A 243,793-nucleotide genomic window follows, 5' to 3' on the forward strand; every position below is an offset into this window, starting at 1 on the left:
GCTACCTGATGTTCAGGTAGGGTTTCCCAATAGGTTTATACAGGTCCTCAGATAGATATTACCCGCGGTATTTAAACCATTATGCCCCTTAAGAATATAGTTTTGCCCCTGGTGATCGGGCAGGTCCTCATATTAGGCAAGTTTATCTCACACTGAATTCATACAGGTCTGCTCACACTGTTCCTGTACTTACATCTCCCTGCAGCAGTCTATAACGAGACTTCCTTGCGGGGATGCGCGTGATAGGTGACGTCATCACAGGCGCCGCACGGGACGTCAGCGTCCCGACGTCCTGAGCTGCGTATGCGATGATGTCACGAATAGCGCGCATCCCCGCAATGAAGTCTCGTTATAGACTGCTGCAGGGAGATGTAAGTACAGGAACAGTGTGAGCAGACCTGTGTGAATTCTTCAGGCACATAGGTTTGCCTTTCGGCCAATCAGGAAGCGGGAGGACCCGCTCCCTGATTGGCCAGAAGGAGGATCAGTGTAACAATAGTGAATTTTCATTCGCTATTGTCACACAATGGGCGGGCTCGGGAGCGTGCAATACTTTGCGCCACGGCCGTCACAGTAATATGATTTAAAATTCCTCGGGCGGCCCGGTACCGTTTGATCCACGGACCGGTACCGATCCGCGGCCCTGGGGTTGGTGAACACTGCTATAGAACATATAAGTGTTTACACACAGTTATATCAGGTGACTGACAACAACCCCCATCATTACCACTACAGACCATATAAGAGATTACATACAGTTATATCAGGTTACTAACAACAACCCCCATCATTATCACTAGAGACCATATAAGAGATTACATACAGTTATATCAGGTGACTGACAACAACCCCCAACATTACCACTACAGACCATATAAGAGATTACATACAGTTATATCAGGTTACTAACAACAACCCCCATCATTATCACTAGAGACCATATAAGAGATTACATACAGTTATATCAGATGACTAACAACAACCCCCATCATTACACTACAGACCATATAAGAGATTACATACAGTTATATCAGGTGACTGACAACAACCCCCATCATTACCACTACAGACCATATAAGAGATTACATACAGTTATATCAGGTGACTGACAACAACCCCCATCATTACCACTACAGACCATATAAGAGATTACATACAGTTATATCAGGTGACTGACAACAACCCCCATCATTACCACTACAGACCATATAAGAGATTACATACAGTTATATCAGGGGACTGACAACAACCCCCATCATTACCAATACAGACCATATAAGAGATTACATACAGTTATATCAGGTGACTGACAACAACCCCCATCATTACCACTACAGACCATATAAGAGATTATATACAGTTATATCAGGTGACTGACAACAACCCCCATCATTACCACTACAGACCATATAAGAGATTATATACAGTTATATCAGGTGACTGACAACAACCCCCATCATTACCACTACAGACCATATAAGAGATTACATACAGTTATATCAGGTGACTAACAACAACCCCCATCATGATCACTACAGACCATATAAGAGATTACATACAGTTATATCAGATGACTAGAAACTCAGGAGAAAATAAAGATAATTGGTTTTCTCAATCCATAAAATGATAGAGGTATCCCTTGGTGAAAGTAAATATTATATAGCAAAAGTGAAAAATCACCAATAGGGTTTAGATATCAAATCTTAATTTATTTCACTGATAAAATCGTTATCAAAAAGTGTTAACTAATAATGGGAGGGGGGTGAGGGTACAGGTGATTGCCTACACTCAGAGCCCTACCTATTCTAGGGGGGGGTTTCCTAAACTAAGTGTGGATAGGAATGGGGAACATAGAGACAATATATACAGATAAGTTAGCCTCTTCTACCAGCGTTTCGCCTAATGTGGAAACATAGGCTCATCAGGGGACAAGAGGGCAACAAATATATACAACGATGACAAGCTATTAGTACATTAAAGCATAGATGAGTTAACACTTAGGTACTAAACGATTGACATAGAACAGATACAATCTGATAAGTAAAAGAAGATAGAAATTGGTCACAGTGGTCAGGGACAGTCAAACTTGGGTATATGTTGTCAGTGTCTAATTGTCAAAATATAGATGCATAGAGACATTTAGAAATGGGATATCAAATACAGTACAGTATTAGATCTAAATGATGGATAATGGTGTCCTATACAGGTTGAGATATTAATGAAGAGATAATCTTCAGAGTATTTATATTCACTCCATATAAAATTTCATACTGCAAAAAACAAATTAGAGGACATGAGACATCCAATCTCAAATAATATTAATAGAGATTCCAAATCGTATAGTGACTTATCTTACCACAGGTGTGAATATGTGGTAGGCGCCATAGTCAATAGAAAATGATGATAAATCAAGGAGGTAACGTTAGGTCTAGACAAAAAAGATAAATGCAAAAAATTGTAGTGTCCAACCACAGTACAGAACCAAAGAAATAGAAAACAAAGGACCCATCACATACCCTGATGCGACAACCTGTACATGTACGATATCCCATATAAACCAGATTCAATTGGTTCCAAATCTAAGTTGATAACTGTGAACCCAAAAAAACATCAGTTGAAATTATCCATGTGCTTATAGTATGAATATATACTGATAAAGTAATAAGATACAAAGTAAGCCAGTTGTACTGACCTGTCCACAGCCACTAAATAGAGTCAGCGTGTACATAGACAAGATAAGGCCATTTAGCCCGAGATAAATCCCAGGTAGCTAAAGAGAGAAAGTATGACGCCAAGTCAAAAAGAAGGAAACTGAATGAACAGTCTATAAGCAAGGTGCATAAAATAACTCCTTAAGTACCTTGTTAGATGAAAATATGATGTCTGCTACCGGAGATGGTGAGCGCCAGCACGCCGCTGGATATCGAAGCTCACCCGGCGTTTAAATAGAGCTCCCGGGCGTCTTTGATGATGCTGCTTCCGGTGTATGGAACGCAGCAAAGGCGTCACATCCGGCGAATTGACCCGCACAGAAGGCGGAACTAATCGCGGCTCCACACACATCGTGTGAAGCGCAACCGGAAGTTAGCTGTGGTTCAATGGACCGCAGACCCAGGCAACTACCGGTGCCTGGAACGCAAAGCGACATCTCTTCCGGTCCCCATGAACCGCAAGAAAGGAGCGATAGGGGTTAGAAAATAGCCGCAATTGATCAAGATGCTAACCTAGATTGACACCAAAACATGTCACATTACATCAGGTTACAATCTATTGACCTGGCATAACAGTTCCAAATAATATGGAAAGATAATAAATAAAAATAGATATAAACCAAGTAGAGTAGGGACAAGGGAGCCTACCTGAAAAAACACATGGAACATTATAAGTAGTTTGTCTGTTCGAGTACCACTGGGGCCCAATGATATAGATGGCATACAAATGATATAATAGGGATAGAAGGAGGGGGGGAGGGGGGGAGAGGAGGGAGGAGACCAAACTGAACAATCCCATGACCTCTTGGGGTATCCGCCAGGATTTTAAATGTATGATGCAAATGAAATTGCGTCATTAAGTCCAAAAGGGACATAAGTCCGCAACTGGTAAATCCATTTAGTCTCTATTTGAAGAAGTTTTTTTGTCTAGATCTCCACCCCTACTATCTAGTTGGACCGTAGTAACACTCTGGAAAGTTAGATTACAAGGAGAGTCTGGGTGGAAGAGATGCATGTGATTAGATAGGGTTTTATCCCTTTTATTTCTTATGTCCCCTATATGTTCTAGAATACGTCGTCTAAATTGTCTGCTAGTTTTTCCGACGTATCCCTTGGGACAGGTGCAGGAGGCTAAGTAAATGACACCCATTGTTTTGCAATTCGCATAATTGCGGTTAATGTAGACATGATCATCAGTATAACGTTTAAAGGTTTTTGATACTTTTATGTAGTCACAGGCTTTACATCCCCCACATTTAAATGTGCCCTTGATTTTTGGGTTAAGCCACGTAGATTGTTTCGGAGTGGAGAGCTGACTATGTACTAGGAGGTCCTGTAGATTTTGAGACCTTCTATAAGTCACTATTGCTCTATCTTCAATTAGTTGTCCTACCAGTGGGTCACTTTTTAAGATGGGCCAGTGACAATTGATAATTGATCTGATATCTGACGCTGCCGCATCAAAGGTGGCAATTATGCGTGGAGCAGTCGTCTCATCAGGAATCCTGTCTTTTGATTTGAGAAGACTGTTTCTATCCTTTGTACATGCATTTTGGTATGCTTGTTTTAAAACTCTGTCGGGATATCCTCGTTGTCTGAAACGTGACCTAAGGTCACTTGCCTCTAATTTAAAGGCATTATCTGAAGAGCAATTTCGTCGAATACGATGGTATTGCCCTTTAGGTATTCCCTTTTTTAAGGGGACTGGATGATGACTTTCCCACCTAAGTAGATTGTTGCCTGCAGTAGGTTTTCTGTATACTTTAGTATGAATAGTGCCGTCTTCACTACGTTCCAATGTCACATCTAAAAAATTTAGGGAATTCTTGTTAATCTCATATGTGAACCTTAGGCCAATATTATTCACATTAATATCTTTGATAAAGTCATGGAAAGACTCAGATGTTCCAGACCAGATGATCGCTATATCGTCAATATAGCGTGCCCAGAGTATGATGGAATTATGGTACATTGAGTAGTGGTCATTGAAGATAACCGTTTCCTCCCACCAACCCAGGAGCATGTTGGCATATGTGGGGGCCACTGGGGACCCCATAGCCGTGCCCCTGAGTTGGTGGTATATTTTACGGTTGAACAGAAAGAAGTTATGTGTCAAGATGAATGATAGTAATGTCATGATTAGATTGTTATGGGGTGTCAGAAGTACACTTCTGCTTTTCAGGTAGAACTCGACTGCCTCCAAGCCTGACTTGTGAGGAATGGAACTATAGAGTGCTTCCACGTCGATCGTGCACAGCCAGTGATTTTGTTCCAGGGTGATGCCCTCCAATTTTAGTAATAGATCAGTTGTGTCTCTGGTGTATGACGGTAGACTCAGGACAAATGGTCTAAGTATTTTGTCCAAATAAATGCTTATGTTTTGGGTCAAATTGTCCACACCCGAGACAATTGGGCGACATTTAAGAGGTGATAGCCCTTTATGTACCTTGGGTAATCCATAAAAAGTGGATGTCCGTGGGTGGAGAGGAAGTAAAAAGGAAAACTCATTCTCATCAATTAATTTAGCAGATTTTGCCTCCAGAAGGATGTTTTTGAGTTCCTTATGATATTTTATAGTGGGATTGGAGTCTAGAATTCGATAGGTAGTGTTATCGTTCAATACCTGCAAACACATTTGAACATATTGGTCCTGATTCATAATCACCAAATTCCCTCCTTTATCAGAAGGTTTGATAATTATATCGGTGTTGCTTTTGAGTGACTCGAGCGCGGCCGACTCCGATCTTGATAGATTATAACTAGGTATTTGAAAATTAGAGAGAGTAAGTTCAATATTTCGACAGACTATATCGACAAAACTGTCGATACAGTCATGATCTCCCACCGGTGGGAACCGGGTACTTTTAGGTTTTAGTTTGGTAAAAGGGCCTTCTCCTGGAACCCTATCACTTTCTGATAGCAGTGAGTTAAGTGTGACTATACCCTCTAGGTCCGATGGAGTAATACCAAGGGTAGTACAAGTACGTGTGTCCTGCATTTTGAAGAATTTTTTCCACTTTAATTTTCGTCCAAAGAGGTGGATATCTTTTATCCATTCAAACGTTTTAGGGATAGCTGTCGGTACAAATGATAGACCTTTGTTCAAAACTGCTCGTTCATGTTCTGTGAGAACATGTGCAGAGAGATTGATGATCTGATTGTCCGTAGGTTCTACTAGCTCCTGGGTACCTGTCCTTGTGGCCCTTGCTCCAAAAAAGAGGGAGAAGATGATGTATATGATTGTGATTGTCCAGCCATTGATGGATGAAGAGATGCGGCTGGGATAGAGGAAGTTTGTCCAGGAGGTATAAATGACCCTCTTCCTCTTCCTCTTGGGTTCCTGCCCCTGCCTCGTGGATTGTGATTCCATCTCTGTCCACCGTATCTCGTTTTGTATGGTGAACGATAATTGGGATTTCTAGATTTGTCAGAATCCGATAGTTCTGCTTCCGAAGAGGAAATATCAGTATCGGTAATTCTGTTGGGCTCCTGTCCAATGAAGGTATATGCCCGGTTATCCCTGAATTCTGTGAGGTCTCTTTTGAATTGTTTGTGTTTACGTTCTTTCAGCACAAATTTATATTTCTCTATGTTGTTTTGTAGCTCACCCTCTTTTTTGGTAAAGTCTGGGTCACTTATCAATGTGTTAGCAGTCTTTATCAGGTCTTGTAATTTAGTTGTAACTGTATCTAGATTGATTTTTTCTTCGTCTAGAAGGAGCTGCATAAATCTAATAGACGCAGAAGTCGCTTCCTTTTCCCATTTAGTCATTAATTGTGGAGTCCTGGATCGAACTGCTGGAATTATGGAAATTCTCAAACCCTTTGGGACAATATTGTGAAGGATATAGTTCTCCAGTGACTTAACCTCCCACCAAGATTTTAGTTGGTCTTTATATGTTGTATGTAATTCTTTAAAGATAGTAGTAAGTGTTGGAATGGATTTATTAATTTGAATGAGTTCTTTCTCTGTAGAAGAGGCTAACTTATCTGTATATATTGTCTCTATGTTCCCCATTCCTATCCACACTTAGTTTAGGAAACCCCCCCCTAGAATAGGTAGGGCTCTGAGTGTAGGCACTCACCTGTACCCTCACCCCCCTCCCATTATTAGTTAACACTTTTTGATAACGATTTTATCAGTGAAATAAATTAAGATTTGATATCTAAACCCTATTGGTGATTTTTCATATCAGATGACTAACAACAACCCCCATCATTATCACTACAGACCATATAAGAGATTACATACAGTTATATCAGGTGACTAACAACAACCCCCATCATTACCACTACAGACCATATAAGAGATTACATACAGTTATATCAGGTGACTAACAACAACCCCCATCATGATCACTACAGACCATATAAGAGATTACATACAGTTATATCAGATGACTAACAACAACCCCCATCATTATCACTACAGGCCATATAAGAGATTACATACAGTTATATCAGGTGACTAACAACAACCCCCATCATTGCCAATACAGACCATATAAGAGATTACATACAGTTATATCAGGTGACTGACAACAACCCCCATCATTATCACTACAGACCATATAAGTGTTTACATACAGTTATATCAGGTGACTGACAACAACCCCCATCATTACCACTACAGACCATATAAGAGATTACATACAGTTATATCAGGTGACTGACAACAACCCCCATCATTACTACTACAGACCATATAAGAGATTACATACAATTATATCAGGTGACTGACAACAACCCCCATCATTACCAATACAGACCATATAAGAGATTACATACAGATATATCAGGTGACTGACAACAACCCCCATCATTACCACTACAGACCATATAAGAGATTACATACAGTTATATCAGGTGACTAACAACAACCCCCATCATTACCACTACAGACCATATAAGAGATTACATACAATTATATCAGGTGACTGACAACAACCCCCATCATTACCACTACAGACCATATAAGAGATTACATACAGTTATATCAGGTGACTGACAACAACCCCCATCATTACCAATACAGACCATATAAGAGATTACATACAGTTATATCAGGTGACTGACAACAACCCCCATCATCACCACTACAGACCATATAAGAGATTACATACTGTTATATCAGGTAACTGACAACAACCCCCATCATTACACTACAGACCATATAAGTGTTTACATACAGTTATATCAGGTGACTGACAACAACCCCCATCATTACCACTACTGACCATATAAGAGATTACATACAGTTATATCAGGTGACTGACAACAACCCCCATCATTACCAATACAGACCATATAAGAGATTACATACAGTTATATCAGGTGACTAACAACAACCCCCATCATTACCAATACAGACCATATAAGAGATTATATACAGTTATATCAGGTGACTGACAACAACCCCCATCATTACCAATACAGACCATATAAGAGATTACATAGTTATATCTGGTGACTGACAACAACCCTCATCATTACCACTACAGACCATATAAGAGATTACATACAGTTATATCAGGTGACTGACAACAACCCCCATCATTACCACTACAGACCATATAAGAGATTGTTAAGTCACTTTTCTGTTTTTGCATAATTTTGCCTTAAAGGGGTATTCCAGGCAAAAACTTTTTTATATATATATATCAACTGGCTCCAGAAAGTTAAACAGATTTGTAAATTACTTCTATTAAAAAATCTTAATCCTTCCAATAGTTATTAGCTTCTGAAGTTTTCTGTCTAACTGCTCTATGATGATGTCACGTCCCGGGAGCTGTGCATGATGGGAGAATATCCCCATAGGAACTGCACAGCTCCTGGGACGTGAGTCATCATTGAGCAGTTAGACAGAAAACAACAACTCAACTTCAGAAGCTAATAACTATTGGAAGGATTAAGATTTTTTAATAGAAGTAATTTACAAATCTGTTTAACTTTCTGGAGCCAGTTGATATATATAAAAAAAAGTTTTTGCCTGGAATACCCCTTTAACTACTTAAACAAGTCGCAGCACTGTGATTTAAAAGAAAACTGATGCCATGTAACTTTAGGCCTGAAAAGCACCCCGGCACCCAGCTCCCGGCACATCTGATATCAACTCGGCTGAGCTGAGCAGCGACGAGGAGGGGAGGGGCCATCGCTCCCCTGCTTTGAGGCATACAGGCGACAGGACTGCTTCTTCTGCTGCAAGGAGAGAGGAGCCATGTGATGCTGGGGCAGGAAGTGGACGCAGGCTGTCTGCGGCCGGGAGTGTGGTGGTGCCGCCTGCTCTGGCCGGGGACAGTGTTGCTGCCGCAGGCGAAGAGAGGTCGGGGTCTGCAGCTGCGGTGTCTGCCCGCCGCACGTCTACAGGAGCCAATGGATCGGGATCTTCTGGAGCTTGAGTGGATGGTGAGTCCAGAGCTACAGCCGCTGGTCACCTGGGGCCAGAGAGGCTTGGTGAGTCGACGACTTCGGTTAGGAGTGGGGGGGGAGGATTTGTGATAGGGGTTACGGTCTTTATTGCGGGATGTTAAGTGTCTGTCGCAAGATAGGGCCACGGTTGGTGGGGGTTCCCCGGTGGCGGTATGGGAGGCGGGGCAGATTCCCTCAGGGGCTGTGGGGGGCGCAGGTGGTACTGTGGTCAGCACTAGCGCAGCTGGGTCTGCGGCGGCTGTGGTAGTTGCTAGCATGGCTGCGAGTGCTGTGATAGGGGCACCTGCTGCGACGGCGGCGCCTGCTGCGCCTGCGGCGAAGGTGGGAGAGGAGGGGAGATTGGCTGATTCGGGGCGGGGGGGGGAGGTTTATGTTTGTTTTGAAGGGCTCATTTGGGGGCTCATTTGAAGTCAGAGGTTTGGGAGAAAATTTGGAAGGACGAGTATGTAGAGATATTTTCTCTCCTAGAGAACTTCTAGAGAAGTTTAATTTGGATAGGGCAAAGCCTTATGAGTCCAAGAAAGAGGAAGAGGAGCGACGGCGGTATCGGTCGATACCCCGTGCGTTTTCAAATTGGTTGCAGGCGTTTGCCATACTTTGTGATTGGGGAAAAGGCGCCGGGAATTGTTCAGGCCTTTTTGGTTACCTGGACTCTGTGGTGGAGGCGTACAGGGTTTATGGGGATACCGCATGGTTGCGGTATGATGAGCAATTCCGGCAAAGAAAGGCAGCTAGGCCTTCTTTGCGCTGGGACCACAAAGACATTAGTCTTTGGATGAAATTGATGGCGGCGCCAAAGGTGGGCAATCAGTCCTTTTGGGATGGCGCCGGTTCTTCCGGATCAGGGTCCAGTCGGCCTGCGGGAGCGAGAAAGGGTTGCTGTTGGCAATTTAATGAGGGGCACTGCCGTTTTGGGGAAGGGTGCAAATTTAAACATGAATGCTCCGGTTGTGGAGGTTCCCCTAGTTTGTTCAGGTGCTTTAAAAAGGGTAAGAAGGGAGGATCTGAGGTTGAGCACAAGGGAGGCCATTTCTAGACAGATATCCAAATAGGAGCGATGCTAGGTTGCTGAAGGAGGGTTTTCAGTTTGGGTTTCGTATTCCGTGTGTTAATGTTAAACTGCAGGGGGAGGTCAGGAATTTGGTGTCGGCGTTGCGTCATCCGGAGGTAGTTAGGGAGAATTTGTTGAAGGAGGTGGCATTGGGCCTAATGGCGGGCCCTTTCTCGGCTCTTCCTTTGCAGGAGTTGAGGGTGTCGCTGTTCGGTTTAGTTCCAAAGAAGGAGACGAATAAGTTCCGTCTCATCCATTACCTTTCACACCCGGTTGGGGGGGTCAGTGAATTGATCTGGCTATTTGAGCAGTATCGTATACTTTGTTTGATGCGGCACTGACATGGGTGCGGAGATATGGTAAGGGGACTCTCATGGCAAAAACGGACATTGAGGCGGCGTTTCACCTTTTGCCGGTGCACCCTGAGAGTTTTCGTTTGTTGGGGTGTTGTTGGGAGGGTGAGTTCTTTGTGGATAAGTGTTTACCTATGGGGTGTTCGGTATCTTGCGTGTTGTTCGAGTGTTTTAGCACATTTCTGGAATGGGTGGTGCGGACGGAGTCACAGGTTGACTCTGTTCTGCATTACCTGGATGATTTTTTATTTTTGGATCCTCAGGGTTCAGCTCTGCGTTCCATATTGTTACAGACTATGGAGAGGGTTTGGGGTGCCTTTGGCGCCCGACAAAACGGAGGGGCCTGCCACTCAGTTGAAGTTTTTGGGCATAGTGATCGACACCATGGCTATGGAGTGTCGACTGCCCGAGGACAAGTTGGGGGATCTGAAGGAGGCGGTGGCCTCGGCCGCTAGGGTGTGGAAGATACAGATTAGGGATCTACAGTCTTTGTTGGGCAGGCTAAACTTTGCATGTCGGATTATGCCAATGGAGAGGGTCTTTTGTCAGAGATTAGGCCGTGACATGATATTCGTTTGACAGCCGAATTACGGGCTTACTTGGCGGTGTGTAGGGAGTTTTTGGACGTTTATAATGGGAGGTCCGTGATTATGGGTAGGCAGGTGTCCAATGGGGATCTAGAGCTGTATATTGATGCGTCCGGGAGTCACGGTTTTGGTGCGTATTGGCAAGGGGAATGGTGCGTGGGTTCATGGCCGGCGGAGTGGTGGTCGACTGGGTTGGTCAGAAATCTGGCTCTTCTGGAATTGTTTCCTATCTTAGTGGCGGTGGAAAATTGGGGGGAGAGGCTGCGGGACAGGAAGGTGTGTTTCCGATGTGATAATCTGGGGGTGGTACAGGCGATTAATGCACAAACGGTGAGCTCGCGGCCGGTGGTGCATTTGTTGTGGCAGTTGGTGTTGAGGGGGTTGCGCCTTAATGCTCAGTTTGTTGCCTTGCATGTCCCTGGGGTTCTGAATTAAATCGTTGATTCCCTTTCTCGTTTCCAGTGGGATCGGTTTCGGGAGCTGGCGCCGGAGGCAGACGCGCATGGGATCGCATGTTCAGAGGAGCTGTGGAGAGTGGTCTGATGGCGGCTTTTGGGCTTGTCAGGCGGTCAGTCTGCGCAAGTACCTGGGCCGGCGATTGTAAGAGCTGCAAGGAATGGGAGGAGTTGCTGGACGGTTTGGAAGAGTTGCATTCAGCGGAGGTTTGGGAGACGGCGGTGTTGTTTTTCGTTGGCAGGTTGTTTTGGGACGGGGTGTCTGGGTCGGGGCTTAGCCAGCGGTTGGTGGCTTTAGCCTTTTGGTTCCAAGTGAGGGGTTTGGCGGATGCGACCAAATCGTTTTTGGTTAGGAGGGCGGCCAGGGGATTTCGGAGGGGAATGCAGGTTAGGGATTCTAGGAGGCCGGTTTCCTTTTCATTGTTGGAGGAGTTGGGTGTGGTTTTGGCCACTGTGTGTTTTTCGGAGTTCGAACAGGTTTTGTTTAGATGTGCCTTCTCGTTGGCGTTTTTTGGGGCATTTCCGATTTCGGAGTTGGTGGCGCCTAGCAAGCTGATGTGATCGATGAAGGGGCCATTTTGGAGTGTGTGGTTCGCCATTCAAATACGGATCAAGTGCGGCGGGGGTTTGTGGTACGGTTGGCGCCTTTGGCCGGGTCTGGGATGTGCCCGGTGCGTTGTTTTCCGGAGTATCAGGCACGGCGCCCCGTGCTAGGGGGGCCCTTACTGTTGCATGCTGGCGGGGAATTTTTATCCCACTTTCAATTTATAAGGGTTTTCAGGAAGGCTTTGGAGTTGCTGGGTAGGAGCCCTGGGGAGTTCAGTTCCCATTCCTTTAGGATTGGGGCTGCGACGGAGGCGTCTAGGTGGGGGCTTGGGCCTGATGCTATCCGGCGCATTGGGCGATGGGAATCAGAGAGGTTTTGTTTGTATGTACGTCCTCAATTGTTGTAATTTGTGTGGGAGTGGGGTTATTTGCTGTAAGGGGGTTTTCCGTTTATGTTTTACAGGTGGTGCTCCGTGCCTGATATGGATCCTGGGACATTCTTATGTGGTGAGAGGAGCGGCGAGGGCCGCAGTGCGGCCGGATGGGAGGCAGTTGGGGTTCTGCAGGGAAGTGGCACAGGTGTGGTTGTTGTGAAAAAGGGGTATGCTGTGGTTGGGGGTATTGCCTTTCCTTCAGAGGTATGTTGAGCATGACAGGGCCCCGGATGTACTGGTATTTCACGTTGGGGGAAATGATCTCGGGGGCCGGACTGCTAGGTCATTGATGAGGGACATCAAGCTGGACCTGTTGAGGATCTGGAATTCTTTTCCAGGGATTTTTCTTATCTGGTCGGATATCGTGGCTCGACTTAAATGGAGGAATGCTAGATCGGTGTCCAGCTTGAATAGAGCAAGGGCGAAGGTAAATCGGGTGGTGAGTCGATATGTGGCGAGAAATGAAGGCTTGGTGGTCCGACATAGGGAGCTGGAGGTGGCCTCCCCTGAGTTTCTGGGGCCTGATGGGATTCATTTGAACCCTGTGGGTACTGACCTCTGGGCTTGAGAAATCGGGATGTGGTGGAGAGAGCGGTCAGGTTGTGGGCGAACGGCCGCTTGTAAGGGGTCACAAAGGGCCGTCTGTGGCAGGAGCTAGAGGGGGACTTGGAGAAAATTGGAGAGAGTTGGCACTGAATGGGATGATGAGGCTGGGGGGGCAGTACCCAGCCTCGTGTGGTGAACCCTGGCGGGAGAGGCCCAAAGGGGCGGGGGTCTCTGAAAGCGGTGCCCTGGGGTCAGGTGAAGGGTCGACCAAGGGCAAAGTAGGAGACCCGAGGAAAAGTTGGGAAGCCTCCAAGTCCCCCTCCGGCTAGGTGTATAACCATGTTAAGGAATACGTTTGCACTAATGTTTGCACTAATGTTTATACTGTAAATGGGTGGTCAGGTAATGTTACCTGATTATGTATAAGGTTATTTAATGTTATTTAATGGTATTTTATATTTTGGTATTAAGTTTATGTTAAAAATAAAATGGCCGCTGTGGCCTTTATACCAAACTATGTAGTCAGTGTGTTATGTGGGAAAATGTGGATGATACCCTAGTCGTGTGGATGATACCCTAGTCATGTGTCCTCCTCATGCGGTGAGAGAGCAATCAGGTAGTGGGGTTGGTGTGAGAGGGAGTGGGGATGGTGAAAACGGTGTCTCTGTAGTCACAATTAGCTACAGGGCTGCAGATAGATAGATAGATAGATAGATATAGATGGAAAAAAAAGAGGTTCTGCAGCACTCCAGAGTAGAACATCAAGTGTAGCTACACTTGATGTTCTACTCTGGAGTGCTGCAGAACCTCTTTTTTGCTATTGGCTAAGTAGAGCGGACCCTGACCAGGACTGCGCTTTTCTGCTGGCACCCACTACACTGTATGCATTTGGGGTTGTTTTGCTTCTCCTAGATAGATAGATATTAGATAGATAGATAGATAGATATTAGATAGATATGAGAGAGATATGAGAGAGATAGAAAGATAGATAGATAGATAGATAGATAGATAGATATGAGATATATATGAGATAGATAGATATGAGAGAGAGATAGATAGATATGAGATAGATAGATATGAGATAGATAGATATGAGATAGATAGATAGATATGAGATAGATAGATAGATATGAGATAGATAGATAGATATGAGATAGATAGATAGATATGAGATTGAGATAGATAGATAGATAGATATGAGATAGATATGAGATAGATAGATAGATATGAGATAGATAAATAAATAGATAGATAGATAGATATGAGATAGATAGATATGAGATAGAGAGACAGACAGATAGATCAGTGTTCCTGAACCAGGGTGCCTACAGCTGTTGTAACTTCCGGTATGCCCACAATTTCCTGCTGGGTCCCATGTCAGGGGACCCGGCGGGAACTTTGAAATGACCGTAAACTCTGCGGCACCGGAGCAAAGGGAGCTCGGGCTGACATACCACTGCAGCCGCCCAGGACTCCCGCAGCCGAGCCGGGAGACCCCAGTCTCCTTTTAACATATAACGGAGCCGTGGAGTTTTGGTCCCTACTGTAAGATCAAATTTCCCGCCGGGTCCCGTGATTGGCTGCTCGGTCCCGGCCAATCACGGGATCCAGTGGGGAATGGGAAATTACATTAGGGACTCCAAAAACTCTACGGAGCCGAGGTATGTTAAAGGAGCCTGGACTGGCATCACTCTGCAGCTGCCCGGGCTCCATCTGATTCTATCCCCGCTACCCTCACTAAATGACGGGGGCACTGATTTACATCCCCCCTTGTTTCCTACCCACCCACACCGCACATCTCCCACCCACTACCTGCTACAAGACTACAATTCCCAGCATGCCCTCACTGTAAGGGCATGCTGGGAGTTGTAGTCTTGCAACAGGTAGCAGACAGATGGGAGATGTGCGGCGCAGGCTGGTAGTTTTTTAAACAGTGGATGATTATATAATAGCAGTGAGCAGTGAAAGTACCTTGTGCTAAAATAAAAGTAAGATTAGCACGGGGAAGTGATATACTAAAAAGCTCTATGTAAATTAAGAAGAGGAGTAATTCATAGCTCCCTAAATATAATAACATCCACTGATACTTTTAACTTTGCATTAGGGGTAATATTTTAATAGGATACCAATAAAGAGTTGCTTTTAAGGGGGGTTCTAGTGAAGGGTTATTTCCCTGCGAGGGGGTAACCCCTCAAAGGTTGTGTAGTTTATGATTTACCCTGTAACCTCCAGGGACATTTTTTGTATATACAGATCTGCGACAGTCACAGTTGATAAATCAGGGTGCACTGGAAAGTGAAAAGTGAAAAAACGTCTACGTGAGCAAGATGTCAAGATGAGCGGTGGGATGTAAGCAAAGAAAAAGTCGCAAATAAGCAGAGTTGTGCCAAATATACTGGAAAATAAGCTCTACAAACTTTGATATATCTGGGCAAAGGTGTATGAAGCGCACTCACCAACTGTCAGAGGAATGAGCTACTGTCACCAGTTGATCATTCGCTCAGCCATCAGCCTATATCTATCTAATACATATGACCATATTTGGTGCAGCAAGTGATAGTAACAGAATTTTGGTCCCCTCTCCCACACTGCTGTTTCATGTATGTTACTATAAGAGGCAACTTCAGCCGGTCTCCTCATGATGTTTCTGCCTCAGCTCTTACAAGCAGGAGACAGGCGAGAGGCATAGAAGGCAGTGTGAGTCAGGGGAGTTTTATAAAACTGAAGCTAATCATTGTATGGACTCACCTCGGAGCCTCTGGGACAGATAGCATGTATGTACCGCATTGCCTGATTCTTAAGATCAGAGAAGAGAAGACCTCCAGGGGGCAGAGTGCTGGGTGCACAGAGAGAAACTGCTGTGTGACAGGTGTAGTTTTTTTTTTATGAGGCCCGGTATGGGGTCAGTGTGGGGGCCTGACTACTATATTGGGGACACAGAGGAGTCTAAGATATAGGGAACAGAGAGGCCTATCTACTATATGCAGGCACAGAAGGGCGCATACACTAAAGAGAAGCCTAACTACTTTATGGGGGCACAGACAGGCCTAACTATTATATGGATGCACAGAGGGGGGATCAATCAAGGTTGGTGGGGTGGGATGAGGCCGCAGTGGACTGCCCTGATGACTCATGGTTTAGCAGCATGAAAGATTCCTTTGAAATTATTTTAATCACTAGTTATTCCACTGTATGTGAGTGGACTTTTCTGCATACTACCGTATATACTCGAGTATAAGCCGACCTGAATATAAGCCGAGGCCCCTAATTTTACCCCAAAAACCCAGGAAAAGTTATTGACTCGATTATAAGCCTAGGGAGGGAAATACATCATCCCCCCATGTAATCATCCAGACCCCCGTCATCATCCAGACCCCCGTCATCATCCCCCCCCCTTCATCATCACCGCCTGTAAATCCCTTCATCAGTGGTCTTCAACCTGCGGACCCCCAGATGTTGCAAAACTACAACTCCCAGCATGCCCGGACAGCCATTGGCTGTCCAGGCATGCTGGGAGTTGCAGTTTTGAAACCTCTGGAGGTCCGCAGGTTGAAGACCACTGCGGCCTTCGTCATCATCCAGCCTCCCCCTCCCCTTTTGTTTTGTACTCACCTCCCCTCGGCGGGAAGTTAGGGTGAGCTGTTCCGGGCCATCTATGCTGCAGGGACCGTCCGGTGGGGATGGTTAGTCGTTGCGGGCTGTCCATTTTCACCGGGGGGGCCTCTTCTCCGCGCTTCGGGCCCGGACTAGTGACGCTGCCTTGACGACGACGCACAGGGACGTTGTGCATGAATGGAGAAGAGGCCCCCCTGGTGAAAATGGACAGCCCGCAACGACTAACCATCCCCACCAGACGGTCCCTGCAGCATAGATGGCCCGGACCAGCTCACCCTAACTTCCCGCCGAGGGGGTTGAGTACAAAACAAGGGGGGGGGGGCTGGATGATGACGAAGGCCGCAGTGGTCTTCAACCTGCGGACCTCCAGAGGTTTCAAAACTACAACACCCAGCATGTCCGGACAGCCATCGGCTTGCTGGGAGTTGTAGTTTTGCAACATCTGGAGGTCCGCAGGTTGAAGACCACTGATGAAGGGATTGATAGGCGGAGAGTTCACTCGAGTATAAGCCGAGGGGGCGTTTTCAGCACGAAAAATCGTGCTGAAAAACTCGGCTTATACTCGAGTATATACGGTATTTTTGAAATAAAAAATAAACATACCTTGTTTCTCACTGAAGGAGTGGCATGGTTCAACACAGAGCTGAATCCTGCAACATGACTCATTAATCTGTATTGTGCTACTTATTTGTAAAGACTTGTATAGCGCAGGTCAAGCAGGGTGACCATTCTCTGTGTGCAGCATGGAAAAGAGATTTTTTGTGTGTAAACAACATAGCCATGAAAGCTGCACTGTTTACATAACACCGGGACTTACAGAAAAAGGGTAACTCATGGTGCTACGGCTAGGCTCACATGGCTGTTCTCTCCTGTCCCGCAATTCTTCCATAATTGCCGCTAAACGGATCATACTAACAAACGGATGCAAACTGATGCATTAAGTGGCATCCTGTTGCCTCAGTTTTTAATCCGTTTGTATCCTCAATTGGTTGCTCACACCTCTTCTGAGCATGCTCAGAAGTAATAACGGATCAAAAACGGATTGAAAAAAAAGCGGATGCAAATGGATGACATTACAGGCTCATCCGTCTGCTATAGACTTCAATGTTAAATTTCATATATCCATTTCTAATTCATTATCTTTTGACGGAGAAAAAAATACAGCATGTAATGTAATTTCTCCGCTAAAAATAATGGAAAAGGAACAAAACAAGTGCAAACTGGTGACAAAGACTGTAAAAAATCCCATTGACATCAATGGGATCTATTTACAGCTGTTTGCAAAAGGCTTGAACGGATTTGAGAATGGTTATGAATTAAGAAGAACTGGCGTTAAAGTGAACAAGCCCTAAGCTGTTTATGCAATTTCTATTAACCTGTTGGGGCCCGACTTAAGGACGGAGGGTGTACCTGTACGCTCTCATCCCGGTCCCAGGGTTTGAAACGCTCATGGGCAGAGCGTGCGTCAAACCCGGTGGAACCCAACTACTATCAGCAGCCAGTACCCAGGGTTAATGCCGGACACCACCGATCGGGCCGATGCCCGGCATTAACCCATTAGACACCGCGATCAAAATTGATTGCGGCATCTAAAAACAAAAGTAAAACATCCCTTGTCGTCCGATCTGTGATTTGCAGCTCCAAGCCTGCTCAGCAGGCTGGGGCAGCAGAGCACCGATAACACTGATCTATGCTATGGCATGGCAGTGATCAGCATATGAAATCAAAAGATTCCACAGAGGCTGAAAAAAATAAAAATTAAGTTTATAAAAGATTGTTAACCCCTTCCTAATAAAAGTTTGAATTCCCCCCCCATTTTCCCATTTTAAGTAAAATAATAAAATAAAAAAATAAAAATAATCATATGAAGTACCTCCTCATGCATAAATGTCCGAACTATTAAATTATAAGGGTAGTTAAACCGCGCGGTCAATGGCGTACATGTTAAAAAATACCAAAGTCCAAAATTGTGCATTTTTGGTCACTTCATAAAATGGTACTGATAAAAACTACTTACCACGGCACAAAAAATGAGCCCTCATATAGCCCCGTACGCGAAAAAAAAAAAAAGTTATAGGGGTCAGAAGATGACAATTTTAAACGTACTAATTTTGGTGCTTGTAGTAATAATTTTTTTAAAGTAGTAAAATAAACAAAACCTAGATAAATTGGGTACCCTTGTGACCGTAAAAAAAGGTTTCACTTTTACCAAAAAGTGCACTGCGTAGAAAAGGAAGCCCCCAAAAATTACAAAATGGCATTTTTTTTATTTCACCCCACAAATACGTTTTTTTTTTTGTTTCGCACACAGATTATGTTATAAAATAAGTGATGTCAGTACAAAGTGCAAAAAACAAGCCCTTATATGGGTCTGTAAGTGCAAAATTGAACGCGTTATGATTTTTAGAAGGGGAGAAGGAAAAAATGAAAATGCAAAAACAAAAATTGGCCTGGTCCTTAAAGGGGTATTCCATGATATATTTTTTTTATTTGACTATGCTACAGGGGCTGTAAAGTTAGTGTAGTTCATAATATAGTGTCTGTACTTGTGTGTGATGGTTTTCTCACAATTCTTGTGTGATTTTCACCCCACTATTTATTTTTAACAGAATACAAAATGACTGTTGTCTCTGATTTTTCCCATTTTGCAATGCAGCCGAGACCTGACTCACTAGTCAGCTAATGACAGGGGGCCTGTCTGCTTCAATGGGTGGAGCGATCGCTTGGTGGGAGAGAGATCAATCTGCAACTAATGCAACATCTGTAGGCACCCTGATTGAAAACCACAGGTCTTTTGAATGGATGCAGCTCATTTATGTTCCAATGGGTGGGGTGGCTGATGTGTGGGAGGGAGGAAAATGGAATTGTGGGATTTGTATATAAAAAAAAAAAAGTCAAACAGGAAATACCAGTTCACAAAAAGCTAGCCACAGTATTATGGTGTAGCCATTCATCTCCAAGACAAGCGCAGACCTATCCTAAGCATGTCTGCCAGGTACGTACTAAAATCACCTTATGGTAGATAACCCCTTTAAGGTCAAAATGGTCTTCATCCCCAAGGGGTTAAAGGGGTACTTCAGGTAATACAACTTATCCCCCATTCACAGGATAGTGCATAGGAGTCTGGGGATCTCCTGTACGGGGCCTGGCTCTCATGCTGAACTTACCATTCAGCAGCTTCTCACTGAGCGCACCAGCCCCCACCTTTGGAGACACGCTCGTGTGATGGCCTGCTCAGCCAATTGGCTGATTGTGCCGTCACTCCTGCCGTCTCTGAGGGTGGGGACAGAAGCACTCAGGAGTATGGTAAGTTAGGCGAGAGAGTCGGGCTCTGACCATTAGATCACGGGGGGATAAGTTGTGTTCCCGAGAGTGCCTGTTTAAAGTTAGCAATTATGCAAGTTTCATACAACAGTATGGATGCTTTCAGCTACCTGACTACCTCTACCAGTCACAAGCATGCTGAAGGGGGCTCGTGAGCCCTCAGTCCCAAGATAGGTACAGGTCCCAGAGAAAGGGACCTGCATTTAGGGGACATTTTTGGCATACTACATGGGTGTCCCAGATGGAAATACTGCTTTAATAGTACTTCATATCGTATGACACTTAGGATTACATGTGACACTTATATGAAAAACTTCTTTATGTCAGAAGCATACAGAGGTATAATAGGGGCCGACAAATATTAAAGGAAATATGCAGCCCTAACAACTTATCCCCTATCCGTGCAGGAGGCGTGCCGGCCACACCACGGCCGACACGCCTTCTTCATGTAGTTCTATGGGGGAGGCAGCGTTCGTGCCTCCCTGCCTCTCCCATAGAGCTGTATGGGGAGGGGGCGTACCTGAGGGCATCACTGAGGTAGACGCTATGCGCATTAGCCTCTCGCTCAAAGCGGCAAGGCCAGGGCCCGTTCGGGAGATGGCGGGGGGTCCCAGCGGTCGGACCCCCTGCGATCAAACACTTATCCCCTATGCTGTGGATAGGGGATAAGTTGTTATGGCTTCAGTTGTCCTTTAAGGCACAATTTACACCACAGTATATCTGACTGGAATTCCCCTTAGGGATTTTGATGAGAAATTCTGGTGCAGCAGAATTCTATTGCTGTCAATGGGATTCCGCTGCACAGTGCACACTATGGAATTTCAGCAGCTGATGTTCCGCCACTAAAATTCCAAGGCCAAAAATATTAACTTGTTCATGTTTCTGGCGGAATCTGCCCCGCAGACATTGCCTTCTATGGGAAGTGGCAATGTCTGCACAGTCACTGATTTAGTCAGTGCTGGCCGCACTCAGAATCTCTGGATGAATTTTGTCCAAATGTAAATTCGGGAATGTAAACCCGGCCTAACAGGAGCCATAGCACAGCCTTCTACTACTTAAAGAGTACTCCGATGCATTTTTTTTTTTTAACCCGCTGTGTCCCCCTGCAGCCGGTGATATGCCTGACTCTTCGACTTACAGGAAGCGGAAGAAGTCGGGGACTGGAGAATGGGACATCGATATCAGAGCAACGGGGGAAGTAGGAAGGTGAGTTAAAGTTTGTTTTGTTTTGCTTGGTATCCCGGCACATAGGGTAAAAAAAAAATACGCACCGGAGTACTTCTTTAAGCTGGAATATAACATGAGCTGTAACTTGACTAGCACTGAGTAGCCTACTAAATGTTGTCATTTATTCCCAAGGTTCACACAACATACAGAACACTAATGTTTTAAAATAAATATTTTTTTATTTATTGGTCACATAGAACGTCTGTTATCTTTCCACAACATTGATATGTCATCTCAGAAATAGAATTTCATATATTATCTCCCATTCATATATTATTTCACTTTTTTTTTTGCTGAAACGGCAGACCAGTACATAATATATTTTATCTTTTAACCTATAATAGACATCTGCTTCTCTTTATGTATTAATGTATTAGCAAGTAAAATAGTTCAAGTGGTAGATATGTAGATATGTGCTAGTGCTCATGTATGAACGGATTCTTTATACCAAACATTACCAAATTATTTTACCAGCAAATGCAATGGTATTTCCAGTAACATTTCAAGTATTTAACATATTGCACATAAATGAGAATATAAGACATACCTTTTAATATATTTTTTCATTATTGGACTTGGGTTTTTTGGTCCTGTGAGATTATAGAATTCTGAATATTCGTCCTCTGAGAATCTGTATATGTCTGCTTCTACAGTGAAGTTTATTTTTGCTAATGCTCATGCTATAGCTTTTAAATGTAAACTCTGTCTCTTATACATATCTCTGTGATCCTTTTTGTTGTTTTCACTAATGTTTTAGCCTGCACTTATACTACTTATACTATGTCTGTTGTCTGTCATTTTGCTGGAACATAATGAGAACAAAATGAAATTATAACTAAGTACAGTGAGTGATCCCTCAACTTAAAATGACCTCAGGTTACAATATTTCCACATACCATGGTCTTTTCTAAATCATTATAACTTGAAAGCAGACTTAAAGGGGTACTCTGGCGCTAAGACATCTTACCCCTTTCCAAAGGATAGGGGATAAGATGCCTGATCGCGGGGGTCCCGCAACTGGGGACCCCCGTGATCTTGCACGCAGCACCCCGTTACAATCAATCCCCGGAACATGTTCGCTCCGGGTCTGATTACTGGCGATCACGGGGCCGGAGCATTGTGATGTCACAGCTGCCACGCCCCTTTCCATAGGCTTGCATTGAGGGGGTGGAGCATGATGTTACACGGGGGCGGTGCCGTGATGTCACAATGCTCCGGCCCCGTGATCGCCAGTAATCAGACCCGGAGCGAACATGCTCCGGGGACTGATTGTAACGGGGTGCTGTGTGCAAGTTCACGGGGGTCCCCAGCGGTGCCAGGGTTAGCTGCTCCTTTGGACACCAAATAAGGGCGGCTCCATTTTACTTTTTTAGGACATTGCATGTACTGACATTTTAGGAACTGTCCGGAGCAGCATATGTTCTTCTACTCTGGGCAGTTCTTAAAATGGACAGCGATGTCAGCAGAGAGCACTGTGGTCATGATAACAGCAGAGAGCTCTGTGTTTCAAAAAGAAAATAATTTCCTCTGTAGTATTCAGCAGCTAATAAGTACTGGAAGGATTAAGATTTTTTAATAGAAGTAATTTACAAATATGTTTAACTTTCTGGCACCAGTTGAATTAAAAAATTTTTTTTACACTGGAGTACCCTTTTAAGCAGCCCAGAGTTAAATAGCGATACTGTATAAATCACCGCTAACCCTTACTAGTATATTCACTGGGCAGGGTACTCTGCACTCAGCCCAACAAATGTGTACAGTATTTGCTGACAGTCGTGGGGGTATTTACAAATATTTGATGTAATTTTATCATCATTAAAGGGGAACTGACAGCTGGTTCACCCGCACTAAACCCAATACACATCTCTAAATGCTGTTCTTTGCGCAATGGAGGTGGGAGATGGCATACATAGCTTCCCTGCCTCCTTAACGTTATGCTCCCATATGCCGCTCACCTCATAAATATTCATGGAGAACCCTTCACCCATCTGAGTACACTGTGGGCGAATATATAAGAGCAGAGGAAATGGAGGCAGGGGAGCTCTGTATGCCGGCTCCTGCTTCCATTGCTTATAGGACAGCATATTAGTAATGGACCCTTATACTTCTTTTATCTCATTTTTATCCAGTTCACCCACACCATAACCCAGTGTATTGGGTTTAGTACTGGTGAACCAGCTACCAGTTTCCCTTTAAAACTCCCTGGACATAATATGGGCCCAGTTATGACTACTAAAGTTCCAAGGCCAATCGAAGATTGATACATCTGTAAGCATTCCGTCTATAGTACTGTTTATAGATGAGGCTATGTATTTTTTATGGATTCAAGCAACCAGCCCTCAAAAAGCATCACAGTGTAAAATATGGCAAGAAACTCTTTAGTTACTGTAAGCATCTGCAAAATAAGTTGTATTTAACACTTATCTAGTGTGAATCATCAAATGACGTCCTTGTGTCACTTACCACCTCCTTGATTGTATCACATATTATTTTTCCTGTAGCAATTCAATTCCTATATACTTACAAAGCAGTGCTAGGATATATATATATATATATATATATATATATATATATATATATATATATATATGACTAAGTAACATTCTAGTAAGTTGCATGTAAGGCCTCTTTACTGTGTAAAGCAGCATTGCCATGGAATCTGACGCACGTACATTAGTCTAATGTGTGGCATGACGGGTCTAACTCTGGCATGACGGGTCACAGGTAAATCACATACAGGTGGGACTGGCATTAGCCTGATGTATGTTTTTACAAAAATAGAGAAATGAGTAGACACTGACCACACGGTTAGAGCACATGGATGTTAAGTGACTAGAGTTCGGACTTCATTTGCATTCTTTGGTCCTGTGTGAGGCAGACCCTTCCACAAAATATTTAACTATGTTCACCAAAAGCAAAGCAGCAAGGTCAGATAAGCAGCATATTCACATACACCCTCCAAAGCAAACACAACAGGATTACAAGGGAGGGCAAGCAGGTGCCTTGCACTTTGTCTAGAGGCAAGAGTGAGAAAAAACACACCATAGTCAACAAGAGAAAAATGTAGCAAGGCTAAACATGAGACTCATCCAAATCAATGTCTGTCTCCCCAAGTTCTATATGAGAGAAATTAAAATGTCCTGAGACAAGGGGGTTCTCCATCCCGTTGTCCTCAGTGATGTGGAGGACAGTGTCTGTGTACTGAAGCAAGCTACTAGTTTCTAGACCACCAAAGTCTTCAGGATCAGAGAGATGAGAGGATAGGGAGCTGTGGAGAAGTGGGACTGCTGCTCCCCGACTGGACTCGGAGTCTTCCCTCCCCAGGAAGTGGGCCCTTCTCTGTAAAAGAGAGAAACATTCAAGCAACCAGGCCACAAATGTGTTCTTATAAATACTTTAGCAATATGTAATAAAGATAAATACTATCTTCTATAGTGCCCTATAAGGCTGCTGTATAAAACATGTACAATTGGGAGATATTACATGGGTTCTCCAGGAGTATCACATAAATGAAAGAAATGTTCTAGCATGGCATAGCATATTAAAAGAATAAAAGTATAGTTCTTAAGTCACACTCTAGATAATAAATATTAAAAGCCAGCTTTTGCATTGAGCAATATAAATGTAGGGCAAAATTCTTTATGTGGATAGAAGCTAACCAGAGATTTTGAGATTTTGTTCAGTTTCCTTTTATCTTAACTTTGATGCAATGTTGGTTTGCTTGCACAGAACCATGTGCTGTAGAAGGCTAAGGGTCACAGAGCACCTAGTAAAGCTAATTTAGAAAACATAGTTAACTTAAGGTTCCCATACACTTTAGTTAAAAGATGGCCTACCCTACTGACTTTGGTTGTATATGTGGGGAAAATGGCTCAATTGTAGTCAATAGTTGCCTACATTGGGGCAATGAAAGTTAATAGGGCAGTGGTATATGTCAGAATCCCTTTTTCATAGGATGTCAACATATACCAGGTATGTATGTGGAAATGGTAATGTGAATGCTTCCCTAAGGCTCATTGTTGAATGCATAATGGGGGAGATTTATGAAAACCTGTGCAGAGGAAGAGTGGTGCAGTTGCCCATAGCAACCAATCAGATTGCTTCTTTCATTTTCCACAGGCCTCTTTAGAGGCCTGTGGAAAATGAAAGAAGCAATCTGATTGGTTGCTATGGGCAACTGCACCACTCTTCCTCTGCACAGGTTTTGATAAATCTCCCCCAATGTACACAGAAAGTATCCTAAATATTGTGCTGAGGGAAGTGTTCCATTCAGTAATGATGTATGGTTAAAATAAACCTCTCAACGATCCCATTTTTGGTGGGACTGTCCCTTAAAACAGACCTCAAGTTGGGTGGGGCTCAATCAAATATGCCTGACGGTATTGAGATATTTGTGTCCTGCAAATGAGGAATCAGCATTGGAAGTATAGAAAGGGTGGAAAAGGGAATAGAAGAGTATTTAAACTAGGGACTAGGGGGGCAATTGCACAAGTAGAGAACAAAATAGTGAAGCTAGAAAACTGGGGTGGATCAGAGGGAGGGATTACAATAGTTAATGGGTATGGACTAAGAGGAACTGAACTTATCCCCTATCCACAGGATAAGGGATAAGTGTCTGATCAGTGGGTGGTCCGACTGCTGGGCCCCCCTGTCATCTCCTGCACAGGGCCTGTCCTACTTACTTGTCCTTGGCACACTCTGGCCCCAACCTTTCGTGGGCAAGTGATGGCCAACTCCAATCACCATTAGAGGCGGGACATCACTGCGGCCGGTGAGTGGCTGAGCGGGCCATGACTTGGCCATGTCCATGAAGGTGAGGACCAGAGCGTGCTGAGGATGAGCCTCGTACAGGAGATTGCTGGGGGCCTCAGCGATCAATTCCTTGTGATCAGTCACTTATGCCTGTGGACAGGGGATAAAAGTCAAATAAGTTCCATTCCCCAGAGTTCCCCTTTAATAGAAAAAAAAAAGCTAGAGGTCTGACCAATAAAATTGACAATATGGACTTCATGTCTGAGGAAAATTATGACATAGTTGAAAAAATGGAGACATGGCTGGACAATGGCTGTGACTGGGCGGTCAACTATAAGCTGCCAAATATAATAGAAGCAGCAGGGAATCTACATTGCTAAAAAATAAAATAAAGGGAACACTAAGAAAACACATCCTAGATCTGAATGAATGAACTAATCGTATGAAATACTTGCGTCTTTACATAGCTGAATGTGCTGACAACAAAATCACACAAAAATGATCAATGGAACTCAAATTTATCAACCCATGGAGGTCTGGTTATGGAGTCACACTCAAAATCAAAGTGGAAAACCACACTACAGGCTGATCCAACTTTACTGTAATGTCTTTAAAACAAGTCAAAATGAGGCTCAGCAGTGTGTGTGACCTCCCTACTACGCCTTGGCATGCTCCTGATGAGGTGGCGGATGGTCTCCTGAGGGATGTCCTCCCAGACCTGGACTAAAGCATCCGTCAACTCCTGGACAGTCTGTGGTGCAACGTGGGGTTGGTGGATGGAGCGAGACATGATGTCCCAGATGTGCTCAATCGGATTCAGGTCTAGGGGAATGGGCGCGCCAGTCCATAGCATCAATGCCTTCCTCTTGCAGGAACTGCTGACACACTACAGCCACATGAGGTCTAGCATTGTCTTGCATTAGGAGGAAGCCAAGGCCAACCGCACCAGCATATGGTCTCACAAGGGGTCTGAGGATCTCATCTCGGTACCTAATGGCAGCCAGGCTACTTCTGGCAAGCACATGGAGGGCTGTGCGGCCCCCCAAAGAAATGCCACCCCACCCCATTACTGACCCACCGCCAAATCGGGCATGCTGGAGGATGTTGCGGGCAGCAGAACGTTCTCCACAGCGTCTCCAGACTCTGTCACATCTGTCACATGTGCTCAGTGTGAACCTGCTTTAATCTGTGAAGAGCACAGGGCGCCAGTGGCGAATTTCCCAATCTTGGTGTTCTCTGGCAATTGCCAAACATCCTGCACGGTGTTGGGCTATAAGCACAACCTCCACCTGTGGATGTCGGGCCCTCATACCACCCTCATGGAGTCTGTTTCTGACCATTTGAGTGGACACATGCACATTTGTGGCCTGCTGGAGGTCATTTTGCAGGGATCTGGCAGTCAGGCCGCCATCAAGGGGGTACAGAAGGAACCTTCGTAAAGGGCCCGGACAAGGCCCGACTTTTTTTTATTTTACATCTTGTCAGTCAGTGAGTGACTATCACTCACTGACCGATGGGGGGGGGGGGGGGGGTCTGTAATTTTACATTGGAGAGGGGGCTGTCATTTTACAGCCAGTCAGTCACTCTCTCTGCCCTGCCACACATACCTTGGATGCCGCTGCCACTTAAAAAAAAACTGCAGTGGCCGTCAGGAGGTAGTAGCGCTACGAATGTGCTGCGCGTAGGCATGTCCAGCACACTATGACACGGCACGCCGGCCCTGAAGTCAAAGGAGAGCAGCGCACCAAAGAAGAATCGTAGCGGAGGAAAGCCTGGAAGACGCGTGACTGACTGGTGGGCCAGGAAGGTAACCACAGCAGGCTGCCTTCAATGCTCCGACCTCTGCTTCTCCAGTCTGGGGGCCCACTGCTCTGATCCATAGGCCCTGGACTGGAGGGGCAGTGATCGGAGCACAGACATAATTCCTCCAGCCATATACCGTGTATGGCTGGAGGCAGTATGTCTGTGGGGGCACATGGGGCCTATAACTACTTGTTGTGGCACAAAGGGGGCATATAACTAACTATGAAGCTGAAAGGGGGTCTATAACTAACTGTGGGGGTTCAAAGGAGGCCTATAACTAACTGTGGAGGCTCAAAGGGGGCCTATAACTAACTGTGGGGGCTCAAAGGGGGCCTATAACTAACTGTGGGAGCAAAAAGGTGGCCTATCATTACATGTGGAGTAAAAAGGGGGCCTATCACTACGTATGGGGGCACAAAGGGGGCCTATCATTACACATAGGGGCACAAAGGGGGTCTACAACTATGTATATTGGAGGAACGTGGGACCTACAATTATATATGGAGCACAGGGGGCCTACAACTATATATGGGGGCACATAATGGGCCTATAATTATATATAGGGGGCAAAGATGGGTGTACAACAATATATGGAGGCACAGGGGGGTGTACAACTATATATGGGGCACAGAGTGGGTGTACAACTATATATGGAGGCACAGAGGGGGTCTACAACTACATAGAGGTGGACATTGTGCTGGAGAAAGGATCCTAAAATTTCTGGTTGCTCTGACAGGTTCTGTGGAGACGGGCCTTGAGCAGGAGAAGTCTTCATGATGCCCCGGACGAGATAGTCGAAAGATAAAAAGGAAACATTAACAACTCCAATCAGAGAAGTCCCCTGGAATAATGTAAATGTGACTGTAACCATTTATACTGTCTGCAGAGTGATTCCTGCTATCTACCTCCATATAGTCAGTGGGGGAAATTTATCAAAACCTGCTCAGAGGAAAAGTGGTGCAGTTGCCCATAGCAAGCAAAACAGATCGCCTCTTTCATGTTTCAGAGGCTTTCTTAAAAAATTAAAGAAGCGATCTGATTTGTTGCTATGGGCAACTTCTCCATTTTTCCTCTGCACAGGCTTTTATAAATCTCCATCCCCCCCCCCCCCGTATGTGGAAATACTCAAAATTTTTTGGCCGGTTTCACAGTATTCAGAATAGGGTATATTAGATTTTAGCAGAGTGTGGCACAGAAAAATTACTTTGCAGCACAGCGTATTACTGCACTACAATCCGCTATAAAGGAATTAGAGATATATCATTAGAGAAAAAAATGGGTAAGGGGGTGGCCCTGGGGGCGGACTCGGGGGCAAGACATGGGGGGTTACTGGCCTTAAGCTGCATAAGGGGCCACAAAATTTCTGATGGCAGCCCTGCCGGCAGTGCTCCTCCTGCTCCTCCTTGCACAAAGGTGGAGGTAGCGGTCTTGCTGCTGGGTTGTGGCCCTACTATGGCCTCCTCCATGTCTCCTGATGTACTGGCCTGTCTCCTGGTAGCGCCTCCATGCTCTGGACACTATGTTGACAGACACAGCAAACCTTTTTGCCATAGCTCGCATTGATGTGCCATCCTGGATGAGCTGCACTACCTGAGCCACTTGTGTGGGTTGTAGAGTCAGTCTTATGCTACCACTAGAGTGAAAGCACTGCCAGCATTCAAAAGTGACCAAAACATCAGCAAGGAAGCATAGGAACTGAGAAGTGGTCTGTGGTCACCACCTGCAAAACCACTCCTTTATTGGGGGTGTCTTGCTAATTGCCTATCATTTCCACCTGTTGTCTGTTCCATTTGCACAACAGCATGTGAAATTGATTGTCAATCAGTGTTGCTGGACAGTGTGATTTCACAGAAGTGTCATTGACTTGGAGTTACATTGTGTTGTTTAAAGGGGTATTCCAGGCCAAAACTTTTTTTTTATATATCAACTGGCTCCGGAAAGTTAAACAAATTTAACTTCTTAGCTTCTGAAGTTGAGTTGTTGTTTTCTGTCTAACTGCTCTCTGATGACTCACGTCCCGGGAGCTGTGCAGTTCCTATGGGGGTATTCTCCCATCATACACAGCGCCCGGGACGTGACATCATCATTGAGCAGTTAGACAGAAAACTTCAGAAGCTAATAACTATTGGAAGGATTAAGATTTTTTAATAGAAGTAATTTACAAATCTGTTTAACTTTCCGGAGCCTGTTGATATATATAAAAAAAGGTTTTGCCTGGAATACCCCTTTAAGTGTTCCCTTTAGTTTTTGAGCAGTGTATTATTGAATGAAACAGATAAAGATGAAGGGGGTTATTATGGGGGGCTTTAACTATCCTGATATAAACTGGGAAACTGACACCTGTAGATCCTATAAAGAGAAAAGGTTTTTGTCCAAAGCTAAAGATAATTATCTGTCCTAATTGGTTCATGACCCAACAAGAGGGGGCACCTACTGGACTTAGTATTAACTAACAGACCTGACAGAGTAACTAATGTGTAGCTTGGGGGAGACCTTGGAAATAGTGACCGCAATATAATACAATATCATTTGTCCTTTACTGCACTTCAGAAAGGCGAGGCTTGATCATCTAAGAGAAGCCCTTAACATTACAGATACAGTACAGACACTAAATGGGATATTTTAAAACAAATCTTACATTTTTCATGTGAGAGGTACATACTTGGGAACATAAGATCGGGAAATCGAGAAAGCCAATGAGGATGAAGAACAATGTAAAGGGGCCATGTAAAGGGGCCAATAAATAACAAAAAGAAAGCATTTAAGCTACTAAAACAGGAAGGCAGTGAAAGAGCAATAAATAGCTATAGGGAAAAAAATTAAACATGTAAAAAAAAGCAGCAAAAATGGAGGAATAGAGAGAGAGAAACACCCATCCCATGCCAAAAGAAAGCAAAACTAACCCTAAAATATTCTTTAAAGGGGTACTCCGGCACTAAGACATCTTATCCCCTATCCAAAGGATAGGAGATAAGATGCCTGATCGCGGGGGTCCCGCCGCTGTCACGCCCCCTCCCATAGGCTTGCATTGAGGGGATGGAGCAGGACATTACACGGGGGCGGAGCCGTGATGTCACAATACTCCGGCACTGTGATCAGCAGTCATCATTCCCGGAGCGAACATGTTTCGGGCGCTAATGGTAACGGGGTGCTACGTCAAAGATCCTTTGGATAGAGGATAAGATTTCTTAGCGCCGGAGTTCCCCTTTAATTATACGAATAGTAAAAAGGTTAAAACTCAAAGGATGGTCTTTAAAAAAGTAATGAATGTGGAAATGTAGATGATAACATTTTCTTCACTGTAATTACAGTGGAAAATCAAATGCCAGGTAAATTCAGCGAGATAGGGTAAACTGTCTAAAATGTCACCTGTCTAACCTAGGAAGTGCAGTGCTGTCTAAAAAAAATCAAAATAGAAAAATCACCAGGTCCAGATGTCATTCACCTCTGCGTTCTAAGGGAGTTAAGAAACATAATAGACAGTCCCCTTTCTCTAATTTTTAGGCACTCCATAGTGATAGGGTCTGGTCCTTATGACTGGCACATAACAAATATGGTGCCAATATTCAAAAAGGAGTGAAAAGTGACCCTGGGAACTGTTAATTTAACTTCTACTGCATGATAATTGTTTAAGAGTTTTTAAGAGATGCTATATTGGAGTATCTAAATGAAAATAAATGTATGACTCCATATCAGCATGGGTTTGTGAGGGACTGGTTCTGTTAAACTAACCTGATCAGCTTTTATGAAGAGTTGATCTCAAGACTCAGCCGGGGCAAATCGCTGGATGTTGTATATCTTGATTTGTCCAAACCATTTGATACTGTGCTACATAAAAGTCTGGTGCATGAAATGAGAATGCTTGGGCTGAGGAAGAATGTATGTACATGAGTGCATATCTGGCTCAATGATAGGAAACAGAGTGTGGTTACTAATGGTACATACCCTGATTGGGTGACTGTTACTGGTGGGGTACCTCAGGGGTCAGTTATGGGTCCTATTTATTTTAGATATATTTATTAATGACCTTGTCAATGAATAATGTTGTAAAGTGTCATTCTTTGCAGATGACAATAAGCTCTGTAAATTGGTTAACACAGTATAGGACAGTGCTCTGTTACAAATGGATCGGGATAGGATGAAGGCTTGGGCTAGGAAGTGGCAGATGAGGATTAACTCTGATAAATGTAAAATTATAAAAATAATCCAGGCTGGGATTATGTATTTAATGGGAAAAGAATGGGTACAGCTGACATGGAAAAGAAGGTTTATTTGACAGTAAATTTAACTGCAACCAGTGTCAGGCAGCTACTGCCAAGGAAAATAAAATCTTAGGTTGCATCAAGGAAATAATTCAACCACTGTACAAATCACTAGTCAGACCACACATGGAATACTGTGTACAGTACTGGGCACCAGTGTACAAGAAAGATATAGTGGAGCTGGAGAGGGTTCAAAGACAGGCAACCAGAGTTATACGGAGAATGGGAGGACTACAGTACCCAGAAAGATTATCAGAATTGGGGTTATTTAGTTTAGGAAAATGAAGGCTTAGGGGAGACCTAATAACTACCGTATATACTCGAGTATAAGCCGAGTTTTTCAGCACGATTATTCATGCTGAAAACACCCCCCTCGGCTTATACTCGAGTGAACTCTCCACCCGCAGTGGTCTTCAACCTGCGGACCTCCAGAGGTTTCAAAACTATAACTCCCAGCAAGCCCGGGCAGCCATCGGCTGTCCGGGCTTGCTGGGAGTTGTAGTTTTGAAACCTCCGGAGGTCCGCAGGTTGAAGACCACTGCGGCCTTCGACATCATCCAGCCCCCTCTCACCCCTCTTTAGTTCTGTACAGTACTCACCTCCGCTCGGCGCTGGTCCGGTGCTGCAGGACTGTCCGGAGAGGAGGTGGTCAGTGGGATAGTGGTTCCGGGCTGCTATCTTCACCGGGGAGGCCTCTTCTAAGCGCTTCGGGCCCGGCCTCAGAATAGTCACGTTGCCTTGACAACGACGCAGAGGTACGTTCATTGCCAACGTACTTCTGCGTCATTGTCAAGGCAACGCCTCTATTCCGGGCCCGCAGCGCGGAGAAGAGGCGCCCCCAGTGAAGATAGCAGCCCGGAACCACTATCCCACCGGACCACTTCCTCTCCGGACAGTCCTGCAGCACCGGACCAGCGCCGAGCGGAGGTGAGTACTGTACAGAACTAAAGGGGGGTGAGAGGGGGCTGGATGATGTCGAAGGCCGCAGTGGTCTTCAACCTGCGGACCTCCGGAGGTTTCAAAACTACAACTCCCAGCAAGCCCGGACAGCCGATGGCTGCCCGGGCTTGCTGGGAGTTGTAGTTTTGAAACCTCTGGAGGTCCGCAGGTTGAAGACCACTGAGGGCGGATGATGAGAAGAGGATGATGAAGGGGGGGGGGGGTGTGGGATGATGACAAGAGGATGATGAAGGGGGGGTGTGGGATGATAAAGGGGGGTGGGGATGATGACAAGGGGATGATGAAGGGGGGGGGGTGTGGGATGATTACAAGGAGATGATGAAGGGGGGTGGGGATGATGACAAGAAGATGATGAAGGGGGGTGGGGATGATGACAAGGGGATGATGAAGGGGGGTGGGGTTGATGACAAGGGGATGATGAAGGGGGGTGAGGATGATGACAAGGGGATGATGAAGGGGGGATGTGTGGGATGATGACAAGGGGATGATGACAGGTGATGATGATGAGGTTCTGGATGATGACAGGCGGTGATGATGATGAGGATGTTAATGACGGGTCTGGATGATGACAGGGGGGGATGATGTATTTCCCACCCTAGGCTTATACTCGAGTCAATAACTTTTCCTGGGATTTTGGGTTGAAATTAGGGGTCTCGGCTTATACTCGGGTCGACTATTACTCGAGTATATACGGTATGTATAATAATATCAAGGAGCAGTACAGAGATCTCTACTATGCTTAAAACAAGAATATTGGCTTCTACCTCATGGTTACTTTGCCCTTCTCTGGACCAGCACCCTGGACCTTACAAACAATGTTAATAAAAAACATGTAAATGTCATTACCATATACATGTCAAATGACTCCCTCCTGGTGCCAAAGAGACCCGCCTCAGACTTCAATAAGGAAGTTGATCATATATATGAATATATATATATATATATATATATATATATATATATATATACGCACACATATATCAAAAGATAAGACCGCACCGGGGACCGACCTCTGTACACGTGGTTACCCAGGCCGCCAGTCAGGGATAATAATACAAGTCCAGAAATCACCGCACAAGCAGGTCTTGGATCAATAAAAGCTGGTGTTATTTATTCCCAAAAAAGGTGCAACGTTTCGCAATAGTAGCCTTTATCAAGCTAGTAGAGAGTGCTGTATTTGACACTGTATATATGGCCGTAAATGTTGGCACCCCTGAAATTTTTCAAGAAAATGAAGTATTTCTCACAGAAAAGGATTGGAGTAACACATGTTTTGCTATACACATGTTTATTCCCTTTGTGTGTATTGGAACTAAATCAAAAAAGGGCTGGAAAAAAAGCAAATTGGACATAATGTCACACCAAACTCCAAAAATCAAAAATGGGCTGGACAAAATTATTGTCACCCTTTCAAAATTGTGGAAAAATAAGATGTGATGTGCCTTTAAACTCACCTGGGGCAAGTAACATGTGTGGGCAATATAAAAATCACACCTGAAAGCAGATAAAAAGGAGAGAAGTTCACTTAGTCTTTGTATTGTGTGTCTGTGTGTGCCAGCCTAAGCATGGACAACAGAAAGAGAACTGTCTGAGGACATGAGAACCAAAATTGTGGAAAAATATCAACAATCTCAAGGTCCATCTCCAGAGATCTAGATTTGCTTTTGTCCACAGTGCGCAACATTTTCAAGAAGTTTGCAACCCATGGCACTGTAGCCAATCTCCCTGGGCGTGAACGTAAGAGAAAAATTGATGAAAGGTGTCAACGCAGGATAGTCCGGATGGTGGATTAGCAGCCCCAAAAAGTTTCAAAGATATTCAAGCTGTCCTGTGGGCTCAGGGAGCATCAGTGTCAGCGCAAACTATCCGTCAACATTTAAATGAAATGAAACGCTATGGCAGGAGACCCAGGAGGACCCCACTGCTGACACAGAGACATAAAAAAGCAAGACTACATTTTGCCAAAATGAACGTGAGTAAGCCAAAATCATTCTGGGAAAACGTCTTGTGGACAGATGAGACCAAGATAGAGCTTTTTGGTAAAGCACATCATTCTACTGCTTACTGAAAATGGAATGAAGCCTAAAAATAAGAGAACACAGTACCTACAATGAAATATGGTGGAGGTTCAATTATGTTTTGGGGTTGTTTTGCTGCCTCTGGCACTGGGTGCCTTGAATGTGTGCAAGGCATCATGAAATCTGAGGATTACCAAAAGGTTTTGGGTTGCACTGTACAGCCCAGTGTCAGAAAGCTGGGTTTGCATCCGAGATCTTGGGTCTTCCAGCAGGACAATGACCCCACACATATGTCAAAAAGCCCCCAGAAATGGATGGCAACAAAGTGCTGGAGAGTTCTGAAGTGGCAGCAATGAGTCCAGATCTAAATCCCATTGAACACCTGTGGAGAGATCTTAAAATTGCTGTTGGGAAAAGGTGCCCTTTCAATAAGAGAGACCTGGAGCAGTTTGCAAAGGAAGAGTGGTCCAACATTCCAGCTGAAAGGTGTAAGAAGCTTATTGATGGTTATAGGAAGTGACTGATTTCAATCATTTTTTCGAAAGGGTGTGCAACCAAATATTAAAGGGGTACTACCGAGCTGACAACTTATCCCCTATCTAAAGGATAGAGGATAAGTTGCCTGATCGTGCAGGGTCCCGCCGCTGGGGACCCCCGCGATCTCGCACGCAGCACCCCGCTCTCATTAGGCCCCGGAGAGAACATCCGCTCCGGGTCTGATGACGGGACCGATGATCGTGACATCACAGCTCCGCCCCCGTGTGACGTCACGCTCTGCCCCCTCAATGCAAGTCTATGGCAGGGGCGAGACAGCTGTCTCGCCCCCTGCCATAGACTTACATTGAGTGGGCGGAGTGTGACGTCACATGGGGGCGGAGCGTGACGTCACAATACTCCAGCCCCATGATCGGCAGTCATCAGACCCGGAGCTATGTTTGCTCCGGGGCCTGATGAGAGTGGGGTGCTGCGTGCGAGATCGCGGGGGTCCCCAGCGGTGGGACCCTGCACGATCAGGCAGCTTATCCCCTATCCTTTAGGGGATAAGTTGTCAGCACGGTAGTACCCCTTTAAGTTATCTGTGCCAATAATTTTGTCCAGACCATTTTTGGTTTAGTTCCAATACACACAAAGGGAATAAACATGTGTATAGCAAAACGTGTTACTGCAATCCTTTTCTGCAATTTCAGGGGTACCAACATTTACGGCCATGACTATATATATATATATATATATATATATATATATATATATATATATATATATATATATATATATAAATCTGCATCTACAGCAAAAAAAAAAAAAAAAAAAAAAAACTGTTTTACAGATATATTTTTGTAGAATAGTTGGGATGGGTTGAGATGTATCTATGTAATGTCATGGGGTGCACACTGGAACAGGGCACATTTATTGGTGATTATTGTCAATCTGCTCTCTAATAGCCTTTCTTTTTATCTAGATCCTGGCTGCACAGACATTCCTGCACCAAGGTCAGTTTTGAGAAAAGGCTTTGCTCATAATTAATTATATAAGTTTGTACTTTCATAACTGCTAAACTAAAAGTGGACTATGTCAAACCTATGGAGCTCTTTTTTTATTATAAACACATATTAGGGCCAAACTACGGTATGTAGATTTCTGTGCAAACAAGTTTACTTAATCCAGTCTTCATTCTACAACAAGCAAAGTAAAAAAAATAACTCCATTTGAAAGTGTCTTATTTTTCTAACTGCAGTTAAATTCATTTAGTCTGGCATTTAACAGTAATGTGATTTACTGATAATTAATATAATGTGTATTTTTTTTTGTCCATGAGCCTTTGTCTGAATGTTGAGATACTAACACACAGGCAGTTTTTTTGTGAAATGATACTGATTAGATGTGGTCATGCCCAAATGTAACACATACCTTTAGGGCAATGTTTCAGAACCAGGGTGCCTCCAGCTGTTGCAAAACTAAACTCCCAGCATGCCTGAAAAGACAAAGGCTGTTCGGGCATGCTGAAAGTTGTATTTGCAACAGGTAAACACAACCTGGTTGATAAACACTGCATTAGATAAACATCTTATTTTATTACTACTTAGTAGTAGTTCTCTTCCAAGTTCTTTAAAGTGAATTTGTCATATACGGTAAGATATGTATATGAATACAAAGGCATTGTTACATAGCTTTAAGTAACAGGATAAATGATCACTAACAGGATAAATGATCTGTGAATCCCGTAATCGAGTGTTTTTTCAGAAGAAGAATGCATTTTTATGGCCCCTTGCGCAGGACCTAGAGCAGTGTTTCCCAAGCACAGACCTCTATAACCCCCAACAGGTCATGATTTGAAAATATCTTATACAGAGAAGACCTGTGGTGATTCTTGATGCCTTTATCATAATCATAAGGAAATCCTGAAAAGAACCTGTTGGGAGTACTTGAGGACTGCGCTTGGGAAACACTGGCCTAGGGTCTTCTGTTCCCCAGGGCTGCAGTACTTCTGTCCTGTAGATCTCTGCCCTCTCCCCATTGACAGACAGGCCAGGATTGGCTCACACCGCCGACCCTTGCTGTGGTTTGGTACAGCACAGATGCAATGAGGGCTATTAAAGTCAATTCCTAAGCTGTCATTCTGGCGGTCCAGGCGCAAAGGTTAGCAAGGCTTCTGGCCTGTGTGTCAGTGGGCAGGAGGGCAGAGATTTACAGCACAGATGAGCTGTGGCCATGGGACGCAGAAAACCCTAGGCCACCCCTCTTTGGCCTTAAAAATTTATTGTTCTGGGGAATAAACACACCCACAGGATTCCCAGATATCATTTGTATCCTCTTACTGAAGGGTATGTTACAATGCCTTTAGCCTCGTATGCATATTTCATGTCACATTCACTTTAATGGATTATATATCCTATCTAGCTTTTTGGGCAACTGTTTTTTGACAATGTTATGGCTCTGTTAAATTGTAAAAAGAATCAAGGAAATTGGTCCGGGATCTAATTCCCGATGACAACACTTGGCAGGCCCTACTAGCACACAGGCCATTAGAAGGAGGTGAGATACACATGCTCTAACCTGCTTGTGGTGTTACCTGGCTGTCAGTCTGGCCATGAAGATCAGCCACAGTGATCGATGGGGAGGATCTGAGAACAGGGCTCTCTGAAGACACTTGTTTGACAGATGGTGCAGGGCTACAGCCAGAACGTGGTGGTAAGGGAGGAACCTCAGCATGTGAAGTAGAAGGCTGAGGTTGGTTTTCAGTAAAGGTTACAGATCTTTTTTGATCCACTGCATGGAGAAACGTATAGGAAAGAGCTATGATGAACCATTAAAAATATAACTGTACTTATCAATGCATAAAGGTATGGTATTCTCAGCTATATACTATGTGGTCAAAAGTAGGACATTATTCCACTCCAAAATGGTGATGCCACCTGGGTACTGCCGCTCACACTGGATGACACGCAAATAGGACTTCAAGCTCTTTACATATTAAAACCACTTGCAGTTTCTTACAGTAACAAAGAACTGCCTGGAGAACAATTGGTATATATATATATATATATATATATATATATATATAATTATTATTTGCCAGTAAAGTGGGAGTGAGAGTGTCTGGGTGAAATCTGAAGGCCATTATGGAGCGTAATATTATGTTCCAAGACCATATGATCCTTCTGGATTTTATGGGATGATTTCAGACTGGGCAGCAGCTGCTGATATACGCACCGCTCTAGTTCCCATTATTATAATTATAAGATGAGTGAGCTATCTGTGAAGAGTGTCCGTTTTTATATAGGGTGTGTTAATATGACACAAGGAGCGCCTCTTTATTTGAATGTGTATGGGCAAAAATTATAATATATAATTACAATATATAAATGATATACTCAGTGGGGATCAAAAGTTTGCGCACTCCAGATAAAAATGTATATTAATGTGCATAAAGAAGCCAAGAAATGATGGAAAAATCTCCAAAAGGCATCAAATTACAGATTAGACATTCTTATAATATGTCAACAAAAGTTAGATTTTATTTCCATCATTTACACTTTCAAAATAACAGAAAAAAAAAAAAATGGCATCTGCAAAAGTTTGGGCACCCTGCAGAGTTAATATCTTGTACTGCCCCCTTTGGTAAGTATCACAGCTTATAAACACTTTTTGTAGCCAGCCAAGAGTCTTTCAATTCTTGTTTGAGGTATCTTTGCCCATTCTTCCTTACAAAAGTCTTCCAGTTCTTTGAGATTTCTGGGCTGTCTGTCATGCACTACTCTTTTAAAGTCTATCCATAGATTTTCAATTATGTTGAGGTCAGGAGATTGTGAAGGCCATGGCAAAACCTTCAGTTTACGCCTCTTGATGTAATCCCCTGTGGAGTTTGAGGTGTGTTTAGGACCATCATCCATTTGTAGAAGCCATCCTCTCTTTAACTTCAGCTTTTTCACAGATGGCATCAAGTTAGCATCCAAAATTTGCTGACATTTTATTGAATCAATTTTTCCTTCTACTCGTGAGATGTTCCCTGTGCCACTGGCTGCAATACAACCTCAAAGCGTGATTGATCCACCCCCATACTTAACAGTTGGACAGAGGTTCTTTTCATTGAATTCTGTTCCCCTTCTTCTCTAAACGTACCTTGGCTCATTCCAGCCAACAAGTTAAATTTTAACCTTATCGGTCCACAGAACTTGTTTCCAAAATGCATCAGGCTTGTCTATATGTTCATTTGCAAAGTTCAAATGCTGATTTTTGTGGTGAGGACGTAGAAGAGGTTTTCTTCTGATGACGCTTCCATGAAGACCACATTTGTACAAGTATCTCTTTATAGTGGAATAGTGTACCACAACTCCAGTGTCTGCCAGATCTTTCTGGAGGGATTGTGCAGTCAAACGTGGGTTTTGAATTGTTTTTCTCACAATCCTGCGAGCTGTTCTGTCTGATATTTTTCTTGGTCTTCCAGAACCTACTTTAACTTCCACTGTTCCTGATGACTAAGGATATTGAACAGACGATATTGACATCTGAAAACGTTTTGCTATCTTCTTATAGCCTTCTCCAGCTTTGCGAACGTCAACTATTTTCAGTTTCAGATTTCTAGACAACTGCTTATAAGAACCCATGGTGCTGATTGTTGGGGCAAGGTCAGATGAGTCTGGGTATTTAAAACCTTTGAGATTGACATCATCTGGTCTTCCAAGATGATGATTGAGAACAATCCATGACACTGGCAGGTCTCAGCTTTGCAAAGGGGGCAGTGCATGCTATAAATTCTGCAGGGTGCCCAAACTTATGCAGATGCCATTTTTTTGTTTTCTGTTATTTTGAAAGTGTAAATGATGGAAATAAAATCTATAAAAATGTCTAATCTGTAATTTGATGCTTTTTGGAGATTTTTCCATCTTTCCTTGGCTTCTTTATGCACATTAATACAAATTTTTACCTGGGGTGCCCAATCTTTTGATCCCCACTGTTGTATTGTAGATTCTAATGTTGGTAATAAAGCCTAGCTCACAATTCATCTCATTACATTTTATCCCATGATATCTGATATGTTCACTGTAGACAAGTCAAGTACTTTTGTACGAAGACTGGCAAACCATTGTTTTTAACATTTCCATGTCACGCCCCTTCCCATAGACTTGCATTGAGGGGGCGGGGTGTAACGTCACACGGGGGTGGATTCATGACGTCACGATACTCCAGCCCCGTGGTCATCACACTCGGAGCCTGCAGTGCTGCGGAGAGCATGCAAAGGTGGGTGCTGAATGACAGATTGCGGGGTCCCCAGCGGCAGGACCCCCGCAATCAGACATCTTATCTCCTATCCTTTGGATAGGGGAAAAGATGTATTAGGGCCCGAGTACCCCTTTAAAAACTGCAGAGGCAATTTCCCCCCAAAAAAACACCAGAAACAACTTGTGTGGAAATCTAGTCTAAAGGTTAAATTCAACCAAAAGTGTTTTATGGCATGGCAGTGAGACATGTTAGAAGAGTAGAGAGAAGTACATGGCCGGAATTATGGAATAGTTGCAAAAGAAGGGGCTTGACAAAGGGGGAAGCAACAGAGGAGTTTGCTTAGAATGCTGGAGTTATGGAGGGACATGTAGTCATAGATGATCACTCTTAGGCCTTGGCTTGTCCATCATGGAAATACTGGTGGGCTAAAGACACAAGCAACTTGTGCATTGTGAAAGTGTGTGAGCTGTAGGCTAGAGAGTTGATATGCTGGAGACCAGAGTGAGTAATGAGGGGCCTTTGGAGACAATGGGTGGTGGGTCTCCTATGTTGCTTTTTAGGGGATTGCAAGTGAGAGGTGCCATCCTGATATTGCCTAGCAGGGACTGAAAAACGTATGTGGGGAACTACTGCCACTCTAGAGTAGCAGACTGGAACAGCTTTTTTTTTGGGTTTTGTAAGATTTTAACCCTGGGAGAGGCTCTAGTTGGATCTGGATGGGCTAGTTGAGTTTCAACTCAACTGGGAGGAACTTGTAATGTCCGTTTATTTGTTTTTGTATTTTTCTGTTTAAGTATGTATTCGCACACTAGTTTGTTCAGAGCAGTTTGCTATAATACCTGGATAGGGAATAGTTAATGCTCTGAACGAATGAGAACTCGGGTGGAGTAATTTAGCCAGACTTCTCCTGCATTCAGTGCTGGTTATTGAGTGCAAAACTACTTTGTCTGTTTGTGCTATATTCTGACTATGTCTGCTTGAGCATTTTCCTTGTATTTATCTTGTCAGTTTATCTGGGTTTTTAGCCATGGTCATATAGCATGCTCCTTGTATTTTAGTCTGTGTTACATTAGTCGGTTTTAGGATTATGTTTGTTCGTTGTGCTCTGTCTGCGTTCACACTGTGTCTGGGTCTTGCTTGTACCCTGTGCTCTGTAAGTTGTATTCCTGTTTGGTATCCTGGAGTCTATTCAGACTCATCCAGTTCTAGTCTAGTGTTTCATGTATTATATTTCCATTTCCTACTGGGTCAGCATTTTGTCCAGTGTGTCCGCTGGCCAGTAGCTTATTTGGCTTTGTTATTTATTTATAAAAGCTACTCCTTTTGGTGGAGAGCGGAGTCCAGTTTGTATGTTCTGTGTCCAAGTGTGAACAATGTCCTATATTTATATCCTGTTTGGTTGATCTGATATTCGGTTTATGAACTGCTTGTTAATTCACTATATTCTGCTCTGTTTGTGAGTTTATATTCTGCCCTGTTAGTATTTGTATTCTGTCTGGTATATCTGGTTGCCTAGTAGTTTTATGTTTCTTTTTGGTCTGTGACCGACTATGTATATTATATGTTTTTACGCCACTGCACTTTAGCGCACGAAGGGACCGGCGCCCAGTTGTCGATCCATCATTTAGGATGGATGGGCAAGTAGGCAGGGAAAGATGTTTTAGGGTCAGTTTAGGGCTCACTCTCCCTGTCCCCCCAGTCGGTCATGACAGAACTAGAGATCAGTTAATAGCAGGCGATTGAGTGCTCTGAAGCTTGTGAAGGGGTCTGGATGGTTTGGTCTGGTGGTGGACAGGATGGGATCATGGTAGGATTTGGTTCAGGAATGGCATTTAGGAATGAAGCCAAGCTTGTAGTGCAACCCCATTCTGAAAATCTGGTGAAGTTAGTTACTAGTCTTATCCAGTAATTTGTGTAAACAGATCCTTAACCTGTGGTCTTTGGGAAGTTAACATGGCCATACTGAACGTTTGAGTGTGAGTGAATCACTGTAGAAGCTCAGTCTAGAATCTCCAGGTGTATTGTGTCACCAAATGTGATTTAATCTTTTAGTCAGTTACAGCTTTCATAAAATTTAAAGCTTATAAATAAGGTGATAAAGAAATTTTGGAGATAACATGAGATTTTGGATATAAAATGATATTGGAAATTATAACAGATAAAAGGGAACAGTTTCTTTCTTATATAATGAAAAAAAATTGCATAAACTTATTGTTACCAGTTTTTTGATCTTCCTCACGTATCTGCCTGGCTCTGGGCTGTATACTTCTTCGAGTTGTTGACAGTCTTGCCCCATGCCGACTCCTTGGTTCAGTTTGAGTTTTCTGGCGTGAAAGTAAAGGCCTTCGTAGCTGAACCAGGTGAGAAGGAGAGAAAGCCCCCTGTTACACCATAATACAGGGGAGATATTAACACTCAGGAAGATTCAAGTTCATAAGTGCCATTGGGCACAGGCAGTTCAGAGAACCTTGCCAATAATGATGAGCTCCTTGCATATCTGTGTTTTTTCTAGGTTGGAGATGAACCTCAGATATGCTTAGAAATGTGTTTGGTATTCGTTATCACAATATTATGAATAATGATTTCAGCTTACTGAACTTTTGTCGCCAAATCAGTAACATTGTTTAATTTAGATCACACGTACACGACCCATCAGATGTATAAGGCTTACCATAAGAATAAGACAATTTTGTAGGGAACTCTCATTTAACCAGTCAAGAAACATCAAATATCCAAGGAACTAAGGGAAAATTCACAAGCAAGAGTTTTGTTGCAGAAATTTCTCCAACTGAACATCTATTCCATTCATGTAAATCAGGTTGTTTCCGCAGCAAGCACATGGTTTTCTGCAAGCCCTATTTAGATGAATGGGACAATCACAGAAATCTTTGCAGCAAATCTGCCACATGTGAACCCACCCTAATAGAAAACTACAATGACCACAAAGTTGCCTTATATAAAAAGTATTGCTAATAACATTCACCAAAATATGGGTTAAATGTCTTAACTGAAAGGTGCTTCATGTATCAAAACCCCCTCAGAGCCCATAGCAGCCAATCAGAGTTGAGCTTTCATCTTTTAAAATGAATTAAGAATGATACATGGTTCCTGATTGGTTGTTATCTGTCCACTTATTCTATTTGCTCATCTTGATACATGTTCAGTTTTAACATTTTTTTTTCAATACCATTGTAGAAAGGCATTTAATTGTAGATGACAATTTGTGCTATTTTTGTGCAGTTTAAACATATTGGGGAGATATTTTTTTTTTCAATATCATTGTAGAAAGGCATTTAATTGTAGATGACAATTTTTGCTATTTTTTTTTAAATAGTGTACATGGTATGATAAATTTGTTTAAACTTGTATATTGCAGTAACAGAGGCCAAAAATGTCAGATGAGTGGGGCCTATGAAAAGTTATAACATGTGCCATGCTCTTCTGATTGGCACAAACATAGGATGTAAATGTAAATTTGTATACTGAAGAGAAATGTGGGTTGTTCCATGATTGCAAATTATCCTCTATCCTCAGGATAGGGAATAATGATCACAGCTTTTGGGACCCCCACGATATTGGGAGTGGAATAGAAAGACTTTTACACATTGACGCTCTTTTATTCTCTATGGAGCTGTGGCAGATAGCCTAGTAGTACAGCATTCATCAATCTCTGTGTTTCTATAGGGTGTGAATGTGACTCCGGTCCCCATTCTCAAGATGGGGGGGGGGGGGGGGAGAGACCTGAGAACAGGAGAAAACTTGTAATCATGGGACAACCCCTTTAAAGGGGTATTCCAGGCCAAAACTTTTTTTTATAGATCAACAGGCTCCGGAAAGTTAAACAGATTTGTAAATGACTTCTATTAAAAATCTTAATCCTTCCAATAGTTATTAGCTTCTGAAGTTGAGTTGTTATTTTCTGACCATCTGCTCTCTGATGACTCACGTCCCGGGAGCTGTGCAGTTCCTATAGGGATATTCTCCCATCATGCACAGCTCCCGGGACGTGACATCATCATTGAGCAGTTAGACAGAAAACTTCAGAAGCTAATAACTATTGGAAGGATTAAGATTTTTTAATAGAAGTAATTTACAAATCTGTTTAACTTTCCAGAGCCAGTTGATATATATATATATAAAAAAAAGGTTTTGCCTGGAATACCCCTTTAAGTATACAGCTCTCATCAATATTAAAGTATACATATACATCCTTAGTTTGTACCAAACAGAAGAGAATGGCACATGTTATGGCCCCATTCACACAGAATTTTGGGCCTCTGATGCTGGTATATGTCAGAATACCTTAAAGAGATGTCCTAATGTATACTGCAGCATACATGCTGCATGGCCATAGACTTTCATTGACCATTTGTAGTCTACTAATGACTATGCAAAGTCTGTTTTACGAACGTATATGTTTTGTTTGCAGTACCAGTCAGTCTATAGTTTTGACTGGAACACAGCAAAAACTTCAATAAGGAGCCCTGTGTGAACAAGGCTAATCTCTGTATTGTATTATACAACTGATAAGCCATATCATTACAACCACTGACAGATAAAGTGAGTAGCAAATGTTAAGGGGTGACATATATTAGGCAGTAAGTAAAGAGCCAGGTCTTCAAGTTGATGGTTTGTAAGCAGAAAAAATGGGCAAGCGTAGAGTGACTTTATCAAGGGCCAAATTGTGATGGTTTTTTGGTGTTTTTGGTATGCTGTGAATAGTGCCTACCAAAAGTGGTCTAGGAAAGAAAATAAGTGACAAGGTCATGTGTGCCCAAGTCAAATGGTGTCAGGTCTGTCAATCCAAACCAGCATGGAATGGAGAAGCCTGGTGGAACCGTCCTGGTGACTTAGATACCTATTCCTGGTCAGTTTTTAAACTATGATTTCTCTGAAAAATTGTAGTGCCCATACTGAGCCCTTTCTACCTCAGACAGTACCTACAATGGACACGTGTGCATTCAAACTGGATGATCGAGCAATGGAAGTTGGTCTGGTCTGATGAATAACATTTATTTGACTTGCTGTTAAAATTCTCAACCTTTATATGTTTTTAATGTGATTGAAAAAAACAGCCACTAGGTGGCTCTGTTCTGTTCCCTGCTGCAAGTCAAACAGTTAGTTTGGTCTCCTCCCAGGCAGGAGACCAAACTCGGGAGTGCATGTGGGGCATGGCAAGGCACAGCTCTCGCAGGCTTCAGTGACGTCGCATCTGCTAAGGAGCTCCCACATTCTCCTGCCGGGATCTCACACAATGTGAGTAAGGGGAAAGGTGTGATACAGAACTTTTTTAACGCTCAGAATTTTTTTTAAGGACGTTTGAGGTGTTAGGAATAGTTAGGGATTATAACCTGAATTAGTTTGGAAAACATGGTTTGATGACAGGTACTCTTTAAGAGGAGTCAATGCCTTTGGGTCAGCACTATTTTGGTGACATGAGGGAGACTCAATATTAAGCATGTAGTTTATATGTTAAGGCTAATAAGTGTTTAATGGATTGTCTGATAAGCACAATTAGGCATTATGGTGAGGAACTCTAGCTGACCCAGCTAGAACATGCATTAAATATTACTGTTTAGTCATGCATAAGCCAGTAGTAGATTGCCCATGGAAAAAAAGTTAAAGTGGACCTCCAGTGGCTTTTAACACTTGCTTCAATAAAATCTTCTGCACTGTATTGAACACATGACTTCTGCCGAGTTTTTATTGGTTGGTGGGGAGAATATAGGATAGTCAACATAACACTGTTCGTGGTTTAAGTCCTGTAGAAAATCTAATAAACGTAAGACGGAACTTTTTATCTGGATTCAGTTTTTGAAAGAACATATACAAGATAGAGCTGTGAAATAAAATCATGTTAATTAATACAAAGGATTTATAGTTAAATTACACAAGAGAATTTACTGGAATTGTAACATTTCAACCTATGACTGTGTATAACTGTACATAAGGTCAGAGGATAAAACATGCAAAGAGAAGCTATACCACAAACTGTTATGAAATATTATTAAGTATCATTCATGAGGCCTTATATGACTTTTGCCCAGTACTGAATGAACAACGCCAAGGCCAAAAATGGCAGATAAAAATCAATCTTCCATTATTCAGTGACAAAGCCATATAACTGATATCGTCAATGCCGTCTGGTTACTTTTATGAGATTGAGTATAAGATACAACAAATAACTCTTTTTAACTGTGAATGATACAAATAATTCTTTCATATTTTGTATGAATGTGAAGCTATCTTTAGGAATCTTCATTGTATAGGAAATATTAGTAATCATAGACAACATGTAGGGGGATCATGCTAAATTACCAATAATATCCCTACTGGTACTATTCAGTGCTCTCCCTAGGCATAGCAATAGTTTAGGTATTGTGCGATGTTGCATAGTCCAGGAAGCATTACCAATCTAGAGAGAAAGTCAACACAGCAGGAAAGAAGATATGGGAAAGGCAACATACAGCGAGCTGTTACAGGGTTGGTAGAGAATTGCTAAGGAGAGGGGCAAGCTTGTAGAAGGTTCGTCATCACTCAATGCTGTGAATATGCAAGCAAAGATGACCCTTGAAAAACAGGCGCTCTAAGCCTAATGTAGTGTCAAAATCCATGGATATCGTAACACAAACTTTATTCAATATCACAAGCAAAGGACATGTTTCCAGGGGTACAACTCTCTCCTTATTTTGATATCCGTGGTATCATTTATCTTCCTACTACCAGTTCTGAGATGTACAATGTCCACAAAGCAGATTAATAAGAAGGATAAATGGAGATTCATTATATATCCCATACAACAAACTCCTAAAGATAACTTCACATCTGTAGTCTTAATAAGAGATGAAAATGTTGCGCAAGCATTAAGGGCCCTGTGCTGTCCAACCACATTTATTATCTCAATTCCCCATGTAAGAAACTGGAAAATAAGGTCATGTACATGTAAGATATAGTTATAGCATTAGGTGTAAGTAATACATGGTATAGTATTAAAATAAGAAATTACAATGCTTTGTGCTTTATTACTCTGATGCTTTGATTCTTAAAGGTCCTTGATATGCAAAAGTAGGTGCGCATCAATGTACACCATGACATCCCGATGATGGGAGAGGTCTGCTGAGAGGTATGGGGACGATGAGCTTTCAAAACATACTCAAAACATTACAGAATTGCAGCCTGTGTGTCCTAGTTGTAATAGATTGTTATCCATTTTAGTGTATACTATCATGTATGCATGCTCTAAAGATGTAGAGGACATTATTATGTCTACATACTTATATGCACCTTCTAAACTGAATGCTAAATTACCAGTCTGACTATGGTTGCACATGCTTCTAACCAGTTACAATAGAAAAAGCAGCTCTGGGGCACAAACTGCTTCTCTCAAGTGAGAACATAAATGTTCATGAGCACATTTTAGGGGAGATACTTTTATTTAACTATGTCTCAAAAAATCCAGCTATCATAAGGTTTCCACCAAAAAAGGATATTTATGAAGCTGTGCAAAATAGCCAGAATCTGATTCTGTTCGTAGGAGAACAACCTACATCCTAAACACCACCTTTTACAAGCTCCCATTAAATAGCATAGCACATGCAGTAGGTATATAGCAAAAAGCACAGGAGAAGCGTAGCATAGAAGGTGTTGTATAGCACTGTACTGATAGTCATCAGGGACAAGGGTATAGGAATTGACATTACACACTGCAATTGTTTTAATTATATGTCTAAACACAGAATGATGGACTGAAAGAACAAATGACACAGGAAAGCAGATGATCTACGAATAACATGGATTAGGAAATGCATTTGGACAGTTAAGAAATGGAATGATGCAAGAACACAGAAGGTGAAGAGAAATTCTGAAATTATGTCAGGCTGAACATTTCATTCACACTTTTGTACAGTTTTAGCACGTTGCTCCATTTTTTCCACCAATGATTTGAAACCATCCAGTTAACTCTTCTTGGATGATTCCATCCTCTGTGCCATGTAGCACTTACCTGCCTCAGACCTCTCTTCCTTCCCAATGGTGGTTGAATGAGAAGGTTCTGGTGACCAGGTTCACTCTGCACACTGGCTACCCTGTTGAGTGTTAACAGCATTAACATATGGAATGCACACACATGAGAAGGAAGTATGGTGGATGTTGACAATGAAGACAAAAAGGTATTCGGATTGAGTGAGTAATACAGGTGATACACTATAGACATAACATTTAAATCCAATATCCAAAAAGGAAACTATTCATACCATGTCCACGTACTGTACTCAACTATTACTACCAAAAATAAGAGCAAATAATGTTACAAAAACTGTAAAGATGCTATCATTCCACTGTCACCCCCAGTGAAGGTAATTTGACAACATGATGTTTTCCACCTAATTCTGAACACAAATATACCTTAAGGAACTTCTAATACACCAACTGATTTATTAATGACATTCAAAAACATCCTGGTAAAATTGTCCTGAGGTAACACTTACATAGTAAAGCTGACTGTGGGGAAAATTCTACAAACAGAACTATTATCTAATTGAATAACTTTGTTGTCAATCTCTGCTTAGCCTTAATGCCCCCAATACACATTGGAGAAAAGATATCTGAACCCATCACTTTATGTGGGATTAGCCAGCTGTATAATATGTGTTGTTGGCTCCTATAACCCAACAAATGATGTCAGGGAAGAGAAAGATTGGTCATGTTGAATTTCGAAATGGCAGCGGCTTACCTCCCCTCCATTTCGAGCACATGAACACTTATTCGAGTTAAGTATTCATGTGTATAGGGGGATTGAAAGATGTGCAGAGAGAAATTTGCAACACATTCTATATGTAAATTGCTGTCCTGCTGATACTGGGTATAACTTATACACTACGTGGCCTAAACTATGTGGACACCTGGCCTTACACCTATATGAAAATGTTGGACATCACATTATAAAACCATGGGCATTAATGTTCTAGTAGGCCACTTTTTTGCTGCTATAACAGTGCCCAACATTAAGAAATGTTCTCAAAAACATACTGAAGTGTGTCTGTGGGAATCTGTGCCCATTTGGCCAAATGATTACTTGTGTGGACAAGCATTGACACTAGACCAGAAAGCAAGGCTCACAATCAGTTTGCAGATTTATCCCAAGGGGGCTGGGGTTCATGTTGGGGCTCTGTACAGGTCTTCACATCAAACTCGTCAAAAGGTCTTTATCGACCTTGCTTTGTGCACAGGGGTTTCAGTAAAGTCAGGCTATATGTCATTTTCAAAAGTTAAGAGGGTTATATGAAGATTTTAAAAATGCATATGAGGCTGGAGGTGGAGTAAAAATAAAAAAAAATAAATCCATGATCACTTGCCCTGATCCCCTGCAGCTGGTTTGCAGTCTTCTTAGCTACTTATTGGTTGCTGGTAATGCACTATGCCGGCAGCAACTGCCCCGTTCAACCATTCGCTGATTGAGGCAGGACATCTCCCTGGGCAGTGATTGGCTGAGGGTTGGGGGTGGGGATTCAGATCCTGTGGGGACGGTGCGTAACTGGCAACCAGGAAGTAGGCAAAGTAGACTAAGATAGAGAGCATTTGTGTGGCTGCAGGGAATTGAGGTAGGTGAGAATAGGTTCATTTTTATTTTTATCCCAGCCACATACACAATAAATGTTTTTGTTTATCCCCAGATTTTCAATAATATAAAAAGGATGAGCCTGTCTGCTCTAGGCTCTAGTCTAGTCACAGTCTTTAGACTGGCATAAACAATGAATTCACTGATGGGAACTTTATTTCAGATTTCCCTAGCTGCAAAGCTTTGTATTGCTCCCTCTGCTAATAGAAGTTCTTCAGTTAGTAATATTAAAGATCTGTGTTACATACAGTGCCCTAATATTATGTGAAACATAAGTCCAAACTGCATGATGGCTTGTAGAGGCCAGTAAAATAAAATATTATTCTAAACTACCTATACTCTATATTTATCACACAATGACATTCAAAGATTCCAATCCTTTTCCTGTCATTTTTTTTTAAGATGCTGAATGATAATCTACTGTATAGCTGCATGCAATAAATTGATCATTTCTACATATTAATTTCCATACTTAAATCATTTGTATATATAATATATAAAAATAGTCACTGGAAGAGTAAAAGCAACCTCATAATGAGCCAAAAACAACCAAGTCATAATGACACATCTACTTTGATTTCCCTTCAGCTCTAGGCATATAATCCGTAAGGACTATAGTGCTCCTTTGCTAGAACTCAATCTATTATGTACAGTAGGATTCTCAGGGATACAAAGGAATGTTGGGATAACTATGTTACAATTTTTTTTTATTCCAAGTCATATCTCATATCTGTTTACTGACAATACACACAAATGACCTCATATATTGAAGAGGAGTTCCCATTAACTACTATAATGATACATTTATTATATATACCATCAATTTTCAGGGACAACAGGAGTATTACTTTTTCATTCTATGGATTGTTATATAAACAAAAGGGGTACTTTACTAAGCAATGTTAGGGGTGGAAAAAGTAAACTTGTTTAAAAGCACTTGGACTACAGCCACAGTCCAACCTTTATTTGCTCTGTTTAAACAACTTTATCCAGCACATTCAACATCGATGCCTGGAAAATATCCAGCTAAAAATGGAACAGAAAGCGCTCCATGGTGTGATATAGACAAATGGTGAGGAATTCAATAAGGCTGGGTTCATATATGTCCGACATCCGGCATAGGTGAACTCAGCCTAGATCTAGACGCAACTGATGACACAACTGATGACAAGTTGTCATCAGTTGTATGGCATCCGGCGTCCTTTGTTTTTGGATGGCGGACAGGGAAACGCAGCAACTCTGGCATGTCCAATCATCCGCCGTCAAAATTGAGACACTGGATGATTGTGAACTGTCCCATTCAAATAAATGGAATCAGTTCTAGCATCAGTTTTCCTCCGGTGCACGCCGAAGGGAAACTATGCCGGGCGCCTGATATATATGAACCCAGCCTAAGACAGCCCTCACCAAGGTTGGTTGCACAAGCCAAGTACAACTTTGGAAAGGGCATGTAAGTGCAATGCACAGACCTCCTGCAGCTGCTTCTAGCCTCGCATGAACAGCAAACAATAGACAGACCTCCGGTTGTAGGCAGGGTCAATTCAGGCACTGGGAGTCTATAAGGTAAGAATTACTTTATTGTCTCATCATGCAACACTTTCCGTGTTGCATGATGGGAAAATAAAGTCGTTCTTACCTAATAGACTCCCAGCGCCTAAATTGATCCTGCCTTCTATTGTTTGACGGAAAATATCCAGACCTCTATAGCCCTGACATGGAGCTGTATGCCATACAGTTGCCTAACTTTCCCACTTATTTCAATACAATACAAGTTCAATACACTTTTTACAGTAAAAAAAAAATGTCTGACAACTCATACTGGCCAGTTGTATGCCAAAAAGACATTCTTAAAATATGTGGCCTAAGGAATAATCATAATATAATGAATGTTTTACAATTTTCCTATATACTGGTGGTGGTGGTGGGGAATTAATCAAGTTTTGCAGGTTTTAAATAATCCCCCGCCAGTGCATGGGCACGCTGGATTTGTGTAGAGGCGCATCCTGGCACATCTGAGGCCTGTGTGCCCTTCCTGAAATTTATGCCAGCCCTGAGCTGTCATAGATTTAAGCTACAATTTATGACTATTTGCAGGTGTAAATTGTAATACATATGGTGCATAAAGGATGCTAGGCCCTTTACTTGATGTACCACCCACTTAGCAAGCGCAGCGCTAAGTGTTAAAAAGGCATAGATTTGTTTTTTTTTATCACAAAGTGGGTTTCTCCCTGCTGTCTTTAAACACCTAGCAATTTTAAATATCTTTGAGTGCTGTAAATAAATGGAAAGTCCCTCTCTTTATTACGTTCCATGACTGTCCTGACCTAGTGCAGTTTGCAGACCTAAAGGGGTACGCCGAGAACAATTTTTTTCAGATCAACTGGCTCCAGAAAGTTATACAGATTTGTAAATTAATTCTATAAAAAAAAATCTTACTCCTTCCAGTTAGAGATGAGTGAAGTTACAGTGATTCGATTCGTCACGAACCTCATGGCTCGGCGGTTGCTGACTTTATCCTTCATAAATTAGTTCAGCTTTCAGGTGCTCCAGTAGGCTGAAAAATGTGGAGAGAGTCTCCAGCCCACCGGAGCACCTGAAAGCTGAACTCATTTATGCAGGCTAAAGTCAGCAACCGCCGAGCCGAGAAGTTTGTGAGGAATGAGCTGTAACTTCGCTCATCTCTACTTCCAGTACTTATCAGCTGCTGTAAACTACAGAGGAAATTCCTTTCTTTTTGAATTTCTTTTCTGTCTGACCACAGTGCTCTCTGCTGACACCTCTGTGTCAGGAACTGCCCAGAGTATAAGAAAATCCCCATAGCAAACCTCTCCTGCTATGGACAGTTCCTGACATGGACAGAGGTGTCAGCAGAGAGCACTGTGTTCAGACAGAAAAGAACCACACAACTTCCTCTGGAGCATACAGCAGCTGAGAAGTACTGGAAGGATTAAGATTTTTTTAATAGAAGTCATTTACAAATCTGCATAACTCTCTGGCACCATTTGATTTGAATTTTTCTTTCCCACCGGAGGACCCATTTAAGCAGGTTTTGCTACAGTGTGCTAAACACAACAGCATCAGAAACCTCTTTTTCATCATGGATAAAGGGCCAAGAGCTACAGCTGATATGACTAGGTCAGGAATGGGCTTCTACCTTCCTTACAATGGCTTAAAGCAGATAAGCTTAAGGTAAAGAGTGACACACACATTATATAAGAATATTTAACAATACATTTCATTAACCAAGCATTAATGAAATAAACCTTTAAGACTAGAAAATCCCTTTAGTTAATGCAGAATGCAATTGGCTCAAAGCCCATCTATGAATTGGCAAACTGCTATAGCACAGCACAGGAATGAAGTCAAGCTTTCCCCATATCCTTTATGCAATAGTGGTCGGGGAAATGCTGTCTCAACATCTTGCATAGCAACAATAGATTCTGAGAATTTAGCTTTTCATGCAATAAAGGGACAAAAATTATGGGAGCAATAGTACATCTAAACAACCGATTTGCCATTATGATACCACTGTGTCCTATATTTTGTATTGCTGGACTAGCTGTTAATGTTTTCTTTCAGGAAGTGGGCCCTACAGGAAAATACTGATGAAAATATTTATATATATATATATATATATATATATATATATATATATATATATATATATATATACACATTCTCAGATCATGTCGGATACCTCATGTATCAGAATGTCTCTTGTCTGCTGTTGGCCTTGTTGCCCAATTCAACAACAAAGTTCACCTTTAATTTTTTCAAAAAAGTTTAGAGAATAAAAATTAAACCGTTGGCTAAATGGAAAAATGACATAAGGTCTGTACAAAAAGTCCTATATAATACGTTGTTTCATAAATGATAAAAATGGAATATAGCTGACCAAGTTGTAAATTTATCAGGGCACAGAGACACAAAGAGGTATAATGGAAGTGTTCTCCGCTATTGTTTCACCATATAGAGGGCATTATGGATTCATAGGGTTCCTCATACATTGAATTGTTGTGCACCATACAGCTGCACATGGAGGGCACCATAGGCTCAAAATACTTGAACTGAACAAAAAGTCTCCCTGAGCTATATGTATAGACATGACTGAGTCTCATGGATATCTCTAGATTGTAATTATTTCTAGACTAAATTATTTATAGCTTAATTGTACGCCATAAATTACAATGACTCTTTTAAGTCCTTTTTTTACTCAAAACATTGGTTTAGCCCTCAAAATCCACCTTATATTGGTACGAAATACATTAATACAAGGGGGATCTCATTGTATATGTTCTAAGTCACATTAGTAACACTGACAATGAAGCGATGACAGTGAGATACAGATTATATCCTAATGACTGTGCACCAGAAGATCTATAGACAATGACCACTAACCATTTTACTACAACATTTTCTCTCAGCTTCTCCTTTGCATCAGGGGGGCAACAACTAAAATGCTGCCAGCCAATCATTCTTGTTTTAATCAGAAACCTTTTAGTATTCAAGTTATTTTCAAGCTCTTTGTTAATACTACAATTTGGCTGTTGTCCAACTACAAATTTATTGTAGCCTATGTTCATTGACCCCTGGTAGGGAACAGGTGAGAGAGTAAACACTTCTATACACACAGTCACAGCTGTACTGGCTCACAATTGTGAACCGTGAAATATGCAGTATTTCTCTGTGCTTTCTATTCCCATATCATGTCAAGAGTAATCAGCTGTCTGATTTTCCCAAATTTTCTTACGCCCACATGAGAATATCCTATAAGTACACTCTTCCTGTTTGTATTATCTTAAGCCAGCCATGTTGGATGAATGGGCGGTCTACGGCAATCTCTCCTGATCCCCCATGCACATGCCAATTATGCATGTATTCTGTATAGACAGATGTGAGAAAACCACTGCAAGACTTGTCTCCGTGAGAACAAAAGGATCGGGCAGTTGAAAACCAACATGCCTGACCCATCTCTTTTTTCTGCCCCATTCTTTTATTTTTGAGGAAATAAATAATATGGTTTAGTTGAAATTTTTTTAATGTGTGTGGACAGTTTTTGGTTCTGTTTACACCACACTAGGTGTGCAGGTTCAGTGTATCGGCAGACACTATCGGTGCACGCAATGAACAGGATCACAAACTCATCTGATGCCAAAAAAGTGTCTTTTAAGCATTCCTATTTAGGATTCTAACTGCCTGACCCTATTGTTCATGGAGAGATGAGCCACCCCCAGAGCTGTCTGGTTGACATTTATCCCTCCCCTCTCCATAGAGAACACATGAAAATTCTGCTGTACCGAAAGTTCATGTGTACAGGGGGGTTCAGAGAGATCACATTATTAAGATGGTATGCTTACCTTAACTGCAGGTCACAACAGACCAGCCATACCAGCGGTACATGTGTTGAGGGCTTATGGATGAATACAGTGGCATATGTTGGGGCTTTACGTACAGTGCATACATCATTATCTTAGATTTTGTGGCACAATTTAAGTTTATATTTGGAGGTATCACCACTAGAGGTTCAGTTGTGATGAGAATTCTTAGAATTCTTGTCACCCATAAAACTGTGCTGAAAACAGGCTGTAACTTATCACAAGAGTATAATAAAGGCAGACTATTTTATTAACAACACTACCGTGGTTATATATCATACATAAATCACTTTAAGTGTTTCATGAAATCTCATAGTACTTTTTGAAGAGCCTCATAAACCAATATAGTGAATCCTGCCTATAGCACATTGGTATAGGGACAGGGAACATCTGGAAATAATTATCCTCAGACAGGTATTGATTACTCATTGAGCATGGAACACCTTAAGTATAGGAGACGTACATTAATGATAGCAACAGAGAGAACTGCACTTTCACACCCAGCCAAAATGGGACATGGAGAGAATAATGGAGAAACAGAATGAGAGGAAGGGGATGGCTTCTGGCTTTAAAATCAGCCTCCATCCTCTCTCTCCCTCCTACATCACAAGGACAGACAGGAAGCATTCATACCTAGACAGGCTGATCTCGCCATCACGCCCATGGGAGTCGTCAAGAACATTAGGTTCGCTGCAGGAGGGGGAGGGAGATGAAGCATTGAAGGGAAAGAAAAAGCAAACAGAAAACAAAAACAAAACAGAAAATTTGCATGCAAAAGTATAAAAAGTAACTAAAATAGGTATACAAATGAACTAAACAAAAGTACAAAACAACTGCAAATCATCTACGGTTCTTGGCATTCTGCACTTAAAAAATTACAAGAGTAGGAGCAGAGATAGCTCAATGGGGGAAGGGAAATGCATTGCCAAAAATGAAATTGAGGAGAAACAGGAGATAAGGAGAAGGAGCAAGAGCTAATGGTTCATGATCTGGGGATTAAAGCAGCAGTACTAGGGGAAGGTTCCAAGATTATGCTTATTAAAAATATGATACACAAATAGCTATTGGCTACTTGTACTCTACTTGTTCTCTGTGTCAGTCTGGGCTCTGTGGGGCCACCAGAGAACCCGGGCACCACCTTGTGATCATTGAACACACAGGACAAATCATCAGTAATATCTAATAAGAATGCAGTTATCGTATTTGCATACTGTTTTTCCCAGGGAGCATTGCCTACACTAGCCTGCCAGTCTCCGCAAGGAGAAACACTTCCCTCTTAGACAAAGGTCTAATAGATCATTTGTGAATAAACCTATAAGAAATAAACCATAGAGTCAAGTAACTGGATTCAAAGGCAGCTCCAAATCTGGTTACCTTGACCTGGTCCTCCATTATTATTTTATTACGTAGGCCCTTTAGTATGTATGATCTTCTTTGTAATAAGAATTTTTTTTATATATATAAAGAATTGGGTGGATCATGATGTCACTTATTACATCATTACTTGATTAGAAAATAGCCTTTGTAATGACTAATAAATCTAGTTTCTACATTTCTTCTTTTACATGCTTTCTTCATTTAATTTCATGGCTACAAAACTAGGCATCCATCTGCCATTTATAACTATGATCCATGTGCCACATTATTCATATTCATCATGTTTAATGTCATGAATAATATAATAAAACAATATATTTTTATCAGTTTTATAATGTTATTCTGTTATTAATTTTCCAACGAATCAGCGATATTATGGGTACGTTCACACGTACAGGATCCTGTGCAGATTTCATGCGCAGGATTTGAAACGGCAGATTAGAAGCTGTGCTCAGTCATATAGTTTACATAGAAATCTGCAGCAGGAAATCCTGTGCATCAAATCTGTGTACATGTGAACGTACCCTAAAGGGGCTTTTACCATCACAATATAAAGGACACAACTTTTCCTAATAAACTTCTCTTAAATTGGCCACATAATATTAATAGTGAATATATATGAGCTTTACAACTATCATACTCATTACTTAGAAAGCTTATCAATAGAAATGTAATATCCACATAAACGTACATTGACATCTTTAACATACTTATAACTACGGCTTGTAGCTCAGCTAGCTCCTGCCTAAAAAATCATTCATCTACATCTGGTGTAGGTTGCGTGTATTTCTCCAGGTCTAGAATCACATCTGTATTTCTGAGATGTGTCTTATAGATAGTGGGATCCCTATGACTTATATAGGACCACTATCAAAAAATACTAGTTCTGCTGCTTTAATCACATATTAGTGGAAAGTACTTGAAATCATGACCATGTTTCATGTATATTCAATAGAAAGCACCAAAACAGATCAGAACGGACACAGTCAACCATTTCAGTGCTCCCTGTGTTCATTTATACAAAAACTGTGCTGCTATATAACATCCAAAGTGAGAGTCACTTTGTATAACATATTAATTGGTTGGTGTTGATAAGGTCATTTCACCTCAATATGCCATGTTCCACAATCAGCCAATTTAACAACATCTAACATTCATGGACAGTTAATGGAATACAGAAACAAATCTAATAAATATAACAGTGATATATGTTATTAAGATCAGTACAAGATATTATTGTATGTAGCTTATTCCTGATTACAAGTATACTGATTTTAATATCATGTATCTCTACGATTGACTATTTATTTGTCTGTAAAACCTGTCCAATAAACAGAAGTAGCAAGAAGAGAAAAGAAAACCTAACAATTGATGGCCTTATAGTGTCTCATAATGCCGCCCGTCAACATGTGTCGGTATGTGATAAAAGAAATCGTAATTTGGACTTGATACATTGTGATTTCTATAACTTATAAACAAACAGTTCTTCCATGTATCTAAAACATGATATGGCTAAGCTAACTTTTATGGGCTCTTGAGCACCATGTGATGGATGGACAGCACAGTTTACCTTTGGCTGGGAAGCATGCCACCCTCAGCCTGGGAGACAGACATGCTGGATGTGTGACTTGAGAAACGTCTTCTACCAATGGCACTCAAGAGGTACGCATCCTGTTCACTTACCACACTGGGCATGCTCACAGAGTCATCTACAGCAAAGAAAACTTGGGTTTAGATTTTCAATATTAATAAGACAATGGAAGATAGTGGCTGTATTTACTTGAGTTAAAGGATTAAACAGTCCCTTGAAGAAAAATTTACTTCAGCTCCATCCAAAAATTTGTAAAGTATATATATACGCTCAACTGCAATTCATGATCCAGCGTTAGGTCTTGGCTGCCATTTCACTTCCTAGCAGTCAAAATCTGCACATGGAAAATCAGCAGCGGATTACAGTACCATTCATATGAATATCTTTTTACACCAAATTTACCTGCTGCATGGAAAATCCACAAAAAATCTGCTAGTACCCATTTTGCTGAAAAATTTGCATCATTTTATCCCTGGAACTGCAGCAAAATCCACAAGAAAAGATTTGAATTTAATTTTTTTTTATTTTTTTTATCTTGATTTATTATGGGTTTACAATTGTGAATAAACCTGCAGATTTTCTGCAGTAAATCCTTGCTGACTGCATCTACCCTAAGTTTTTATAGAGAACACATTTCAACTTTCTGGGTTCCAATAGGTATCCCCTGTGGAGAGGGCATAACATGTTAATTGGTTAGGGTCCGACCACTGGATAGAGGGAAATGGTGCCCTCCCAAATGAATAAAGTGTACTGCTTGTACACTCTATGCGCTCTATTCATTTACTATAGTGCTTCTGAACAGAAGTGTACCTCTTACTTTCTGAGTGACGGAAAGTTGAAGTGTGGAACAAGAGGACTGTATATGACCCGAAAAAGAGAGCTAAATATGCACACATTGCCTGGTCATATCATTTTAATAAACATCTCCACACTTAGAATGAATAGGAGAAGTGGATTGTACTTGTCACAATGTCTGTGTACACCAATGTTCTGTGCATTTAAGGGGTACTCCGCCGCTCAGCGTTTGGAACAAACTGTTCCGAATGCTGGAGCCGGCGGTGGGAGATTGTGATGTCATAGCCCTGCCCCCTCATGACGTCACAGCCATGCAGGTCTATGGGAGGGGGCATGACTGCTGTCGGGGCTATGACATCACAAGCTCCCGGTGCCGGCTCCAGCGATTGGAACAGTTTGTTCCAAACGCTGAGCAGCAGAGTACCCCTTTAAAATAAGTAAACCTAAATAAAATGATATAACACAATTTAATAACAAAGTGATAATTATATTATATGAAACATTTATATTGGTCCAGTTTGTATACTACTGTATAAGGCCCTCTAGGCCAACTTTAGTTTGGAAGCAGCAGGGATAACACGTGTAACAGATGTGTGTATGTCAGGCTAACTCTATACTTACTTTCTTCTTCTTCCTCATCCGTACGACTTAATGTGTCCTGAGAGGCTTGCTGTGAGTGCTCACTGTCCTGTTCCCAAACAGTCCCCGTTCCTGTGTTGGAGCGAGACATTGTAGCCAAACTCAAACGATAAGCAGAGGTGGAGGTACCAACTGTGCTGATGGACGTCTTCCCTTGGTATGCTGCAACATACAGATAGGTGTTTTAGTTAATTAAAAATAAATAAGTAAAAAAGCTATTTAGCCTCTGTTTGCCCTACTGCAAAGCTTAAAACAGTCAGGTTTCTGTGAATTTGCAATAATGGTGTAGACTAGCAGAAACCTCAGTCATTACTCTATTGTGAACGAAAGTTCTACTGGAAGTGCAGGACATTTTTGATAAAAAGAAATCAATAAAAGTTATACATTTGAGTGAAAAAATTATCTATGTTTTCATGTATGAATATTGTAAAAATAAAAAAAGGTATAATTTAAAGGCCTGTGACTCTTTATATGATACTGTACTATAAATGTACAATAATAGTATTTTTCTTAGGGTGCCGTCACATATTTCTGGCGATCTGGCTTAGTATTGAGCTGGATCACCGGCCACAATTAATGGCAAATGCATAAGTTGTGTATGGTCAGGCACCCAGTTATTTCTGCAGGCCGGATGGGGGAATGCTGCATTCCCCTGTCTGGCGACCTGGCGTCTTATTTCAGGTGTGGGATGAATCTGAACTGTCCCAAATGAATGGGATCAGTTTGATCATCAGTCTCCCTCCTGTGCTATTCTACAGTGCTTAAAGGGGTACTCCGGTGAAAACCTTTTTTCTTTTAAATCAACTGGTGGCAGAAAGTTAAACATATTTGTAAATTACTTCTATTAAAAAATCTTAATCCTCCCTGTACTTATTAGCTGCTGAATACTACAGAGGAAATTCTTTTCTTTTTGGAATGTTCTCTGATGACATTACGAGCACAGTTCTCTCTGCTGACGTTATTATAATAATGCTTAATTTATTGTTGTCCTTAGTGGGATTTGAACCTGAGTCCCCAGCACTGCAAGGCAGCAGTGCTAACCACTGAGCCATCATGCTGCCCTTAGCATACATCTGCTATGCATGGTTGCTAAAATGGACAGAGATGTCAGCAGAGAGCACTGTGCTCGTGATGTCATCAGTGTTCCAAAAAGAAAGGAATTTTCTCTGTAGCATTCAGCAGCTAATAAGTACTGGAAGTATTAAGATTTTTTAATAGAAGTAATTTACAAATATGTTTAACTTTCTGCCACTAGTTGATTTAAAAGAAAAAAGGTTTTCACCGGAGTACCCCTTTAAGGGAAACTGAGCCGGATCGCTGGACATATGTCCACAATACTGTATTTTTTAAGTACTTGAGTCTGGGTTCATTTCTGATCAGGAAATAATATGCATGGAGATGTATGCTTTCCCTGAGTTTTCATGTATTTATTTTATTTTTTTTAGTTGCCTACCATATTCCAAGAAGTAGGGAAAACTGAGATAGGCAAAGTAGCATGTGATCTGCATCAGGGGGCAGGAACTGATTTGAGTAAAGATGATCTCTGTACAGTGCTACAGAATATGTTTGCGCTATAGAAAATATATAAAGTACCTTTATGGATGTATTAACAGTTTGTATAACTTTGGGCCATCATGGAAAATTGAAAACTTAAAAAACGTTTTTTTTTCTACAGTTCACTATTTGAGCTGTCACTTCCATACCATACCTGATCCACTATGTACAGCCTCCTTCAGGATCTTCAGTTCACTATTAAATTCATTGATGAGAGAGCTTTTGCACAGAGGCCGTGGGATGAAGCGTCGCTCTAGCTGGTCTGCTATGTGTTGACGTGCACTTAGCTCATCCTGGTTTTCTGCTGGCTGTGCCAACAGCTGTAGGATGGGAGGTAAAATTACTATGTCAATTATTTACCATATATAACAGAATTACCTCACCAGGTATATCTTGAAATCTACTAATAGAACAATTTCAGTATTTGGAGACAGAGATGTTTCTTTGTTCAAGTTGCCAAGATGTTTGCAATCATTTTGGGAATATTTTTTGTGTACTTTAACCTATTTGGATTCATAGTTGTATAAATAGAGGTATAAACAGTGGGTGTTTTACACATGGAAAGATGAGGTCTGGAAATGCATATGTAAGTGTTTCACAATAGACGTGCAATATACAGTATACCAACTTTTCATTTTCTAAAGAAAGCAAACATTTTAATGATTATTCCAGGAGGAATGGTAGAAAATAACCATTCTGTTAGGTATAAAAAAAAAATCTACTTACCTTTTGCAACTCCCCCAGAGTGCCTCCATTATCCCACTCATCCCACCAGTCCCTGGTGCACTCCTCTTCCAGCTTCCATGTGGCCAATACACCACGAGGCGGCTCAGCAATCGCTGGCCGCAGAAATGTTCTGCCTCGGCCAGGGATTGGCTGAGTGGCAATCTGACATATTGAGCCCCAGCACCAGAAGGAAGACCAGAGCTAAATGTTAAAATTTTCCTACAAAAAATCCTATCCTTTACTCCTTTAAAACTTTAGACATGTAATGTACAATGTGGCATATCCATAAAATATCGGCATGCTGCTTTAGTGCCTCTTCTGTAAGGCTATCTTGGTTATTTAGTCAGAGTTTCGGAAACACAGATATCTCAGTATTTAATTAGAATGAATGTCTCATTACTTAAAAAATACTCATCATTTTAGAATTCTGAAAGGAGCTAACCTTGCACTGGATAAAGGGCCTCAAGAGGACAAATATTGGGATCCTTGTTCTAACAATGAAATCCAGGAAGTCCCATAGAGCTAAACCACCAACTTTCCTGAGAGCCATCTCCTTCACCTGTAGGCTGAGCTGGTACCATTCACTGCCCAGTTGTCTTTCAAAGCAGACCAGAATAACCTTCAGAGCTGGAAAGTAATGACAGACGTGAAGAGCAAATAATAACATGATAGATACAAAAATAACTAGCAATGCAAATGTCTTTTCATGGGACTACCATTTCTTTTCATAGAGGACCTAGTCGGGGAAAATAGATATGGAAATTTAAAGTATGTCGCCCATCTGACATTTTGGGTTCCCCAGAGGTCATTACATATCTTACGAATCCTGCAGAAACTATTTTTGTGTGTTTATGTTTTACCACAAGCCTTTTTTTTTATTATTATGTGAGAAAAGACACAGATTTAGTTCAATGTTAGCCATTAAAAGTTAGCATGTCTTCAAGACTGCTATTTTTCCTCTTTCTGTGAACAATAAAGAGAATGTAAAAAGCATGCATGGCGAGCACTTGGGATGGGCATCTCCAAAAGATGGATCGTTAGTGTTTGCTAAGTGTATCACAGAAAAATATATTTAACACTATGGTTCTTATAGCAGCGTTTTAAAGAAATACAGTGGTCCCTCAAGTTACAATATTAATCGGTTCCAGGACGACCATTTTATGTTGAAACCATTGTATGTTGAGACCAGAACTCTATGGAAACCTGGTAATTGGTTCTGAAGCCACCAAAATGTCATCCAAAAATAGGAAAAAGTGAGGATTAAAGAAAAATAAGTAGATAACTAATATAGATAAAGCAAATCCTTACATATAAAAGTAAGAGAGATCTGCTGGGAGCTGTAATCACTGTCTATATCAGTGTTTCTCAACCAGGGTGCCTACAGCTATTGCAAAACTACAACTCCCAGCATGCCCGGACAGCCGTTGGCTGTCCGGGCATGCTGGGAGTTGTAGTTTTGAAACAGCTGGAGGCACCCTGGTTGGGAAACAATGGTTTATGTAGAGGACAGGAGCTTCTTCAGGGTCCTATACAGTACACACAGTGTCCCAAATGGAGCCACCCTTACTTGGTGTCCAAAGGAGCAGCTAACCCTGACACAGGTAAGGAGTAGTACAGAACTTGTAGTTCCTCCCTGTACTGTAGGGGGCGCTACCAGACAGCCATTCAGTGCTTGTACTTCAGTAATAGAGGTGATTTACCAGTAAAATGTCCATTCTGATTGGTCAATTCCTCCAGTTGTGACACGTTTCACAGATCTGTAGCATTGTATGTTGAGTCTGGTTTCAAGTTACAATGGTCCAGAAAAGACCACTGTATGTTGAAACTATTGTATGTTGAGGCCATTGTAAGTTGAGGGATCACTGTACAACCCTTGTTATTTATTAGAGATATGGGTATGATTCTACTACCATGTTCTTGTATGGACAGACCTCCCAGAGCCATAAGTGCACATTAGTACCTTGAGCTATAGACAGATGGGGTACCGAAAAACAAAACAACGTAGTCTCAAGGTGATAACAGATGGGGTACCAACTGATGGAAACCACATTCTCCTGAGCCAGTGGTTGGAGAACACAGCTCCATACATTAGAATCTTACCAAGATAAGCAGCTTGACTTGTGGAGTCAGCAAGTCCTTCCCTGCGCAGATCTTTTCCAGCATCTCCTGGGGTAGAGCAATGAGCTGGTGAGCTTTCCAGCATAAAGTTCTTACTGCGTGAAGTACTGATAATACGCGGGGGAAGAAGAATATTTATCACTGTCTGCAACAGCAAGAACACTTCAGGCTGCTCCAACCAAGGACTGTCTATGGGAAACAAGAAAGAAGAAAGAGCAGCGATGGAGTGGTCAAGAATGTGGACTACAGCTTGTACATTGTTATAGAGGCAGAGCTGCTATTCATTTCTTAATCTTTAATGTTAGCATTTATGTTGCTGTGTGCTATCATTTTTTATTGATGAATTCAATATGACTCAAACCTTTGCTGCCTGATCCCACTGTTAGTACAAAGGGAATGAGCAGGTTAAGTAACATCCCTTCTCTCCTCTCCATGTTAGTGAAGGGTGAGATCACATGGCTCAGTGGGAAGTCATCTTTTAATGCCTACAAGGCAAAGGAAAACATGCATTTAAATCAAATTATATGATATTGATTGATATTTGATAATATTGTGAAATGTATTTTACATTAGGTTTAGTTTTAGAATAGAACATACAATGCGTATATCACAATACATAACAAAATACTTGTCCAACCTGGATCTGCAGTGCCACCAGCCTGACAACAGCTGTGCTAAAAGGAAGAGGAGGGGAAAGATATGGGCTGAGATGGAGAAGGGGCAATCCATCTGCAACACTAGACGGCCCCACCACACCCATAACCTGCAATGTAAACAAGTAAACCAGGTAAGTAATAAGTTAACCTTATACAGGAGATGACAATGGACACGACAGCACAAATCTGGTAAATTCCTCATATGTTGCTCCATGTAGCATGCAGGATTTAAGGACAGACATGGGAGTCAAACAGCTACATGGGAACAGACCAGAAGACCCATCTTACTCACCAAATTGACACAAACATTGATTAGAGACCTAAGGTGAGGCAGGAAGGATATGATTGGCTGCCTCTGAAGTGTCAAACAAACCCCTTCTATCAAATTGCTGGCAGGTTCCCACTCAACCTGTCGCCTGCAATACAACAGGAAGCAAGGTTAGACCAAAAAATATACCTTTTAATAAAATTATGGAATTTACATGGAGATCCCATTAATCACTACAGCTTCTATTTTCACAATGTATTAACTAGGCACTACTCATACATAGGCAATGATCATACTTTATTGGGCTTCATTAAAAGTAAACATTCTGTATAAAGTTTAATCTAATAAGTTTTGAGCTTGCTGAATAGTGCCTAGGCTGAATTGATATCACAATTTGTGCCTGTGAGAGATGAATGTCTCTTTCTTTACTTATCAGGCTCCTTTCCTTCTCCTGTCTCCATCCTAAACGCATCATTCACTTAAATCCATCTCCAGAAGGATCAGCTCACTGGAGTATCAGGCTACAGCTTGTCATCAAATTCTAGGGTAAAGGGAGATAATAAGAGTGGCAGGAGAAACACAAAAGGCAGAGACACAGGGAGAGGCTCCAGGAGCTTGTAGTGAGTATTATATTTCAAACCAGTGTTTGTACTGCAGCTTACACTGCTCGACACTCCTTAAAAATTTCCTCCATGCTGATCCTGAGGGTGTGCTATGAACATACAGGGGTGCTGGGCCCTCTCTTCTGTGTGTGCAGTGAAGGGAGACATAATAGCAGCTAGTCTCCACCCACTAGCTGAGAGACAACTGAAAATTACAGATGGAGCCTGCAGAGCTACTTCTCATGTACATTCAGCTTATCCTAAAAAGTAATCCTGAAAAGTTACCTGAAAGTGCAAGTATGCTTTAAAACCTATTATTCAAAGGGATTAAAAATCATAGAAAAATGTTAAAACAGTAGCAGCCTATTCTATGCTTATACATAGATACATAGAATACATAGATTCATTTTTAAAAGAAATACAAAAACAGGAAATATGGTGGTATGTCTGTCAATATTCTACATTAGTTTTTATAAGCCAAAACTAGATATGAGACAAAAACTGAGTGTAATACAATCATGTGCATTTGTACCCACACCTGGTTTGGGCTTTTGAATACTAATCCATCCATACAAAATAGCTTAACTTTTTATGTGAATATTATCTTAAATGCTGTTGACAAGTTCTTACTACAATTTTTCACTAAAACTGTTAATAATGACCACATTACATTCTAAGTAGTAGTTTCCAAATATGCATAGACACACTACTCCACCCATTGACAATCTTGCTAAAAATTATGGTGTACAGAAAAACAGACATACTTCTAAAAAAAAAAGTAATGCCTTGCTAAATAGGAAGTTTTGCTAAATACACAGCATTATTACATTTACTTTTCTGGAGACGGCTGCAAAATTTCCTTAAAGGGGAAGTTCAGTCATAATGATCTTCTGTTGTGTCGTAGATAAAAGAGAGAAGATCAGCTTGGTGGTAACTGTGATCTTGGATCACTACTGATTTACAGTATTAATGGGCCCCATAGAGAGCATTAAGTCTATTACTTGTATGTAGAGGAGCATATTTTGGGCCACCTCAACCACCAGAGCCCTGGATGCTGACTGCTATGACAGTTATAAATGTGGAAAAAATAGTCTAGTAATTAGGTTGTGCACTAGAAGTTGGGTGACAGCACGCCCTTTATGTTATGTAGAGGCAGTCATAAAAGGGAGAAGAAGCAGGAGAGAACCTGACATGTATCTTTGCAATGATCTCTAATGTAGTCTATGCTGATCATACTAAGAGCCAAACATGATGGCTCTCACCTAATACTCCTCCTCTATTTGGCCTTCGTCACCTATTTTTAGTAAAAATTCCAATTCAATATACAATATATCCAATAAAAAAAAACTCAAATAGTAACCTAGTGCATGTAGCTTTTTTTGTACCTACCTTAAATTTTAATATTTCTTAAACTCATTTCCTCTGCTGTTGCCCAAAGAAACCACCACAACTTGGTTGCGGCCAGTAGCAGAGGAAAGAAACTTGTATTTTATGCCCTTACTTCAAGGTTTGCAACATCAGAAACTAAAGCTATGTTTCTGTAGCATCTGCTCACCTTAAAGTTGGCATTTTGTGTATTTTATTAAACATACGATCCAGTCTTTTTAAGATGAGTATAAGGGCCGGCCGCACTGCCTCCGCTGACCAGTCTGTGATGGGAAGCATCTCCATGATGTAACGTTTCAGACCTCTGCTCTCCATAGTCTGTGTATCATAAGGTGCCAACTTCAAGAGTGAATGAGCTATCTCTGCTAACCTATCAAAAAATATGAAATACAAACCATGTTGCAGTTAATTGCGGAGGTGGTGAGCGGTGCCCACGTTTGCACAAACCATGATCATTGCTTTATTTGGTAAGAAATCAAACTATGGACGTGTCATTATTCAGAAACATCATTCAGGAACAATACCTCATGTGTGACTTGACATCTAGGAGTTCCAGTGAGGTGACCCGTGGTTCTCCAGCCAGGTTTTGGAGAATTTTTAATCTAGGACCACAATGTTTGTAAAACTCTGTGCAAATATTAAGCAGAGACTCTCGTGGCCTGCGGAACTCTTCACGTGCAATTCTTTCATCCAGTTCTTCCCTAGGTAGCCCTTGACCTTCTTCTAAAAGATGAAGGTTGTCTCTGTAAAATAGTAAACTTTTATATAATTTATTGTTGTTATAACAGTGACTATGTTGAGATCCCATGAAAAATTTGTTTAAGATGCCAACTTCAGGGTTATCAACTTTTGGCATGCTGGAGAGCAAAGCAACTGATTATACTTTGTAAAACTGCCGCTAGTTGGGCTTTTCCTATGTAGTGGCCTCTGCATGGAAAATGCAGTATTATATGGCACCCTTCCAGATGAGTGGCCGTTCTTGAGCCTACCAGAATAGGAGCCACTTGTACCGAGAAAGTCTTTATTCCAACTCACAGATAAGTGGTTCTTCTGTGGTGCCTAATGCCTTTCTGGAAACAACCACTTTAACTAAGCACTCACCTTAAGTTGACACCAGCAGACATTGTGTGATTGGCTGTTGTTGCGCCTTTGTGGCCCTGGTCACCTCGGCTCATCTGAGGAGCTGTCATGGGCCTAAAAGTAAAGCAATGTGGCATTTCAGTCAACTTTCTGAACAATTAATATTTATAGAATTTATGAAGCCCAAAAAAAAATTAAATGGGAAAGGAAGCTTAGGGGCAATCTTAAGTAGTTCCTTCCACCACATTAAGACTATGGCCCTCATCTACTATTGCAAACCCGACATGTGTTGTCGGGTTGTGCGCCAGATTCTGTCGAATTGCGCCAGAAATTCAGTCTGCCCCAGATTTTGCGCCATAATTTGCGCCAGAATTGAAAAAAACCCGACTAATTCTCCATTTTGCTAAGAAAACCTGAAAAGGGGGCGTGGTTACGGGGAAGGGGGCATGGTCTCAGAAAAGGGGCATGTTCCCGACATTTTCACAAAAAAACTACATATTTACTAAGGTTTCCACAGAAAATGTGGTGGATTTGAGCTGAGGAAAACCAGACAGATCAGAGCATGTGTAAAAAAGCAAAGTGTAGGGAAAGTGGAAAATGTAGGGAAACCTTAGTAAATACCGTGGACATTTTTTTTTAGGGAATTAAAACCCACAAAGAAAACTACACTCCACTCTTAGTAAATAAGAGCCTATGTTTACACAAAAAAAAAAAAAGTATATTTTGAGTTATAAAATTGTTGTAATATGCCTCAAAATATACCTTTTTGTATGCTTTACGCATGCAAGGAAATAGATGGAAAATGCTTATACAACACACCAATAACTGTCTGAAAAGTCCTACAAAAAATACTCCAAAAAAGAAAAGTATAAAAAAACAAACCTTTTTCGAGGCTTATTTTTCTTGTATGCTTGTTTAAATCTAGCCTAAGTTGAATTGGATTTAACTATTCAATTGGACACAACTAAACTTGGATTGTGGGACCACCCAGTTTGGTCAGCCACATTAAATTGTTAATCTCTTTTCTGTGGTTAATTTTTCATTGGGTAAGGGTGCATTCACACCACGTTTTGGACATACGGGTGCCGGATCCGGCGGGGGGAGGGGCAAACCGGGCGCTCCCGTACCCTGGCCGGATCAGCTCGTGACTCCATTTACTTTAATGACCCGACCGGAGTCAAACGGTGACTCCGGTTGGCTCAGCTTTGACCCGTATGCGGTTTCCTGACCGGACCTAAAACCGTAGTTTACTACGGTTTTAGGTCCGATCCAAAACTGCATACGGTCCGATCCAAAACTCCCCCCGCCTGATCCGGCACCCGTATGTCCAAAATGTGGTGTGAATGCACCCTAATCGAGAAATACAGAATGCAGACCATGTAACAAACAAACTACAAAGTTAATATGCTGGTGTTTTCTACACATTTTTCACCTGGTCAGTGCCTCTACACTGTACAGAAGGGCCTGAAGAGATGTGGCCAGAGCAGCCGTGGCAGCGATTTCCTCACGTGCAGCTGAAACAGTCTCCAACTGGGTTGTCTGACGTTTTAGCTTCTGGAGATAACAGGGAACCAGAGCTTCCAACACCATCAACATCTGCAGGCTGAGCAATAAACATGTCAAAAAGAACATTGGCAATTGACAGTATTTTTATTTGTACTGATCTTAGGAAAACATTAAGGATACACAGGTAACATTTGCTGCAAGTAACTGTAAAGGAGAGTACCACTGCTATCAATATAAAACGCTGATGGACCATAGTTGTATAGAAATAAGTAAATACAATCTTTCTCAATTCATAGCATACATAATTAAAAAGAATAACATAAAAGGGAGTCCAGACACCTGATAGTATAAGTGGCATCACATAGACGCATGAGCAGCCTAAATAAATGCAACATTACCAAAGGAGTATATATGCACTGGTCCATGTACCGACAGGCTATCATACAATACTAGTATACGCAGAAATCCTGTGCATTAACAACATACTAATCCAAAACCATAAGTATTCAAGGTACCTGCAGATCTGCATAGTGTGATATGGAGATAAAAAAGTGTTATAATCAAGTACATAAATTAGTACTATTTGCTCTTTTTCTCAGGGATAATGTTAAAGGAGTACTCCAGGGGATATTGTTTTAAAATCAGCTGGTGCCAAAAAGCTATACAGATCTGTAAATGACTTCTATTTAAAAATCTTAACCCTTCCAGTACTTATCAGCTGCTGTATCCTCCAGTTTAAGTTGTGTAGTTCTTTCCAGTCGGACTATAGTGCTCTCTGCTGCCACCTGTCCTGTGCAGAGCAGGAGAGGTTTGCTATGAGGAACTACTCCTGCTCTGGGCAGTTCCTGACATGGACATAGGTGGCAGCAGAGAGCACTGTGGTCAGACAGAAAAGGAGTATACAACTTCCTCTGTGGCATACAGCAACTGACAAATACTGTAAGGATTAAGATTTTTAAATTGAAATAATTTACAAGAACTCCTTTATATTCAATGACTGTTTCTGCTGGTAAGTCTTCTCTAAAAGAAAGTATCAGCAAGCTGTTAGAAAGTATCAGAGGCTATTGTTTCTGGTCATTCAAGTGGATTACTCCTGGGGTATATGTGAAACGTATGCCACATGCTTATAGAAATTGTTACGCCGAGCGCTCCGGGTCCCCGCTCCTCCCCGGAGCGCTCGCAACATCCTCGCTACTGCAGCGCCCTGGTCAGATCTACTGACCGGGTGCGCTGCGATACCGCCCCCAGCCGGGATGCGATTCGCGATGCGGGTGGCGCCCGCTCGCGATGCGCACCCCGGCTCCCGTACCTGACTCGCTCTCCGTCGGTCCTGTCCCGGCGCGCGCGGCCCCGCTCCCTAGGGCGCGCGCGCGCCGGGTCTCTGCGATTTAAAGGGCCACTGCGCCACTGATTGGCGCAGTTGGTCTAATTAGTGTGTTCACCTGTGCACTCCCTATGTATACCTCACTTCCCCTGCACTCCCTCGCCGGATCTTGTTGCCATTGTGCCAGTGAAAGCGTTTCCTTGTATGTTCCTAGCCTGTGTTCCAGACCTCCTGCCGTTGCCCCTGACTACGATCCTTGCTGCCTGCCCCGACCTTCTGCTACGTCCGACCTTGCTTCTGTCTACTCCCTTGTACCGCGCCTATCTTCAGCAGTCAGAGAGGTTGAGCCGTTGCTAGTGGATACGACCTGGTTACTACCGCCGCTGCAAGACCATCCCGCTTTGCGGCGGGCTCTGGTGAATACCAGTAGTAACTTAGAACCGGTCCACTAGCACGGTCCACGCCAATCCCTCTATGGCACAGAGGATCCACCTCCTGCCAGCCGAATCGTGACAGAAATCCATAAGCTAAAAAAAAAACTACGTTGGCAATAAAAGAAAATACTCAAAATAAGGAAAATTACAACTATCATCATAGAAACTAAACTAATTAATAGGGTGTGGAGAAATGTATATTTATTAATGACAAAGTACCGTATTTATCGGCGTATAACACGCACTTTTTAGGCTAAAATTTTTAGCCTAAAGTCTGTGTGCGTGTTATACGCCGATACACCCCCAGGAAAGGCAGGGGGAGAGAGGCCGTCGCTGCCCGCTTCTCTCCCCCTGCCTTTCCTGGGGTCTAGAGTGCTGCTGTCGGCCCTTTTCACCCCCTGGTTATCGGCGCCGCTGCCCGTTCTGTCCCCCTGACTATCGGTGCCGGCGCCGATAGCCAGGGGGAGAGAAGCGGCGCCGACAGCCAGGGGGAGAGAAGGGGCAGCGGCACCCATTGCCGGCGCCGCTGCCCCGTTGCCTCCCCCCATCCCCGGTGGCATAATTACCTGAGTCCGGTCCGCGCTGCTCCAGGCCTCCGTCGTGCGTCCCCGGCGTCATTGCTATGCTCTGAACGGCGCGACGCATGACGTCAGAGCGCCGCGCCGTGCATAGCAACGATGCTGGGGACGCACGATGGAGGCCTGGAGCAGCGTGGACCGGACTCAGGTAATTATGCCACCGGGGATGGGGGGAGGCCACGAGGCAGCGGCGCCGGCAATGGGTGCCGCTGCCCCTTCTCTCCCCCTGGCTGTCGGCGCCGCTTCTCTCCCCCTGGCTATCGGCGCCGGCACCGATAGTCATGGGGACAGAACGGGCAGCGGCGCCGATAACCAGGGGGTGAAAAGGGCCGACAGCAGCGCTCTAGACCCCAGGAAAGGCAGGGGGAGAGAAGCGGGCAGCGACGGCCTCTCTCCCCCTACCTTTCCTGGGGGTATATCGGGGTATACATGCACACACACGCATCCTCATTTTACCATGGATATTTGGGTAAAAAACTTTTTTTACCCAAATATCCTTGGTAAAATGAGGGTGCGTGTTATAGGCCGGTGCGTGGTATACCCCGATAAATACGGTATTTGGTGAACAATTCTTTTGCTATCTAGGCATTTTCTTTTTATTATGGTTTATCAGATTGATGATATTTATTGCTGCCTTTTCAAATAGAGATAAACCAAAGATAAGAACCATTTACCTGCGGAATGACTCTGGTGCATATGCTACTACTGTCACGCATAGCTTAATGCATTCACTAATGGAGAAAGCCATGTCTTCATTACCATAGCAGAAATCTGAATGAGAAAAGATTATAATTATAAACCAAATGAAATCTAACATACAAAATTGTAAGTGTCAGAATTATGGCGCAGTTTACGCCAAAAAATAAAAACAGACACACATATAATAAGACAGATTTTTAGAACAAACTTGACAAGGGGGCAGGACTAAGTGAAAGTACATGTGACTTCAGTAAAAAGATGTGTGGCTTATGATTAAAAGTAGGTTAAAACTAAGATTAGACCGTTTTAGGCCAAGTTCACACACACCATAATAAAAACTGATTGTATTTGATTTACAGAGTCTTTTTAGTCAATTGTGAGGAAAAAGCAGCCATTATTTTCTTTTGAGTACACTTTTTTTTTTAAATCAACTGGTGCCAGAAAGTTAAACAGATTTGTAAATTACTTCTATTAAAAAAAATCTTAATCCTTCCTGTACTTATTAGCTGATTAGTACTACAGTGGAAATTCTTTTCCGTTTGCTGACATCACAAGCACAGTGTTCTCTGCTGACATCTCTGTCCATTTTATGAACTGTTCAGAACAGCATATGTTTGCTATGGGGATTTCCATTTACCCTGGACAGTTCCTAAAAATGGACAGAGATGTCAGCAGAGAGCACTGTGCTCGTGATTCAGCAGACAGATCTGTGTTTCAAACGGAAAAGAATTTTCACTGTAGTATTCAGAAGCTTATAAGTACAGGAAGGATTAAGATTTTTTAATAGAAATAATTTACAAATCTGTTTAACTTTCTGGCACCAGATGATTTAAAAAAAAATAAGTTTTTCACCGGAGTACCCCTTTAACTGGCCGTAAATAAAATATGGCCATTATTTTTATGGATTGTGAACATGGCCTTAAAGATGCACCAGATTTATCAAACAGTTTGAGACACTGATAGAAATCTGGCACATAAGTTAAAACTGTCTAACAACAGTTTTTGTTTAACTCCCTCCATATCCCTGTATCTATCATGATAGTTAAAGTATAAACTCGAGTATAATCCGAGTTTTTTAGTACGGTTATTCGGCTTATACTCGAGTGAACTCTCCGCCTGTCAATCCCTTCTCAGTGGTCTTCAACCTGCGGACCTCTAGGTGTTGCAAAACTACAACTCCCAGCATGCCCGGACAGCCATCAGCTGTCCGGTCATGCTGGGAGTTGTAGTTTTGAAACCTCTGGAGGTCCGCAAGTTGAAGACCACTGCGGCTTTCCTCATCATCCAGACCCCCCCCCCCCTTTAGTTATCCCTCGGTGGGAAGAAAGGGTAAGCTGGTCCGGGCCATCTCCCTGCGCATGAACGTCCCTGTGCGTCGTCGTCAAGGCAACGTCACTAGTCCAGGGCAGGCCCGGAGCGGAGAAGAGGGCCCCCCGGAGAAAAAGGACAGCCCGAAGCGACTAACCCTCCCCACCACACGGTCCCTGCAGCATAGATGGCCCGGACCAGCTCATCCTTTCTTCCCACCGAGAGGAGGTGAGTAGAAAACTAAAGGGGGGGATCTGGATGATGACGAAGGCCGCAGTGGTCTTCAACCTGCAGACCTCTAGATGTTTCAAAACTACTACTCCCAACATGCCTGGACAGCCGATGGCTGTCCGGGCATGCTGGGAGTTGTAGTTTTGCAACATCTGGAGGTCTGCAGGTTGAAGACCACTGATGAAGGGATTGACAGGCGGTGATGATGAAGGGGGAGGGAGAAGATGACGGGGGTCTGGATGATGACGAGGGTCTGGATGATGACGGGGGTCTGGATGATGACATGGGGGGGATGATGTATTTCCCACCCTAGGCTTATAGTCGAGTCAATAACTTTTCCTGGGTTTTCGGGGTGGAATTTGGGTCCTCGGCTTAAATTCGGGTCGGCATATACTCGAGTATATACGGTAATACAGTATACATAGACAGTATCCAGGGAACCACCATCTAAATTCTCCTGTATAACATACACTAAGGAGTCAGGAATTTATCACTTTTTTTTAGATGTGAGTGGAAATTGGAGGAAACTTATTGGTCGCAAATAAATGGCTGTAAATTTTTTATATTACTGTAGTTATCATACAGCTTCAATGTTACCGCAGAAATGTAATCATGGTTCTTCAGCAACTAAATGTGGAGCCCTAACCTTACTGCTAGTGGACTCACTTATGTTCTCCAGAAGAGATGTCACTTTGTCTACATGAGAATGTACTGTATTTATTGTTAGCATTTTAGTGAAAGAGAGAAATCTGATAACTAAAGTGCCAAATGACTGAATTTCTTCACAGGGATATGTTGATGCAGCCCGTTATAAAATCCACAGGATATTTCCCAAGTAAAAATTGTTTTTTTGTTTATTTAAAAGCACAACGCATTTCAAAACCATTGCGGCTTCTTCATCAGGTACTTGACTAAATTTATCTTGCAAAACTGTTTGTCATATGTTATATCTGACATAATATATAACTATTTACCTAATGATTTAAGGGGTCGTTCAGCTTTAACCAATTCCAGTATATCAAGAATGTCGGGTGTTTCTCCTTCCAAAGACTGTAGAAGATCAAACAGGCACTGAGCAGACACTCCTTTACTGGATGAGCTGCTATTTACTCCATCCTGAGGATTACGAAAAAATCAAACAATTACCTGCAAAGTAACAGTTCAAGCCTGGTTCACACAAAATATGGCCGTAAATCGGTATAAAAAAAGGCAGCATTTTAAGTCAAGTAATGTACACTATGAAAGTGTATGGAAAAATGGCTGTCAGTGCACACGGGCTTATCTATGTGATGGGATATAATATTTCCCGCATTCAGAAAGATTGATATCACATTATTGAAGCATGCAAGGAATGACTACGTCTCTGGTATTATTCTTTAAGTAACTGGGTTAAGGAATCTGACCATTGGCATTTGAAAGAGAATAGACTAGGGTAGGGGTAGGCAACCTTTTGGTAGTGCTATTCCCCAAAAAAAAAATGTTTAAGTCAATTAGTGTGGTTTATTGTAGATGGGGTTTGTGGGGTGTGGCTTGTCACAGTGGTTTTTTTTTTATAGAATGGTCCCTATATATTGTTCTAGTTGTAAGGACAGTGAGGACATTACAGAGTGTGGAGATTGCACACAACTGCCATTAATATTTTTGTTCTGCACAGATAACCATTTTAATTCATACTTGCATAATACAGACCTCAGATCAGACCCCAACATAATACAGCCCCCAGTATCACCCCCTGCTTAATACAGAACCCAGATTCAAACTGCACTACATAATACAGACCCCAAACATTATAGTCTCCGAATTGTTTCCAATCCCCTTCTCTCCTCTACATAGTCTCCCTATCTTTAGGCCTCCAAACTGTAATAATGCCCCCATTTCAGGTCCTGCACAGTAAAGGTAGGTAGGTTAATAGGTCCCCCATTAAGTAGTTATATCCCTCACAGTAGGCAGATAGTTCTCCATTGGGTAGGTATGTCCCACAGTTATTAGCCTCCCCCCCATAGGTAAAAACAATCTTAGTTAGGTAGATCAATCAACCCCCTCATCCCCCAGTTGGTAACCTGGTAGCTAGCTATGTAGGTAAGTAGGTATCTAGCTAAGTAGTTAGGCCCCCTATCTAGCTAAGTAGTTAGGCCCCCTCTCTGTGCCAGTCAAAAGCACCCACATTCCATAAGTGGCATGCATGCTAGGGGTTACCAACCACTGGACTAGGGTAAAAATAACCTAATAATGTCTCAGAAAATTGAAAGGCAAAGCAAATTATGTTCATAAATATGTAAAGACATTGCAATGATTTTGTCAAGTTATTTCATGTCCTAAAATGAAGTCTCACAGGAAGGTCAAGCAGAGGAGCAACACTGGCAAACAACTGAAGCACAAAAGGTTTGCGGTGCAGTACGTAAAACTGTCGGCAGGCAAACTCAATAGCTTGGCGAAGCTGTGGGTTACTTTCATAGTCAGCATACACCTGAGAAAAAGAATAAAAAGTGATCAGGTCTATTCAGTCACTGGTAGACTTTTTCTACATACATCACTCTCATTTTGTCCTGTTCTTTGAACCTGTGATGCTGTTAGCTGTGTATTGTGGTATTAGAGGTATATTATTGTTGCAATGGCAAAGATAACTCAGATCTCATCTCTCAAACCTTTTTGATGAAATGGTCAATAACAACCATGGTATATAAGTGTAACAACTATAATTGTAACAACCCTAAAAAAAAATACAAATACTGGCCATGTGCTGTGTGCTCTGTTAATTTTGGGGGGCAATTTGACCTATGTTCTACAGATTGGTGGGGTCCCAGTGGTTGGGCTTCCAGTGATCAGCATGTTGTCCCCTATCCTGTGGATAGGGGATAACATGCTGAGATGGGAATACCCCTTCAAAGTCCTAAATAGTTGTATCCTTGTGGATTTGAGCTGCACTGCCCCCATAAGACAACAAAAGTAAAATTTCTTTTTTTGCAGAAATGATCACATAAGGCAAAAATAAAAGGATATATGCTATCTCAAAAATACTTCTCATCTCAACAGTAAAATATTTATTTTGTTTGGCATTATATTTAAAAATTCATTTTTAAAAGGCAACATGTCTGGATTACTGGAAGTTATTCACAGTGAATTTAAATACATGTAATATTATACCAGGTTTATCACCCTCCTCTGATGCAAAAAATACCAACTGAACTAACTTACTTGCAGCATAGTTGGGAGAATCCACTGGTATCCACTGAGTGAGAAGAGATGGTTGAAATGTACAGCTGTGTTTATGACAGTAGCAGCATATTGTCTGAGGAGGGCGCTGTCCTCTGGGTGAAGAATCAGAGCTCCATTAAAGACATTAAGGAAGAGCATTATCTCATCCCCCCAAGGATATTCGCTGGGCATCCCCAGAAACATCTCTTCGAGAAGTTTTATCCACAGGCTCTTGTGTAGTGTATCCAAACCAAACAGCTCCTTCCCGCCTAGGGGAAAATAGAGATGCTAAAATTCTGACAATCCTAAGAATATATAACTTATGCAATTGCATGTTTCAAGCATATGCAGATACTATAAAGTGCTGTCCTTTTTGTGTAATATAAAAGGTTATACACATACCTTGAGGATCATTAAACAGCGAGAACTCTGCATCAATGGCACTACGTGGAAATGATGGCAAGCGTAAAAGATCTTCTTGTAACATGGAAACATGAGACTGTTTATGTGCACTGGGAATCTTCTGAGTCAATGATATTAGAAATAGAACTCTTCCAACTTCCTCTAGTTTTCGGGTGAACACCTTTAGAAATTTAAAATGTTGCCCGTTTGTGAATTTAAATAGTTATATATGCCGCACAGAGAATCTATACAATTCACGAAAGGCTGAGTTCACATTAGCATTGAGGTGCATTCAGTGGACCTCCAGTAGCTAAAAAAAAATTTGGGGGTCAACTCTTGTAAAACAACGGAAGCCCGATGGACCTCATTTAAAGTCAATGGGACCATTCAGGGTCTGTTTGGCTCAAATAAATAAATAAAATAAGAGCCAAAGGGACCCTGAACATCAGTCTCTGAAATACTACAATGTCATTGTGAACATAGCCTTAGGGAGTTCAACTGTAGTATTTCAGAGACTGACACACATCCTTATGCTTTCCTTTAGGACAGGACAATTGTGCTTAAATTGTTGTGTTTGATTTCTATTTGTATTCCAGATTGTTAAAAATAAAAGAAAGTTAAAATGAATGTTCACACATAACAGGCAAACATCACATTCTTTCCACAATTTCCTTATGAATATTTTTAATCTGTGTTGTTTGGTAAGTGTGGTCTCTAGTGGTGAAGTCAGGCTTTATAGATATGTTTATCATGTTTTTATGTGATTCAGAAGAGGGGAAAAAATAAGAACTGACAGTGGATAATGATTTCAAAGAACTAACTATGACTGACAGGAAGCGATGACTACAAGAGACTCCAAGAGACAGACAGGGGACCATAAATGGGGACAACAATGGACAGGAGCCAGTGACTGCAGTGACTGCAGGACAAACACTGACAGGGGACTATGAATGGCTGGGGACTCAGGCTGAAAGGGAACAATGACTACAGGGGATTATAAATCACTAGGGACTAAGACTGACAGGGGACTATGAATGAATACAACTGTCAGGGGATAGTGACAGCAGGGGACCATGATTGACAGGGATGCTGAGTAATGGAGTAGATGACTGACAGGAGACAATAATTTACAGGTAATGATAATTGACAGTGGACTATGATTGACAGGGAGATGACTATAATTGAAATGGGACAATCACTGATATGTCCCCCAGAAGATCCTCTGCAGAATTCAGTGAATCACGCATGGGGGAGGGGCTTTTCTGCCTCAATTTACATTGTCGTTACATTGTCTGTGACTCTACTTCACTAGGATGTGAAGTCACAGACAATGAATATGTAAATTGAGCCAATGAAGCTCCGCCCCTGCACACGATTTACTGAATTCAACAGAGGATCTTCTGGGGGACATATCTTAGGACCTTCTGGACATACTTTAGCAAGTAATCCCTCATTGGACTCCTGTTCACCCACGCTATAACTCAGTGTATTGTGTTTAGTATGGGTGAACAGGCTGACAGTTTTCCTTTAATGCAGTTAAAATCCTTGTTTTTGGAGCATAGCAGGAAAACAAAAAAGGAAGATACAGCACAGGCACCAACAAGGGGTAGTTTTACATCATGTGATGCTTCATCAAGTCATCTATCTACCATTTGTGATATTAGAAATGTTTTTTCTTAGATTTCTCTGTAATGATTGTAAAGATCTAAGAGATGTAAAGAACAGGGTTACATTTTTCAAATCTTACAATAAAATAGATGAAAACATGTTTTGTGTACCTGTTTCTGAATAAGTTCTTGGCCTTTTTCAGGGGACATATGCACCAGGTTGAGTTGTGGGGACACTGATCTCCGGAATGGGTAGATGTCACGTACATAGGTCTGAAAACAGGCAAAAAGTTACCGCACATAGAACAAAATGTCTACACTAAACCGCACCAGTTTACCGCATCACCATATTATGTAATAATATGAAGAACTTGGAAGAACTTGAAATTTTTTATGTACTTTTATTTGCTTACATAATATGCTTTTTATTTCAACATAGTAATATGGAAAATTCCATCTCTTTGATACTCACTACTAAAGTCTAACTCAAGTCATTCTAGTAAATGTGGCTTAGCTTTCATCTCACCTTATTATAATGAGTCAAATTCCATCTTTTATCCATCAGAAAATAATTTGCTGCCTGTGAATCAGCTATATTGAAGAATTCCAGACATTCCTAATAAAGGGAATACAGAGAACAGCAGAGTATAGTAATTTCTGTTCATATGAATCTATATCATTAGTTTAACCCCTTAAGGACACATGACGGACTGGAACGTCATGTGTCCGCTCCCGATCTATAACGCGGGGCCACGGCGTGGCCCTGCGTCATAGCGTGTCGGGCCCGGCCTCTAACAACAGCCGGGACCCATCGATCGCGGTGCCGCGCGCTATTAACCCTTTAGACGCGGCGTTCAAAGTTGAACGCCGCGTCTAAAGTGAAAGTGAAACCATGCTGGTTAGCTCATTGGGCTGTTCGGTATAGCCGCGGCGAAATCACGGCATTCCGAACAGCTTACAGGACAGTAGGAGGGTCCCTACCTGCCTCCTTACTGTCCGATCGCCAAATGACTGCTCAGTGCCTGAGATCCAGGCATGAGCAGTCAAGCGGCAGAATCATCGATCACTGGTTTCCTATGAGAAACTTTTCCTTTGCACAGGTTTTGATAAATCTCCCCCCAGTTACTGTGTTTAGAGTTCAAGAATAGCTCAATGTACACAAATGTACAAAAATAAAACTGCATACATATACATTTGTATTAAAAAAGTGTAGTTAACTGATTTTCAGTTCAGTGGGTCTGTGGTTTCCTGATGTATTATTGAACAAACAAAGGACATCCTTTTGACATTTTGTTATTTATCTATGTTGGTATATACATTGGAAGATTTTCCTCTATCATCCATTTACTGCTGCATCATCATTCAGAGACAGATTTAATTTGATAAGAAGAATTACATTACAGGAAGCTTTTTTGCATATTCTCATTTATAAATTATAATCCTATTTGCTGCCAAAGCACATGTTGCAGAAGATTTACTAACAATAATGTACTGCTCCATGGTATGCCATTGTGAATTCTATTGTCTTGGTGCGCTGCATGCATAGTAAGATTCAGATTGCAGGTGCTGAAAAATGCTATGTGCTTCTTATCAAAAACGTGGCAGACTCTGCAAATGTTAGCTCCAAAAACATTGATGCAGGTGTTAGAAATGTCAGCAGTATTATTGAGCTTTGTAAATATGATGTAACTGCAAAGACAAATTCTAATTTTTATTAAAAATATACACCATAACTTTTTTTTTTAAGCTTTCTTCAATGACCTTATGGATGCATACTTGTAATGTTCCTGGCATACCAAAAGGCTTAGGGGGGGATTTATCAAGGCTGGCGTCTCACCCTCCAGTCTTAAAACAATCCCCTGCCAGTGCATAGGCATGCTGGATATATATAGAGGCACATGCCACTACATAAATCCCACCTCACCTGAGGCTGTCCATGCACCCTCATTGAAAGCTCCAAACTGGCATAGATCTTGGCAATAATTTAAGCCTTTTTTGCAGACACAAATTGTTATTAATTTGCTGCATGTGTGACACCACACCAACTTTTCACCACACACCGCCAGCTGTGTGTGCTTGCAAAACAATTTTGCGACCTTTTGAAGTTTACATCAGGCACAGGGATGATAAAAGCCTTTCTTAGTCTAGGTTCACGCAATGCTCCGCCCCATTAAGGGTCCATTAGGTTTTGTGGTAACAGACCCTGAACGGGTTGGAGCGCAACGGGCACCAATGGCTCCCATTGACTTTGCATGGGGTCTGTGGGTGTCCATTATTTTGGAGGAGATAGCTGGAGAAAAATACCAGACATGCAGTAATTTTTCTCCCGGTAATCTCCTGTTATTTTATAATGGAACTACCTCTAACAGTGCTCAGCGGTAGTGTGAAAGAGCCCTTAGTGTAGAAAATGACAGTAAGAGTTCCTGTTAGAGCCAAGTATTTGTGTTTAAATCTGCTCACCTTCAGCAGGGCTTCAAACTGAGTGTCTTCATGTACTGGCAACTGGGTAGGAATATCACATTCATTCTGCCCATGAACCACCAGGGTTTTTGTACCTAAAAGAATTAAACCAAAACATTTAGCATATACTGGATATTTAAAAAATAATAAAAAAGAAGAGCATCACACCTTTCCTTAGGTTGTGAGTGGTTTTATTCACTTCAATGTAAATGAGCTGCAATACCACAGGAGTGGCGCTAGTTTTTGAAGAAACAAGCTCTGTTTTTCTAATCCTGGATAACCCCTTTAATACTCTTATTGAGAGCTCTTGGCTGCAGTTATCTGTGAGGACTGCTTACCTGGCATGGACGCTGTCACCAGTAGTTTAACCTCACATTGTTCTTTTTTCATTGTTTGCTTCAGGTCTTTAAAGAACAAACCTTCCACATAGCCAACCACTTCCCACAAGAAGGTCAAGGTTGCTGAAATGGCATCCATTCCCCATTCACATGGTGTGCGCACGAAATACATGATTAGGCCAACCTAGATCAAAAGTAATATAAAACTCAACAAATTAGTGAATATTCCAACAAGCCAAGCTGCAACAATGACAATGTGACCCGTAAGAACTCACCAAATAGTTGAATAAAATGTGGGACGTTTGGGCGGGAAAGTCTCCAATGTTTAACAGCAGCTTTCTCAACATATAGATTAGCTCATCCTGAAATATTTATCAGGGCATATTGCAGGTCAGTTGTATTATGATAGCATAATACTGTATAAAAACACACAGCAAACATTCAGAGAAGGAAAACGGTCCTGTTACCTGTCGATTACTAATAGTTAATTTTTCCAGGAAATGTCTCAGGACAGTGGACGGATCTTCGATTAAACAATTCCAAAGCACTTGCTGAGCTACGGCACTTACTGTGGTAACAAGAAAAATCTGTGCTATTATGGGAAGAAGTCACATGTCAGTTTACATTCTATACTAAAGAGGACCTGTGGTCAGTAAAGAAAATAAAGATTTTATCACAACAGGATGCTCCTAATATAATGCAATCTTTCTCTTTATAAAACTCTCAGCAGCGAAACAGTTAATACAGTGAAAAGAAAACCTTTAGAATGCAGCCAAACATGACTAGATAGGTAGCCAATCACTGAAGACCCTAGTCCATAAAGGGCCCGTCTGTGAGGTAATCTTCCTCTTTCTCTCTGCTCTCAGCAAAAGATACGTATTGCATTGTACTTTGTTCATTGATATATTATTGTTGATATTGCTCTGTATATATATATATATATATATATATATATATATATATATATATACACTCTCATATATACATATATATTAAATTTTTTCTACTTCACAATCTTTTCACCAACACCTGTGACTATTACCTTTATCTCCACTACCACCTTCCATTTTTCTCCCCCTCCCGTTTCCCCTCCCCCTCCATTTTCATTCACTTGCATTCATTCCCCCCCCCCCCCCCAAATAATTACATTCCTTATCACCACTGTGTCCCCTTATTGTTCCGGTCCTTAATACATAACTACCGCTTATCCCAAACTTCGGGGACTCTCACGCTCATCTCCTTCACCAGCTCGCGCTTCCTCCTCTCAGCGCTTGTATTCTCGGCTGTCACGAGACCTCGCACTCAGTCAGTGAACGGAGTCTCCTCACACAGCCGCCAGCGTTCTCCTCAGCTGTTCGCGCTCTGACAGAACTTCCTCACAGTTGTCAGTGCTTGGTCACCGCTTGCCATGTGTACCACCACTGAAGGCTTGCTCACTACTTGTACCACCAACAAATTGGTATTAATAGGAAATTACCCTATTAGCTTTAACCCTATCCTTACCATAGCCCTATTATTAACATAGACTACCACCTAATATAATTTTAATCCACTCTGCTTATCTATATCCTATAATGGATAATACCTCACCTAGCAATATGGATGTTAACCCCTCAGAGCCTGATAACTTTGACCCTAGGACACAAGAGCGTATCCAATCTATGGTGGACATGTCTGTGTCTAAATCAATTAATACTGCAATGTCACCTGTCATCTCAGTACTAAATGACACGGTTGCCAGGTCCATCTCTTTGGTTATGGCGCACAATAAACCAAAAGGATTTCTCAACACCCTCAAATCAATACTGGTCCGCAGAGGAATCTACTGCTCATTTAGCAAGGTGTCATAAACAAGCCGGTAAATGCTTAAAGAAGCAACACTTCTGTACCGACGACCTTAAAACCCGTAAGCATAAATCAGTACCTGAAACCAGGGTAGGTCAGGCTCATTATAGAATGCCATTAATCCCAGTGGCCCTGAAATATGTGCTACTAGTTCACAGCCCAGACCCTCTGTTCGAGAGAAAGTGTCTAATATTCGGACACAGAAAGCCCAAAAAAGGGTGAAACCGGACTCATATTTGACCCACCATTTTTCAGAGTCATACTCTGATATTTCTGATGATGACCTATCTAATGAGATGGAGGATATCAGTTCTGAGGAAGGCGAAATAATTGATCCTCCTACAGATGAGACTTCAACTGAAAAAAACGCTCCCAATTATTTTAGACACTCAGGGTAACCCCTACTTTGAGCCCGACTCAATAACACATCCAAGATCCTCAGAATGGGTACCCCATCCACAGATTGCCAAATATTTAACCTCAAAAGTTAAAAAAGCACTTGACAGATCTGCTCGTAATAAATTACGTGCAGAGTGCCCAAGGCCTATTCTTCCAAGCATGGCAGCAGTTACCCCCGAACTTGATCCAGTTCTAGTAAAATCTAAAATATATATTAAAAACGGGTAAAAACCCTAAAAAAGGACTTGATCGCTCCCTCAAAAGTGTTCAGGACAAATACTTAGACATCTTAGGTCCTCTTTCTAAAATCTTTGATATATCTAAATATTCAATGGCATCAGGTCAACCTTTGGACGCCTCCATTATTCATGGCTGGGTCCAAAGGGCCATATGTTTCTTCGGTAACGGTAACGCTGCAATGACCGCCGTACGGCGAAGAACAATTTTGATGAAATTAGATCACTAGCTAACTAATTTAGCCACTGCAGAATTTGGATCTTCCACCGAAGGTCTCTTATTTGGTGACGGATTCATCAAAGAAATAGGAAAGTTCGTTGGAATATTTACATCTTTAGACAAGGCCCAAAATTCACTAAGAAAAGTCTTCCCGGGTAGAGTTTTTGGCAGGGCTGGAAAAGGAAGGAGCCGCTTTTCCAGCCATTCATCAACATCTAGAGGATACTTCAAAGGCTCCTACAATCAAGAGAGACCACAGAATCCCACCTCTACTTATCAAGCATCGCCTTTCTTCCCATCTCGAGCCAGACCTTGGAGGGCAAGAGGAAACAGAGGATTTCCCAGGACCAGACCTTCCTCAGGTGAGTCTAATTCCCCTATCTTCTTCCCTCCTTCCCCTCGGGGGAAGACTCCAATATTTTTCCCAAGCTTGGGCTTCAATAACCTCAGATTCATGGGTACTGAACACAATATCAGGTTATGTGATAGAATTCATTTCTCCCCCAATTCAATTTTCTCCACCCCATCCCATTCATTTCTTCACCCAAGACAAGGATCTTGTCAATCAAGAATTGATGGAATTATCTTCAAAAAATGCCATCATTCAAGTACCCCTTCAATCCCCAGGCTTTCTCAGCAACATCTTTCTAGTAAAAAAAGAAAGATGGGGGATACAGACCTGTTATCAATTTACGATACCTCAACAACTTCGTAGTATACCACCATTTCAAAATGGAGGGTATTCATCTGCTCAGAGACCTTCTTCTCCTAAACGATTGGCTAGTAAAAGTAGATCTGAAAGATGCCTATCTTACAATCCCCATTCATCCATCTCACCAACCTTACCTTCAATTTCTGTGGCTGAATCAAAAATGGCAATTTACCTGCCTCCCATTCGGCCTTCCATCGGCCCCCTGGTGCTTCACCAAAATCTTGAAGCCAATAATATCACTACTGAGGAGCAGAGGTGTTCGTCTTATCATTTACTTAGACGACATCCTCATCATGGCTCAATCAAAAATCCTGATCCAATGACATCTTCAATGGACATTATCCCTTCTAACCAATTTGGGATTTTCTATCAATCTAAAGAAATCAGTCTTGACCCCTTCAAGGGAGGTAGAATTTCTAGGGTTTTCCATCAATACTCAGACAACCACTCTGAGTCTACCCTCCAAGAAATTACAATTGATCAAGAAAGAAATCCGCTCTACTCTGAACAAAGATCAAATATCTCTTAAAAATATTGCTCGTATTGTGGGTCGTCTATCTGCTTCCATACAAGCAATTTTCCCAGCCCCCTTACATTACAGGGCCCTTCAATGCCTCAAGATTCAACAGGAAGGCCTTGCCTATTCAGATTATGTACCCCTGTCAATAGAGGCCAGGGAAGAACTCCTATGGTAGCCATATTCAGACTTGGAATGGCAAAGCAATCTTCAATTGCAACCCAGATCTGATCATAGAATCAGACGCCAGTCTTTTAGGCTGGGGAGCACGTTGTGGACCCCTATCCACAGGAGGAAAATGGTCGGAACAAGAAAGTTCCCTTCACATCAATGCATTGGAATTATTAGCAGGTTTCTTCACCATCAAGAGCTTTGCAAAATTCAGATCGCATTGCTGCATTTTACTTCGCTTGGACAATATATCAGCAGTCCAATACATAAACAAATTGAGAGGTACCACTTCGAAAATTCTCTCAGATATTACAATCAATATCTGGACTTTCTGTTTCGACAGGAATATTATTCTGAAGGCGGAATACTTACCTGGCCTATCCAACGATGTGGCCGACTGGAACTCCCGCTACCTATCAGACCACAGTGACTGGACATTAGATCCTTCCATTTTCTCATTATTCCCATTGTGGTCCTCTATACATGGACCTATTTGCTTCTCGACTGAACCGCCAATTACCTCTGTTCTTCAGTTGGCATCCGGATCCAGAAGCTTTAGGAGTAGATGCATTCCTACAGATTTGGCCAGACACGACCCTCTACGCTTTTCCACCATTTGCCTTGATTCCAAGAGTGTTATCTCAAGTCATCTACCAGAAATCTATAATAGTCCTGATAGCCCCCCATTGGCCATCCCAATCTTGGTTCCCCCAGATCCTATCTCTCCTCATAGATTTTCCACTTCTCCTTCCCAATCATTCATCCATCCTCCTAGACCCATCAGGGAATCATCACCCTCTTGTTCTTTCTGGAGGCCTCAATCTGATGGCTTGCCTCATATCGAGTCAACAACCCCTAATATCGAAATTTCGCAATCAGCTAAAGATATCTTGTCCGAAGCCTGGGCTCCGGGCACCAGAAAGGCTTACAGATCAGCCTGGTGACTTTGGATTCATTGGTGCTCTCAACGACACCTGGATCCCTATAACTCATCTATCTCAAATATCATAAATTATTTATCTGAATCCTTTGATTCTGGCAAAGCTTATAGGACTATTAATTTATATAGATCTGCCATCTACTCAGAACATTATCTCATTAATTCACTCCCCATTGGTAAACATCCTCTCATATGTAGATTACTCAAAGGCATTCGTTTCAAAAGACCCCCTCTTCCTAAATATCGTTCTACCTGGGACGTTTCCCTTATCCTTAATTTATTCTCTTCTTGGGAAGACAACGGCATGCTTTCATTAAAATTCCTCTCTTATAAACTAACGGTTCTCCTATGCTTAATTTCAATCAAAAGAGTATCCGACGTTAAGGCTCTGGACATTTCTTCCAGATCCTCTCCTCCCCAAGGAGTCACATTCAAGATCTCACGCTGTACGAAAACTAATATTCAATCAGTTTTTTATCCGGCTTTTCTCCAACATCCCAAATTATGCCTAGTCAGATGTCTTAAATCTTATGGATCCAAGACCTTTTCTCTTAGATCCTCTATTAACTCTCAACTTCTCATTTCTTTCCGAACACCACACCTTCCTGTGTCTTCTCCTACCTTGGCTAGATGGGTCAGACACACCATGTCTCTAGCAGGTATTGACATTTCTCAATTCGGTGCTCACTCCTTAAGAAGTGCTATGTCCACAAAAACTATCCAAACAGGTGGCTCACTTTCCGATTTTCTGAAGGCCGCAGACTGGTCTTCAGAATCTACTTTTAAAGCCTTTTATTTTAGACCAGAATCTCACATATCTATGTCAGTTTTATAATTAATTGTATAGCTTTAAACTTGCATTATATTAGGAGCCTCCTGTTGTGATAAAATTGAAGATTTTCCTAGTTATTATGACGGAAAATATAGATTTTATAAACAACAGGAGGCGATTAATATCCCTCCCTGATTCCCTACCCTACTATCACTCTCTTTATTTTTATTTTTCAGCATACTGATGGAATCTACAAAGCATCACATCCACGGACTAAAGTCTAATTTCTTCTACATTCCTTCACTACTGTTCCGAATACCTCTTGAGAAGTCATGGTTTATGGTTTATCTTACATGCATCGAGAAAGAGGAAGATTACCTCACAGACGGGCCCTTTAAGGACTAGGGGCTTCAGTGACTGGCTACCTAGCTAGTCATGTTTGGCTGCATTCTAAAGTTTTTTCTTTTCACTGTATTAACTGTTTCGCTGCTGAGAGTTTTATAAAGAGAAAGATTGCATTATATTACTCGCCTCCTGTTGTTTATAAAATCTATATTTTCCGTCATAATAACTAGGAATGCTAGTTTGCTGTTTTTATATTGGTGCTACGCCTGAGATTTAGGGATTTTTGGTTGACTATTTGCAATTTTCCTGAATAGTCAGATTGGCCAGAACTTTGCTTTAACCTGTTAAGGACCAAGGACGTACCGGTACGTCCTGAGTCCTTTCCTTTTCTATAACGCAGGGCCACGGCATGGCCCCGCGTCATAGCGGGTCGGGCCCGGCCTCTAACAACGGCTGTGACCCGTGGCTAATAGCGCGCTGCATTGAGTGCGGTGCCGCGCGCTATTAACCCTTTAACTTTGAACGCTGTGTCTAAAGTGAAAGTAAAACAATGCCGGTTAGCTCAGGGGGCTGTTCAGGATGTCCGCTGTGAAATCGCGACATCCTGAACAGCTGTGACACAGCAGGAGGGTCCCTTACCTTGCCTCCTGGTGTCCGATCACCGAATGACTGCTCAGTGCTCAGTGCCTGAGATCCAGGCATGAGCAGTCAAGCGACAGAATCATTGATCAATGGTTTCCTATGAGAAACCATTGATCAATGTAAAAGATCAGTGTATGCAGTGTTATAGTCCCTATGGGAGCTATAACACTGCAAAAAAAATGGGGAAAAAAAGTTAATAAAGATCATTTAACCCATTCCCTAATAAAAGTTTGAATCACCCCCCTTTTCCCATAAAAAAAAAGTGTAAATAAAAATAAATATAAGTGGTATAGCTGCGTGCGGAAATGTCCGAATGATAAAAATATATAATGAATTAAACTGCACGGTAAATGGCGTACGCGCTAAAAAAAATCCAAAGTCCAAAATAGTGTATTTTTGGTCACCTTTTATATAATGAAAAAATGAATAAAAAGTCCGATCAATACAAAAATGGTACCACTAAAAACGTCAGATCACGGCGCAAAAAATTAGCCCTCATACTGCCCCATAAGCTGAAAAATAAAAAAGTTATAGGGGTCAGAAAATGAAAATTTTAAACGTATAACTTTTCCTGCATGTAGTCATGATTTTTTCCAGAAGTACGACAAAATCAAACCTACATAAGTAGGGTATCATTTAAATTGTATGGACCTACAGAATAAAGCGAAGGTGTAATTTTTACCAAAAAATTTACTGCGTAGAATCGGAAGCCCCCTAGAGTTACAAGGTTACTAAGGAACTGGAGCTAGAAGCACCTAGTGCTGACTTTAAGTCTGCAGCTTATGTGCACAGAATGGGACAATGCCCAAGGGCATGTGGCACAATACTCGGAGCAAAAACCAAGCATTCCAACCTGTGGAATGCGCTGAACCTGCAGAAACTGCCCTATCAGTCACACGCATAATGTGATGGAAGCAGGCTTAGGAATCGCCCCCCGTCCTCCAAAATCCATCTAATATAAGGTCCCCTTATATGGGACATATCAAATGAGAAACTAAGAACAGATACTACACTTGATCCTACTCAAAAAGCCCAAGAAGAGAGCATAGGAGAGTACTCCAGTAAAAAATCACTGGCAGACTACCCTACAGATAGGGGCACGAAGAAAGCCACAGAATACAGTAAGGCTGCAGTACCAACTTTTGGCCACCAGAGAGGGCCAAGTACAAGAATGGAAACAGAAGAGCTGTGTATGAAACAACCACCAGAGGGCGCAGAGAGCCCGGGAAAATTGAAGTGATTTTCCCCAGATATGTTCCCCAGAAGAACCTCTGCTAAATTCAGTGAGTCGCCAGCAGGGGGCTTTGCCTTCTCAATTTACATATTTTTTGTCCATGACTCCTCTAGGATGTGGAGTCACAGGAAATGAATATGTGAATTGAGCTGGAGAAGCCCTCTGCTCGTGATTCACTGAATTTAGCAGAGGTTCTTCTGGGTGACATATCTCAGGACCTACTGGACATATTTAAGTAAGTGATCCCTCCTTGGACTCCTGTTCACCCGCACTATAAACCAGTGTGTTGGGCTAGAGTGGTAAACAGGCTGACAGTTTTCCTTTAAATCAAGTGATCAAAAAAACACTTTGTATGTATATATATATATATATATATATATATATATATATATGTTTAATTCTGTCATACAATACAATAGATAAATCATCCAGGACATTCTGCTCTCATAAAATCACTACTTTTATTTTCTTCTCTTACATATAGCTGGCACCATCAGTAAATGCATCTTTAATTTAATATCAATTTGAATCAAGATCTATAAAATAATAAACACATTCACCTGTATAATATTGTACTAAAGTAATGCATAAATATAGAGCCATGTGGGTCTGAGATTGTGCCTAATGTTATTAAATCAATAAATGTACATTATGTCATATCTCCAATTGAGACCATTTGGGAAATTAGTATTTAGGAATATAAATCCATCCTGCTTCTCTATTCAGAAGATTCATTTGTCTGGTGTGATTTATAGGTATCTTTCTATTCAGAAGACATTGATTTCATTCACCACCTCTGGCTGATCTGTGCACTTTAATTGATTAAAAGTGGAAACCTTTTATGTTCTGCCATGAACTTTAATGGAGTGATTTTGCAGTCCCTGACACATTTCATTTTCTTTATCTGAAATATGTTCTGTTATACGAGTTGTGATTGCAGCCTACATACAATAGCTTGAAGTGTAACAATGTATGACATGTACTACATGATCAGAGTCACAATTTAGAAATGAAATTATAGTTTCATTGCAATGTATTTATTTACCTTCAAAGCCAATAAGACATTGCATTTACTCCAACTTAAATAAAAAAGACCAAACTCTAGAAGACCTATGGGAGAGTGGTGAGCGCTATTTTCAAGGTAGAACAAACAAAAAGAGAATAGTTCTAATCTGGCACTACTGAGAGGCATGCAGTCTGGATTACCCTTAAACAGCCAGGTGGTGCTCTGAGTATAGCATAACCACAACTGGCAAAAGGTAAGATGAGAAAAGACTCGGCAAATCACAGCTGTTGATCAACATATGGACTTAAATCTGAAAGGAAAGATCATGACACAGTCCGTGGCAGGGGAGGGAGAGGATGGAGGCAGGGAGTACTGTGTGGCTTGAAGAAGTGCCAGGTTGGCATGAAACCACGCTATTCCACCAGTACCACCTGCCTACATCCTCTCCCTCCTCTGCCATGGACTGTGTCATGATCTGTCCTTTGGATTAAAGTCCCTATGTTGATCAGCAGCTGTGAGTTGCTGAGTCTTTTCTTGTCTTACCTTCTGCCTATTTTCAAGGTAACATAGTAACTGTCACGATTCGGCTAGCTGGTTGTGGATCCTCTGTGTCAGCGAGGGATTGGCGTGGACCGTGCCGGTGGACCGGTTCTAAGATGCTACTGGTGTTCACCAGAGCCCGCCGCAAAGCGGGATGGTCTTGCTGCGGCGGTAGCAACCAGGTCGTATCCACTAGCAACGGCTCAACCTCGCTGACTGCTGAGAAGGCGTGGGACAGAAGGACTAGGCAGAGGCAAGGTCAGACGTAGCAGAAGGACGGGGCAGGCGGCAAGGTTCGTAGTCAATATGGATAGCAGGAGATCTGGAAACACAGGCTTTGGACAACACTAAACGCTTTCACTGGCACAAGGCAACAAGATCCGGCAAGGGAGTGCAGGGGAAGTGAGGTATTATAGCCAGGGAGCAGGTGGAAGCTAATTAGGCTAATTGGGCCAGGCACCAATCATTGGTGCACTGGCCCTTTAAGTCTTAGAAAGCTGGCGCGCGCGCGCGCCCTAGAGAGCGGAGCCGCGCGCGCCAGCACATGACAGCCGGGGACCGGGACGGGTAAGTGACTTGGGATGCGATTCGCGAGCGGGCGCGTCCCGCTATGCGAATCGCATCCCCGCCGGCAATGTCAGTGCAGCGCTCCCGGTCAGCGGGTCTGACCGGGGCGCTGCAGAGAGAGAGACGCCGTGAGCGCTCCGGGGAGGAGCGCTCGGTGTAACAGTACCCCCCCCCCTTAGGTCTCCCCCTTTTTTTGTCCGGCAACTGCTTCACATGGGACGAGGACACCGGGAGTGATTGTAGGGTTTCCTCAAAGGCAGGCAGTACAGCAGGAGTGGGAATGGGGAGGGAGGGCAGAGGGTGAAGCTTGACACGGGGCAGGGTGTCACCAGGACGGGGGCCATGAGGAGGCACGGCACAGTCCTGATAGGCCTTGGGGAGACCAGGTGTAGGAGGAGGCACTGAGGCTTGCCTGATGGGACTGGGAGGAGAGGAGAGGCATTTCTTGTGGCAAGCAGAGCCCCAATTCTTGATCTCCCCGGTGGTCCAGTCAAGGGTGGGAGAATGATGCTGGAGCCATGGCAGACCAAGGAGGACTTCAGAGGTGCAGTTGGGAAGGACGAAAAATTCAATCTTTTCGTGATGGGGTCCAATGCACATTAAGAGGGGTTTTGTGCGGTAACGCACGGTGCAATCCAATTTAACTCCGTTGACCGCGGAAATGTAGAGCGGCTTGACGAGACGGGTCACCGGGATGCAGAACTTATTCACCAAAGAATCCAGAATAAAATTTCCAGAGGCACCAGAGTCCAAGCAGGCCACGGCTGAGAAGGAGGAGTTGGCAGAAGGAGAAATCCGCACGGGCACAGTGAGAAGTGGAGAAGCAGATTTCGTACCAAGAGACGCCACACCCACGTGAGCTGGGTGCGTGTGTGCGTTTCCCAGACGTGGAGGGCGAATAGGGCAATCCACCAAGAAGTGTTCGGTACTGGCACAGTACAGACAAAGATTTTCTTCCCTACGGCGAGTCCTCTCTTCCTGGGTCAGGCGAGACCGATCCACTTGCATAGCCTCCTCGGCGGGAGGCACAGGCATAGATTGCAAAGGATACTGTGGGAGAGGTGCCCAGAGATCTAAGTCTTTTTCCTGGCGGAGCTCCTGGTGTCTCTCAGAAAAACGCATGTCAATGCGGGTGGCCAAATGGATAAGTTCTTGCAGGTTGGCAGGAATCTCTCGTGCGGCCAGCACATCCTTGATGTTACTGGATAGGCCTTTTTTAAAGGTTGCGCAGAGAGCCTCGTTATTCCAAGATAATTCGGAAGCGAGAGTACGAAATCGGATGGCGTACTCGCCTACTGAAGAATTACCCTGGACCAGGTTCAGCAGGGCAGTCTACTGATGCACCCCATGATTTTATTTGCCTTGGCAGCAGCTGCCTGACACTGGTCACTACAGCTAAATTTACTATTAAAGGGGTATTCCAGGCAAACACTTTTTTTTATATATCAACTGGCTCCGGAAAGTTAAATAGATTTGTAAATTACTTCTATTAAAAAATCTTAATCCTTCCAATAGTTATTAGCTTCTGAAGTTTTCTGTCTAACTGCTCAATGATGATGTCACGTCCCGGGAACTGTGCATGATGGGAGAATATCCCCATAGGAACTGCATAGCTACGAGGACGTGACATCATCATTGAGCAGTTAGACAGAAAACAACAACTCATCTTCAGAAGCTAATAACTATTGGAAGGATTAAGATTTTTTAATAGAAGTAATTTACAAATCTGTTTAACTTTCCGGAGCCAGTTGATATATAAAAAAAAAGTTTTTGCCTGGAATACCCCTTTAACAAAAGAAACATAAACAATTTACATGCAACCGAGGTTAAACTAACAGGCCTATAATTCCCGGGGTCACCTTTTGACCCCTTTTTAAATATTGGCACTACACTTGCCATACGCCAGTCCTGGGAAACAGTCCCTATCACTATAGAGTCACTGAATATTAAAAATAGGGTTCTGTCTATTACATTACTTAATTCCTTTAGAACACGGGGGTGAATGCCATCTGAAAATGCTGATTTATCTATTTAGATTTTTTGTAGGCAGCACTGTACTTCTTCTTGGGTTAGACAGGTGACCTGTACTTCTTCCTGGGTTAGACAGGTGACCTGCACAGGGGCGTTTATCTTATCTCCCTGTATTTCACCTGGCATTTCATTTTCCTATGTGAATACAGTGGAGAAGAATTTGTTTAATATATTTGCTTTTTACTGATCCCCGTTTATAATTTCTTCTTTATCGTTTTTTAAAGGGCCAACACTTTCAAATGGTCAGGCCCTGCACCATTTGGGACAGATAATTGTCTTTAGCTATAGTCAGAAACCTGTTTCCTTTATGAGATGTACAGGTCTCAGTCTCCCAGTTTATATCAGGATAGTTTAAGTCCCCCATTATTATCACCTCATTCTGATTTGCTGCATTGTTTATTTGCCTCATTAATTGATCTTCTGCCTCTTCCATTATGATTGGTGGCTTATAGAAAACCCCTATCAGAATTTTTTTCTGTTTATCTCCATATATTTCTACCCATATTAACTTCACATTATCGTTTCCCGCCCGTATATGTTCCCGCAGTGTGGCCTTCAGCAAGGATTTAACATAAAGACAAACTTCTCCCCTTTTCCCTTTTGTTCAATCCTTCCTGAATAGTTATTATGCCAATTTTGTGAGGATAAATGTCATAGCATATCTTTGGGTAAGAACTTGCCTTTTACACATATCCAAATCTCTGTTAACCTTTACACAGCGATGGGCATAGATTATGGAATACTGGTTGTTAGTAGGCACCACTAGGTGGAGCTTACTGAAGACATATATTTACTGACTATAATGGGAGCTATTAACATCCCCTAGTAGTCCCTAGTAGTACTCCATCCAGTAAGTCATGCTGTAGCCTCTCTAATTCACAGACTTATGTTTCATTAAAGGGATTGTCCTATCAACAATGCTCAAAGTATCAGTATAATCACTAGGTCTCCACCTGTTAGGGCCCCAGTGAAACCAGAACAGGGTATCTGAGTATTTCATTTAAATGGATTCACACATGTGCACTGCCGCTGCATTCTTTGTCTGTAAAACTATCAGAGACAGCAGCACAATGTACTCAGCTCTCGGTCCCAGTGCCATACACAGTAAATGGTCCCAGTCCCATACACAGTAAATGAATAAGCAGTTCACACACGGGTAACACTATTCAAATGGGAGACCTGGGACCCCCATTCTCGAGATTGCTTTGATTTCTTCCAAGAGAGGCCCGATGAAGCACAATTAGTGTGAAACGGCTGCTGTAGCCTCAGTACTTTTGTACCCCCTGCATGTTTCCCCCCTGCAACTATGTGAATATAGCTGACCAACAATAAAGAAGAAGTGAAGATTGGGTGAGTCGCCGTCTCTTTATTCCTCTTTGCTTTTAAATTAAAAGCTGACCTGCCACTCCATCTTCACGGACTTCTCCATCTTCCATCAGATGAACGATTGGCAGCACAGCAGCACAAATGCATGCTGGGAATACAGGCTGGGGCGGCTGAGACACATGATGGTTTGCAGTATGTTCTGTTGCATGCTCCTCATCTGAAAAAAATATATATATTAATGAGGTTGCCCAACTGCCAACACGACCTGAAAGATGACCAGAAGCATCCAGCCTTTCTTAGCTATGACTCACCTTCAGCACTCACGGCAGAGCGGATTGACCACACGGAACCCCGGCGGAATGAATAATTACGGTGAGAAGTACTTGAAGTGCAGGAGGGGCTCACTGACAGACGTCGGGAATTCAGATTGGTGGCTTCTTCTACTGGCAAATAAGAATAGAGATGTGAAACCTGATCTAAAAACAGTAACCAGTAAGTCTAAGCAATAAAAAAAAAAAACTGTGATCAGTATCAACAAAACCGTGTCATAGCTGGAATATTCACTTCACACCTCACTTTATTATTTGCTTTGATGTTATTTATAAAAGATCCATTTACTTTTTAGATAATTCATGTGACTATTAACTAAATAACTACGACTGGAATTATGTATGCAGCAGGGGCTATGGAAATTCTCAGGGATAGTAATAGCAACGAAAAACTTTACAGATCTATAACTTTCTTGCGCTCATTGAAATGGCTAGTTGACATTCTGTATCATTTATTTACTGCAAATAAGATCTAAATGTTCAAATAATGAAACATTTCCCAAGATTAGGACACATGACCCCATAGCACACCTTCTTCCTCCTGCTCAGAGTTGGGGGAGCAGGTTGGCTCATAGCATGCCTCCTGAGTCACTGGTATAGCTGTGATGAGACTGGCCTCTCTGCCTAAACGTTTCTTCTCTTCTTCTTGCTGGAGATTCTTGAGTATGTGCTCAGCTCGCTGGTGGGATCGTGACACAGCACGAGCAGAGAAAGATTTCTGTAGTTTGTTGTTAAAAAGAGTAAGCACAATAAAAGGCGTTCTCATCTGATAGCAATACTATCGTATATGAAGTTACGTCATGAAGAGGTTCAGGGTCTCTCTGGTCCTATACTTAAAGAGGCACTGTCACCAACATAACATATAACTATGTTGCACATATAGCAATTTAAACATTATCTCCAATATATATGTCATTTAAAAAATATTGTGATTTTTGCCTTATATTTGGCCATTATATTTTAATCATAGACCTAACAATTTTAATTAAAAAAAAAGTAAAAGAAAATGGTTTAGTACATTTATAAAACCAACTACTCACAGATTGATCCTCACTTATTGGGTCTTGAACACTTCCACTGCTCTGAGGAACCCAAGGTGGATCAAACATTGGAACTGACGGCATACCCAAGATGGGAGAGGGTAATGTGAAGTTAATGCTGGGGGGAGGGATCTGTAACATTTAAAAAAGGTTTACGGTTCGGTACAGTTGAGATTTATCAACATTTATTGTATCACCTTTGAACAATCTGTGATATATATCAAACCTTATATATCTGCTGTGCTCCTTCCTCCATTCTTGGCCAAACCTGATATCGGAACCTCCAGAGTGTGTGGAATTTTAGAATCGCATTCAGTCTCTGTCCTGCTTCTGGATGCTGGAACTCAGAAGTTAGCATCTCAGAGACTGCATCCGGTACCTTCACAGCGCAAAGCAGGAACATGGCAGCTGCAAGAGTATTTGTTGATATGTATCATATAAAACCGTAACTAGTTTTGTTTTTATTCACCCAGCTGCACATAACATTACATCTTTCTGTGTTGCATACATAATGTGAAGGAAAATTCATTTGAGAAGAAATTATTATATATATATATATATATATATATATATTTTATATTTTCTCTTTTAGTAAACCTCTCACCTGCAGCTCCTGCCATGTGCTCATCCACACTCAACAGGAGCTCCCATGCAGCTGGCTGAATGTCCCCATACATTTCCTCTGTCAAGATGGGGGCTGCCTTAATCAACAAAGACAGAGGGGCAGGAGACAAGCTCATAACCTAAAATACACAAAAAGGGAATTTATGAATGCTTACACAAAGAACTGGCATAAAAAGGTCACAGAATTTTATAAAAAAAAACTGATATGTAAGCCTTAATGAATTCCCCCATATTCTTTACATAAGTATAAAAAAACAGCAATACACAGGATAAAATAGCCAAATATTAATCTAAAAAAGGTTCTATCATCACACACAATAAAGCATCTAGACAGCTTACATATCTCCCATAGACTATTATAAAAATGACAGTGTATGTGCAGACCCTTTTGTGAAAACAGCTGTCAGTGGCATACTCCTCCTCTCTCATTGACAACACATGAACGCTTGTCCATGCTGAACATGTCTATAGGGAATAAGAAAGATAGCTATTGAAGGTGAAAAGCTGCCATTACTGTGCTGCTCATACTGCTGGCTAAGAATGCAGAACAGGCTACTGCGTTGCTGGTGCTTAAAAAGAACCTTCCTGATTCTCCAGCCCCTATGATAAAAATTAGCTACAGAACTTATACTCCAAAATTTGGGTGACAAATGTTTGCATTAGAGAACCCCTTAATTGTGAAAACAATGAGACAGATTTTCTAATACTCTGTAATACCCAGATAGTGTAAACCTTTTTGTACATTCTTGGACTGAGTAGTCTAAGTAAAACCACTTATTAGTTGATTTACGTTACACCAAAATATGGTGCCAAAAATGTGGTTTATCCCATTTCTTTTTTTCAACTTGTTGGTCTAAGGATGCACATGATGCATTTGGAGGCCATGCTTCTACAAGAGTTAAGTATATCACTGGACTTGTCTTCCCTCCAGAGGTATGTCTCACAGGATATGATCCCACGTGGGTTAAGGATAAAGAAGTTTCCTACCACCATCTATTACGAGCAGTTCAAAGCGGAATGGCAGGACTTGTGCGACTTCTCTATGCACTTTGTGAAGCTCATTATCCGATATGAACAGCAAGTTCTCGAAGAGGTGAGAGATAAAATTACAAGATAATGTTGTCACATTTGCTGAACATGAACTGTTTAATGAGCTCGATGCTAACATTAATGAGAAGCTGACCTAGCTAGAAACATCAATTGCAGAAACCAAACACACAAAATATTTGAGAGACTTGCAGGACTATAAATCTAATATGGTGTTCAACTGGCCGCAGTTTACTTCTAAGTCCAACACTCCACGCTCCATTTTTAAAAAGTCTTATGCTAGGAGACGTTACAACAAAGGTTATAATAAGAAACGTGGAGATGCACGGGTTAATTTTAGCTCAACTGAGTTTGAATCCTCAGACTCAGCCTCTGAACATGGAGAAGCAGCAAATAATTTTAAAACAGCTAATGATATAATACCTGCTAGTACCACTGTACCTCGTTCATAAGCTGCGTCTTCATCAAATACACCTAGTTAAAAAAAACGCCGGGCGGGCTGCAAACATGGAGCCCAAAGACGCAGCCCCCGGTATTGCAAGGAGAGGAAGAAGTGAGCCTACCCATGTTCAATATCTCGGCCAAGATTCTTTCCACACAACAGATCACTGTTCTATCTCGTGGACTTTCTTTTTCATCAACCACTAGATTTGATTTATTCCGTACATTGTTAGATGTCAATCATTTTGTTAGGGGTATTACATTGCGGAGACACTTTGATGTTATCCGCACTGCTGAGGATTTGTCTGCAGATTAATTTAATGATATTAAAATTTTGGATAATGACATCTCAGGTGAATCCAACTCCTCCAACAATAACGCCCAGTCTGAACGTAACCCTATTACTTATTGTACTAATTTTTTTTTTCAGGATTTGTTGATTACATCTCATTAGGGTGAGTTGCAGGATCGCGTTTCATGCACCCCTGATGAGAGTCCTGTGTTTTGAACCCGTAATAATAATTTTCATCCTGGACATTAATTTTGGACTCTTTTCAGGAGGCGGTCGAGCGCAATCTTACTAACTTAGCCAATACACCATCAGGTGGCAAATTTTTATTTTTAACACCTCAGGAGAGGGATGCTCTTGAAAGCTTGTCCACAGCGGATGATATTATAATTCTACAGGCCTACAAAGGCGGCGCTGTCGTTATTCTTGATAAAGGTTTATATAGAGGCATTAATGTGGACATGCTGTCAGACCTCAATACTTACCGTGTTTTACAATCTGATCCCACACATGTCTTTAGACAGCAACTTACGGAGCTTGTGAATCTTGGGAAGGCAGGTGGCTTTTTCTCTTCCAGGGAGGTTGAATTTATTTTAGTTGAACATCCGATTATTCCTATTTTTCATTCCCTTCCCAAGATTCACAAGCTCTTTTTTCCTCCCCTCTGCAGGCCAATTGTGGCCGGTATTGGTTCACTTAATGAGAACTTATGTGCTTGGGTGGATACATTTCTCCATCCTCTTATCCCCCAAATTCCAGCATATATCCAGGACACTAAACATCTTTTATGCCAACTTGAGGGAGTGGAATGGCTTCAGGATTATTTCTGGATTTTTGCTGATGTTACATCACTCTATTCAGTCATTCCCCACAATTTGGCCATAACAGCATTACAATGGTTTTTATCTGTCTATTCCTCTTATTCTCCTGAACTATGCAAATTTTTGGGTATTGCAGTAACATTTCTGTTGGAACATATTTTTTTATTTTTTATTGTATTTTTATAGTTGTTTTTTTCTTCAAATAACAGGAGCTTCGATGGGGGCAACATTTTCCCCCTCATTAGCTAATATTTTCATGTGTTGGTAGGAATCTGTTTATTTGTTTTCCCCAGATAACCTTTTTATCAACAGACTTATCTGGTACGGTCGCTACATCGACAATCTCATATTCATATGGGGTCCCGATGTGGTGACCGTACCAGATTTCTCCCTGTATCTCAATTCCAACACTTGTAATTTACGTTTTCCAGTCACACATCACAACCATACTGTTTCTTTTCTGGATTTAAATCTAAATGGAAATGCTGATACTAAAAAGATTTTGTGTGCCCGCTCATGTCACCCCCCACATGTTATTAAAAATAAAAAACTGCACCACCGACTCAGATTTCTTCAGAGAAGCAGAGTCCATACAGAAACAGTTACTAGCTAGAGGCTACCCACAGTGGTCGTTAGACAGAGCTAGAAAGATTGCTTTTAATTTTTTTTTATCATAATTACTGCATGGTTTTCGAAAAAATACTGAAAAATCTATAACAAACCCCTCCCCTGTCGTTTTTACTACCCCCTACAGTATGGATTTTTCATTAATTTGTAAAATTATCCATACTCACAAGCATATGATTTTATCTGATCCATGCATACAAACAAATGCATAGCAAAGCAAGCTCCCACTATTGGTCAAAATGTCTCCCCAAGTTTATTTTTAAGTTCACGAACTACATGGTAGTCTCATCCAGGTTCTTATAGATGTGGACACAATAGTTGCATGTGTTGCACGGTCATGCATGTCACCAGATCATTTACGTCTTTTGTTAATACTACATTTTTTATTAAACAATATATTAACCCCTTGGGGACGGAGGGTTTTCCCATTTTTGCACTTTCATTTTTTCCTCCTTATCTTTTAAAAATCATAACTCTTTAAATTTTCCACCTAAAAATCCATATTATGGCTTATTTTTTGTGCCACCAATTCTACTTTGTAAGGACATCAGTCATTTTACCCAAAAATCTAGGTTGAAACGGAAAAAAAAATAATTGAAAATTTAAGAAAAAATGCAATTTTGTTACTTTTGGGGGCTTCCGTTTCTACATAGTAAATTTTTTGGTAAAAATGACACCTTATCTTTATTCTGTAGGACCATATGATTAAAATGATACCCTACTTATATAGGTTTGATTTTTTCGTACTTCTGGAAAAAATCATAACTACATGCAGGAAAATTTATATGTTAAAAATTGTCATTTTCTGATCCCTATAATTTTTTTTTTCTGCGTATGGGGTGGTATGAGGCATTTTTTGCGCCGTGATCTGAAGTTTTTAGCGGTGCAATTTATGTATTGATCGGACTTTTTGATCACTTTATTCATTTTTTCATGATATAAAAAGTGACCCAAAATATGCTATTTCGGACTTTGGAATTATTTTGCGCATACGTGATGAGCATGCGGTTTAATTAACCATATATTTTTATAATTCGGACATTTCCACACGTGGCGATACCACATATATGTATTTTTATTAACACAGTTTTCTTATTTTTTTTATGGAAAAAGGGGGGTCATAGGGAAGGGGTTAAATGATCTTTATTCACTTTTTTCACTTTTTTTTTGCAGTGTTATAGCTCCCATAGGAGGCTATAACACTGCACACACTGATCTTTTACATTGATCAATGGTTTCTCATAGGGAATAATTGATCAATGATTCTGCCGCTTGACTGCTCATGCCTGGCTCTCAGGCACTAAGCAGTCATTCGGCGATCGGACAGCAAGGAGGAAGGTAGGAGCCCTCCTGCTGTCCTGTAAGCTGTTCGGGATGATGCAATTTCTTTTCAGCGATCCCGAACAGCCCCCTGAGCTAACCGGCAATGTCTTACTTTCACTTTAGATGCGGCATTCAACTTTGAACGCCGCGTCTAAAGGGTTAATAGCACGCGGCACAGCAATCAGTGCCACACGGGTTATTAGCCACGGGTCCCGGCCATTGTTAGAGGCCAGGCCCGACCACGCCATGGCCCCGCGTTTTAGAAAGGGAGTGGGCAGAGTGCGTATAGGTACGCCCTCCGTCCCCAACAGGTTAATTGTAATACTACGTATGTGGTGTATCTGATCTCATGCATGACCTGCTGCATGCAATATGTCGGTTGTACGACTAGTCAACTAAAGGTGAGGCTTTGTAAGCACCTGTCCGATATTCCTCATTTTTTATCTAGAAATGTATCAGCAGTTTTGAAGCATTGTGCTGAGATACACCAGTGTAGTTTCACTTCTCTACATTTTTCTGCAATTGAGAGAGTTAATCCGTCCAAAAGAGGAGGAGATCATAGGCCGAAACTTCTTAACAGAGAAATATTTTGGATTTTGAAACCTTCAACTCATGCACCTTTGGGCATGAACAAGCGGCAGGATGTTGTACTACATTACTAATTAATTAATTTGGTTTTTGTCTTTTGTTTACAATTTTTTTTCATATATACTTTTTGCTTATTTTTGTGTGTGTCCCCTGTGGACACATTTATCCTGTCATTTGCTTGTCATCCCCATTGATGCGGGTATTTTTCCACTAAGCCTCCACCTATGATTATGTATGGGCTTTGCGTGTCTGAACAACGTTTTGATCAGCACTGACCGATTTTCTCTATTATTATTTTCATCATTTTTTAAATTTCATTCTAATTTTCTGTACATTCGGACACGCACTGCCCATCCATCCACATTCATACTATATGTCATTGTTTGTTTATTTTTATTTCTATTTTTATGGCATCTTAATTGATTCTTTTCCTTTTGTATATTTTCCTCTGTGTACCTTTTGCATATGGATTACTTTTGCAACCATCCCTCCTCTTTACGTGATCATTAGATATGTTCTATTTGACTCTTGAGCTAACCTCGGATTATATGTAAATGTTTTTATCCATTCTTTTTACACCTATGTTGTCTTTTAATTCTGGTTTGATACTAATTCTAAATGCTATGAAGTTTGGAAGGAGTTAATACCACCTGACCACAGCACTTTTGCTCCGGTGTGATTGCTCCACCTACATATATCTATGTCTTCCTTGTATTTGGTGTATGACTAAGAGGGCTCTGCGCTTGAAACACATAACTTCCTGTGTTCCTGTGTGTGTCTTTATCGAATAAAGTGGATTTTATTTGCACCAAGAGCTGGATTCTACTCTTCGTTTCTATCTGCTTCGGTGTTGCCAAGCACCTGGATCCGTGCTCCATCTGCCCGGGCGGGGTGAGCTGGTTGTGCTTTTTCTATCTTTTTTTCACATGTCTCATTTCCTTTAACCAATGGTCAAAATTCTTGTATTTATCTCATTGATAACTTGGGCCTGTAAAGGATAGTATTGGGGTCCAACACTCTTTAAACGGTTCAACGCTGTAAAAAATAGAAAACTAAAAAACATTTGATAAGGCTGTCACCTTCTACAGGGGTCTTGAAAAAATACTCAAAGAATTCTCTTAGGCCTTTAAAGAGAACGTGTCATCAAACAATGTCCTATTGTTTGAAACAATGTTTCTTTATGTTAGACCTATTTTTTTTAATTTAATATAATATCTAATTTACTTTAATATATAGGCCTAATATTAAACTGAGACTTCCAGCTCTGTAAATGTCCAATGGACTTGCCATAATGCATATCTCTAAATTATGTTAAAAACTGCTTAGACAAAATGCGCACCCCCAAAAAGACTTGGTTTACATAGTGTAAAATGAAAATAAAAAAAACAATTTTGGAATTATGGCCAGGTTTTTTTTATTCTTCAAAACAATGTGTGCACTTAAGGGCGCTTTGATGGTCCATAGACTCTAATAGAACACATTACCTATTTTACTGCTGTTTTATTGTTTCATTTAACACTGTGTGAACCCAGGTTTAGGCTGTAATCAGTAAAAATCTAAGTAATACATTAACGCTGCATATACGCAATGTGTGGCCGTACAATGAATCTTGAACTCTTCTGAAGCTGATCTGGTGCTGCTCTGTCATCAAAGTTCTCCCTCTACCTTTCTCCACTGTCGACAACCATCTCTTGGGCCTTTGGCTCCAGAGTATCCAATTAGGCACCTAGCTCTTAAACATGCAGGTGGGCTCACAATGTACTATCTATGTTTTAACTTTATAAAAACTAGTGTTTACTATTTTGAATATTCATTAGATGTTACTAACATCTATATAGGAATATAGGATACACAAGTATAAAGAGTATACTGTACCTGGTGCCTTATATACTTCAGCATCCCACTGTCCTTCTTCCCCTCCAAGTTTGCTTCTGTAACTCTCTTCTTCAGAGATGGTGTTCGAAGGCATGATTTATCCGAGCACTATGTGAGCAAAGTACAAACAGCCTATGATTAAGAGTGCAGCTACTTCTCAAAACATATTAGACTAAACAGCGGTCAAGGAAATGGTACATTTGTGAAAGTTTTTAATTCTGGTACAATAAAGTTGGATTTCTACTTTATGCAGGACAAAAGAAAGTTTGTGTGATATTTTAACTACACCTCTGCAGGTCAGGGCAAAATATTAGTTATATTTTTAATAGTTAGTTTTATAATTATACAAAGTAGCTTTCCAATAAGTAATTTTCACTTCTTACAGCATGGGCAGAACAGTTTTTGCTATGTAAGACATTGGAGTATGTAGAAATATAAAATTCTAATGCTGAGATTTTGAATAACATTTGAAAGCAGGAGTTTTGAGGTTTACTAAAAATAGTCAAGGCTATTTCTGAATATATAACACGAACTAGATCTTTTCTAGTGCAGTCTCAGATAGTGCAGACAGACAAAAGGCAAGATAAAAAAAATATTATTGTGAAGCCTGGTAGGAAAGTTTAGGCTGGGGGAATACCTACTGGTTTGAGAGACCTACTCTTCATAAAAGGTTTATCCTTGCTATTTCTTTTTTAAATCCCATAACAAACACATTAAAATTGGAAAAATAAGAATGTGACTTTGTGTAGGGTAAGGTCACACATAGCGCATCCACAGCATCATCTTTGATGCTGCGGATGCGCTACTGACCATCCCTAAAGTATGCTTCCTGCTGTGCCTGTGCGTCCTGCTTTGTCTGCTCATAGCAGCAATCTACCCTTACCAGCAGACACACAGGGATCTGATCAGGGGTCACACGCACATGCCCAGTGTACTCACAGACATGGCAGCCTCTATCGGCCTAGCTCAGAGAACACGGGGAGCGACTGCGCAGTAGCGCATATGCAGCAACAGATGCACTATGTGTGACCCTACCCTTACTGTATATTTTTTATGTACATCTCAGGTGGCATATAGCTCAGGTGCCTTAAGTGCCCTTTAACCTGTTAGTAACTCATTTCAGTCATAAAGACCCTTTGTGTTCCAGCAGCATTGCCACTTCAGAATTCATTCTCTATGGAAGCCATATAAACAGTCAAGTACTCTATTCCAACAGGAGGCTGGGGTATCCATTTTCAAGATCGTAGGGGGCTCCAACAGTGGAAACCCCCTCAATCAACTAGTTAATCCCTACCCTGTAAAAAGGGGATACCTTTGCTAGATCAAACATGCTATTTTAATATGATGGGTCCTTATGGATTTGACGATATTATGTATGTAATACACTAAGGTTCCCTTAGAGAATATATGTGATCCTATGCCGTTAACAAGCTCATTCATCAAAAAGAAAGAACCATATGTAGATTCAATAGCTAAAAAAAATCTAATTTTAATAGTACACAAATGCACAACAAACACACAAACATCTAAAATCATTTAAGACATATGATTAATACGTAAGCAGAGGTACAACTCAATTACCACAGAGGAAGGAAAAGAGGGGGTCTGGTGTAGGCTCAAAGTGCTTCAGTAGTAGAGAGGTTTACCAAAAGTATATGGAACCCCCAAGAATTTAACCCAAAATAAATATAAAGTTAATTGGGGGGGGGGGGGGTGAATACTAAACCACCCCCATAAACACAATCAAGTAAAGTAAAGGCAAGGTTCCCCAGTAACTAACAGTGCTAGAAACAAAGAGCCAACAAAACAAAAAATGCATAGGAGTATATTACCAAGTGGACCAGGTGGGGATATACACCAGACCTCCGTCACCCAACGTTTCACCACTGAAGGCTTCTTCCGAGGCGTAGTCAGTGTCGGTGCGTGGCTACACTTTGTGTTAGATGTCTACCAATCATAAGCAGAGGGTCAGACCACGTGATCAAGTTAAACTCCGTCCCGTTTCCGGGATAGCAAAAAGTCACCAGTCACGAGATGTTGCAGAGCTATTGTGCTAATGGAATATGCGCTGCAGCAGAGTGGCCGGCGCAGCCGCAGTGCGATCCAAGTTGGGTATCGCGAGATACACGTGATCGCATCGCAGTTAGCGGGAACACCTGGCATCTGATGTCAGACCGTAGCGTCTGCTGTCAGAGCTGTCATGCTAACCGTGGACAACCACTGACTCCCACAGGGAGGGGTCAATGAGTTCTCCACTACGTGCGGAGTATATCACTTCACATTGAGCACAATTACCCGGGGCTCCTAGATAAAGTACATCAGTTGTCAAATGCATGTGGGGCAGCGCAACCATCCTGTTCACTGTCCCACATGCATAGACAGCATAGGGATAAAAGGTAAGTGTCAATAATACCCTGATCATGGGAACCCCCCGGGGGAGAGCAACACTAGGATATATATATATATATATCTATATATAACTAGCTGAGTACCCGGCGTTACCCGTTTTTTCCTTCCTCATCCTTGTTGGGGAGGAAAAACAACAAAGGAGGAAGCTTTTGACTTCATATCCCATCCCCATATATTGTTGTCATATCCCAACCCCATATCCCGTCCCCATATCCCGTCCTCATATCCCGACCTCATATTCTGTCATCATATCCTGACCTCCTATCCCGTCCTCCTATCTTGACCTCATATCCCATCCTCATATCCTGACCTCCTATCCCCTCCTCCTATGTTGACCTCATATCCTGTCCTCATATCCCGACCTCATATCCCATCTTCATATCTCGACCTCCTATCCTGACCTCCTATCCCGACCTCCTCACTTTGTGAGATAGGGTGGGGCTTGCAAGCCGGACTGACACATTCAACAGGAGATCAAGAGCGGAGCTTGTGGAGTAAGGTACTGGAAGTCCCATATACTTGCATGGGACTTGAAACAAAAACCCATCTTTTATATAAGGGTGTAGGTAAGGGTTAATTTAACTATCATATATTTCTACTTGACATATCAGTAATATGTGTACCAGGTATTATTGAAATATCTCCAGCCATATGGACGTTATGTGGGAACGTATATTTCCCATTGATTTGCATGGGACTTTAAACAAAAACCCCGACCCTCACAAATGGGGGTAGTTAAGAGTTAAATTAACTATCCTATATTTAAAGAGGACATATAAGTAACATGTTACCAAGTATTATCGAAATATCTCGAGCCGTTTGGAAGTTATGCAGTAAAATATATTTCCCATAGACTTGCATGGGACTTTAAACAAAAACCCCTGACGCTGACAAATGGGGGTGAGTAAGGGTTAAATAACCTATCCTATGTTTGTTATTGACATATAAGTAACATGTGTGCCAAGTTTCATGTTAATATCTTTAGCCGCTTGGACATGATGCTGGAACATACACACACACACGCACATTGGGGAGAATGTATCATTGGTTTTACCCTGGTTTTGTAGTGTACATTTGTCTCACAGTTTGTCTCAGATGCTGTTTTGAGACTTTTCATTGCGACTTTTGCTTTAGAAGGTTTTCCCTAAAGGAACATACCAAGTCATGATTTCAGTTGATATCATGCAATGGTAAGGAATTCATCATATGCGACTTTTCTGTTTGTCGCATCTTTTGTTGCAACTGTGCTAACTTAGGCACAAATCTACACCAGCCCTGACTTGGCTTACAGAACTGACTGTGGACAGCATTTTTAAAAAGTCACAGATTTTGTCGCACGGAATAAAATGTTGCATAAAAATTCACAGAGGAATCACCATACAAAGTGGAGTACTGAAGTAAGCAAAGTGATCAGCACCAGATTTATCACTTGTTCTGCACCATGTAATAAATCTGACTAAAAATAAAATTTGTAGCACCAATGCACTGATGGTAGTATAAGCAGCTAAGATACAACTGAGTGGATTCCTGTCTTACCATTCCAAAATAAGAATAAACTATAAACATATAAATTGTGTATCAGTATAACACTTACTGTACTTGAATACTGTGAAAAGAAAGGTTCATATGGAGAATGTAAAATTCAGCAATTACTGAAAAGAAGACATATGCCGTAATAAAAGGAGTACTCCGGTGAAAACCTTTTTTCTTTTAAATCAACTGGTGGCAGAAAGTTAAACATATTTGTAAATTACTTCTATTAAAAAATCTTAATCCTTTCTGTACTTATTAGCTGCTGAATACTACATTCTTTTTGGAATGCTCTCTGATGACATCACGACCACAGTTCTCACTACTGACGTTATAATAATAATAATGCTTAATTTATTGTTGTCCTTAGTGTGATTTGATCCCAAGTCCCTAGCACTGCAAGGCAGCAGTGCTAACCACTGAGCCACCATGCTGCCCTTAGCATACATCTGCTATGCATGGTTGCTAAAATGGACAGAGATGTCAGCAGAGAGCACTGTGTTCATGATGTCATCAGTGTTCCAAAAAGAAAGGAATTTCCTCTGTAGCATTCAGCAGCTAATAAGTACTGGAAGGAATAAGATTTTTTAATAGAAGTAATTTACAAATATGTTTAACTTTCTGCCACCAGTTGATTTAAAAGAAAAAAGGTTTTCACCGGAGTACCCCTTTAAGCTGTGGGTTGTTAAAATGCTACTATGTATTAGCAGTCAAATGAACTACCACATGAGCACAAAACAGTTTGTAAAATAAAGACGGTAGTAAATGATGCTAATTCTCTGATGTGACTTATATATCACTTGATCTAAATTGTAGTTTGAACTCCTCCGTTAGATACAGCAGCTTGGTGGGACGTGCTGTGGCAAATAGATGTGTTACTCTCCGCAAAGGATTGCCTTAGCATTACTGCCTACGTGATACCACTACATACAAAAAATCAGAGCTCCCGGTTATTATGTGCGAACTACTCCGGCCGGAAGTGTCTCACCGGCTGGCTGCCTTGGTCTGATGATACTGAGCCGAGACCCGCAATTTGCTTAGTGACGTCACTTACTGCAAAGGCCTAGGGCCAAAAAAGTTCTAGGATCTGACGCGTTTCGGAAAGTCCGCTTTCCTTTCTCAAAGATCGTTGATGCTGCGGGTTCAAGGCTATTTATAGATGTTTCAGTCTCCATCATTCCAGTATACTTATTTTCTTATAAAAACTTATAAAAGTTTTCTTCATTGATAAAAGCTAGAATTTGGGTCATGTTCCTTGGATTAAAACAGCAGCTTCTATGTAAAAAGCGCACTGAAAACGCACCTTAATTGCCGCACAATGTGAATATGGTCCAATTCAAAAAATCCAGAAATTACCTAAAGAGTTTTGGTAAAGTGGTCCAGAAGGGTCTGGTATGATAGTATTATTATTGCAAAAATGCAAACAGTTCAAAGTTCGTGTTAAGGCCATAAGGGACCATAGAATTCAGATTGAAAATCCATTTCCCTTCTGCTCGGCACATAGCTGCTATATAATCCCCCCCTCTCCAGTGTTTTTTTTATATGTTCTATCCCAAAAAACTGTGAACCCGAGAAGGAAGCGTTATGTTTATCTAAATAATGTCTGGACAGGGGGTGTCCCAAAAATTTCCTACCAATATTATAGATATGTTCCCCTATCCTTTTCAATAGCATGCGTTTAGTCCTTCCCACATACATTTTTTCGCAAGGGCATACAATTCCATAAATCACCCCTTTAGTTTTACAGTTTATATGGGTCTTAATGAGTTGGCTGAACAGGCCATCCTTGGTTTTTATTTCCAATACCTGTTTTCCTTTAGTTATTTTACATTGCAACAATGGCAAGGGAAAAAGCCTGATTTATGGAGAAAAGTAGATTGATCCTTCTTTTCATCATTTTTTTTATTTTTTATCATGGGTGCCACTTGATTTCCTATATTTGCTGGTTTTCGGAAAGTGAATAGTGGTTTTTGTGGGACCAATTCTCCTATAATCCGATCCTCTTTTAATATATTCCAATGTTTCTGTACAATTCTTTTGAAAGCAAAACTCTGACTTGTATAGAAGGTAATTATAGGAATTTTTATCTGGTCCTGTGGATCTGGATTGCAATTTTTATCCTCCTTATTCACCAAAAGGTGTTCTCTCTCAGAGTTTTGAATTTGTTCTGCTGTTTTCTCCAAGATCTCCTTCCTTTATACCTTTTCCACAAATTTATTCTGTAACTCCTGGTCCTCTCTCTTGCATTCTTCCAATTCTGTGCAGTTCCTGCGAAGTCGGATGAACTGGCTTTTTGGTATTTTATTGAGCCATATAGGCAAATGGCAGCTATATAACTATTGCTATCCGTAGTTTTCTTAAATGATTTTGTAAAAATTTGGTGGTCCTTAATAAATATTGTGAGGTCTAGAAAATGTATCTCCGTCCGACCGACAGTAGGCGTAAAAGATAGATAAAAAATCTTTTTTTATTTAAATCATTTAAAAACATATTCAACTTGTGTTCAGACGCTTTCCAAATAAAAACTTAAATCATCGATAAAACGATACCAGAAGACCAAGTCTGACGCCAGGACAATCCTTGGGAGGATAACTTGTTCCTCCCAATATCCCATATATAGGTTTGAATACCCTGGCGCAAACTGGTCCCCATAGCGGTACCCCACTTCTGTAAGTAAAAATCTCCTTCATATAAAAAATAATTATGATTTAATATAAAAGCAATACTTTTTCCTATAAACTGAATCTGATCCAAGGGTAACATCACATCTTTTTGCATAAAATATTCGGCTGCTGATTGTCCTTTTTGATGATCAATTATCGTATATAACGCTGTCACATCTAGTGTCCCCATGATGTATTCAGGTTGCCATGTGGTATTTTTCAAAATCTGAAGGACATGCTTTGTGTCCTTCAGATATGCTGGTAACTGGGCAACATGTTTTTGCAATTGTGTATCTACATACTTTGACAAGTTAGATGTTAAACAATTTATCCCGGAAATTATCGGACGCCCCGGTGGGTTTGTAGTAGACTTGTGTATTTTAGGAATATGGTAAAAAGCGGGTATTTGTGGATTTTTTATATTAATAAAATCAGCTTCTTTCCTGTTTAACCCCTTAAGGACCAACACAAGTAACAAAAACACAAAACAATTGAGTTCCTTCTTTTTTCTTTTAAACAAAAAAGCACCTACTCAAGGAGCTCCAGGCAACTCCAATCGGACAATCTGATTATAACACGTGTGTAGGGCTATTCAAATGCTTGCATCACGCCAACATTAAACAGTTATATAGGTCAAACATCTAGAAATATAAAAACTCGAATTAATGAACATAGAGCGGCAGTTAGAAAAGCTCTAAAAAATGAATTTAACGAATTAGATGTCACATCAAATAAGTACGGTGAAACAACAGTAGCACGACATTTTAAAGAGTCTCAACATCAAGTGTCTGATTTAAGGTGGCAGGTGATCGAACAGGTAACAGTTCACACCAATGAAAACCAAAACTGAAAATGCTTGCTTCAGTGGGAAACGTTTTGGATTACGGAATTGGAAACTCTTGTACCGAAAGGTATGAATGAACAATGTAGCTTTAAGGCATTTTTTATAGGTCATGTAATTGTATGTTCGTTGGTTTGTAATACTTAAAATTTATATGTGCACATATACACTTTATGAGGCTATACCAATTAGTAACAGCTGTGTTTGAAGTATTTAGAAGCTCTTGTTCCCAGCAGTCTTTGCGCATGAATAAGGGGGTCCGCCCCTGAAACGTTGTGCCATGACTGATGAAAGTACCAATATTGCTGCTATGAAGTTGCTGGTTTATGTAACTAATTGAGTCCTGGGAGACCGTCTTTGTGCAAAATTATGAAACAAGAAAAATAAAGCCGGAAGAATCTTCCTGATAACAGTGAGTTATTGCATTTTATTGCTCACAAAACAAATACTGTTTAATGTTGGCGTGCTGCAAGTATTTGAATAGCCCTACACACGTGTTATAACCAACACAAGTAAACCTGTAACGCTCCTGAAAGACCAGGCCTGTTTTTTCAAATCGGGGATGTCTGTCTTTATTAGAGAGTAACCCTGGTAACGTTTTGTCAATCACGATAATTCTAACATTGTTTTTTTGTCATAAGTTGTCCTTCATGTACATAGTAAAAGTAAGCCGATATCATTTGTAGTTTTTTTTTTACAATGCAAAAAATCATGAAATGTTAAGGAAAATTAAAATTTTTTGCTATTTTAACACTAATAGGTTGCATATATTTATACTTACTGACCAAATAGTTCATGAAACTTATACTTTCAGATGTCTACTTTATTTTGACAGCATTTTTTTTGGTTTTTAATTCACATTTTAAATTACGTAGAAGCCTAACAATTTAACTTGAAATTTAGAAAATTTAGAAAATTTAAAAAGTACATCTTTTTTATGTGCTATGTAAAGTTTGCAGAAATTTGAAGGTGGTAGAACATAGGAACACCCCCCAAATGACCCCATATTAAAAACTAGACCCTTCAAGGTATTCGCTAGGGGGTACAGTGAGTATTTTAACACCATAGTCTTTTGGCAGGAATTATTACAAAGTCAGTGTTAAAATTAGAAATTTGCAATTTTCACAAATGCATCATTTGTGGGACATATTTTTTGTACATCACTTCTGATATTGCAAGAAATGCACCCTATATTTTATTAAGCTGCTCGGCCAGTGTTTGGAAATATCCCCACTTAGGCCATATTTGGTTCCTTATATATAACAACAACCTTTTTAGGGGTCACCCCCCCAAGGGGTTAGCCCTAAACTAGAAACCCCCCCTTAAAACTGAATTTTATTGAGTCACTTAAAATATATAAGTTCTGGTATAGTGGTTAAAAACACAGCTAATAGTTGCCTGTATAATATGCGTGCATCCAGTAACTCTTTGACAGTGATACTGTGCTTTAGACAGCACTATTGTGCGGATGCCGCTGAACGGATGGATACTGAAAGCTGCTGGTTAAAACATGAATAGCACTCCACTGCCCGACGTTTCGTTGGCTAAGCCAACTTTATCAAGGTACAGAGGCAGAGGCGGATGTGTGCCGTGTGATCCTACACATTATGCATTTTTATTTTTGATTATATTTATTTAATAAATGTATTTTTATTATTTTTTTACACGCTTTTACATTTTTTTACACTTTTTTTTACATTTATTGTCTTTACACTTTCTTTTTTACACTTTTATTTATTTTATATTTTTTTACACTTTTTTTTTATGCTTTGGAATACTTAGTATTCCAAAGCATTGCAGTTATATGCTGCCTGCCAGTTTTACACTAGCAGGCAGCATATCAGGACGTGCATCAGGCAATAACCGGGGCAGACCTGGGGGTCCTAGTAAAGACCCCCGGCTGCCCAGGTAAGCAGCAGCACCCCACAATAGTTGCGGGGTGCTACAGGAGAGAGACAGAGGGAGCCCCCTCCCTCTGTCAAAACTCCTTACAGCTCACGGTCGCTTCCGACCGCGGCTGCAAGGGTTAAACTGCCGGGACCGAAGTTTTCTTCTGTCCCGGCAGTAACACAGGTCCCCGCCCACCGGGGAATACACACAGCACCCCGCGATCGCGCTGCGGGGTGCTGCAGGGAAGACAGAGGGAGCTCCCTCCCTCTGTCATAACACTTACAGCAAGCGGTCCCTTCTGACCGCGGCTGTAAGGGTTAAAATGGGTTAAAATTGCGGCAGGGCCCCGGCTGTGTTTTACAGGCATCCATAATCTGCATAAATAATAATAATAATAATAATAAAAGATGTTAGCCACAAGGATCAAAACCACTTAAAAAGAATAACCACTAAAAATGTATGAAAATTAAAACCAAACACCCGCAGTCTGAGCTCAAACATTCAACAAAGTTCCTCACAGGCGAAGATAACGGAGGAGAAGGGGGGGGGGAGGAGGGAAAAGTACGGGTAGGAAATAGGGGGAGGAGAAGGAGGTGGGGGGAAGGGAGGGTTGTTAGGTTACAAAAATGGAGCATAGCTGTTCACCTTGTTTACTCCATGCAGGACCAATGAATCCAATTTGAAAATCCAGCGAGTTTCACGTTGTGCTACCATTTTCCTCCAGTTTCCACCTCGTACTCCCACAGGAACATGGTGAATGCCTGGTCACTTGATTTCTCTTCTGTTATCTTTGCCTGTGATGAACTTTAGTGAAGGTTTGAGCTCAGACTGTGGGTGTTTGGTTTTAATTTTCATACATTTTTAGTGGTTATTCTTTTTAAGTGTTTTCAATCCTTGTGGCTAACATCTTTTGTTATTATTATTATTATTTATGCAGATTATGGGTGCCTTACCTGATGTCTCCTCCCTTTTGATGGACGTTTGAGTGTTCCTTCTCTTGTTCCAGCTCCTGTGGATGTCGGAATTATTTATGAATTTTCCCCTCCTCTTTATGCACATCTTGACTACAGCATAACTTTATGCATTTATATTTCTGACTTGGGTCACCCCTGGGTCAGAGACTGTGGTATACCTCATCTCTGTCATCTATTCATATTTTTATTTTCCTTCGTCCTCCACATCATTGTTCTGAATTTAATGTAATTATAATACGGTATACGTTGTCATTATGACATTTTATAACGACAGCATCTTTGCACTTTGGTTGTTACGTAAACAGGTGGGACACCCCTTGGTAGTACTATTATTTCTAGGCAATATATACATATACCTTTTTGGCCTAATATACCTGTACACACAGTCTATGTGTATATTTTGTTCATTTCTTTTCAGGAATACAGAAATGTGAGTATATTCTAGTCCACAGATGGGTTTGCATTCACTTACCACTCACTTCACTTGAGCACATCTCACCATTTTTTTGCACTTGTAGTTTTATAGTTTTGCCACTATGTTGTTTGTTTTACTAATTCATGCACCTTAACCATATCACATTTATTGTGTTCCTCTTGGTTACACTGCCTACTGTGCAGTGTGACATGGCGGAACCGTGACTATAAATATGCATAATTTTCCTCAGGATGTCTGATGCCCTGTCTTCCATTCACTTGCTCACTTTATTGTCCCACCTGTGGTATTCCATACTGTTTTTTATTTTTTGGTATTTTATGCTTGTATTTTATATTAATGAATTATTGATGAACCATTGCTGTATGTTATTCTGTGTATGTGTAGCTATTAGGCTGTAGTACTAATGGCTGCAGTTAATTTTTCTATACTTATGCATGCTTTTAATAAGCATTTATGTGACTGTGTATATATACATATTTCATTGCATTGTATCTATTCTGTATTACTAAGGGGAGTCCTGGTGTCACGCCGTTGTGTGTGCACACTATGCAGACACACACAGCCGGTTTAATGATGTGGGTACCTTATGTGAACACATGTAATTCATATTACATATATCCCAGTGTTGCTCTCGCCCGGGGGGTCCCCATGATCAGGGTATTATTGACACTTACCTTTTGTCCCTATGCTGTCTATGCATGCGGGACAGTGAACAGGATGGTTGCGCTGCCCCACATTCATATGACAACTGATGTACTTTATCTGGGAGCCCCGGGTAATTGTGCTCACTGTGAAGTGATATACTCCGCATGTACTGGAGAACTCACTGACCCCTCCCTGTGGGCGTCAGTGGTTGTCCACTGTTAGCTTGACAGCTCTGACAGCAGATGCTACGGTCTAACATCAGATGTCGGGCGTTCCCTCTAACTGCAATGCGATCGCATGCATCTTGCAATACCCGTCTCGGATCGCATTGCGACTGCGCCGGCCACTCTGCTGCAGCGCATATCCCATTAGCACAATAGCTCTGCAACATCTTGCCGATACCCGTGAGCTGATGACATTTTGCATTCCCGAAAAGGGGACGGAGTCTAGCCTGATCACATGGTCTGACTCTGTGCTTGTGATTGGTAGACATCCAACATAAAGTGTAGCCACGCACCCTCACTGATAACGCCCCAGAAGAAGCCTTCAGTGGTGAAATGTTGGGTGATGGAGGTCTGGTGTATATCTCCACCTGGTCCACTTGGTAATATACTCCTATGCAATTTTTTGTTTTGTTGGCTCTTTGTTTCTGGCTCTTTACTGTTAGTTACTGGGGAACCTTCACTTTACTTTACTTGATTGTGTTTTTTGGAGGGTTTTTGTATCCCCCCCCCTAATTCACTTTATATTTATTTTGGGCTAAATTCTTGGGGGTTCCGAATACTTTTGGTTAGCCTCTCTACTATTGAAGCATTTTGGGCCTACACCAGACTACACCAGCCTACACCTACCTGTGGTATGGAGTTGTATCTCTGTTTACATATTTATCATATGTCTTAAATGATTTTAGATGTCTGTTTGTTGGGCATTTGTCTACTAATAAAATGTGATATTTATGAGCTATTGGATCTACATACGCTTCTTTCTTTTTGATGTATGATATTATGTTTGTGTTATTTTGTTTAATTACAGTCTATCTTTGGGCTAAACAAATTGTGTGCTTCAATTTTAGGTCAAAAGCAGGTCAAAAACACTAAAATAAATGTGGCTATTCTTTAGGATTCAATGTGGCTATATAATAATAATGATAGTAATAATAATAATAATAAAGCATCAGAAAATATTTTACCGCACTTTATGTACTACCGTATTTTTGTTACCTGATACACAAATTGAAATGATAAACTTAATAATATACATTCCTATTTTAACCTCAATACTGTAATAATTTGTAAAAACAAACCTCTTTCACTTTTTTGCCTCTAAGACCAGAGCTAATACCCAGGTTGTCCTCCTTAAGCGATTCCACAGTATCTCCATAAAGCAATTTAATGGCTCGCACCAACCGAGCACATGAACGGCTGTGGTGCAGATAGCAGTGTGGGTGGCAATAATCCACATGGGTACAAATGAAGCTTTGTTGGTTGCATAGTAGGATCATAACCTGGTAATATTAAATAATAATTAAATTAATAAAAATATTCTCAAATTAGTTTTTCAAATTCCTCTCTCTTCATTCCTTTTTGTTAGAAAGCAGCTCAGCTTTATCTTTTGGCTATGTTTCATTTACAATAGAAACAGTCAAGATGCTGGAGCCTACAAAGATAACGAAAACTTCCAATAGAGTGTTCATTTGGAATTTTCCAAATTTTATATTTTTTTACACATTCTCTTACCTACGTACCTAATGTAGACTTTTTCCAAACCTCATCGATATTTGTTACAGACTACTTACATGTAACCAAGACATATTACGGTGGTAGCTTTCTTCCGTGCCAATGTTGCTTCCATCAGGATCAATACTGGGCTCACTAGTGCTCCATGGGCTCCCTTCTTCTCAAAAAGAAACATTAAACAAGCCATAAGCCATTACACAACCAATGCATATTACACATCTTCAATTTTTACCTAAAGACCCAGCCATGCACAGATGGTATCACGACAGAGCGACACAACACATCAACCCAGCTCCCACCCGCTCTGTTCACTAGCTGGAGTGGCGAAGACAAGCACATCTATTGGCACATGTCCCCTATATTCAGGGGGGTGGGACAAAAATGGAGAACAAATTCCCTGCATCTCAAAGATGCTGCAAACCATACAGTTGATCTGCAATAATAATAAGAATTGTTCTATATACTTAAAAAGATCTACATGGAGAAAACCACGTCAAATTGTTTATATATTATTGTGTTTGACTTTGTTGTAGAAAACTGTCTCCATTGTGCTGGTTATGAACTGCTATATGGATGCTTATAAAAACCTTAATTTGGAAGCAAACTGAAAATGAAGGACTGTGTGTTGGTCTATGGGTCTAAAATATTTTTTTTAGTTTCTTCAAAAAGGTAAATATTAAGATTATAAATGTGTTCCTTCTCAAAAATATCTAATCCACATTCATTGACAATGGGTGCTAAAATCTGCTTTGTCTTGACAGGATATTTGCAGAGGTATCTGTCCCTTCTGTGAGAGGTCTCCCCTTAAAATTTCTTCGCTGAGTTACCTATGTCAGTAACAGTGTCCCTGCTCTGTGACAGCTGGATGTCATCATTCTCGGACCCTGAGTCCTGCCGTGTTAGTTTGGTGCTCTTTAGGCTGCCGGCCCGGCGAATGCTGGACAGGGAGCCCCCTTTCTTCACCCGGAAACTGCGGGTTCCTTTAATCTGGAGCAAGCGGGAGCCTCCTATCCTGATCTTCCTGCTGGGAACTGCATTGAGAGAACACAAGAGGAATTTTTTCCCTCTTCTCTGATTGTTTTAATACATCTTTTTATTTTTATTTTTTTGTACTTTTTGCAAACATCTATCATCTAAATCTGTCTTCAGCCAGATATTAGGAGAAAATGAATGGCATGGAGCAAAGAAACTCTCGCAAAGTAATAACCACAATGTCTTAAGAAGAAAAAAAAAATATACCAAACAGACTCTAAATTACAAACATGTAGCAAAATAAGGTGAATTGTGTAATTGTGTGATGAAAGGTATGATATTTTTTGCTTCTCACTTAACAGAACTATGGGAGGTGATTCATCAGAACCTGTGTAGAGGAAACATTTTCTAGTTGCCCATAGCAACCAATCAGATCGCTTCTTTCCTTTTTCAGAGGTCTTAAAAAAAATTAAAAAAAAGTAATCTAATAGGTTGCTGTGGGCAACTGGGAAACTTGTCCTCTGCAAAGGTTTTGATAATTCTACCTCTATATCTTTGTGCTACGGAATAGTATTAATCTCTTAGTACTGGTATTGCTGACATATTGAAGAGTTTTTCCCATATAGGATTGATATGTAAGGTACAATTCTATTCAGCTCCATTTAATCTGGAATTATAGTTCCATTATGTCAGGTTACACTTGCTATGCAATATAACCTGGTCTGTGCCTTAGGTTGGTTTTGCATAGCAGTTTTAATCATCAGTATTTGAAATCCATCACATTAACCATGTAAACATGTATGACAAAAGGATAAACACAGCCATAGGAAATATGTTGTTCTTTAAATGTGTTGGCTCATATTTTTTACCTATTGGCATTCAAAAATGTGCAGTTATATATAAAAAAAATTATAATACTATATGTTCTTGCTAAAGAGGCTACCATGGGCACTGTGTAAAGAGTAGTAGTCCAGATAAATGGGTTCTCAAGCCAAAAATAACTGATCTTGTATCTACGGTATAGTGGATAAGTGCCTGATTGCAGGGATCCGAACTCTACAATCCCCAGAATGATGCCGATCTCTCTCAAGTGCATAGAGGATAAGTTATTTTTGGCTTTGTAACTGCTTTGAAGGCTGTGGACACCTTTGTAAATGTTTTACTTAGTTCCACTTCTGCAGCCTCTGCAGTATGGTTTGTTTGCTCTATTTTCTTTCTATATTTGTACACAGATTATGTGATTTTTTTTACAGCTGTCCTACAAGGTTTCTCTACTTCATCCACTCATTTAGCAGGTGTGTAACTCAGTTCCACTCTCTAGTTTTATACTTGACCTATCACTGAATAAAACAAATCTTAAAAAAATCAATGCAAAGGTGTCTATATGCTTTACTTTGCTAAGAGCAGTATACTTTTGGACAAGTCTCTTGCTTCTCACTGGCACAGCCACATTAACAAATATAGGGGGTTAAAATGGCCCCCATGAGAGGTAATCAAACTGATGCCAGACTGTCACATCTCTGTACAGATTGATTTCTAAATATATATTACCATTATATTAAATGTGTACCTCCTCTACTATGTATGCCTTCGAATGTTGGGAATGGTTAAAAAGGTGACAACAGAATTAAAGGGGTATTCCAGGCCAAAACTTTTTTTTATATATCAACTAGCTCTGGAAAGTTAAACAGATTTGTAAATTACAGTATTTATCGGCGTATAACACGCACTTTTTAGGCTAAAAATTTTAGCCTAAAGTCTATGTGCATGTTATACGCCGATACACCCCCAGGAAAGGCAGGGGGAGAGAGGCCGTCACTGCCTTCCCTGGGGTCTAGAGCCCTGCTGCCGGCCCTTCTCTCCCCCTGGCTATCGGCGCCGCTGCCCGTTCTGTCCCACTGACTATCGGTGCCGGCGCCCCGCTGTCCGCGCTGCTGCAGGCCTCCGGCGTGCGTCCCCTGCGTCGTTGCTATGCACGGCGCACTGACGTCATGCGGCGCGCCGTGCAGCGCATAGCAACGACGCAGGGGACGCGCGCCAGAGGCCTGCAGCAGCGCGGACCCGACCCAGGTAATTATGCCACCGGGGATGGGGGGAGGCAACGGGGCAGCGGCGCCGGCAATGGGTGCCGCTGCCCCTTCTCTCCCCCTGGCTGTCGGCGCCGCTTCTCTCCCCCTGGCTATCGGCGCCGGCAATGGGGCACCGGCACCGATAGTCAGGGGGACAGAACGGGCAGCAAGGCCGATAGCTAGGGGTAGAGAAGGGCCGGCAGCAGGGCTCTAGACCCCAGGAAAGGCAGGGGGAGAGAAGCGGGCAGCGACAGCCTCTCTCCCCCTGCCTTTCCTGGGGGTATATCGGGGTATACACGCGCACACACGCACCCTCATTTTACCATGGATATTTGGGTAAAAAACTTTTTTTACCCAAATATCCTTGGTAAAATGAGGGTGCGTGTTATAGGCCGGTGCGTGGTATACCCCGATATATACGGTACTTTGATTAAAAAATCTTAATCCTTCCAATAATTATTAGCTTCTGAAGTTGAGTTGTTGTTTTCTGTCTAACTGCTCTCTGATGACTCACGTCCCGGGAGCTGTGCAGTTCCTATGGGGATATTTTCCCATCATGCACAGCTCCTGGTACGTGACATTATCAATGAGCAGTTAGACAGAAAACTTCAGAAGCTAATAACTATTGGAAGGATTAAGATTTTTTAATAGTAGTAATTTACAAATCTGTTTAACTTTCCGGAGCCAGTTGATATATAAAAAAAAGTTATTGCCTGGAATACCCCTTTAAGCTTATTACTATCCATATAACAGCTATGTCAAACTTTCAGGATCATAGGTAGATGTGAGTGCATTCTGAAACTCCTGCCTTGGGCAATAAGAGATCTTACCACACCCCTGTATGTGTGTTTTATTTAGATAATGGTTTTGGGGTTCTATGCAGGTGAGTGAACATGACAGTTTGAAGCAAACCGAAACATTGATGATATAAATGATGTCATACTGTTTTGCTATATATGTATATTGGCTTTAAAATTTATAACACATAGGTTTATGTATAAACTTGATATCTATATACTATAAACTCATTTGTATATAAGGATTAATGCTTCTATTCATTTTGTAATAATTTCCTGATGTTAACTAGTAATTTAACTTATTCTTTCTAGTAATTTGAGGAAAGCATATTAGCTTAAAAAAAGGTTTATTCTCTATTTCTATAGGTCTGCATTATATATAGCATTTGAATTGGTTCTCCTTCTTTATAAGTTATACACGCACATGTACAGTATATCACATTGCTGTTTATACCACTTATATCCTTCCACCAAACTCAGATGTAACATTAAAAAAGTATTTTTTACTTTGCATGATCATGAGAATTAAAGAGCATTTGTCATCAAAATGCTGTTTTTGTATGTTTATGGCTACTAAGTTTCCAGTGATATAGTTAATATATGTTGCGCTAGGTGAGGGTTATATTCTTTATATAACTGACATTATAATCCTCCTGAATTTCAGCTGTATTTCCAAAATGCCCTTCTCTTATATCTCATGTGTTTGTAAAGCTTTCCAAAGACATGAGATATATGTTGACAGGTCCTGTCAATTTTGGAGGAATCCGCTGACAAATATGATGTCTATGGTGGGTGATATTTAAGTCATCAGTTCCAGGTAATCTAAGACCTAATGGCAACCTAATGAGCCCTTGTACTTGTATGACCCCTTGTACCTCTTGACAAAGCCACAGCAGTGGTGAAACGTTGAGGGGGAGGAGGGGCTTAGTGTCAGTGTATTAAATAATAGGGTGCCTTCTTCTAAACCATGGCAGGGGCATAGATATGTCCAAAACCAATACTGTTTTTAGTTGCCCAACAGCCCGATGGGCTTGGTGGTATCTCCTATCAGTGAGATTATTTTCACAGAAGTCGGCACTCTACATAGGTTTTAAAATTGTGCGTCCATTTTCAATAAAGATAAACTGTGTATAGGATATGTAATAATTGTTTGGGGAAAAAAGGGTTTTTGTGACCACTTTTGTAATGATTTTTCAGGAAATTCCTGATTAATTCCCAGTCACTGTGTAACTCATAACTCAAGCACTAAAAAGTATATCTGATTCTAAACACATTTGATCACTTCTGCTCTAGGTTTTGGGTTTACACATAGTATTTTGGTCAGTATTTGGTCCTCATTTTGGAGCTTATTTTGGTTATTATTTTTTATCCAAAACCAAAAGTCGTACTGACACTGGAATAAACTTTACTTGAATGATTTGCACCCACTCTTAGTTTTGGCAAAAAATCTGACCAAAATACTTATGAAACACAGGCCAAATAATGTGTGAACACAGCCTAAAACATGGTTGTAATATGGTGGCCTTTTTGTTTCCTTAAGTCCCGGCCTCACTGTGGGTCTGATGACCTAAATTGTCAGTTTAGGTCATGAAAAATGTGACCCATCCGGGATTTGTGGTGATGGGGCGTAATATAGTCTCATTTTGCATCCCAAACAGGGTTTAACAATGAGCATGATTTTTCGTTACAAAACAAGAGCTGAATACGCGAGACAACTACAACTATAACATCTTTTGATTCCCAAAAATGTTTTACTGCAGTTGGTGACAATGCTCTTAAAAAAAAAAAAAAAAATCTGGTTATAGTCATATTTTTGTAGAAATTGAAGTACACGTTTCTCATGGGTGTTTATATATGATGAATAGAAAAATTCCTTATATACTAACATATTGGTATTTTTATGTACTGTATATACTTATATTGGGCATATTTAATAAGTTATTATATTGATGCTTTCCATTAATAGCTACTGATTTAAGGAGTTTGGTAAAAAGACAAGTATCTGTGCTGTATAAACTTTACATGTAATTGTCAGCTGCTCAGTAAACTTTTTGTACCTTTTTTTTTACAAAAAGATAAAAAAAATTTACAGAATCAGCCTCTATCACACATACTGCAATAAGATATACAAACATGACAAAGAAAATTCCAAAATGAGAAAATCGGTCTGTTGAAAACAGCACCACGGAATAAAATAAAAAGACACCACTCACCTAAAATGGACAAAAAAGTGGCACAAAACAGGTTTATATGTACTGGACGTACTCTGACCTCCGCTCACATCTCATTTATTAGCAATTGATGATAAACACAGATTGTTTATAATGATTGACGAAACAAAACTTTAGACAATTCACTTAAAATACATTGTATTTGGAGGCCAGAGAGGTTGGCAGTGATGTTAACCAATTTTACAAGCGATGGATTCTGTGAGAAGCAGTTTTTTCATAAGCTTTACACCACTCAAATACACAGTAAAGGTAAATGTACAACTATAGCACAACTGTAACATAGCTAAAACACTAGTATTTAACATAGTAACCTTAAAGGGGTATTCCTAAAATCAATAGTTCTCCCTTACCCAAAGGATTTGATAGGGGATAACAAACTGATCAATGAGCGTCTGACTGCTGGGACCCCCACCAATCACGAGAACATTTTCCCACAAATGAATACAGTGCAGCACCTGAGCAGGGCTTGCGCTCTATTCATTCTCTATGGGGCTTACAAACATTGCCAGGCTCAGCTTATTATCCCCTATCTTGTGGATAGAGATAACCTTTGATGTTGGGAATAACCCTTTAACCATTTTTTATACTAAAGTAGTAAAAAAAAGAATCCTCAATTGGTAAACATGCCTTGAAAAGGCATTCAAGAAGACGTTGACTGAACTAGACAACCTCTGTATAAGTGGTTTCCATTATGTTAAATTAATGACCTATCATTTAGTGAGGGTCTCACCCCTTAGACGTCCATCAGTCAGCAGAATAAAGGGACAATAGCAGACTTTACTAACGTCTTCAGCCCAGCTGCATCATAACAAATATGGCTGTGCCCATGTATGTCATTGTGCCAGGAACTGATCTGCAGATTGTTGGATGTCCTGGGAAGCGAGACTCTCAGTATCTCATCATACATTGTAGCCAATCATAAGAATAGGTCAACAAATAAAATGCTTGGAAAAAATATATACAGAAAACCTATCATGAATTTCGTGCTGCCTGAACAAGTCATTAGGGTGGCCCCCAGTGGCTTCTGCCTGCCTCGCCAGCCTTGATTAATATATTTATTCTTGTAGCCAAACAGGGATTATGGGGCAGGGCAAAGCCACCAGGACCACCCTATGTCTGGTGGTCTGGGCAGCATGAAAGTGATGACAGGTTGCCTGTAAGATCAAATGAAATATGAACTATAATAACGATTTGTTTGGTTTTTATTATCTTAAGACCATCTTGCCCTTTTCATTTCTTATATTTACCACTCATTAAAAATTTTACATAATCTCTAAAATAACTTTAATAACTGTTTAAAAGATAGTTACACTGGTGGATATTACACTTGTATAGATTGGTTATTTATATTTATCGCATTTACATCAAATATCAAATTACACCAAGAACGAGTTGGAGGGAGGCCAATATTTCAATGTACACAATGATATAATAATACAGAAACCACATTAATAATGCATATTTTGGGAGAGAAAAGAAATAGAGGTTGTAAAATATATATTATATATACAGTCATGGCCGTAAATGTTGGCACCCCCAAAATTGAAAGAAAATAAAGTATTTTTCACAGAAAAGGATTGCAGTAACATATGTTTTGCTATACACATGTTTATTCCCTTTGTGTGTATTGGAACTAAACCCAAAAAGGGAGAAAAATAGCAAGTTGGACATGATGTCACACCAAACCCCAAAAATTGGCTGGACAAAATTATTGCCACCCTTTCAAAATTGTGGAGAAATAAGATTGTTTCAAGCATGTGATTCTCCTTTAAACTCACCTGGGGCAAGTAACAGGTGTGGGCAATATAAAAATCACACCTGAAAGCAGATTAAAAAGGAGAGAAGTTCACTTAGTCTTTGCATTGTGTGTCTGTGTGTGGCACACTAAGCATGGACAACAGAAAGAGGAGAAGAGAACTGTCTGAGGACTTGAGAACCAAAATTGTAGAAAAATATCTCAAGGTTACAAGTCCATCTCCATAGATGTAGATTTGCCTTTGTCCACAGCATTATCAAGAAGTTTGCAACCCATGGCACTGTAGCTAATCTCTCTGGGCGTGGATGGAAGAGAAAAATTGATGAAAGGTGTCAATGCAGGATAGTCCAGATCGTGGATAAGCAGCCCCCAACAAGTTCCAAAGATATTTAAGCTATCCTGCAGGCTCAGGGAGCATCAGTGTCAAAGCGAACTATCCGTCGACATTTAAATGAAATGAAACGCTATGACAGGAGACCCAGGAGGACCCCACTGCTAACACAGAGACAAAAAAGCAAGACTACATTTTGAACTTCAGTAAGCCAAAATCCTTCTGGGAAAACATCTTGTGGACAGATGAGACCAATATAGAGCTTTTTGGTAAAGCACATCATTCTATTGTTCACCAAAAAGGGAATGAGGCCTACAAAGAAAAGAACACAGTACCTACAGTGAAATATGGTGGAGGTTCAATAATGTTTTGGGGTTGTTTTGCTGCCTCTGGCACTGGGTTCCTTAAATTTGTGCAAGGCATCATGAAATCTACCAACAGATTTTGGGTCGCCCTGTACAGCCCAGTGTCAGAAAGCTGGGTTTGCAACCAAGATCTTGGGTCTTCCAGCAGGACAATGACCCCAAACATACATCAAAAAGCCCCCAGAAATGGATGGCAACAAAGCGCTGGAGAGTTCTGAAGTGGCCAGCAATGAGTCCAGATCTAAATCCCATTGAACACCTGTGGAGAGATCTTAAAATTGCTGTTTGGAAAAGGCGCCCTTCCAATAAGAGAGACCTGGAGCAGTTTGCAAAAGAAGAGTGGTCCAACATTCCGGCTGAGAGGTGTAAGAAGCTTATTGATGGTTATAGGAAGCAAATGTTTCAGTTATTTTTTCCCAAGGGTGTGCAACCAAATATTAAGTTAAGGGTGCCAAGAATTTTGTGCAGCCTGTTTTTGGAGTTTGGTGTGACATAATGTCCAATTTGCTTTTTTTGCCTCCTTTTTTGGTTTAGTTCCAATACACACAAAGGGAATAAACATGTGTAAGGCAAAATATGTGTTACTGCAATCCTTTTCTGTGAGAAATACTTCCTTTTCATGAAAAATTTCAGGGGTGCCAACATTTACGGCCATGACTGTATTATATAGTTATAACAAGTGTTATAAGTTTAATAAACAATGAACCATTATATCACAATCCCTAAGGTTATATTATATCGGTATTTTGATCAGTTGTTTTTTTTAAATAAATAAAAGCCTTCTGTGTTCACACCTCCTGCAACACTGCACACTGTATCACTTGATCTAATATGTTCTTACCTTTCTTTTCCTCACATCCTGTGTCTGATTTCAAGGTATGGCTGCTGCTATGTAGGGAATCCTTGGAGTCTTCATTCTCATCCAAGATACCAGCAAAGCTGATCTTCCTTTCGTATCGGTGTCGATCCATCTCCGGATCCAAGCGTAGCCGGCAGGTCTCCAGATCCTTCATGCAGCAGACAGAGGATCGTAAGCTAACACTTCAAATATTTTCAGTGGTTCTCTGTACTCCTCCCATAAGGGTTGTAGAAGCCTTTTATACAGTATATCCATGTGTTTTATCACCAGTTGTGGTGTCTTATATATACGAAAAAGCCAAAGTACATGCAACATAACATAATGGTAGATTCTGAGAAACATTATTTCTAAAATATTAAACATTATTTCTAAATATTTCACGTACCACAAGAGGTTCAGCTCTAGGCCTTGGCAGACATGGAAAGGTTTCCCTTAAGAACGTGGTGATTTCCAGGAGTAGTTGACATGCAGACATCTTCAGTGCAAATGGACAGCCACATTTTGTTGGATTTACAGCACCTACAAATTAATATTTTCAGTAAGATGAGCAGAGGATGCTCAGAAGTCGGGTGTTATGTACCAGCTGGTGACTGATCTTACCAGACAGCCAACACCAGAGACCAGCCATCATGGGTCAAAGAAGGGTCTGAGTTATAGAAATAGATATTCTGTTCAAAAATGATTCTTCATCCAGAAAATTATAAAGATATATGCATAATATATATCTGTTTACAAGCTTCATATACAGTGAAACATCTCCAAGATGACAGACCAAACTGAATCAATAAAAAGGGTCTAATTGTGGGATTTCCAAGGTCTTTCTGATTGATAATCTATCGAGATGTAAGAAGATCAATCAGTGACCGGCAGTGCTACCGATGAGGTGTTTGGTGCACCGTACTATACAGTGAATGGCTCCAGAAACAGTTACCCAAATGTATAGTGGTGGTGTTGGGTAACTGCAACTGCTAGCCAAGCTTTAGCTACCTGGCACCGCCAATGTACAATGAACAGTGCAGGGCTTACGGCCCCATTCACTGTATAGTGGGAGGTGCTAATTAGATAATCCGTGGGGTGCCAGGTGCATACCGGTCAAAGATTGATGGTCTATCCCAGTGTTTCCCAACTAGTGTCCCGCCAGCTGTTGCAAAACTACAACTCCCAGCATTCCTTGACAGCCATTGGCTGTCCAGGTACGTGTGAGTTGTAGTTTTCCAACAGCCGGTGGCACCCTGGTTGGAAAACACTGGTCTATCCTTTAAAATAGGCCATTAATCAGTCCTGGAAAGCCTCTAAGGAACAATATAAAAATGGAGAAGTTTCACAATAATGTCATGTAAACACTCACTGGGTAGCCTCTGCAGTCAAATATAACTGTAACAATAATGCACCTACTTCCTAAAAAGTTTATAGTCATGAAGGAAATAAAGTACCTGGTTACTAAATGCAAAGGCTCCGAATGGCCAATTTTACTTAAAGTCATCTACCTTGTATAGGTCTATAAACCCAATGATAATTGATCGCTGGTGCCTTTAAGCCATCTGCACCATCAGTAGTTCTTGTCCATCTTATGAGAAAAAAATTCATAAAAAAAAAAGGATTTGATTTAATGCCTCCATACTATTATTTGTGGTCTCCATTTACTTGGAGGATTAAATCAGCATCTGCTTTCGTTGTTTGGGATTCACAGGGGTCTCAAACTGAAGCAACACTATGCTTTAGCTACAAATCAGACTCATGTCTGATTGTACATTTTAGGAAGTTAAATATGTAGAGGATGCAGACATGAGAAAGGAAATAGAGAAACAAAAGCCAACCTAAAAGAAAGCGGGGAATATTGGAGTGAAATTAACATTTAAAACAAAATCATGGGCCAGTTGGAGCAAAAATAAATGGATTTGCAAACATTGAACAGTTACCTATTTATTTGCTGTACGTTACTTAAAGGGGTTATCCAGCATTAGAAAAACAGAGCTGATTTCTTTAAAAAAAAACTGCACCACATACGTGGAGCTGTTTTTGAAAGGAATTAGCTCTGTTTTTCTATTGCGGGATAACCCCTTTAATAGGCTTCAGGACATTTCCTGTACAATTATGGTGATTCTTTTCATATGGTGTTACTTGTATTCCTTCCATGTCAATATTGTTGCCATAATTGAACAGCCTTTTAAATATGTCCTAAAACTTAGCACAACACATGTTGAGAAGCTGCTTAGTTTATTGTATTTTAAAGGTTTTTAAGAGACTCATGGGGTGATTTATGGGCCCAAGCAAATAAATGGTAAAATGGTTGAATGGGAATCATGTCTACTCTGCAGTTCATATCTCTTGAAGGCGACCAAGTTTTTGAGGCTTGCAGACACGACATGCAATGTAGACCAGTCATTCTCAACCTTATTTCCATAGGAACCACTGAACATCTTTGACACTACTGCAGATGTAGGAGAACAATGTAAAATTCTTACACAGCTCCATATTTTTGCAAAGATATATTTGCTGATCTGCCAAGCATCTTTAGGCAGGATTAAATTAAAAGTGACAAATTACCTTTATGCTCAATTTTGGAGAATCCTTGGCGAGGTGTGCAAGGTACCCTATGGTGCTGGAGAACCTTGTAGACTAGAAATAAATTACCTTTGCCTTGAAATCTTACATCCTAGGGAACAGGAGAGCACTGGTCTTCATTGTGTATGTGACCCATATGTGGGATACAGGAGATCTCAACAACAGAGCTGGAGTAAAGGTCCTCTGATATAGGCATACCTTTACCTACATCTAGTAAATTGGTGTTCTTTTCATGAGCCTTTTACATAGCTCAATGAGCAGCTAAATGTTTGCTGGATTTTTCTTGCAGCCCATCATTGGCATCATTTTAGGCCGCATGACCCCTTTAAACACAAAGGAAGACATGTAACTGACCAATTATTATTTTTACGGCCGCAGATGTTACTCGTTCATCGACTTATTGCTGGGTCTTTTATGTGGGGCAATAATTTGCCTTTTTGTCCAATAATCTGTAAAAGGGTCTGAAGGTATAATAACCAATTTAACATGTTTCTATTTAATGGCCAACCACTTTCATGGAAATATGTGTATGTTATGGCATGAAACAGTAGTCTACATGCATGAATACTGTAATGCAAAGATCCGGTTACAAATCAAAAATTTTATTCTGCTATAGACAACAAGCACACTTGGCATTATACATGAGGTTACAATAAGAAGATATTTCAATTTTGTATATCACTTTATATAGTTTAGACTATGTATTAGGCCATTTCTATTGTATTGCTTTGGAAAAGTCTTTTTACTTTGCATACCTGCACAGTAATATTTTTCTCTTTTGTTTGCTTGATTGGGCAAATAAGCAGGTAAATGAATTCTGACCAATGAGTAAGGTCTAAATGTTGAGATGCCCATTGTTGAAGCTCCAGGGTCCCAATGCATAATTTGTAACAGGCCCCACCATCTACCATGTACCATTTATAATACTGGTGTCTTCTTATGCGACACCATGGCCAGGATTTATATGCATATTCTGCACCCCCTTTAGTTATGCCTTGTCTATAACCATAAATGCACCCCATTGTGTTATTATGAATTAAAAATAGTGGAGATAAAATAGATTTATCAGAAAAGCTCTGAAAATATCTTTGGTTGAAAAAAGAGGTTCTCATGAGAAATATAAGAAGTACAGTGAATAAAGTGAATTACTGGACTCAATACTTTTGAGGTCCTGCACAAGTCAAGTAGGTAGAGCAGTGTGAATGATCAGCATCTTTCTGCAAATAATCAGCACCGTGAGCCAAACAAGGGCGGCCAATTCACAGAGAAGTATTCTTACTTTTACCTACGTGACCAAATGACCGGAACAGGATCTGGAAAGAATTGATTCTGGTGACATATGAATGGTAGATTATTAAAGTTTTAGGCCACTGAAAGGTAAGAATGCTTTCAAAAATAGAAATTAATATATATATATATATATATATATATATATATATATATATATATCAGAAAAACGGTGGAAGACGGCACTCCAAAGTAGTTTTCAAAACAAGTGGTAGTTTATTCACCCATGCAAAACAGGTAATGCAAGTTTTCAAACATCACAGTGGTCTTTCTCAAGCATAGTGACAATCAAATAACCCTACATATATATATATATATATATATATATATGCCGTATATATATATATATATATATATATATATATATATATGGGGGTCAATCAATGACATCATAATTAGGGGGTGGAAACCAAAAATAAGGGGTGGATACATAGTGACATCATTTGTGTACATCTTAAAATATAAAATAAACATTCACATAATTCTCTGTGTATTATTCATATATGGTATCCATCAAATTGTGTAAAATGATGTGAAGAATGTGCATATAAAGTCTGATCTCTCTGTCTTCACTCATATCTGGTAAATCCCCAAAAATGTCAGTCCATGCTACTCACAGGAGGTTGAAACATCGCATTACCTGTATTGCATGGGTGAATAAACTACCACTTGTTTTGAAAACTACTTTGGAGTGCCGTCTTCCACCGTTTTTCCTGTTATGATTTGGGCCTTGGTTTAGCTTTGAGGACAGAGCACTCGCCGACTTAGAAAGTCATCAATGTGCATCATCCATTTCTTCTAATTTTTCTATATATCAATCCATCTATATATATATATATATATATATATATATATATATATGTTTAGATGTGTGAAATGTGGAATGCAAATATAAGTATACTGTAACTGTAGGTGCACAGTTTTACAATGCACCTTTATAATAGTTGAACGTTATTGCTGAGAACCACGTATAATAATATTCAATTCTCTTGGTAAGGGCTTTTTAATATGTTAAAGCCACAATGTAGAGGTATTAGTATTGCTAAGTGTTATTTCCACTCTATAAATGAGTGTTGGATAATCCAGCTTCTCAACATGTTGCAAAAAAGAGCATGCACATATGAAATAATAACATGTAAACTGCATGCATTATTATACAGAATGTCTTCAGAAGAAGAAAAGCAATGTTAATAATTCAGAAAAATGCAACCAGAATATGTACATAGTTTTTTTTTTTGTTTTAAAAATACCAAAATGAAATTAGTCTTAGCATATATTGCTAAATATATGACAACAAAGCATCAAACATTTCTGATGCTTCAGCCTAGACAAAAAAGACATAATGTATATTATATGACTGGTCTGGTTGCATATCTGACATTAAAGGGGTACTCTGGTGGAAAATTATTTATTTATTTATTTTCAAATCAACTGGTGCCAGAAAGTTAAACAGATTTGTAAATTACTTCTATTAAAAAATCTTAATCCTTCCACTACTTATTAGCTGCTGAATACTACAGAGGAAATTCTTTTCTTTTTGGAACACAGAGCTCTCTGCTGACATCACAAGCACAGTGCTCTCTGCTGACATCCCTGTCCCTTTTAGGAACTGCCCAGAGCAGCATATGTTTGTTATGGGAATTTTCTCCTACTCTGGACAGTCCTTAAAATGGACAGAGATGTCAGCAGAGAGCACTGTGCTCGTGATGTAAGCAGAGAACTCTGTGTTCCAAAAAGAAAAGAATCTCCTCTGTAGTATTCAGCAGCTAATAAGCATTGGAAGGATTAATATTTTTTTGTAGAAGTAATTTACAAATCTGTTTAACTTTCTGGCACCAGTTGATTAAAAAAAAAAGTTTTCCACCGGAGTACCCCTTTAATTCTCACATAAATGTAATAAAAACATAAAAAGCCATTACATGGACAACATAATGAGCATATATTGGTCACTTTAACTACAACAAAATATAGAGGTTTCTCATGCTATATATATTATTGTTTAATTTTGGGGTATTTATGCATGACCCAGATGTTTTCATTTACATATTATTTGTACTGTTCTAGTCTTCCATTATTTTGTTATAAATTAGTTTGAAGGGTATTCCCAGAATATAGGGTTGACTTGAGGATCCTCAAGCCACACTTAGAGAGGTCTGTCAGTTACTTATAGTTAGATTCACAAATAACCTATTCAACCTAGATTCTAAGCTCCAGAATCACCACTGTCATAAGGAGAGATGAGCATCTTGCCTCAGGCTGCAGACTGCAGAGTCTCCGAAGGGCAGCTGTGCACAGCCCTGCGTATATGTGTGTATGTGGGGACAGAACAATATACTGACACCACTACATACACATATGCATGCAGGAGCCTCCAGTCAACAGTCTGTTTGTTACAGTGGCTGAAGAACCTTTGGAGAGCATGTCGTGAGCACATCATGTGATCAAAAGTTCCTCAAATCACACCTACAGCAATACTCTGGACAGGAAGAGAAGAAGGTAGAAGGTAAATGAAGTGTTTGTATGTGTGGATTTGTATTTAAGAGTGTGTTTTCTGTGATGTATAATATGCTGAGTGTAATTCTTAGTATCTGCCATTGCCCTGTAAATAGACACTGTGAAGTATTACTTTTGTCTGCCTAACACTGCAAAGTATCACTTCTCTTGACCTGTATGCAGACACTGTACAGTACTGCTTCTCCTGTCCTCTATGCTGGGTGTAATTCTCAGTTTTATTCTATATATATATATATATATATATATATATATATATATACACACACACACACACTGCACAGTACTAAATTTGGTCAAGCTGTGTTCAGAAATGTCCAAACTATTAAAATTTAATGTTTATAATCCTGCACAATGAACAGAGCAAACGTAAAAAAAAAAAATACCAAAAGCAAAAGTATCTGGACTTTTACCACATTATATGTCAAATTTTTTTTTTTTTATAAAAATCGATTCAAAAGTTCCTTCAAAAATTAGCCCTCATATAGCCCATATACAAAAAAAAGTTTTAGGGGTCGGATTAAAATAATGTTTAACATATTTATTTTGACAAAAAAGTTTGACTGTTTTTGAAAGTAGTACAATAACACACAAGCATGTAAACATGGGTATTCTTTTGAACATATTGACTAACAGAATAAAGATTACATGTCATTTTGTACCGAACAGAACTATGTAAAAAAAACATAAAAAACAAAACAAAAGTTGTAAAACTGAATTTTTTGGTTTCACTTTTAAGGTAAAGTATAAAGTGTCTTTAAAGGGGTATTCCAGGAAAAAACTTTTTATATATATATCAACTGGCTCCAGAAAGTTATACAGATTTGTAAATTACTTCTATTAAAAAATCTTAATCCTTTCAGTACTTATGAGCTTCTGAAGTTAAGGTTGTTCTTTTCTGTCTAAATCCTCTCTGATGACACCTGTCTCGGGAAACGCCCAGTTTAGAAGAGGTTTGCTATGGGGATTTGCTTCTAAACTGAGCGTTTCCTGAGACAGGTGTCATCAGAGAGGATTTAGACAGAAAAGATCAACCTTAACTTCAGAAGCTACCGTATTTATCGGCTTATAACACGCACTTTTTAGGCTAAAATTTTTAGCCTAAAGTCTATGTGCGTGTTATACACCGATACACCCCTAGGAAAGGCAGGGGGAGAGAGGCCATCGCTGCCCGCTTCTCTCCCCCTGCCTTTCCTCGGGTCTAGAGCCCTGCTGCCGGCCCTTCTCTCCCCCTGGCTATCGGCGCCGCTGCCCGTTCTGTCCCCCTGACTATCGGTGCCGGCGCCCCATTGCCGGCGCCGATAGCTAGGGGGAGAGAAGCGGCGCCGACAGCCAGGGGGAGAGAAGGGGCAGCGGCACCCATTGCCGGCGCCACTGCCATGTTGCCTCCCCCCATCCCCGGTGGCATAATTACCTGTTGCCGGGGTCGGGTCCGCGCTGCTTCAGGCCTCTGGCGTGTGTCCCCTGCGTCGTTGCTATGCGCTGCACGGCCATGCAACGACGCAGGGGATGCACGCTGGAGGCCTGAAGCAGCGTGGACCCGACCCCGGCAACAGGTAATTATGCCACCGGGGATGGGGGTAGGCAACAGGGCAGCGGCGCCGGCAATGGGTGCCGCTGCCCCTTCTCTCCCCCTGGCTATCGGCGCCGGCAATGGGGCGCCGGCACCGATAGTCAGGGGGACAGAACGGGCAGCGGCGCCGATAGCCAGCGGGAGAGAAGGGCCGTCAGCAGGGCTCTAGACCCCAGGAAAGACAGGGGGAGAGAAGCGGGCAGCGAAGGCCTCTCTCCCCCTGCCTTTCCTGGGGGTGTATCGGGGTATACATGCGCACACACGCACCCTCATTTTACCATGGATATTTGGGTAAAAAACTTTTTTACCCAAATATCCTTAGTAAAATGAGGGTGCGTGTTATGGGCAGGTGCATGGTATACCCCGATAAATACGGTAATAAGTACTGAAAGGATTAAGATTTTTTAATATAAGTAAATTACAAATCTGTTTATCTTTCTGGAGCCAGTTGATATATATAAAAAAGTTTTTTCCTGGAATACCCCTTTAAGAAGTAGAATTGGTTCCGTAAAAGGCAAGCACTCACATGGCACCCTCGAAGGAAAAATAAAAGTATATGTGACTTAAAAGGTGAGGAGGAAAACACAAAAAAGCAAAAAAGAAAATTAGCTGTTTCCTCAAGGCCAAAAGAAGCTGTGTCCTTAAAGGGATAATATATTTTGGGATGATGGTTTGTACCCTGTTAGGGCGTGTGAGGGGTTTGTATTTTTATCCTTTTAAGGGTCTGTTCTGTGGTCAAAAAAACATAATTTTTTCAGTCAGTTTAATGCATCTGCTGGAAGCTTTCCCAGCATATACGTTACACTAATAGAAATATACAGAAAGCAGGTTTCCCGGCTCAATCCCTGGTCTGAATGCTGGGCGCGGAGTGGGTGTGGACCTCACCCGGAATAATCACAAAGAAAGAAAAGAACTCTAGCTCAGCTCAGGAAGATACGGCTTTATTCACATCAACAAGGCAACAGGTACAGGGAGGAAGTGACGCATTTCGGCCTTGTACGACTAAGGCCAGCACCTGGCCGAAACGCGTCACTTCCTCCCTGTACCTGTTGCCTCGTTGATGTGAATAAAGCCGTATCTTCCTGAGCTGAGCTGGAGTTCTTTTCTTTCTTTGTGACTAATAGAAATACCATGATGTAAAAGCCTTCTGTGAGAGCGTCAAGTGCAGGTGTGAAATTGGCCTAATGCTGACAATGGAAACATTAATAATACTTCAACCTGCTCACCTGTCCAAATAATCATTTAGACCCGCCCACAACAATGCGTCATTTTTTGATTTTATTCCAGGGCCACTTTAAGTTCCCAACCCACCCCTGGCTGTGTGTGCCTTATATTATTCAATGGGGGCAGTGGGATGCCATTTAAATTTTCACTTCAGGCAGCAGAAAAGCTAGAAATGCCCAGTTCTTCTTGCTGCCATAACCACTGAGAACAATAGCAAGCCATGCATTAACCCCTTAAGGACCAGGCCCATTTTGGCCTTAAGGACCAGGCCCATTTTGGCCTTAAGGACCAGACCAATTTTATTTTTGCATTTCCGTTTTTCCTCCTCGCCTTCTAAAAATCCTAACTCTTTTATATTTCCATCCACAGACCCATATGAGGGCTTGTTTTTTGCGTCACCAGTTGTACTTTGTAATTACATCACTTTTTTTAACCATAAAATGTATGGCGCAACCAAACAAATATTATTTATGTGGGAAAATTGAATAGAAAACCGCAATTTAGCAAATTTTGGAAGGCTTTGTTTTCACGCTGTACACTTTCTGGTAAAAATGACATGTTTCCTTTATTCTGTGGGTCAATACGATTAAAATGATACCCATGTTATATGCTTTTCTATAATTGTACCGCTTAAAAAAAATCTCAAACCATTTTAACAAAATTAGTATGTTTGAAATTGCCCTATTTTGACCACCTATAACTTTCTAATTTTTCCGTATATGGTGCAATATGAGGGCTCATATTTTGCGCCATGATCTGTAGTTTTTATCAGTATCCCTTTTGCTTAGGTTTTAATTTTTATACATTTTTTATAAACATTTTTGGGAATAAAATGTGACAAAAAAGCAGCAATTTTGGACTTTTAAAATTTTTTTTACATTTACGCCGTTCTACGTATGGGACAATTAACAACGCGCACGCGGCGATACCAAATATGTGTATTACATTTTTTTACACTTTTTGGGGGGGGGGGGTAAAATGGGAAAAAACGGACGTTTTACTTTTTTATTGGGGGAGGGAATTTTTCAAATTTTTTTACTTTTTTATCTTAAATTTTTTTACTTACACTTTTTATGCCCCCATAGGGGACTATTCATTGCAATCAGTTGATTGCTAATACTGTTCAGTGCTATGTATAGGACACAGCACTGCTCAGTATTATCAGTCATCTTCTGCTCTGGTCTGCTCTATCTCAGACCAGAGCAGAAGACCCCGGGAGACGGCCGGAGCCAGGTGAGGGGACTTCCGGCCGCCATGCTGGACGATCGGATTGCCGCGGCAGCGCTGCGGGTCATCCGATCATCCATTCAAAGTACCGCACTGCTGCAGATGCCCTGATCTGTACTGATCACGGCATCAGAGGGGTTAATGGTCGACATCCATGCGATTGCGGATGTCCGCCATTACCGACGGGTCCCTGGCTGCTGATAGCAACCGGGACCTGTCGCGCATGACGCGAGCACCGTTCCTGTGCTCGTGGTCATGGCTGAGCATAAATGTACATCATGGTGCATTAAGTACCACGCACCATGACGTACATTTACGTCCATTGTCATTCAGGGGTTAAATTATTTAAAAAATAATATAACAATATGAATGGTAAAGAATGGCTAAAACACCTGGTTCATACATGTTCATTTTAAGATAGTATTTTTTGTTTTGTTTTTTAAAGCCAATGAACAATGATTTTGCGAGTTAAAGTAAGCATAAACCTTGTGTTGTAACATTGCATAAGCTTTTTATTACTTAAATCTAGAAATCAATACTAACTAGAAAATGCTGACATTCAAGACATTTTCTAGTCAGATACGTTGAACTGTTAGCATACATATGGCCAAGGCATTATGTACATTAAACATGTTATCTTTGTTGTTTTTTATGCTCAGATTTTATATTATTTAGTTTTAACATGGTAAACGTTTTGGGCCAGAAGATAAAAACCTTAAAACATAATGCCTTGGAAATATATGAAGACAGACTGCACAGAAAAGAGCCTTAAAGATGTGTAACATAGTATTTTCCACAGAGCAATAAGGCACACAGTATAGACCCATCTGGACACAAACAGATGCTGCACTTCAGGTTAGGGGAATGCAAAAGCTATGGATAATTTACACTGCAATCTTTATTCCATTTCATGTGAGAAATAAAGATCACGTAAACATTGTAGAGCAATGTTGTACAGCTCTCCAATATAATTTGTGGGCATAGGCTTCTTCTTTTAAATCAGTCGCTGCTTTTTGCCTAGAGATTGTTGGGTAGAAAAAAATTATGTGAGATTCTTGCTTTGTATATTTTAAGAAGTTATGGTTTGATTTTTTGGTGTCTTACAGTAGGAATTCCATGATCTGCCATTTTGTTTTTCAGAAAACCCAACAATTTCTAGTTATTTTTCCTAGATATACATGAAAATCAGCATAGATAGATAAAAGAGTTTAGAAAACTTTACCTCTGTATGATATCCAAGGATACACTTTGGGGCCGCCTCTATTACTCTGTCTACCAAAGGCACGTGCAAAGAGTTCTGTGCATACAGCCTGTATGTAGGATTGCCACCTGCATCTTGGTCACTCATTACAATCTAGCCATACCGGGGCCTTTATACCAGGTCAAGAGTTCTTGGCCTTTAATAGCCTTTTCTTTAATACTTCTTGACTCAGCATAAAAACATGGTTGGCTGACCTGATGTGAGATACAAGGAACAGGTGGTCAACCTGTCTAAAATATCCAAGCAAGAATTATCAAGAGAAATAAAGAAAGTAGAGTGCTCCTAAAGCAGAGTTCCTTACAAGCAGGGTTTCTTGTAGTAAAGGGATTCTCCTTACTGTCATCTAAAAAGTCTTCTTCCTCATCCTCTTTCCTCAGTCTTCTCTTGGTTTCTTCATCATAGATAAGTCCAAGCAGATTGGCAGGACTTTCGCTCTCACTGTGACATATCTCATTAAGACGGGCACCTATCACCTGAAAGACCATAGGTGACATATGTCCAATAACTATAAAACCTGAATCTCTAATTGTACATTAGGCAACCAAAGTGAAATGATATGCTATCTCATACAATATGGCGGCACATACTCTACCTGCTTCAAGGTATTACTTTAACTTTCAATTGCATAAATGCTATGAAAACTACTGCTACTGCTATTTCACAAAGTGCCACTGGCCCTGTTGAACTATATACAGAGCATGTTGAAACTTACCAGAACTGGATATAAAATCAGCAACTAAAAACACCAACTTACATCTCCCCACTGGTAGAAAAGCTTGGCTGCATTCCATTGCAGCTTCTGGTTTCGTTTATTGCCCACAATAGGGGAACGACCTCTTGAAAGACCTTTTTTGGCAATGTTCACATGATGTCCTTTCATCCATTCTGGCCAATTTCCCCGATTACATCGGTGAACAAAACGGGCACATTCCAGGAAGAGGGCTGCCCTGGCCACCACTGGAGCTTCCTATGATAGGCAGAAAAACACATGGGAGATTATTAAAATGTTAAAAACAAGCACACATTGTAAGATGTAAAGATATATGTACAGATATATGTATGTACTTTTTGTACAGTTTTTGGCCAGCACCCTGCCGCACCCAATCAGCATAGCCCTATTTAATTATTAGTAGCCTGCAAAAGAGTCTGTTCCTAGCAGTCCAGTCCTCAGATTGGGAGCACATGTTGAGTAAACTTTATTATCACTTTGTTTCAATGTGGTGCTATGCAGCGGCCATTGTTGCTGTGATGTTGTGTCTGTGGGGTGGCACAGTCCAGAGCCAGGGGTGAGGTCAAGCAGTATTGGGGCTGCTCAGCCATTCGGCTGTTCTCTCTATGGGCAGTGGTGATTGTGGGCGCTCAGCGTTACACCATTTTCATTTAGGGAAGTTAGGGACCCGCTCTAGCCAGGTGGCCATGAGATGGCGAGCTGGCTTGCACGTTTTGATCAAAAAGTACACTGACAACCTGTTAGTTTTATAAATATTCTGAGAAGCACAGGGTTGATGTACAGTACATGGAGGTGCAACCTTGTCTGTTTTTCTACATTTATGTAACAGTTTTTATATTGTTTAATCATTTCTTCACCATGTCAACTTTCAAGTTAATCTGTCATTAATTTCATGCTGTCTGAACCCTGAGTTATTAGGGCAATCCCCAGTGGATTCTACCAGTCTCTCTGGCCTTGATTTATAGATTTCTCCCTATACTCAAAGAAAGATCTATCAATCAAGGCCAGGGAGAAACCACCCGGACCAGCCTAACGACTTGTGGTTCAGTCAGCATTAAAATAATAACAAGTTTCCTTTCAGTTCCTGTTCAGTGATCCATCATGGAAGCAGGATCTTCTAATTACAATTTTATTTGATAGTAAAGTTTTAAGGTATACCCTGAATGTCCCCTGTAGCTTCAGAGATAAATTCTCACCAAATGTAAAGCTGTTGCACTCAGTTTTAAAAAACCAAGTTAATATACTTGTATAGGAACCTTTTCACAAAATAAAGAACACATAAATATGAATATATTTACAAAGCTCTTAGCCAAGAATTATACAATAAATCATATCATAAACAATATATATTTTATTGAGAAATTAATCAAGACACAACCTAAATTACCTCAAGAGTGCCATAAAAAACATATGCACAATGAGACATATAAAATAATGAATGAAACAAGGAGGAGGGACATGAGAATGATGGAAATAATCATCTCTGTTACTGCACATAAGTAAGTAAATAAACCAAAATACAAATAGATGATATTAATAGGGCTGTCAATTAAGCACTATATAGCAACTGTTTATACCCCTAAAGTAAATAGATGACCAATTACCTGGAGTTTGCATGGCACCTACTACTCGGCAGTCCACACTCAACTAATGAAAGGGCACTCCGGTGGCAACGCGTCACCACCTGTCTGACAAGGGCTTACTAGTGCAGCAGCATCAGCAGAGCAACAAGGCACGATGCAGATGCTTTTTAAAGGGGTTATCCACCATAAGGTGATTTTAGTATTTACCTGCCAGACAGTAATGGACATGCTAAGAAGGATCTGCACTTGTTTTGGGGCTAAATGGCTATTTTGTGAGATTACCATAACAATGTGGCTAACCTTTTTGGTGAACTGGTATTTCCTGTTTGAGTTACCTTCTTTGCCTACAAATCCCATAATTCCAATTTCCTCCCTCCCACACATCAGCTACCCCACCCATTGAAAGATACATGAGCTGCATCCATTCAAAAGACCTGTGTTTTTTCAATCAGAGTGCCTTCAGCTGTTTCAAAAATACAATTAGTTGGAGAATAATCTCTCTCCCACCAAGCGATTGCTCCACCCATTGAAGCAGACAGGCTCCCTGTCATCAGCTGACTAGTGATATCAGGTCTTGGCCGCATTGCAACCTGGGAAAAATCTGAGACAACAGTAATTTTGTATGCTGGTAAAAATAAAGATTGGGGTGAAAATCACATAAGAATTGTGAGAAAACCGTCACCCACAGGTACAGACACTATATTATGAACTACACTAATTTTACAGCCCCTGTAGCATAGTCAAATAAAAAAAAAATCCTGAATAATTTCTTTATAAAATATTTATTGTTTATGATTTAAATGTTTGTACAATTCTAGGGCATGAGCTTTGTAGGTTTTAAACTATTTTTTAGCTACTAGAGAGTGCAATACATGTAAATCTCCACAGACTGAAGGCTCTCTGTATGTACACTTAGATGGGTAAAAATTTATGCAGATCGCTTTTATACAGGTTAAAAAAAAAAAAAAAAAAAAACATGTCTTGCCTCCTTGTAATGGTCCCTTAATGTTCTATCTTACCTGATGTTTGAAGAAGAGGCAAGGAAAGGTGAAGATATGAGATAATGGACAGAGATGAAATCACAGGACACAGAAACAAATCACAAATGGAGAAGAATGAACCAGACGGCAGAAAGCTGAAAATAACCACAAATGGCCACAGTCAATGATGACGACAGACTGTGAAATATCTATTGCAAAAATGCAGGGGGGATAAGACCTAATATCCAATGAAAGTTAAGAAGACAGAAACAGAGAGACATTTTACATATATTCTATTCTATGGTCCCAACTACTTGCACGTTATGCCATAGGATAGTAAGGAAGGCAACCATATATTCTCCCCACCCCGTAGTTTCACTTTGTGGCTTTGCAATTTTGGTTTATTTAGAATGATGTATGGTGTCCATTTTACTAGATTTCTTAGCTTAAATAGAATCTGACACCCTAAACCCATACTGGGTTAAAGTGTGGGTGAACCGCTTTTCTAAAAGGGGTCACTAACTTAAATCCGTTGAGTATTTTCTGAGTTATGGCACTGGAATCTTCCTGTAGCATTGTGCTTCAGCACACAATGGATGCAGAGAGCTCTGCTCTCTGTGCCTTCACCTGTGACATTTATTGGCATATTAATGATGAGGGCAGGCAGACAGAGAATATGGAGGAGGCAGTGGAGCTGTGGGAGCCTGCTCCCTGCCTCCATTGTGCGATGGAGCGCAATGCAGCAGGAAGATTACAGTGTCATAACTCAGAAAATGCATTATATCGTACAGATTTGAGGAATTAGAAGAATTACATACATTGAAAAGCAAAAGGTAAATCTTGTGCAAGGTTCATTTAGAAAAGAATGACTGCTAGGTTGATACATGTCATTCAATCCCTAATCTGTAAGGAAAGGTTTGGAAGCTTGGCTTCTCACTTACCAAATCTAAAGCTGCAGCTAAAATGGAGGCATCGGGTATCGTTCCAGGTTCACAGCAGTTCAGCAGGAACTGAAAGCGCTTCATCCCTTGCCTTATTGCTCCCAAGTTGACTACATTTTTGCTTTTCCCAGATTCATTATTGGCAGCACCATGGTCATCAAAGCTTTGACATCCTGAAGAAGGCAAAGGTAGGAGGAAAGAGGGGGAAGAGCACAAGATCTCACAAATAAATGGGCCATTCGAGAACCCCATTATATTGGATTTCCCCAGCGCTTTAATCTAATGTGTGGTTTGAAGCTAAGCAAACATGGTGGTATCACCCACAACACCCAGCATATCATGTGGACATGTACAGACAATGATCTTTCAAGGTATTCCACACACTTCTGCAGTAGACTAGTGTTTTTTTTTGCATATTAATGAAAACATGGAAGTAAAATTAGAGAGTTATAATAAGTTAAGTCCATCTCTTCTCAGTCATATTACATATTACAATTCAGTCATAAGAGAAGACAATCAGCATAATTTCTTGTATATACAGATCAGGGTGTGGAATATCTTAAGTCAATTAATACATTATTCTAATATTAGTTTGACTCAAAATGAAGCACAATAATATTAAACTCCTATTCTCTGATGTACATTCACTAACGAAGAAACTGCTGGTTTAAGTAATCTGCTCATCAACATGACTTTTTTAGAATATTTATCTTCAATTTGCTAATAGAACATATCTTTATAGAAAATCAGCAGATGGAAGCTTACTGCAATGAAATATGTCAGGCTAAATTGTTTTTAAAATGTCATATATTTGAGTGTTACTAACTACTACCATCATTTTCGGTTTTAGTCTATATGATATATTTTAAAGGAGTACTCCGGGATAATCTTAAGGATAGGGGATAAGTTTCAGATTGCATGGGGTCTGACCTCTGGGGCCCCCCACGATCTCCCGTACGGGGCCCCGGCAGTCAGCGGCCAGGGATCGTGTCTGACCAATACATACATCTCCTCAATAGATCTCTATGGGAGAGCCGGAGCACTGCATTCAGCAGTCTCTGCCTCTGCCATAGAAATGTATTGAGGGGGTGTGTTGGCCGCCACTTCATGCGGTAGTCGAAACGCGCTATTTCAGCAAAGAGTCAAGGGTCTCGTATGGGAGATCATGGGGGGCCCCAGTGGTCGGACGCCCTGCGATCTAATACTTATCCCCTATCCTTAGGATAGGGAATAGGTTTTATATCCTGGAGTTATCCTTTAATACAATCTACAAAATTATTGCTTTTCTAAATAGGGAAAGTAGAACATATTGATTTATTTACTGATTCATGTTATGACTTAAAAAAACAGCCCTTGTATATTAAAATGATTGAGTACAATAATCCTATTTTATTAGAAGGAGCTTAAAATTGCTTATTAGAGTGCTACAGGGTGTCCCTATTGTCCCAGTAGTAAAAGCAACCCAGCAGCAGGTTTTAATTTGTCCTACAGTACCACCATAGGTAAAATTATGTTTTACATGGTGTCTATTGGAATCAATGGTTTATCAACGTAATGCACTGCCCTGCTGGGTCCTCCAGAGAGAGTAAGGCACTCTTTGAAGCTGTTCTCTGCTGCTGCTAATGGATACGGGTCCCAAATTATAAATTCCATAATAGGATACTTGAAAATGTTTTTTTTTAATTAGATGGCCTCTTTCAAGTTCGATGCACTAGCAGTACATAAAGGCAAAGCTTAAAGGAATTATATGTTGAATTTTAAATGTTAATATCGACTATATAGCTAAGGTGTTGCTTACCGACTGAAGGAAAATGTATTTATGTAGATAAATATATTTAAGTAGATTATTCTATACTACTGAGTCGAAGGATATTGACCATTTCAGTTTAAAATGTAAACCCTCAAACCTTAATGAGTACAGTAGCTCAAGCCTACAAACCCCATTACTAGTAAATTTATACTTAACTTACATTATGTACACTCTGAACATATACAAATGTTCCTCCATTTACCCTAATATGGACATAGTTAAAGCAGAACTGTCAATAGCAAAACAGGGGTGTTAGCCTTAACTAGCCATGGGCTTATTTACACCCCTGCTTTCCAGATGAGCTTTAATGTAAATAAAAGAAGGGTCTTACAACCCTGTTATATAAATTTTAGATGCCTAAATGTTCCTTTCTTGCCTATGACTATATACTCACATTCTAGAGCTAATTTACAATGTGCATATAACCCAGTAATACTAGAAAAGGACAGTATAAATGGAGTTATCATATATATTTTATCACATAAGCTACAACTCGGCTTAAAACTGCATTGAAATCAGCTGGTTCATCTTGATAAGGTTTAGTATGACTTTTTATCTCTTTTGCGCAAACACCATAGGCATGATATAAAAACAACTAATAGAACAAATGTCCAGCAGATTACAACACTTCACAAAGCACAGCACCACAAGAGCAGAGAGACAGAGATGGAATGCAGCCAAAGGCATTGTCCTGAGGTCAGCTCCATCACAACCGTCATCTGCCGAGCTCCCAGTGTCAACTACTGCTAACCGAGAATCCGTATTGCTTATGACGCAGAACACGTCACTGGCAATGTACCCAGAGCTACAATCTTTGGCTGTTGATAGTTTATCTTGGTGTGTTACATAATTAAACAGGGTACACAGCAGAATGCTGAGCTCTCTATATTTTTCCACGTTATTGGCTTATATCAATTAATCTATTATAACCCAACACCACTAGTTGGTATTGAAAACATTCCTCAAACAGTGATATAGGCTTTAGTGAGCCATTTAACCCATACAGTTCAATTAAACCTTAATAGTGCTGATGCAGAAAGGACAGTGTCTTATTTGGAAATGGTTATGCAAATGCTAAACATGCAAACACAGAAGAAAATAGATAATTGAAACAAGGTATCTGGGTGGGATTTTCATCTCATTCAATGTCTGGAAGTATTAACAAAAATTTACTTCTAGAAAAGATAAAACTAAAAAGAATAGTATGGATTGTGAGTCCGTAACACATGGAATTGGTTTAATAATGTCTTTTTGGGAATGTGGACTCCAGAATTTTGAGAAAAAAAGGTGCAGCTGGTACAAAGGAAGCATGCTGTGAGATGGCAAGGGGTTGTGGAATGGATGTTCACAATGACATATTTACATGCTTTTCAGTAAAATCCAATTATGATTTTTATGGTTATTCACTTGCTGATCCATAGTGGAGGCAGTCATTTTGTATAAATATGTATACAGACAAAAGTATGAGTGGGTCTATGCCCCAAATACCAAGCTGTGTAGGCCTAAACCTTGACTGCTCCCCTGACAGCTGTGAATGTTACTTGGGTAAAGCTGTTGGTAAACTCAGCACCATTTCTACCTCATGTGAATTTACCCTTAACCCCTTAAGGACCAAACCCACTTTGACCTTAAAGGGGTACTCCAGCCCTAAGACATCTTATCCCCTATCCAAAGGATAGGGCATAAGATATCTGATTGCGGGGGTCCCGCCGCTGGGGACCACCCCCCCGCAATCCTTCATGCAGCACCCTGTTATCATCAGCCTCTGGAGTGAACATCACTCCAGGTCTGATGGATCACGATCATGAGGCCGGAGTATCGTGACATCACGACTCCGCCTCCCGTGTGATATCAGGCTCCGCCTCCTCAATGCAAGCCTATAGGCGGGGCGTGACATCATGATACTTCATCAGACCCGGAGCGATATTCGCTCTGGAGACTGACGTCCCCTTTGGATAGGGGATAAGATGTCTTAGGGCTGGAGTACCCCTTTAACCCCTTAAGGACACAGCTAATTTTCACCTTAAGGACGTAGTCCTTTTTTGGAAATCTGACCACTGTCACTTTAAGTATTAATAACTCTGGGATGATTTTAACTGTCATTCTGATTCCGAGATTGTTTTTTTCGTGACATATTCTACTTTAACAAAGTGGTAAATTATTGTCGTTACTTGCATCCTTTCTTGGTGAAAAATCCCAAAATTTCATGAAAATTTAGCATTTTTCTAACTTTGAAACTCTCTGCTTGTAAGGAAAATGGATATTCCAAATAAATTATGTATTGATTCACATATACAATATGTCTACTTTGTTTTGAAATCATAAAGTTGACATGTTTTTACTTTTTGAAGACATTAGAGGGCTTCAGAGTATAGCAGCAATTTTCAAAATTTTCTAACCTTAATTTTTCAGGGACCAGTTAAGTTTGAAGTGGATTTGAGGGTCTGTTCTTGTAGCCCCATTTTTTTTTTTCATTTTTAAAAGTGGTATAAGGAGAAAAAGCCCCCCAAAATTTGTAGCCCAATTTCTCTTGAGTATGGAAATACCGCATATGTTGCTCTGCAGGCTCACAACATGGCTCAAGAGGGAAAGAGTAACTGTGGGATTTTTTAAAACGAAAACCACATGGCATACTATTTTGGAAACTACACCTCTCAAGGAATGTAACAAGGGGTACAGTGAGCCTTAACACCTCACAGGTGTTTGACGACTTTGCATTGAAGTTGTCTATATTGTGGTGTACGTTGAAGAGAGGGGCCCCTACAGAAAAGGTCAACACAGGCCCCCTATTATGGTGTCCGGTTTTGCCCCCCTGGACAAAAAGGTGTTTATTTCCCTTTTGATTTTTATCAACAACTGGGGATGGGATTTTCTCTCCAAGGGCCTCATAGCAGCCACATGGCAGGTGCGCCCTTGGGGCTACGCAATTGCATATGTGTGAGTAGGTATGAGCGTGCATCCATGTCTATTGCTTTCCTGACAAAAGCGGTATATAGACGTACTTATAGGCAAATTTCCCATAACTTTATAAACCAGGTGACAAAATGACCACCTACACCATATGGAAGTAAAAAGGAATTGTTCTCAAACAAAGCAGTTAGGTTTTCTTTAACTCTTATTGCTATATGAAGAATTAGAAGAGAAAAAAAAAGAAAATAAAAAGGAGAGACGAATGGAATGGATAAGTCACTGTTGAATTAGATAGGAATAATATGAAAAAATAGGAATTGTTATGGGTTATGTTTTGCTAAGTAAGGAGGTTGCAGTGAACTGTTCATGAATCCATTGCAAGTCACCTCAGCAGCAAAAGGGTTAAAAATCAATGAAAGAAGGTAAAAGAATTGCAAAGGAACAGAAAAAGAGAACCCTGATATCTAACCATCTTTTTCTTCTGTGTGATGAAGCCTGGATGTATTCCTTCTGCTTGAGCGCCATTTACCAAGACGCTTGAAAAAATTCTCTTCTTCATCTCTGCCGCCATCCATCCCTGATCCTGGGCCGGCTTCTGACAACTTTACAGCACTCGTAAATTTCACCTTCATCAATGAGAAATATGAGAATTTCTGTGTGATCATGTGAACACAGAAATAACAGTTAAAGTACTTAAAGTTTATATGTGTTCTACACATGTGTATACAGTATACGAACATGTAAACACAGACAAAATACAACATAAACATAAGTCCCATTATACTTTATAGATAATATTGCCTATTATTACTTTGCTGCTAACAGTCCCTTCAAGGACAAAGCTCCACGTGCAATAAGTAAAACATAACAATGACACAATTACAAATTCTAGTCTAAGACATTACATTATATAGTTTATTACATTCATTTTGTACATTTCTACAAATTATTTAAAAAAAAGTTTATATGTCATATAGGCTGGTATGTTGTACTAGCTATTTATTTATATGAAGCTATTTACCTTTTTATCTGTCTCCCCCATCTCCTGTGCTGGCAAGCTCTTCCTAAAGCCAGCGGCATTCTATGCAAATGAGAAGGAGGAGACAGGTTCAGAAGGCACTCTAGTAATTAAATCAATAAAGACCAATCATGCCAGCCCCCTCCCCCGACCCCAAAAACTTCAATATTTATTTTTCAACATCTTACATGATAAAGTTCTTTGTAATATAAATATAGAGATTATAGATGCAATGCTACATTGGTATTTTGTGTGGATGGATCAATAAAAGTGTCTTCTCTATGTTGAATAGCTTGTGAAACCAAACATGGTACCACATTTTTGGACATAAAATATAAACATGTTTCCAATTGTGACTGGACTTTGCTTGTGTATTATTCTTGAGGTTTATGCTATTGGGCACCCTTAAAGGGGTACTCCAGTATAAAACAATATTTTTTAATCAACTGGTGTCAGAAAGTTAAACAGATTTGTAAACGACTTCTATTTAAAAATCTTAATCCTTCCAGTACTTATCAGCTGCTGTTTGCTAAAGAGGAAGTTGTATTTCTTTCTGGAATTCCTTTCTGTCTGACCACAGTGCTCTCTGCTGACACCTCTGTCCAGGTCAGAAACTGTCCAGAGTACAAGCAAATCCCCATAGCAAACATCTACTGCTCTGGACAGTTCCTGATAAGGACAGAGGTGTCAGCAGAGAGCACTGTGGTCACACAGAAGAAAACTCCAGAAAGAAAAGCAACTTCCTGTGGAGTATACAGCAGCTGATAAGTACTGGAAGCATTAAGATTTTTAAATAGAAGTAATTTACAAATCTGTTTAACTTTGTGGCACCAGTTGACTTAAAAATTTTTTCCACTAGAGTACCCCTTTAATAAGAGATTTAGGCCTACTCAAAGCAGCAAGCCATGGCTGGGTTTATCTAGACCTGGTACAGTGTAAGCTGTCACTAAAACTGTGTAGCCCCAGTTACAGTCTAAAAATAATATATAATATGTAAAAGCCCCCCAATAGCTTCAAAAATAAAAGTAAAAATAAATAAATAAAATTTACATAAAATTAAATTCCCCTGTCCTCAACCATTTTCTGTCATACTGCTAGCCCTGACTGAAATACCCATAATTGGACATATACTACATCAAAATGTTTTTTATTTTAGTTTTTTTTCTTAGGTATTGCTGAACAAAAAGTAATCTGTACAGTAATACTATATTATTTAAAAATAAAAAAATATATAAAGTAAAAAAAAAACTCTACCTGTAACTAATGTACACTAATTATAAATCCCCTGAACATGAACCAGTTAAGCGGATCAACAAAACACAACAACACACAACTATGAACAACGTAACTGAAAAATATAGTGCATTGGTCTTCAGGAAACCTTGGTGTAAGCAAATTAAACTACAAAAACATTTCTATAATATATATAGTGGTAAAATGTTGAAATATACAATAATCACAACAATCATTAGGAATATTTGGAATTCATGGTAAGACACAATGAATTCCTTAGGTACTGGCGCTCATTCAGAAAGGTTACCTTAGAGCTCTGTCTAATGAATGAGAGGCGGTCCACAGAGCTGATGTCCAGAAGATCTTCCACACCATCTGTGAGCCCAGAGAGGGACGAACGTTTCAACCAATTGCCTGTAGCAGCAAACATGACTAGCATTAGTAGTAGTAGGACTAGCATTACTGTTTTACAGTTTCAAAGTGTTTTCCTTGAGGAGAACGATAGGCACTATTTTTGAATTTTTTTTATTTAAAATTTTACCAACATTATCAAGATATATTATAATCACCAACCTAGTGGAAGCTTTAGTTTTTTGCGTAGTGATATCCGACGGGATCTGGATCTTGAACGCTTCTCATTGGTGTTACCGGAATGAGCTGTGGTGCATTCTGAGGTGTCTGGTTCTGACTGACTACTAGTGTCACTTGCAGCACTCTGCGATTTGAACACCTTACGCCAGAAATCTTTACGGCCTAATCCTGCACCTTGCATTTGCTCATCACTGCGAGATAGGTCAGGGTGAACATTTAAATTATCTGCATTGCTGCGAGATAGAAAGACAAAGCAGAAGGAAGAGGATTATTCATGGAGAAGCTAAATTGTAGGTCCAATCACATCATGTATAACTGACATACCATCTGTAATGACGGACTATATGTTCATTGTAAAGAAAAAATACCATAAGGCTACTGTGTTACTGTGTTCAGTCAGTGTAGCTATTGTGGAATCAAGGTGAAGGTTGTTGGATGGCAATGTGCAAATTACCATGCATAAAGAAGGGCCGGCATTGTAGCTGCTGACAGGAGGGGTCACTGAAAACAAAGATCAGGCCAGGAGAGGCACTGTAAGTAGCTAAGGGCCACGTTTTATATTGGAGGAAAACAGTAAGAAGATCTGGTGTGGTCACTATGACAACATTTTCTTCGTCTGTCGGGGGGAACTGTGGCTAATATTATTTATATATATATATATATATATATATATATATATATATAGATATAGATATAGATATAGATATATAGATATATAGATATATATATATATTATATGGGTACTATGATTTGCAAACCATTTTCACCAATACCAGATTTATAGATATCATAAAAAAACATTTCCCCATTTCTCCTGAGCCATAGGGTATTAGCTATTAGACTTTTTGGCACTGATAATGAAATATTTACTAGAATCCAAATCTATACAAATTGATCGGTTATTATAAATATTACACAGACAAATAACAGAATCAAAATAGTTCTTCACAATTATAATGTCGTATGTTATTGCTATAACAGCCTAAGGTCATCAAATGTGAAAGTTATTTCCTTATTAATACCCCTTATTATTGTATTTGGCAGGACTAACTGCTGATGTGTCTAATCCCTAGGTAAAACTAAATCACAAAGGCAAAGGAACACTTTAGTCAATTCTATGATAAAAATATTAAAATAAGTACAAGATCAGCTGTAAGTCATTAGATATTGAGTACATTTAATTCAATCTTTATAATACGTTTGGAATGTCTATGAGCTGACCGGAGTGAACCGCAGCCTCCGGTCGGCTGCGTTTTCGGCCGTATGCGATTTCCCGACCGTAGGCAAAAACGCGGTCGACCACGTTTTTGCCTACGGTTGGGAAACCGCATATGGCCGAAAACGCAGCCGACCGGAGGCTGTGGTTCACACCGGTCGGCTCATAGACATGCATTAAATACGATTCCCCTATACGGCTGAGTGCGGGCGCCACGATTAAGCCCCGCCCCCTTCTCCCAGCCATATACGGGAACCGTAAGTACAAAACGTAGTGTGAACCCAGCCTTACTTGGCCTGGACAGACACCAGGGGGGAGATTTATCAAAACCTGTCCAGAGGAAAAGTTGCTGAGTGGCCCATAGCAACCAATCAGATCGCTCCTTTCATTTTTGAAAAGGCCTCTTAAAAATGAAAGAAGCGATCGGATAGGTTGCTATGGGCAACTCAGCAACTTTTCCTCAGGACAGGTTTTAATAAATCTCCCCCCAGATCTATTGCCAATTGAAGCAGTAAAAAACAGGAGTTAGGGGGGCTCGCACTATATAAAATGTATAAATAGGTTTTATATATATATATATATATATATATATATATATATATATATATATATCTCGAGGTGATGTGTTGCACGTACCCTTCGTGCCAAAACAAATACAATAAAGACAATGTAGGAATACAGACCTCTAGATATAAATATAATGTTAAATAATTAGATTAAATAGCTAGTTATACGAAAAACAAGTTTATTAACGTAATGGTATATCAATAGATAAGTCCAAGCAGGGCCCTTGCTATGGACCACATACAATCAAAACACTCTGTACGTGAATACATAAAATAAATAAATGAATGAATGGATAGATATCAGCAGTTACAGCCACCCACAGTCCTGTGTAAATTCAACAAGGTATTGTTAATCCAATAGGTGTGGTTCAATGAGCTATTGTTATATCCAGTATTGTTATAGATAGTTAGTAACAGATTTTCAGTTGTTTTGTAACAGAAACAACTGAAAATCTGTTACTAACTATCTATAACAATACTGGATATAACAATAGCTCGTTGAACCACACCTATTGGATTAACAATACCTTGTTGAAAGTACTGTGGGTGGCTGTAACTTCTGATATCTATCCATTCATTCATTTCATGTTCTATCTATATACTCATGTTTTATCTATATACTCATGTTTCATCTATATCTTTGTGCTGGCAGTGTGCTGCTGTATTCTCCTGTTGCTGTATATTTAGCCCAGCAGCCTGCACCTGTAAGCCAGGTTTTTACAATAATTTGGAATCAATAGTGCTGGCCAACTTATTCTTTGGTTGCATTCATTCATTTATTTATTTTATGTATTCACGTACAGAGTGTTTTAATTGTATGTAGTCCATAGCAAGGGCCCTACTTGGACTTATCTATTGATATACCATTACATTAACTAGCTATTTAATCTAATTATTTAACATTATATTTATATCTAGAGGTCTGTATTCCTACATTGTCTCTATTGCCAATTGAGCATTTATGGCAAGCCAGAATCAGCAACCTACAGGTGTATAGGATCTACAAGCACAGCTGCAACATCTGAGGACAAATGTGCTGCAGGATTACATATAGAACCTGTATGTATCCATGCCCAACTGTATCTTATATTGTATCCATATTCTAATATTGTAATTACTTACATATATAATCATTACACATATAGGTCCAGATTTATCAAAATATGGGAGAGAAAAAGTGGAGAGATTTTCCCATAGCAGCCAATCACAGCTCAGCTTTCACTTTACCAGAGCTCGTTAGCTGAGCTGTGATTGGTCGCTGTGGGAAGATCTCTCCACTTTTTCTCTCAGACAGTTTGATAAATCGCTGTCTTCCTTCCTGACGTAAACTCCGGCCTGAGCACAGCGACGCAAGACTCCACCCATCAACGTCACAAAATGCGGGCTCAAAATTAAACAAAAAAGCCTCCAGAGTACGGATATTCATGGTGCGCCATAGTGTGTTTTTAATATTTTTTAATTTGTGAGAAGGGTGGATAGGTTGTTGCGGGATAGTTGAAGTGCAGCTATTTAGTGCCAGGCAGGCCAGTCAGGGTGTCATCCTATGCGGTACACCCCCCCCGTCCTCCCCCCCCCCCATTACCGTCACTCTCTGGCAACGCTATTGGTAATAAAGTGTAGATAAAGAACTTCAGCTATTAACATAAGGGAAAACTTTTCTACTTTTAAAAAAAAATTGTAAGTGGTTTTCCCAGGTTTTGCCTAAGTGTGATTTATTTATCAAGATTGTGCGACTATTTCATAAATAGGTCGCATGTGAGCAAAAGTAAGTTAAAAAAAAATCATCATATAAAATATTTCTGTGGGGCACAGTCATTCGTACTGTAACAAGAAACTATATATTTATATTTTTGGAAATAATATACTCTATTCCATTGCTTCCAATGCTTGCCATATACAGTGGGGATCAAAAGTTTGGGCACCCCAGGTAAAAATTTGTATTAATGTGCATAAAGAAGCCAAGGAAAGATGGAAACATCTCCAAAAGACATCAAATTACAGATTATAATATGTCAACAAAAGTTAGATTTTATTTCCATCATTTACACTTTCAAAATAACAGAAAACAAAAAAATGGCATCTGCAAAAGTTTGGGCACCCTACAGAATTTATAGTATGCACTGCCCCCTTTGCAAAGCTGAGACCTGCCAGTGCCATGGATTGTTCTCAATCATCATCTGGGAAGACCAGGTGATGTCAATCTCAAAGGTTTTAAATGCCCAGACTCATCTGACCTCGCCCCAACAATCAGAACCATGGGTTCTTCTAAGCAGTTGTCTAGAAATATTAAACTGAAAATAGTTGACGCTCACAAAGCTGGAGAAGGCTATAAGAAGATAGCAAAACGTTTTTAGATGTCAATATCCTCTGTTCGGAATGTAATTAAGAAATGGCAGTCATCAGGAACAGTGGAAGTTAAAGCAAGATCTGGAAGACCAAGGAAAACATCGGACAGAACAGCTCGCAGGATTGTTAGAAAAACACTGGAGTTGTGGTACACTAATCTACTATGAAGAGATACTTGTACAAATATGGTCTTCATGGAAGAGTCATCAGAAGAAAACCTCTTCTACGTCCTCACCACAAAAATCAGTGTTTTAACTTTGCAAATGAACATATAGACAAGCCTGATGCATTTTGGAAACAAGTTCTGTGGACCGATGAGGTTAAAATGTAACTTTTTGGCCGGAATGAGCAAAGGTAAGTTTGGAGAAGAAGGGGAACAGAATTTAATGAAAAGAACCTCTGTCCAACTGTTAAGCATGGGGGTGGATCAATCATGCTTTGCGGTTGTATTGCAGCCAGTGGCACAGGGAACATCTCACGAGTAGAAGAAAAAATTGATTCAATAAAATGTCAGTAAATTTTGGATGCTAACTTGATGCCATCTGTGAAAAAGCTTAAGTTAAAGAGAGAATGGCTTCTACAAATGGATAATGATCCTAAAAACACCTCGAAATCCACCGGGGTTTACATCAAGAGGCATAAGCTGAAGGTTTTGCCATGGCTTTAACAATCTCCTGACCTCAACATAATTGAAAATCTATGGATAGACCTTAAAAGAGCAGTGCGTGACAGACAGCCCAGAAATCTCAAAGAACTGGAAGACTTTTGTTAGGACGAATGGGCAAAGATACCTCAAACATGAATTGAAGGACTCTTGGCTTGCTACAAAAAGCATTTACAAGCTGTGATACTTGCCAAAGGGCACAGTACAAGATATTAACTCTGCAGGGTGCCCAAACTTTTGCAGATGCCATTTTTTAGTTTTCTGTTATTTTGAAAGTGTAAGTGATGAAAATAAAATCTAACTTTCTAAATGTCTAATCTGTAATTTGATGCCTTTTGGAGATTTTCCATCTTTCCTTGGCTTCTTTAACCCCTTAAGGACGCAGGACGTAAATGTACGTCCTGGTGAGGTGGTACTTAACGCACCAGGACGTACATTTACGTCCTAAGCATAACCGCGGGCATCGGAGCGATGCCCGTGTCATGCGCGGCTGATCCCGGCTGCTGATCGCAGCCAGGGACCCGCCGGCAATGGCCGACGCCCGCGATCTCGCGGGCGTCCGCCATTAACCCCTCAGGTGCCGGGATCAATACAGATCCCGGCATCTGCGGCAGTTCGCGATTAAAACGAATGATCGGATCGCCCGCAGCGCTGCTGCGGGGATCCGATCATTCATAATGCCGCACGGAGGTCCCCTCACCTTCCTCCGTGCGGCTCCCGGCGTCTCCTGCTCTGGTCTGTGATCGAGCAGACCAGAGCAGGAGATGACCGATAATACTGATCTGTTCTATGTCCTATACATAGAATAGATCAGTATTAGCAATCATGGTATTGCTATGAATAGTCCCCTATGGGGACTATTCAAGTGTAAAAAAAAATGTAAAAAAATGTAAAAGTAAAAGTAAAAAAAAAGTGAAAAATCCCCTCCCCCAATAAAAAAGTAAAACGTCCGTTTTTTCCTATTTTACCCCCAAAAAGCGTAAAAAACATTTTTTATAGACATATTTGGTATCGCCGCGTGCGTAAATGTCCGAACTATTAAAATAAAATGTTAATGATCCCGTACGGTGAACGGCGTGAACGAAAAAAAATTTAAAAAGTCCAAAATTCCTACTTTTTTAATACATTTTATTAAAAAAAAAATTATAAAAAATGTATTAAAAGTTTTTTATATACAAATGTGGTATCAAAAAAAAGTACAGATCATGGCGCAAAAAATTAGCCCCCATACCGCCGCTTATACGGAAAAATAAAAAAGTTATAGGTCATCAAAATAAAGGGATTATAAACGTACTAATTTGGTTAAAAAGTTTGTGATTTTTTTTAAGCGCAACAATAATATAAAAGTATATAATAATGGGTATCATTTTAATCGTATTGACCCCAAGAATAAAGAACACATGTCATTTTTACCAGAAATTGTACGGCGTGAAAACAAAACCTTCCAAAATTAGCAAAATTGCGTTTTTCGTTTTAATTTCCCCACAAAAATAGTGTTTTTTGGTTGCGCCATACATTTTATGATATAATGAGTGATGTCATTACAAAGGACAACTGGTCGCGCAAAAAACAAGCCCTCATACTAGTCTGTGGATGAAAATATAAAAGAGTTATGATTTTTAGAAGGCGAGGAGGAAAAAATGAAAACATAAAAATTAAATTGTCTGAGTCCTTAAGGCCAAAATGGGCTGAGTCCTTAAGGGGTTAATACAAATTTTTACCTGGGGTGCCCAAACTTTTGATCCTCACTGTATATGAAATTTTGGGCAGATCCTTTAAGTTTACTGGATCCTCACATAATATAAGAAATCACCTTGCCTTTGCTCACCTTTTTCCCCTTTCTAGGAATACATGTTTTTTTTTTTTTTTGGAAGAATAATGCAAATCACTATTTTTCATTTTTGAGGAAAGATGTTAAAAAAAATAAAACAACAACAACTTCATTATAGTTGGGATACAGATTTGCATAAGGGCCCAGGAGCTTTAGGTTATCTAATATTTAACTAGAAAATGACAATGCAGTATCTGGTAATAGAACACATAGGGAGACATTCAAAAGTTAAATCACCTTTTGTTGTGTGGCTATGGTGGCCACTTCAGTAAAAATGGCATTGGTTAGGATATTGGGCAATCTACGCTATATATATTAAAAGTTTTAGGTCCATAATACTGTCACCATTTATATCACAGTGGAGGTGTTATTGGACAACAGAGGCTTTAAAATGTGCCAGATTTGTCACATGTCCACATGTGGTGCACATTGCAAAATTTTTTCGGCAGTAAAGCAGTAAATGCAGTAAATAACCATTTATAAATATTTCCCCCTGAAGCATATACAACTTTGCAATAGTTGCCTACTTACTGCTCTGGAGTTTGTGGGGGGTAGCTAGAGATGCAACTTCGGCACTCCTCGGGTGCATAGGATACCCGACCCTTTTCAGGAGCGCTCGCTTCTTCTGGTCTAGGAGTACAATAGCGCCAACCAGAGGAAAGAAAAAAGTCAACTGTTGCCCCATTCCCTTTTAGCTAGCTAAAATTTATCTTGGAACTTTCATTTATACAAAATACTACAAAAGAATCCTGTGTAACCCATATACTGTTTACAATATATATATATATATATATATATATATATATATATATATATATATATATATATATATATATATATATATAATAAAGCAAGAGCAAGCAGTGAAATGGAAGAGCATGAGAGCAAAAAAAAAAAAAATAAAAAATCAGCCACACAGCTTTGCAATTGATAAGCTTGAACCTTTTTGTAGCACAAGCACTCAGAGAAAACATTTAGTGCATTAAAGTGCCTTTATTCCAACGCTGAAAGCTAATAAAAACACTTGCAAAAAAAAGCTCCAATAAGTTTGCTTTTAATAAAAAATTCAGTTTAGTTTCACTTCTACAGCCTTACGTTCAACCAGTTATGATCTCCTTTTTTTTTTACAGGATACGGACGCACTTGCAGTTTGCCGGTGGTTTATGTATCTACTACACCCTTCACATACATGGGCACAGTGTTGTGCTGAAGTATATCTGTGCTTGTACCCGTACCCAGTTAGTAAGGCCTTTTTTCTGTGATTTTGAGTAATTTTCTTCCATTTTCTGGCAGCAAAATTTTAGAACCAAATAGGAAAAAATACTTCAATAAGCGCTTTCCTATCTGATGTTTAAACCAGTCCAGCATCCTCACTGATACACTGGATGCCTTGAATGAGCCCTTTAAAGGGGTACTCCGGTGAAAACCTTTTTTCTTTTAAATCAACTGGTGCCAGAAAGTTAAACATATTTGTAAATGACTTCTATTAAACAATCTTAATCCTTCCAGTACTTATTAGCTGCTGAATGCTACAGAGGAAATTCCTTTCTTTTTGGAACACTGATGACATCACAAGAACAGTGCTCTCTGCTGACATCTCTGTCCATTTTAGCAACCGTGCATAGCAGATGCATGCTAAGGACAGTATGGTGGCTTAGTGGTTAGCACTGGTGCCTTGCAGCACTGGGGCCTTGGGTTCAAATCCCACTAAGGACAACAATAAATTAATAAAGACTTATTATTATTATTATTATAATAACGTCAGCAGAGAGTACTCTGCTCGTTATGTCATCAGAGAGCATTCCAAAAAGAAAAGAATTTCCTCTGTAGTATTCGGCAGCTAATAAGTACAGGAAGGATTAAGATTTTTTAATAGACGTAATTTACAAATCTGTTTAACTTTCTGGAGCCAGTTAATTTAAAAGAAAAAAGGTTTTCACCGGAGTACCCCTTTAATAACAATGGGATCAGCTCTGGCAGTACTTTCCAGGTTCAACAGTAAAGAGGGAATGGGGACTAATTCATACATTAAGTGCCCCAGCACTAAAATGCGGGGCTTGACCTTAAATCCAGAAATTACTACTATATTCAGCAACATCTGACTATAGCTGAGATTATGGGGAACTGATGGTAGGGTGCTTACAGCCAATGTTCCTTTTAAGTCTTGGCATCTGCTGAGCAGAGTGGTTAAGGAGCTGAGCAATATCCAATCAATGGTGGACATCATGTGTGAAGAAACACTCCTTAGCCCAGACGGGCTGTTGCCGCTCACAAATGGACAGTTTTAACCATAAGGGAACCTTTGGATCCATTAATGGTATCAACTAAAATAAAAATGTGATGTGAAAATGCCCTCACTATGACGTTGAAGGTAGCAGGTAGCATATGTAACTAATGTGGATGGTGTAATAAGGATATACATTAGAAATATAAGGATTTCTCCCTGGGGATAGCTCTGGGATCGTCCCTGACACCGCCACAGGACACGTTTACACTTCAATCAGCAGCAAACAACAGTACTTTATGCAAGTCCGGCCCCTCGCCAGCTTTATTAGACAGGTTGCAGGATAAATAAAAACATATGACAGGAACAAACAAAACCCTAGATCGTCTAATCACTAACTAAACAATTCAGCATGCCCTGACTATCAACTGGTGGGCTTTTCCCGGCCAGTTAAACATATGCCTCCTGCAACCTTCTGTTCACACACAGCATGTGCAACCTCTTGCTGTGTGTCCTAAGTCTCCTTTTCTTGTCCACTTCACTGTTGGGGCCACTCACAGCTCGGGCTGTGTGTTCCTCACCAGGACCCCTGCCTCCCCCCACAGCCATCTTGCTGTATTCTGGGGAGAGCCCAGACTACACTGTTTGACTACCTTTTAAACAGACTTCCCCTCTCTGCTACCTCATTAATTAGGCCACAGGTGAAGGTTTCTCCAGGGTTAGCTAGGGAAGTACACCCTATCCTTGCCACACTGTCACATATACCCCCCCCCCTTGCTCAGAACCAACAGGGAGGAGCACTTGTATTCAAAAGGCAGAGTCCAACTGCCTTTCCTTTTCCTTGAACAACTTCGTCCAACAGGTTTTGAGGCACTTGGCTTACTTCTTCAGCAGATTTTATATGCACCACTTCAATGGCGCACCCTTCTTTCATTTGCACTTTCATCAGCCACCAAGCACAAGACTTTTGGTCACCTTTGACAAATTCCATGTAAAAGATGGAATTCATGTCACACCTTTCCAATGCCAGGTTCTTCTCTTTGGTCTGTGCAGTGCTCTGGACAAGGCAGATACTCCAGGCCTTTTCTTCTTCTGTCACTGGTACGACCATCGCCCGAACTTTGCTGGTGTTCAACCAAGCCTGTATCACCCATTTGCCGGACTTCTGCAGTTATCTCTGGTTTAGCTTCTGCCTCAGAGAATTTCTCTGCCTGGCTCAGACTCTGCCATTTTTAGAGAAAGCATCTCAGTCTCCAGTAGCTTTAAATGTTTCTGCTGCTCACTCTTGAGCTTAGCAGAGTTCACCTTCTCACTTTCCAGGAATTCTGTCAAGTTTTTGACAGTATCCTCCAGGGACAGCAGTTGTTCTCTCATCTGCTCATTGTCTTTACTCAGCTGCCCCATTTTGGACCCGTTCTGCTCATAGACTTTTAGCTGAGCCGTTTGTTCAGAGAGCTGCGTTCCCAGTGAATCCAAGATAGGTGCGTGAGACTTAAGGTGCATTTTGTTCTGCGCCTCCTGGCTCTGCACCTTATGAGCCATTACTACTTTCTCCTTCTCCAGCTCTTCCATGGCTACCAACCTAGCCTTGTGATCACTTTGTAGAGCCTGATATGCCTCACACAGAACATTCACTTCTTCCTCCTTGAATGAGGTCTGCTTGGCCAGACTCTCCAATTCTCTCTCTGGTCACAAGATCCTGGGAGCGGGAAAGTTCATCCTGCAGAGCCGCAAACTAATTTTTCTGCAGCTGAAGCTTTGCTTCCTGCTCTTTCTCGCCAACTTGTTCCAACTCTTCTCCTCCTTTAGGGGTTGTCGTCCCCTGTGCAAGGATTCTGACAGTCACCTGTCCTTGGCCTGTCTCTTCCTTCAAGCCAACTCGTTCCATCTCTTCTCCTCCTTTACTGGTTGTCAGCCCCTTTGCAAGGGTCTTGGCCCCTTGGGCCTCAGGGTAGTCCCCAGACAGTCTCTGTGGACTGTTTCTCTACTCTCCGGCAGATTTTTCTTTCACTTCACCACCGTCTCTCAGCTCACTCGCAGAAACATCAAGAGCTCCTGGGTCTGCAACAACATCTGGTCCAGTGGTTCGACCTTCCTGGTCACGATCCATTTCTGGTTCAGACATCACATCTCCTTCACTCAGGACTCTTTCTATGACAGTAAGCGCAGTACCCAGCTCCACATGTACTTTCTTCAGTACTTCTGCATTATCCATAGACATATCTGTAGCTTCTTTTCCGGTCTCCTCTTCCAGATTACCGTGTAGTTCTAGCCCCACCTTGGCCTCATCTTCAGCTGGGGGATGGAACCCATGTTCCTGTACCTGATCCATTTCTAGTTTTACTGAAGAGTCTGTTTCAGTCAGAGGCACATTTGTCACTTGAGTCTCTGGATCCTCTTGGACTTGACTCACGGTCTGTTCTTCAGCTCTCCCAGCAGTGTGGCAGACCCCTATCTGACATATATCTAGTGACTGCTGACACTACCTATCCTCAGCCTCTGTTGAGTAACTCAACTAGTGTGTGGTGCAAGTCAAGTGTTGTGGGCCTATCAGGTGTCCCTGCTCTAGTCACCTGACAGTCTTCACATAACTGCAGAAAAAATGGAAAATCCGTCCCCAGAACAACATTATACCCAAGGAGGGGTCTATTGCAACCTTGTGACTAACAGTATCATAGGGGGTAGAAAACCAGACATTAACAGCTTTACAATCCCAAATAACTGCCTGTATAGACACTATGACAGGGTCCGGCTTCACCATACTTAATATACCTCAAGGCTCTAGCAAAGCAATCATCTTTTTACCACCCACTACCAGCTCACATTGGTTTTGTTTTGTTCTGTCAGAGTTGGCAGCACTACACTTTACTTCAGAACACATAGGCATGAATTTTTCACAAAAAACATTATCACACTGCATAGGTCCAAAATTTACAGGACAGTTCACACAGTCAAGTAGTGACACACCACCCATCATTAGCTCAGGAACCTTTGTATGCGGTTTTTCTGGCACACTCTCCTCATTCCACAACTGCCAAAAACATGGGAAGTCTCTGCCCGGTATATTCTCCGCATTAAGCTCTGCATACACCTCCAGCTTATGTCCCATAACATGTTTAAAAGTCATTTAGAATAGTCTTACCAGATTATGGTCGAATCTTCACAAATTCTGCATACAGCCTGGCGACAGCCCAAATCCATGAACAGTGGGATTCCACCCACCATGAACTCCCGGGTCCTCACGTCCATCTTTCCTGGCCTCCTGACCAGAGGACAATCAGGTGCGAAGACGTCCTCTTGCTGAACTGCAGCCAATCTAATCAAGGTGCTCACTACAGCATCCTTCTTGGCGACAATCGGTTGCTGTCCACGTCGATTGCTCCTAGCAACGGAATTTCGACATCGACCCATCTTTGCAAAACAAACGACACGGCTTACTGCTGTTGCGTTGCGCAGGTGACCCGTCCACCTGTCTCCTTAGCTGAGAGAGTGCTCACTTGCTTGATGCGATCCGTTGCCCCAAGCAATGCTTTCACAACAGGCTCAGTCCTGCTCTTGTACTCCACAGCTGGGCTTGTCCAACTTGCAACATGCACGGTTGGTTGCTCCTGGCAACAATTTCACTGCAACTAGACCGTTGGTTGCTCTTATTAACGTGCTGCCCGCATCCTCCACCAATTGTAAGGATTTCTCCCTGGGGATAGCTCTGGGATCATCCTTGATACCGCCACAGGACGTTTCCACTACAATCAGCAGCAAACAACAGTACTTTATGCAAGTCTGGCCCCTCGCCAGCTTTATTAGACAGATCGCAGGATAAATAAAAACATAAGACAGGAACAAACAAAACCCTAGACCGTCTAGTCACTAACTAAACAATCCAGAATTCCCTCACTATCAACTGGTGGGCTTTTCCCGGCCAGTTAAACTTATGCCTCCTGCGACCTTCTACTAACTGTTCACACACAGCGTTTGCAACCTCTTGCTGTGTGTCCTTGTCTTGTCCACTTCCCTGTTGGGGCCACTCACAGCTCGGGCTGTGTGTTCCTCACCAGGACCCCTGCCTCCCCCACCCCCCACAGCCATCTTGCTGTCTTCTGGGGATAGCCCAGAATACACTGTCTGACTTCCTTTTAAACAGACTTCCCCTCTCTGCTACCTCATTAATTAGGTCACAGGAGGTGGATTCTCCAGGGTTAGCTAGGGAAATACACCCTTTCCTTGCCATACTGTCACAGAAAGAGTAATGATGCATTGCAATCTCTATATTTCTTTCATATGTTTCGGTTAATGAAACAGCGCCAAATTCAATTATATATTCTTGATAGCCCAGATATCAGAAGCAGCCATTTTGCAGTGTCAGCCATTTAGGAATGGAAAAAGAATAGATGGTGTCTCTGTTACACAGAAATGTAACTCAGTTGAGAAGACTGCAATAACAACCATTAAAGGGGTATTCCAGGAAAAAAACTTTTTTTTTTTTATATATCAACTGGCTCCAGAAAGTTAAACAGATTTGTAAATTACTTCTATTAAAAAATCTTAATCCTTTCAGTACTTATGAGCTTCTGAAGTTAAAGTTGTTCTTTTCTGTCTAAGTGTTCTCTGATGACATGTGTCTCGGGAAACGCCCAGTTTAGAAGAGGTTTGCTATGGGGATTTGCTTCTAAACTGGGCGTTTCCCGAGACACGTGTCATCAGAGACCACTTAGACAGAAAAGAACAACCTTAACTTCAGAAGCTCATTAGCACTGAAAGGATTAAGATTTTTTAATATAAGTAATTTACAAATCTGTTTAACTTTCTGGAGCCAGTTGATATATGAAAAAAGTTTTTTCCTGGATAACCCCTTTAACCTTCTCAAGAATAAACTCATTTTTGGGGAGGTTTCAGAACTATGAATATGCAGTGCAAATTACATTTTATTTCATTTTAATCCCTTCAGGTGCAACATCTACTACCAAGAATGTTTTAGCTATTCATTGCCTGTGATAAAAGATTCTTTCTTTGTCTCTATCTCTCTAGTTTGCTATTCTCGTGTGTATCTTAAGTATATTCTTGGTCTGTTTTCTGACTATTCTATTTCATTCTGATTCTGTACCACACCGCCCTCTGAGTTACCGACTTGACTTGTTTGACCCCGATGATACTTTTTGTTTGTGCATTCCCTGTTTGTGTTCCTATTGCTATTCTGTTGTTTGTTAACTCTTTTGTACCCTGAATTTTTACTGTGTTGTTTGTTACTATGACTTCACTATGCCCTGCACTTTAGTAATGTAGGGACAGACATTGTGGTTGGGTCCATCCTATTAAAGAGGTGGGCACCCCACAAGGCAGGGACAAAGGGTGTAAGCCAGTACAAGTACAGGGCCGCAAATATCCCTGTCCAGCATGACAAATAAAATTATAGACTGATCAAAGAAATGAAATCAGCAACAAATCAAATATTTTTATGCTTTACTGTAGCTCATTTTGAACCTAAATAATGTATCTTTCTTTGCAAAACAAGTTTTATTTTTTTACATATGGGGATAATGTCTTCACAATAGTCACTATTAGACTACATGTAATCTATTAAAGCTTAGGGCCACTAAGCACAGAATCTATAACAATTTGAGCATTGTCCAAGTTAAGATATTCGCTTTAATCAATGGGACACAAATAACATTATGGGCTTCCACAGGCTTTAATAGCGAATGCGAAATTCTATTTACTGATTTAATGTTTCATTTCTAACTGACTGGAAAAGACAACATGGTTTGCCAAAAAAAAACACTTTTCACAATGTATTAACTTTTGAAGGTATATATAGAAGCCAGGGCCGGTTTTAGACTTAGGGTGGCCTTGGGCAAAATAAAATGTGGGGCCCCCAAATGTTGAAATATTGTACAAGGGTAAAGCTAGTATCTTAAAAGATCAGGGACACAAGACATACGTTTCCCTACACACACAATATTGGCCCAGACTTATCAATTTGCCTAAAACCCAAACTGTCTGGTCTTACCCATAGAAACAAAGCATGCATGGGACCACTGAAGCCAATAACTGGACTTAGCGGCCATTTATAAGAAGTATTGATGACTGCTGAGGTAATTGATTGGCTGCAGTGCTCCTGTGCATCATATGGTGACATCACTGGAGCACTACTACTGCTAGAGACTCTGGAACAGTGGCAGTGCTGGACAGCAAAAAGAGGGATACTTTTTTTTTTCTAACTGTAACCTCAAATGCCTGCCCTCCTGGTAATTTGTTGTAAGGGTATGTTCACACATTGGCGTATTTAGCTGCATATTTTGCTGCAGATTATTTGCAGCAGATTTTGCAACCCATTGAAGTCAATGGGTAGCACAATCTGCAGCAAAATACGCACATGTGAATATGTCCCTAAGCTGTAAACCCCTTTAACATAACTGGTCAACACTATTAGGACTTCTCACTTGAGCAGATTGTAAATATAATACACTGTGTAACTTTCATAATAACAAACATATCACAGTGGCATGTCAGATGTTTACATTTGTGGGGTCCAGATGCTGAGACCCCCACTGATCATCAGAATGAAGGGGCCAAAGTGTGTGTCTGCATATGCTGTGTTGTTTCATTTCCACTCTGCTCAGCCAGAGCAAGCAGCATATGCTCACAATGGAAATCTACGGGTCTTCCGGTACAGTGACCTACGATGGCCCCAACATACGATAATTTCAACATGCAGTGGCCTCTCAGAGGCCATCGCATGTTGAAGGCAGCATCAACATACGATGCTTTTGTATGTCGGGCCATCACATAAAAGGCTATCCGACAGCGCAGACTGCTTCAGCTGCCGCCGGATAGCCGTGTACGATGCCCCGTGTGCTCCGGTGATGGTCTCTTACCTGTCCTCGGGGCTCCGGAGCATCCTCTTTGGGATCCCCTGCATTGCCGGCACACTCCTTTGTCGTCAGTCTTCCAAGAGGAGCGGTGTGCGTAGTGACGTGATGGCGGCGACGGAGAGCGAGGATCCCGGGGAAGCAGAGACGTCCGGAGCGTCGGGGACACCCTGGTAATGCGGCGGCAGCAATGGAGGGCGACATCCAGGGCAGCGGTGACGAGCAGTGACGGTCCGTGGCGACGGGGACAGGTGAATATAACTTCTTATTTTTTACATTGCACGGATTCCTCAACATACAATGGTTTCAACAAACAATGGTTCATTTGGAACGGATTACCATCGTATGTTACCATCGTATGTCCACAAACATCTATTGTAAATCTGTATACCACTCTTTATAGCAGATGTGCATCTTCCCTATCAGTCTTGCAAATGGTTGAAGTCTCAGTACCTGGACCTTCACCGATACAAACTACTGACATGTCTCTGTGACATTAATACCCCATCACTGTGACATTAATACCCCATCACTGTGATGACATGTTAGATGTTTGTTTTAATAACAGTTACACTTTAAGGGTATGTTCACACGTATGTGGATTTTTCTGCTACAGATTTCAATGTAAACTAAATGACTGAGCACAGCTTCTAATCTGCAGTTACAAATCCTGCCCATGAAATCTGCGCAGGATCCTGTATGTGTGAATGTACCCTTAAGGGGTATGGACGGATGTTACCCCCCCCCCCCTCCCATAGACTTGCATTGAGGGGGCATGGCTGTGACATCATGAATGGGGCCTGACGTGACGAGCCTCTGCCCGCATCGCCAGTTATCCGGTAAAGAGCGATGTTCGCTCCGTGCACCGGATGTCTGGGGTTCCGCACCCGAGATCACGGGGGTCCCCAGAGGCGGGACCTCCACAATCAGACATCTTATCCCCTATCCTTTGGATAGAGGATAAGATGTCTAGGGGCGGAGTACCCCTTTAAAGGGGTTGTGAAGCAGCTCTCTCTTCTGGCTATCTGACAGTGCACATGAAGAAATGTTCCTGCACAGTGCCCACAGCCACCACAGCACCTGGTTGGCACTGTACATATCCTAATTATTAGACATGTGCATAATACTTATAAAGATACATACTGAACTGGCGCTCAAGATCAAAAATTAGATGGCTCCGCATAATACCTGTGTCAAGCAGTTTATTTGACACTGTGCCACATGATGTGCATGCTAGATATATTCAGTTCTTCAGATATATTCAGTGAAATATTTATTTCTACAAATATGCCCAGAATGCCTAGTAAAATAGTAAAACCTTGCACCCTAGCCTTTGTCAGTGATTGGCTGAGCGGTGCTGTAACATAATGGGTACATTCACAAGTGCATATTTTTGCTGCAGATCTGCTGCAGATTTTGCTGCCCATTGACTTCAATGGGCAGCAAAATCTGCTGAAGCAGATCAGCAGCAGAAAATACACATGTGGAAGCACCCAATGTCTACATCTCTGTCCAGCCCCGGGAAGCAGACCATCAGCGAAGACTGGCTGGAGATGAGGCGTCCTTATGCCGAAGAGGTATAAGAGGAAGGTATTATGAGGTAATTGAGGGAGGGGAATTAAAGATAACCTCAATATATTTAAAAACATGCAACATATACATATAAAAAAAACATTTTACACACACACACACACATATATATATATATATATATATATATACACACACATATATATGTATATACACTACACACACAAACATAGACATACATACTCTTATAAACACACAATATACATGCTTATAACGCATAGTAATAATGTGCATTACACAAGTTCACACATTCACACACTGAATATAATCATGTTCACCTTATCCTAAAGCTAGGTAGGGGGAGGAGATAAATAAGCAGACTGATTTTCATGGCAGGGGCAGGACTGTGAGCTTTATGCTGATGCTAACTCCCTCCATCCTCTTGGTTCCGACTACTGAGCTGTGTAATATTACACCACAGCAGCAGGAAGTGGAGAGAGGACTGATCCATTGTGAAGAGGAACTGGGGGGGAGCTAAAGGAAAGCCCAAGGCAAGTGCTTCTGAGGTGGCAGTATAACTGCAGGCAGCTGCTGCAGTAAGTGCCCTCCTGCCCTGACCCACAGTGTAGTGACCAGAGGGGCCCCCCTGGAGGATGGGGTCCCTGGGTATTTATTCAAACACGTATTCAGACCTTAGGTGTGCACATATAGGGTGGCTTCCCAATGTCTACCTCAGGGCTCCTTCACCTGAGAATATTCAACCGTACTCATAGCAAAGAAAGAAATATAACCGGGAATTGCACTTAAAAGTTCCTTTTTATCTCAATTTTCATTCATTACAAAAAATGCAGTGAAAATTCAGAACATATTCACCCAGTGCATAAAGACTGTTCAGAGATCCTTCCATGCGGTGTCTTCAGAACTATCCATCCGGAACTTGCTGTCTGTGGGACGGTATGTTCCTGGCCGGATGGACGCTGATTCTGAGGGGGTGAAGACGAGCTCGCTGGCGTGCGAGCCGCTGAAGGACGTTTCAGGAGTCTCCTCCCTTTCTGAACTTAATTCCCGTGAACCCATCACCACATACTAATACAGGTATTTCTCTCGCGAGATTTCTCATTTCTATATACAAAATGATATAAAATCATTAAAATAGGTTCATGACCGGACAGTACTTATAGGAAAACATTAAAATTACAACTCTCATTATTCCCAATCAGAATCAGCGTCCATGCGGCCAGGAACATACCGTCCCACAGACAGCAAGTTCCGGATGGATAGTTCTGAAGACACCGTGTGGAAGGATCTCTTGAACAGTTTTTATGCACTGGGTGAATATGTTCTGAATTCTCACTGCATTTTTTGTAATGAATGAAAATTGAGATAAAAAGGAACTTTTAAGTGCAATTCCCGGTTATATTTCTTTCTTTGCTATGAGTACGGTCCCTGGGTATTTGCCCAGTTTGCATATCCCCCCATAACGCCGGCCTTGATAGGAGCACAATACCAACATAATCCAACACAACAGATCAGCATGTTCAGCTACAATCTAACATTATTCTGTCTTTATGAAGGAGAAGAAAAAAAACAGCCTGCCCTGCTTAGAGAAGAAAGGATGTAATAGCATTGACTAAAATAGGGCCCCATTCACACCCTTTACCCTACCAAGAAAGGATGGTGCTTTTAAGCCCCCATCTGCTTTCCAAAAATTACTGGTAAGGATCACTGGTAAATAATACGAGGAAGGATACAGACAAACATGACACAAGCAAATCCAGTGAAGTAATATAATAAAACTTTAAGACTAGGCTAAAAATAATTTAACAGATAGAGACGATACTACGGATCCATGTGGATTTCTAATTTGGCACCAAAAGCCTTCTATGGACCTGGACACAAACAAACAAAAGAGCGCTCCCCTGTGTATTATCCTTCAGAAAGAGTACAGGTGAATTGGGTCACTTAACAGATGAGGTTGTGCATATTCAGGCAAAACACTCATATAAGCCAAAGAATGGTGGATCCTCAAATGGCTGCTGCTCCACACAACGCACAATGGACAACTCATTTAGGGAATAATGGGCTGTGCCACAATCCAATAAATTTGGTGGACAATTTATTAAATATCCATTTCCGGGCCCTTCTGCCCTCCTCCTCTGGGCCCGCAAATGCACTGTATGTTTTTAATAAATTGTTTGCCAACTTTACTGAATCTTGGAATGACCCATTATTCCCTGAAGGAGTTGTTGTTTGGGAGGCATTTATTCTATGGACCTGGACTCTGGTGGCGGTTCCCTGGCAGATGTTTTTTCTACACTGGAAAACAATGTTCATATGTAGTTGTCTAGAGTGTAATGTGTGGTATGAAATATTCATTTTATGCCTTAAAACACATCTATTTTACATCTTTCTTTTTTCTTCCCTTAAAGGAGATGTCCGGTGCTCACTTTTCTTATTTTATCCGTTCCGGGCTGAAAAATAAAAGAAAACAAATTTTCTCTTACCTGCCTAGGCTCCCCTGGTGCTTCAGTACAGGTGTTCGGTCCCCAGGCTGTATTCTTCTTACTTCCTATTAGCCCGGCACGTCACACGTCAGCGATGTCCCGCCTCGGCCAATGATAGGCTGAAGCTCCGTGTGACGTGCCAGGGTAACAGGAAGTAAGAAGAATACAGCCCTGGGACCGAACGCCTGTACCAGAGTACCGGGGGAGCGTAGGCAGGCAAGAGAAAGCTTATTCTCTTTTTTTTTTTTTGCAGCCTGAAATGGATACAATAAGAAAAGTTAGCACTGGACATCTCCTTTAAGTACTTGAATTCGGTGGTAAAATATCCATATTTTAGTTTTGTTAAAAATACTTAAAGAGTACCTATTATCAACTAAACTTTCCCTAATCCCCTTCCCCATTGGTCCCTGACTCTAACTCTATCCCTGTATTTATTTTTAGGTAAAAAAAAAAACCCTGTAAATACCTTTTTTATACCATCTTTGGCAGCTCAGTTTTGAGCTGTGTACGAGGGGAGGAAGTGGGCGTGGCCCAGCAGACACAACGTCATCTGAGGCCTGCCAGGGCTGGCTTCCGCCTTTCTTCCTGTATGCGGCGCTCCCTCTTGGGAGTGTGCACAAAGGCTGAGTACAGGACAGGGAAAGCAGCCTCTGAGTCCCCTCCTCTGTTTGGATATGCACGTGCCATGCAGAGAGGAGGAACGTCGTAGGACAGAGCTGCCGTACCCTGCAGTGATATGAGCACAGCGCTCGCTCCCGCCTGTCTGATTGACAGGCGGGGAGCTGCGTTTAGACTTACACTGGAAATCCATTTCAGATAAATGTCACAATGCTGGGAGAGAACGTGCACTTCTCCCAGCTCTTTTTAGTGATCAGATTTGTTTGGTGTAACTGTATGTATTACTCCAGCCCTATATGTGAGCTTCTATGTAGTCACGTGGGATTAAAGGTAAATTCAATGAATAAATGCACAGATTTTTCAACTAGACATGTCTGGCCTCACGAGTGACATAAAAATTCCGGTATGTACAAAAAATGACAGCATCTAAAAACAATGCAAATAAAGTAAATTAAGCTGTAAAGCATCAAGCATGCATAGCTGCAGAAGGTGAGCGAGATGCTACAGAGAGCCCTGTAATACTCAAACCTTTTAATGGCTGAAGATCTTGGCTCCGGCTGTGAATCATCAGACTTTCTGCCTGGAGTTAGTTTCTCTGCACTGTCCAGCAAGGCACTGAGCGCAACTCGTCGGAACACATTTCCATGAGCTTCCTTGATAAACTGTACTAACTGTCGAATATCACAGTACAATCCCTGAGGAGGAGAAACACATGACAATGTTACCCAGTGACATGATGAGAAATGACACTCAGCATTACAAGTCAAAACCCTTACTTACATAAGACTGGACTTTTATTGTAATGACCAAGATTAGAAAAACAGAGCTGATTCTTTTTTAAAAACAGCACCACAGACTGTCCTCAGGTTGTGTGTGGCATTGCAGCTCACTTCCATCAAATGAATGGAGCTGAGTTGTAATACTAGACGCAAACCAGACAGACGTATGTGGTGCTGTTTTCAGAAGAAATTTTCTCTTGTGTTTTAATTTTTTTTAAATTCCTGTATAACCCATTAAAAGCGTTACTGTTATTTAACAAAACTTTTCAAAAGTCATAGAGACAAGCCAAAAGTTTGATTGTTTGGGGTCTGGATGTCCAGACTACCACCATTGCTAGAATTAGCTGAGAGAAGCATTCAGCAGAGCACTTCTCTCCTTAGCTCACTGCTCTTTCTGTCTTGCTGTAGGAGACAGGCTCCATAGACTTACTATAAAATCAAGGGCTGGGCTGACAATTTATGGGGCCCTGGGTCAATAGTGGGTCATGGGGCCCTGTGCCCCCACCCATATGTAAGTCATTCCCATATAGTTTAACGCAGGAGTACCCCTTAAACAGCAATCAGGCTTTCCATTTTCTGCCTACAAGCCCATGTGAGTTTGTTCTTTGTGCCACCAATTGTACTTTATAAATTGAAAAAACAAACAAACGCAATTTGGTAAATTTTAAGGGCTTCCGTTTCTACGCAGTGCATTTTAGGGTTAAAATAACACATTGGCCCAGAATTATAAAACTGTATGAGAGAAAAAATAGAGTGATTTTCCCACAGCGACCAATCACAGCTCAGCTAATGAGCTCTGGTAAATTGAAACCTGAGCTGTGATTGGTCGCTGTGGGAAACTCACTCCATTTTTTCTCTCACAAAGTTTGATTAATCTGGGCCAATGCCTTTATTCTGTAGGTCCTTCCGAATACAACCATACACATTTCATACAGGTTTTGCTTTAATATACTACTTTAAAAAAAAATCATAACTTTTTGCAAGAAAATTTATATACTTTAACCCCTTGGGAACGGAGGGTTTTTCTGTTTTTGCACTTTCATTTTTTCCTCATTACCTTTTAAAAATCATAACCCTTTCAATTTTGCACCCAAAAATCCATATGATGGCTTATCTTTTGCATCACCAATTCTACTTTGTAATGACATCAGTAAGTTTTACCCAAAAATCTACAGTGAAAGGGAAAATAAAATCATTGTGCGACAAAATTGAAGAAAAAACGCCATTTTGTAACTTTTGGGGGCTTCTGTTTCTACGCAGTAAATTGTTTGATAAAAATGACACCTTATTATTCTGTAGGTCCATACGATTAAACTGATATCCCACTTATATAGGTTTGATTTTGTCGTACTTCTGGAAAAAATCATAACAACATGCAGGAAAATGTATACGTTTAAAATTGTCATCTTCTGACCCTATAACTTTTATATTTTACCGCTTATGGGGAGGTATGAGGGCTATTTTTTTGTGTTGTGATCTGATGTTTTTAGTGGTACCATTTTTGTATTGATTGGACTTTTTTGATCGCTTTTTATTTATGATATAAAAAGTGACCAAAAATACGCTATTTTGGACGTACCCCTTTGACCGTGCGGTTTAATTAACAATAGATTTTTATAATTTGGACATTTCTGCACGCAGCAATATCACATATGTTTATTTTTATTTGCACAGTTTTTTTTATGGGAAAAGGGGGTGAAACTTTTATTAGGGAAGGGTTTAAATGATCTTTTTTCACTTTTTTTTGCAGTGTAATAGCTCTTATAGGGGGCTATAACACTGCACACACTGATCTTTTCCATTGATCAATGGTTTCCTATGAGAAATGATTCTGCCGCTTGACTGCTCATGCCTGGATCTCGGGCACTGAGCAATCATTCGGCGATCGGACAGCGAGGAGGAAGGTAGGGGACCCTCCTGCTGTCCTACAGCTGTTCGAGATGCCGCTATTTCGCCACGGCAATCCTGAACAGCCCACTGAGCTAGCCGGGAGCAGTTTACTTTAATTTTTGACGCAACGTTCAACTTTGAACGCCGCGTTTAAAGGGTTAAGAGCGTGCGGCACTGCGATCAGTGCCGCGCGCTATTAGCCAAGGGTCCCGGCCATTGTTAGAGGCCAGGCCTGACCCACTATGACGCGGGGCCATGGCGTGGGCCCACGTTATAGAAAGGTAATATCCCCAACAGGTTAAAATTGTCCTCTTGTGACCCCTTAATTTCCTGTATACTAATATGTGTAAGGGCTAATTTTTTGTGTTGTGATCTGAAGTTTTGAACGGTACTATTTTTAGTAGATGGGGCTTTTTTTTTAAATATGAAAAGTGATCAAAAATCTGTAATTCTCAATTTTGGTAATTTTTTTAAACGTTTAAGTCAATCACTGTGTCATTTTGTTAACATATTTTAATAGTTCGGACATTTACAAATTTTTAGTCTCTATAGAGGATCTGGATTTCCCAGGGAAACAACAAAAAGAACCAGTTTCCAAAGGCTTCCAGTCAGGATAAAGTTTAGGCAGATGCAAGGAGCTAAATATGAAGGTCTCGCTTTATTGCTATAAACACAAACGCTTTTTGGGACCCAAAATGCCCATTTATTAATGCAGATGAAGGCTGAAGCCTGTATTTGCATTGATAAAGGGACATTTTTGGGTCCCGAAACGCGTTTGAGGGTGGACTACCTAGACAGCCACTGCGCTGCTGTTTAAGGGCCACACAGCGTCTACGTGAATGGGGGCACAGAGCATCAGGAGGTGGGTGGGGCGTTTGTGATGGGGGCATATGCCATGCATCCCGAGTCCTTAAGGACGTAGGGCGTATGGATACGCCCGTGGGAATTACGGTCCCCGCCGCTAGCCGGTTGGGGACTGGACCGGAATGCCTGCTGAAATCATTCAGCAGGCATCCCGGCACATTGCCGAGGGGGGTCCTGAGACCCCCCCATGTCGGTGATCGGAGAAAATCGCATGTCAATTCAGACATGCGATTTTCTACTATTACGGGCTAATCGGGTCTCTGGTGACCCAATCGCCCGGAAAATAGGGATGATCGGAGCTGTCACTGACAGCTCCAATCATCCTAAGGGATAGGAACGCGGTTGCAATGCTGCAACCTCCTCCTATTCCCTGCCATTAGTCAGCACTGAGTACTGACCAATGGCAGTTGAAGACAGGGGGTTGCCATGGAAACTCCCTGCTCTGCCCACCCCTGGATGTCGGGCAGAATAGGGGGAGAAGATGGCGGCCGGTACCTGTGGAGAAGATGCCGAGGGGAGCGCCGATCGTCGGTGACAGCAGCGGAGATCAGCAGCGCAGGAAGGGAGGCGACGGTGTGGAGCATGAAGGGAGGTGGCAGTAAAGCGATCTTTACTGCTGCCTTCCTAGTGGAAGCCAAACTGCAACTCCCAGCATGCATGCTGGGAGTTGTAGTTTCCCAACATCTGGAGGGTCACAGTTTGGAGACCACTATTACAGTGGTGCCCAAACTAGAGATGAGCGAACTTACAGTAAATTCGATTCGTCACGAACTTCTCGGCTCGGCAGTTGCTGACTTATCCTGCATAAATTAGTTCAGCTTTCAGGTGCTCCGGTGGGCTGGAAAAAGTGGATACAGTCCTGGGAAAGAGTCTCCTAAGACTGTATCCACCTTTTCCAGCCCACGGGAGCGCCTGAAAGCTGAACTAATTTATGCAGACTAAAGTCATCAACTGCCGAGCCGAGAAGTTTGTGACAAATCGAATTTACTGTAAGGTCGCTCATCTCTAGCCCAAACAGTAGCCCTCCAGATGTTGCAAAATTACAACTCTCAGCATGCCTAGACTGGCCAGGCATGCTGGGAGAATAGTTTTGTAACATCTGTCCCTTCAGATTTTGCAATTTTCATGAAAATTTTGAAAATGGCTGCTATACTTTGAAGCCCTCTAATTTTTTCTAAAAGTAAAAATATGTCCATTTTATGATGCCAACATAAAGTGGACATATTGTATTTGTGAATCAATATAAAATGTATTTGGAATATCAATTTTCCTTACAAGCAGAGAGTTTCAAAGTTAGAAAAAAGCAAAATGTTCTAAATTTTCAAGAAATTTGGGGATTTTTCACCAAGAAAGGATGCAAGTAACGACGAAAATTTACCACTAAAATAAAGTAAAATATGTCACAAAAAAACAATCTCAGACGCAGAATAATCTGTAAAAGCATCTCAGATTTATTAATGCTTAAAGTGACAGTGGTCAGAATTGCAAAAAATGGCTCCGTCCTTAAGGTGAAAAAGGGCTGCGTCCTTAAGGGTTTAAAAAAAAAAGGTGCTGCCATCAGCGAACCCTCTGTCAGGCCAGGGCCCTCGACATTGCTAGAGTGCCCGACCTGTCAGTTCACCCCTGATTTGGACATATAAAATTTTTATGCATCTTAACAGATTTCTCGTCCTTAAATCCCATGCCATTTGGTAGGGTCACTTTGGTCAGGTAATAGGTTGAACTTAATGGACTCTGGTCTTTTTTCAACCTTATGAACTATGTTACTATGTTACTAAGGGCTGGGTTCACATCACGTTTTCTCCCATACGGGAGCGCATACGGCAGAGGAGAGCTAAAACCTTGTGCTCCCGTATGCTTTTGTATGCGCTCCCGTATGTAATTCATTTCAATGAGCCAGCCATAGTGAAACGTTTGGTCCGGTTGGTCCGGTTGCGCAAGGTTTTAGTTCTCCCCTGCCGTAGGCGCTCCCGTATGGGGGAAAACGTGATGTGAACCCAGCCTAACTCTGATCTGCAATCCTTCACCAAAATGTAAAGGCTTATGCACACAGCAGTGCCACATAGATACGCACACACTGCCCAATGGGTTGGCAGTAAAGTTCTATAGAGCACTCTGATCTCTATATTCTCCCAATGCTTCTGGAAGAATTTGTCCATAAAGCAACAATATGAAACATGCTACAGATTTTTTTTTTTTTTTTTTTTTTACAAAATTTCATAGAACGCTATGTGTGAACATACATACCCAAAGTGGCTGATTATCTTACCAGGTTCTCAGGACTGTGCAGCTCATGTGTTGTTGAAGCGCAGCGAGTGATCAGAGACTTAAACATGGAACTCACTATAATGCCTTCTACACTTTGAGCGGTAGACTTATTGTCCATTGTTGCAAAATTGTTTCCAAACCCAGCCCTGTCTGTAGATACACAGAGACAAAGCATTGTAATAAAAGGCATGAAAAATAAAGCTCTGCATCCACTGACCAGAAGTTTATTTAGTGGAAAATTACTACAATCCAATTACACAAATATTCATATTTTTTTTTAGTCATGTGGTAAAATACATCAAGGTAAATACAAAGAAAATATTATTTTTATACAAGCTAAAATTCTGTGTAGATTTAAAGAAAATGTAAAGTTGATTTACTCTTACTGTCGGTTACTGGCTCCATGCAGAATCCCAGGAGTGCGTGGAGGAAATCGACTACATTATTAAGAGAATCCTTATTAACATAATCTTTCATTGTTTGTCGGAACTGCACTTTATCCAGTTTATATAGCTTGGTGAGACAGTTTTGTGCCTGCAAAACAAAAATAAGGGATGTGTTTAGCAATTTCACCATAAGATGGCAGTAAAAATGTGTCTGTTCTAATAGACTGCAACCATGAACCTTAGTTGTGAAAGGCAAACCGCAGGGCATGTTCAATATTGCTGCATGGAGGGAAAACAGAAATATCATGCAGATGGGAAGACGCCAGTGTCAGGGTATATGCCACAAAATATGCTTCTCTAAGCTTCAAAGAATAGCATGGCAGGGTTGTAATGATTTAATGATATTCCTATGCTTGTGTGGCTCTGGTACAGATCTTAAATGGTCTTTGTTGTTTTAAACAACTTCCCTCCATTTAATATGCAATGCCTTGTTTGTAAATCACTTAACTTACCAAAATGACTCCTTCCCCCAGTAAAGGGTCTAAAGTCTTGGCCAATAGATGTCTCAATTCTCTGCAATGTTTTCCCCTGCCTATAGTCAGGCTCAGTCTATCACTACTAACTGGGAGACCAAGACAGAAAATACACTGAACAAAAAAATTAAGGGAACACTAAGATAACACATCCTAGATCTGAATGAATGAACTAATCGTATGAAATACTTTCGTCTTTACATAGTTGAATGTGCTGACAACAAAATCACACAAAAATTATCAATGGAAATGAAAACTCTGTCACATCTGTCACATGTGCTCAGTGTGAACCTGCCTTCATTTGTGAAGAGCACAGGGTGCCAGTGGCGAATTTGCCAAACATCCTGCATAGTGTTGGGCTGTGAGCACAACCCCCACCTGTGGACGTCGAGCCCTCATACCACCCTCATGGAGTCTGATTCTGACCGTTTGAGTGGACACATGCACATAAGTGGCCTGCTGGAGGTCATTTTGCAGGGCTCTGGCAGTGCTCCTCCTGCTCCTCCTTGCACAAAGGCGGTGGTAGCGGTCCTGCTGCTGGGATGTTGCCCTCCTACGGCCTCCTCCATGTCTCCTCATGTACTGGCCTGTCTCCTGATAGCGCCTCCATGTCTGGACACTACTCTGACAGACACAGCAAACCTTCTTGCCACAACTCACATTGATATGCCATCCTGGATGAGCTGCACTACCTGAGCCACTTGTGTGGGGGTTGTAGACTCCGTCAAATCACCGCCAGCATTCAAAAGTGACCAAAACATCAGCCAGGAAGCATAGGAACTGAGAAGTGGTCTGTGGTCACCACCTGCAGAACCACTTCTTTATTGGGGGTGTTTTGCTAATTGCCTATAATTTCCACCTGTTGTCTGTTCCTTTTGTCAATTAGTGTTGCTTCCTGAGTGGACAGTGTGATTTCACAGAAGTGTGATTGACTTGGAGTTACATTGTGTTTAAGTGTACCCTTAATTTTTTTGAGCAATGTAGTAAGTTTGGGCAGGGCTTAGCTTGTGCTATGTGCAGGGAAAGAAAGAATGAGTAAGGCTATGTTCATACAATGGAATCAATGGGGCTCTGTTGTTGCAGAATGTCTGTGCGGAACACTTCTGCGGAATTCCATACAGACATTCCGCAACAGCAAAGCCCAATTGATTTCAATAGGATTCTGCTGTTCTGTTCACATGGCAGAATTTCTGCTTCAGATGTTCCTGGGTAGAAAATTCAGATTCCGGCATCGCAGAAAGAATAGTCGTGTCTATTCTTTCTGCAGAGTCCGCACAAAAATGCATTGCCATCTATGAGATGGCGCATTTCTAAGTGGTCCGCGCGGACATTCAACCTTGTGAACATAGCCTTAGTCTGGACTGTGTAATTGCTATTTTTAAGCCTTACCGCCCCCTCCAGAGGATCCTCAAAGTTCCTGAAATTCAAGGCAGTGCTAAGAATGTTTCTGTCATTTTTTCTCACATAGCACCGTGCAAAGCCAGTGCATCAGCAACCCCTGCCCATGGCATCTATAAAAGTGAACTGTGTAAATCAGCCCTAGCACGGTGCCAGCCTGTTCCGTCTAATGCACTTTAACCAACACTATGTCATAGCATAGCAGTGAGGAGCAGGTTGTTGCGCTGTGATTGGCCAGATAAGTAATAGAAAGAAAGAACCTCTGTATACTACTGATAAATAGTCCAGCTCTGGTTCTGCCCCCTCAAATGGAGAGAATGAGAAATAGCTGTGCACCATGGAGGACACTCTCATGATCTCAAAAACAGCAGATTTGTAGTAACCTTTTGAAATGACAAGTACACTTTAGGGGACTTTTCACACTATGTATTTTACTAGCAGAATTCAGCTCTGAGTATCACTGCGGAAAATACTGTGCAGCAACCTCCCATTGTTTCCAATGGAATTCTGCTGCACCCTTTACACCCTTTATGGAATTTACGCAGTGGACATTATATTGTAAAAAAATCCCAGTTCCCAAAAGAATAAACATGTTAATTCTTTCTGTGGAGACTGTTGAAAAATGCATTCCCGTCTTTGTAGACATCGCATTTCAGAGCGATCCTAGCACCAGATTGTTCTGCTGGTGTCCGCTACAGATGTAATATGAGATTCTGTAGAGTGAATGAGCCCTAACAGTCCAATAAAAATGAATTGTCTGTTAGAGCTTGTGATTCTGTTTTTGTTTGGCTGTTATCACATATACAATTTCCCTTCCACCTGGCTAGGGTAAAATTCATAAAACTTCTTTGGACATGTTCAATGGTGAGGACAGCATAGAAACATACAATGTATTGACAGATAACAACCATTTGACCCATCTAGTTTGCCCAATAATCTGCCCAGCATAGTAAACAAGAGCCCGATAAGATAGGAAACTGTAAAATAGGCTGTACACTTCATTACGTGTTTTTGTGTTGTTGTAGAACAATTCATGGTTTTTCTCATTGCCTTTATGGTGGGCTTCATATTGTGCTATATAATGCGATCTTGGAGGTTGCCATAGCTGCAAATATTGTAACAGTCTGTAACATATAGATATTCGCAATGCGACTTTAGTAAGCTGAGACATCTCATTTGATCTCATAGCGGCTAATAATATAGTCAGGGCCGGCCCAAGACATTGTGCTGCCTGGGTCCAAGAGTGAAATGCTGCCCCCCCCCCAAAGAAAATTAAAGGCATTAGGTAGGCAGCAGTTCCCCAACATTAGGTAGCAGTTTCCCCACATTAGGTAGCATAGTTTCCCCACATTAGGTAGCATAGTTTCCCCACATTAGGTAGCATAGTTTCCCCACATTAGGTAGCATATATTCCCCACATTAGGTAGCATAGACTCCCCACATTAGGTAGCAGTTTCCCCACATTAGGTAGCAGTTTCGCCACATTAGGTAGCAGTTTCCCCACATTAGGCAGCAGTTTTCACACATTAGGTAGCAGTTTCCCTACATTAGGTAGCAGTTTCCCCACATTAGGTAGCAGTTTCCCCATATTAGATAGCAGTTTCCCCACATTAGGATACAGTTTCCTCAAATTACGTAGCATAGAGCCCCCCCCCCCCCGACACAAACAGACAGATACACAGACACACACAGAGACACAGACAGACACACAGACACAATCACTTGGCCTGCGTAGAGCTTCTTCTCACCGGCGGTGGCCTGATGAATGCCATCACTGACGTCTTCCTGTGCGGGTCTGCGGAGGGACGTCACTTACACAACGTCATTTGCCAGACCCGGGCCGTCCGGCCGCAGGCTCACTGTGTTAACCCCTTAACGACAATGGACGTAAATGTACGTCATGGTGACGTGGTACTTAGCGGTTGATATCAGCAGCCAGGGATCCGCCGGTAATGCCCGGGGTCTTCTGCTCTGGTCTGCGATCGAGCAGACCAGAGCAGAAGATCACCGATAATACTGAGCAGTGCTGTGTCAGCACTGCACAGTATTAGCAATCAACTGATTGCAATGAATAGTCCCCTATGGGGTCATAAAAAGTGTAAAAAAAAAAGTAAAAAAATGTAAAATAAAAAAATTTGAAAAATCCCCTCCCCCAATAAAAAGTAAAACGTCAGTTTTTCCTCATTTTACCCCCCAAAAAGCATTAAAAAAAATTATGAATACACATATTTGGTATCGCCGTGCGCATAGAAGTCTGAACTATTAAAATATATTGTTAATTATCCCATATGGTGAACGGCGTAAACGTAAAAAAATAAAAAAAAGTCCAAAATTGCTGCTTTTTTGTCACATTTTATAAAAAAAAAATGAATAAAAAGTAAAAACTAAGCAAAAGTGGTACTGATAAAAACTACAGATCATGGCGCAAAAAATTAGCCCTCATATCGCCCCATATAAGGAAAAATTAGAAAGTTATAGGTGGTCAAAATAGGGCAATTTCAAACATACAAATTTTGTTAAAATGGTTTGAGATTTTTTTTAAGCGGTAAAATTATAGAAAAGCATGTAACATGGGTATCATTTTCATTGTATTGACCCACAGAATAAAGAAAACATGTCATTTTTACCGGAAAGTGTACAGCGTGAAAACAAAACCTTCCAAAATTTGCTAAATTGCGGTTTTCTTTTCAACTTTCCCACATAAATATTTGTTTGGTTGCGCCATACATTTTATGGTAAAATAAGTGATGTCATTACAAAGTACAATTGGTGATGCAAAAAACAAGCCCTCATATGGGTCTGTGGATGGAAATATAAGAGAGTTATGATTTTTAGAAGGCGAAGAGGAAAAAACGAAAATGCAAAAATAAAATTGGTCTGGTCCTTAAGGCCAAAATGGGCTTGGTTCTGAAGGGGTTAAAGTTGTTGCTGCGCTATTAAGCAGCTTGGGCTGCACTGGTGCCGCATCCACTTTAGAACAGTGAACAGCGGCAGGGTCGACCCGACCATGGACCCATGTGGCACAAAACCCCCAAAAAAGGGGAGCAAAGTGCTGCCTAGGACCCATGGTGGAGCCAGCCCTGGAGTGGCTCATTATACTGTAGCTGTGGGAGTGGCTCATTATACTGTAGCTGTGGGAGTGGCTCATTATACTGTAGCTGTGTGGGTGGCTCATTATACTTTAACCGTGGGAGTGGCTCATTATACTGTAGCTGTGGGAGTGGCTCATTATACTGTAGCTGTGGGAGTGGCTCATTATACTGTAACTGTGGGAGTGGTTCATTATACTGTTACTGTGGGAGTGGCTCATTATACTGTAGCTGTGGGAGTGGCTCATTATACTGTAACTGTGGGAGTGGTTCATTATACTGTTACTGTGGGAGTGGCTCATTATACTGTAGCTGTGGGAGTGGCTCATTATACTGTAACTGTGGGAGTGGTTCATTATACTGTTACTGTGGGAGTGGCTCATTATACTGTAGCTGTGGGAGTGGTTCATCATACTGTAACTGTGGGAGTGGCTCATTATACTGTAGCTGTGGGGGTGGCTCATTATACTGTAGCTGTGGGGGTGGCTCATCATACTGTAGCTGTGGGGGTGGCTCATCATACTGTAGCTGTAGGAGTGGCTCATTATACTGTAGCTGTAGGAGTGGCTCATTATACTGTTACTGTAGGAGTGGCTCATTATACTGTGATTGTGGTAGTGGTTCATCATACTGTAACTGTGGGAGTGGCTCATTATACTGTAACCATGGGAGTGGCTCATTATACTGTAGCCATGGGAGTGGCTCAATATACTGTAACTGTGGGAGTGGCTTTGGAAGACAGTAACAGTGGGAGCGGCTTTTGAACCCCGCCCTTTTATTGTGTTCTGTATGAATAAACTGAACTCCTGCTACAGTCTTGGCATGTCTCCATACAGCACAATGATAGTGGATAACTTGGCTGGAATGATGACTACCCTGACTAGAAGAACTGGCAGTGTGCTGGCAGACTTGACAGCTGTTTGACACTAGGTGTAGTCTTTAAAGGGCATCAGTGAGAAGATGGCCAAGGACAGGCATTGTAGTAGTGGTGGGCTGTGGGTCTATGGTACGTGTAACCCTGTTTTTTCACATTTTGTAAAAATGAAGGAACACAATTGGAGTATAACAGAGTTTATAATTCTGATTCTGGTGATGGGTTTGGCAATCTAGGTGGAATAATATGTAGAAATTACAATAACTCATTCCATTCTATGACAAACCTGATTTCTCAGACGATCTCCAGACAGCCCTCGATGACCCTCACCACACCCATATGCACAACCTAATGATTTTACCAGTTTGATCATCATGGTCAGCGCCAGTTTATGGGTGGTTACTGGTACATTCTCATCCTTAAAAGAGATAAATAAATGACAAATGTAGTAAAAGTAAAGAATAAAGCCATAATAACAATGAATGTAATAGTGTTGTGATATAAAAATATTATAATCATAATTTTACATTTTCATTACATTTTGTGTGTGGTATATATAAACAAATTGAAATACTACTATGATGTCCCAGTACGGGATATGCATCTCACAGTCCTATCTTAGCTTAAGTCCCTGCACGTCCACAGGGCTCACCTGCATTGTACCACCATAATCTGTATAATTGTATAGTATGTGTAGAGGACCTTTGATATGGTCACATGGTTATTGATCACATGATAATGGTTGTCACATGTTGAAGTCACATGTTTTGTTACCCAGAGAGTACCAGGTGACCAGATGACCGGCAGCTAGCCTATGGGCTCCTTGCACAGCCCCCCTTTATAAGGAAGGGAGGAGCTGCAATCTGTCTCTTTTCTTTCTTCCACCACACTTTCTGTTGAAGTCAAGTCCAATTCAGACTTCTCAGAGCCAGTGTCTGCTGTCACTATCTTCAGTCAAGTCAAGTTTATTATAGTCAGCGTGGCTGTCCTAAAGTCTGTCAAAGTCACTGCAAGTCCCAGCAAGCTGCGAGGTCCCTTGTGTTATTGGTCACCTCTCTGGGATTCTGGCCTAGCTGTAAAGACTGTGCCATCTGTCTACCTCAGTAAAGCTACAGTTAACCCTAACCAGGCCTTGGACTCTTATTTGCCCTGCCTAACTAGGACTAGCAGTGCTACCGCTCAGGTGGTTTTCGGTAAAACCACACCCTGGCATCACGAACATTTAGGGGTTAACACTAACTGCCTCTGGGCTACAACATCTGCCCCATACACCTCACATCGCACCCCTGTGGCATGCCACACTACTACACTACTAATAGGGGTACCCCTTGGGTGAATTTTATGCCCACAAATTGCAGCAAAAACTGCAATGAAACTGCAATTTTTGTACAACCCTATAATACGAATATATGCAGGAGCTGTTAAAGAACCTGCACAGATAAGGTCACATGATTATATGTGTGTAGGTTGCATTACTGTAGGAGGATCAGCACAGATATGTGTAGTTTTCTGGTACCCGTGTTAGAAGTTGTTATGAGGCTGAGAAAGACCCACTATTATCCTCATAAATCTGTACGTAAAACAGTTTTTGTACATTGCATTGCCTGAAAGGGGTTATCCAGCCAAAGACATCTTATCCCCTATCCAAAGGATAGGGGTTAAGATGTCTGACATCAGGGTGCCCGCCACTGGGACCCCCACGATCACCAAGCAGCACCCGCATTCTATGCGGGGCTGAGTTTCTAGTCTCGGAAAGCTCTTTGTTTCCGGGACAGGGGTTACATATTCGAGGGTTACATATTCGCCTGCTGTGTATCAAATAAATAATGCCTCTGTCACACCATGCTTTCAAGCTAATTTCTATACTGAAGCTTCTAAAACAGTGAAGGCTTAGAATAGTTAATAGGGATAGGCTTCATAGGAAGAAAAAACATACACCATTGAATTGCATGTTGACTTATGCCAGAAGTCTGTCCAATAAAACAAAGGAACTGGAGTGGTTGATGTCTCCGAGGAAAATTTTGACATAGTGAGTATAACAGAGACTTGGTTGGACGATAGCTGTGACTGGGCGGTCAACATACATGGTTATAGTCTATTCAGGAAGGATCAGAAAAAATGTAAAGGGGGAGGAGTTTGTCTTTATGTGAAATCGAGTCTGAAGGCCGCACTGCGGGAGGATATATGGGAGGGAAACGATAATGTGGAGTCATTATGGGTAGAAATATATGGAGATAAAAATATTTAATATATTTATTAATGACCTTGCAGAGGGGTTGTATAGTAAAGTAGCAATCTTTGCAGATGATTCTAAACTCTGTAAAGTGGTAAACACTATAGAGGACAGTGCACTGTTACAAATGGATGTGGATAGGTTGGAGGTTTGGGCTGGGAAGTGGCAGATGAGGTTCAACACTGATAAATGTAGGGTTATGCACATGGGGAGGAAAAATCTGGGCTGGGATTATGTATTAAATGGGAGCACACTTGGGACGACTGATGTGGAAAAGGACTTGGGAGTCTTAGTTGATTTAGCAGTAGTGACCAGTGTTGGGCAGCTGCTGCCAAGGAAAACAAAATCATGGGGTGCATCAATAGGGGCATAGATGCCCACGACAAGGTAATCATTCTACCACTGTACAAATCACTAGTCAAACCACACATTTAATACTGTGTACAGTACTGGGCACTAGAAATGAGCGAATTGAAGCTGACAAACCCAAATTGCAAAAAGACTCAAATACTATTAGGAATGGACTGTTGGGTATGTATTATACCTTCTACAGACTAGTATAACCAGCAGACAAGTTGTTGTGGAACGGGGCCCCCCCGATTCGCAGGTCTGAATCAGGGGGGCCCCGTGCGCTCACCTTCCACTTCCATGGCTGCTGGGGAGGGGTGGGGTGGCAGGAGCAGTACCAGCTCCATCAGCAGCAGCCTGAGTCTACAGTCGCTGATGAGTAGCTTTCTTCACCCGCATAGGGAAGCAACTCAACAGCAGCAAGTACACCTGGAGCAGGACCTGAACCAGCAGGTGGTGGCATACCTTGACATGGCCATGGCAACACACCTTGAAGATCCGCTGGACTTCTGGGCAGCCAAACTTGATTTATGGCTGCAACTAGCAGAGTTTGCCCTGGAAAAGCTGTCCTGCCCGGCCAGTAGTGTGCTATCAGAGCGGGTGTTTAGTGCGGCGGGGGCCATAGTCACCCCAAGGAGAACTTGTCTGTCCACAAAAAATGTGGAGAGACTGACCTTTGCGAAGATGAATCAGACATGGATCAGCCAGGATTTCCACCCACCAATGCCTTACGCATCAGAGTAGATTGACCATGGTGCCACACCAACACTTCACAAATATGGATAGTGCCAAACAGATTTAAGGCGCTGCACCCCAGTTACAAACATTCCTCCACATCACATCTACTTTCACCCACCTTCGTCACCGGGTCAATGCTGCTGCCACCTCCAGGCTGTCTCATTCAGCCACTATACGGTCTCTTCATGCTTCAGCCACCTCCAGGCTGTGCCATTCAGCCACCATATGGTCTCCTCATGCTTCAGCAAACTCCGAGCTGTGCCATTCAGCCACTATATGGTCTCTTCATACTGCCACTAACTCCAGGCTGTGATATTCAGCCACTATATTGTCTCCTCATGCTTCAGCAAACTCCAGGCTGTGCCATTCAGCCACTATATGGTCTCTTCATGCTGCCACTAACTCCAGGCTCCGCCATTCAGCCACTATATGGTCTCCTCATGCTTCAGCCACCTCCAGGCTGTGCCATTCAGCCACTATATGGTCTCTTCATGCTGCCACAAACTCCAGGTTGTGCCATTTAGCCACTATATGGTCTACTCATGCTTCAGTCAACTCCAGGCTGTGCCATTCAGCTACTTTATGGTCTCCTCATGCTTCACCCACCTTCAGGCTGTGCCATTCAGACACTATATGGTCTCCTCTTGCTTCAGCCACTTCCACCCTTTGCCATTCAGCCACTATATGGTCTCCTGATGTTTCAGCCACCTCTAGGCCGGTGCCATTCAGCCACTATATGGTCTCCTCATGATTCAGCCACCTCCAGGCTGTGTCCTTCAGCCAATATATGGTTTATTGATGCTGCTGGGCGTGGGCCTAAAAAATGTTATAGTAGCACTAGCTACCATAAATCTTCAATTTCAATTTCAAAATTCATCTTTTAATCTTAGGGATTGTGAAGCCCTAGTGTCTACTCATGCTGCTGCCAGCTCCAGACTGTGTCATTCAGCAACTATATGGTCTCCTCATGCTGCCAACACCTCCACGCTGTGTCATTTAGCCACTATATGGTCTCCTCATGCTGCCAACACCTCCACACTGTGCCATTTAGCCACTATATGGTCTCCACAGGCTTCAGCCACCTACAGGCTGTGCCATTCAGCCACTTTATGGTCTCCTCATGCTTCAACCACCTCCGGGCTGTGCCATTCAGCCACTATATGGTCTCCTCATGCTTCAACCACCTCCAGGCTGTGCCATTCAGCCACTATATGGTCTCCTCATGCTTCAGTCCACTCCAGGTTATGCCATTCAAACACTATATGGTCTCCTCATGCTTCAGACAACTCCAGGCTGCGCCATTCAGCCACTATATGGTCTCCTCATGCTTCAGCCACCTCCAGGCTGTGCCATTTAGACACTATATGGTCTCCTCATGCTTCAGTCACCTCCAGGATGTGCCATTCAGCCACTATATGGTCTCCTCATGCTTCAGACACTTCATGGCTGTGCCATTCAGCCACTATATGGTCTCCTCATGATTCAGCCACCTCCAGGCTGTGTCATTCAGCCAATATATGGATTACTGATGCTGCTGGGCATGGGCCTAAAAATTTTTATGGTAGAACTAATTACCATAAATCTACAATCTAAATTTCAAAATTCTTCTTTTCATCTTAGGGATTGTGAAGCCCTAGTGTCTCCTCATGCTTCAGCCAACTCCAGGCTGTGTCATTCAGCCACTATATGGTCTCCTCATGCTTCAGCCACATCCAAGCTGTGTCATTCAGCCACTATATGGTCTCCTCATGATTCAGCCACCTCCAGGCTGTGTCATTCAGCCAATATATGGATCACTGATGCTGCTGGGCATGGGCCTAAAAAATTTTATGGTAGAACTAGTTACCATAAATCTACAATTTAAATGTCTAAATTCTTCTTTTCATCTAAGGTATTGTGAAGCCCTAGTGTCTCCTCATGCTTCAGCCAACTCCAGGCTGTGTCATTCAGCCACTATATAGTCTCCTCATGCTTCAGCCAACACCTCCACGCTGTGTCATTCAGCCACTATATGGTCTCCTCATGCTGCTAACACCTCCACACTGTGTAATTTAGCCACTATATGGTTTCCTCATGCTGCCAACATCTCCACGCTGTGTCATTCAGCCACTATATCAGCCTACACGTTCTCTCCGATCTGCTAATGACCTCGCACTAACATCTTCTATAATCCAAACTTCTCACTCCCGTCTCCAAGACTTCACTCGTGCTGCACCGGTTCTCTGGAATGCTATCCCTCAGACTCAACAACAACATCCATAGTTTCAAACGTGGCCTAAAAACACATCTCTTCAGTCAGGCAGTCTCTAATTGGCCTCAACATATCCCCAACATATCTTCAACATATCCCCAACATATCCCCAACATATCCTCAACATATCCCCAACATATCCTCAACATATCCTCAACATATCCCCAACATATCCCCAACATATCCTCAATATATACTCACACCTCTTGTTTGAATAGTTATTGTGTAATTTTATGTCTGATACTTGTCTTTGTTTGTACCCCATAATTGTAAGCGCTGCAGAATCTGTAGGCGCTATATAAATAAAATAAAATAAATAAATAATATATGGTCTCCTCATGCTTCAGCCACCTCCAGGCTGTGTCATTCAGCCACTATATGGTCTTCTCACACTTCAGCCACCTGCAGGTTGTGTCATTCAGCCACTATATGGTCTCCTCATGCTTCAGCCACATCCAAGCTGTGTCAATCAGCCTTATATGGTCTCCTCATGCTGCCAAAACCTCCACGCTGTGTCATTCAGCCACTATTTGGTCTCCTCATGCTTCAGCCACATGCAGGCTGTGTCATTCGCCCACTATATGGTCTCCTCATGCTGCCAACACCTCCACACTGTGTCATTCAGCCACTATATGGTCTCCTCATACTGATGCCAACTCCAGGCTCTGTAATTGTGCCGCTCTGTGGCAGTGATTCTAATAGCGATGCCTGTAATCTGCATGTCATACTGAATAACAGTATTATTTCACTACCCCAGCACACTCCATATGCGTGTTAGAACAAAGCAAAAGTTCTACACCCATATTAAGGCTCTCTGTAGGCCAGAAATATCCATTTTTAAAACAGATTCGCCGCAACTAAATTCCACACAAAACCCAATTTTTTTAGAAAATTCGGCGAATCAGCCGAATTGAATTTTTCTAAAGTTTTCTCATCTCTACTGGGCACCAGTGTACAAGAAACATATAATGGAGCTGGAGAGGGTTCAAAGACGGGCAACCAGAGTAATGAGGGAAATGGGAGTACTACAGTACCCAGAAAGATTATCAGCATTAGGGTTCTTTAGTTTAGAAAAAAGTAGGCTTGGGGAGACCAAATAACTACGTATAAATATATCAGGGGGCCTTACAGAGATCCCTCCCATGATCTATTTATACCCAGGACTGTATCTATAACAAGGGGGCATCCTCTACGTCTTGAGGAAAGAAGGTTTGTACACCAGCACAGACGGGGTTCTTTACTGTGAGAGCAGTGAGACTGTGGAATTCTCTGCCAGAGGAGGTGGTTATGGTGAACTCTGTAAAAGAATTTAAAAGGGGCCTGGATGCATTTTTTTGGAGAATAATAATATTACAGGTTATGGATTCTAGATCTATATAGACAGAAGGTTGATTCAGGGATTTATTCTGATGCCATATTTGGAGTCGGGAAGAAATTTTTACCTCTAGTATGAGGGTCTTTTGCCTTCCTCTGGATCAACTCAGTAGGGAGTCATTAGGGTTATAGGTTGAACTTGATGGACTCTGGTCTTTTTTCAACCTTATGAACTATGTTACTATGTTATTATGAGTCCATAGTCCAAGGACCAGTGACCCATTATTCATTTGTCTACTCTAAAGATTGAAACATTACATTCTGTGCTGACATACCGTGCTCTATTTGGATCTGCACAGTAGATTCAGTAAAGTTTACAGGTTGTTTTCACATTATCCTTTATCATTTATTCTGGGGAGTATACTTATTCCGGGACCTGTATTTAATCTAGGATCTGTATTATGGGGACTTGTCTGAGGTATGTTTGTATTCTGGGGTTTGTATTTATGGGATTTGTCTGTTCGGGGGTCTGTAGTTATTTTACAGGGGGATCTGTAATCTTAGGTTTACATATGATATATGCACTACTTGTTATTGGAATGTAGTAGGTTATCAGTGTTTGGGGTTATGGCATATGTAAAAGCAAGTACATGTTAAAAAGGTTTCAGCAAAACTTAGTTATCATGCCTCTTTCTGGCATCTTAGGACTTAAAGTATGACCACACAAAAGTAGGTAAGTATGATATGTATATACAGTATATATAGAGAGAGTGCCTTGGTAATTGATTGGGAAAGTTTGCCAAGCCCGACCAAAAGGAAAGAATTAAGCCAATTTACAGACATCCTGTTTTATGGTTTTTGCCCCTCATCAGGACAGAGCAAGGTTCAAGGTTGATCTAGTCAGGCAGCAGCTTGATGTTGGAGTTGGTAAGAGCAGCTTCCACTCCAGTTACATTCCCCTCCTGCTAGGAGATGATAAGGCTTGTTAGAAACCCATTGAGAGGAGAAGGCATGGGGCTTCCAGTGTGAGACACAGGCTAGGCCAGGCCTGTGGGAGCTACAGCCTTGAAGGACCCCAGTCTGGTGAGACAGGCCAGTCAACTGGTGCTATGGAGCAATAGGCTCCAAACTAATAGTTAGGGACACTGTCTAGTATTAGTTAGCGTTCAGCTGAGCAGGTTTTTCGATTTGTCTAATCTGCATATCGTTGCCAATGATTTTCTATGTGGATGAAGAATAAAGCTGGCTGAGGCCAGTTTAAAAGAACATTGATGTGTTTGGACTGCAATTTGTAGTGTGCCAACCATCTCAGATGCTTGAGATGGCAATCTCAGCGAGTGTGTAACCCCCAAGTTTGTATGTATATATATATATATATATATATATATATATATATATATATATATATATATATTTAATACATATATATTATGAATAAAAAATAAAAAAAAAGGAGGTGAGTAAACCTCTGGACAAGGTGTACTTGACTCATACGTGCTCATTCCTATCCTAGTATTTGTCTACATTGCTGCATGATTGGGTGTCTGCGGTCACTTGATCAAATAACATGTCATCAAGGCAGCAGCATTTAGTAATCCCCACATAAAATATTCCACTGACTTAATCCATTAATAATGTAATAATATAATAATATATTCAGTGTCTAATATATTGCTTTTGTTAATATTGATGACCATAATTACCTTTTCAGCATTTTTTCCATTCTTAAATTGATTATCATCACTCCCATCATCTCCTCCGCCTCCTCCACCTCCTGCTCCACCACTTGAGCCCCCTCCAAAACCACAGCTTGACCCTCGGGAAGACCCTTTCATCTGGAAGTTTACTTCACTTTGCCTCTTTTCCCCACTAACTGAAGCCGATCCTGATATAATACTCGGTTCATTCTCCTTGTTTTCGCTCTTTTTCCTCTTCTTCTCGACACATGGTACAACTCCTAGCTGGATCAGACAGTCTACAATATTCAGGGCCACATCACAGATCCGGGAACTGATATCATGATTCAGAACAAGGTATACAGCTTTAAGAACAACCTAGCAGGAAGTTAAAACAGCTATTATTATCACTAATAAATGTAAGGGAACATACACACTATGATTACTTAATAAATGGGAAAACATTGAGTAAAACTGATATAAGAATTTGGGAATTTGAATTGACATAAAATTTAAAGGGGTATTCTACAAAGTCAACATTTTGTGCCCAGGTGCAATTCTAACACAAAAACTGTATTCACCTGTTGCCAATCTCCTGTTGATGCTGATTCAATAGAGCCAGTCCCTGAAGACAGCATTTCCTCTTCCTTTTCTCCATCCTTACATGCAGGAAATGCTTGCTCAGTGGCTGAGGGGTCACTGCTGTGATTGGCAAAGCAAGCATTTCCTACATGTAGGGATTGGGACAAAGAAGAGGAAGCACTGACAGTGCTGATTTGCATTGAACGTTACTGGCAGATGATTTGCGGCAGGTGAACACTGTTTTTTAATGCTTAAAATGTTAATTTTATTATCCGGAATACCCCTTTAATTGTAGCGAGCCGTATCAGGCAGCTGCTCCCAGGGCATATAAGATAATGGGAAACATCGCCTCACCTGTCAACCTTTTTTTTTTTTTTTCCTGGACAACCCCTTTAAATGTATGGTTTATTGTACCTAGAAAATATGATATAGAGGTGACCTATACCTATGTATAAATCTATGAAAAAGATTGAAAAAAAAAATAAAAAATACCCAGAACTTTATCTATAACATGGCTGCAATGTCTGTGTCTAGAGAAAAAAACGGCTTCTAAACCAACATAGAAGAGGATTCTTTACTGAAAGAGCAGTGAGACTATGCAGTACTTGACCAGAGGAAATGGCCATGGTGAATTTACTACAAGACTTAAGAAGGGTCTTGGTTACATTTCTTGATAATAATGAAAGGTTTTGTTTACTAGATTATGAAGTAATTTTACAGGGGAGTTTTATCCCGCTGTCTTAAAGTACGATTTTCCTTGTTGCCCACAGCAACCAATCACAGTCCAGCCTTAATTTTAAAAGAGCAAAATAAAAAATTAAATCTGATCTTTGGTTGGTTGTTATGAGCAACAACAAAAAATATTACTGTAAGACAGCTTGATAACCCCTCCATCCCTTGTTACTATTTATTAGTTATAAAATATGTATATTATGGTGATGATAGTAGAAATTGTACATGCATCATATCCAATGTATTTCACTTTCAGGCAAAGTAAATCAAAACCTGTACAGAGGAATAGTGGTGAATATGGGGCATCAGATTGCTTCTTTTATTTTTCAATGGCCTTTTAAAAAATTAAAGCATTGAAAGGTTGCTAAGGGCAAATGCACCACTCTCTTTTGATAAATCCCCCCATATCTTAGTGTGTATATGTAAAGAGTTTTATTCCCTTACCGCCAGATCCAGCATTCCATTCTTGTGGACAAAATTGTTGGTGCCATCTATATGGTCTGTGTCCTCCAGGCTGCTGTAGTTAATGCAGGAATCTGTTAGGCTACGTGGTAGATTGGCACAGGCAAGTGGTTCATGTGGCATTTCAGGGATGGGCACTTGATTGCAAAGCTTTCTCATATGATCAGCAAAAAAATCGGCATAGCCAACATTGAATGATGCAAGAGTAGTATTGAATGTGGCCACAGTTATGGTTGAAATTTGGGACCTCACTGGAAAGAATTAAGTTTTCTTTTGTAATTATCCACCCCAAATAACATACATTACTTTACATTCATTCTTATTCATACATAAAGCATACCATCTTTAGATGTGTTCTCTCCATGACTGTTGGAGTGGTCAGGAAGGTCACTTAGCAAAGTATGATGGGAATGAGAATGCCTTGCACTCAGGCTCTCCATCTCAGTAGCTGTATCAGAGCTTCCACGCCTTGTAAATTTACCTATGGCAATATAAAATATATTAGAATCTTTACATGTTCACCATAGAACATCATAGTGCCTAGATGGTCAAGCTACAATTTCAAAAGCATGATAGCACTAGCATAGTGCCAGGGCTCAGTCCTACAAAGTACAATGACTACCAATGACTAATCCTACCCATCTTAATAACAGCTGTAAGTGTTCTATAGTAAGTAACAATCAGAAACAATGCTTATCTCACTTACATAATATTTTTGCAAAACTTACAGTATAGCTACCTAAATCAATTTACATTACATAAACTTACTTATCAGGGAAAAAGAATTAGAGTCAACTCTGGCTTCAGAAAAACCTTCATCTGTGTAACATCCAGATACTCATCACAATTTTGTAACTTGTAAAACTGTCCCTTTAAATTATGCTCATTCACAACTCAGCTATATGATTTTTAGTCCTCATATCTTCTATTGTATGTCATATAAACTCACAAATTTGTTTAAAAAAATAGTCCAAACAAGTAGTCTTAAACCAATTCAACCAAGAGTATTTTCCATACCAACTGACCTACCAGTTATTATCTTCCCATCCATTTCAGTAAGGCATCCCTGGGCATCCCATAGCCCCATCAACCCTATATAACACCAGTTGCTTCATTGCAACCAGTGTTTGTCAGTTTCTTGAACTGCACAGGCTGGCAAAATGGTGTATTTGAATAAAAATAAAAAAAAAGCCTACTTTTTGCCCTAAGCCCTGCATATGAAAACAAGAGTCCTTAATCCACCTCTTTGGAACAGCAGACATCCTTCATCTTTTATTAATGCAGCACTTTATCTCTAAAGTGTTAACATCTTTCTCAGGGCTGCCAAACGATACCTTACAAATCATAACCTACAGCTACCAAACTCACCTAATATTGTGGTTTGCCAGCCCCCTTTCTCAATAGTGCGCCTGTCCTCTCCAATACCAGAAAAACTCCCAAAGGAAAACGTACTGCGGGTTGGGGATACATCCAAGTGGTCCTCGTGCAGTAGAAAGGGCATCCCTATCCTACGTTGTCGCTTCTTCCCTTGGTGGTGATATGGTATTGATCCCTTACGCTCTCTGTCATCTCTTCTGGTCCTCAGCTGCCGAAGAACAGATCGTACATTTTAATGCATTAGAAGTTTGAAGTGAGCAATTATTGATAGCTAACAGAATGCATTGTTGAAATATAAAAAGAAGGAACTTTACCCTCTTAAAAATGTTGATTCCAATATCTGAGGAAAGATCTGGTATTGCAGATCTTCGTAGATTGGTCAGTGATACTTTGGCATATGGCTCTGAGCCCAATGTTCTGTCCTCTTCATTACATTTGGTCATATCCTGTAAGATAGAAACTAAATCAGTCACTTACTTACCTAATATTTATTGATTTGTGCATCGATGACATTGATGTCTTTCTAGTTTAATCTATATATCTATAAAACTCAATGGCCCTTATTTACTAAGAGTGGAGTGTAGGTTTCTTTGTGGGTTTCCCTACATTTTCCACTTTCCCTACACTTTGCTTTTTTTTACACATGCTCTGATCTGTGGGGTTTTCCTCAGCTCAAATCTACCACATTTTATGTGAAAACCTTAGTAAATATGTTGGGTTTTTGTGAAAATGTCGGGAACACGCTCCTTTTCAGAGACCACACCCATTTAACAAGTGACCACGCCCCTTTTCGGGTTTTCTTAGCAAAATGGAGAGTTAGTCGGGGTTTTTTCATTTCTGGCGCAAAATCTGGCGCAGACAAAATTTCTGGCGCAATGCGAGAGAATCTGGCGCACAACCCGACAAAACATGTCGGGTTTGCAATAGTAAATGAGGGCCAATGTGTGTGTGTGTATATGTGTGTGTATGAGTGTGTGTATGTTCCAGCATCACGTCCAAACGGCTAAAGATATTAACATGAAACTTGGCGCACATGTTACTTGTCAACAACAAACATAGGATGGGTAATTTAACCCTTACTCACCCCCATTTGCCAGGACCGGGGTTTTTGTTTAAAGTCCCATATAAGTCTATGGGAAATATATGTTACTGCATAACTTCCAAATGGCTGGAGATATTTCGATAATACTTGGTCACATGTTACTTAGATGTCCACTTAAAATATAGGATAGGTAATTTAACCCTTAACTACCCCCATTTGTGAGGGTCGGGGTTTTGCAAGTCCCATGCAAATCAATGGGAAATGTATGTTTCCACATACCTTCCGTTCGGCTGGAGATATTTCAATAATACCCTGTACACATATTACGGGTCGGGATAGGAGGTCGGGATATGAGGTCGGGATATGAGGGCGGGATATGAGGACGGGATATGAGGACGGGATATGAGGTCTGTATATGAAGTCGGGATGTTACGACGGCATTGGAGGTTGAGATAGGAGGACGGGAAATGAGGTCGAGATAGGTAGTCGGAATATGAGGACGGGATATGAGGTCGGGATAGGAGGCCGGGATAGAAGGTCGGGACAGGAGGTCGGGATAGGAGGATGGGATATGAGGTCGGGATATGAGGTCAAGATAGGAGGATGGGATAGGAGGTCAGGATATGGGGACTGGATATGAGGTCGGGATAGGAGGTCAGAATAGGAGGTCGAGATATGAGGTCGAGATAGGAGGATGGGATAGGAGGACGGGATATGAGGTCGAGATAGGAGGTCGGGATATGAGGACGGGATATGAGGTCCAGATATGATGATGGGTTATGAGGACGGGATAAGAGGTAGGGATATGAGGACGGGATATGAGGTTGAGATATGAGGACGGGATATGGGGTTGGGATATGACAACAATATAATGAGGACGGGATATGAAGTCAAAAGCTTCCTTCTTTGTTGAATTTCCTCCCCAACAAGGATTAGGAAGGAAAAACCGGGCTACGCCGGGTACTCAGCTAGTGTAAGTATATAGATGCTGCATGCAGTAAGCTTCATGTTACTGTCTAAGAAAAAGTGTTCTCCTTGCACATAGCAACCAACCAGTATTTAGCTTATGGTTTTTCAATGCAATGCTAAATAAAAACTGAACTCTGATAGGTTGATAAGAACAATAGCTTAAGTTCTTCTGATGGTAACGTACAGTGTCTATGATACATGTTGATATGTTAACTTCTCTTAAAGGGGCACTCCACCCCTAAACATCTTATCCCCGATCCAAAGGATAGGGGATAAGATGTATGATCGCGGAGGTCCTGTAGCTGGGACCCCCGAGATGTCTGTGGAGCACCCGGTGTTCTTTTAGAATGCTGGGTGCGGGCGGCGGGGGTTGTGATGTCACGGCCATGCCCCTCCAGACACCATGCCCCCTTAATGCAAGTCTATGGGAAGGGGTGTGGTGGCTGCCGCGCCCCCTCCCATAGACTTGCATTGAGGGGGGGGGTTGACATCACAAGGGGCGTGGTTGTGACATCACGACCCCTACTGCCTGCTCCAAGTGTTTGGAACAAAATGTTCCAAACGCTGGGGCAGGGGAGTACCCCTTTAAGATATATGTAATTTCCTCTTCTTAGAAGATGTTTGATCTCTTACCTGGGTTTTATGGGTGTTTACAAGGGAAGGTGCTGCTGCAACCATGGAGCTGCTGCGAGGTCTTGGGAGAGGAGGGCCCTCAGGTTCAGGAGATTTTTCTGGTTTCTCTTCCAGCATATGCTTAAGTCGATACAGGTAGTACATGAGTGACCATTGAGTTCCTTCTTCTGACCAGTTAGGCTGCAGCAAGCATCTTAATACAGCCACATCAAAATAAGTGGCATATCGGGATTTTTGGCATGGAGGAATCAGAAAAGATGCTCTGAAAAAAAAAATGATTTGGAAAAATGAAATAGTTAACAACATTTATACATTTCATGCACCCCTAAATAAACAAATGGAACTGCAAAAAGCTTTCTCACCTCGGAAAGGGTGGTCCTCTCTCCTGGGATGTTTGGGATATAGAGCAGCCATCAAATGAATTGGCTCTCTGGCAGCTGGATACAGTAGGTCTTGGAGGTGCCAAATCTTCTGGCTGAGCAACTTCAGAAACTACCTCAAACCCCTTGGGTATAAAATCAGTAACATTTTTTATTGTAACCCATATATATATATATATGTTAGATTTTATAATGTACACATTTTTGGTATATGTATTCTAATATTCATTACACAAAGTACATTGGGGTAGATTTACTAATATTTTCTAAACAGACTAGTTAAAGATTCTAAACAAACTAGTTAAAAAATTATGTTAGCCAAACATTAGGTCAGTTTCGCATCGTGGGAACCTTGCAATGGCGCTATTATAGAAGGACTGCAGAGCACATGAGATTTTGGCACCTGAATGCATAGGAGGACAAAGAAGGAACACTGAAATGATATGGGGATAGCCCAGAATGCTGTGCAGCTATCAGTAAGATAACCTGAATTCAGGTTAGCCAATCATTTCTTGCATACAGCCCCAGGCCAATCAAGAAACAGCAGCGGATGGGTCTAAAGGAAGTGATAAAACCCTATGCACTGCTTTGTGGCTGCCATCTTGGACAGACAAGCACAGCAGTGGGAACACACAGAACTCACTGTGAAACTACAGAGCCCTGCAATAGAAACTATCATATTACAACACAAAGATATTTGAGCAATGCATTGTGCAGTGGCTTGGTCTGACCTGCATTACTGTGTGCAGTGATTATGCTGAACTACATATCCCAGCAGTGTGACTGCATTAAGGAGTTCATAGAAAGCTAGTACAGTACAATACAAAGCAATTTGAGCAAAGCATCCTGCAGTGGGCTGACCTGCATTTTATCCGTATTTTCTGGGTTCACAAAAATAGGGCATTTCTAGCTGGGTTTGACAAAAACAGAATTTCTAGCTGTGAGAGTAATGTAAGTAATGTAAGCAATGGTTGGACAGGGTGGAGGAAAGAGGACCTCTGCCATGTCCTCTGCCAATAAGCATTTTTACCAGCAGCGTGGCCACCACCCCTTTGTCCAGGGTCAATGCATGTAGCAACATCAATCAGGTACCTGATTGTAGTAGTAGCAGCAGCAGCAAGCCAAACTTTCAATTTTTCCAAGGGTTGTGTTGCTTCAAACATTATTACAGCAATTTTGGACTGGTTGGCTCGTTCTGGAGGTGGAGATGAAAGCAGTGGCTAAGAATAGCACTAGTGGGACTGGTGGTGGTGGGTGTGGTGATGATATTGTAATGCATTATGGTTGATATGTTGAGGGAAAGCAAAGAGCCCATGATCAGACATCAGAAGTTCCCATTGAGAGGAGGGGGCGATGAGGAAGAGTTTTGTAATAACGATGTAGTTTTGGACAGGATGTGGGAACCAGGTGATGAAGAGGTTATGTGTTCAGAGCAGGAGAATAGTGGTATTGTCAGTAATCAAGAGCAGAAGTAGGGCCAGAACATCTGCCATATGCACCATACATGGGCCTACAGGTATGATCAGCTCAGGAGCAGGTTACGGCTATGCTGCTGCATCTGTAGGCTTGAGTCAGGTGGTGTTGTACCCATCCGATATTCTGCTATATGGAAACTGTTTTCTAACTAGATGCAGAAAATGTGGCAAAGTGCTTTCTTTGCAAACAGAAAATAAGCCAAGGGCAGGTTCCGAATGTCGGAACTACGTCTCTACATAAGGAATCAGAGTGACATAACAAGGACGCATGGGATAGTAAAGACACCCCAAAACATGGAGAAAACCTTGCCCCTGCTGCTGCTGCTGTTGCTCCACCAAATACCTCTCATCTGTCTGGCAGCCAGGTCTCAGTCTTGTTCTAATCACTGTCCTGTCTTCCTTGGTCAGTTATCTATTGGGGAATCTATCATACAAAATATTTGCTTAGTCACACGATTGTAGTGTGGCCTAATTCCCACTTGGACAGGTTGTTGGTGGTGCAGGTGCACCTTACTAGAAGGAGGCTAAATTGGATTTTTATGGAGAAAAGCTAAGCAGCCAGCTTGCCACAGCTTTCCAACAGCAAACACTTGATAAACAGGGTCCATTATCCGCACTCTGTTGAGTCAACGCTCCACTCCCTCTGCATGCGCTACCCCTGCAAGAGCCAGCAGCAGCATCTTTGCATTGGAATATATGATGACGACATTTTTACATTCACCAACCCAACGTGACATGAATCGTCACCATAGGATATGAACACTGCCATCTAAACAACAAAGTTGACGCATACCTAAACTGAGCTCAGACCCCATGGACTTCTAGGTCACCAGATTAGATTATTGGCAATACCTTGTCCTGTTTGCCATGGGCTTTTTATTTTGTTCACCCTCCAATGTGGCATCAGAAAGTGTGCAGCGCATTAGGCAGCGTCACCCCTAAGCGAACAAAAGATTGTCTGCCATCTACATGGAAAAACGTACGTTTGTTGGCTTTCTTACATTCATGCCATGCCACCTTTCCCACTGAGCCATGCCCCTTTTTTTGCATGGGCTTGCAGGGGATGCTATGTAAATGTACATTCAAGTGATTTCCTTTGTGCAGAACCATGTTATGGAACTGGTGGATCTACATATGGAGAGGACTCTCCGGATTTCAACTTCAAGTCTTAACTGTCTCTCTTGTTGTGCACAGGTATTATGTTTCTCGGAAACCATATAAAAACAACTTATATAACTATACCTGGGCTAATACAGTTCTTTAGGCAAGCATATGACAACAGTAGTAATGCATACATTCTTATGGTTTCACTCCATACAATCTGTACACGGATCTTCCATTCTCTTCTTTATTTATAACGTTCTTTTCCAATGTGCAACATGTTTCATTACAGGGTATAATGCCAGATCTTCTCAGGTCAGATGACAAGAAACCTTAGCTCCAGCCTGCCGCACAACATTTCAGGGACAACCCCCTTAGTCATGCACATGACTAAGGGGGTTGTTCCTGAAACGTTGCTCGGCATGCTGGAGCTAAGGTTTTTTGTCATCTGACCGGAAAAGCTCCCTGTAATGAAACATGCTGTATATTGGAAAAGAAACATTATGAATAAAGAAAAGAATGGAAGATCCGCGTATGGTTTGTCGTAAGTAATAATATAAGAAAGTATGCATTACTACTGCCCTTAACAATATAAAATGGGATAACGTACTCAAAAGCAAGAATACTGACATTAAGGACGCAGCCCATTTTCACCTCTAGGACGAATCTTTTTTTGCAAATCTGACCACTGTCACTTTAAACATTAATAACTCTGGAATGCTTTTACTTATCATTCTGATTCTGAGATAATTTTTTTGTGACATATTCTACTTTAACATAGTGGTAAATTTGTGTGGTAACTTGCATCCTTTCTTGGTGAAAAATCCCCAAATTTCATGAAAAGATATAAAATTTTGCATTTTTCTAACTTTGAAGCTCTCTGCTTGTAAAGAAAATGGATATTCCAAATAATTATTTTTTTTGTTCACATATACAATATGTCTACTTTTGGAAGACACCAGAGGTCTTCAAAGTTCAGCAGCAATTTTCCAATTTTTCACAAAATTTTCAAACTCACAATTTTTCAGGGACCAGTTCAGGTTTGAAGTGGATTTGAAGGGTCTTCATATTAGAAATACCCCATAAATGACCCCATTAAAAAAAATGCACCCCCAAAGTATTCAAAATGACATTCAGTAAGTGTTTTAACCCTTTAGGTGTTTCACAGGAAAAGCAGCAAAGTGAAGGAGAAAATTCAAAATCTTCATTCTTTACACTCACATGTTCTTGTAGACCCAATTTTTGAATTTTTACAAGGGGTAAAAGGAGAAAATGTATACTTGTATGTGTAACCCAATTTCTCTCGAGTAAGCACATACCTCATATGTCTATGTAAAGTGTTCGGCGGGTGCAGTAGAGGGCTCAGAAGCGAAGGAGCGACAAGGGGATTTTGTAGAGTACGTTTTTCTGAAATGGTTTTTGGGGGGCATGTCACATTTAGGAAGCCCCTATGGTGCCAGAACAGCAAAAAAAAAAAAAAAAAAAAAAAACACATGGCATACCATTTTGCAAACTAGACCCCTTGAGGAACATAACAAGCAACAAAGTTAACCTTAATACCCCACAGGTGTTTCACGAATTTTGCATATGTAAAAAAAAAAATTTTTTTTCACTAAAATGTTGGTTTTGCCCCAAATTTCACATTTTTTAAAGGGGTAATAGCAGAAAAGACCCCCCAAAATTAGTAACCCCATCTCTTCTGAGTATGGAAGTACCCCATAAGTGGACCTGAAGTGCACTGCGGACGAACTACAATGCTCAGAAGAGAAGGCGTCATATTTGGTTTTTTGAGAGCAAATTTTGCTCGGGGGGCATGTCGCATTTAGGAAGCCCCTATGGTGCCAGGACAGCAAAAAAAAAAACAACCACATGGCATACCATTTTGGAAACTAGACCCCTCACAGAATGTAATGAGGGGTACAGTGAGCATTTACCCCCCACTGGTGTCTGACAGATCTTTGGAACAGTGGGCTGTGCAAAATTTTTCATTTTCACGGACCACTGTTCCAAAGATCTGTCAGACACCAGTGGGGAGTAAATTCTCACTGCACCCCTTATTACATTCCGTGAAGGTTGTAGTTTCCAAAATGGGGTCACATGTGGGTGTGTTTTTTTTTTGCGTTTGTCAAAACCGCTGTAACAATCAGCCACCCCTGTGCAAATCACCTCAAATGTACATGGCGCACTCTCCCTTCTGGGCCTTGTTGTGCGCCCCCAGAGCACTTTGCGCCCACATATGGGGTATCTCCGTACTCGGGAGAAATTGCGTTACAAATTTTGGGGGGCGTTTTTCCCTTTTACCTCTTGTGAAAATGAAACGTATAGGGCAACACCAGCATGTTAGTGTAAAAATGGTTATTTTTTTACATTAACATGCTGGTGTAGACCCCAACTGTTCCTTTTCATAAGGGGTAAATGGAGAAAAAGCCCCCCAAAATTTGTTAGGCAATTTCTCCCGAGTACGGCTTTACCCCATATGTGACCCCATACTGTTGCCTTGAAATACAACAGGGCTCCAAAGTGAGAGCGCCATGAGCATTTGAGGCCTGAATTAGGGACTTGCATAGGGGTGGACATAGGGGTATTCTATGCCAGTGATTCCCAAACAGCGTGCCTCCAGCTGTTGTAAAACTCCCAGCATGCTTGGACAGTCAATTGCTGTCCAGAAATGCTGGGAGTTTTTGAAGGAGTTCAAAAGAGGGGTCTGGATGCATTTTTGGAGAATAGCAACATCGCTGGTTATGTATATTAGATCTATAGGGACAGAAGGTTGATCCAGGGATTTATTCTGATGCCATATTTGGTGTCGGGAAGGAATTTGTACCTCTAGTATGAGGGTTTTTTGCCTTCCTCTGGATCAACTCAGTAGGGACTCATTAGGGTTATAGGTTGAACTTGATGACTCTGGTCTTTTTTCAACCTTATGAACTATTTTACTATGTTACTGGTGTCATATGCTCGCCTAAAGAACTGTATTAGCCCAGGTATAGTTTTATAACACAGCTCCCCCTTCACAACCCCATATTCCTCCACAGGGAGCCTGAATGTTAATGGGAACTCCTCTGATTTAATTTTATAAAGGGGCTGTTGTGTCATGAAATTGTTAGCCATTTCTTAGGAAACTGCAAACTGCCCCATTTCAATAGCTTGGTTTCCTCGCTACTGCTTGCCTATATGTCAGTTCAGACTGCCACTATATTGGGCCTCATTTACTAACAGTGTCGGGTTTTTACTTGTGGGAAATGTTTTAGACTTGCAGGATTCCTTTCTATTTACTATTGGGAAAAGTCGGGAACATTTTCTGACCAGCTTTTTCTAGGTGGAAAGTTTCAGCCATTTATCCACAGGATTTTCTGTGAATTCAATAAACTACTTTTTGGGCCTTTGCGGCAGACCACGCCCGCTTTCCAGCTTCTCACAGTGCATTGTCAGGTTTGGCGGATTTTCCAGGTGCACACTGTGGCACACTGGCGCAGACTGGTGCAGACATGTCGCAGACACTCTGCGCCAAAATAACCAGACAAAAACTGGTTGATTTCAGCTTAGTAAATGAGGCCCACTCTGCGCCAAAATAACCAGACAAAAATTGGTCGTTTTCAGCTTTGTAAATGAAGCCCATTGTCTTTAATTTTTTTTTTTGTAAAGCAGAACTACAGAGATACTGAGTGGCACTGCTGTATTTTACAGGTTTCTTTTTCTGTTTTATATGCCATTTGGTCAGGTTTCTTACTATACTGCTATATGTCTTACCTCGTTTAGGCCTGTGCTCTGCTTTGGGGAATCCACCCCTTTGATTTGACTGTTACAAGGAGAACTCCTTTTTGCTAAAATACAAATACATTGGAAGTTATGGTTTTTTGATAAGTATACAACACTCAATATTTGATTAAAGGGACAAGTATCGTATTCTCTTAAAAAATAAAGGTGGAGATTTAGCAGAACCTGAAGGAAAAGTGTTGCAATTGCCCATAGCACTTTTAAAAATGAAAGACAAAATCCAATTGGTTGTTGTAGACAACTACACCACACGTGACCACTCCTCCTCTACACAGGTTTTCATAAATCTCACACAAAATATGGATTGTGTTAGTTTCTAGAGGCAGTTGCTCCATTTTTCCTTAAAGGGGTATTCCAGGCAAAAACTTTTTTTTTATATATCAACTGGCTCCGGAAAGTTAAACAGATTTGTAAATTACTTCTATAAAAAAATCTTAATCCTTCCAATAGTTATTAGCTTCTGAAGTTTTCTGTCTAACTGCTCAATGATGATGTCACGTCCCGGGAGCTGTGCATGATGGGAGAATATCCCTTGCATGATGGGAGAATATCCCCATAGGAGCTGGACAGCTCCCGGGACGTGAGTCATCAGAAAGCAGTTAGACAGAAAACAGCAACTCAACTTCAGAAGCTAATAACTATTGGAAGGATTAAGATTTTTTAATAGAAGTAATTTACAAATCTGTTTAACTTTCCGGAGCCAGTTGATAGATAAAAATAAGTTTTTGCCTGGAATACCCCTTTAAATTCTGAAAAATCATCGCCATTGTGAAATGCTGAACAGATAGAGATAACAGAAGACTGCATAATTACAGGTCACTGACATAATGGGGTTTATTTACTAACAGTGGAGTGGAGTTTTCTGTGTGGGTTTTGATTTCCCACTGGTATTTTCCCAAAGTATTTACTAAGGTTTCCCTACATTTTACACTTTTCCCTACATTTTGCTTCTTTTACAACTGTTCTGATCTGTCGGGTTTTTCTCAGCTCAAATACAACACTTTTTCTGTGGAAACCTTAGTAAATATGTTGGGATTTAAAAAAAAAAAACTGCCGGGACCACGCCCCTTTTGTCGGGACCACACCCCCTTTTCGGGTTTTTCTTGTAAAATGGAGGGTTTTGGTTTTTTTTGGTCGCAAGGGAGGGGCGCAAAACCCGACAAAAAAGAGTCGGGATCTCGTTAGTAAATAAACCCCCAATATCTACTAGCTTGTCAATATGTAGGAGATACTTTAGGGGACATTTATCAAGCCTTGTGCAGAAGAACAGTGGAGCAGTTGCCCATAGCAACCAATCAGATTCCAGCTTTCAGTTTTAAAAAGGTCCCTGAAAAATGAAAGCAGGTATATGATTGGCTGTTATGGGTAATTGCACCACTCCCCCTCTACACAAGGTTTTATAACCTTGCAATAATAAATGAGAGAATTGCAGAAATAGCTCTTTTCTATAAAAATACTTGATAGTCCTGGGACTAAGAACTGGTTCCCATTATACCCACAGACTTCCATTATGCCAACGTAGTTGAAAGTATATCACTTTTGGCTATGTTTTGTCCTCTGCATGACTGTCTATGATTTTCTGTTGTATAGATATAGAAAAGTACTGCCCACACCACTTTTCTGTACCACAAAAAAATCACATATGAATGTATACATTATTTTTCTCTTATAGAAAATTGTATTAATGATGTATGGTATAGGTCTGTGTCTGTATATGTCTAAAACATCCTTTTTTTTTGCTGGTTCTACAGTTTTTACATAGTTTTACATATGAACAAAAAGTGTATAAGTTTATAACGTATGTAACCATATACAAACATATTCTGCAAAAAAAAACATATACGCTAAAATCATATGCCAAATGTGTCTTGTTTTGGTACATTTGTTTGTGTATGTGTGTGGTACAGATGTGAACTAACTCTAAGGCTGGGTTGACAGTGCTGGTATCTGGCTCTACTGTATGTTGATGGTATACACCAGTGGTCTCCAACCTGTAGACCTCCAGATGTTGCAAAACTACAACTCCCAGCATGCCCGGACAGCCGTTGGCTGTCCGGGCATGCTGGGAGTTGTAGTTTTGCAACATTTGGAAGTCCGCAAGTTGAAGATCACTGGTATACACGGTCGGCTCTGCCTATAGGCAAAATAGGCAGCTGCCTAGAGCGCCCTCTTGATGGGAGGCACCGCTCTGCCTGCCACAAGAAAGTTAGACAACCAGCATTTGAACCACTCGCTCAGCCAGCAGCATGAGGAGTGGGCTTGTCACAGTGTGTCACCCCAGTAGTAAATTGGTGTGTGTCAAAGGGCGGAGCCAATGGGCAGAGTCAAGGGGGCGGCAAAATTAGCTTTTGCCTAGGGTATCAAAAATCCTTTCACCAGGCCTGATGGTATACATAAGCATTCCAGCAAAAAGGTATACCAACATACCTACACCAGATTCTTTTACTTAAAGGAAAACTGTGACATATTTTCTTCCACACTATCCACATGTACTGGTGGATAGTGCGGGAGACCCTGATTAAAACGAGCCCTACCTTGGTCTGATCCGCACCACCATTCCCCTGCAATTGTACTTTTAATCTCTGTGTATATCCGGCTGTAACTGGCAAAGGCGGGGCTTCTGCGGGCCGCTCATGAATATTCATCCCTCCCTCTGGTTAGGAGCGGCGAAGAGAGGGAGAACAGGAGCGGCGCTGACGTCAGTGTCAGTTAGCCCGCAGAAGCACCGCCTTTGCCAGTTGCAGCCCTTTATACACAGAGATTAAAACTACAAGTGCGAACGGCGGCGCGGATCAGACCAAGGTAGGGCTCGTTTTAATCAGCGTCTCCCACACTATCCACCAATACCGGTGGATAGTGCAGGAGAAAACATGTGACAGTTTTCCTTGAATTGGTCTACTAGAGACTATGTTCAGTCTATGTGCCAAAAGAATACCTTTATTTTATGGGACATAAATGTGCAGCAGACCACACTTTTTGTGTCTCCAAAAATTTAATTTACTAGTGGTCTATGTTTGGTCCATTAAAGTGATGGGGCAGGTGTACTTACGGTATAAGGGTGCGTTCACACATGCACATGGGCAGTAACATCTGCTGAAGTGAATCTGCAGCAGATAATACACATGTGTGATCGTACCCTGAGTCTGCAAATATATTTGCAGTTGTCCTAAGCCTTACCTCTGAACAATATTGCAAAAGGGTCTGGGAATTGTTAACTAACCTGTGATGATGTTCCGAATGGGTTTCACCAGTGCTGTAAAGGCAGGAACTTCAGGATGTCTATGTTCCCACATCGGCTGCCAAATAACTAGTCCACTGGCAAGGCGAAATGTCAAGTCTGATTCCTGGGAAGACATTTATATATTAGTGAAACATACAGAAATGCGGAATAACATCAGTGTTTATTACAACGTGAGACTTCTTGTAAAGGTGCTTACTTTAATCCTGTGAACTAGAGGAGCAAATAGGAATACAAAGAGCTCCACTGTGGCCATAGAATTCTGTAGGAATTTCCTTCGATTGTTCTCATCTTCTTCATTAGTGTTGCTTTGCCTGGACTGTGCTGGAGACCCTTGATTTTCCTGGTGGATGAAAGCACCGCTACCTCCCCCCCAACTGGAGCTTCTGTCACTACCAAATCTATCATTGGTGCAATCCTGAGGAGCTTCCAGCAGCATCCAGTGAAGAGTGTGCAGAAGCTTGGTTTCTGCAACACCGAGCTTATCCTGGTGCCCTGTGCAAAGAAAGAGGCAAAGCATATGTAGACACCCATAACCAAGCTTACATATTCATCCATAGGTTATGTTCACACGACGGAACGTCCATGCGGAATATTTCGCACAGACTTCCTGCTGCACTGTTCACACAGTGAATTATTTTGCAGCAGAAATCTGGATTCCAGAGTTTGCAGTAAGAATAGACTTGTCTAATCTTTTTTGCAGATGTAACTCAAAAATGCATTTCCGAGAGGGTCTAGTGCCTTGCCGGATAAGTCTGGGTTCACATACACTGCTCAAAAAAAATAAAGGGTACACTAAGTGAACACATCCTAGATCTGAATGAATGGATTAATCGTATGAAATACTTTCGTCTTTACATAGTTGAATGTGCTGGCAACAAAATTACACAAAAATTATCAATGGAAATCAAATTTATCAACCCATGGAGGTCTGGATATGGAGTCACACTCAAAATCGAAGTGGAAAACCACACTACAGGCTGATCCAACTTTGATGTAATGTCCTTAAAACAAGTCAAAAGGAAGCTCAGTAGTGTGTGTGGCCTCCACGTGCCCGTATGACCTCCCTACAATGCCTGGGCATGCTCATGATGAGGTGGCGGATGGTCTCCTGAGGAATGTCCTCCCAGACCTGGACTAAAGCATCCACCAACTCCTGGACAGTCTGTGGTGCAACGTGGCGTTGGTGGATGGAGCGAGACATGATGTCCCAGATGTGCTCAATTGGATTCAGGTCTGGGGAAAGGGCGGGCCAGTCCATAGCATCAATGCCTTCCTCTTGCAGGAACTGCTGACCCATTCCAGCCACATGAGGTCTAGCATTGTCTTGCATTAGGAGGAACCCAGGGTCAACCTCATCTCGGTACCTAATGGCAGTCAGGTTACCTCTGGCAAGCACATGGAGGGCTCTGCAGCCCCCAAAGAAATGCTACAACACACCATTACCCACTCATTGCCAAACTGGAGGATGTTGCAGGCAGCAGAGCATTCTCCACGGCGTCTCCAGACTCTGGCACATTTGCCAATCTTGGTGTTCTCCAAATGTCCTGCACGGTGTTGGGCAGTAAGCACAAACCCCACCTGTGGACGTCAGGCCCTCATACCACCCTCATGGAGTCTGTTTCTGTCCATTTGAGTGGACACATGCACATTTGTGGCCTGCTGGAGGTAATTTTGCAGGGCTCTGGCAGTGCTCCTCCTTGCACAAAGGCGGAGGTAGCGGTCCTGCTGCTTGGTTGTTGCCCTCCTACGGCCTCCTCCATGTCTCCTGATGTACTGGCCTGTCTCCTGGTAGCGCCTCCATGTCTGGACACTACGCTGACAGACAGCAAACCTTGCCACAGCTCGCATTGATGTGCCATCCTGGATGAGTTGCACTACCTGAGTCACTTGTGTGGGTTGTAGACTCCGTCTCATGCTACCACTAGAGTGAAAGCACAGCCAGCATTCAAAACTGACCAAAACATTAGCCAGGAAGCATAGGAACTGAGAAGTGGTCTGTGGTCACTACCTGCAGAACCACTCCTTTATTGGGGGTGTCTTGCTAATTGCTTATAATTTCCACCTGTTGTCTGTTCCATTTGCACAACAGCATGTGAAATTGATTGTCAATCAGTGTTGATTCCTGAGTGGACAGTGTGATTTCACAGAAGTGTGATTGACTTGGAGTTACATTGTCTTGTTTAAGTGTTTCCTTTATTTTTTTGAGCAGTGTATATCAGGCGTCCAGCACAGTTTCCCTCTGGCATGCACTGGAGGGAAACTGATGCTAGAACTGATCCCATTCATTTTAATGGGACAGTTCACAATCATCCAGCATCTCAGTTTTGATGCCAGATGCTTGGACACGCCGGAGGACACCTGACAAGGCTGCGCTCCTCTGTCCACTGAGCAAAAACAATGGACGCCGGATGCAATATAACTTGGCCTAAATCTAGACGCAACTGACGCAACAACTGATGACGAGTTCACCTATGCCCTATGCCGGACATATGTGAACCCAGCCTTATTGAAATGTGTGGAATGTCCACACGTGTTTTCCGTGCAGACATTCTGAACGCCATGTGAACATGGCCATAGTGTTGCCTATGCTGTATGTTACTGAACACAAATGACAGAACATCTACCGACTACCAACCTAGCTTGTTCCTGTTGGAGAGCAGCGTGGCCGTGCAATGCAATACATGGGGTAGCGCGGCCTGGACTAATTCCCATCTGGAGATACTCTGGATGGCTTCAGAAAGGGCAGGAGAGAGGCCATGCAGCTTGTTCTCAACCAGGACTCTTTCAAATGACTAAAAAGAGATAAAAGAGAAATAAAGTTTATTAACATAGAAAAAGGGCACCCAACTCAACTCTCCATTACCAAAAATGTATTTCAAGACAACTTAAACCAGTGTTTCCCAACCAGGGTGGCTCCAGCTGTTGCAAAACTACAACTCCTAGCATGCCCGGACAGCCTTTGGCTGTCCGGGCATGCTGGAAGTTGTAGTTTTGCATCAACTGGAGGCATCTTGGTTGAAAAACATTGCCTGTCTGAGAGAGAATGGTACAATGTTAGAAAAAAATGCTGGCCTCGAATAACTAAAACATTATTTCTTCCGTTTTTAACCCTTCAATGCGATGCAATGAAGAATTCACAAATGGGACATTATTAAAGGGGTAGTCCAGTGGTGAAAAACTTATCCCCTATCCTAAGGATAGGGGATAAGTTTGAGATCGCGGGGGGTCCGACCGCTGGGGCCCCCTGCGATCTCTCTGTACGGGGCCCCGGCTCTCCGCCGAGATAGCGGGTGTCAACCCCCGCACGAGGCGGCGGCCGACACGCCCCCTCAATACATCTCTATGGCAGAGCCGGAGATTGCCGAAGGCAGCGCTTCGGCTCTGCCATAGAGTTGTATTGAGGGGGCGTGTCGGCCGCCGCCTCGTGCGGAGGTCGACACGCCCCCTTCCAGCGGGCTGTCGGGGCTCCGTACAGGAGATCGCGGGGGGCCCCAGGGGTCGGACCCCCCGCGATCTGCAACTTATCCCCTATCCTTAGGATAGGGGATAAGTTGCTCACCACTGAATCACCACTGGACTACTCCTTTAATATACGGGCACAGACATATGGGTATAAGTGAATTCTCACAGTTTATAGTCAAAGTCAGTGCCCTAATACAGATAGTGTCCCACCAGATAAGTGTACAACAATAGTGTTATATACCAAAAAATAGAAAGGTGGGAAATATGGTCTCACCCACCAACACACTGAGGTGTAGTGTTACTATAGCAAATATATACCCCAAAACATTAAACACTACTGCCAAGTATAAATATACCAAATCTTTATTAAGTACAGTAAATAAAAAACATATATTAAATACATAATATGGCACAATGACTAACAGTCACAAACCGAGGATACAATACAGGTAAGAACAGGGTAATCAGTAATTCATCATAGACTAGACCTACATATAAGGAATTATAGCTCTACAGTTCATATAATTGGACTAGGCATATCCAGATAAGAAAAAGTGCAAGGAACTGAGGGTAAAGATAATAAAGGTCCCAGAGTCTAGAACAAACAAACAAGTCTTAACAGTATTAATACCAGATCCCAACATATGTTTCGCTCAATGTGGAGCTTCCTCAGGGGGCGTGACTAACTCTGGGAAAACCTCCCTCTTTTATATGATGCATCCTCCAATCCCAACTGATATAACAAAAGACGCCTAACAAATGCACCAATCAACATAAATGTATCAAATCTATCTCATGATCGATGATGAGATAGATTTGATACATTTATATAGATACATTTATGTTGATTGGTACATTTGTTAGGCGTCTTCTGTTATATCAGTTGGGATTGGAGGATGCATCATATAAAAGAGGAGGTTTTCCCAGTTAGTCCTGTCCCCTGAGGAAGCTCCGCACTGAGCGAAACATATGTTGGGGTCTGGTATTAATACTGGTAAGACTTGTTCATTTGTTCTAGACTCCGGGACCTTTATTATCTTTACCCTCAGTTCCTTGCACTATGCACTTTTTCTTATCTGGATATGCCTAGTCCAATTATATGAACTGTAGAGCTATAATTCCTTATATGTAGGTCTAGTCTATGATGATTTACTGATTACCCTGTTCTTACCTGTATTGTATCCTCTGTTTGTGACTGTTAGTCATTGTGCCATATTATGTATTTAATATATGTTTTTTATTGACTGTACTTAATAAAGATTTGGTATATTTATACTTGGCAGTAGTGTTTAATCTTTTGAGGTATAAACAATAGTGTTATGTAAAGGCACCTTAAGTGCCCCCATATCAGAGGCAGCAACAAGAAACCTCAATAACGCCAGCAACATGCTCCAATATTCATTGAAAAGCTGCATGGGCTGAGATGAACTCTGCTGATCTGGAGGACATGTAGGGACATCCTGCAATACAAGAAGCAGGGAACTGGGCCAACTTCTAGGAAGAATGCCCAGAAATTGCTTTCAAGGCTAAGTAGAGACACAATGAGACGAGTTACATTTAACCAAAATGCATAATGACTTCTTAATTTTAATTTCCAAGAAGATGTTATCTACTTGTTTATGTTAATGAAGTCTTAGCTACAGTATAATGTGAATCCAGTTATAAAGAGAAATGCTGATGTACTGGTGAATAAACTGTAGTGTCCTTTTTACATTCTATAGCCCTATTGTAAACTAAGAATAATGTACAGTGAGTGAGAACAGGAGAGGCACTCATCAGATAACATAAACACAGCTTCCCTCTTTATTTTAGAGCAGTATACTTACAAAAACAGTAGCCAGTGTGGACATTAAGGAAAGCTTGGAGGTCTGATGAAACGCTAGTACAGCGTGAAACGGCTGTGACCAAGCTGCTTTCACTGGCATCCACGCTCGCTACTGTTTTTGTACGTAAACTGCTCTAAAAAAAGAAAGGGAAGCTGTGTTCATGTTATCTGGCGAGTGCCTCTCCCGATCTTGTTTATTTGATATTTGGCAAAAAATACTCAGTTTCTCCGGGATGTGGATTTGAAGCTATATGTCTGCCGATGCTCCCTGAATTTGAATATCCTAGTTGTCTGGGTTTGGTTGGTTGCAGCTGTGCTGACTACTAGGACTTTTTTGTGACTAAGAATGATGTATGTTGAGGGGAAAGCACATGATCATATATTTAAAACACAATTACTTAAAGGGGTACGCCGGTGGAAAACTTTTTTTTTAATCAACTGGTGCCAGAAAGTTAAATAGATTTGTAAATTACTTCTATTAAAAAATCTTAATCCTTCCAGTACTTATTAGCGGCTGAATACTACAGAGGAAAATTATTTTCTTTTTGGAACACAGATCTCTGTGCTGACATCATGACCACAGTGCTCTCTGCTGACATCTCTGTCCATTTTAAGAACTGTCCAGAGTAGGAGAAAAATCCCCATATAAAACACATGCTTCCCAGTTCCTAAAATGGACAGAGATGTCAGCAGAGAGCACTTTGCTCATGATGTCAGCAGAGAGCACTGTGTTCCAAAAATAAAAGAATTTCCTCTGTAGTATTCAGCATCTAATAAGTACTGGAAGGATTAAGATTTTTTATAGAAGTAATTTACAAATCTGTTTAACTTTCTGGCACCAGTTGATTTAAAAAAAAATTTAAAAGTTTTCTACCGGAGTACCCATTTAAAGAGAAAAAAAAGAGGTTCTCCAGCAAACAAACAAAACATTTTGAACTATACAGGGAGCATGTCCAAAAAAACTGAAAAATTAACAAACAAAAAGCCTCATACAACCACAAATGAAACCCTGACACATTTTGACATGCTAACAGATCTTAATCATGGGAAAAACAAACTGAATGCAAGACATATTTATATGCCTGTAACATCAGCAGTGTAGAAATGCAGAAAAGGAAGAAACAGAGATGGCGCATTATAGTGCTGTTAACCTTGATGGTTGTAATATAAAATATAACATCAATAAAGGATACAGTCAGTTTATTTTTGCCATGATTAAGATCTTGTTAACAGGTCGAAACAAGTCAACGTTTCATTTGCGCTTTTATGTTTGTTTTCTTTTGTTCCATTTTTGAATATTTCAAAAATGTTTCCAATAAAGTTTTCAATTTTTAACCCAGGAGCTGAATAACCTCTGTTTTTTTTCCTTTAGTAACTTTATTAAGACTCGGCTCATGTGATTCTACTCTGTACACCTGGATAACCCTTCCCCCACGTTACGTGAACTGTAAACTACAAGCCGGTGAGCTGACCCTCTTTCTTTCTTTTTTGTCACATCTGCTCAAACAAGTAAGTAACTATGTAAATGCATTTCTTTACCTATCTGATCTCGAGTCTGTATAATATCCAAGTTGCATTCATTCTGCAGATTGCAGTTGGAAACAGCAGGCAAGCTTGTCAAGACTCTTCCCTAATAGATTAGCTGAGTTCTCATGGGATAGGTATTTTCTCCCACATCAGCTTTCCGTACAGTGCCTGGTATATAGCTACACTTTTCCAAAATGCCAACCACCACAGAACTCTCTATGCAGACACTGAATAAGCAGGGGATATTGGGATACTGCAATGCAGTGCAATAATGCAGACTATAGCTTGGGATCAGAGCAGAATAATGAATGTACAGTGGTCCCTCAACATACGATGGTAATCCGTTCCAAATGGACCATCGTTTGTTGAAACCATCGCATGTTGAGGGATCCGTGCAATGTAAAGTATAGGCCGTTGGCTGTCCGGGCATGCTGGGTGTTGTAGTTTTGCAACATCTGGAGGTCCGCAGGTTGAAGACCACTGGTATAGGAAGTTGTACTCACCTGTCCCCGCCGCTCCGTACCGTCACCGCTCGTCACCGCTGCCCGGGATGTCGCCGTCCATCACTGTCGCCGCATCCCCGAGGTGTCCCCGACGCTCCGGCAAGGCCTCTGCTTCCCCGGCATTCGAGCTCTCCGTCGCCGCTATCACGTCGATACGCACACCACTCCTATTGGATGACGGGACGGTGTGCGAAGCGACGTGATGTCGACGATGGAGAGCACCGACGATGCAGGGGATCCTGAATCGGACACGCCGGAGCCCCGAGGACAGGTAAGTGATCGTCAGCAGACCACACGGGGCACCGTAAACAGCTGTCCGGTGGCAGCTGAAGCAGTCTGCGCTGCCGGATAGACGTTTATGCGATGGCCCCGACATACAAACGCATCGTATGTTGATGCTGCCTTCAACATGCGATGGCCCCTGAGAGGCCATCGCATGTTGAAATTATCGTATGTCAGGGCCATCGTAGGTCGAGGGGTCAGAGTACTACATTTACACTAATCACCCCTTAATATCCTCTCATAGTGCTGGAGCTGCACACTGATTTATTACAGCCCATAAGGGTACCCTGCACACTATATGCAACCTTTAGGAGATTTTCCCATGACTCTCATGTAACAAAATCATGAGGTGAGGAAAAATCACATTCAAGTTATGTGCAAAAATACTGTGTAGTATTATCCCCAGCATAATACTTATTATATCTCTGCTATGTAGATATCTGGGTGTAAAAGAGTCATACAAGTTTCTTGGCACCATCATGTAAAAACTCTGAGAGCAACACAACACAGTACTTATTGTAATAAAAATAGAATAAGATACATTTTCATTAGATCTGCTGCCTTGCCAGCTAACTACAGTGGGGAAAAAAGTATTCAGTCAGCAGCCAATTGTGCAAGTTCTCCCACTTAAAAAAAAGAGAGAAGCCTGTAATTTTCATCATAGAAAGAGAGACATAATGAGAAAAAAAATCAAAAAAATCACATTGTCTGATTTTTAAAGAATTTATTTTGCAAATTATGGTGGGAAATTAGTATTTGGTCACCTACAAACAAGCAAGATTTCTGGCTCTCACAGACCTGTAACTTCTTCTTTAAGAGTCCCCTCTGTCCTCCACTCGTTACCTGTATTAATGGCACCTGTTTGAAATTATCAGTATCAAATAGTCATACTCCAAACTCCACTATGGCCAAGACCAAACAAAATTGTAGACTGGGACGACTGAATATGCAATAATAGGAAAGCAGCCTGGTGTGAAGAAATCAACTGTGGGAGCAATTATTAGAAAATGGAAGACATACAAGACCACTGATAATCTCCCACGATCTGGGGCTCCACGCAAGATCTCACCCCGTGGTGTCAAAAGGATCACAAGAACGGTAAGCAACAATTCCAGAACCACACAGGGGAGCTAGTGAATGACCTGCAGAGAGCTGGGACCAAAGTAACAAAGGCTACCATCAGTAACACACATGCAGTGCCAGATGTGTTCCCCTGCTTAAGCCAGTACATGTCCAGGCCCGTCTGAAGTTTGCTAGAGAGCATTTGGATGATCCAGAAGAGGATTGGGAGAATGTCATATGGTCAGATAAGAAGAGACTTCCAAGAAATGGATGGGTTTTAACGGTGCTGACCCGGACCAAAGGTATCCGGTTAAAACAGGCAGGTTTATTCAGGTATCCAACAATGCAACGTGTTTCACCGCGCTTGCGCTGCTTCATCAGGCATGGACATGCATCCATGTCTAGGAAGTCTCTTCTCTACTATAATTCTTGTGATTGGGAAGGCTGCAGACCTGGTACTGATACCTATTCACGCTTACCATTGTTGTGTGTGGGGATACACAAACACCCTTGGTAAGAGTCTCTAGTTATTTCACTAGCTTACCCAAAGGTGGTTATACGCTATGGAACACTCTCCTTTTTATCTTTGATATGGTCAGATGAAACCAAAGTAGAACTTTTTGATAAAAACTCAACTCGTCGTGTTTGGAGGAGAAAGAGGGCTGAGTTTCATCCAAAGAACACCATACCTACTGTGAAGCATGTGGGTGGAAACATCATTCTTTGGGGCTGTTTTTCTGCAAAGGGACCAGGATGATTGATCCGTATAAAGGAAAGAATGAATTGGGCCATGTATCGTGAGATTTTGAGTGAAAACCTCCTTCCATCAGCAAGGGCATTGAAGATGAAACGTGGCTGGGCCTTTCAGCATGACAATGATCCCAAACACACCGCCTGGGCAATGAAGGAGTGGCTTCGTAAGAAGCATTTCAAAGTCCTGGAGTGGCCTAGCCGGTTTCCAGATCTCAACCCCATAGAAAACCTTTGGAGGGAGTTGAAAGTGTTGCCCAGCGACAGCCCCAAAACATCACTGCTCTAGAGGAGATCTGCATGGGCCAAACAACAAACGGTATATAACAAAGTATTGAGATGAAGTTTTGTTATTGACCAAATTATTATTTTCCACCATAATTTGCAAATTTAAAAATCAGACAATGGGATTTTATGGATTTTTTTTCTCTCATTATGTCTCTCACAGTTGAGGTATACCTATGATGAAAATGACAGGCCTCTCTCATCTTTTTAAGTGGGAGAACTTGCACAATTGGTGGCTGACTAAATACTCCCCACCCCCCATTGTACCATATATATGAAAACAGAACAACTAACCATCAAGAAAATGAGGTACTGGACAGGAGGATTTCATGAAAACATCTGTTAACCATTATTCAGTGTATCATAGCAACATTTTGGTATTTTATTACAATACAATTTTAATACAATTTCATGCTGCCATTATGTTGAACGCCAAACACATTAAGTGCCAGTGGTTTCTGCTTAGTCAACTACTGCTTGGAAAATGTCTATGATCAAATTAACCATGATATTTTTTTATATGTGGAGAAGATTTAAATGAGTATTCTGGGATTTGTTTTTCTTTAGCCTTTGAGCCCATGATACCAAATTATAACACAGTGTAATATGCTCACATTACCTTGTGCCACTTTGTCCCATCTTCATGCAGAGGACCCACTTGCTGTAGTGCAAGTCTTTATTTTACCTTTGTCTCTGACCTTTCCCAGCATTCCATGTGGCCATAGTCAATATGTTATAAGTCACATGGTTTCCAGGGGGGCGTGCCTATGATACAGTGGGTGCGTGGATAGCAGTATGAAAGGGACATACTGAAGTAATGTTATCCACCCACCCACTGCAGCATAACCATGCCCCCTGAAGACCACGTGATTTATGACGTATTGTTTCTGTCCGTATAGAATGCTGGGGAAGGTCAAAGACAACCGTACAATAAAAAGACTTGTTGTAACATGCATATGGTGTGTTCTGGGTTAGTGAAATACTGTTATTCAGTATGACATGCAGATTAGAGGCGTCGCTATTAGAATCACTGTCGTAGAGCGGCACAATGACAGAGCCTGGAGGTGGCATCAGTATGATGAGACCATATAGTGGCTGAATGACACAGCGTGGAGGTGGTGGCAGCATGAGGAGACCATATTGTGCCTGAATGACAGAGCGTGGAGGTGGCGGCAGCATGAGGAGACCATATAGTGGCTGAATGACCCAGCCTGGAGGTGGCAACAGCCTGACGAGACCATATGACCTTACAATTGAAAAGATTAAAGATATTTTTTTTACATTTAAATTGAAGATTTCAACTAGATGAACCTAAAAAGTTTTATTTAATGTGCCAGCAGCATGAGGAGACCACATGGTGGTACAGTGACACAGCCTGGAGGTGGCGGAAGCATGAGGAGACCATATAGTGGCTGAATGACACAGCCTGGAGTTGGCGGCAGCAAGAACAACCATATACTGGCTGAATAACACAACCTGGAGTTGGCGGCAGCATGAGGAGACCATATAGTGGCTGGATGACACAGCCTGGACTTGGCGGCAGCATGAGGAGACCATATAGTTACTGAATGACACAGCCTGGAGGTGGCGGAAGCATGAGGAGACCATATAGTTGCAGAATGAGACAGCCTGGAGGTGGCTGAAGACTTTAACAGGAACAAAATGGTACACCACTTAGATGTACGTATGTAGTATGCACTTAGATGTACGTATGTAGTATGAGTGGAGGGCAATGCGCCAGTACACTTAAAACAGTATTTGTCTACAACACCAGCAGGTGTGTACTTTTGGCTGGCCTTTCACAGTATCTAGGCCCATAAGACTTTAATAGGAACAAAATGGTATGCCACTTAGATGCACGTATGTGGTATGCACTTATGAGGGGAGTACAATGCACTCCAATACGCTTAAAACAGTATTTGTCTACAACACCAGCAGGTGTGTTCTTTTGCCTTGCCTTTCACAGTATTTAGGCCCTTAAGACTTTAACAGGAACAAAATGGTACACCACTTAGATGTACGCACAGGTTACACTTCATAGGGGACAATACGCTTTTAGTGCTCTGCTCACCCTAACTGGCTGGCTACTATTAGCTTTTCTGTTGTTGTACACACCAGTGCTGCAGCACACAGTTGCTGTGTACTACACCCAAAATAGCACTTTCTCTCTCTCCCTTCCATATCAGTGCTTCTAGGCTGGATTTGGGCTTGAGGTGAACCGCTGCTGTAAAAAAGCTTTTCTGTGCAACACACTGCTCTCTGTCCCTCTCTGCAATAAAATACTGAAGTGACTGGAAGGTGAATCGCTGCTGTAAAAATACTTTTCTGTGCAACACACACTGCTGACTGTCACTCTCTCTCTGTACTAGAATGCTGATGTGACTGGCTGCAAGATGGCTGCTAATTATATAGGGCTGTGACATCACAGGGATGACTGGCTGCTGATAGGCTGCATGCTGCATGTGATTCAGGGTCGTCCTGCCGACCCTTGTTTCTGCCTTCCCAGCGTTCCTTGCCCCATGTCCTCACATGTAGATCCACCGTTTTAGATGCCCTGGAGCCTGGACCGCACTAAATGGAGTTTAATGAAGCGATTTGTGTGATCAAATTCGGATTTGTCAGATTCTATTTGCTCATTCCTAACTTCCATGTCTGGATTCCGTGCATAAAAACAGGACAAAGTGGTGCACAGAGCTAATAGAAGCACACTACATAGTATTATAAATTTGCACCATGGGTTCAAAGGCTGAGAGAAAAAACTGGAACACCCCTTGAAGATGGGGTTAATACATTCCCTGCCAGGTGTATAACTATAGGTATTGCAGAGTCAGTAGTCATACCTGGACCCAGCCCAGGATCCAGACTATGTGCCCAGACTATGTGGCCTCCTTGTCCATAGGTTATGTGTGGTACTGCAGCTCAGCCACATTTACTAAGCTGTAACACCGCTGCTATAAAACAATCCATGGACAAGGCTGACACGGTTTCTGAAAGCAGCCATGTTTTTCTATTCTCATACAACCTGTAAGGTTACATAGTTACATAGTTAGTACGGTCGAAAAAAGACATATGTCCATCAAGTTCAACCAGGGAAATAAGGGGTAGGGGTGTGGCGCGATATTGGGGAAGGGATGAGATTTTATATTTCTTCATAAGCATTAATGTTGTTTTGTTCCAGGAATGTATCTAACCCTGTTTTAAAGCTGTTAATTGTTCCTGCTGTGACCAGTTCCTGAGGTAGACCGTTCCATAAATTCACAGTCCTCACGGTAAAGAAGGCGTGTCGCCCCTTGAGACTAAACTTTTTCTTCTCCAGACGGAGGGAGTGCCCCCTCGTCCTTTGGGGGGGTTTAACCTGGAACAGTTTTTCTCCATATTTTTTGTATGGGCCATTAATATACGTTTATCATATCCCCCCCTTAAACGTCTCTTCTCAAGACTAAACAATTGTAACTCCTTTAATCGCTCCTCATAATTAAGATGATCCAGGTTATTGGAATGACTGATGAAATTATTAAAGAAACCCTCTTTTATTCAGCAGTAACATATTACCTGCTACACATGGAACATATATAGTACATACATTACACCAGCTTAATGGAATATAAACTAACAGTACACAAACCGAATGGAACATACCGTATATACTCGAGTATAAGCCGAGTTTTTCAGCACGATTTTTCGTGCTGAAAACGCCCCCCTCGGCTCTCTGCCTGTCAATCCCTTCTCAGTGGTCTTCAACCTGCGGACCTCCAGATGTTGCAAAACTACAACTCCCAGCATGCCCGGACAGCCATCGGCTGTCCGGGCATGCTGGGAGTTGTAGTTTTGAAACATCTGGAGGTCCGCAGGTTGAAGACCACTGCGGCCTTCGTCTTCATCCAGACCCCCCCCCCCCTTTAGTTTTCTACTCACCTCCCCTCGGTGGGAAGGAAGGGTGAGCTGGTCCGGGCCATCTATGCTGCAGGGACCGTCCGGTGGGGAGGGTTAGTCATTCCGGGCTGTCCATTTTCACCGGGAGGGCCTCTTCTCCGCTCCGGGCCTGGCATAGTGGCGTTGACTTGATGACAACGCACAGGGACGTCTGTGCGCAGCAGACGTACCTGCGCATGAACGTCCCTGTGTGTCAACGTCAAGGTAACGTCACTCTTCTCCGTCACTCTTCAAAAGGCCCTCTTCTCCTCTCCGGGCCGGCCCCGGACTAGTGACGTTGCCTTGATGGTGATGATGACGGGGGTGATGATGACAGGGTGATGATGATGGGGGTGATGATGACAGGGGTGATGATGAGGGGGTTGATGATGACAGGGTGGTGATGATGGGGGTGATGATGACGGGGGTGAGGATGACAGGGTGGTGATGATGGGGGTGATGATGACAGGGGTGATGATGACTGGGGTGATGATGACAGGGTGATGATGACGGGGGTGATGATGATGGGGTGATGATGATGGGGTGATGATGACAGGGTGATGATGATGGGGGTGATGATGATGGGGTGATGATGACAGGGTGATGATGATGGGGGTGATGATGATGGGGTGATGATGATGGGGTGATGATGACAGGGTGATGATGATGGGGGTGATGATGATGGGGTGATGATGATGGGGTGATGATGACAGGGGTGATGATGACGGAGGTGATGATGACAGGGTGATGATGACGGGGGTGATGATGATGGGGTGATGATGATGGGGTGATGATGACAGGGTGATGATGATGGGGTGATGATGATGGGGTGATGATGATGGGGTGATGATGACAGGGGTGATGATGACAGGGGTGTTAATGACAGGGGGGATGATGACAGGGTGATGATGACGGGTGTGATGATGACAGGGGTGATGATGAAGGGGGTGATGATGACGGGGGGATGATGACGGGGTGATGATGACAGGGTGATGACGGGGGTGTTAATGACAGGGGGGATGATGACATGGGGGGGATGATGTATTTTCCACCCTATGCTTATAGTCGAGTCAATAACTTTTCCTGGGTTTTTGGGGTGAAATTAGGGGCCTCGGCTTATATTCGGGTCATAGACCAATCTAATAAAGCATACACTAACCCTACACTGACCTAATAGAACACCTACTACCACTAAACTAACCTGATAGAACATATTCTAACACTACACCAACCTAACAGAATGTACAATAAACTACATTAACCTAATAGAACATTTAATAATGTTCCACCAACCTAAAATAACATATACTAATGCTAAACCAACCTAATAGAACATATACTAACACCAAACCAACCTCAAGAACAAATACTAACACTACACCAACCTAATGAAATGTATACTGTAGAGCAGTGGTCTTCAGCTGTTGCTAAATTACTACTCTCATCATGCCTTTGGCTGTCCGAATATGCTGGAGAGCCACAGGTTGGAGAACATTGTAGAGCAGTAGTTTTCAACATGCGGACCTCCAGATGTTGCAAAACTACAACTCCCAGCATGCCCGGACAGCCGTTGGCTGTCCGGGCATGCTGGAAGTAGTAGTTTTGCAACATCTGGAGGTCCGCAGGTTGGAGACCACTGTTGTAGAGCATCACTACTGGAATGATCATACATAATCATATATTTTCATACGTACCACACAGGAGGCTTCATACTGCTTGCCAAGCTTTGGTCTTAAGAATGCACTGAAAAGAAAATATGACACAGATATTACCCATTGCAAATACAGGAATAAAATATTAGTATTATTATTATTATTATTACATATTAAAGTGTACATCACCCTTAATACTAAAGAAATATAAATCTCACAGGTGATGCCTTTTTATAATCTTCCATGACTTGGTTGTCTATCAAATGCTGGATATTATAAGGCTATGTTCACATGGCAGAATTTCTGCACAGAATTTTGCATGAAAATTCTGCGGTAAATTCCGCATTAAAGGGGTACTCCGGCGCTAAGACAAAGGATAGGGGATAAGATGCCTGATCACGGGGGTCCCGCTGCTGGGGACCCCCGTGATCTTTCACGCAGCACCCCGTTATAATCAGTCCCCCCAGCTGTCATGCCCCCTCCCATAGGCTTGCATTGAGTGGGCAGAGCGTGACGTCACAAGGGGGCGGAGCCGTGACATCACAACGCTCCGTCCCCGTGATCGCCAGTAATCAGACCCAGAGCGAACATGCTCCGGGGACTGATTCCAATGAGGTGCTGCGTGCAAGATCACGGGGGTCCCCAGCAGCAGGACCCCCGCGATCAGGCATCTTATCCCCTATCCTTTGGATAGGGGATAAGATATCTTAGCGCTGGAGTACCCCTTTAATGAATTATCCATTCACTTCAAAGGAATTTCTGCAGCAGAAATTCTGCAGCAGAAATTCTGCTGTGTGAATGGGACAGCGTAATCTCACGCAAGTGTATTGTCTGTAAATTCATGCGGAATTTTCATGCCGAATTCCCTTCAGAAATTCTGCCGTGTGAACATAGCTTAAAAGTGAACACAATCAGCAGCCATTAATGCGGCCATACAGACAGGGAGATTTATCAAAAGCTCTGCAGAGGAAGAGTAATGCAGTTGCCCATGGCAACCAATCAGATTGCTTCTTTCATTTTTCACAGGTCTCTTTAAAAATGAAAGAAGCAATCGGATTGGTTGCCATGGGCAACTGCATTAATCTTCCTCTGCACAGTTTTTGATAAATCTCCCCCAGAATGACTACAGGACCGCATTTTATGTAGTATATCCCCCTCTGCTCCTACTCTCATACTGATCTGAATGCACATTAACCTGTCAGTGTCCACCGCACTTTTGCATTCTGATCATAAAATCATAGCCTAATAATAAAACCAGATATGTGTTTTGCTGCTCACAGACATGTATTATACAGTGGTCCCTCAAGTTACAATATGAACTGGTTCCAGGACGACCATTGTATGTTGAAACCATTGTATGTTGAGACCATAACTCTATGGAAACCTGGTAATTGGTTCTGAAGCCACCAAAATGTCATCCAAAAATAGGAAAAAGTGAGGATTAAAGATAAATAAGTAGATAACTAATATAGATAAAGCAAATCCTTACATAGAAAAGTAAGAAAGATCTGCTGGGAGCTGTAAATCACTGTCTATGTCAGTGTTTCCCAACCAGGATGCCTCCAGCTGTTGCAAAACTACAACTCCCAGCATGCCCGGACAGCCGTCGGCTGTCCGGGCATGCTGGGAGTTGTAGTTTTGCAACAGCTGGAGGCACCCTGGTTGGGAAACAATGGTTTATGTAGAGGACAGGAGCTTCTTCAGGGTCCGGTACAGTACACACAGTGTCCCAAATGGAGCCACCCTTACTTGGTGTCCAAAGGAGCAGCTAGTTGTAGTTCCTCCCTGTACTGTAGGGGGCGCTACCAGACAGCCATTCAGTGCTTGCACTTCAGTAATAGTGGTGATTTACCAGTAAAATGCCAATTCTGATTGGTCAGTTTTTCCAGCCATTGACACTAGAGATGAGCGAACTTACAGTAAATTTGATTTGTCACAAACTTCTCGGCTCGGCAGTTGATGACTTATCCTGCATAAATTAGTTCCTCTTTTCAGGTGCTCCCGTGGGCTGGAAAAGGTGGATACAGTCCTAGGAGACTCTTTCCTAGGACTGTATCCACCTTTTCCAGCCCATCGGACCACCTGAAAGCTGAACTAATTTATGCAGGATAAGGCATCAACTGCCGAGCCGAGAAGTTTGTGACGAATCGAATTTACTGTAAGTTCGCTCATCTCTAATTGACACGTTTCACAGATCTGGACAGTCTGTAGCATTGTATGTTGAGTCTGCTTTCAAGTTACAATGGTCCAGAAAAGACCATTGTATTTTGAAACTCTTGTATGTTGAGGCCATTGTAAGTTGAGGGATCACTGTAAGTACTATTTCGTAACAAAATCCCAGCAAAATTGTCAGGATCCTGTGCGGAATATTTGACATCTGTGGCCACAGTTAGCAGTTGTTTATCTTGGATGTGTTCGGAGGCTATGGAGGTGCGCACCACTGCTTGCTGTGGGTACAGGCACCATCTGTCACAGAGGACATTATCACCGGTGGACAAAGGACACAACTGCAGCTTGTTAGTCCATCAGACTAATAAACACTGTATGACAATTACTGTTGTCGCTAATAATAATAATCATACATTCTACACAATCTATTTTTATCCTTTACTCCATTTTCCTATAATCAGTATAATCAGCCTTTTCAGACACTAATTGTATTTTACTGTAACTAAAGTGATCAGGGGAGAGATACAGGACTTAGATACTAGTATCCCCCCCCCCCCCCCCCCTCTCATGTTACATAAGGCATTAGCAGCAACAGTTCCCAGGCAAGAACATTGACTTGGGCTGTAATGGCTGAATATGTAACCGCATGAGAGATATAATGAAGAGATAGAAGAAATATGGCAGAGACATCTGCTGGTTGGAACAGCCAAGGAAATCAAGTGAAGCAGGTGAAAATGATGAATGGTGGGTTAAAAGTGCAAAGTAGTCTATGGGGGGGGGGGGGGGGGGGGGGTTTACTATTCATCATTGTGGGCAACGTAGGAGGCAGAATGTAAAGGCACAATCATATATTATTTGTCTATATATATACATATATATATATATATATATATATATATATATATATAAATAAATAATAAATATATATATATCATTAATAATTATATAATTAATATAGCTAGATAGCGTTATACATATATATATATATATATATATATAATTAATATAGCTAGATAGATAGTGTCTAGCAACATATTTGTATATGTAAATATGTGTCCAAGTAGATATTAGTAGATATTCAAGTAATCCAACAGCACTCCAGTATTGTGAAAAACCAAAATAGTTTCTTCGCCCATGTCTGTGTGACGTTTCGGCTACCCGCTTGTAGCCATTATCAAGCAGTAGTTAGTAAGTAGATAGATAGATACATGGATGAATAGATAGATAGATCTCTGTAGTGACATATTTGTATTTGTAAATGTAAATATATGTCTAAGTAGATAGATAGATACATGGATGGATAGATAGATAGATAGATGGATGGATGGATAGATAGATACATGGATGGATAGATAGATCTCTGAAGCGACATATTTGTTTTTGTATATGTAAAGATATGTTTAAGTAGATAGATAGATACATAGATACATGGATGGATAGATGGATCTCTGTAGCGACATATTTGTATTTGTAAATGTAAATATATGTCTAAGTAGATAGAAAGATACATGGATGGATAGATAGATAGATACATGGATGGATAGATAGATAGATAGATACATGGATGGATAGGTAGATAGATACATGGATGGATAGATAGATAGATACATGGATAGATAGATACATGGATGGATAGATAGATAGATAGATACATGGATGGATAGGTAGATAGATACATGGATGGATAGATAGATACATGGATGGATAGATATATACAGCAAGTAAAGCAGCACACAAGTTCAGAAGTAAAGGGTGCACGCTGTGGTCGGACCTGAGCCCCAAGGTCCCTCCAGATACAGCAATGTCAAACACAGGCAGCACTCCAAATTCAGGTGCAAAATAGAAGTGGCTTTATTCACACCAAATAGTGCAAGGCGACGTTTCGACCACCTCTCGTGGTCTGCATCAGGCCTGATGCAGACCACGAGAGGTGGTCGAAACGTCGCCTTGCACTATTTGGTGTTAATAAAGCCACTTCTATTTTGCACCTGAATTTGGAGTGCTGCCTGTGTTTGACATTGCTGTATCTGGATGGATAGATAGATAGATACATGGATAGATAGATAGATAGATAGATAGATAGATAGATAGATAGATACATGGATAGATAGATAGATAGATACATGGATAGATAGATAGATACATGGATAGATAGATACATGGATAGATAGATACATGGATAGATAGATAGATACATGGATAGATAGATAGATACATGGATAGATAGATAGATACATGGATAGATAGATACATGGATAGATAGATAGATACATGGATAGATAGATAGATACATGGATAGATAGATATGTGTGTAGCGACATATCTGTGTTTGTACATGTAAATATTTATACATGTGTATACACACAGGAAATAGTATACACACATAGAAGACATGTATCTATATATAGCTACACATATAATGCATAATGCAATAAACATACAACATATAGATAATATACAGTTACAAGTAAACAATATATAGATACATAAAATATACATATAAATGATACACACACATTTGTATTTTTATAAATATATAAAAAAGGACTGTTCTGCATTAGTATGGAGTCTATGAGAAAGCAGTGAAGAAGACGTGTATGAAGAAGAAGAAGAGTCTATGTTACCTAGTTTGTCTCCAGAGAAATATCTGTATGGGAAGAGGAATCCCCCTGAGCCTCTCCTGTTCTTGCCCCTCTGAACTCTTCCTCTTCACCATCTTGGAAGCTGCAGGAAGCCCCCGGTGCCCCCTTCTCCCTTCTCATCCACAGCTGCCCATCTCCTGCCCGGGAAGATGTCTGCTTCTGTGATTTTCTGCTTTCAGCACCTCCTCTTGTGGACAGAGCCTGTGACTAGCGGCCGAGAGTGGAACTGCAGCTGTGCTCTCAGTAACTGCTGGCTTCATTGTAATGGATGGGAGACAGTATTGCTGTTATGTGACTGCAGAGATGGCTGTAAACCTCATATAGGCTTATGTTATATCTTTACTGTCCGGTTAATATGCTTTGATACGTGCTATATCTAGGAGAATTATACATTATTTATTATAGCTAAGCGCTGTATTACTTATATCAGAATACAGAGGAGAGGTCCAGCTCTTGCTCAGATCTAAAACTATATCTTTATTGACTCAACAGGACATGACAGATGCACAATTGTGACACATGCACAAATATGACGCGTCTCGGTTGCGTTCTGAAACCTAAGTCGAAGCACACGACCGAAACGCGCCACATTTGCGTATATGTCTTGCACAATTGTGACACATGCACAAATGTGACGCGTCTTGTCGCGTGCTGTGACCTTAGTCAAAGCACGCGACCTAAACGCGTCACATTTGCGCATCTGTCTTGCACAAGTATGACACATGCACAAATGTGACACATCTCGGTCGTGTACTGTAACCTTAGTCAAAGCACGAGACTGAAATGTGTCACATTTGCGCATCTTTCTTGCACAAATGGGACACGTCTTGGTTGCATTCTGAAACCTAAGTTGAAGCAAGCGACCGAAATGCGTCATATTTGCGCATCTGTCTTGCACAAATGTGACACATGCACAAATGTGACACATCTCGGTCGTGTTCTGTAACCTTAGTCAAAGCACGCGACTGAAATGTGTCACATTTGCGCATCTTTCTTGCACAAATGGGACACGTCTTGGTTGCATTCTGAAACCTAAGTTGAAGCAAGCGACCGAAATGCGTCATATTTGCGCATCTGTCTTGCACAAATGTGACACATGCACAAATGTGACGTGTCTCAGTCGCATTCTGAAACCTAAGTCGAAGCATGCGACCAAAACACGTCACATTTGCGCATCTGTCTTGCACAAATGTAACACATGCACAAATGTGATGCGGCTCGGTCGCGTTCTGAAACCTATGTCGAAGCACATGACCGAAATGCGTCACATTTGCGCATCTGTCTTGCGCAAATATGACACATGCACAAATGTGATGCGTCTCGGTCGGGTTCTGTGACATTAGTCAAAGCACTTTGACCAAAATGTGTCACATTTCCGCATCTGTCTTGCACAACTGTGACACATGCACAAATGTGACGCGTCTCGGTCGCGTTCTGAAACCTAAGTCGAAGCACGCGACCGAAACACGTCAAGTCAGGCCCACTGTTTATGAGTTTATCGAGAGATTTACAAAACCCCTTTTTTTGTGCAAAATTAATGAATATCTGTTGTACATTTGCATAAAATATGGCACAAACTGTTTTGATTATGCCCCTTCTTTGACTGTATGATAACCAGGGCTCAAGTCCTGCAGGAACGTGTGGGAAGTGAGTTCCTGCACTTTTTTCACAGCAGGAACATTATTCCCATTAGTAGGAGTCATGCAGGACCAGCCCTTGTGTGGAAGAGTTCCTACACTTCTTTTTCCCCAAGACTTGACTCCTGATAATAACCAGGGCTCAAGTCATGCAGGAACGCATGGGAACGGAGTCCCTGCACTTTTTTCACAGCAGGAACACTGTATCTATTAGTAGATGTCCTGCAGAACCAGCTTTTGAGTGGAAATCTTGGGTAAGTTTTTCCCCCAGGACTTGACCCCTGATAATAAGTATATACAGATAAATGCCCCTTTGACATTTAAGGTCATGGGACCCTTACCAACCACTATAGGTATAATATGGCTTTGGTTTGGGTCAATACATTGCATTTAAGTAAAACTAAAGAGAGGACAAATATAGGCCCTTTGGATTTTGCCTTGATTTTCTTGGATGTTTTCTTGGCACCAGTTGGCTACTTCCTTTGAATACCTGAGATTTAATCATGTGACATCTCTGTGGAGCCTGACTGGAATACTGATGCGTCACCACTTCAAGCACACAAAGGCCCCATACATTGCCCGTCTAAACAGGAGACCATTGGTCATGTGATCTCATGAAGAATCGGCACACAAACAGATGGAGACATCCTAGCAACCACAAGGATTGTATTGATCTCTGACACAGCACTTGGGAAACATGTCAATGCAATCCCCTGTCCAGGATAATGACTTTAATCATATCAAATAGATAACAAGGCAACATGGAAAAAAAAGGACATAACATCTAAGCAATGCAACATATAACCAACATGTCACCATATCAATTCACATCCGTAATCATTGGATCCTGGGATAGGTTTTACCTTGCTCCATTAATCTGTTGTTGTAGATAGTCATTCATTCTCTTTACCCACCTTTGTATATTTTTTTTTTGCTGCCCCCCCCCCTTTACTGGTTAACCCTTCATGCACAGAGCACAATTCTGAAGGCTATAAGCACACATAGTATTTTGCACCTCATGGTGACCCTCATTATGGTCAGTATTTTGAGGATTTTTAACAAAATCAGGAGTGGAACTGATGAAGAATAAAACAAGGATTTGCATTTTTTCAGTGTTTTTGGCAAAAATCCAACCTTAAATAAGGATCTGAATAAGGCTCAATATACTGTGGGTTTATCATTCTGACAAAAACTGACATATTTGCCTATAGCAACCATTCAGCCAGAGATATACAATTTCCAGAAAGTTAGAAGCCATTGAAAAAAAACAGTTTTTTTCCTGTTTCCTGTTGATGGGGAGAACAATAATAGGAATCAGATAGATAAACGTCAATTAAGGCTGAACCGAGAGGACGGAAACAACTGCTGTAATACCTACAAGATGGAGCCCAGCCACAACCATACTAAACTGAAACCTTTGCCCTGCAGCGCCTCTAGAGGCAGACAAGCATATTGCTATTCTTTAAAAATGACAGTATTTTAATGCATTGCATTGTTTGTCTTCAGTGCCTCCCAATCTGCAGTCACTGCTTGGCTTCCATATCTTCACGAGCTTTCTAGAATGACGTAAGGTAAACTGTGACTAGTTGCTATGGGCAAATCAGACAGTTTGATGTTGATAAATCTACCCTATTGTGTGCACAATTCCTAAGGGAATGTTCACACAGTGTAAAAATAATAATGCTGCCTAGTCATTGGAAGTAGTAATATAGTCTTCTTTAATTTGGATAGCCCAAATATATTGGCTCAGCACAAGAAAATGCAACAGGTTCATGAAAAAAGTGAAAAGTTGAAGGAAATAGCAGGTAGAATAGCCATGTGTACTATTGGCGTATGTGTGGAATCCATAACAGACCGACATCTAACACCAAAAAGAGAACCATACCACAAAGAAAATAGAAAAGTAATAGAATGTAAAAAATAAACTTTATTAATGCAATTTAATAATAAAAAATAAAATTTAAACAAAAAAGTAGTAGCAATAAATAGGCACTAATAGACATACAAAGATATAGGACAATGGTAGGACCCAAATACATCAAAATATACAAGTATAGAGAGTAAATGCCGCAGTAGCTGGTAGGATACAAGAGTAATACCTGCCAAAAGTATACAATAAAGGGTGCCAAACCATACCTACACCTGAACCCCAACGATCGTTTCGCTATTATGCCGCTTCTTCAGGGGGCGTCACGCCCCCTGAAGAAGCGGCATAATAGCGAAACGATCGTTGGGGTTCAGGTGTAGGTATGGTTTGGCACCCTTTATTGTTCTTCTGAGTGTTGCTCTTCTGAGTGTTGCTGTGTAAGAGGGGGCGTGAAAGAGGAGTTACAAAAACTGTGATTATCTGTTGTGCGGAGTGAATCTGTGGAGTGGGTGCGACTGCCTATAGTCCACATTCATATTTTGGGTAAGTTTTTCTCTTTTGCACATAGTGGGATAACTGTTAGAGTTTAAACACCCTTTTTCATTTTTTTCTTCTTCTCTGTTCCACCTCTAGGGGGAGGAGGAGTAGATTGGGCACAGGTGTATAAATCTTAGCTTGGGACTCTTATGAAGCTTGGGACAGAAGCTTGCTCTTCTGAGTGTTGCTGTGTAAGAGGGGGCGTGAAAGAGGAGTTACAAAAACAGGAGTTTGAAAGCAGGAGGTTGAGATCGCTGTGAGTGTTAATTTCTGAACCCACAAGGTCTACAAAAAATGTTAAGTGTAATTTTGACTGTCTGTTTTTTTCTATACATTTGTGAAATCCCCATAACTAGATGGCTTCCATGTTGGAAAATGCAGTCCAATGTACATCCTGTTCAATGTATGCAATCCTTGAACAGCAGTTTGAGGGTGCATATTGTTGTGCGAGATGTGTGCTAGTTGTCCGTTTGGAAGCCCAGATCCTGAATCTAGAGGGGCGACTGGCAACAATGAGAAGCATTAACAACATGGAGAGGAGTCTCGTGCTCACTGAGCAGGCACTCTCGGGAATAGAGGTGGAAGAGGACAGTGGGACGGAGTTGCAGGACAGTCAGGCAGTTAGCTGGGTTACAGTTAGAAAGAGGGGTAGGGGGAAAAGTGTCAGGGAGGTTAGTCCTGAACTGGCACACCCCAACAAGTTTGCCCGCTTGGCAGATGAGGGGGATGCCATTACAGAGCTAGCAGAACTGCAGCAGGATACCGCCTCTGACCGCCAGGGGGGTGTCTGCTCCAGTAAGGAGGGAGGGAGGAGTACAGGGCAGGCCAGACAGGTACTAGTGGTGGGGGACTCAATTATTAGGGGGACAGACAGGGCAATCTGTCACAAAGACCGGGATCGCCGAACAGTGTGTTATCTGCCTGGCGCACGAGTTCGGCACATCGCGGATCGGGTTGACAGGTTGCTGGGCGGGGCTGGAGAGGACCCAGCAGTCATGGTACATATTGGCACCAATGACAAAGTAAGAGGTAGGTGGAGTGTCCTTAAAAATGATTTCAGGGACTTAGGCCGCAAGCTTAAGGCAAGGACCTCCAAGGTAGTATTTTCTGAAATACTACCAGTACCACGAGCCACACCAGAGAGGCAGCGGGAGATCAGGGAGGTAAACAAGTGGCTCAGAAGCTGGTGTAGGAAGGGTTTGGGTTCATGGAGAACTGGGCTGACTTCGCTGTCGGTTACCGGCTCTACCGTAGGGACGGGCTGCACCTCAATGGGGAGGGTGCAGCTTTGCTTGGGGAGAAGATGGCTAGAAGGGGGGAGGAGTGTTTAAACTAGGGACTTGGGGGGAGGGAACCTACAGCAAAGAGGGGGAAGATAGTGTAGATAGAGAGGTGGGAATTATAAATGTACCTGGGGGTGGAGCGGAGGGAGGGGTTAGAATAGTTAATAGGAATAGGCTTCATAGGAAAATAAAACTTACACCCTTGAATCCCATTAACCCCAATAACATAAAGGATGGAAATGTAAAGTGTATGTTCACAAATGCCAGAAGCCTAGCAAATAAAATGGGGGAGCTGAGGCCTTGATACTGGAGGAACATATTGATATAGTTGGGGTCACTGAGACATGGCTGGACTCCTCGCATGACTGGGCGGTCAATCTGCAGGGGTTTACATTGTTTCGCAAGGATAGAATGAACAGAAAAGGTGGTGGAGTCTGTCTGTATGTAAGAAGTGGTATGAAAGTCAGTGTGAACGATGCCATAGTGTGTGATGATTCTGAGGAGGTGGAATCACTGTGGGTAGAATTACAAAAGGAGGGAAATACTGAAAAAATAATATTTGGGGTAATCTACAGACCCCCTAATATCACTGAAGAGATAGAAGTTCGGCTTCATAAACAAATAGAGAGGGCTGCCCGGGCAGGTACAGTGGTAATAATGGGAGATTTTAACTATACAGATATAGATTGGGGTCCAGGGTTGGCTAAAACTACAAAGGGGCGACAATTCCTAAATTTATTGCAGGATAATTTTATGGGCCAGTTTGTGGAGGACCCAACAAGAAGTGATGCCTTGTTGGATCTGATCATTTCCAACAACGCAGAGCTGGTTGGTAATGTAACTGTGCGGGAAAACCTTGGTAATAGCGACCACAATATAGTTACTTTTGACTTAAAATGTAGAAAACAAAGACAGGCGGGGAAGGCAAAAACATATAACTTTAAAAAGGCAAACTTCCCTGGGCTGAGGGCTGCACTACAGGACATAGACTGGGGGGAGGTGTTGTCAAATACTGATACAGAAGGTAAATGGGACATCTTTAAATCAACTCTAAATAACTATACAGCTAAATATATACCAAAGGGGAACAAATATAAACGATTAAAACTAAATCCTACATGGCTGACACATGATGTTAAAAGAGCAATAAACAACAAAAAAATAGCCTTCAAAAAATACAAATCTGATGGGTCAGCGATAACATTTAAACAGTACAAAGAGCTTAATAAAGTCTGTAAAAATGTAATAAAAACAGCAAAAATTCAAAACAAGAGACAGGTGGCCAAAGAAAGCAAAACTAATCCTAAATATTTTTTTAGATATATAAATGCAAAAAAAACAAGGACAGAGCATGTAGGACCCCTTAATAATGATAATGGGGAGGTTGTCACAGGCGATCAAGAGAAGGCGGAGCTACTGAATGGGTTCTTTAGTTCTGTATACACTATGGAAAAAGGAGCTGACATTGGCCAGGTCAGTGCTGGTAACACATCATGTAATGTACTGAACTGGCTTAATGTAGAGATGGTACAAGGTAAGTTAAGTAATATAAATGTAAGCAAATCCCCAGGGCCGGATGGACTACACCCAAGAGTTCTTAGAGAGGTAAGTTCAGTAATATCTGTACCCCTGTTCATGATATTTAGAGATTCTCTGGTGTCTGGTATTGTGCCAAGGGACTGGCGCAAGGCGAATGTGGTGCCAATCTTCAAAAAGGGCTCTAGGTCTCCCCCAGGAAACTATAGACCGGTAAGTTTAACGTGCATTGTGGGTAAATTGTTTGAAGGACTTATAAGGTATTACATACAGGAATACATAGGGGATAATTGTATTATAAGTGATAGCCAGCATGGGTTTACTAAGGATAGAAGTTGTCAAACCAATCTAATTTGCTTTTATGAAGAAGTGAGTAGAAGCCTTGACAGAGGAATGGCTGTGGATATAGTGTTTCTGGATTTTGCTAAAGCATTTGATACTGTCCCTCATAGACGTCTGACAGATAAGTTAAGGTCTTTGGGTTTGGAAATTTTAGTTTGTAACTGGATTGAACACTGGCTCATGGATCGTACCCAGAGAGTGGTGGTCAATGATTCGTACTCTGATTGGTCCCCGGTTATTAGTGGTGTACCCCAAGGTTCTGTACTGGGACCGCTGTTGTTTAATTTATTTATCAATGATATAGAGGATGGTATTAACAGCTCTGTTTCTATCTTTGCAGATGACACCAAGCTTTGTAGCACGGTACAGTCTATAGAGGATGTGCATAAGATGACTTGGATAGACTAAGTGTCTGGGCATCCACTTGGCAAATGATGTTCAATGTGGATAAATGTAAAGTTATGCATCTGGGTACTAATAACCTGCATGCATCGTATGTCTTAAGGGGGATTAAACTGTCAGAGTCACTGGTAGAGAAGGATCTGGGTGTACTTGTAGATCACAGACTACAGAATAGCATGCAATGTCAGGCTGCTGCTTCCAAAGCCGGCAGGATATTGTCATGTATCAAAAGAGGCATGGACTCAAGGGACAGGGACATAATACTCCCCCTTTATAAAGCATTGGTACGGCCTCACCTGGAATATGCTGTTCAGTTTTGGGCACCTGTCCATAAAAGGGACACTGCGGAGTTGGAAAGGGTGCAGAGACGCGCGACTAAACTAATATGGGGCATGGATCATCTTAGCTATGAGGAGCGATTAAAGGAGTTAGAATTGTTTAGTCTTGAGAAGAGACGTTTAAGGGGGGATATAATAAACGTATATAAGTATATTAATGGCCCATACAAAAAATATGGAGAAAAACTGTTCCAGGTTAAACCCCCCCAAAGGACGAGGGGGCACTCCCTCCATCTGGAGAAGAAAAAGTTTAGTCTCAAGGGGCGACACGCCTTCTTTACCGTGAGGACTGTGAATTTATGGAATGGTCTACCTCAGGAACTGGTCACAGCAGGAACAATTAACAGCTTTAAAACAGGATTAGATACATTCCTGGAACAAAATAACATTAATGCTTATGAAGAAATATAAAATCCCATCCCTTCCCCAATATCGCGCCACACCCCTACCCCTTAATTCCCTGGTTGAACTTGATGGACATATGTCTTTTTTCGACCATACTAACTATGTAACTATGTAACTATGGTTCTCTTTTTGGTGTTTGAGGTTTAAATACGTACCCTTACCTACTATATATGTAGGGTTATATATATCTTTGGTAACAGACCGACATCGTAAAGTCCACCACAACAAGAAGGTAGATGACCTGATGTCAGCCGATCATTTGGTATCTGTAGTTTTATCTGTTCCTTCTTTATACATATTAAATACTCAATCTTATTATTGCTGTTCATGTCCAGATAGAGTCACTTTATTGTCCCTGTGTGCTATATTCTTGTCACTTAGGCACACTTGAGATTGCTATCTGATCACATAAAAGCCCATGGCTATTTTTATCGGCAGGTTTGCAGCTCAGTTTCTGGGTCACATTGTGCAGGTCTGACTTTACACTGCATACTGATCCTGTATACTCTGGGTTCCCTTTAGAGTTTATAAACCTTTGCCCATTTACTGATTATATGGTTGGATAAAACAATGAAATAGTCCCTGTAGTGTGGAGCAGATATGAAAACGCAAGTTATCTCTTATGTATGCTGGATTAAATCCCTTTATACTTGAAATGAATGTACAGATCACACACAAGAAAAAGAAAAAAAAAAAGGGGAATTTGTGTCCCTAGTGAAGGCCGTTTTATTGGTGATAGAAGTGGTACATAGAAATACACTCACCAGGTAGGGTTGGACTCAGAGCACAACACCTAATCTTGCATTTTCAAAAACTCCAGACCTGCAGCCACGGTCCTCTGGTAGCAGCCTCGCTGTCCAAGTTAAAGCAATCTAGAGAGAGGGGAGAAGGCGCCTCATGTGTGGGATCAGCAGATCTTGTGAGTGGGGGAAGGGGAGGTATTCCCAAACCGCTTACCAAAGTTGGTTGTGCGCTCACAAACAACAAGGTCTAGCATGAAATGTATGTATCGATCCACTGCAGCTCTCCTTAGTAGAATTGAAACAAGGATGAGATGACCGTAGAGTCAATAGTTTGTCCGGCGCAGAAAGGAACCGTCAGGAAGCAAGATAAAATCAAGGGATTTATTGAATGCAACGCGTTTCGCTGCGCATGCGCAGCGAAACACGTTGCATTCAATAAATCCCTTGATTTTATCTTGCTTCCTGACGGTTCCTTTCTGCGCCGGACAAACTCCTGACTCTACGGTCATCTCATCCTTGTTTCAAGTTAAAGCACTGGTAGAGAAATAGAGAAAAACTTGACCATTCCTGGCGCTGGTTCTCTCGACAGTAATAGACCAGAACATTTTGAATATTCCTATAAAGACAGTTTATTAAGCAGATACACAGGCAACACGTTTCTGGTCCGTGCTGGACCCTTCATCAGGCAAAGTGTACACAACAAGATGGACACGTGATGTTAAAATACATTTATTACGTATATACAAAGGTTACGTTCATTAGGGTATTCAGAAACTTTGTACGCTGTTTCCACAGTTGGCATAACTACACAAATAGCAAGCCGGAATCAGAAGAACAGGCTAAAGTATAAAACACAAGTGAGACAATAATTGCTGTCAATAAGCGCTTCAATACCGCTATAGCGGTGGTCACTTAATATCATAAAACTTTCCCTGCCAAGGACAGCGAATAAATTATAGGGTACTTACCCCCCAGCACCTTGGTGCTTTATAAATTTATAGTTAGAGGTTTTGTCCCCTCCTATACGTATGGTATTAAATTCTATGACCTCACCACTAACAGCGGACTCATAGTACTACGTGAGCCCGCCCCTTTTGAAGACTGCCACAGCCTATATAGCGCTTCGCCCTTCCAGCGCCCGGCCAACTTCATGAACTCCTAGCACCCTGTTTCCGCATACAGTACGGACTTACTAATACCACCAAACTCTCCACCCACAGTTCCTCAACTTGTCCACATACTGGCTTTAACACCTATAAAATCGGGAGTCTGGGCCCCTTCTATTATTCTAAATGACCTATAACAAGGTCGGCCCCCTTTGAACACCGCTCCAGTATGTATGGCGCTCCATTTACCAACTCAGCGACCTGTGAGTTACTACATACACCACTAGTAGAAGGATCGCCCCCTTCAGAACATCGTTACAATACGTATATCGCTCCTTGCATTTACCCAGGGTCTCCATGAAACTGCCCTGCGTTCCTATACTGAATAGATAGAAGGTCCACCCCCTTTGAACACTGCTACGGCATCTATAGTGCCTACCCACAGACTCAACGATCCCACAGTGCCGGGTCCATATCGGCAATATAGTCCACCTTCACTGCAACACAGTGACAAGCAAACTGTTTCTTTTGATCTTAGAATTATTGTCTCACTTGTGTTTTATGCTTTAACCTGTTCTTCTGCTTCCGGCTTGCTATTTGTGTAGCTATACCAACTGCGGAAACAGCGTACAAAGTTTCTGAATACCATAATGAACGTAACCTTTGTATTTACGTAATTAATGTATTTTAACACCACGTGTCTAACTTGTTGTGTACACTTTGCCTGAGGAAGGGTCTGGTATGGATCAGAAACCTGTTGCCTGTGTATCTGCTTAATAAACCAGCTTTTTAGGAATATACCAGATGTCCTAGCCAATTACTGTCCAGAGAACCAGCACCAGGAACGGTCAAGTTTTTCTCTATTTCTCTACCATGAATGTACAGATGGCACAGAGAATCTAAAATTCCTGTTCATAAAACAGAATCTATGGTTCTACAATGATCAAGTGTATGGACAACATCATTGTGATGGAGTTAAGTGCTAGCGTCTCTATTCTGTGTCTCATCATGCTGTTGTGGAACTACAGCTTCCAGCAGGCTCTGAGTACAACTGCACACTGGACTACAGTGGTCCCTCAACATACAATATTAATTGGTTCCAGGAGGACCATTGTATGTTGAAACCATCATATGTTAAGTACATATGTCTAAAGAAACCTGGTAATTGGTTTTGGAGCCCCAGAACCATTGTGTATTATGTACATATCTCTATGTAAAACTGGTAATTGGTTCCGGGATGACCATTGTATGTTGAGTGTGTGTAGATCCATACGATTAAATTGATATCGAACTTATATAGGTTTGATTTTGTTCTACTTTTGTTAAAAAATTATAACTGTTTGCACGAAAATTTGTACAGTAGAATCTCCCATAGGGAATAAAAAAGTGTCCACTATTGGGAGATGTCCCTTATTAAGAAAAAAGGCTAAAACATCTTTCTAAATGATGGAATACTGTTCTGTACTCACTCCAGAGTGTAATTACCCACAAAACAGGAAAAAATAAGGCTTAAAAAAAATCTCAACAATATAATGAATTAGGATAAGTAATGGCAAATCATTCACACCAAATCATTCCCCCACAATGCCAAATCATGCCCCCATTCCCTCATCCCCCTGTTCTTATTACTTCTTACCTGGCCAGAGGGCAGTGACGAGTGACGCTCCATACTGCTGCTGCCCACTTGTCACTTCGGGCACTGTCTCACGGCCGTCACTGTACTCACTCAGTGAAGGGCAGAGGAGCGTCACTGATCACTGCCTGCTGGCCAGGTAAGAAGTAAGAAGAACAGGGGGATGATGGAATGGGGGAATGATTTGGCACAGGGGGGATGATTTGGCACAGGGGGTGTGCTGGGGCTGCTACAGGGGGGTTCAGCAGGGGCCATGGCCCCCTGGGAGCCTGGGCCACTTACTGGGGTATTGGCTGTACCCCCCATGACGGCAGCCCTTTGTACACATAAGCCTGGTTGTCCCTTATTGGGAGTGTATTTCCCCTATTGGGTGTGTTTTGTCCCCTATTGGGAGTGTTTTTCCCCTATTGGGTGTGTCCACGACTGCTATTGGGAATGTCCCCTATTCGGAGAGTTCAAATACAGTCAGGTCCATAAATATTGGGACATCAACACAATCCTAAATTTTCTGGCTCTATACACCACCACAATGGATTTGAAATGAAATGTGCTTTAACTGCAGATTGTAAACTTTAATTTAAGGGTATTTACAACCAAATCAGGTGAATCGTGTAGGAAGTACAACAGTTTGCATATATGCCTCCCACTTGTTAAGGGACCAAAAGTAATGGGACAGAATAATAATCGTAAATCAAACTTTAAATTTTTAATACTTGGTTGCAAATCCTGTGCAGTTAATTACAGCCTGAAGTCTGCAATGTATAGACATCACCAGATGTTGGGTTTTATCCCTGGTGATGCTCTGCCAGGCCTCTACTGCAACTGTCTTCAGTTCCTGCTTGTTCGTTGGGCATTTTTCCTTCAGTTTTGTCTTCAGAAAGTGAAATGCATTCTCAATCGGATTCTGGTCAGGTGATTCACTTGGCCATTGCATAACATTCCCCTTATTTCCCTTAAAAAACTCTTTGGTTGCTTTTGCAGAATGCTTTGGGTCATTGTTTATCTGCACTGTGAAGTGCCGTCCAATGAGTTCTGAAGCATTTTGCTGAATATGAGTAAATAATATTGCCTGAAACACTTCAGAATTCATCCTGCTGCTTTTGTCAGCAGTCACATCATCAATAAATACAAGAGAAGCAGTTCCATTGGAAGCCATAAATGCCCACTATGCCATGACACTACCACCACCATGCTTCACTGATGAGGTGTATGCTTAGCATCATGTTCCTTTCCATTTCCATACTCTTCTCTTCCCATCACTCTGGAACAAGTTGATCTTGGTCTCATCTGTCCATAGGATGTTGTTCCAGAACTGTGAAGGCTTTTTTAGATGTTGTTTGGCAAACTCTAATCTGACCTCCTGTTTTTGAGGCTCACCAATGGTTTCCATCTTGTGGTGAACCCTCTGTATTCATTCTGGTGAAGTCTTCTCTTGATTGTTGACTTTAACACACATACACCTACCTCCTGGAGAGTGTTCTTCATCTGACCAACTGTTGTGAAGGGGGTTTTCTTCACCAGGGAAAGAATTCTTCGGTCATCCTCCAAAGTTGGCAACCACGGGGCCGGAGTATCGTGACATCATGACTCCGCCCCTGTGTGATGTCACCCCGGCGCTATGCAAGTCTATGGGAGGTAGCGTGACACCCATGGTCGCCACCCGGCTGTTTGTGAGCTGGCACCGCGGCGTGCAGCTCAAACAGGTGGGTGGCGAATACAAAATTGTGGGAGTCCCCAGCGGTGGGACCCCGCAGTGAGACATCTTATTTCCTATGCTTTGGATAGGGGATAAGATGTCTCAGGGCCAGACTAGCGCTTTAAAAGGAACCTGTTATCACTTGCTGCCTGAACCAAGAAAAACAACAAGGCCAGCGAGGACAACATAAAAATAGCACAAAACTAAATTATAATTTTGTCGCAAGTTAATGCGCGAAATAAAAATACACAGTAGTTTTGTAGGTGCACAGCAATTGATAAATTCCCCCTTTATATAAAACAAAACAAAAAAAAAAACTTTGTTCAAAGCATGGTCTAAAACATGGATTCAACTGGAGTGCACCTGTATAATTGTGTGCACAGTGTGTGTTTTTCTCTCGCATTGACTAGCACCATAGTGATGGTCAAAAAAAAGTGTGGGGACTCACACTAGATTTCCACTTAAAGGGGTACTAGACCTCTTGTACCCTATCCAAAGGATAGGGGATAAGATGCCTGATCCCGGGGGTCCCGTTGCTGGGGACCCCCACGTTCTCCCTGCTGCTCCCAGTGTTCGTTTAAAGCGTTGGGTGCAGCGACAAAGGCTCATGACGTCACAGTAATGCCCCCTCAATGCAAGTCTATGGGAGGGGGCATGACAGCCGTCACGCCCCCTCCCATAGACTTGCATTGAGGGGGCATTACTGTGACATCACGAGCCTCTACCCTGCATTACCAGTCATCCGTCACGGAGTGAAGCTCGCTCCGTGCACCGGATGTCTGGGGTGCCGCAGCCGAGACACCCGCGATCAGACATGTCTAGGGGCGGAGTAACCCTTTAAGGGCTAGTCCTGCAGTACTCCTGCTAATGGGAACTGCGTTCCTGCTGTGGAAGAAGTGCAGGAACTCCGTTCCCATGAGTTCCTGCAGGACTTGAGCCCTGAGATACACTGGTTGGCACACAGAATTTATCACTTGCACAAAAATGATACCTCCAGTGACCAGCCGGCATAGTAATGTGTAAAAGGTTTTCTTTTTTGCACTTCCGATCATTTCTAGTCATAAGAGACACGTGCAGCCTAATACATTTTCTGCAGCAACTGGGAAAACCACACACTTGTGCAACAGGTTTCACACTGTGTACAATTCTGCACTGATGATAAATCACCCCCTTTGTTTTACCCTGGCTATGCTTCTGTGTGGATTCTTTAAGGATAGGGTCACATGTGCCACATTTTGCTGCATATTTTGCTGCATATTTTCTGCAGCTGATTTTGCTACTTATTGAAGCAGCAGCAAATAGGCAGCAAAATATGACCTGTGTGGCCCTACCCCAAAGGGAAACTGGCAAGCTGTTAATCCACACTTAACCCAATATACTGGGTTATAGTACAGGTGAACAGCATTACAACGAGGGGTTACTTACTTGAATTGGTCCTGTAGTTGCCGTTAATCCCCTGTTGCTATAGCACTTCTCTGTAGAATGGAGGCGGGGAGCCTCTTAAATATGTGCCTGCCCCTTTAATGAATATGCTAATTTGTTCACTCTTATGTCACAAGTACGTAAGAGCCTGTGATGTCTCTTCACCTTCATTGTGCTATAACAATAGGGGGTCAATTAAAGTGACCCCTCGTTGTAATGCTGTTCCCCCGCACTATAACCCAATATATTGGGTTTTATGCGGGTGAACAGCCTGTCAGTTTCCCTTTAATCTGGTTAGGATATTGGATGCTGGATTTCCACTATATGGTTTTTGATCTCACACAAGCCTTATGACAAAGCTATCTAGAGTATATAATAGAGTATAGAACCATTCAGCAGCACATAGAGGAGGGAGCACTGCATCTCAATTATTGTGTGTGGTTATATACTGCATTCTATTTACTCCCTCAATGGAAGAACTGCGCATCTTTCACTGACACGTGGACATATTAACCTATTAAACATGTTTGAATTTTGAAGGGATATTGTCAGTTGCCAGTCTCCAAAATTTAGGAGGTAGTATATACAGCAGGTTAAAATTTAACCCCTTTAACGACCAAGGACGTATATTTACATCCTTGGCCGGCTCCCGCAATATGCGGTGACCCCATGTCATATCAGGTCAGTCCCGGCATGTAACTGAAGCCGGGACCCGGGGCTTATAGCGTGCAGCAGCGATCGTGGTGCCGGTCGCTATTAACCCTTTAGATTAAAAGTTCCCAGCTGCTCAGTGGGGCTGATCTGGACCACCGCAGTGAAAATGCGGTGTCCCGATCAGCTAGGACGCAAGCGGAGGTCCTCTTACCTTCCTCTAGCGCGTCCGTT

At 41.5% G+C, this 243,793-nt stretch overlaps 1 protein-coding gene and 1 non-coding gene across 31 annotated transcripts; both read right to left on the reverse strand.

Annotated features, from left to right (window-relative positions):
- Positions 1 to 21,442: 21,442 nt before the first annotated feature.
- Positions 21,443 to 228,104, reverse strand: UNC80 (unc-80 homolog, NALCN channel complex subunit). 30 transcript variants are annotated; one of them, XM_056535252.1, is made up of 65 exons: positions 227,944 to 228,103; positions 223,193 to 223,241; positions 210,526 to 210,682; positions 208,087 to 208,382; positions 207,870 to 207,993; positions 204,623 to 204,696; positions 198,279 to 198,421; positions 197,917 to 198,178; positions 195,587 to 195,718; positions 195,348 to 195,480; positions 194,236 to 194,376; positions 193,878 to 194,146; positions 192,147 to 192,497; positions 183,846 to 183,977; positions 177,660 to 177,813; positions 177,281 to 177,429; positions 172,007 to 172,173; positions 158,268 to 158,366; positions 151,096 to 151,346; positions 150,830 to 150,936; positions 149,293 to 149,352; positions 148,741 to 148,897; positions 143,552 to 143,724; positions 140,072 to 140,284; positions 139,655 to 139,790; positions 128,055 to 128,188; positions 127,652 to 127,817; positions 119,117 to 119,320; positions 118,349 to 118,446; positions 117,857 to 118,057; positions 105,166 to 105,273; positions 98,135 to 98,273; positions 97,757 to 97,938; positions 97,531 to 97,662; positions 97,022 to 97,208; positions 96,473 to 96,604; positions 96,235 to 96,378; positions 83,126 to 83,226; positions 82,934 to 83,020; positions 82,659 to 82,842; positions 82,321 to 82,415; positions 80,387 to 80,476; positions 80,032 to 80,133; positions 78,254 to 78,434; positions 77,852 to 78,120; positions 76,989 to 77,123; positions 75,631 to 75,772; positions 73,093 to 73,189; positions 70,009 to 70,179; positions 68,598 to 68,690; positions 68,021 to 68,239; positions 67,666 to 67,866; positions 65,533 to 65,656; positions 65,222 to 65,347; positions 64,946 to 65,069; positions 64,567 to 64,773; positions 62,909 to 63,093; positions 61,895 to 62,060; positions 60,169 to 60,348; positions 58,732 to 58,870; positions 56,418 to 56,474; positions 48,796 to 48,877; positions 43,012 to 43,174; positions 38,143 to 38,339; positions 21,443 to 24,616 (listed from the first exon to the last, which is right to left on the reverse strand). In XM_056535252.1, the coding sequence occupies exons 1-65, from the start codon at positions 228,033 to 228,035 to the stop codon at positions 24,350 to 24,352; spliced, it is 10,032 nt and encodes a 3,343-aa protein (XP_056391227.1). In that variant the 5' UTR covers positions 228,036 to 228,103; the 3' UTR covers positions 21,443 to 24,349. The 30 variants fall into 30 exon arrangements, with proteins under 30 accessions (XP_056391227.1, XP_056391219.1, XP_056391211.1 ...); XM_056535244.1 differs by having other exon boundaries at positions 139,619 to 139,790; positions 148,741 to 148,924; XM_056535236.1 differs by having other exon boundaries at positions 139,619 to 139,790; positions 148,741 to 148,924; positions 177,666 to 177,813; positions 195,264 to 195,480.
- Positions 90,313 to 90,501, reverse strand: LOC130289944 (U2 spliceosomal RNA). The gene has a single exon (XR_008847482.1). It is a non-coding gene; the product is annotated as a U2 spliceosomal RNA (small nuclear RNA).
- Positions 228,105 to 243,793: the final 15,689 nt, after the last annotated feature.

This window comes from Hyla sarda, chromosome 8 (genome assembly GCF_029499605.1).
Source record: "Hyla sarda isolate aHylSar1 chromosome 8, aHylSar1.hap1, whole genome shotgun sequence".
Lineage (NCBI taxonomy): Eukaryota > Metazoa > Chordata > Amphibia > Anura > Hylidae > Hyla > Hyla sarda.

What these genes read in the sequence shown, in the direction of transcription:
- UNC80 (XM_056535234.1), bottom strand. Translation starts at nt 228,035, where the DNA reads ATGGTGAAGAGGAAGAGTTCAGAGGGGCAAGAACAGGAGAGGCTCAGG. An exon ending in CCCCCACAAACTCCAGAGCA is followed by an intron (nt 151,347 to 158,267) that starts GTAAGTAGGCAA and finishes TCTATCTCGCAG; the next exon opens with CAATGCAGATAATTTAAATG. An exon ending in TAGCTGCAGCTTTAGATTTG is followed by an intron (nt 140,285 to 143,551) that starts GTAAGTGAGAAG and finishes TGCCTATCATAG; the next exon opens with GAAGCTCCAGTGGTGGCCAG.